The sequence below is a fragment of the Antechinus flavipes genome, chromosome 3, assembly GCF_016432865.1.
Source record: "Antechinus flavipes isolate AdamAnt ecotype Samford, QLD, Australia chromosome 3, AdamAnt_v2, whole genome shotgun sequence".
In the NCBI taxonomy this organism is placed as follows: domain Eukaryota; kingdom Metazoa; phylum Chordata; class Mammalia; order Dasyuromorphia; family Dasyuridae; genus Antechinus; species Antechinus flavipes.
Genome location: NC_067400.1, coordinates 542,965,841 through 543,230,677, shown reverse-complemented (window position 1 = coordinate 543,230,677; position 264,837 = coordinate 542,965,841). Strand labels below are relative to the sequence as shown.

Below are 264,837 nucleotides of genomic sequence, written 5' to 3'. Positions count from 1 at the left end.
TTTTCTTCAATCTGTTTGGGATACAGGTCTAGTAGTGATATTTGGGGGTCAAAGAGTATAACATAGTTTTATAGTCCTTTGGGCATAGTTACAAATTGTTCCCCATAATGATTAGACAGCCCAGTTCACTATTCCACCAAATAGTTCATTAGTGTACTTATTTTTTCTTAGCCCCTCCAGTATTTGTTATTTTTGATAGGTTGTTTTAATTTATATTTTCTAATCAATATTGATTTAGAGCAGTTTTTCATATGACTTATAGAGGGCTTTCTTTTCTTCTTCTAAAATCTGCAGTTCATATTCTTTGATCCTTTGTCAGGTGGTAATGGCTTTTATTTTTTATAAAATTAATTCAGTTCTCAGTTCTCTTTATCAGAGAAATATGCTATGAATTTTTTTGATATTACTTCATTGTCTATGGTACCTTATAGCAAAATGCAGTTTCCTTGATTATCTCTTTTAGTTAAATCTGTTTTTACTTTTGCTTTGTCTGAAATCATGATTGCTGCCCCTGTCTGTTTTATTTTAGCTGAATCATATTAGATTCTGTTCCTATTCTTTATTTATTTATTTAACTCTGTGTATATCTTTTTGTTTCAAGTGTGTCTCTTGTAAACGTCATCATGTTTTGATTCAGGTTTCTAATCCATTTTGCTTTCCATTTCAGTTTGATGGGTAAGTTCATTCCATTCACATTCACAGTTATGATGACTTTGTATTTCCCTCCATCTTTTCCTCCTCTCCCTCTTCCTCCTCCTCCTCCTTCTCTTCCTTCTTTTTTCCTCCTCATTCTTCCCCTCCTCTTCCTCCTATTACCTTTCCTTCTCCCGTCTTTCCCTTCTTCCTCCTCTTTCTCCTTCTCCACCCTCCTCCTCTTTCTCCCCCTCCACACTCCTCCTCTTCCTTCTCCTTCTCCTTCTCCTCCTCCTCCTCCTTCTCTTTCTCTTTTGTCTCCTCCTCCTCCTCTTCCTCCTTCTTTTTTCTTTTCTTTCTCTGTGTCTGTCTGTCTGTCTCTCTTCTCTCTTCCCTTAAAAGTCTGTTTGGCTTCTAACCACTGCCTCCTTTAATCTGCCCTCTTTTTTCTTTTTAGCCACCTTCTCTTTCTCTTATTTCCTTTCCTTCCTGTTTCCCTATTTTATAAGAGATTTCTATATATATACATCCATCCTATACGTATGTATATATATATATGCATACATATAGATACATACATATATTCTTTCATCTTTGAACCACTTATGGTAAGAATGAGGTTCAGGCATTGCCCACCCACCCCCATTTTCTCTTCCATGGTAAAAGTTCTTCTCAGTGTGCTTCTTTTATGGAGAAAACTTTTCCTATTTACCTCTCCCTTCCCCTCTTCCAAAGTATCCCTATTTCTTACCCTTTCCTTTATACAAATATATATATAATTCTAACATAATCAACTTATGCTCTCCTTCTATATAAACTTTTAATCACCCTAATAATGATAAAGTTCTTAAGATTGACACAAATCATTTATCCCTATAAGAATGTAAACAATTTAACCTTATTGAATTCCTTTAGATTTCTTTTTCATGTTTATCTTTTTATGCTTCTCTTGAGTTTTGTGTTTGAATGTCAAATTTTCAGCTCAGCTTTGGTCAGGAATGCTTGAATGTTCCCTATTTTATTAAATATTCATTTTCCTCCCAAAGGAATATCATACTGTTTTGCTGCATAGATTATTCTTCCTTATAATATTAGCTTCTTTGTCTTCCAGAATATTATATTCTAAACCCTCCACTCCTTTAAGTGGAAATTATTAAATCTTTCTTCTGTGATCCTGACTGAGGTCTTAACAATATTTGAATTGTTTCATTCTGGTTCCTTGCAATATTTTCTCCTTGACTTGGGAGCTTTGGAATTTAGCTATAATATTACTAACAGTTTTTCTTTTGGGGATCTTTTTCAGGAGGTGATCAATGGATTTTTTCAACTTCTCTTTTACTCTCTGGATCTAAGATGTTTGGGCAGTTTTCTTTTAGAATTTCTTGAAATATGATGTTTGGGATCTTTTTTTTTTTGCTTATGGTTTTTTGCTTATGGTTTTAATTATATTAAGAATATAATTCTTAAATTAACTAATAATTCTTAAATGAACTCTCCTTGATCCATTTTTCCAGGTTGATTGTTTATCTTTTTAGAATATTTACATTTCTTTATATATTTTTTCAATCTTTTGACTTTGCTTATTGTTCCTTGATTTATCATGAAGTCATCAACTTCCATTTGCCTGATTCTGATTTTTAAGCAATTATTTTCTTCAACAAGTTTTTGTAATTCTTTTTTCCCTTTTGCCAATTCTACTTTTTAAGAATTCTTTTATTTGGTGAATTTTTCTCTATTTCCATTTAACCTATTTTGCTTTTTAAGGAATTTTTTTATTTAGTGAATTTTTGTCTCTTTTACTATTAGGGCAATTCTGTTTTTTAAGGTATTATTTTCTTTAGTATCTTTGTGCTTATTTTTACCAACCTGTTTATTCTCTTTTCATAATTTTCTTACAATACTCTCATTTTTTCCCATTTTTTTCTTTTTCACTCTTATCTCTTTCTTTAATTCTTCTATGAATTCTTGTTGTACTTGCATCCAGTCACATTTTTCTTTTTTTCTTTTTCTGAAATATTGATTTAGTCATTCAACAAATATTTAATATAGAATTTTTTATAGATTTTATTTACAAGACATGCATGGGTAATTTTTTTCAACATTGACCCTGGCAAAACCTTCTGTTCCAAAATTTCCCCCCCTTACCCACTCCCTCCCCTAGATGGCAGGTAGTTCAGTACATGTTAAATAAGTTAAATATATGTTAAATCCAATATATGTACACATATTTATACAGTTAGCTTCCAGCTATATTTTTCTCTAAAACTTTAGTTATAGCTGTTTTCTCATTGTTCACATTATTTTTTTCCTGAGATTGTCTTTATTTTTCCCATCACCACAGTAGCTTTCTATAACCAAATTCTTTCTTTTTTCCTTTTGGATAATTTTCCAATTCTACTTCTTGACTTTGAACTTTATGTCAAAGATGGTATCTGTTGACTGAGTATGGGGAGGCACTGCTATTTTCAGAACTAGTTCTGGGGTTCTGTAAGTTTTCAGTGCTTCCAAAGTGGTATGGTCCAGGGAGAGGTGGAGTCACTGCTCTCCTGATTTGTGCTCTGATCTTTATCTAGGAAGGACCTCTGCATCCCTGTAGCCACAAGTGCTAATGCTCCTTTTAGTCCATTAACTGTGTCAGTAGGTCTCCTGCTCTTTTGTTGACACAAGTGCTGGAGAAGAAAGGAGAAAATGCATAGTGAAGGACAGTGATCTGACAGAGAATTGAAGAATCAAGGAATTGGAGATTATCATGTAGACAAAGAGCAGAAACTAGTATTGGATGGAGATGGAGAGGTAGAAATTCAGATAAATGATGTCAGAATTCAAGACCATGAAGGTACTATTTTATAGCAAGACCAAGGGTATGAGCATGTTTGTGTGACTAAGGTAAGGAAGGAATAATAAGTCAAGGGAAATGAGTAGAGTGATGGGCTGGGAATTTAGGGTATTTATTGTTGTTATCTACTTGTTTTTAGTCTCATCTGATTCTTTTGGATTTTCTTGGTGAAGATCCTAGAGCAATTTGTCATTTGCATCTCCAGTTCATTTAAAGATGAAGAAACTGAGGCAAATAGTGTAAAGTGACTTGCCCAGGATCACACAGTTAGTCTCTGAGGCTATATGTGAACTCAGAAAGATAAGTTCTCCTGACTCTAGGCATATATTATATCCACTGCACCACCTGGTAAAGGGTATTTGAGAAAGTATCACTATGTATGTATAAGTCCTTTTCAGGACTTCAGGACAGAATTGGGGAGGAGAGAAAGATTATGAGCCAGGATCTGAATTCAGTGAAAGATGGGGAGTGTCCTAGAGGTATTAGAATTTTGTGTGGATTGTAGGTGTGGATTGTATGAATCTCAAAGGAAGAAAGATTTCTGAGTGATGGTAGAGAGAATAACTGGAAGACACAATTGAAGACAAGAAGTATTCCAATTTCTTTACCTAAATCAGTGAGTGGAGAGTAATGAATGGAGAGGAATGCCTCCAGTAATGTAAGGATATTGAGTAGGAAAGGAAAAGATTTATGATGAAAATAAAGCTGTTACCTGTGTAACAAGCATCCCAAAGGGCAGTTAAAGTCATGGTTAGCTTTTGGTTAAGACTTTGATAGGAGAGGAATTTGAGAGCAATGGGAATATATGCCCCCTGCCCAAGACAGCAAGCAAAGCTAAACATGTGCAGTTCTTCTAAAAACATTTCTCCTTTCATCATGCTGCACAAGAAAATCAGATCAAAAGAGAAAAAAACAAGAAAGAAAGAAAAAAAACAAGCAAACAAACAACAACAACAAAGGTGAAAATACTATGCTTTGATCCACATGCAGTTTCCATGTTCTTTTTCTCTGGATGTAAATGGCACTTTCCATCACAAATCTATTAGAATCATATAATACAAGAAATAATTAAAGAAAATTGTTCTAAAGAAAATAGGGGAAAGTAGAAATAGAAAAAAAAATCCAGTGATCACCACTTGAAAGAAATCCTACAAGGAAATCTTATAGGAACATTATAGCTAAATTATGAAACCTCCAAATCAAGGAGAAAATATTATGAACAATATGGAAAAAAACAATTCAAATATGGCAAAGCCATAGTTAGAATCACACAAGACTTTACAGTGACTTCATTAAAAGATCACAGAGTAAAAGAATTAGAATTGTGGCCAAAAATATCATGCGCAGCAAAAGTTAAACAATCTTGAATGAAAAAAAAAATAGGACATTCAATGAATTATTAGACTTCCAGGACTTTGTTGCAAAAAGACCTGAACTTAATAGAAAATTTGACATATAAGATCCAAGAGAAATATCAGGTGAACATCAAAGATTAATTTCAAAGGACTTGACAAGGACGGAATGTTTAGGCTTTTATGTGGAAATATGAACCATGTATCTGAGATTGTCATTAGTAATTCAGTAGTTCAAAAGAAAAATCGGGGTAGAGCTGAGTATGATGAGATTCTAAAAAGCAAAAAACATGTAGAAAAAGATAAAAAGAGTAATTAGGTTATTTGAATGAGGTGTGAGAGCAAGAATTGACAGAGGAATTAGATGGAGAGGAGGGCTAATAGTTCTAGAATTCTATTCACATTAGGAATGAGTTAAAAAAAGGAACAATGCATACATATACACATATATACATATTATATATACATATATATGTGTGTATATATATATGTATATATATATTTGGAAAGGTATGAGTCTTCTAAATTTATAAAACAAAAAGAAGGTGGAAAGAATAGAATAAGGGGTGTGATATAGAAGGGTGTGTAGATGAATGGAAATGAGATGAAGTATGTAGATTAGTAAGATTGGGGTAAAGAGAGAGGGAAAGAGTGGGAGAAAGTGGCAGGGAGAGGATGAGGGAAGGATCCTCCAAAGTAGGTGTGGGAGGGGTATAGGTTAAGTAAAGCAAAGCAAGGTAGTCAGTAGAAGTAAAATAGGTGAAGTCATCAGGGATAGGAAATAAAAGATACACAAAGATAATAATATTGATCAGGAATAGAATTTATTAGAAAAAAAAGCAGGGGTAGTAATCATCGATCTCAGACAAAGTTAAAGTTAAAATAGTTTCAATCAAAAAAAGAAAAATAGGAAAACTACATATAAGCCATATTAATATGTTTTAATAATGTTTTAGACTACTTACAATAACTAGATAGTATAAGGTTGAAATTCTGGTGAGTTGTAGGAAATGATGAGTTGATGGATTTAAAAAAATGTGGAAAACTTGGACTTTAAAATGATGGTGCTATCTACCTTCAGAGGACAAACAAGTATAGTTTATACAGATGTATATGAATGTATATATATGTGATTATTGATAATTTATATATATGTATATATATACATTATATACATATATATATATATACATATATATATATATATATATATATATCCACGTTTAAGTATAGCTTTCTTGGGGGAAGGTGGGGGAGGAGGAAAGGGGTAAAAAAGAATAAAGTAAAAAGTGCACAGCAGAGAATAAAGAAAACCTACAAGAAACTGAAGAAAAATGCTATGAATATAATATGTAGTATTTATTACATACATAAATTTTCTTGAAATGGAAATTTATTGTTTTGTATTTGAATGCTCTCATGTTCTGCTGTGCACATGACAATTTTTTTCTTTTTCTATTTAAGTTTTAAATAAATAAATATATTTAAAATATGATCCTTTTTCTTTTCCTTCCAGAGACTGGAGGTCAGGCAGAAGATGTGTGGCACATAGCAGGATGATATCTATTTCTCCTTTTTACACTGCTACCAGAAGCTGGAGACCTGGCAAGAGTCTTGTGGAAATCAGGCTGCAGTCCAGATGAGGCACGAACTAGGGTGATTGCTGTGTGAGTGCAGAGGAGGGAACATATGCAAGAGATGCTGTGGTGATAAAATGGTATGATTTGGCCACTATTTTGGATATCTGAGGATAATGTCAATGAAGGGTCAAGGATGGCACTGAAGTTTTGAATCTGATGAAATGATGATAGTACTTTGGACAATAATAATTCAGAAAAAAAAGTGCGTTTGAGGGAGGGAGAAACAATGAATTTTGTTTTGAACATGATGAATTTGATGTCCTACAGAACATCCATTTGGAAATATTCAATAGGCAGTTATAAAGTTCAGGAGAGAGACTAAAGTTAGATATGAAGATGTGGAAGACATTGACCCCATGGAAGTTAATGAAATCATGGAGAAAGAGTTTAAAAAGAAAAAAAAAGGGGGGGGGGTGTTAAACCTGGAACTAAGCTGTTAATGAGTATGACATGGATAATGAATCAGGAAAGGAAACTGAGCAGTAGTCAGAAGAATCAGGAGAGAGAGAGTAGTGACATGGAAACTCAAAGAGGAAAGAGAATCCAGAGGGTAATTCACAATGCCAAATGCTCAGAGAGGTCAAGGAATATGAGGATTAAGAAAAATCTATTAAATCTGGTGAGTAATATCTTACTGGTACTTTGGAAAATGAAGAGTGAGAGGAAAGGAAGTAGGAAGATCAAATTAGCAAGCACTCATGTTTAGTATCAATACAACGATTTTTTAAAGGTTTATCTTTATTATTGTGATGTTCCCCCCTGCTCTATAAAAATTATCCTCAGGATATTTTATCAGATATTATAGAGGCTTATAGCTTCCTAGAGCTGGAAAGAAGATGATTCCATGCAATTGAATATCCAAAATATCCAATATAAGATAGTTACCTATCCCAATGTTTTTTAAATCTTTCCATTCTTCTATACATTTTTTGCATGTGATATGCTTGAGAAAAACATAAAATGAGCCAAGGTCACTAATAGTGTTCTGTACTAAAGGTCTTATGCTTATTCAAATTTAGCCTTATTTTTCCTAAGAATCAGTTCAACCATTCCTGTTTTCTCTTTGGAATTCCTATTCTATTCCCAGTATGGTTTCCTATATCCTTGAAATTTTCAAGAAGCCTTAGTAGACACCTAGTTCAAAGTGCAGTGATGTCCTTTGAAAGCCATCCATTCTGTTTTTCTGAGGGCTTCAATATTATTTTTCTACCACCATTATATAATGACTTTTCCTCTTTTGAAATCCACATGATCCATTTATACCACTGTCTTCTCATTCTTCTTTGCTGTCATCTGACAATCTCTAGGTTACTCTTCCAACTTTCTCAATGACTTTAGCACCTGGTTTATAATATTTTCCATATTATTCTTGCCAGCTTCTCTAGGTATTTCAATATCCCTGTTTATGATCCCTTCAAGAACCTGACTACACACATTCCTTCTAAATATCAGCTTTTTCTTTTTATTGCCTCAGTTTGACCCTCTACTGGTGTGTTCAGTCTGGCCTTGCTGTGTCTCAGAATTGTACTAATTCCTTTTTTAAAAAAAATTACACTGGTAATAGCCTAATCATGAGAAAATATTTCTCTAATTATTTAGATTCTTTAAAGTATGTTTTGTTGCTATATTCATATAATTCTGTTTTATCTTTTCAAAATAGATTCCCAAATATTTTATATATTCTATAGCCATTTCTTTCTTTCTTTCTTTTTTTTCCTGGGGAAGAGGGTTAATTGACTTGCCAGAGTCACACAGTTAGGAAGTATCTGAGGTCAGATTTGAACTCAGGTCCTTCTGACTCCACAGCTGGTAGTCCTATCTACTCTGCCATCTAACTTCTCCTTTATAGTGATTTCAAATGAAATTTCTTTTGCATCTCTCCTATTGTTTTTTGTTGGTAATCTATAGAAATGATGGTGATTTAATGTGTTAATTTTGTAGCTTAAACTTTGCTGAATATATTAACTGTTTTAATTTACTTTTAGTTGCAGCTTTAGGATTTTCTGTGGAGGCTATCCCATCATATGCAAAAGGTGACAGTCTAGTTTCTTCTTTGCCTATGCTTAAACTCTCAATTTTTATTATATAGCTAACCTTTATTATTTTGCTAGCCTAAAGCTAGCATTCCTAGAACTCTATCAGATAATAGTACTGATCCTTGCTTTATCCTTTATCTTACTGGAAAGACCTTGAGCTTTTCTCTATTACAAATAATACTTACTTTTGGCTTTAGCTAAATATCACTCACTGTATAAAGGAAAGATCCATTTATAATTTGCTCTTTTTGGTTCTAGAATCAGGAAGTGGAAGTTTGGACCTAGAAATCTGAACACTGGGGATTTAGGTGCCCAAGATTCCAGGCCAGATGGTGCAGCCCAGCAGGGAAAATCTATGAAACTACAGAACCAGAAGGGTGATTTGAACTTGAATATAGTGGAACTAATACTATATAGGAACTCCGATAAAGTGTGAGTCTAATCTCCCTCCCTTCCTCAGAGACTGAGAAAATGTAGAAGTTGTATGGGGGTTTATCCTTCTGAGGTACTGGGGGAAATATTTGTGTTTTTCCTATACATAGGTATAGTAGGTTTTGTGGTTGAGGCTCCTAGAAAATTACCTTCTACCTCTAAGTATTTTTCCCCTGTTTGTATTCCTTCTTTTTGATCCAGTTCTCCATGGAGAACAATATCAACTGTTGTTAATAAGCATTTATGAATGTTTAATTTCTGTGCATATGTGCTGAAGAAAATAAATACTTGCTAGAAGCACTATGCTAATGACTAGGAACAACTGTCTATTTAGTCAGTTAAGAAACACATTTAAAGTGCTGATTTATAGTCAGAGGATTATGGTAGTCAGTCCTAATGTGAGAGAAAGGTCAGTTCAAGCCTTCATACTATATATTTTTTTTTCTGTCTATCCTCTCTTCCTCTACCCCCAGATGCATTGCTTTCCTTGCTGTTCTAATAACTCAAATGAGCCATTCAAGTTAGTCAGTCAAAAACATTTAAAATGTTGCTTTTGTAAAGAGGATCTTAGTTTAATTCTCAATTCTGCCACTTACTACCTGTATGACTTGGAACAAATTATTTCATTGGACCTCAGTTTCCCTATTTTTAAAATGAGGGGGTTGGACTAGATGAACTTCTCTATGATCTTTAAAAGCTAGAAACTTTACTTCCTCATAAATGTTTGTTGGCTGACTGACTTTACATCCAGGAATTGGGGACAAACAAAGAGGAACATTATTTAGCTGATGAAGTTTAGTGCTTTGGTTCTGGCCCTTCTCAGGGACTGAGTTTGGACAGATTTCTGCCTCCTTGCCCTCTAATATATCACATTAAGATTCCTATCTTAGCACAATATCTGTTCTTAGATTCTCATTATTTTTGTTGTTGAATCATTTCAGCCATGCCCAGCTTTTCATTTAGGATTTTCTTGGTATAGATACTGGAATAGTTTGCCATTTTCTTCTCCCACTTATTTTATAATGAGTAACTGAGGCAGACATAGTTAAGTGATTTGTCCATGGTCACATAACTAAAGCTATTCATATAAATATAAAATATATATATAAATAAATATAAAATATTGGCAGATGTCTCCTACTACTCATAGGATATCAGCTTTCACAAGGAATTCACGTGAACTGGGCTCAGTCCTGGCAAGAGACTAATCCCTAAATAGGTCCAGTCAGGCTTTTCTTGAAATCTTTGCTCCTTATGTCCCTACCCTGGAGTTCCTAGCAAAATTTCTAAAACAAAGCTTAAGCATGCCTCATATTTAAGATTTCCTTAGTCAAAGGGATAAACTTCTAGAAATAGATCACTTCTACAGAGAAAATAAATGTAGAAAGTAGTAAATATCAAGTATGGGACAGCTATTTATTTTTTTCCTTCATAACCAAAAAAATTGTATTGTAGAACACAAGTGACTTATAATTGTTCAATAACAAAAACTTAAAATGGAAACAGTAACCACTGCTTCCTTTCTTTCAGGAGGTAAAAACAGCTTTGTAGAACTGATCAACAGCAATTTCATTTTTAAAAAAGTTAATTTTCCTCTGATCTATATTGTTTAAACATCTCACAAGTCCATCTCTTCTTGCCAGAAACAATGGGATAACTAGGACTTTCTTGGTAATAGTCATATCTTCTGAGTTTTTGCAGAAATCACTTCCCACTGAACAACTATGTTCTGATATCTTGAACTCATGAGGTTACCCACACAATGGAAAACATCCACTTTTCAGATTTGCTGTTTGGAGACTTGAGTTCAAGGAAAGCCAGAAGCATTGAGGAACTTGAAGTCCAGTGTCTTTGCCAGGACAAATAAACACCCCTACTACTATGTTCATGCAGAGACTAGATTTAAACCCAGGTCCTCTGGCTCTAACTCCAGGGTACATTCTTTATATTACACTAACTGACAGAAAACATAGAAAGATTTGTATGAACTGGTGCACAGTGAAATGCCCCAAATGAGAAGAGTGATATACAAAATAATTACAACAATGCAATTAAAGTGTCATTGAAAGGAGGTTGAATCTTGAATAATTTTAAAGCCTATTATTGGCTTCTGGAAGAGAAGAGACAAGGAATCATTCTGCAGAATGTTGTATATATTTTCAGATGCAAATTCAGGGCTGGTGCTCTATCCACTGCACCACCTAGCTGCCCCATAATGCAATTTTTATAATTGATGATAAATATTCATTTGTTATTCAGCCAATGAGAAGTTGTAATAGTTTTCAAGAGTGAAAATAACTGTTCATATAGATATGTCTTACAAAACATTGCTAAGATTCTTGAAGCAAACATTCATATTTCAATAAAATGTCTTGGCAAGTAAGAATAAAAATCTGGAATACTAACTTCATTATACTTTTAACACTATGTTACGCTGAATTTCAACAAGTTCTATTTGATGTTACTTTTTGCTCTCTCAACAAAAAAAAAAAAATAGAGTGAGGAAAAGTTAAAAAATGTTTTCACACATTTAGGATCTTTCAAATCTGAATAGCAATTTCTGAATATTTGAGGCATACTTGCTGAAATTAGAAGAACTAAGTGACTCAATAATTTTTATATGTAGGAAAACGAATCAAATCACAATTCTTCGTTGCCTTTCTCAAAGACTAACTTATATATATTAAATGCTTCAATGCCTCATACTTAAACATTACAATCTGATTTTGACCCTAAAGTTTTAAGTTCAACTCATTTAAATACCCTGTAATATATACAATGAAAGCTAAATCATGAAATCAGCTCTTATTATTAAGTTGTTCTTGTGGCTCTTGTTTCTAAAAAATTTTGAATTTCGTGGTGAAATTTTTAAAATCACTTCAAAATTGCAAGAGAAAAACCATCAAACTTCTGTGTGATAAAGTATACCTTCTTGTACACTTTCAATTTTCAAAAATAACAAAGAAAATCATCATTGATCCAATCCTCAAGAATGTTTAAAATTAGTTATTTTCTTAACAAACTTCAGCACCTGTTCCATTTTCACTACTTTTAAGCACCACATTTCCTGGTATGTAATACATTAAATATGAAACTTATTATCAGGAGCAATTCCAATATGCTTAGCCAATAATTTGGCTACAAATTCATTTGGTTTCCCCCTCATTGGACTATCTATAGATACATACTCACATAGAAGATTATACTTTTCCAAAAATTCATGTACTTCCTTAAAAACATGTTTACCTATCTGTAATGTGATTAAGAGACAGAATATGAAGCAGTTCTTCATTCAGGGTATGCTTTTTGTTATATGCTCAAATAAATAGTTACTTGTGCCAATTAATTAATGTGATACCTTGGCATTAGTCTGCCTCAAGTTCGGTGGCATTTTGATGAGAAAAAAATGCTTCAGGACTTGATGCTTGCCAGACACTCAGAGCTTGCTTGCTGTCTTGATTGAGCAGTAGGAATATCAGGCTGGCTCCCATGGTTACTGCTATAGCCCTTGGCAGTGGGCAGATGCTGTGGTTGTGCCTGCTGGAAACCCGGAAGTTCCTGCAGAAAGATGTAGCTGCAGGATATTAATCCCCCTGTTCCCAAACTAATAGTACTGGAAGGGGCACCAAAGTGTGCTGAGCAGGAGGGAAATAGCAGGGGCAGGAGCAAGAGCAGCAAAGCAGCAGCTGGTGGGAAGGGAGAGGAGGAGCTGGCAATGGTGATGGAGAGCCAGGGCTCCTATCAGCCTGAGCCCCAGAAGGTCACAGGACCAAAGTTTCTGCCTCCAAATACAGGCACTCCTTACCCCAAATATTGGGGTAGGGGGAGACAATAAGATCGTAGTTCCTCTCAGAAAGTGAATTGGGTCAAGAAGGGAGGAACCTGACTGGGATGAGCTGGAAGCTCCACTTGCCCTTTTGGGGAATCAGATGGGGAGGGATGGTTAGGCTGCAGATTGGAAACCAACTAATAATGAGTACAAAAATACCACTGTATTTGTATTTTTATCAATTGCTATAGAAAAAGTTAATTTTTCAATTTGGATTTAAGTTCCCACTGATGTCTGCAGTAATTTCATCAATCGTTTTGGCAACAGTGTTTCTTGAGATGATGAAATATTCTGAGAAGATTTACCTTTTTCAAGACAAAAAATTTCAGTAGCTTTCACCAAAGACTTCTTTACAAATTTACTTTCACTAAAATACTTTGAATGTTTAATTCCAAGTTCTGAAATAGCATAAATGTCTTTGACTTCATGCTCAACTCTCTTCATGAATTTTTATAAATATCTTTTTGTTGGTTTTGAAATGCAGATTTTAAACTTCTTATTCGTCTCTTATTTTAGTTAATTATTGAGAATACTCAGAATGGTGGATGCTTTATAGTGGTATTTTAAATTATTTCCCTTGAAGATTCTAATACTGTGTCTTCAAATTATATGTTGCTGTTTTTTTAACTTTAAAAAGCTTGACTCCCATTTTGTCTGAAATATTTTCTATTTTTCTTATATGCATCATCTCTTACTACTCTTAGAATGTGACATTTATACCCTTCTTACAAAATAAAAATTAAATACATTTAAAAACAATTTATAATCTTATATTTGTATTATTTACCTTGCATAGTTTTCAGAGAAGACTCTCAACCTCTTTTTAAAACTATTTGTAATGTTGATATTTTTCATTTCTTAATCACCATAATATAAATGTATCCTTCTTCCTCTCTCCTCAAGAGCCGCTCTATATGGCATATAGAACTTTTTTTCATTTAAAACATTTTAAAATGAATTTTTATGGATAACTTATTTCAACCTGTTTTATGTATAATGATGACACCTGAAAGACAGTAAAGTGACACAGTAGATAAAGCACTAGACTTGGAATCAAGAAGCCTCATTTTCAGGTGTTCAAATCTAGCCTCAGACACTTACTCACTGTGGGACCCTGGGCAAGTCACTTAACTCTAGTTTTCTCAGTTACTCATCTATAAAATGAGCTGGAGAAAACAATGCAAACTTTGCCAACAAACCACATCCCCTCCCCAAGGGGATCACAGAGAGTCAGATATGGCCAAAATATTATTTCCTGCATCCCACTTAACAGAAAATGAACTTGAGAAGCACCTAGAGCCAAATTATGGATCTTCTACAATAAATCACCTCAGAAATTGTATTTAAAAAGAACATTGAGTATGGAATTTACTTGCATAGGAAGCGGCAAAACTTTAATTACATTAAATCCTACTGATAGGGAGTGCATTTCAAAACATGACATATTTTTTTCTGAGTGCGAGAGACAGAACATGTCATGAAAAGAACAGCAATTGAAGGAAGAGGAGATGCTGTCCATCTCCCCCACCATCCTTCTTGCTTTTGGTTTCTCTTACTTTCTCAGAAAAACAGTCTCTCGTCTGTTTAGTATCCGTAATAATGTATTGTCCACCAACAAGGTTCTTTACCAACATGAAGGAAGCTTCATTTTATCTGAGAAGGCTGCCAAACTCACAACATGCTTCAGTAGGGTCAGTCCCTATGTAATGAAATGTAAGACATGTAATTTACAGGGCCACAGTAATAGCTACCATGCAAAAAAAAGCGACATTCCTACTCCTTTTCAAATAGTGAAAATATTGTGAAGTTCTTTATATAATTAATATTTTTCTGCATTTAAAATAACAGATTATAATTTGAAAAGACAAGCTCTTGGCTATGAATAGAGTGATTTTTAGGGTGTTTTTTGCCATTTTGCTCATATGTTTATATAAGGTTCTGACCTTTGCCTTCCACATGCTGCAAATTTGTCTCTAATTTCTGCTATGTGTGCCAAAATCGGGCCTCCTCCTTACAATGCCTTTCCCCACCATCCCACTCTGAGCTTCCTGTGGCAGATCATCAAATTGTTGTGCAAACCACCTCCTCACCACTATTCCCATCTATGACCATACTACCTCCTCCAATAACTAGATATTTAAGAATGGAAAATTATTATTTTAGAGGTGTTGCTGTACTAATTAGTACTAACAAATTAGCATTAATAAATATTGTAATAAACCATTCATTTTTATAATAATAACATTAAAATTTTATGATATTTTTAATGTTTTTTAATGTTATTTATGTTTTATTGCATTTTAAAATTTATTTTGTTTAATCTCTCCTAATTATGTTTTAATCTGGCTTGGGTCACACTTGGGGAATGTTGTGGTCTGTGACAGAATATGTGACACCTCTGATGTAGAGTATTATTCAAACACAGTGAACAAGTATTTTACAGCTGAGAAAACTGAAGTTAAAACCTCTGAGGACAGGGAAAGGTTTATAACAAATTCTATAAGAACCTCAGAAATGACAGCGATGTAACACCAGGAGTCTATACTTAACCTGATGGAGCATGAGTTCCCATTCTTACTCTCTGGGCTGATTCACTTGCCAAAACTGCACCTTTGTTGAAGGGTATGGAATTCCTAGAATAAAGTACGTCATACTGGCCATGATTCAAAATCTCTCAGGGTCTCAGGAGTAACATTAGAGTGAGTGAATGCACTTCTATTATTCTTAAACCCCTGCTATTGCATTTCCTATTTAACCTAAGACTACTAACTCTTAAATATAAAATATTTCATCAATTACAAAGTAAAAGCAATAATAATCATAACATTTATACAATAGAAAACAAAAGCAAGAATAATCCTAATCTTTATTCGATATGTGGTTCAAGGTATAAAGCACCAGCTCTGGGGTGAGGAGTTCAAATCCAGGTTTAGGCACTTCCTAGCTGGACAAGTTACTTAATCCTGCTTCCCTCAGTGCCTCTTCTGTAAAATGAGCTGGAGAAGGAAATGGCACACCACTCCAGTATTTTTGCCAAATGATGTCACAAAGAATTGGACATGACTGAAATGACTCAACAGCAGTAATTATCCAATAGAAGACTGGAGCAAGAATAATCATCATATAACAATCCATTCATAAATCTGGGTCATATTCTTCCATCAATGCACAAAATGTCCCTGGAGGAAAATAGTCAAACTCAGAAACCAAGCCGGGAGGACCTGAATGGCAAAACCCACGTGACTGGTGAAAGTTGCAACGCTGTATTACAAGCTTTGATGTGCAAGAGTCTAAACGAAGGGATTTCCCTTGGTCTCTTCCAGGACAACCTACAATAAATTAAGCCACATCTTGCTAGCTGCTCCCCTTCTGATGTTCACTCTTATGCTCAGCAAGCTTGCTCCCCTACTAATATCCAAATAAATCAGTGACAAGCTCTTTTTACTTGCAGCCATCCTCAATAGGATGGTAAGAAAGGGGTCACAACTCTTTTGGTGGCTAGACGGTTCTTTAAGCCAGAATACTTTCAAGCTCCTCTAATCTTCAAAGAATGGGATTGTATTTTGTCCAGTCAGCTCCAAGCTGCTTCTTACAACACATCTGACTGCAAAACAGATGGAAAGCCTGTCTTTTCTCTTTTAAAACAGAAAAAGGACTTTGAAGGCAATGTAGGCACTTTTGAGAGGTTTCTTTCTCTCTCTCTTCTTTCTTTTTCTTTCTTTTTTCTCTTTCTTTCTCTCTTTCTCACTTTTCTTCCTCTTTCCCTCACTCTCCTTTTCTCTCCCTTTCTCTCTTCTCCCTCTTTTTTTCGGTATCTCCTCCCTCTCCCCTCTCTCACTTTATTTTTATTATTTTTAGTAAATTTATTTATTTTTAATACACATTACTTTGTGAATCAGGTTGGGAGAGAAAAATCAGAGTAAAGGGGAAAAAACCATGGGAGAGATTTTAAAAAAGAAAAAAGAAGTGAACATAGTGTGTGTTGATTTACATTCACTCTCCTTAGTTCTTTTTCTGGATATGGATGGCCTTTTCTGCCCAAAGTCTATTCAGATTGCTTTGGATCACTGTACCACTGAAAAAAGCCAAACCTTTCTTTTTAAAAAATTTTATTATTATAGCTTTTTATTGACAAAATATATGCACGGGTAATTTTTCAACACTGACTCTTGCAAAATATTCTATTCCAATTTTTCCCCACCTTCCCTCATTCCCTCTCTTGGATGACAGGTAGTCCAATACATGTTAAATATGTTAAAGTATATATTAAATCCAATATACGTACACATATTTATACAGTTATCTTGCTGCACAAGAAAAATCAGATCTAGAAAAAAAGAAAAAACCTAAGAAGGAAAACAAAAATGCAATTAAACAAGAGCCAAACCTCTCACAGTTGATTATCACCTCTCTCTCATTTTAGATGGTGTCAGAGAGCTATAAGCACAATAGCTACAATATCCTGGAGCCTACAGCATTAGGATTCAGATGTTAGTCAAGGAACTTCCAAGGATTGCTCCAGCCTTTCCCCAGCCAATCAGCAAAGTGATTTCTCTCTTCTAATCAGCAAGCTCCCATAAAGTAGATGAAGAGTCCATTGCATCAAATGGAAGCTTGCTCTGTCTTCTGTCTTTCTATGAGTCCTACTCTCAGTTCACTTTTCTGTCTCTTCCTATAGTTTCTTCTCAGGCTTCTTAACAAACTCTAATTCTCAAAATCAAAGTCTCCTGGTTGCCAGTGAATCATCTTTACCTTAGGAGATAAAATTAAATAATTCATTTTTATTTTTAAAAAAATTGATTTGCATTGACCTTTTGTTTTTAGCTTACCTATAATTCTTTCTGCATCCTTTCTCCTCCTGTTCCCAGAGAATTATTCTTTATTTAAAAATTATTTTTAAAGAAAAAATTTAGAAAAATGGAAAAGGGAATAAAGTTTTAAAATCAGCAAAACCATTAAACACATCAAAAAAATTTGATGTGGCAAATACTCAAAGAAATGGGAGTACCAGATCATCCTCATAGGTATAGAAAGGCATATGGTCCATAGAGTCATAAAGAATCAAGCATGACAGAACTCAAAAACAGCAACATGTAATGTTCCATACCTGTGACCCATCTCTCCTCTGCTCTGAACCTTATTTCTTATAGAAGAATAACATGTTATATTCAAATACTACAATTTCTCAGTCAATTAGAATCTACTTTGTTTCCAGTTCCTTACAGTGCTGGTATAAATATTTTAGTGTATATTGATCCTTTATTTTTGTCAATTACATCCTTTAATTATATTTTTAGTAGTGGAATATCTGGGTTGAAGGTTATGGGCATTTTAGCCACTTTAATATATCTATCTTTCTGTCAGGCACGAACCCAACAATCCTTTTACATAATTTCCCAGTGGTCTGTAGACAGTTGATATATAAATTTGTAAGTTATTGAATTCAGAATTCTAAAAACATTCACATGCAAATGAGCTGATGTCCTGAACCTGTCATCAACTTAATAATTACTCTGCCTTCAAAGAGGTACTTTGAGTACATTTATCTGAGTGATAGTTCCCTATATAGTCTTCAGAACAGTCTGTCTTTTCTTAGTGTTTTATGTGAGCAACTGTGTTTCTTCACAAGTCAGTATTAAAAACTTTCTATACACAAATGTTATTTTTCTGCTGCTTTCAGCAACCAAACTGTTCACATATGAAAGTACCTCACATGAAGAATGGTTCAGAAGAAAAGTAAAAAACATTAAAATAAAAGAAACAAGAAATAAAGCCAGGAATTAGAATTCTCAAATGAAAAATTAATAATAAGAGAATCAAGAATTTAGAATAAAATTCTGACATTATTTTCAAAATAGTAGTTATTTGAAAAAGAGAACAGAATTGGTATATAAACTACATAGACAAATGAAAAAAATTGACTGAAATCAAAAGACAAAGATTGAAAGAATATACAAAAGTCACATATAGCAAGGATACTGAATTTGAAGATAGGATGTGAAAAGATACTCTTGAAGAAAAGATTTCCAGAAAAATGTAATGAATAAAATCCAAAATGCTATACTTCTGGACATAATACAGAATAATTACTTAGAAGCATTTGAAACAAGTAGCAATGAGACAATACTAAGTGCACCAACAGAGAGAATAATAAAATTTAACTCACCAAGAAGTATCATGATCAGATTTCACAATGACTTTATCAAACAATAAGTATTACAAGTAACCTAGAAAAAAACGTTCACATTCTCATGAAAATACCATCATATGACAGGATTAATTCTAAAATTGCTAAGAAATCAAAGTAAAAAATAAAATATCTCATTCCAAAAAATAAAATAAGCCAGTTTTCACCCCCACCCATCTCCAAATATATTCTGAAAATATAGTAAACAGTGAAAAAAATTGGACTCCAGCAATGGGAAATTGAGTCACTTTTCCAAAAAAAAAAAAAAAAAAAAAAACTATATTTGAGCAGTATATTCAAACTCAATAAACTAAAGAAAGGTAAATATGTTTACCTAGCAGGAAAAGATTAAGAATGAAATTAAGGCTTTCACAGGTCTGGGCTTATTTAAGGTAATGGTTCTAAAAGACTTTTGTGTTTATTTTATTTTCTCTTAAAAAAAACTTTTGAGAGGGGCAGTCAAGATGGTGGAAAGTAGGCAGGTCTTTATTTGAGCTCTTCCTGGTATCCCTCAGATCAACATTAGATCAACACTAAAGATTATTTTATTTTCTCTTAAAAAATACTTTTGAGAGAGGCAGAGCCAAGATGGTGGAGAGTAGACAGATCTTTATCTGAGCTCTTCCTGGTATTTCTCAGATCAACATCTCTGAACTGGTTTTGTAGAGAAAAAAGAACTCACAAATATTTAGAGCATAACAAATTTTCAGGAGAAAATATTTTGGAAGAACTTCAAAAAAGATCTGTTTCAGTCAAGTAGCTGGTGGGGAGTGGGGAGGAGAATGTTGGGGGTAGAGGGGAAGTAGGTGACTAAGCACAGCACAGTGCAGGGAGCCAGGGCGATGTGGCATCTGCTGTGGTGGGGAATGCACCAGGAGACTTTTAGCCAAAATACAGCAGCATTGGCTACTCTGTCCTGATTAAAAGTCAGTGGATCAGCAGATTAGCTGTGAGATATCCAACACAAATTCAAAAGGCAAACAGTGAGCCTCTAAACCCCGGAATAACTTGGGACTTGGCTATGCTTATCCAGCACTGGATGGAAGAAAGTAGAGGGAGCCTGGAACAATCTCCTCTTTGCCCTAAGAACAACCTCAAACTTTAAAAAAAATGAGCAAAAAAGCAAAAAGAACTCTAACCATAGATAGCTTTTATGGAGCCAGAGAACTGACCTCAAACCCTAAACTAAAGGCAAATCATCTCCAGATGAAGTCCCAAAGAGTTATATGAGTTAGTTCCCATCTTAAAAGGCTTTCTTAGAGACTTCAAAAAGAATCTTTAAAAAAAGTGTTAAAAGAAAAATGGGAAAAGGAAATGAGAACTTTGCAAGAGAGTTTGAAAAGGGAAACAGAAATTATCTGAAGAAAACATCTTAAAAAAAGACTTAGTGAAATGAATAAATCATATAACTCCTTACAAAATAGATTTGATGAAATGGAAGAAGCAAATAATTCCTTACAAAATAGATTTGAAAAAGAAACCAATTCACTGAAAAACAGAATTTGTGAAATGGAAAAAAATCCAATGAACAAAATATCTTATTTAAAAGTTCATTTGGCCAAATTCAAAAGAGGATAAAAAAGCTAACTGAAGAAAATATTTCTCTAAAAATTAGAATTGAACAAATGGAAGTGAATGACTCAATGAGACTTCAAGAATCAGTTAAACAAAACCAATAAAATGAAAAAATAGAAAAAAAATACTTTTGTATTATGTGAGAGAAATCTAAAAAACAACAGTAATTGAGCAAAATCTCAGGGATAAGCAAAAATCTCAGGGAATAAAATGGTGATGGGGAGAAAAATAAAGAAGACCTGAACTGATATTTCTAAAACAAAAATATAGATCTAAATGTTTATTAAGTAATAATATCCTAAATAATCTGCCAAAGAATGTCATAGGAAAAAATGAACATACTAAAGAGAATAACATTAGCACAACTTGCTAGAACATTTAAGTAATGTACTTAAAAGCATCTTTAGAGTAAATTGTTTATCTCTAAGTAGCATGACTCTCTATTGACAAAAGCATGAGTTATTCTTCCATACATATATCCTACTAACATATGTTTTTATATGTGTTCTCCCCTGCCTTTTTATTCTAGGGCGTATCTACTTTTACCACTGATAGAGTGCATGTTTGTGGCTTGGGGGAAAATTGGTCTTTCATGATTTTTTTTTTTTTGGTGTTTTTCACCCTTAATTTTCAAAGAGGACCAACAATATCCCAGGTGATGTCCTGAGTTTTGCATGTGAACTGTATTTAATTGAGGCAGAGTTACACAAAGTGATTAAGTTCACTCTTTCTTCCAGAGTCATCAAAGTCTAGTGACAAGACAAAAATCAAGAAGACTGGTAATATCCTGGGATTGTGTGGTTGACCTTGGTGTCTGCAATATCTCAACAAGCTCTGCTGTTCCCATTCTCCCATTTCTACCTAGAGAAGTTTTACAATTAGAGAAGAAATTGATACATCTGGGGGAAAAGACTGTTCAATTTAAGTTTGAAACAATTTTTTTGAAAAGACTAACAAAGCAAATAACTATTAGCTACTTAGATAAAGGAAAGGAGAAGAGGGGATCAAATGGCCAAAATGAACAAGGTAACTTCATAGCAAACAGGAGGAAAAAAAAAAACAGAGAGAATTATCCGAAACTCCTATACACAATTATACAGAAACAAAACTGAAACTTTAAAGACAGTAATATATGAACTATACAAATCACCAGTACATGATGATATAGCAATTGTAAACAGTTAAATCTTAGAAAAGAAATTGAGCAAACAATTGATAAACTACCATGGAAGAAAGCCCCTAGCCTAGAAAGATTTATAGATTCTGTTAAATATCAATTAAACAATAAATATCTATGTTATAAAAATGATTCATAAAAAATAAAGGCATTCTAAAATGGATAATATTGATTATGTTAAGTTTAAAAGTTTTGCACAAACAAAACCAATGCAGACAAGATTAGAAGGGAAGCAATAAACTGGGAAAAATGTTTACATTCAAGGGTTCTGATAATGGCCTCATTTCTAAAATATATAGAAAAATTGACTCAAATTTATAAGAATTCAAGCATTCTCCAATTGATAAATGATCAAAGGATATGAATATGATTTCAAATGAAGAAATTAAAACCATTTCTAGTCATATGAAAAAGTGCTCTAAATTGCTATTGATCAGAGAAATGCAAATTAAGGCAACTCTGAGGTACCACTACATACCTCTCAGATTGTCTAAGATGACAGGAAAAGATGATGAATATTGGAAGAGATGTGGGAAAACTGGGATGTTAATACATTGTTGGTAGGTTGTGAGGTGATTCAACCATTCTGAAGAGCAATTTCGAACATAGCCAAAGGGCTATCAAACTGTGCATACCCTTTGACCCAGCAGTGCCATTGCTGGGTCTATATCTCATAGAGATCATAAAAAAGGGAAAAGGACCCACATTTGCAAAAATGTTTGTAGCAGTCCTTTTGGTAGTGTCAGGAAACTAGAACCTGAGTGAATACCCATCAGTTGGAGAATGGCTGAATAAGTTATGGAATGTGAATGTTATGAATGAATATGAATATAAGAAACAATCAGCAGGATGATTTCAGAAAGGCCTGGAGAGACTTACATGAACTGATGCTAAGTGAAGTGAGCAGAAACAGAAGATCATTGTAGATGGCAACAGCATTATACAATGATTAATTCTGATAGATGTGGCTCTTTTCAACAAGATGATGATTCAGGCCAATTACAATAGATTTGTGATGGAGAAAATCATCTGCACCCAGAGAAAGGACTGTGGGAACTGAGTGTGGATCACAATATAGCATTTTCACTTTTTTATTATCTGCTTGCATTTTGTTTTCTTTCTCATTTTTTTTCCCTTTTTGATCTGATTATTCTTGTGCAGCATGATAATTGTGGAAATATGTATAGAAAAATTGCACATGTTTAACATATTGGATTACTTGCTGTCTAGGAAAGGAGCTGGGGGGAAGGGAGAGAAAAAATTTGGAACACAAGGTTTTACAAGAGTAAATATTAAAAATGATTATGCATGTGTTTTGAAAATAAAAAGCTTTAATAATAAAAAATTAAAGAAATAAAGGCCCTCTTCCAAACTTCTTTAATGAAACAAATATGGTACTGATATCAAAATTAAAAAGAACCAAGTTTAAAAAAAAGAACTTTAAATCAATTTATTTAAATATATATTTATGCAAAGCTTTTAATCAAAATCTTGAAAAAGATATATCTTTATATTATTATACATCATATATTATATATTATACATATAATATGATAATAAATCCAAAAAATAATTTGCTAAGATCAAGCAAGGAGGAAAGGATGGTTCGATATTAGGAAAACAATCTTAATTATATATATATATATTTAAAGCACAGCAAATCCAGTGTAACAGTGGATATGCAAAAAGCTGTTGAGAAATAGCACTCTTATATGGCAAAGAACTCTACAAGCACAACAAGGGCTTTTTCTTAAAAAACAAAGCAAAACAAAACAAAACAAAAAACCTTTTATTATATAATATTTCTCCCTGATTACATGATAAAACATTTTTTAAACATTTGTTTTGGATTTTAAAAAAAATTTTGAATTCCAAATTCTATCCTTTCCTCCCTATCTTTCTATCCTTATCCCTGTTATTGTCTCCTTTTCTCCTTTCCTGAGATGATAAGCAATCAGATATAGGTTATACACGTGCAACAAATAAAACCCTGGAGAGACAGTGTTTCTAGGTAATTAATAATCCATTTATTAATCAAGCTAATAATCAATAAATTGTTGGTCAATAGTTTCTTTTGATTACCAAAGATGCCAAAGGAGACTCTGAAATGTCTCAAATCAGATGTGTACCTTCTGAAAGGAAATCCCCTGACAAGTGAAACTGGCCCTAATTGATGGACTCTTAATGAAGAGGTGGGCCAAAAGTCTTCAGCACTTTCCTCTTCGAATTGGCTTGATCATGAGACTAAACAGGCTTAAGACATCTGTGCAAGAGAAGCCATTTCTGTCCATACTTCTCTGGCTAGTTTTCTCCTTGATAAAAATGGGTTGTCCTGAAGTCTAATGGAGGAGATCAAGGGCAGGGGTTTCTTCTCCAAGGCAAAGGTTCCTCCAGACTGGATTCGATTTAGATTCTAAACAGAAATTAGATTTCTCAGTTGAGTGGAATTATACCCAATTTAGGTAGTTTAGTATGTGCCTTGGGGGCTAAGAGTAATATCATCATTCAGTCATATGCTTTAGAGACTGACTTTTTCAGAAATTGAGTCTTTTTTTAAAATAACTTTTTATTGATAGAACTCATGCCAGGGTAATTTTTTTACAGCATTATTCCTTGCATTCACTTCTGTTCCAATTTTTCTCCTCCCTCCCTCCCTCCACCCCCTCCCCCAGATGGCAAGCAATCCTTTACATGTTGAATAGGTTACAGTATATCCTGGATACAATATACATGTGCAGAACCGAACAGTAGAAATTGAGTCTTAACAGAAGTAGGAGGAAAGTGGTGGATAACAAATTAATAATTAGATACTGATATGCTATTATAATATTAATTTCTTCCAAGTACATATTTAAAGCCAAAAGATAGCATTGATTTGCAACATAGAAACACAAGGAGATACCCCAATGAAACAAGGATAACTTTTTCCCTATTCATTTTTTTATATAGTTTAAGACAGTGGTGTAGAATTCAAATTGAAAAAAGTTTCACTCATCCAAACATATGATCCCTGTAGGTCGCATATTGACATAGTTTTAAAATGCAATATAATCTATGCTTATTGTATATTTTTAAAATTAATTAAATATTTTTCAGGTTTTTTTGAATACTTCTTGATTTTCACTCAACAGTGCTGTGGGCAACATGTGGGCCATGTATTTGACATCTCTGGTTTAAGATAGAAATTAAAAATAGGTTCACTGGAAAAGAAGAGATAATTTCATTTATTAATTAACTTATTTAAAGCAAATACAAAATAGAAAAAAATTGTCATGTGCATAGTAAAGCATAAAAGAGGATTCAAAATATAAAGCAATAAATTTCCATTTTGAGGAAGGCATATAATAAATACTATGTGTTGCATTCAAGGTTGTCCATCTTTGCTTCCTTGTAGGTTTTCTTTTGTTCTCTGCTGTGTACTTTTTACCTTATTCTCTTTTTTCCTCTCCTGAAAGTCTGGCAATTCATTTTCTCTTCTTGATCTGTTTTCCAAATCAATTGCTTTTCTTAAGAGATATCTCACATTTGCTTCTATTTTTTCATGCTTTATATTTTGTTTTATTATTTGTTGGTTTCTTTCCCTTGCCCAGGAGTCATTTTCTTCCTTAAGATTCTGGATTTCCATTTCTAGTTAATTATTTTTTTATAATTTTGTTTTTCTTTGGATTGTTCTTAGTTTTTTTTTTAATTTCTTCAATCTCTCTCCTTTGATTTTTTAAAAAGTCTTTTTTGAGTACTTCTGTGACTTCTTTTTGGACAGGTGACCATTTGCTATTATTCTTTTGTGTAGAAGGGCTTTTTGAACTTCAAAATTATCTTCTGAAGAACCCTGGTCTTTTCTATTCCCATAGTAACTTTCTATGTATTCTTTCTACTTTCTACTACACAAAAGATGCTTGTTTGTTAATCACCTTTAATCCTGAAGTGTGGAGGAGGTCTCTGGCCTTAGCTCTTCCTTAAATTCTCCCTTCTGTCCTGGAACTGAAACCAAAAACTCCATCCTCCTATAAGTGCCCACTGCTAGCAGCATCCCTGCCCCAGTGCCTTTGTATTCATTAGAAAGTGTGTGTGTGTGTGTGTGTGTGTCCCTTTTCATCCAGTGCCATCTGGACAACATAGTCAGGCCCCATGTTCCTTATCAGCAGAGGTTCCCTCAATCTTCCAGACTCAGCTACTGGACTCCCCACGTAGTCTGGGAAATGAAAGTTCCTGTGACTGGGATTGAGGCTATTTCCCAACCCACCTGATCCCAAGTTTCACTGTTTGCTATTTCAAGCCAGAAGGTATTTGCACTTCTCTGATTGTCCCCATTTTCTGCCCCAATTCTTGTTTGTTTTACTGTTGTACTTTTTCCCCTAAAATGCTATTTTGTCTTGTTTGTGAAGGAGATCTGGAGAGCTGAAAATTTTCTGACCCCCTCCACCATCTTCCCAGAATTTTCTCATACAAATAATAGAACAAGAACTTGAACTCAGACTTTGGCTCCATGTCCAGTACCTTTCCTCTGTTCCACAATCCATAACCTATTTATCAAAAACTGGATATGAACCCCAGGGCTTCTTGACTTGAAGCCCAGCCTCTATCCACTGTACCCTATTGCTTCTCAAAGTAAAAGAACTTTATAAAGCAATATATGATGTGGTTGATGTTGCAAATGATGTGGTTTTAGGGACCAGTTGATGTGATTTAGGGGAGCACCAAATATTGGGGTTCTGTCATGTGAAAAATTCATAATGTTCATTCTCTTTGGCAAAAAGTAGGCTTATTTAGGACAAGAGGTTATAGACAAAATGAAGAGATACACTAAATAGCAGGAATGGTAAATATGAAATAGAATTAGGAGAACATATAGTTAGAAAGAAAAGGTATTTTAAAAATTAATAATGGAAATGACAAGTTCCTTACTGTATGTCACAATTAGCTAGGAGAAAGGAAATACTCCCTGAGGTCGGCTCATGCGCTTAACTAGCAGCACCCTAAAAGAGTTAGCTATAGAAGAAGAAAGATACCATAAGTAATAGTGGGGTTTGAGAGGAGAGCCACCATGAAGTGTGATGAGGTTGAGGAGAGACACCATGGGGGGGGGGGGTGAGATGAAAGGAAAAATGCCAAGACTTAGGGTACTTGGATGGACTGACCCAAAGGGGCTCAGCAAAGGTGGCGTGGACATGGACAGATTTAGAGGGGAAATTTAATTTCAGGGACATGACTGGGATTTTTGAAAGGACATAGCAAGATGAGGCTGTCCACAACCCTCACAGGGGTGAGGGGTGAGTGGGGGGAGGGGGGAATTGATATAACTCAGATTTCTTGGCTGGACATAACAAGGTGGGGCTATAAAGTTAAACTGATCCCCATCAGTACTCTTCCCTGTTTGCCTCAGGGCAATACTTCAGTCTTTCTCTGTCAACTGCAGCCAGCCATCCAGGACCTCGTCAATATATATTTGTGAGCTATTTTTTATTCTTTCAATAATAATAAGTTTTATTATAAGGAAAAAAAGACTAGAGTCTAAGATCCTTTACATTTGAAGTATTTTTTAAAAATCCAAGTCAAAAAAAAAAGGCATCTAGGTGGGCTAGTGTATGGAAAAAATGGAACTCGGAGTTGAGATACAAGTTCAAATCCTATTCCAGACATTTACTAATGTGTCATCCTGGATAAGTCACTTAAACTTCAATCCACTTGTGAACAGGTAGTTTTCAGACAAAGAAATTAAATCTGTCTACAGTTATATAAAAAAATGCTCTGAGTCCTTACTGATTAGAGATATACAACTCTGAGGTACTACTGAACACCTATCAGGTTGGTTTATATGACAGAAAAGAAAAATGGTAAATGCTGGAAAGAATGTAAGAAAATTGAAACACTAATACATTGATGATAAAACTGTGAAGTGATCTAACCATTCTACAGAGCAATTTAGAACTATGCCAAAAGAGCTATAAAATTGTGCTTATTCTTTGACCCAGCAATACCACTGTTAGGTTTGTTTCCCAGAAAGCTTTAAGAAAAAAAAAAAAAAAAAAGGAAAATGTACAAAAATGCTTATAGTGGCTCTTTTTTGTGATGGCTAAGAATTGAAAACTGAGAAGATGACTATTAGTTAGGGAATGACTAAACAAGCTATGGTATATGATTGTAATGGAATATTATTTTGCTACAAGAAATGACATGATGATTTCAGAAAAAATTGGAACATGAACCAAGGCAGAATGAAGTGAGCAGAACCAGGAGAACATCGTATCCAGCAATAGCAATATTGTATCATGAACAACTGTGAATGACTTAGCTATTCTTGAAATATAATGATCCAAAACAATCCCAAAAAACTCATGATGAAAAAGCTATTCACCTCTAGAAAAAGAACCAAATGCAGACAAAAACATATTATTTTTTACTTTCTTTTCTTTTTTTTTTTTTTTTTTTTGGTTTGAATTTTCTTCCACAAAATGATTGCTATGGCAATGTTTTACATGATTGCACATATATAACCTATATCATATTGCCTGTCAAATCAGGAAGGGGGAAGGAGAGGAAAGGAGAGAGAATTTAGAATTCAAAATAAAAAAAAATTTACATGTAATTAGAGAAAAAAATTTTTTTTAAAAATAAAGTACAAATTATTCCAGTAAGCACTTATTAAGTACTTTGTGCTAGATGCTAGAGACATAGGCAAAAAACAGTCTCTACCTTCAAGGAGCTTACTTCCTATTGAAGGATTGTTTTCATTTTGCTTTTTGATAAAGCAAAAGTGTGGCTGTTATCATAAGGCAGAAAATGAAGATTCTATTTCTTTTTTTCTTTTTTAAGCATTAGGGATATTTGAAATGCTATCAGGAGACAATAAGTAAGAACAAAGCTCTTACAGCATTCTCTCCTGCACACACCAGTGACTTTAACTTCAGGCAATGTTTTCAGTTGTGGCAATTTAGTTCCCAACAGTTTTTATGTTCAAGTCTCCCAGAATAGATGGCAAGTTTAATCTCAATTTATTTTTTGTAATAAGAGAAAGTCAAATGACAACTTAGTTTAAAGACTAGGAAGCGCTCAGGCACTAAAGTTTTCTTCAATTCAGTTGTATATATTTAAATCAAAGGAAGGAAATGATACTTTTCTCTATCATCCTTAGTTTAAAGATTTTGATTTGTTCATGTTTTAAGACATCAGTAAACTGAGAATGTCTGGGGCATAAGCTGGAGATTAATCAGAATTTGATCTATTTTTTTTTTTTTTTGGTTTTTCTAGGCACAAGATAAGAAAAAAATTGTAAGGGAATTTCAGCTAATCTAAATTCCTGGCCTCTCCCATTTCTACACATAATACTTACTTTTGTATGGGGGACCAGCATTAGGCTCCAGGAAGACCATTATCTCTGTGGCCATTATCTAGCAAAATTGGATGTTATTATACTGCTTTCCAAAGTGATCTAGAGAGTGGGGCATTTATTTGTAGAGAGTGGGGCATTTATTTGCAAGAGAAATTTCTTTAAAGTATAGGTTGCATGAGTGTGAGTTTTAACTGAAGATGGATGAGATCTCTGCAGGTGGAGGACAGTCAGATTAGGATAGCTTCCTTGTACAGAGATGAAACTTGCTGACCATGTTACTGGAGAGGATTCACTGAGGGAACAGAAGGGAACAGTGAATTACTAGGATTAGAAGGTTCCTAAGAGAGGGATATATTAAAATGTCCTGGGTTTTTTTTTTTTTTCTTCTTCTTCTTGAAAGGAAATGAGGTATGATGAGAAAACTGCTGAAGTCAGGAACCTGAGTTCAAGTCTCACTTTTGATATTCACTGGCTGTGTGACCCTGGATAGGCCACTTACTCTTTGCAATTGCTTCAAGCAAGTCTTTTTTTTAAAATACATTTTGATTTGTTAAAAATTTCCCATTTACATATAAAAATATTTTAACATTCATTTAAAAATTTGAATTCCAAATTCTTTCCCCTCTCTTCCATGCCCTTTAAAGAGGTTTCAATTACATATATACATATATCTATATATAATTATATATATATATATATATATATATATATATAAATTATACATGCGACATCATGCAAAATTTATTTCCATATTGGCCATGTTGCAAAAGAAACCACACATATTCACTCATACACCAAAATCCTCCCAAGAAAAATAAAGTTTAAAAAGTATACCTCAATCTGCACTCAAAGTTTTATTAGTTCTCTCTCTGGAGTTGGAAAGTATTTCTCATTATTCATTCAGGCACTTCTTAAAGACTGAGAGTTATAGAATACATATTGATCTACACTGGTAGAGAGATTTTTAGTGTTTTCTTGCTTGGAGTTTCTTTCGCGACTGAAATCTTAGGTATAGTCCAAACAAAACAAAAAAAAGTGTATGTATATACCCAATACATACTATATATCTACAAATAAGAATAGGAGAAGGAAATGGCAAAACACTCCAATATCTTTGCCAAGAAAACTCCATAGACAGCATTAAATTGATAAAGGAGATGACCTCAGAAGATGAGTCCCTGATATTGGAAGTTATCTAATACTTTACTGGGGAAAAGCCCAGGACAACTCCAAGTAGCTCCATGTAAAATGAAGCATTTGAGCTAAAGCTGAAAGGAAGCTCAGGTGTGGATGTATCTGGGGATGAAATGAAAGATCAGTATTGTATAGGAACCTGGAATGTAAAACCTATGAACCAAGTAAACAGAATAAAAGAAGAGATAGAAAGTATTCTGTTATCCCTTTTTTTCCCCACAACCCAATGGCAACTTTACACATGAACATCACCAGATGGTCAAGAAAGACAAATCATAATAAAGATTTTTGTATAACGATTTAGCTAGTCAAATTAGGCAAAAAAGAACCATGCCCATCTCTCTAAAAGTAAGTTAGCTAGTATGAAACAGTATAAAAGAACAGTATAAAAGAAATGAGATTGATTATATACTTTGTCACCAAAGTTAGATAAGCTCTCTATACAGTCAGTTAAAAACAAGACCTGGAGCTGACTGTGGCTTAGATCATGAGCTACTTATTACAAAATTTAGACAAATTAAAACAGAGAAAACTACCAGACTATGTAGGTATGACCTAAATAATAACCTTAATGAATATGAAATGATGGATAGATTTAAGAAATAGATCTTGTAGAAAGAGTGCCTGAAAAACCATGGACAGAGATTTACAATATTATGCAGGAGGCAACAACAACAACAAAAAAATTCAGAATTAAAAGGACAAGAAAGCAAAATGGTTGCCTGATGTGGCTTTACAAACAGCTAGGGAAAGAAGGAAAGCAAAAAAAGTAAAGTAGAAAGGAAAAATATATTTAATTGAATGCAGAAATCCAGAGACTAGCAAGAATAGATACGGTTTTCTTAAATGAGCAATGCAAAGAAATAGAAGAAAACAATAGAATGAAAAAGGCTAGAGATCTCTTCAGGAAAATCAAAGGAATCTTTCATGCAAAAATGGGCATAAGAGACAAAAAAATGATAGGGACTTAACAGAAGCAGAAAAGATAAAGAAGAGGCAGCAATAATATACATTAGAATTGTAAGTAAGAAATTGTAAGAAGAAAGATCTTAACATCACTGATAACCGAATGATATGGTTACTGATCTGGAGCTATATATTGTAATGGGTTGAGGCTCAAGTTGATGCACTGAGGTCCCAAGCACGTGAGGCTAAATAGTAATTGGACCATACTCTATTAATATATGTTTGGAGAAAGAATGGCCCGCGCCCATTCTTTGTGCAAGTCCTGATGTGTTGTATAGAAAATGACGATTTTGGTGGGTGGAGGCAGGGGAGTGGAAAGGGAAGCAGAAAGAGAGACTGCTGGCTGGTTTCTTGACACAGCTGCTCGCATTGCTATCGCGACTACCCTTCACCTCTGATCCCCCTTCACCTGCAATCCCCCTTTACCTCTGCTGGCTGGCTTCCTGTCACAGCTGCCCATATTGCTATCGCAATCCCCCTTCACCTCAAAAAGAATAAAGACTGAAGATTTTCCCCTTAACCTGAATTCCTGACTCCGGCTGATTTTAAATACGTGGTCATCACAATATATCTTGGAAAATGAAATCAAATGGGCTTTTGGAAGCATTGCTAACAATAGGACTAGTGAAGGTAAAAGAATTCCAACTAAGTTATTTAAAATTCCAAAATATAATGTTAAAAGACCACTCAATATGCCAGTAAAATTGGAAAACTCAATATTAGACATTGAATTGAAAAAGATAAGTTTATGTCCCAATCTTAAAGTTGGGCAATGTCAAAGAATGTTCAAATTACCAAACAACTGTGTTCATTTCACCTGCTGGCAAGGCTAGATTTAAGATTCTGCAAGCAAGGTTTCAGCAATCTGTGAACCAAGAATTAGAAAAAGTAGACTGGTTTTCAGAGAGGCAAGGGAACTAAAAATCAAATTGCCAACCTTCACTGGATTATGGAAAAAGCAAAGGAGTTCCAGAAAAATATTGACTTTTACTTCATTGATTACACTAAAGCCAATGAATATGCTCATGGAGACTAAATTCATTGCTCTTGCATAGCTGCTACCAGGTGCAGCAACCCTGGAAAAAGGGTGTGGAACTTCTTTCTAATTTAACTTCTACCTTTAACTGCGAAGTGAGGTGCAATTTCTTCATTCCTTAGACTTTCTCTCAAGGCCTGCTTGAGCCTCAGATCCCTGTTTTAGCTCTGGATCACGTAATCCCAGTGTCTGCTTCATTCCTGTGCTGTCTCCAGTGTTTTGAAGGTCACTTCCAGATTAGACCCATTTCAAACTTTCATTTCCTGTCTTTTTTCTGGTCTCTTTTAAACCATTTCTTCTGCTCCTGACTCCTGGATGGTGCGTCTTTTGGATCTCACTGGACACAATATCACTATCTATGATAAGGCTTGATCTTAAGGAAGGGGCTTAAATTCTAATCGCTTGTCTTCCTCAATGGACCTCTCTCCAGCTATTGATAATTGGCCTGGGCGCATTCATTTCTCATACCCTCTTCAACCCCATCATATTGTACCCCTGGCTACCACATAAATCCCATTTTTCATCCCTTGCTACCTGCTCCTTTATTTTATCCCCCTCAACTTTATCTCTCAAGGTCCCATTCCAGATATATTACCCTCTTCCTTCTGTCCTGCTCTCTGGAATATCTACCCTATAATTAATAAACCTCAGAGCAATTAGATAGAATTAACTATAGGTTAATTCTAGGTAGCAGAAAATAAAATATTGGCTCTGGAGTCATAACGACCTGAGTTCAAATCCATCATCAGATACTAGTTGTGTGACATTGGACAAATCACTTAATTCTAATTACCTCTTAAAAATAAAAATAGTTTCCCTTGTTTTGTCTCTTAGAAATAAAAAGATTTTAAAAACAAATCTGTTTTCTCCCTCCCTCCATTTTTTGACTCCAACTAAGAGGTACCTTCCTCTTGATAATATTGCAATCCCAGCTGCACTTTTCACTACTGGTTTAACTTTCACTCAAACCCCTAACTCACTAGTCATGGTGGGGGAAACGAAATACTTCCTTTTTCCCCATAACCATTTCTGGACTCTCCCTCTATGCCATCAGTCAGTAATTTCTTCTTTGAGGTTCACTCAGTCCAAATTTATGACTGAATCAAAATTCTCATAGCTATTATCTATTGATCTAGCATATTCTCCTTCCTACCTAATAAGTTTAATACCTGTCTCGTGGTCTCTCCACCCTACTCCTGCTGTTGTTCTAGGGGACTTCAACATATATATATATATTCCCCTTTAACACTCTTGAGTTTCCAGTTTCTCAGTCTTGCTCCCTTGTCTTATCAGTGATTGCATTTTAATAATGCTCAATTTTGAATTATTCTCATCATCTGCTGCCTTCACACCTTTTCATATATTGCTGAATGACTTGGAGAAAATTTGAGTGAGTTCATTAAAAATAATTTCAACTGAGCATTTGCCTTTTTATACCTCTTTAACCAATTCATTATCTTACTCGTCATAGTGGCTATTCTAAACCTATTGACTAAATCCATTCCTTTTCTCAGCTTTTCCTATCATTCACTTTTGCCATCCTCTCATCTGAGAGTGTTGTTTTATACTTCATCAAAACATTTGAGACTATTTGATGAGAGGTCTCTCTTCCCCTCCTCATCTCACATGACTCAGATAATTTCAAACTATCTCCTCCTCCACCACCACTATCTCATACCAAAAGGTAATCTTTTCCCTGGCCAAAGCAATCCCTTTATCTGTATCTGTGATCCCATTCCTTTCCACTTTATCCAAAAGACTATCTCTCTATTATCCCCTCTGTCACTAATATTCACTCTTTCCCTATTGGCTACTTTACTACCACCTTTAAAATTGACCTGTCTCCCCATCTTTAAAAAAAATTTCACTTGTTACATCCATCCTCACTTTCCATCATCCTATATCTTTCTTCCTTTTTGTGGACAAACTTTTTGAGAAGGTGTCTATCTACTCATTATTTCCTCTCTTCTACAGTCCTTATGGTCTGCCTTAAACTCTTTGGAATTTAACTAAAATTGTTCTTTTTAAAGTTACTAATGATCTTTTAACTGTCAGATTTAATGGCCTTTTCTCTTCATCTTATTTACCCTTTTTGAAGTCTTTGACATTGTCAATCACCCTCTTCTCCTGGATACTCTTTCTTTTTGGGTTTTCATGACATGGTTCTCTCCTAGTTCTCCTCTACCTATTTGTCTGACTTGATACTCCTGATCCTTTTTTTGGATGTCCATCTATTTCACATCCATCAACTCTGTTGGCTTTCTTCTGAGTTTGCTATTATTCTTTCTCTGTGAACTTCTTCTCCCTCATCTTAGAATGTGAGGCAGAGTACATGTTTTTACTTTTCTTTGTTTCTCCAGAATTTAGCACAGTGACTAATAATAAATAAATGCTCATTGACTGATTAACTGACTTCCTTCTCATTTATTGTTATTTTAGATTTAAAGCATGGAGATCTTTTGCTAAAATTTGTTTGTCCCTGTACCTGGAATGCTCTCTCTCCTCATCTGCACCTCTTAGCTTTCTTGTCTTACTTACTAAGTCCTGACTTGTAATGGGCTGAAGCTCTTGAGTCGTTGCACTGAGGTCCCAAGCGCTTGAGGCTAAATAGCAATTGGACAATACTCTATTAATATATGCTTGGAGAATGAATGGCCCCGCCCACTCTCTGTGCAAGTTTGATGTGTTGTATAGGAGATTGAGTAGAGGATTTGGTGGTTGGATTGTGAGAGCCAGAGGCCCTGCTGGCCAGATTCATGTCATGATTGCACTCACTTCATATCACCATTCCCCTTCACCTCTGCAAAGAATAAAGATCAAGGATTTTCCCTAATCTTGACTCCAGCTGATTTTAATATACTCTGGGTGCTACACGTGGTCATCACTATATCAACAAGAATAACAATAATAGTAACAACTCTTCAAAAATATTAAGATAAATGTAATTCTATATAATTTATTTATGCACCAATGTATATGTACAAGAAAAGATTTGGGAAAATTTTTATGTGGGCCTATCCTAAGTAATTAAGAAAATTACTGACTAAATTTCCATCTTCTAAAGGAAACTTTTTCCAGTCTTTCTCAACTCTTTTAGACAACATATCTAGTCATTTAGGCTGAGGAGAAAACAATACCTTTGGTAGCTTAGCTCACAGAGGAGATGAAAGACTATTTTTTTCAAAACTTAGATGGAATGGGATTTTCTTTCTCCTTAAATGAAATGGGGTTTCTGGGTATTTCTTTTCCCAGATCACAAGATCTTTGGAATACAGAGGCAAAGATGTATATCCCAGCTATCTAGAGATTTCAGGATTAAGTCTATTTTTGTGACTTCCATTTTCTTGTTATCAAGAACAAGGTATCTATCTTAGTCTTAGTGTCAGAAATTTCTTCTGGCTGGCTGAATATTTTCTATCTGGTCAGCATCGATATCTTTCAGGAAAATCACAGTGGTACTTGAGGTTCACAGAATTCCATTTTCTCAACCCCTAGACTCCTTTTGTCTTCCATACAAATGAGAGTGAGTGGGAAAAATCCCAGGAACAAAACTAAGTCTGTGGGCTAAGATGTTTTGTCTTCTTGCCAAGCCAAATTCCTGGCATCATTTTTTGCTTTAATCTTAACATGTGTCTATTAAAAAGCTGTCTAATTTTTTCTTCTTTTTTATGACTTTTTTTTCTTAATTACTTAGGATAGGCCCACATAAAAATTTTCCCAAATCTTTTCTTGTACATATACATTGGTGCATAAATAAATTATATAAAATTACATTTATCTTAACATTTTTGAAGAGTTGTTACTATTATTGTTATTCTTGTTGATATAGTGGAAAATTTTAACTTGTCAGATTTTTTAGAAGTATTCTAATCCAGGAGAATTGGATTATTAATTTATCCATCAATTAAGATTTACTTAGGACCTGTTATGTACAAAGGCAAAAAAAACCTTTTCCTCAAGGAACTCACAATCTAATTGGGAAGAAAATAAACAAATATATAAAAACAAGCTATATCAGGATAAATAAGTAATGATTAAAAGAGGAAAAGTTCTAAAATTGAGAAAGACTGGAAAAAGTTTCCTTTAGAAGAGGAATGTTAGTCAGGATTTAAAGTAAGACAAGAAAGCCAGGAGGTGCAGATGAGGAGGGAGAGCATTCCAGGTACAGGGACAACCAGAACTAGATTATGAAAGGCTTTGAACACTAAGCAGAAGATTGTTTGTTGGATCTTGGAGGCAATAGGGAGCCATTGGAGTTTATTGAGTAGACAGGAACATGATTAGACATGTGTTTCAGGAAAATCATGTTGATATCTAATTGGAAGATGGAGTGGGGAGAGTCTTGAGGCAGGCTGACCCCTATCAGACTGGTCTAGACATGAGGGATGAGAGCCTGCATCAGGATGATAGCAGATGATAGAAGGAACTTATTTAAAAGATATTGCTCGTGGGAAGATTTTAGATAGCGATTGAGCAGAGAAATTCAGTTATAAGCCAGAGACATTGGGAGGATAGTGTTACCCTCTACAATAAGATGGAAGGTTGGGCAACCTAATGTCAAACAAATAAAGTAATGGGATACTTAATTTCCAGGATCTTCTATCTTTTTTGATGGTGATGTAGTGAGCAGTAAATTTTATTTTGAAAAGAAAGGAGTTGTCATTTAGAATCATTCAAAACAAATAATGTTGGGTTAACCTAATTTTCTTTTGGGATGTGTTTATAAAAATAGTAGCTCAGGACAGAACTGTAAGGTGCTCAAAAAAGACTGGCAACTCTAGTGGGAGGTGCTGAACCCTTTTCAAATCTGTTCATTCTTCTTTGGTATCCACCTGATTCACCCAACTCTCACTTGTGGCTCCAAGAAGCTGTAGCAAACACAGAAGCCCCATCCTGGTAAACAATTTTGGCAAATAGTCTAAAAAAAAGATTAAGGATAATCTGGGAGAACTCACTTTGGTGAGTTAGGAGAGGAGATTTTTTGAACCATGTGAAGACTTCCCCTGACAGAATGGGTGGATGAGAACAATTTGTTCCAGTAGCCATGAAGGAGAGTTGAAGAAAGTTATGGAGCACTTAGAACTTGTTCAGACATCAAAGAGGACAAGTTCATCCAGTGCATCCCAAACAATTGCCAGTTGTTTTGACTTTTGTCCTACCACTACCTTCTAATAATTCTGAAAGAAAGGCCAACAACTTTGAGCACCTGTACCTCACTTAAATCTAATTTATACATGAGCCAAAATGATCACTCATGCCATTTTACCATTTTTATCCATCTCAGAGTCCTGTGACAACAGGAAAATTATGAAGCAGCAGGTGAAAATGTTCTGGAAGTTGTAGTCACAATCTGCACATGGATGACTCAGGCCATAAGTTTGTCTTCTCTTATTGGATTGGAGGAACAGTGAGATTCAGCAGTCCCCTTGGTGTCTGAGCAGCTCCCCCCCCCTTTAAAAAATTTTTATTTAAAGTTTAGAATTTCAAATTCTATTCTTCCATCTTTTTCTTCTCTGAGACAATAAGAAATCAGATATAGCTTATACATGTAAAATTATGTAAAAAGAACAAGTTTCAGTTTGTGTTCAAATGAAGAAAAACTTGTGAAGCTGATTCCACTCACCCTGAAAGTAATGTGTTAGCAAAATTAGAGAGATACAGGATTCTTGAGTCAGTAAGAAGGAAATTCAGTTTCAAGCTGATAGTAATATTTCAAAAAACTTTTATGATACCATGAATGGTCAAAGATCTATGGTATATCTTAACTACTCAGTGCTTATGGAACTGTATTGATTAGTGATAAAAACATGATCCTGGAGAGATGAGCTGGACACACTATGGTATTTCAACTATGGATGGTCTCAACAAACCATTATCAATTAATGCAGAAACCATTAACCTTATGCCTCAAGTTGTAGTCAATCCCTTTTCAGCCAAACTTCCAATTAAAAAAGTTTCTAAATGCTATTAGGCTCCTCTCATGTGGCAAAGCCCCCAGTGCTAATTCTATTCCAGCTGAAATTTACAAGGCAGAGTCCATTGCTTACACAAAAGTTTGTGGCAAATGGAGAAAGTTTAAAAAAAAAGCTATAGCTAATATTTTTATTTCCCCAATTACATGTAAAACAATTTTTACATTTATTTTTTAAAACTTTGAGTTCTGATTCTTTCCCTTCCTTCCCACCCCATTTATCTTTAAGAAGGCACATGTGAAGTTAAGCAAAACATTTCCATAAAAATCATGTTGTGAAAGAAAACATTGATCTCCCCCCAAAAAAAACCCTCAAGAAAAATAAAATTTTTACATAAGAGAGTATGCTTCAATCTGTATTCAGCTAATCAGTTCTTCCTTTGTGTATGGAAAGCATTTTTCATCAAAAGCCCTTCAAAATATTTGTAGATCATTGTATTGCTGAGAATAACAAAGTCATTCCAAGCTAATCATCCTACAACATTGCTATTAAGATGTATACAGTACTTTGTATATAGTATTTTTCACTTTGCTTGAGTTCAGGGAGGACTTTCCAGGTTTTTCTGAGAGCATCAGAATAGAGAAATTTTTTATGCTATGGATAAGTTAACTTACTTAGGCAGTATATTTTCCAAAGATGCAATATAGATGATGGGATTGATGCACATATTGCCAGAACTAGTTCATTGTTTTGGAGGTTCCAAAAGAAAGTGTGTAAGAGATGGGTCTACCAAGCCGAACCGTAAAACCTAGACAGGACATTGAATTGCTTCCTTTGGGTTGTATTGTAAGTTTCTAAAGATCACCTTCGATAAGGTATCAGACCACTGAAGTCCTTTCTTGACCTGAACTGCCAACAGAATATTCTATTATAACTGTTCTACAGAGGGCAAAACTCTGGTGGACTGGTCATGTTCAAATGTCAAAAGCACGTTTACATAAAAAACAGTTTTATGGAGAACTCAGACAAAGCAAGTGCTCACATGAAGGTCAGAAGTGATGCAAAGTCACTTGAAGGACTTTGGAGTCAATATGAAAAAGGGAGATACGGGCACAGAACTGTTCCATATGGCATTTCAAAATCAAAGTGCTATATTCTGTAGCAAAGCAGAATTGCAGTAGCTCGAATGAAATATGAAATGTGCAAATTTGAAGAAGACATCACCATTCCAAATTTTATATGAACTATTTGTGCCTGACCCATGGTAGCCATCCAAGCTTATTTAATATATCATCCAGCCAGACACACTATATCTTGACTCCAACATATGTCACTCTGGTCCTCTTTGAGAATGAAGGACAATAACCAAGATCAAAGGAATTCCATGAACACATTACATCTGGTTTTCAATGTGACATTTCATAAAATCTCTTTCATTTTTTTGGACAAGACTAGGTGATAGTACAAAAAGTAGTAGCTAATGAATCAACATCAGCTTAGAAGGAAGTTTCATGTGTTATGTTGCAGGTCTCTATGATTTAGATCCATATATAGATGAAATACTGATTGTACTTGAAGGGGCTATGAAGCTGGGAAGGATAGATAACGCTCCTCTTATCACTTTATACTCTCTCCTTTATTGATATCATCAACTCCCATTGTTCAATAATTAGTTACTTCTTCAAATGATTTCCAAACCTATATATTCAGGATTTATTCCTTTTCTTAGTTCCAGAGCAGCATTACCAGCTGTTTGCTAGACAGCACCAAGATGCAGCGTAGGTATCACAAATTTAACATAACAAATTTAACATCTCCATTTTGAAGATCATCAAATTGTTGTGAGAACAAAAAACAAACACAAAAAACAATTCCTCTTCCAAACTTCCTTATTTCTGTTGAGAGAAAGATCGCCTTTCCAATCACACAGGTTTGCAATCTTGGAATCATCTTTAACTATTCCCTCTCTATCATCCTTTTTTTTTCTCCACTGACACAACCTCCACCCTAGTTCAGACTTTCATTTTGGTTGTCATTAGCTTTTTAATGGGTCGCCTCACTTTTAGTCACTTCTCTCTCTAATCCATCCTTCACATGGTTGTCAAAAGTTTTACAAAACAGATCTGACCATGTCAAATGTCTCCTCCCACTAAAAAATCACAAGTCATTTCTTACAGCCTATAGAATAAAATATAAACTCAGCCTATCTTTTTAAAGTCATGGCTCCAGTATAATTTTCCAATTTCCTTCACATACACTCTGCTTCAGAGAAATTGGTTTTCTGACTATTCTTCTTATATGACATGCTATCTTCCATCTTTGTGTCTGTGAAAGGGGTCTCCCATTACTGAAATGCACTCTTTCTCCTTATTCCCAACTCATTGAGCCCTTAGCTTCTTTCAAAACATAGCTTAGATACTACTTCCCTCTCAAAGCCATCTCTGTTCCTCTCTCTGTCTCTGTCTGTCTGTCTGTCTGTCTCTCTTTGTCTCTCTGTGTCTCTGTCTCCTTGTTTCTCTCTCTCTCTCTCTCTCTCTCTGTGTGTCTCTCTCTCTCTGTTTTTCTCTCTGTCTCCTTTTCTGTTTCTCTCTTTCTCTATGTTTCTCTCTTTCCTTCTGTCTGTCTCTCTGTCTCTCTATGTCTCTGTCTCTGTGTCTCTCTGTCTCTGTCTCTCTCTATCTCTGTTTCTCTCTATCTCTCTCTCTGTCTTTCGCCTTTCTATATACACTCTCCCCGATCAGCGTTCACTGCTTGAAATGTACTTTGCAATGACTCCCAGAAAAATCTCCTCACCAAGAAACTCATCATCTTGTGAGACTGAATCAGCTTTTATATCTATACCTGCTCAGTACCCTCTGCTTCTCTGATCAGAGCATTAGAGAAAAAAGCATAAACTCCTCCTAAGCCATCCATTTAAAGAAGCCTCAGAGGATAGGCATTTCTTCATTTCCCAGGAGTTTGAATTCCTCGGACTGGACTCCACATGGCTTTCCACCCTCATCCCTACCCCCCACCTCTCCAGCCCCCCAACACCTTATCTCCTAGGTCCCCCACATTTCAGATTTCTTTTGTTTGTTATCTTTTCTAATTAGATTGTAAGCTTTTTAAGGGCAGGGACTGTCTTTCTTTTTCATATTTGCATCCCCATATAGCAGCCTAGTACATTGTAATAGGTATATGAATCCCCTGAGTTGAATGTAAGTTTCCTTATGTAAGGGAATGGGTTCATTTTATCCATATATATTCTCCAACACATAACAGAGTATTTTGAAGTAAATATTTGTGGAATCAAACTTAGGCTCAGAAAACCAACTGTGTAAGCATAAAATAATAAGGATGTGACTAGGAAGCAGTTTGACTTGAGGAAGACAAATGTTTAAATAATCTTCAAGCTCAGTATAGTCACCGATATAGGTAATTTACCCTTAGTTTAAATTAATATGAAATCTTGGTTTCAGAATAACTCAGTAAGGTATCACTGTCCTCTGTTCTAGTCAGAACACATTGTATTTTAGGAGGAGCATTGATAAACAAGTCTTCTCATGCCCAAGAGAGGAAAGCTATAATGCTGAGAGAACTTAGCCAATATCACATGCTAAATCTTTTTTAAGAATTGGGTATGTTGAACTTAGAAAATAAAGAGAAAAGGTATAAAGTACATAATTGGGGTCTTAAAGTGTTTTTAAAACTGTCATATTCAAGAAGAGAAGCTTATTTTGTACCCCAGAAGCAATGTGTTGAGTTCAAAAGAGGTAAATTTTGGCTCAGTAGGAGGAAAAACTAAGAATTTTAACTGTCCAGAAATAGAGTGGGCTACCATCATAATAACACTGCAAGTTACAAATCACTTGATATGTTCAAACAGGGGATGTATGACTAGAAATCAACAATGATTTAGATTGAATTTATGATTTGATAAGGGTTTGGATTAGATGGACTTTCAACGGGAATTTAGTTGACAGTGATAAGGAAATAAAAATAGTGGGTATAAGAAGATCATATGACTAGGGCTAAGCCTTCACAAAAATAAAGCTAAAGGATAACATCTTTGTTTAAGATTTTTATTACTTCTCTTTTGGGGGCCAAAAGTATCACTGGACTTTCCCATTTACTAATCGGTAACCAAATGAATCAGTAGAAATAGCACAGGTTAGAGTCCTCCTTAATTTTGACTACCAAGATCTCTTTTATATTGCAAAACTTTCAAATCATTGCAAGCACATTTGCCCTCAGGAAAACATATTCTATGTATGTGATAAAGAGACTTCCAGAAGTCTGTACTGGAGACACCTTGTCCTGGAATAAACAACTATCTCAGAAAGCCTCCACCTCATTATTGATTTCTACCAGGCATTGTTAGCAAAACAGTCAAAGCAAGAACAGAGATCCACCAAGACAGAGCTGTCAACGAAAACGACAGAGGCTACAGTTAACTAGTTAATGTTAAAAGAATCCCCATTCCTGACTACTTTTCCAATCAAAGAATCTTCCATTCAACAAATGGTTAGGAGATTACAACCAATTGTAGAATGTTGATACATGCTCTGAAGTCTCACCAATGCATTTCCATTAAACATCCATTAAGTTTTTTAAGAAGTAGACTTCCTAGATTTTTCCGCATGAGAAATTTTCTTCAGTGAGTATACTGATACATTTTTTAAAAGAACAAAACCATTATTTTTTTCTTTAGAAAACTGCTTCATTTAAAAAATATATTCTTCCATCTTACAATGTTAATTAAATCTTGGTTATTATTAATTAAAGCCATATAGGCAATGCTTTATTTTTTATTAAATCTTTTTATTTTTCAAAACATAGGCATGGACAATTCTTCAACATTAGCCCTTGCAAAACCTTGGGTCCAATTCTCCCTCCGCCCCCCAACCCTTTCCCCTATACCTTACCCTAGATAGCAAGTAGTCCAATATATGTTAAGCAAAAAACATTGTTTTTCTACTAAACTATCCAGCGGATGTTGTAATAGATTGAATATTGTGAATAGCAAATAATACAAATATACTTTATTTTGAAAAAAAAGTTTATATAAGTAACAGACACTTTGGAAACACTCTTGCTTAACCAAGTTACTGAACAAAAACAATGCCATTTTAAACACAAACATCCTCCTCTTTAATGTGTGTTTGGAGATAGGAAGACAGCACTTCGTTTAAAAAATGACCTCATGTTAAAAGTCTGATCACCTAAATGTAAATGATGTAGAATGAATTCACCATACATAATTCTGATAACTAGCTATAGCAAATCCATGGAATCTGTGATTTGAGAACTAGGAAACACCTTAGTTTAGTTGGATTTGTTTAATTTAATTTACACACACCTAAAAATTATTCATCTCAACATTATCACATCTAAAAACCCATAAGTGAGTGTGAGTTATTGTTGTTTGCTTGCATTTTGTTTTCTTTCTCATATTTTTTCCTTTTTGATCTGATTTTTCTTGTGCAGCAAGATTATTGTGGAAATATGTATAGAAGAATTGCACATGTTTAACATATTGGATTACTTACCATCTGGGAGAGGGGATGAGGAAAAGAGAAGGAAAAAAATTGGAACACAAGGTTTTACAAAGGTGAATGATGAAAATGATCTATTCATATGTTTTGAAAATAAACAGCTTTATTTTGTTTAATTTTTAATTTTAAAAAATCCTACAAGTAAATACAGTCAGAAAACCTGTTAATCGTGAAAGTGCTAGCAAAATATCACACTTGTTTAGAAACTACCTACTTATAAGACCACCTTTGAATCTTTTGTTCCTTTCTTTTCTTTTTCTTCTTTTTTTTGTGCTGATACTCTGAGTATACACAAGTCCTCTATTATATATGTATACATTAGTTGTATATATGCCTATGTGTGTATATTTTGCTGCCAAGTTTATCAATGCCCCAAGGATGGAGGAGCAACCTTCAGGACCAAATCTAGCAATACCTGAGATAAACTGTGTTAAGTCTGAGCCCACTCTTTGCTGAGACTGGCATGGTATAGAGGAGAGTATGTACTTAAAGTGGTGTGGGATATGTTTTTATTTTTATTGTTGCAATATTTTTTAAGTAAATATTCCTTTATAGAAGTTGAAGTCGTTAAATGGAACTAGGACACTAGTGTATAACAACACATACATTCATATGTGTATATATATATGTGTGTGTTTGTGTGTAAGCACTAAATCTTCCTAATTTTGAGATTTTAGTGGGGTAGGGCAGAGATAGAAAGGCATATATACCTACCACGTGTATCATTCTTATCTTTGCCCCAATACAAGTCCAAACCCCAAGTTGACAGTACTATAACAACCTGAATGCTAGAACTCAAAAAAAAGATAGATAGATGCTCAGACTTATGTTGAGTTTAATTCACTGCTAAATATTTTTGTCTTATTATTATAAATCCAAAGATCATTTTCCTTCAAAAAAAAGAAAATGGGTACAAAAATCCACCTCACTTTTTATCATCCATTCATTACCATCATCTCACCCATAAAGAATAATATTTCTATTCCTTTAAAAACTAATCTTTTGGGGCAGCCAAATGGCATAGTGAATAGAGCACTGCCCCTGCAGTCAGTAGGACTGCCTTCAAATCCTGCCTCAGATACTCAATACTAATTAGCTGTTTGACTATAGGCAAGTCACTTAACCTCAATTGCTTCACCCTCCAAAAAAAATGATTTAAAAAAAAGAAAATAATTTAAAATAAAATTTTAAAAAAATCTCTCTTACTCCTTGAACTCTCACTTTTAAAAAGTTTCCCTCCTGTGTGTGCCAAAATGTTTGTGGCAGCCCTGTTTGTAGTGGCTAGAAGCTGGAAAAGGAATGGATGCCCATCAATTGGAGAATGGTTGAGTAAATTGTGGTATATGAACGTTATGGAATATTATTGTTCTGTAAGGAATGACCAGCAGGATGAATACAGAGAGGACTGGCAAGACTTACATGAACTGATGCTAAGTGAAATGAGAAGAACCAGGAGATCATTATATGCCTCAACAATGATACTGTTTGAGGATGTATTCTGATGGAAATGGATCTCTTCGATAAAGAGAACTAATTCAGTTTCAATTGACCAAGGATGGACAGAAGCAGCTACACCCAAAGAAAGAACACTGGGAAATGAATATAAACTGCTTGCATTTTTGTTTTTCTTCCCAGGTTATTATACCTTCTGAATCCAATTCTCCCTGTGCAATAAAAAAACTGTTCGGTTCCACACACATATATTGTATCTAAGATATACTGTAACCTATTCAACATGTAAAGGACTGCTTGCCATCTGGGGGAGGGGGTGGAGGGAGGGAAGGGAAAAATCGGAACAGAAGTGAGTGCAAGGAATAATGCTGTAAAAAATTACCCTGGCATGGGTTCTATCAATAAAAAGTTATTTAAAAAAATAAAATAAAATAAAAGTTTCCCTTTCACCTCTATTTTTTAAAAAATGAATTATTATTGCTGTATTTATCTTTTCTAATTTTAGTAAAGTAAAATGTTCAGCAGATGTTTGGATAGAGTGTCCCCTCACAGTATCATGTTCTAGTGCTAGATTTGTGATCTATTTCCTTTTTTCCCCCCTCTCTATTCTAATTTTTTTTAATAATAGCCTTTTATTTTTCAAAATATATGCAAAGATAGTTTTTAACATTCACTCTTGCAAAACCTTTTGTTCCATATTTTTCTTTCTTCCTCCCCACTCTTCCCCTGGATAGCAAGTAATCCAATATAGGTTAAATATGTACATCTAAACATATTTCCACATTTATCATGTTCCACAAAAAACAAATCAGATCAAAAAGAGGAAAAAAGTGGGAGGAAAAAAACAAACAAGCAAAGCAACAACCACAACAGTTGGAGTCTAGCTCCAGTGAAAACCAAGTGTATGAGTCTGAAATGAATATACGAGACCAGGGAGAAGATGTACTTTGCAATCTTTATTTATTAATCTGAGAGCCGGGGTTTATATACTCTTTAAGCTAGTGTTACATTAACACTAGTCACCTCCAGGTGTTTACATGATCCCCTAACCATATTAATGATTGTTCATTAACTTTGGTCCTTGTTTTAACTAATTATCTTTATTAGCTTGTTCTTTAAGAGCTTGTGATACACTTTTTACTAATTGATCTGCAAATTGAGCAGTCTGAATAGATTCTGTTAGAGCTAAAGCTAAAACAGCAAGTGAATAATGGCTATAGCTGCTAGAACTCCAGCAATGAGTAATCTAACAAATCTTCTTTTCCTACTTTTGTCTTCTGTTTTTCTTTTGATGATATCTCAATCTTGTTCACCTGCTAATCTATACCAATTGTAATTAACCTCATTAGGCCATCACAAAGGATGAGTATTCAATAATAAGACCTATAGGTAGTGAATTAGAAGTAAGCCATCAGGATAAAACTCAATTGTGATATTTCACTCCTAGCACATTCATGATTTGAATTCTAGTGCCATTCCTTAAAACAGTATCTATAGTTAGAAACATCTGTGACTATTTTAAACATGCATGTACAGTATATTTCTGAGGGGCCTGAAACATTGTGGAATCCCATATCTGAGAAGTGAACATTTGTACCAATTACATCATAACAAGGGACCCATTCAGACACTAGATAATTTGAAGTCCATTTCCCAGTCAGTTTCAGTTCCTCCCCAAACCAATGGGGCCCCTGGGAGCAGGGGGATAATCTCATCTTCTGAAACTGCTTCCCGATTTTTATGAAGGGGGCTAAGCTTGAACTGATTGCAGTACTCAGTGGTTAATTCAACTCCTTGAATTGGTCAATGCAGCTGTAATTGACCAAAATCTAGAATACAAAACGATTCTAACAAACACAGATTAGGATGCTGAGACAGAAACACAAGCCCATAAGGACTACTATAAGATGTAGACAGGCTGATTTTAGATTGGCCAGCAGTTTTTTATGTAATACACAGTACAGACAAATGTTAAAGATGTTTCAGCTTCAGTTTCAATAAAATATAGTTAAGTCTTATAGACATTCATATTAATTATTCTTACATTATTTTGGTAACCTTTAAGGACTTTATTTCATACAGACACAAACATCTCTCTCTCTCTGTATATATATATATAACAGAAAGAAGATAATGATTACATATTTTCAGATTGAAAACAAGATATTATATAGTTGAATTGTGTTTATGACTTATGCTGACTATTTGCTCTGATTATAGAAATTTGTTGTAGAAGGAAAATACAGGGGTATGATTATAATACTATCAGAACTGGTTCTTCAGGCTTCAGCATGAGAGAATTCACATGACAAAACAAAACATCCTTAGTTCAGCTTATATCCAATTATAATAGTTATACCTTATAGCCAGATTCAGGAATGGGGTAACTTGTGCCACGATCTCCCTTTGATGGTAGATTTCAGGTGCTAGGGCCTAGAGAATACTGACCATGGGATCTGATCCCCACTATATTTCCATTCCCCTAAGCTGGGTTAGAGAGGTGTTTAGGCAAAGTTGTATGGGATCTCCATGGCTGTTGCTGCATTCGCCAAGTATTTTAACATTCTCTTTTCTTAATCTGATCTGAGATGAGAGAAGTTAGCAGACAGAGAGATTTGGGTTATATCGCTCTTGTTAGGGATCCTTACACCTGATTTGCATTTAGGAGCAGAGCAGCTGAGTTATCAGGGTTGTAGAGAGAGTCCATCCTTAATCCCATCCAGGGTTCTTTTCCAATGGAATAGAAGGAGACTCCAGAAAAGATAGAAGTCAAAGGGATGTTAGCAAAAAGTTGCTATTTTCCTAGTTGTTGTTTTGATTAGTTGCCAAAATTTCTTAATCATTTCTTTCAAAACCTTGAGAATCTGCTGTTATTTTTGCAGTTCTATAATTTTAATTAGCTAACTTATTTTCTGCAGACTCTAGTTTGGCCAGAACTGGGGTCCACAGGAAAAAAGTTAGGCTATTTCCTTTTTTAAAATGGGAATTAAGGATGTTAATAAATCTTTCCAACTAACAAAAATCTATCTCACAGAACACATATGACATATTCTGCACAGAAATATAGATACAGATACAGACAAATGTGATATGGAAGAAGATTGTGCTAGCTTTGCCAAAAACTACAAAGATGAAAAATAAAAATAACTGTTCAGTTATTAACATCATGCAAACATAAACCATCCTTTTAAATAATAGAAATAACTAATATTAAAGGAATCTCATTTAACCAGTAGGGTGTCCAGGGCTTGGGCTATTTTTATATTATAGTATGTGTTGACCACAGAAACAGCATATTTGCTATCTGAAAAAAAAAATTGAGGTTCTTGAACAGTGTACAATGCAATAATAATTGCATATAACTCAATCTGCTGTGTATATTTACACAGGGTGTTAAAAACAAATTTAGTAGTAAGTGGAATATATATAATGATATTAATTGTTTATTAGTAGCATCTGTAAATACTATCTACTGCAGCTGATCTTCAGACTTCTTTTTGAATTAGGGTTTGAATAATTTTGTGTTCCCAATTTATGTGTTCCCAAATTCAAATACAGTTTTATTCAATTAATATCCCTCAAAAATTTTTGATAATTATTTAAAGTGATTAAATTATCCCTTCTAATTTTTATTTTTAAATTGGCCTAGAATCAGCAATAGATTGTACCCAGAACACCTGTTTTCCTGTACCTCCAAAATCTTCATCACCCTTAAATTTTTAAAAAATTTTTATTCTTTTCCTATTTTTTGTAAGGTATTATTAATAATTATGCTATCTCTCCACCCTTTTTCTTTTTTAAAAAAATATCATGGTGAAGAGTAGCATAGCAAAGAAGACCTATTCCTCCCCCCACCAAAAATCAGAATCTCCTACTCCAGGCATAACCATAAACCCTACCAATGCCTGTGAACTGCATCCTAAAATGAGACCTAGCCTACCAGAAGGAAGAGGACTGGAGACTATAGTGGGGTGAGAACATACTCCATATCATCAGTAATTCAGTGTGACACTGAGGGGGACAAATCAAGGGCAGCACTTCTCAGTGTAGTACACATTAAATCTTGTTCTGTCAATAAATCGGATTTAAGGCATTGCTTGCAGGCACTACTTGAGGGAGGAATAAGGGAGTGCAGCCCCCATTGTTTGACTGGGCCAGCACTGGTCCTGGGAATAGTTTTCCAATATCAAATTACCTTCCCTATCATTTCAAGAATGATTTTCAGAAGCCCAACGTCTGCCTTCCAGCATTTTGGATTTAAAGACTAAGATTCATCTGAAGAATTGCGATGAAGTACAACTTTTTGAGTGCATTTTTTTCTTATATAAGCCAATTGTCCACAATTATATCATCTATGAGAATTTGAAAATGTTTAAGATAGTAAATTTTCCTAATTTAGTGTATCAGCTATTACTTCCGCTTGAAAAGAAGTCCCAATATTCTGACAACTTTTGTATCATTTCTACTGAAGGTATTTTTGCTTTTCCCCCAGATAATGCTTTCTTACAATCGGCATTAAGATTTTCAAAGGCACGTTGTTTCAATAGAATCTGAGCTTCCTCCTCATGCTGATTGAAGGCTGGATTGCCATCATTAAGCGATTGACAAAGCAGCAAAAGTCTCATTAGGTCCTTATCTGATTTTTGTATGGAATGTCCATCTGTCCTACCACCTAATTGATTTTGCCCTACTCATTCAATATGTGTACAATATTGATATCAGCTGGACAAGGATCAATCTTATAAATTTTATCTTCTATTTTATATATCTGATATCTTCTATTTTATACTTCATATTTTTATCTGATATCTAATATTCATAGCATATCTTATATTTTATATAATATCTTATATCTTATTCCTCATGTCATCCTGGTGATAAATTACTTCTGGTGATCACCTCTTGCTTACTTTATTTTACTCCTTGAGTAAATTGCTTTTCCCTCTTATCTTAATTGTTGAGCTCACCAAGAGAGAACTCTCCTGCCAGGTCATTCAAGTCTCTGTTTAAGATGCCATCTGTTGGACTCCAGTTCCAGTGAAAACCGAGTGTGAATCTGAAATGAATATGCTTTGCCATCTCCATTTATTAATCTGAGAGCTAGGGTTTATATGCTCTTTAAGCTAGTGTTACATTAACACTAGCTACCTCCTGGTGATACCGCAAACCTTCCAGGGTGAATGCATAGACCATATTTTGACCTTTTAGTTTCACCCTAACTAGGAATAACAAGATATCTATTGTAACAAGGTGGTAAATAAAGTAATAACTATTAATAACAATGTATTTGTTAAAAGAGAGTTGTAAACAGCATGGTTGTACTGTCTTGCTCCTGTCATATACATTCTCCATCAAGATAATCCTAAATTTATCTAGAGTATGTCTTTCATTCATTGTTAAGGAAATGGTGAGCCAGAGGCTGGAGCCCAGCCCTCACAGAGAATAAGTCCCAAGCAAACCTGGACCAGATACCTCCCACTCAGTACTGGCCCTCTACAAACAATAAAACCGGAAATGCTACGTTGTGATCCATATTCGTCCTCACATCCTCCCTCTGGATGCAGATGGCTCTCTCCATCACAAGTCTATTGGAATTGGCCTGAGTCACCTCATTGTTGAAAAGAATCTATACTGCTCATTTAATAATTCCTGTAAAAGAGGTATGTGATTCCTAGATTTCCTCATATGAATAAATTTCTTGATCGAACCTTGAGAAACTTTTGCTGGGCTTGTAAGAGTTAAGATGACACTTCCTATTCTGTATCCAGGCATTTGTCATAAGTTCTGTTTTGAAGAACTTGACCTCTATTGAGACTGATATTTAAATGTCATCAGAATATAAAGCAATTTGTAGGACTGCTTAGGCATTTTATATGTCACCTTGGTTTGGCACTATCCAAACAACTTTTGGTATGTGTCTGTTTGCAAAATGTTTGCAAAAATGTTTTTTTTTTTATTTACAAGATATATGCATGGGTAATTTTTTCAGCATTGACAACTTGAAGCCAATTGTCTTGTTGGTGACTGCTGTTTTCTCTGATACAGAATCTTTCTGTTCTACAGAACAACTTCTGATAAAGTTGTTCATTAATTTGGCTAGTTTACAGGACAAAAAAAAAAGGATCAACTAAAAAACTATAGCTAGCATCATGTTGAACAATAAGGGTGATGAACATTCTTGCTTTAACTCTGATCTTATTGGAATTCTAGCTTATACTAGTTACAGATAATTCATGTTCAAACAAATACTACTTATAATTTTCCTATGTTTCTTAGTTTTTTGAATAAATAGGTGTTTAATTTTCTCAAAAAAATCAAAAACTTTTTTCTGCATCTATTAAAATAAGTACATCTTGCTTATTCTTGCTGTTTCTATTACTAATATGTTAAGGCATGTTTATGGTTTTTCCTCAAATTTTCTCATATGAACCACATTCATGGTTGCTAATGTTTTATTTTAAAATTTATTAATTTAATGGTTTTTTTTATTCTTTCAATTATATTAGCCTCTTCTTTGATATTCAGGGTTTCTTTTCTATTTTTCTATTTATTTTTTGATCATTTAAAGATAAATTTTGATATTTGAAAGTTTTTAATTTGTCAGTGTTCTGATAATAAGAGCTTCTTCTCCAGCTCTTTATGTTAACTCTGTGTATTTTTCTCTTTCAAGTATGTTTTTTGTAAACAGTATATTCTTGGATTTTGGTTTCTAATCAATTCTATTATTTTCCTTTGCATTATGGGTGAGTCCATTCCATTCATATATAGTTATGATTACTAATTATATTTTCTTCCATCCTATTTTCTACTTTTCCTTCTCTTTTTTTCTCCACTCCATCTTTTAGCGTTTTTGTTTTTGACTAATCCTCTCAATATGTCTTCCCTCTTGATTCTCTTACCTCTTATTTGTAACCTCATGGCTAATTGTGTACTTATATTTCTTAATGTAATCACTTTGATGAAAGTTCCTTTGATAAAATCACAAGAATATAGGATAATTCTGGAGTCATACAGGAGAGAATGCCCTTTTTTAGCTCAGAGTAGAGATCTCAACTATTCAGTTTATTGTTAAGGGGACTTTGCTCTCTAACTGGGGACATAATTACAGATAATTTCATAACTATACTTTCAAGGGAAGAATGACTATGAATTTAAGCCATTTTTAAAAATCTTATATTTTTAAATGTGCCTCAAAAATACAAGCCAAATTGTGACCAAGAGTTGTATATCTATTTTGCTCATACTTTTTTGAGACAGAGGGTCAAGGTAGGAAATGTCAAGGCAGAAAGCAAACTCATGGGTAACCTGAACTACCACAGAATGAAAACAGAGGTGTCATTTAGCAATTCCATTCCTCCCTACCCAGGATATGGGTTATAGATCCAGAAAGAGCAATCATGAGTATGGGCCTTACCTGTGTATCAAGAAAGGAACAAATATTAGAAGCAAATCATAACTGATTACATTAAGAAATATAAGTACACAATTAGCCATGAGGATTTATGAAAAATAAAATTAGATTCATCAAATGAGTTTTTTGCCAAATTTTTTAAAGATAAATTAGAAATGGGTGTCGTTTGTACTCAGCTCACATTAAAGAAAGGGACAGGAGTCTGTTTTTTTCTGAGGTCTTTAGTTACTGGAATGAACAACCATATTTATAAAATAAGAAAGAAATAAATCACATTTATATGCCTCTCTGTTTGTCCCTGTAGAGGTCTCCTCTCATAGTCTTCTGAGGAAGTTTTGATTTGATTTCCTTTGAGGAAGGGGACTGAAGATATCCCCAACACAGGTCAACTCGGTTGCAATACTGTTCTATGTGCCATGTTCCACTACCTCTTTTTTTTATACTTTCTTTTACTTGAGAGATCCTCTAATTTCCTGCTATACTGGGGACAAACTGCCTTCCAATTATAATTTCTCTTTAGCTTTCTCTCTTCTTAAACTGGGAAGAAATGCAATTCCTTGTTACACATTCAAAGTCATCCCAGGGGAAGTCTAGACATCACCCCAGACAAAAGTGTGTTATTTCTATAATACAACAATTCTATATCACAACTAAGGATAGACAACTCTGAAATAAAATGCTATGTGGGGTCTGGGGTGGTGTTATTACTTGGGCTGAGTTTTAGGATTCAAGAGGGGAAAAGGGAAAGAGAGATAGTGGAAATATTATAATTGTAGGAGTTTATTGGACAGCTTACAGATTTAAATAGTAACATATCTGTTATTGTTACTTCGAATAAGACCATAAAATTGATTACCCGATTGATTTAGGTAAAGTGTTTTTGTTTTGTTTTACCCAAAATGCTTACTGGTAATGGAGATGCAAATGAGATGATCATCAAAAGATGCCAACTTCCTAACAGAAAAATGTGCAATAAATTTGCTGTGTTATCACTATATTATTGATGATATAGTTTTGTGCATTTAAGATAACAAAATCACAATTGCAATGGTTCTAGAAGAAAGAGGAAACAGTGAAATGGGGAGATAAAAGGAGAATTTTTTTTTTAATTTTTTCTTTAAATATTTTTTTTATTATTATAGCTTTTTATTTACAAGATATATGCATGGGTAATTTTTCAGCATTGACAATTGGAAAACCTTTTGTTCCAATTTTTCCCCTCCTTCCCCCTATCCCCTCCCCCAAATGGCAGGTAGATCAATACATGTTAAATATGTTAAAGTATAAGTTAAACACAATATATGTATACATGTCCATATAGTTATTTTGCTGCATGAGAAGAATCAGACTTTGAAATAGTGTACAATTAATCTGTGAAGGAAACAAAAAATGAAGGCGGAGAAAAATAGAGGGATTGGAAATTCTATGTAGTGCTCATTTTCCTATGTTCTTTCGCTGGGTGTAGCTGGTTCAGTTTATTACTGCTCTATTGGAACTGATTTGGTTCACCTCATTGTTGAAGAGGGCCACATCCATCAGAATTGATCATCATATAGTATTGTTGTTGAAGTATATAATGATCTCTTGGTCTTGCTCATTTCACTCAGCATCAGTTGATGTAAGTCTCTCCAGGCCTTTCTGAAATCCTCCTGCTGATCATTTCTTACAGAATAATAATATTCTATAATATTCATATACCACAATTTATTCACCCATTCTCCAATTCATGGGCATTCACTCAGTTTCCAGTTTCTGGCCACTACAAAGAGGGATGCCACAAACATTCTTGCACATACAGGTCCCTTTCCCTTCTTTAAAATCTCTTTGGGATATAAGCCCAGTAGTAACACTACTGGATCAAAGGGTCTGCATAGTTTAATAACTTTTTAAGCATAGTTCCAAATCGCCCTCCAGAATGGCTGGATGTATTCACAATTTCACCAACAATGTAATAGTTCCCATATCCCCTCCAACATTCAGCATTATCTTTCCCTGACACCTTGCCAATATGAGAGGTGTGTAGTGGTATCTCAGAGTTGTCTTAATTTGCATTTCTCTGATTAATAATGACTTGGAGCATCTAAAAGGAGAATTGTAAAGAGCTATCTCCTAAGAGCCCTAAAGAGCCCTCCTAAGCTTGGACCAAAAGGTCCAGATAGCTAGTAATGTAGTTATATCTTCAGATAAAGTCAAGGCTGTGATTCTCATGTGAAAAGGTGTTGGTTAAGGTGTGAGGACCAAGTTAGCACCCTGGATACTTTAGAATCAGCCGGAGTCCTTGTCCAAATAAGCAAAAATCCTTGGTCTTTATTCTTGGGTGAAGTGAGAGGAATGGACACAGGAATCTCCACACCTCTCCTCTTAGTCTCCCAGCCAGAAGTCACTCTGGCTTGTCTTATCCACCCTCTAATCCTTTCTCCAATTCTCTGTATACACCAAAAGATCAAGCCCACACAGAATAGTGGGGCGGGCCATTTTCCAAGCATATGCTAATAGAGTATTGTCCAATCGATAGTTAGCCTGAAGTGCTCTATTGTCCGACTTCAGTGCATGAACTCAAGAGTTTCAGATCTTTATATCTCCCACTTTCTTTTGTTTTAGAACACAGTGGTCATACCATCCCTGACTTCTCAGGGAGGTGAGACCCCTCCAAAAGGAGGCGATCATGCCCTCCCTGACTTCTCAGGAAAAGAGGTGAAAATACCAAAAAAGGAGATGATCATGTCCCCCCTGACTTCTCAGGAAAGGAGATAAAAGCATTAAAAAAGAGATGATCATGCCCTCCCTGACATCTCAGGAAGGGAGATGAAAAGCACCAAAGGGAAGTGTTGGATTGCTAGTGGGTTTCTAGGCTGAAGGGTCTTATTAGAAACAGGCATGCACAAACCCATCAGCATGGGAGGCATTAGCACATAGCACATAGCAATAACGCACAGGCTATTAGTGATGACTTTCCCCACAACCAGTGCATGCTCAGTGTAGTGTAAGAAACATGAATTGTACATGCAAGTAGTGATATAACAATATGAATCAACATGGTGTTGTAAAAGATTTCCAGAAGTCCTAGAAGGAAGGTATGTAAACAACAGTCACACATATGCTTTTTTTTAGTAGCCAAGAGATAGTCCAAAACCAATCTATTGTCCATTGCTTCATGTGTCAGGGAATCCAATGATCCCCACAAGTTTTTGAAGTCCTGCAACAGTCTTTTTATGTATTAGGGAATCCAATGATTCCAGCAGATTTTGAAGTCCTGCAACAGTCTTATCATTTCTCAGAAAATCCAATGATTCCTGAGGGTTTTCAAATCCTACAACGGTCTTATCATGTCTCAGAGAATCCAATGATTCCTGAGGGTTTTCAAGTCCTACAACAATCTTATCATGTCTCAGAGAATCCAATGATTCCTGAGGGTTTTGAAGTCCAACAATTTTTGATGTCCATGAGTCAAACGCCATAACTGCCATGCTCTTTCAGTGGTGGGCACAGTCAGCAATGAAACCACCCGATGTTTCTTGGGTCTTTTCCTTTGTTTCAAGAATCTGCTCTCTCTCTCTGATGGACAAGGTGAATATGGCTTGCTGGCACCCATCTGATTCCTTCTCCATCTGTAGAGATACAAGCAAACCCTCTCCCCGAAGCAGTTAACCTATCTGGTCCCTTCCATTCACCACTTTCTGGGTCTCTCCACACCACCTGGCAATTATCTGAAGATAGTAGAGCTGCTCACATTGGACACTGCCCTTCCGGTGGGTTATAAAACCTGTCTGCTGGAGCCAGTGCACCTTTGTCAAAAATCAAGAAGTTAATAGTACAAAGAGCTAGATTTAGAAGTTCTCTAGGGTTACCTGTGGCTCCCCGTTTCTTTTGTTTTTGGAGAAGTGTCTTAATGTCTCTGCTTCTCCTCTCTACTATTGCCTGTCCTTGGGATTAAAGGGTATGCCAGTGGTGTGTAAAATCTTATACTGTGCACAAAAGTATGCAAAATGTTTAGAAGTATATGCAGGTCCATTATCTGTTTTTGTGGCTTGTGGAACACCCATAATTGCAAATGCTTGGATAAGGAATTCAGTGACCACTTGGGCTGTCTCTTTTGCTGCTGGTATTGCAAAAGTGAATCCTGAAAAGATCTACCACAATGTGGATAAAAGACAGGTGCCCAAAAGAGTTATAATGGGCCACATCCATTTCCCAAATTTCATTGGGTCTCAAACCACGAGGGTTCTTCCCTGGAGGTAGTTTAGGAGTGTGGAAAGGAAGGCAAGCTGTACAGGTTTTAACTATGCTCCTAGCTTCCTCTCTTGTTATTCCAAATTGTAAACGTAAAGTTCGAGCAGCCTGATGATATTTTAAATGAGATTATTGGGCTTCTTGAAATAAAGGAGTATTGGCCAACACAGTTACAATGCTATCTGCCTTTGAATTACCATCAAAAATAGGACCTGGAAGTCCACTATGAGAGTGGACATGCAAGATATAAATCTTACCTGGATGCTTTCTCACTTGCTCTTGAAGTTCCTTAAAGAGCTGATATATATTAGAGGCTACAAATTTTATTTGGGCTGTGGCAATTCTTTGTACCACATCTACTGAATAGGCCAAAGCAGATATTATATTTATATCTCCTGGATAATAAGTAAGAGCTACAATGATTGCATATAATTCATTCTGCTGAGTGGACTGAAAAGGAGTTCTGACTACTCTCTTTATAGTTAAGTTACAAGAGTATACAGTGCAAATATTATGTTTGGATACATCTGTAAAGATATTTGGTCCTTTAAGAGGAACTTTAGAAACCTTTTCTTCAAGAATCCATCTCCAATTATGTAATAGTCTGGTTATCTTTAATGGAGACCCGCATGTAAAATTTGGAGCCGTGGCTAATAAAATTTGCCACTCTGGGATGGTTTCACAGCATACTTTAATTTGTGCATTGTGTATAAAAGATATATATCTTGTCAGGTCTTATCCCAGATAATTGTACTGCTCACTTAATGGCCTTTAATAAAATTCTAGCCACAAGCACTGGGTAAGGAGTGTGGCTTTGTTCTGGTTGTGCTGGGAGGTTCACCCACTCTATCACACTCTCTCCTTAATGAAGGACTGCTGTGGGTACCTTTTGTGTAGCAAAAAACTGATATTTCCAAGGGTTTTTGAGTGACTCTTTCAACCACATTGGAAAAAGCCAGTTCAACTTCTCTCAAAGCCTCTTGAGTTTCTTTTATAAGCTGGTATGGTGAGTTTAAAGCACTGTCTCCCCTTAAAATGTCATATAATGGTTGTAACTGATAGGTAGTTAAGCCTAATACTGGATGCATCCATTGGATATCTCCTATCAATTTCTGAAAGTCATTTAAGGTGTTTAGCTTCTCTATTCTTAATGAAAGTTTTTGTATTATAAGCACTTTAAGGTATACTTCATATCTTAAATATTGAAAAGGAGCATGTTTTTGAATTTTTTCTGGAGCTATGTGCAATTTGTAGTTCCTTAGTGTTTCCATGGTCTTTTGTAGATATGCTTCTAACATTTGTTCCTCAGGTGCACATCACAATATGTCATCCACGTAATGTAATGACATAACTTTTGGAAATGCTTTTCTTACTGGAGTAAGTGTAGCAGCAACATACATCTGACACGTAGTAGGGCTGTTTTTCATTCCCTTTGACAAAACTGTCCATTCATATCTTTTATAGGGCTCAGCTAAGTTAACGCTGGGCACTGAAAAGGCAAATCTTTTCATCTCCTCCTTATCTAGAGGGGTAGAATAGAAACAATCTTTAATGTCTATAACCCAAAGAGGCCATTCTCTAGGCAATTGAGTAGAAGATGGAAGCCCAGGCTGAATAATTCCCATAGTTTTCATCTCTTCATTTACCTTTCTTAAATCAGTCAATATCCTCCATTTTCCAGATTTCTTCCTTACAACAAATATTGGAGAATTCCAAGGACTTAGAGAAGGTTGTAGGTGTCCTTGGTCAAATTGCTCCTGTACTATCTCTAATAAGACCTGAATTTTATCGCTACCTAAGGGCCACTGTTCTATCCACACTGATATATCAGTTTTCCATTGGATAAGAACAGGTGAAAGTATTGACAGACCTTCAACAGCAGCACTGCCTAAAAAACCGAAGTACCCATTTTTAATCCTAATTGCTATAAAATATGTCTTCCCCACAGATTTATGGGGATTTTTTCAACTATAAAAGGAATAAAAACTCCTGTTTTACTTTCAAATATCCATCTCAAAGGGGCAGCACTAACTTCAGCTGCTATTGATCCTCTTACACCAAACATGTAGGTGTCTGCCTTAGACTTTGGCCAGTGAGTGGGCTAGTTGGCACCTCTAATGATTGTATGATCTGCACCAGATCCTTCTAATGGTATGCCATTTATATAGCTAGTGAGCATATATATAGTGAGGTCAGTCAGCAGTCACAGCTGCTGTCTAGTATATTCCTGGATTTTGTTGCTTGGAGTCAGAATCTGGGCAACTATCACCAGTTTGCTTATTAGGAGTCTGTATCAATAAATCTGATGCTACTACTTCTCCTGGGTGATAAGCATAAACTGTCTACCTCTATTAGTGACTGAGATATTATCTATACATTCCCTAGTTTCCCACATCAGTGTATGGATGGACACTGTTTTGTAAGTACTCTCAAGAGGTGAAATGGCCAAGCCTACTGTGCCCGGAGGCAAATGATAGGCTGGAGAGGAACAGATTTCACTTCTCCAGGGAGTATCTCAGTTGTCCCAGCTGCATACAACCCTATTTTCCCCAATTCTCCTTTCTCCTATCAGGTTGCTTTTTGGCTGATTGATTGTATAATCCTTTTCTCCCATCAGATGGCTTCCTGGCTGATTGTTTGTGTCTGGGTACTGGACTTCTAGGCAATCATCAGCTGCCATCATGCCCCAAGTGTTTTTTGTATGGGGCCCTGTAGCTGGGCTCCTCATTCTGCTTCCCTGAATCAGTCTACATTCTGATGCCTAATGGAAATCTTTACTGCATTTTGGACATGGGGTATTGGGTCTTGTTCTCCCACCCTGTTTTCTCACTGTCTCTAGACCAACATTGAGCTTTCAGGTGCCCTACTTTACCACATTGAAGGCATTGACGAGTCTCTCTGGAAGTCCCTTGCCAGAAGGCACCCTGTTTTTCCATGCTGGGATCTTGGGAAGTCTGCATCAAAGCCTGGCTATAAAAGGCATTTGTGTCCACTGTGGCACAGCGTCTTATGATCTCTTCTAAAGGAGCATCCTTGTGTAGTCCTAGTATAATTCTTCTACAAATCTCATTAGCATTTTCTTTAGCAAGTTGCCTCATCAAAATGTCTGTTACTGCATTTTCATCATTAGTTGGTATGATAGTTGTCTGCAAATGTCCCACAAAATCAGCAAAGGGTTCATTTGGTCCTTGTGCAATTTTTGAGAAGGCCTCACCCTTGTCGTTTTTATTGGGGAGAAAAGCACATGCTTTGATAGCAGCAGCAGCAATTTGATCATATGCTGCTATGGAGTAATTAATCTGTACTGAAATTTCTGCATAAGGACCTACACCTGTTAGTTGTTTATAGGTGATTGGAGTATTAACTTTGACTATTTTGTTGGGCTTATATCCTACAGAGCTCACTATATTGAGAAAGCCACAAGTTTTGTCCAGGTTCTAAGCATATCCTTGCTATAGATTTCCAGTCACTAGGGGTTAAGACTTCATAAGCCAAATTCTGTAATAACATCTTAACATAAGTTGATGTAGCCCCATAAAGAGTGCCTTTTTCAGGTCTTAAAGATTTCTATATCAAAAGGCGTGTATCTTCTACTTTCTTGACCTGAAGAGTTAAACTGTTGAATTACAGGATACATTCCTAGTTTCAAATCAGCTATATCCTTCCCTTTCTCTATGGCTTTAAGTACTGCCTTTTGCAATCTATGCATAGGAGAGGATGTTTTCGGTGGGGGGGGGAGGAGAGGAGAGGTGCTGGTGGTATCATTGCCCATTACACTATTCTTCCTCCCCCCTCCATCCCAGAAGGTGGAGTTGATGGGGGAATGTCAATTATCTGCTTCATATGCAGGGTTGAAGCTGCCTTGTGAGAGGGAGAATCACCACATGCTTGAACCTCATTTAAGTCCCCATGTCCTCTGGCAATATTTAAACTGTTCTTTGTCTTCCTCTTTTTCTTCACACTTCCTCATCTGGCTATTCTGAAAACTTTTCTTTTTTCTATAACTTGAAGGATTCTTTAAGGCCAATTGTATTATGTTGTATATATAGAATGTTTCTTTGGAAATTGAATTAGAATCATTATCATTATAATATTCACATAGTTGATCTCCTACTAGTTTCCAATTATCTACCCTTCTATCTTCTTCATTGAAGAACCAAGGGGATGTACGGTCTAATATACCCAGGAATCCATCAATCTGCTCCCAAGTCATAATTAAGCCATGTCTCTTTAACAGTCTGAGTATGTTTCCTGTAGATCTCTTTTGGGGTAAGGTTGGGGGTGGGGGTGGGGGAGAATCTTTTCCTAATATCTGCCCCATTTCTGCTAGAAAAGGTTACTAGTGTAGCCCTTAACAAAGTAAGTACCCTGTTTGTCTATTAAAATACCCAATTTCCTGGTCACCAGGGACTTCAGTGAAAGTAGGGTCCTTGGTCCACATGTTGGGCACAATTGTGAGGACCAAATTAGCACCCTGGATACTTTAGAATCAGCTGGAGTCAGGATAAGCAAAAGTCCTTGGTCTTTATTCTTGGGCAAAGTGAGAGGAATAGACACAGAATCTCCACACCTCTCTTCTTCATCTCCCAGCCAGAAGTCATTCTGGCTTGTTTTACTCCACCCTCTAATCCCGCCTCCAATTCTCTGTATACACCAACAGATTGAGCCAGTACAGAATAGTGGGGCAGGCCATTTTCCAAGCATATGCTAATAGAGTATTATCCAATTGATAGTTAACCTTAAGTGCTCTGTTGTCCAACCTCAGTGCATGAACTCAAGAGTTTCAGCCCTTTACATTAAGGAGATAACTATCTGGAGTTTTTTCAAAAATTGGCTGCTGTCAGTAGTTTGAATCTATTACTGCTGGGAGCTACTGTTCATCTGCTGATTGAGCTGTAGCTCTGGGTTTTCCACTAATGTGTGGTTTGGGTTTTTTTGTTTGCTTGTTTTTTATTTTACAATTCATAATAGTTTATTGGATCTCAGTTTTATTATACAAAAATTTCAAAATATTAATGAGCTTCAGGTTTTACCTTTTTATCTCTTCCCCTTCTATTCCTGAAATTTCACTCTCTTTTTTCCTTGCATTTTTAAATTTTTTTCTCTTTCACTGCTATCACTCTCAATCCACCTCCAGTCTCCGCAAATTTTAAGCAAAAACAAAAAAAAATTTTTTCAACTAAATTCTTAAGTTATTATTCCATCTTTCTTCTCCCCTGAAACTGCTTTCCTAAATGTCCTTAATGTGCTTCAATAAGCAGGCTTTTATTGATTCCATTACTCTTCATTAGTTCTGAAGTATGTAACACTGTTGACCACCTCTTTCTTTTTGCTGCTTTCATCTTCTTCGGCTTCTATGATGCCACCGTATTTCTCTTATTTCTCTTACCTTTACCTTTTAGTTTCTTTAAATGTATTGTTTTTCTCCTATTTACTTTTGTTTTTATGAACATATTAGTAATACAATTTTGTTGGCAATATTGTTTCTTTGGGATAGGTATTGTTCATCTATTGCTATTAAGTTATTATCCTTATAGAGATATTCTCAGATGAAATTATCAAGCTATACAAATTTGCATTTCAAACTACCTACTAAGCATCTCTACCTACATATCCCACTACTAATTCAATATGTAGAATTTATCACATTTGTTTTGAATATGCTCCTTTTGATCACCCCTAATAAATATCAGTAGAAGGGAAAGACATTAAATTTATATTGATCCTATTGCAGTTTAGGAAGGAGAGAGGATATGGCACAAGTATTGATTTTGTGGGGGGAGGGGGTTCTGTTTTTAAATTTCTTTTTGCACTTAATAGCATTTTATTTTTTCTAATGACATATAAAGATTGTTTTCAACATTCATTTTTGTAACATTTTGAGTCCCAATTTTTCTTCTTTCCTCACTCTCCCCAAGAGAGCAAACAATCTGATATAACCTATAAATGTACAATTACATTAAACATTTCCATATTAGTCATGTTGTAAAAGAAGAATCAGAACAAAAGAGAAAAAAACATGAAAAGAAAAAATGAAAAAAAGTGAAATTAGTATGTTTTGATTTACATTCAGACTCCATAGTTCTCTCTTTGGAGGTGGATGGCATTTTGAAATTGTCTTGGATCACTGTACTGCTGAGAAGAGCTAAGTCTATCATAGTCTGTGGTGTTTTTCTTCTTTAAAATAATAATGGTTCTCTCTGGGAGCAGGTTTCTTGGGGAGGTTTTCTGGAGGCAGCCTTAGCTTCAGTTAAAAGTAATAATCATCCAAATGCAGCCAGGTGCTAAAAGTTCAGATCTTTTATTGCTTCGTCCAAAATAGCCCAGTTAGTTTTTCTTAGAGGCCTATCTTTCTGCTTGGTTCCAAGAGCTCTTGCAGTTGTCCTTTACCTCTGCTTTCCTCAGCCTCCAGCCAGCACAAAGGTGGAAGATGGAAGGAATCTCTCTTGCCTCCGAGAGAGGGCTTCTGGCTGAACTCACTTGATGTTCCCCTCTCAATCTTTTCAGCTGAACTAACTTGACTGGCTCATTAAAGCTCTATGTATGCTCCTTCTCCGAGAGTGGGATTATGGGTTTCCTCCCAGAGTGCTCTCTGGCCCTAAGAGCTTCTTGTTTATATGAGCTCTCTAAAGGTGTGAACACGATTTTTTCGGACTTCCGGTTAAGATGGCGGAGAGCAGGCACATAGCTGTGTAGCTCTGCGCTTTCTCTCACTATCCATTTCATTACAAGCCTCTGAATTAATGCTTGACTGAAAAAAAACCCCACAAATAGTTACCAAGAGAAGCCATCCTTGAGATTCACCAAGAAAGGTCTGTTTTTACTGGAGGGCTGGGACGGTTTTAGAACGGGCGCAGGCGGTGAGCAGCGGCAGTGAGAGCACAGGAGCAGACTGGAGAAGGGGTGGGGAGTGATCGCAGGCATCTCTGCGGGGAGAGCTTCGCTACAGGACTGGATACTTTGCCCTGGCAGCAAGTCAGCAGCCCAGCAGAGAAGCTAAAAACACCGGGGGTGAAGAATACAACCCCAAACAGCTGGAGTCTCTCGGGACCTGGCCGCCCCCCCTCCTTCCCCCACAGTGACTCAGCACGCTCTCGGATCTCAGAGTGCAGGCGCAACACAGTAGGGCTAGTGCCTCACTGCTGCCCCCTGCAGTCTGTAGAGGAAGCTCGGTAACACCACCCAGCCCCTCCCCCAAAGAAAGACTCCAGTTTTTTCTTTTTTTTCTTTGCTAGTTTGTCTTTGATTATTAGACAGAATGAGCAAGAAACTGAAGAGGACTTTAACCCTTGACAGCTTCTATACAGATAGAGAGCAGACTCTAAATCCTGAGGAGACTAAAAACAGACAGTCTCCAGGTGAATCCCCAAAGGAGGAGATCATCTGTTCCTCAGCACAGATGAATCTCATGGAGGAAATTAAAAAGGCTCTCACAAGAGAGCTAGAAGAAAAATGGGAAAAACAGAGTGAGGCTTGGCAAAAGGAGAGGGAGGCTTGGCAAAAGAGCCTGGAGAAGTCAGTTAAAGAGAGAGTGGATAAAGAAATAAAATCCTTGAAAAATAGGATTGGTGAACTGGAAACAGAAAATAGCTCTCTAAAAAACAAAATTGGCGGAATGGAAAAAAATTCCACAGAACAAAAGAACTCAATGGGACAATTAGAAAAAGATTTTTAAAAAGTGAGTGAAGAAAATACTTCACTGAAAATCAGAATTAAACAATTGGAATTGAATGACTCGAGGAGACAAGAAGAATCAGTCAAGCAAATCCAAAAAAATCAAACAATGGAAAAGAATGTGAAATACCTTCTGGGGAAGACAACAGACCTGGAAAACAGATCCAGGAGAGACAATCTGAGAATCATCGGACTTCCAGAAAAGCATGATGAAAAAAAGAGCCTGGACACTATTTTCCAGGAAATTATCAAAGAGAACTGCCCAGAAGTCATAGGAACAGAGGAAAAAATAAACATTGAAAGGATTCATCGATCACCCACTGAAAGGGATCCTAAAATCAAAACACCAAGGAATATAGTGGCCAAATGCCAGAACCCTCAGATGAAGGAAAAAATATTGCAAGCGGCTAGAAAAACCCAATTCAAGTATCAAGGAGCCACAATAAGGATCACCCAGGATCTGGCAGCATCCACATTAAAAGATCGAAGGGCCTGGAATATGATATTCTGAAAGGCTAAGGAACTTGGTATGCAACCAAAAATAACTTACCCAGCTAGAATGAGCATCTTTTTCCAGGGAAGAAGATGGACATTCAACGAAGTAAGCGAATTTCACCTATTTTTGATGAAAAAGCCAGAACTTAACAAAAAGTTTGATCTACAAATATAGAACTCAAGAGAAATCTAAAAAGGTAAAGATTAATCTTGGGAACTATATTTCGGCTATATAGATGTATAAAGAATACATGTATACCTTGTTCTAGAAACTGATGTGGAAAGGACATTGTACCAGAAAAAGGGTAAAGTGGGGGTAGTACATCTCATGAAGAGGCATAGGAAACCTATTATATCTGAGAGAAAGAATGGAGAGGGATGAATATAGTGGGTATCTTACTGCCTTCAGAATTGGCTTTAAGTGAAAAATCTTAAGACATATTCAATCTATGGTGAAACTTCTCCCACCTCATTGAAAAGTGAGAAGGGAAAAGTGAAAAGGGAGGGAATAAGCTAAGCGGAAGGGAATAAGGAAATTGGGAGGGAAAGGGGTAAGATAGGGGGAGGAACTCTAAGGTGGGAGGAGGGATACTAAAAAGGGAAGGCTGTGAGAAGCAAGTGGTGCTCACAAGCTTAATACTGGGAAGGGGGATAAAGGGAAAAGAAGGGAGAAAAGCATAAACCGGGGTTAACAAGATGGCAAGTAATACAGAATTGGTCATTCTAACCATAAATGTGAACGGGGTAAACTCCCCCATAAAGAGGAAGCGGTTAGCAGAATGGATTAAAAGCCAGAATCCTACAATATGTTGTTTACAGGAAACACACCTGAAGCGGGGAGATACATGCAGGTTAAAGGTAAAAGGTTGGAGCAAAATCTACTATGCTTCAGGTGAAGTCAAAAAAGCAGGGGTAGCCATCCTGATCTCAGATCAAGCTAAAGCAAAAATTGATCTAATTAAAAGAGATAAGGAAGGGCACTATATCTTGCTAAAGGGTAGCATGGATGATGAAGCACTATCTATATTAAACATATATGCACCAAGTGGGGTAGCATCTAAATTCTTAAAAGAGAAATTAAGAGAGCTGCAAGAAGAAATAGACAGTAAAACTATAATAGTGGGAGATCTTAACCTTGCACTCTCAGAATTAGATAAGTCAAACCACAAAATAAATAAGAAAGAAGTCAAAGAGGTAAATAGAATACTAGAAAAGTTAGATATGATAGACCTCTGGAGAAAATTTAATGGAGACAGAAAAGAATACACTTTCTTTTCAGCAGTTCATGGAACCTATACAAAAATTGACCATATATTAGGACATAAGAACCTCAAACTCAAATGCAGTAAGGCAGAAATAGTAAATGCATCCTTTTCAGACCACGATGCAATGAAAATTACATTCAACAAAAAGCCAGGGGGAAGTAGACCAAAAAATAATTGGAAACTAAATAATCTCATACTAAAGAATGATTGGGTGAAACAGCAAATCATAGACATAATTAATAACTTCACCCAAGAAAACGATAATAATGAGACATCATACCAAAATGTATGGGATGCAGCCAAAGTGGTAATAAGGGGAAATTTCATATCTCTAGAGGCCTATTTGTATAAAATAGAGAAAGAGAAGGTCAATGAATTGGGCTTGCAACTAAAAATGCTAGAAAAGGAACAAATTAAAAGCCCCCAGTCAAACACTAAACTTGAAATTCTAAAAATAAAAGGAGAGATCAATAAAATTGAAAGTAAAAAAAACTATTGAATTAATTAATAAAACTAAGAGTGGGTTCTATGAAAAAAACAACAAAATAGACAAACCCTTAGTAAATCTGATTAAAAAAAGGAAAGAGGAAAATCAAATTGTTAGTCTTAAAAATGAAAAGGGAGAACTCGCCACTAACGAAGAGGAAATTAGAGCAATAATTAGGAGTTACTTTGCCCAGCTTTATGCCAATAAATTCAACAACTTAAATGAAATAGAAAAATACCTCCAAAAATATAGCTTGCCCAAACTAACAGAGGAAGAAGTAAATATCCTAAACAGTCCCATCTCAGAAAAAGAAATAGAACAAACTATCAATCAACTCCCTAAGAAAAAATCCCCAGGACCAGATGGATTTACATGTGAATTCTACCAAACATTTAAAGAACAATTAACTCCAATGCTGTATAAATTATTTGAAAAAAATAGGGATTGAAGGAGTCCTACCAAACTCCTTTTATCACACAGACATGGTATTGATACCTAAACCAGGTAGGCTGAAAACAGAAAAAGAAAATTATAGACCAATCTCCCTAATGAATATCGATGCTAAAATCTTAAATAAAATATTAGCAAAAAGATTACAGAAAATCATCCCCAGGATAATACACTATGACCAAGTAGGATTTATACCAGGAATGCAGGGCTGGTTCAATATTAGGAAAACTATTAGCATAATTGACTATATCAATAACCAAACAAACAAAAACCATATGATCATCTCAATAGATGCAGAAAAATCATTTGATAAAATCCAACATCCATTCCTAATAAAAATACTTGAGAGCATAGGAATAAATGGACTTTTCCTTAAAATAGTCAGGAGCATATATTTAAAACCATCAGTAAGCATCATATGCAATGGGGAAAAACTGGAACCTTTCCCAGTAAGATCTGGAGTGAAGCAAGGTTGCCCACTATCACCATTATTATTTAATATCGTATTAGAAACACTAGCCTCGGCAATAAGAGTCGAGAAAGATATTAAAGGAATTAGAGTAGGCAATGAGGAAACCAAACTATCACTCTTTGCAGATGATATGATGGTATATCTAGAGAACCCCAGAGATTCTACTAAAAAGCTAATAATTCATAATTTTAGCAAAGTAGCTGGCTACAAAATAAATCCCCATAAATCCTCAGCATTTTTATACATCACCAACAAAACCCAACAGCAAGAGATACAAAGAGAAATTCCATTCAGAATAACTGTTGATACCATAAAATATTTGGGAATCTATCTACCAAAGGAAAGTCAGGAATTATATGAGCAAAATTATAAAAAAGTCTCCACACAAATAAAGTCAGACTTAAATAATTGGAAAAATATTAAGTGCTCTTGAATCGGCCGAGCGAACATAATAAAGATGACATTACTCCCTAAACTAATCTATTTATTTAGTGCTATACCAATCAGACTTCCAAGAAAATATTTTAATGATCTAGAAAAAATAACAACAAAATTCATATGGAACAATAAAAAGTCGAGAATCTCAAGGGAATTAATGAAAAAAAAATCAAATGAAGGTGGCCTAGCTGTACCTGATCTAAAATTATATTATAAAGCAGCAGTCACCAAAACCATTTGGTATTGGCTAAGAAATAGATTAGTGGATCAGTGGAAAAGGTTAGGTTCACAAGACAGAATAGTCAACTATAGCAATCTAGTGTTTGACAAACCCGAAGCCCCTAACTTCTGGGAAAAGAATTCATTATTTGATAAAAACTGCTGGGATAATTGGAAATTAGTATGGCAGAAATTAGGCATGGACCCACACTTAACACCATATACCAAGATAAGATCAAAATGGGTCCATGACCTAGGCATAAAGAACGAGATTATAAATAAATTAGAGGAACATAGGATAGTTTATCTTTCAGACTTGTGGAGGAGAAAGAAATTTGTGACCAAAGATGAACTAGAGACCATTACTGATCACAAAATAGAAAATTTTGATTACATCAAATTAAAAAGCCTTTGTACAAACAAAACTAATGCAAACAAGATTAGAAGGGAAGCAACAAACTGGGAAAACATCTTCACAGTTAAAGGTTCTGATAAAGGCCTCATTTCCAAAATATATGGAGAACTGACTCAAATTTATAAGAAATCAAGCCATTCTCCAATTGATAAATGGTCAAAGGATATGAACAGACAATTTTGAGAGTATGAAATTGAAACTATTACCACTCATATGAAAGAGTGTTCCAAATCATTATTAATCAGAGAAATGCAAATTAAGACAACTCTGAGATACCACTACACACCTGTCAGATTGGCTAAGATGACAGGAAAAAATAATGATGAATGTTGGAGGGGATGCGGGAAAACTGGGACACTAATGCATTGTTGGTGGAGTTGTGAACGAATCCAACCATTCTGGAGAGCAATCTGGAATTATGCCCAAAAAGTTATCAAATTGTGCATACCCTTTGATCCAGCAGTGTTTCTATTGGGCTTATATCCCAAAGAAATCTTAAAGAAGGGAAAGGGACCTGTATGTGCCAAAATGTTTGTAGCAGCCCTATTTGTAGTGGCTAGAAACTGGAAAATGAATGGATGCCCATCAATTGGAGAATGGCTGGGTAAATTGTGGTATATGAATGTTATGGAATATTATTGTTCTGTAAGAAATGACCAGCAGGATGAATACAGAGAGGACTGGCGAGACTTACATGAACTGATGCTAAGTGAAATGAGCAGAACCAGGAGATCATTATGTACTTCGACAACGATATTGTATGAGGACATATTTTGATGGAACTGGATTTCTTTGATAAATGACGGACAGAAGCAGCTACACCCAAAGAAAGAACACTGGGAAACAAATGTGAACTATCTGCATTTTTGTTTTTCTTCCCGGGTTATTTATACCTTCTGAATCCAATTCTCCCTGTGCAACAAGAGAACTGTTCGGTTCTGCAAACATATATTGTATCTAGGATATACTGCAACATATCCAACATATATAGGACTGCTTGCCATCTAGGGGAGTGGGTGGAGGGAGGGAGGGGAAAAATCGGAACAGAAACGAGTGCAAGGGATAATGTAAAAAAAAATTACCCTGGCATGGATTCTGTCAATATAAAGTAATTATTAAATAAAAATTTAAAAATAAACAAACAAATAAATAAAGGTGTGAACACAAGCATTGTTTCTATCAGTATTAGTGACTTATCACCTTGTAAGGATTTTCTCTAAGGTGTGAACCAATAAGCATTGTATCAATTCCATTGAGTTAACACTGGGATTCTAACATCTCCCTTGAGTTATCACCTTGTTTCAAATTGAGTTAATACTAGGACTCTAACAATAATCAATCATCACACAATGTTGCTCTTGGTATACAATTGTTCTCCCCATTTTGTCCACTTCACTCAGTATCACTTTACATAAGTCTTTCCAGATTTTTCTGAAATCTTCCTGCCCATCATTTCCTATGAACAGTAGTATTCCATTATATTCATATACCACAACTTGTTCAGTCATTCCTTAACTGATGGACATCACCCCATTTTCCAATTCTCTACCACCAAAAAAAGAGTTGTTATATATATATTTTTACACATAGGTCCTTTTCCCTTTTTAATGGTCTCTTTGCAATACAGATACTAGTAGTGTGATATTGCTAGATCAAAGTATTTAATTTATTTTTAAGATTTTTTTTTCTTTTTAAATTTTGAGTTCTGAATTCTCTCCCTTCCTCACAGTTAACCACCATTACAACATTGCTGTTACTATGTACAATGATCTCCCAGTTTTCACTTCACATTGTATCAGTTCATATAGATACCACCATGTTGTTTTTTCTTGAAATCACTCCTCTTGTCATTTATCATAGCATAACATGTGCCAGAACTCATCCAGCCATTCCCCAATTGATGAGTATCTTCTTGATTTCCAATTGCTTGACATCATAAAAGAGTTGCTATAAACATTTTTGTAAATATAGGTCCTTTTTCTTTTTTAAAACATCTCTTTGGAACATAGACCTAACAGTGGGTATTGCTTTGTCAAAAAATATGTAGTTTTATAGCGTGTTGGGAACAGTTCCAAATGGTTCTCCAGAATGGTTGGATTTGTTCAGAATTCCACATACTGTATCTATTTTCCCTCATCCTCTTCAGCATTCATCATTGCTGATAAGTATAAGGGATACCTCAGAATTGTTTTAATTGAATTTCTTTAAACAATAGTGATTTAGAGAACTTTTTCAAATGACAATAGATAGCTTTGATTTCTTCTTCCAAAAATTGCCTGTTCATATCTCTTGATCATATATAAATTGGGGAATGATTCTTATTTGTATAAATTTGACATACTCTCTTCATATTTGAGAAATTAGATCTTCATGAGAGAAAATTGCTGTAAATTTTTGATGTTATTTTACTATGTTAACATTTAGTAAAATTTAGTTCCCTTAATTATCTCTTTTACTTGGGTTTTTGTTTTTGCTCTTTTTGACAGTATGATTATTACCTTTGCCTTTTTACCTCCTGTGAAGCAAAATAAATTCTGATCTATCTCCCTTTATTTTTACTCGGTGTGTGTCTTCTTTTCAAGTGTGTCTCTCATAAACAATATATCGTTGAATTCCAATTCCTATCAGATTCCATTTTGGGAGTGAATTCATCCCATTCACTTACACAATTATGATTTCTGGGTATTTCCTTCCATCCTACTTCTGTTTATTCTTCTCTCTGTGAGTTTTTATCCTGTCTTTCCTCAAAAGCTGGCTTTGCTTATGACCACTGCTCCTCTTAATCACCTTTTTAGTATTCCTGTCATATCTCTAATCAGCTTCCCTTCTTATTTCACTATTGGGTAAATGTAGATTTCTATACTCAATTGAATGTGTATGTATATATATGTGTGAGTTGTGTGAAGATATACATATATGTGTGTGTGTGTGTGTTTATGTAACATATATATAAAAATATATAAGCATACACATGTGTCTATACATATATATTCTTTCTTCTTTGAATCTGATGAGAGAGGTTCATGTACTTCTCACCCCTCCATTTCTCTCTCCATTGTAAAAGTTTTTTGTGCAGCAATTTTATTTAAGAAAATTTTTTCTCATTCTCTCTCCTTATCCCCTTTTCCCCTACTCCCTTATATCCTTTTACTCCCTCTCTCCTTCTTCCTCCCCCCTGCTTCATTTTGTTTTTTTGGAAATCATTCCAACATAACTGACTTACACTCGTGCCTCCATATATGTAAACTCCTTCTAACTGTCCTAATAATGATAAAATTATTGGGCACTACATCTATCATCTTCCCAGGTAGAAATGTAAACATTTAACTTTATTGATTCCCTTATGAGTACTCTTTTATGTTTATCTTTTTATGCTTCTCTCAAATCTCATATTTGAATGTCAAATTTTCTATTCAGTTCTAGAGTCTTCACCAGGAGTATATGAAAGTCTTCTATTTAATTAAATATTCATTTTTCCCCCTGATAAATTATACTAAATTTTGTTGGGTAGATTTTTTTGCTTGTGATTCTACCTCCTTTTCCCTCCAGAATATCACATTCCAAACCCTCTAATCCTTTAATGTGGAAAGTACAAAGTGATTTTGTAATCTTAACTCTGGCTCCACAATATTTGAATTCTTTCTGACTTCTTGCAATATTTTCTCTCTTGCAATATTAGTAATTAACACTGTTGATTTTTTATTTCTTTCTCTTTCACTGCTATTACTTTCAATCCACTTCCAATATCTGCAAATTTTAAGCAAAAATAAAAAATATATATTTCAACTAAATTCTTAAGTTATTATTCCATCTTTCTTCTCCCCTGAAACTGCTTTCCTAAATGTCCTTGGAGTGTGGTTATAATATTTGAGGAAGTTTTTATTATCGAATCTCCAAGGAGGCAATTGGTAGAGTCAATTTCTATTTTGCCCTTTGGTTTTAGGATAATAGAACAGCTTTCCTTCATAATTTCTTGAAAAATGATGTGTAAACTTTTTAAAATCATAGCTCTCTGATAGTTCAATAGTGCTTAAATTGTCTTTCCTTGATCGATTTTGTAGGTCACTTGTTTTTCTGGTGAAATATTTCATATTTTCTCCTATTTTTCCATTCTTTTGACTTTTTGATTATTTATGTATCATAAAGTTATTAGCTTCCAATTACCTAACTGTAATTTTTGAGGAATTAGTTTCTTCAGTGAGCTTTTGTATCTTTCCATTTGGTCACTTCTATTTTTTAAGGAGTTCTCTTTTTCAGTAAATTTTTGTATCTGTTCCATTTGGCCTGTTCTGGTTTTTAAGTTCTTTTTGTTAATGAATTTTTGTGCTTCTTTTACCAAGCTCTTAATTCTCTTTTCATAATTTTCTTGCATCGTTTTCATTTCTTTTTCATTTTTTTCCTCTCCCACTCTTAGCTCTTTCTTTAACTCTTCCTGAGATTCTTATTTATCTTGAGTCCAATTAGCATTTTTCCTTGAGGCTTTGGTTGTAGCTGTTTTCACTTTGTTGCCTTCTGAATTATGTTTTGATCTTTAAGGCCACTATACCAATTTTTTTATGCTCAGTTTCTTTTGTTGCTATTATTTACATATTTTTTTTCCAGATAATTTCTTCACTTTGAACTATATGGAGGCAATGGGGAGGCACTCTCCTAAGCTTTAGGCTTTTTTTTGGTACTGCTGTTTTCAGACCTGGTTCTGACAAGTTTTCTATGTTTCTGAAGTGTCCTCCAGGCTGTCCCCATCTTGGTGTCATAAATCCCTTGTCAATTGTCTTAGGCTGGAAAAATCTTGTCCCTTAAATTTTTTTGTTGGCTCTGACACTTCAAAGCTTGATTTGAGTTGTTATTATTTTTTTTTTAGTGAGACTAATTTTTTAAAAATTGTTTAAGAAATATGCTTGTTATTTTATTTTGCTTTTAAAAATTATAATAGCTTATTTTTCAAAATACAAGCAAAAACAGTTTTCAACATCCATTCTTGCAAAACTTTAGTGTTCCAAATTTTGCTCCCTACTTCCCCACTTTCTATCTCTGCTAGACAGCAAGTAATCCAGTATAGGTTACACATGTGCAATTCTTCTCAACATATTTCCATATATATATCATGTTGTACAAGAAAGGTGGGGAGGAAGATGAGGAAAAAACAAGCAAATAACAACAACAACAAAGGTGAAATACTATGTTGTGATCCACATTCAATCTCCATAATCCTCTCTCTGGATGCAGATGGCTCTTTCCATCACAAGTCTATTGGAATTTCCTTGAATCACTTGAAATGTAATTCTAAAATTATTTGGATGGGAATGTTAGGAGAGTTTAACTGGATTGCAGCCTCTAATATACCACCTTGGCTCAGCCACAAGTTCTGATTCTGAAAAAAGACACCTAGGAATTTTACTCAGTTCAATATAATACTAGAGGATGAAGGACTGTTGGTATGAAATTGTTCAATACCACTTTGCAGCAGCAGAATGAGGTATACTGTAACTCAAAAGAGATTTAGGAAGGTTCTTTGCCATAATGAACCATAATAGTCACAATGGTTTCAAGGTGATTTGGTTTCTTGTCAAATAATTTCATAGTTATAGCAGAATTCAGAAATTTAATTGATATATGGAAAAGAACCTCTTCTATGACATATGAAATAAGGGATCATTCATCCCTTACTTGAAGACCTCTAGTAAAGGAGGAATTCACTAATTCTCAAGATAGTTCATATTGCATTCTTTGGAAAAGCCTATTTATCAGGAAGTTTATCCCTACATCAGCCTCAAATCTGTCCCACTATAGCTTCCATTCATGGTTTCCAGCTCTGCCTTATGGATCAAACAATATCGAGAAGCTCTCTTCTACATGACAGACTTTTAAATACTTTAAGGTACCTAAGTTACCCTAACTAACCCTCTTCTTTATAAATATCCCTTACTTCTTTAATCAGTTCTCATCTGGCATGAATTTGAGGTGTCAACATCCTGGTTGTCCATTATATGCTCTTTGTTTCATCAATATCCTTCCTAAAACATGATCCCCAGGAATGTAGAGAGCTGTCTGAATATGGTCTGACCAGGCTATATCAGGACCATTTCTTCTTAATTCTTGGTGTTGTATCTATGTATTGTTGTTGTTGTTATTCTCTAAAGGCTACACTTAATTTGAGCAGATGTTCTAAAGAATTACACCAAAAATAGCAATAAGGAAATAACACCACCAGCTGAGTTTTCAAGTTTGCCTTCTATATTGGGTAATCTTAACTTTTTGAAATCTTAAACTCCTCAAGGCTTGAAGTTAGTATCACTGAGTTACTGCCATTTCATCCTGACTTCTCTGGTATAGCTAGAATTTCTTAGTCTCACAAACCTTTGCATAAGTACATATGTTCATATGTTCACTCTCAATTAATACATATAGATAGAATTAAGCCAAAGACAACTTTCACTAAACAGAAAATTTAGCATTAGTAAACAAATAAAACAAAATTGTGTGTAACTCATCTTGTAATAATATTCCAAAGAATAGCAGTATTTCCCTCAGCCCAATTTCTTTCATGTTTATTTCTTCATTTCTCTTTTAGCTTAGAGTTTTAAATATGTCATTGTACCTTCCTCACACTTTCTAAAGGTTATCACTTATGGCTGTCCTTTGGGAAAAGATCAAAGGAACAACTATTTATGAAGCAACTATATTTAGCCAGACACTGTATTTAGCATTTTAGAAATATATTATTTTAGCCTCACAACTCTATGAGAGAGATACTGTTATTATCCCCATTTTGCAATTAAAGAAACTGAGATAGGAATATATTAAATGGCTTGCTCAAGGTCATATAGGTAATAAGTGCCTGAGGCTGTATCTTTATTTATGTAAGCAGTATTTTTTTTCAATTACAAATAAGGATAATTTTCAACATTAATTTTTATAAGATTTTAAGTTCCAAATTTTTCTCCCTCTCTTCTCTCTAAGATGTCAAGCCAGCTGATATAGATTACACATATGTGACCACGTCAAATATATTTCCCAATTGGTCATGTTGTGAAAGAAGAAACAGAACAAAAGAGGGAAACTATGAAAAAAAAAACAAATGGAAAAAGTGAAAATAGTATGCTTTGATCTGTATTCAGACTCCATAGTTATTTCTTTGGATGTGTACAGCATTTTTCATCAGGAGTCTTTTGGAATTGTCTTGGATCATTATATTTCTGAGAAGAGTTAAGTCTATCATAACTGATCATTACATAATATTTGTTACTGTGTACAATGTTCCCCTGTTTCTGCTCATTTCACTCAACGTTGGTTCATATAAGACTTTACATGTTTTTCTAAAATCTATTGAGAATGTATTTGAACAGAGGTCTTCGTGACATAAGATCTAGTGCTTTATCTATTGTGTTATCTTTTCCCATATCTCAAGCCAGAAGCACAAGATGTCATTGTTTTCAAGTATCCTAATCTACTACTGTTATATTACTATGAGTCGTGGAACATTAGTTTTCAATTAATTAAAATAAAGTAGCAGCTAGAAGGTGTTGGAGGGGTATTTGTAGGGGAGAGCAAAACATGGTGAAACATATAACAAATACATTAATATACACATGTTATATAACAAAAAAGTACTTTGAAAAGAAGTAAGAGTAAAGAATATCAGGAGGGAAAGACATGAACAAAAAAGAATGTTGGCTATTAATGTGGTAAGAGTAAGGAATAATTTTGTGTATAATCAATATACTCCATTAGTTTTCTTGATATGTGAAGAAAACAATGAAGACCTTTTAACATTTGGATATATTTTATTTTGTGGACTTTTGGAAGGATGTGGACAAGACCTTGAAGTCAATTCTTACATAGATTGGACAGGCACCGCTGAGTTTCAATATGCGTTATTGGAAGAAAAAGCCACAGTAGTGAGAATATAAATTCTTTTGAGCATATTTGAGAGTATACTGAAGAAGAAGAAGATCAATTCTATCTTGAAGTAACCTTGATAATTAGAGTCTAATATAATAAAGGCATTCATATGAAGTCCCAAAGACACTTATGAGACAAAATATGTTGGAATATAAAACACAGATATTACGGCTTGAGAATATAAACATAGAAAATACAAAATATTATAATATTCCTGATATTTTCCCACTTTGCCCATTATTGCTTAATCCATTTTCCCCAAAGCCCATAAAAATATAGAGCTGTGTTGGTGCAGTGGATAGAGCACCAGCCCTAAAGTCAGGAGGATCTGAGTTCAAATGTGACCTCAGACACTTAATACTTCCTAGCTGTGTGACCCTGGGCAAATCACTTAATCCCATTCAGTGAGTATTTATTGAGCATCTACTGTATGCTAGTCACAATTTTAATTTGTCTAAAGCATAGAGTATGTGAGAAAAGGAAAGTGAAATTAGTTTAGAAAAACATGTTGGAGTTACATTGTGAAAGATTTTAAATACCAAAATAAGGAGTTTAAGCACAGAGGCAGGTTAAAATTTTGTGTTACTTAGATGTCTAAAAAAAGAACATTTCCATAAAAGCAGAACACAAAAAGAGGGTTCTATATTAAACCACAACTCTCCATTTCATACCAGTTACATATGTACAAATATATATGTATGTATATATACACATATATTCATATATGTGCATAAATTTTAAATATTACTTTCAAAATTATCTTATCTATTGTGCTTCCTACCCAACTTCCTCCTTTTCTTTTCAGTGCATCCAATGAATCTTCTTGAGGAGTGACAAAGACACAACTCGATTTTAGCAATCTACTGACTGTGTGGAGGATGAATAATTAAGAGGTATAACAACCTTATAATTGAGAGGTGAAAAAGGCCTGAACAAGGATGGTGACAACTGTGAGTGGAAAGGAGAAAGAAACAAAAAATGTTATGAAGGTAGAAATAATAAGATTTAACAACTGATAAGATATGGACAGGCAAGAGAAAGGGAAGAGGTTGATTCCAAGGTTGTGACTCTAGGCAACTAAAAGGATGGTAGCTCCCTTGACAGATATAAGAAAGTTAAGAAGAGTAATAGGCTTACAACGAAAAATAATAACTTTTGTTTCGGATATGTTGAGTGTGAAATGCCTATGAGACTTCAAAAGTGAAGATATTCAACAGATAATTGGTAATGAGAAGTCTGGAGTTCAAGACAGAGAGAGTTGAATAGTTGAATTCATGAGTTATATTATAATTGGGAGGAAGGTCAGTGAGATAAAAGAACAGGATCATAGGGATTAGCTCAGCTATCATGCCTCTCCTTGATAACAAGCATTCTTTTACTTCTAGATCACAGCTACTAATTAGCATTTACGTAGCAATTTAAGATTTGCAAAGTGTTTGCAAATATTTTCTCACTTTATCCTCACAACAACCACAGGAAGTAGATTCAATTACTACTCCCATTTTATAGATGAGGAATCTGAGAAAGGTGGAGATTAAGTGATTTGCTCAGCATCATACAATTATTAAGTGTCTGAAACTAGATAGCAACTCAGGTCTTCCTGACATCAGGTCCAGTACTCAATCCACTTAGTTTCTTTTACTTACTATTGCCTTATTTTAGATATAAACTCCTCATTACCCATTTTTGTTTTGCTCATCTCAGTCCATGGATTACTTCACTTGAAAGAGAAAATAAAAATTAAAAAGAGCTCATTAGTTTTGCTTTTTCTTGATCAATAGTTATAATCACCCTAGCCACACTCATTTATATATTAACACCAAGCAACTATAAGCAATTATTGTATATCTCCAATTATTTGTCTTGTTTGTCTATTTCTGTAAATTGTTTTCCTTTTCAATTTGATATATTTCTACACCAAACTCTTCAGTGGTATATATATTCAACACACTGATGTTCTTTGCTTTCCTGAGCAGTCTCAGCTCATTCTTAATGTTAGTATTCCTGATACTATTCTTTTATAATGTGTGGTATTTTTATATTTAATCTCTGGCATCTGTCCCATTTTCATTTTTTATACAGGTCTTTTTAATAGGTAAATTGATTAATGAATTCCTTATACCTGCACATCAGTTTTTAAACAATGTCCCCTTTCTCCTCTCATCAGTGTTTGTAATTTTGAATTTTATTATTGAGAATTTTTCTGTCCCCTTTTGAGCTCTCCCTTTGGAATTCTGGGCAATAGAATCCTTCCTATCTTTCTCTGAAGCTTTTGAAATATACTTTCCCTAAATCTAGAATACATGTTAGGCTACAGTTGCCTTTCCTCTGCTCTAACATGAATTGTAAGACAGAGTAGCCACTTACCCTCAAGGTACCAACCATTTCTATTTTAGCGATCAGCTCCTCCTTGCTGATGAGAATCAAGTCCAGATGAACAATTCTCATTTTTTCCTCTTTCACGTTTGGTTTTGTTTTTTTAAAGTTTTGTTATTTTGAACTTCATAAACACCAACAAACTTGGACACTTCATTATACAAAGAACAATAGGCAGATTGTACATGAAATTGACATTCTCTATTAGATAAGACTTTAAAAAAGAAAATAATAAATTCAGTAAGTAATAAGTAAATAATTTCAGTAAGTAATATTCTTCTTTGTATCTATATCTTTCTGAACTTCCTTCACTTTTCTTCTGAGCATAGTTAAATGCAACATTTTTTCCCTTTCTTCCTTTTTTTGATATATCATTAGTACTCCTCTCTTCCCTCCAAAAAACACTTTCCTTATAATATATAAATACATTCAAGCAAAATAAATTCATATATTGGTTATATCCAAAAACATGACTCATTCTGCAACTCTACTCTATTAATTTTTCTCTCAATACTTTATCATCAATTTTTTGGTTGAATCTGAATTTTTAAATTTTTCAAAGTTGTTTCTTCAGAATGTTGTCATTATTGCACAAATTGTTCTTGTTTCTGTTCACTTCACTCTGGATCAGCTCATAAAAGTCTTCCCAAGTTTCTCAGAATCTTTTACTTTTGTTATTTCATGGGGAGAAAATAATATTCCATTACATTAATATAGTATATTAAGCCATTTCTCAACTGATGGGCATCCCCTCAATTTACAGTTTTTATCAGTCATATATATGTAAATATACATATACACACATACATACATAATACATATACATATATGTAGATACAGGAGGATCTAAGTAGTATGTTGGATATAGCGTCAGGCCTGGAGTCAGGAAGAATTGAGTTCAAATCTAGCCTAAGTAATTTATGAGTTTTGTATGATCCTGGGCAAGTATACACACATGTTGTGAGCTTTTTCTTCTCAAAGCGCAGCCAGGTGATAAAAGTTCAGATCTTTTATTATCTCCAATATAGCCCGGTTAGCTTAGAGGCCTATCTCTCTGCTTAGTTCCAAGAGCTCTCTCCGAATGTCACCAAATCCAAAGGTCTGGTCCTTCAGCCTCTGCCTCTGCTTTCTTCAGCCTCCAGCCAGCTCCACTCTTCATTCCGGTGAAATCTCGACTTGTAGCGTCTTCACTCTGAAGAACTTCTTTGACTGGCCCATTGAAGCTCTATTTATGCTAGTGCTCTCTGGCCCAAAGAGCTTCAAGAGAGGTGTGAACTCATTGAACTCCAATGAGTAAAGGTGTGAACACAAGCCTTGTATTAATTAGTTCTACTTAGTACCTTGTTTCAGGTTCTGGCCAAAACATCTTCTTGTAAGATTAGATCAACTCTAATTAGTTAGCAGTTAGTAAGGATTCCAACACACACATGTATATAAAACATGTGGATCATTTATGTCTTTTTTTATTTCTTTTTGAGGTATATGCCTAATAGTGGTTTTATTGGCTCAAAGGATCTATAAGCTTGAGTTACTTTTGGGGTGCAGTTCCAAATAATTTTCCAGAATATCTATACCAATTCATATATCAACAATATATTCATATTACTGTTCTTCCACATCCCACACAATAGTTGTCATTTTATGGTAGGATTTTTTGGTCATTTTTTTTTTTTTTTACCAATCTATTAGATATGAATTAGAACTTCAAAGTTGTTTTAATTTTTATCTTTTTAAAATCATTATGATTAGTATGGTGTTTAGCATAAAGTATTTAGTAAATGATTTATTTATTTATCATCTATTGTTAGTGATTTGGAATGCTTTTTCTTCATATGACTGCTTTTTGCTTTTCTTCTTTTGAGAAAGGCCTATTTATGACCTTTGGCTTATTTATGCCCTTCCTTATTGTGGAATGCTCTTGTTTTTACATATTTGAATTATTTCTCTATATAACAAATAACAGATCTTTATTCCTGCAAAAAAATTTTTTCAAATTAATAATTTCATTTCTATTTTTTTAAAACACTGATTTTGACCATATAAAAGCCTTTCAATTTTAAGTAATCAAATCATCCATTTTATCTTCTGTGATCCTTTTCAGATCTTGTTTGGTCAAGAACTCTTTGCCTATCTATGATTATAAAAAGTATGTCCTTCCTTGCTCTTATAAATTATTTTAAATGAGATTTCTTATATTCATGTTATGTATCCATTTGGAACATTGTGAAATGTGAGATATTGGTCTAAATCTAATTTATAAATGCTCTGATTTTCCCATAATTTTTTGTTAAATAATGATAGGTAGCATTTATAAACATTTAAAGTTTGCAATATGCTTTATGTTATTTTATTTGATAGTGAATTTTTATCCCACAAGGTAGTGTCTTATGGTATGTCAAAAATATTATGTGACTATATTTGTTTGCTTCTGGAACTTGAATACTTAATCTGTTCCACTTATCAACTTTTATTTTTTTACCAGTAACAAAAAATTTTGATGATTATACTTTGTTTGAAATATGATACTGTTAGGTTACCTTCCTTCCTAATTTTCCCCCCACAATTTCTCTAGAGTTTCTTTGACTTTTTGTTTTTCAAAGTGAATTTGTTATGTTTGTTTTTTAGCTCTACAAATTAGCCTTGTGGTAATTTAACTATCATAGCATTGAATAAATAAATCAATGTATGTACTATTGTCATTTTATCATATTGGTATCATCAAATAATGATCAATTAATGTATCTCCAATTATTTTGTCTTTCTTTTCTATAAACTGTTTTGTAGGTGCATTCATATAATTTCCTCATTTTTTCCTTGTTTTATTATTATATCTAACATTTTAATATGATGTCAAATAATGATGGTAGTAAGGCACATCCTGATTTACCTCTGTTTTTACTAGAAAGGAATCTAGCTTCTTTCAGATCTTTTGAAGGAAGAAAACAATCATTAAGACACACCAAGAAATGACTTAGTTATTTTGGATTTTGCAGAGAAATACTTCAGATAATATTAGTATCACATTACTACAATAGTATGCCTCAATTGTAGGCTTGTGATTTGTTTCCTGAATTTCTCTTCTTTTTCTGTTCTGGTGATTTGCAAAATACTTAAATGATACTTCCTTTGATTCTTTATCCATTAACTGTCATTCAATTAATTTTTCTTTCATTCATTCATTCATTTCATTCATTCTTTCTTTACCTTAAGATCCTTGATTTTCTCACATGAATACTTTTGTTTATAATTTTATTCCCTTTTTAAAAATATCTTGTTCCTTTTGTTTAAAATATATATATTTCTAAAATTTGAACACCAAAAGAGCATTGTTATATACAAAGAACACAAAAGATGACTGTATGTGAAAGCATGAATCTCCATTTCAAATAAAATGTATAATGCATTCCATGCATTATTTTCATATTATCTTGCTTTTATGTAGTTCATGCTGAAGCTTATTGGGTTCTTTTTTATGCATTTAAAATGTTTTGAAGGATTATGTATATGTGTGTGTATGTATGTGTGTATATATATATGTGTGTATGTATATGTGTGTATATATACGTGTGTATGTATGTATGTCTGTATGTAAATATGCATTAGTATTGCTAAATTCCCCTTTTCCCCTAGGTAAAAAAATTGACACGAGAAAGAAAAAAACAGCAAATAAATATTTTCAAGCAAAATGAATCTATATCTGGCCATATCCAAAAATATATGCATCTTCATCTTGAATGAATCACTTCTCTGGAAGAAAGAGCATAAAAAAATATTCATCATAGGTCCCATGGACACATAATTGGTCTTTGCAATTACCAGAGTTTTTAAGTCTTTCAAAGTGTTTTCAATACTTTGAAACCTTTTCAAAGTTTTTGTTTGTTTTTTGTTTTTGTTTTTGCTGAGGCAATTGTGGTTAAGTAACTTGCCCAGGGTGCACAGCCAGGAAGTGTTAAATGTCTGAGGTCAGATTTGAACTTAAGTCCTCCTGACTTCAGGGTTGGTGCTGTATCCACTGCACCAACTAGATGGCCCCTAAAGTTTTCTTCTTTACAATGATTTTGTCCTTATATAAATTATCATTCTGATTTTGCTCAATTAATTCTACATCAGTTCATACTCCCTAGAATTTTTTGTAACCAGATTATGTCATTTCTTACAACACAATAATATCCCTCAATTGCTTTAGCAATTACTCAATTTATAGGTACCCTTTAGATTCTAGTTCTTAACTTTTAAAAGAAAAATCCCTAATTCAAGGTGAGGAAGTTTGTTTTGCTTAGGTTGACTCTCTCCACTAATTGCCTTTCCTTCATACCATAATTGGTTTTTTGAGTTTTATATATTTCTATATCATTCTCTTTGGAAGTACATGTATTCACCCCTCCTTTATTTATTTAAAATAAGCATGATCTTTTGATCATTTAATGTTTATTCCCCAATCCTTTCTTCCATGTTTGTATACTCTCTTTTTTAATTGCACTCCAACTATAAGAAACAAAAAGATCCATTCTTTTTTTTTGTTTTTTATTATTTTCTCCCCTTTCTTAGATTCTCAGAAAATAACCAATCCACCCTCAAACCCTTTGTTTTTCTTATTTAATTTCCTGAATACTCTTTATAAACATTAAGGTGTTTTTTTCCCATTAGAATACTGGCACTATAACATCATATGGTCCCTCACAATCAAGTAAATAAATTTACTTTTCTCTTCTGTTTGAATTTCAAAGTTCTGAGAGCTGACCTTCTTGTTGGAAATATTCTTTTTCATTAAAGATCTATTTCCACCCTTCTATTACCTCAAATTAGCTCTGAATTGTAAATTATTCTTGATCATAAGACTACTTTTTTTTTGCCTTTTAAAATATTGCAATTCAAAATCACTCATTTTTGGAAAAAAAAAAAACTACCAGTTGTTTTATATTTCCAATTTTTGGTTCCTATAATGACCCAATTCAGATTTGTTCTTTTTGGATTCTTATAATTTTTTTAAATTGATGTGTAAGGTCTGCATTTTTGCTATGGCATTCTTGGGACTTTTCCTTTTAGTGTTTCTTTCAGGATCAGTAGATTCTTTCTATCTTAACTTTTCCCTCTCATTGTAATAGATTTGGGCAGATTTAATTTTAAAGAATTAACTTCTAGTGGTATCTAGTTGTGGTATAGTAGTGAGATTATATATATATATATATGGCTTGGGTTATATAATAATCTAATTTTTCAACCTCAGTAGAAATATTTCTAATTGAGTTTATCATTGCCATTATCTCAAAAGTTGGTACAAGATAGCTACAGAATTTGGTTTAGATCTCTTTTTACATATATGCCACCAAATTCCTAGTAGATTGTTTGTTCTATAAGACTTATAGATTATGATCCAATATTGGTGGAGCCAAGTAAGCTATGTCACATGTTCCTGTGGAAAGAGATCAGTAAGCTGACACAATGCAGATATAAAATTGCTCTGGGTTTCCCAATTCTTATGGAAATTCTGGATAAAGTGGTGAAGAATTACTAACAGCCTTATTTTCAGGATGACTCTCACTAAGCCTAGAGAGATGAGTCTTAACACAAGAAAATGCTATTACAGAGAATGGAAAGGTGAGGTTGCATTTTATATTATCCCCTATATATATAGTAATTAGATTCATCCTTTTTAACATATAGTTCAAAGATGGGCAGAGGTTGAGTTAGGGGGAGTAAAAAAATTCAGTACTTGAAAGTCACTTTAGTGGAGGTGTTAAATTTCACTGAAATTTGTTTATTCTTGATAGGTCTAAATGTTACTGATACTATTTTTTTTAATTATAATTTTTTATGGACAGTACATATGCATGAAGAAGTTTTTACAATATTATCCCTTACACTCACTTGTGTTCTGATTTTCCCCTTCCCTCACTCTTTCCCCAGATGGCAAGCAGACTTATACATGTTAAATATGTTATAGTAATCCTAGATACAATATATATGTGCAGAACTGAACAGTTCTCTTGTTGCACAGGAAGAATTGGATTCAGAAGGTAAAAATAACCTGGGAAGAAAAAAAATATGCAAACAGTTTACACTCATTTTCCAGCATTCCTTCTCTGGGTGTAGCTACTTCTGTCCATCATTGATCAATTGGAACTGAATTAGATCTTCTCTTTGTCGAAGATATCCATTTCCATCAGGATACATCCTCATACAATATTGTTTTGGAAGTGTATAATGATCTCCTGGTTCTGCTCATTTCACTCAGCATCAGTTCATGTAAGTCTCTCCAACCCTCTCTATATTCATCCTGCTGGTCATTTCTTACAGAACAATAATATTCCATAACATTCATATACCACAATTTACCCAGCCATTCTCCAATTGATGGGCATCCATTCATTTTCCAGTTTCTAGCCACTACAAATAGGGCTGCCACAAACATTCTGGTACATACAGGTCCCTTTCCCTTCTTTAAGATTTCTTTGGGATATAAGCTCAGTAGTAGCACTGCTGGATCAAAGGGTATGCACAGTTTGATAACTTTGGGGGCATAATTCCAGATTGCTCCCCAGAATAGTTGGATTTGTTCACAACTCCACCAACATTGTATCAGTGTCCCAGTTTTCCCACATCCCCTCCAACATTCATCATTATTTTTTCCTGTCATGTTAACCAATCTGACAGGTGTGTAGTGGTATCTCAGAGTTGTCTTAATTTGCATTTCTCTGATCAATAGTAATTTGGAACACTCTTTCATATGAGTGGAAATAGTTTCAATTTCATCATCTGAAAATTGTCTGTTCATATCCTTTGACCATTTATCAATTGGAAAATGGCTTGATTTCTTATAAATTAGAGTCAATTATCTATATATTTTGGATATGAGGCCTTTATCAAAACCTTTGACTGTAAAAATGTTTTCCCCAATGTTGCTTCACTTCTAATTTTGTTTGCATTAGTTTTGTTTATACAAAGGCTTTTTAATTTGATGTAATCAAAATTTTCTATTTTTTCATCCATAACGATCTCTAGTTCTTTGGTCACAAATTCCTTCCTCCTCCACAAGTCTGAGGGGTAAACTATCCTATGTTCCTCTAATTTATTTATGATCTTGTTCTTTATGCCTAAATCATGGACCCATTTTAATCTTATCTTGGTATGTGGTGTTAAGTGTGGGTCCATGCCTAATTTCTGCCATACTAATTTCCAGTTTTCCCAGCAGTTTTTGTCACATAATGAATTCTTATCCCCAAAGTTGGCATCTTTGGGTTTGTCAAACACTAGATTGCTATAGTTATTGACTGTTTTGTCTTGTGAACCTAACCTATTCCACTGATCAACTAATCTATTTCTTAGCCAATACCAAATGGTTTAGATGACTGCTGCTTTATAATATAATTTTAGATCAGGTACAGCTAGGCCACCTTCATTTGATTTTTTTTTTCATTAATTCCCTTGAAATTCTCTACCTTTTGTTCTTCCATATGAATTTTATTGTTATTTTTCTAGATCATTAAAATAGTTTCTTGGGAGTCTGATTGGTATAGCACTAAATAAATAGATTAGTTTAGGGAGTATTGTCATCTTTATTATATTTGCTCAGCTATCCAAGAGTACTTAATATTTATCCAATTATTCAAATCTGACTTTATTTGTGTGAAATGTGTTTTGTAATTTTGCTTATATAATTCCTGACCTTCCTTTGGTAGATAGATTCCCAAATATTTTATGCTATCGACAATTATTTTGAATGGAATTTCTGTTTCCATCTCTTGCAGTTGGATTTTGTTGGTGATGTATAATGCTGAGGATTTATGTGGATTTATTTTGTATCCTGCAACTTTGCTAAAGTTTATTTCTAATATTATTATTTCTAATTCTAAGAAATTATTATTTCTAATAGCTTTTTAGTAGAATCTCTGGGGTTCTCTAAGTTTACCATCATATCATCTGCAAAGAGTGATAATTTGGTTTCCTCATTACCTACTCTAATTCCTGTAATCTCTTTTTTGACTCTTATTGCCGAGGCTAGCATTTCTAATACAATATTGAATAATAATGGTGATAGTGGGCAACCTTGTTTAACTCCTGATCTTACTGGGAAAGGTTCCAGTTTTTCCCCCTTACATATGATGCTTACTGATGTATAAATATATGCTCTTGACTATTTTAAGGAAAAGTCCTCTCCTCTCAAGTGTTTTTATTAGGAATGGATGTTGGATTTTATCAAATGCTTTTTCTGCATCTATTGAGATGATCATATGGTTTTTGTTAATTTGGTTATTAATATAGTCAATTATGCTAATAGTTTTCCTAATATTGAACCAGCCCTGCATTCCTGGTATAAATTCTACTTGGTCATAGTGTATTATCCTGGAGATGATTTTCTGTAATCTTTTTGCTAATATTTTATTTAAGATTTTAGGATCAATATTCATTAAGGAGATTGGTCTATAATTTTCTTTCTCTATTTTCAATTTACCTGGTTTAGGTATCAGTACCATGTCTGTGTCATAAAAGGAATTTGGTAGGACTCCTTCAATCCCTGTTTTTTTCAAATAATTTATACAGCATTGGAGTTAATTGTTCTTTAAATGTTTGGTAGAATTCACATGTAAATCCATCTGGTCCTGGGGATTTTTCTTAGGGAGTTGGTTAATAGATTGTTCTATTTCTTTTCCTAAAATGGGATTGTTTAGCCAATTTACTTCTTCCTCTGTTAATCTGGGCAAGCTATATTTTTGAAGGTATTCCTCTATTTCATTTAAGTATCAAATTTATTGGCATAAAATTAGAAAAAGTAACTCCAAATTATTGCTCTAATTTCTTCTTCATTAGTGGTGAGATCTCCCTTTTCATTTTTAGACTAACAATTTGATTCTCCGCTTTCCTTTTCTAAATTAGATTTACTAAGGGTTTGTCTATTTTGTTGTTTTTTTCATAGAACCAACTCTTAGTTTTATTAATTAATTCAATAGTTTTTTACTTTCAATTTTGTTGATTCTTTTATTTTTAGAATTTCAAGTTTAGTGTTTGACTGGGGATTTTTAATTTGTTCCTTTTCTAGCATTTTTAGTTGCAAGCCCAATTCACTGACCTTCTCTTTCTCTATTTTATGCAAGTAGGCTTCTAGACATATGAAATTTCCCCTTATTACCGCATTGGCTGTATTCTACACATTTTGGTATGATATCTCATTATTGCCATTTTCTTGGATGAAGTTATTAATTATGTCTATGATTTGCTGTTTCACCTAATCATTCTTTAGTGTGAGATTATTTAGTTTCTAATTTTTTTTTGGTCTACTTTCCTCTAGCTTTTTATTGAATGTAATGTTCATTGCCTCGTGGTCTGAAAAGGATACATTTACTATTTTTGCCTTACTGCATTTGAGTTTGAGGTTTTTATGTTCTAATATATGATCAATTTTTGTATAGGTTCCATGAATTGCTAAGAAGAAAGTATACTCCTTTCTGTCTCCATTTAGTTTTCTCCAAAGATCTATCATATCTAACTTTTCTAATATTCTATTTATCTCTTTGACTTCTTTCTTATTTATTTTTTGTGGTTTGATTTATCTAATTCTGAGAGTGCAAAGTTGGGACCTCCCACTATTATAGTTTTGCTGTCTATTTCTTCTTGCAGCTCTCTTAATTTCTCTTTTAAGAATTTAGATGCTATACCACTTGGTGCATATATATTTAATATTGATATTGCTTCATTATCTATGCTACTCTTTAGCAAGATATGGTGCCCTTCCTTATCTCTTTTAATTAGATCAATTTTTGCTTTTGCTCGATCTGAGATGAGGGTGGCTACCCCTGCTTTTTTGGCTTCACCTGAAGCATAATAGATTCTGCTCCAAACTTTTACCTTTACTCTGTATGTATCTCTCTCCTTCAAATGTGTTTCCTGTAAATAACATATTGTAGGATTCTGATTTTTAATCCAGTCTGCAAACCACTTACTCTTTATGGGGGAGTTTACTCCATTCACATTTATGGTTAAAATGACTAATTCTGTATTACTTGCCATCTTGTTAACCCATTTATATTTTTCTCCTTCTTTCCCCTTATCCCCCTCCCCAGTATTAAACTTGTGAGCACTACTTGCTTCTCACAGCCCTCACTTTTTAGTATCCTCCCCATCTTAGAGTTCCTCCCTCATCTTACTCCTTTTCCTCACAATTTCTATATTCCCTTCCACTTAGCTTATTGCTTCCCTTTTCACTTTTCCCCTTCCACTTTTCAATGAGGTGGGAGCAGTTTCACCATAAATCGAATATGTCTAATATTTTTCTCTTTAAGCCAATTCTGATGGCAATAAGATACACACTATGTTCATCCCCCTCCATTCTTTCTCTCAGATACAATAAGTTTCCTTTGCCTCTACATGAGATGTAGTACCCCCACTTTATTCTTTTCCAGGTACAATTTCCTTTCTACCTCTAGTTTCTAGAACAAAGTATACATGTATTCTTTATATATCTTTATAGCAGAAATATAGTTCCCAAGATTTCTTTTTACCTTTTTAGGTTTCTCTTGAGTTCTATATTTGTAGATCAAACTTTTTGTTCAGTTCCAGTTTTTTTCATCAAAAATAGATGAAATTCACTTATTTCATTGAATGTCCATCTTCTTCCCTGGAAAAAGATGCTCATTTTGGCTGGGTAAGTTATTTTTGGCTGCATACCAAGTTCCTTAGCCTTTTGGAATATCATATTCCTGGCCCTTCGATCCTTTAATGTGGATGCTGCTAGATCCTGAGTAATCTACTATTTGTGACCAATTAGATGGATTTTAGGTGCTACAGATAATTTAATAGAAAACAAAAACAAAAGGTTGCTTATTAGATAACCTCATTAAGTAACATGTAACCCTTTTCTTCATTTGAGTTGTGGTATGTTTTTATTTGCCTGGGCAAGAATAGGCACCCAGGTGACAATAGTGTTCTGATGGAGCTGATAAAAGATCCAAAAGTCCATAAGGGATTCAGTGATTTTGATTTGGTATAAAATCCTATTTGACTATGAAGTCTAATGACAATATTATTCTTTGCCCAATCATCTTAAGAAGAGAAAGCTGAAAAGAAGAGTAAAGACAATGATTCTAAAATTAAGATGGTACCTAAAACTGCAGTATACGCTCATTAAAAGTTATGATAAATAAACTTTGCCACTAATAAAGTCTTATGTTAGTAGTGGTTCAAACAAGGAAGAAAGTACAAGTTCTTTTGACTCCTACTTTGCTAAAGTAAATGTTGGATAACCAGAGTAAGAAGACAGAAACATTATGTATTAGAATATGGTATCAATTTTATGTCAAAGCAGTGAATCTTAGAGTCCTTTTTTCTGATCTTGATGGCAGTTGGAGGGGTCAGCAGAACCTGGAGTGGCCCTTCCCAGGTAGACTGAGTCCTGCTGGTTTGCTCCAAGTTCTTGATATAGATTTTGTCACTAGTTTGGAAGTTATGTAATGAAAAAATCCAAAAGACCAGTCTGTACTACTTGTTGATTTCTCCAGCCTGTATTTTAGCTTTAAGATGTAAGAGGAAGAATTAGCAATGACCTTGCTAATAGAGGTCAGAAACCTTCTTTTTAACCATAGTAATCTGATAGCATAGCAGACTCTAAAAGCATAGATAGCAGGAATCTGAACAAACAATTATACTTTGTCCAATCATTAAGACAGCATACTTGAATAAGCATACTAATTTAACAACCTGGATGCTGTGGTTAGATGGCAAAGATTTGCACTTCAGGCTTTCATTAAGAGATTAAATTAAAAAGAAAAAGCAAACTCTGCAAGATAGTTTGTACCATTTCAACCTTAGCCATATTGAGATTACAGAGACAAAGTGAGATAATCAAAGAAAGAAAAACTTTTTCCTGGCTTGTAAGAATTTGTGGCATTATAAATGAACCAGATTCTAAATTATATCTGCTAAAACCATTTTAGCATATTTTGGAGGTTTGGAAATTAAGAAAATTGAAGATTAATCATTAAAGAGTGTGGAGATAATTTTTTTTTTAAGATTGCAGGGAAGAATTCCTGGGATTTTGGATAATTCCAAGAGCTCACTCCCTTCTCTTTGTCCTATTCAATAAGGCACTTATCAGAAGCTTTACATATGCTGAAATATCTTTGTAAATGTTAGAATGCCACTCTATATAGTTTGTTTTAAGGAAAGATATGAATTAAATTATGAGAAAGTTTTAGAAGTAAATAGCACCTAGATCAAGTTGAAGATTGATAGACCTATTGTTTTAGGTAATGAAAGGTAAATAATTTGAAAGTCATCCCAAAGTAAAGAAAGGCTTGCATTTTAAAATTTATCAGAAACTTAATAACCACTTCTTATTAACTCTTTGACCATGAAAAGGGAAAAGCTTGTTTAAATCAGAGAGCTACTTAAAAATGAATAAAATGTAATTAAAGAATGGAAAGGGCAATCTAAAATGAAGAGGGTCCATGAAGAGGGACTGCCTAGCCCATGGATAAATACTCACAATAGCAGGAGGGGAGAGAGGTGATCAGGAATATGCCTTTTGGGAAGGGAAAATAGAACTTTTAAAGCTTTATACAAGATTGTTTAGTTAAATCAGAAGAAATGGAATCAAAGCATGTAGAAACAATGTATTTGTAAGCTCTTAGGAACACAAAAAAGGCAACAGTATTGCAATTAATTATTGTATAAATTTTCATGCTACATTACAAAGAGAAATTCTATGGAATAAAGATAATATTTATATAGTTTGGGACATGATTAGGAAACATAACCAAAGACTATTTTGGGGGCACATTCTCCAATCTGGGATTTTATGAGCTCCAAAACAAGGGTATGTCTGATACTGTCACTTCGAGCCTTTCCTCCTCTTTCTTATAGGGCTGAATTTGAAAAGCTTTGGAAAAGAGTGGGTAGGTTTAAGTTATGAACATGAAAGGAATGAATTTAACTCTTTGGGTGATATTTGAAAGAAAATAAATAAAATGTTTATGAAAAGGTAAAAGTGCTATCACAAACTTTTGAAAATGAGCTAAAGGTTACCTATAGACTAAATTTTAAGGCATAAGTATCTTATAACCTTGAAAAATGGAAATTTTGATTTTGTAGTTGTAAATACAGATTTGATTTGGCTGAGATTTACCATGTAACTAAATTATGATGTGGTGAAATGTGTTCTATTAATTGTAGCATCAAATGTTATACACATACACATACACACACATACACATACACACACATACACACACACACACACACACACACACAACCTGCAAAAATTCAGAGAAAACTGACTTAAACTCAGGTCTCCCAAATTTATTAGCTGTGTGATCTTAAGTAAGTTATCCTACCTCTGTTCACCTCAGCTTCCTGATCTGTAAAGGGAAAATAATAATGGCACCTGTTTCTTAGGGTTGTTGTGAGGATCAAATGATATAATATGATTACAAAATGGTTAACCCAGTGTTTGGCATATGGTAAGCACTATATAAATGTTGACTATTGTTATTATTTTTACTATTTCTTTAATTGAATGTAATAGCTCCACACAACTTTATAGGAGGTTTTACATGTGATTACTCTAAAATGACAAAGGTGATAAAATGAATGCTTTTTAGATAAGATAATTTGGAAATGTATTAGATTGAATTGACATCATATGACTGGCAATAAATCTTATTTTGTGTTTTAAACACATAATATTAGGTATTATTATTATGTTTCTAAAACATTTTCTTATGTTGTAAAATCTGAGGAACCATTGTATCAGAAATGTTAAACAAATAACTTCCCTTTTAAACTGGATGCTTTTAGGTTATAAATTGAGCTATTGAAAGAATATGATAAAAATAGATATTTGAAATTGTTCATCATTTAATGGGATATATTTTATTTTAAAACTGATGATGATGATGATGATGATAATGATGATAATAATTTGCCATTTGGGGGGAAAGTTGCATAAACCCTCTAAGATATCTGTGAGCTCTCTTGAAATTTTGTATTCATGAAGTCATAAGATCTTATCAGCTCTACTGCCTACATATTGCAAAATCTAAAGTCCTAAAGTTTGAGAATATAGCACTAAGAAACATCATTTCCATATACTAATATGACTAATCAGGTACTTGCTGTGTTCTGAATCCCCAGAATATGGTTAGTTTTAATTTATAAGCAAAGGATAAATGACGTATAATTGTTAAGGAATCATGAGAAACTAATAATATTCAAGCTTTAAGTTATGATTAGTGATATTTTGCTAGTTGAGGTAAAAACTCTTGGAAATATAATTTACCATTGTTCTGAGTTTTGATTACAGGGATGGTTGTCTGAGTTGTCATTAAGCCAATAATAGAAAATGGCATGTGTTGTAGTCTTTAAGAACTGCTACAATCAAAAAAAAAAAAAATTAAGAGAAAGACTTGGTGTATCCTGATAGGAGTCTCTTCACTTAATTTCTCCATTGTGCTATTTCCTTTTTGAAAAGGAAATTTCCTCACCTGATACCTTGTAAATAATGTGGAGTTTTACTATCTAATTGGTTGTCAAATATGATTCATGCCTAGAATCAAAGAGTTAATGGAATTTTTTCCATTATGGTATGTCAGTGTGTCCTTGAAGGGATGAATCTCGACATTGTTACAACATAAAATTAAAAATTCCTTTTTGTGACAACTGCACTAGCATCCAGAGTATATTAAAATGAGCCGGAATCAGAATAAGGGAAAATCCTTGAACTTTATTCTTTGTGGAGGTGAAGGGGAAATGGCGATAGGAAGTGAGAGCAGTCGCAACATGACTCCCGCCAGCAGTGCCTCTGCCTCTCTCACTCCATCCATCAAATCATCTCTACATTATTTCCTATACAACACATCAAAACTTGCACAGAGAGTGGGCGTGGCCATTCTTTCTCCAAGCATATATTAATAGAGTATTGTCCTATTACTATTTAGCCTCACGTGCTTGGGACCTCAGTGCATCAACTCGAGCTTCAGCCCATTACACCTTTTCCTTTCACAACAAATTTCTATAATTAGGGCAGGTGAATAGTAGAAGTTTTGTAAATACAAAATTAAATCAAATAATTAATAGATTGATACAGGTACAACTCTGAGTTACTATAATAGTATATAAAGTATGAAAAATCTTATAATTTTAATCTATATTCAGAGTCCAATTATAATATAAGATGATATCCTCCTAAAGGGGGAATTAAACAAAGTAATAAGAAAAACATATAATATAAAAGTTTTCTAATTAAATTAAATAATAAAATATTAGAAAACAATGAGATTAGATTGTTTTCTCTAAAAATTATATACATACATAAATGATTGGCTTTCAAATATTTTGTCTCCTTTTTTTTTTTTATGACAATTGGGGTTAAGTGACTTGCCCAGCATCACAGAACAAATATTTGTGTAAATATCTGAGGTTGTATTTGAGTTCAAGTAAGTCCTCTTGACTTCAGGGTCAGTACCTTCTAAATGTTTCTAATGAGAAATTTAGGCTTCATGTTTTAATAATAAGTTCTTAAAATTAGATTAAAGATTTTACATGTAAAGAGAATGAAATCATTTTCCCATTTTAAAGTATTTGTTTGATAATTTTAAAAGACAAAAAGATATTTTAAAAGCACATCCTTATGATTTTTTTTTTTTTTTTAGATTCTCATATTGGATATAGAGCTGAGGTCAAGCTATATAAAAACTGAAAAGTTCTTTCAGATGATGAAATTGAAACTATTACCACTCATATGAAAGAATGTTCCAAATCACTATTGATCAGAGAAATGCTAATTAAAACAACTCTGAGATACCACTACACACCTGTCAGATTGGGTAAGATGACAGGAAAAAATAATGATGAATGTTGGAGGGGATGCGGGAAAACTGGGACACTGATGGTGTCCACTTAGTGCAGTTGTGAACGAAACCAACCATTATGGAGAGCAATCTGGAATTATGCCCCCAAAGTTATCAAACTGTGCATAACTTTTGATCAACAGTGCTACTACTGGGCTTATACCCTGCGGTGATCTTGTTCTTTTAAAATAAGTAGAATAGTTCTCTCTGGGGGAGGTTTTCTTGGAGGCAGCCTTAGTATCAGTTCAGATCAATAATTACCCCAAATGCAGCCAAGTGATAAAAGTTCAGATCTTTTATTATCTCCAATATAGCCCAGTTAGCTTAGAGGTCTATCTCTCTGCTTGGTTCCAAGAGCTCTTGCTGCTTTGTCCTTTGCTTCTGCCTCTGCTTTCTTCAGCCTCCAGAGCCAGCACCAAGTTGAATCTGTCTTGCCTCGGAGAGAGGGCTTCTGGCGTAATTCTGCTGAAATCTCCCAAAGTGCTCTGTGTCTGCACCAGAGTGCTCCTCTCCAATCCAGCTCTCTTCTGCGACCAGCCAGCCAAGTGGAAAATATTCTCCAATAGATCTCTCTTCACTGGCCTTATATCTGACTCTTCTGAGAGAATGGGATTATGGGTTTTCCCCCATAGTGCTCTCTGGCTCTAAGAGCTTTAAGGGAGGTGTGAATTCACAAAGTTACAAAGTTTACTTTGTGAACCTGGCAAACTTGTGAACTCCAATGAGTAAAGGTGTAAACACAAGCATTGCACTAATTAGTTCTACTTAGTACCTTGTTTCAGGTTCTGCCCAAAACTTCTTCTTGTAAGATCAGATCAACTCTAATTAGTTAGCGGTTTGTAAAGATTCCAACATCTCCCCTTTTCTTTTGTTTTAGAACATAGGGTGGTCATGACCTCCCTGACTTCTCAAGGAGGTGTGAACCCTCCAAAAAAGGTGATCACGCCTTCCCTGACACCTCAGGAAGGGAGATGAAAACACCAAAGGAAATAGGAAGTCAAATCAGATTAGTGGGTTTCTGAAGGGGCTCACTTGAAACAGGTACACATAAATCCATGAATATGGACCAGAACTTTGAAACAGATATACATGGTATATGTAAATCCATCAATATGGGAGGCATTATACATAATTTACATAAGCACATAGCAATATAACATAGGCTAGTATTAATGTAACAAATAACATGAATCAACCTAAAAATTTATACATGTCCATAAGTCCTAGAAATAGTCCAAAAGTTCATGTGCCAGGAATCTAATAATTCCTGTAAGCTCTGAAGTACTGCAAAAGTCTCATCAACAATTTTTTCATCTCAAGGAATCCAATGATTCTTGCTGGTTTTTCAAGAACTAAAACAGTCTCATCTTGTGCTAGGAAATCCAATGATTCCTGAAGATTTTAAAAGTCCTTTTAATAGTCTCATTGTCAGCCATCTGACTCTCCATCTATGGAAATATAAGCAGATCCTCTTCCCCAAGCAGTTAACCTATCTAATTCCCTTCTATTTACCACTTTTGAGATTTCTCCTCATCATCTGGTAATTACATTGGAGCTGTTTGCACTGGATACTGCCTTGTTGTCTTAAAAGGCCTGTATTCTTCCCAACTGTAATCCTGATTGCTTTTCTGTTGGTTGATGACATCAGAGTCCTGAATTTCTAAAGTCTCTCTGGGTGTAATCTCAGCTGCTATCATGCCCCACTTGTCCTTTGATTGATACTTTGGAGTTGGGTCCTGCCTCTCATTCCTATGGGTCAATATACATTTAGAGGCCCAGTGAAAGCCTGGGTTACATTTTGGACATGGGGTTTTGGGTTTTCTCTTACCCTGTCTTCTCACTCTATCTCCATTTCTACATTGGGCTCTTAGATGTCCAACTTTTCCACACTGAAAACATCGACGAGTTTCTCTAGAATTCCTCTGCCAAGAAGGACTTTGTCTTTCCATGTTTATCATAGTTTGGGCATAATAAGCATTTATGCCCACTGTGGCACAGCGTCTTATGATCTCCTCTAAAGGAGCATCTTTGTCTAGCCCCCATATAATTCTTTTGCAAACCTCATTGGCATTTTCCTTAGCCAAATGTCTAGTCATTATTTCTGTTGCTGCATTGTCTCCAATGGTTATTACAGCTGTTTGTAAACGTCCCACAAAATCTGCAAAAGGTTCATTGGGACCTTGCTCTATTTTTGTGAAAGCATTATTTCCATCTTTCTGTCCAGGGAGAGAATTCCAAGCTTTTATTGCAACCTTAGAAATTTGCTCATACACTGTTATGGGATAATAAATCTGTTCTGAACTCTCTGCATACTGACCTTCACCAGCTAGTTGGTCAAAAGCAACTTGTACAATAGCTCCTGTTTGCCTATTGTGTTGGGCTTGAATCCTACATAATTCATGAAACCCCGAAAGCCACAATAAATTTTGTTCCGGTTCTAGACATGTTTTAGCTATGGATTTCCAGTCATTCGGGGTTAAGATTTCATAAGACAAATTATCTAGTAATATCTTCACATAAGAGGATGTAGCCTCATAAAGAGTGTAACCCTTTTTCAAATCTTTAACTTTTTCCAAATTAAAAGGAGTATATCTTCTCTCTTTTTGACCTGAGAAGTTGAGCTCTTCAATCACAGGATATGCATTTATAAAATCAGATATATCTTCTCCTTCATTTTTTGCTTTAATTGATGCTGTTTCTAATCTTGTCAAATTCTGCTTTACAGGAGAAGCTGACTATGTTTCTGCCTCTCTTTCTCCCCCTTCTTCCTCTACCCATGAAGGGTTAATTGAGGGGGGAGGGTCATGAGATGTGGAATCACCTAATTCCTCCTGCTGTGAAGTAATTGAGGGGGAAGGGTCATGAGATGTGGAATCACCCAATTCCTCCTGCTGTGAAGTATCACACTCATAATTGTAATTAACTCCATTCTCATCTGATTCCTCCTCCTTTTCACCTAGTAAAGTTGGCACTTCTTCCTCCTGCACTTTCCTTTTCTTCATTCTATCACTTAAATAACTTCTTATAGCCAATTGTATTAAATTATATGCATTAAGTATGTCTTTGAAAATTGCATTTTTATTACAGAATTGACAAAGATCCTCTCCTTCTAATTTCCACTCCGCTGAATTTAGATTGGACCTATAATATTCACCTAGTTTTTCTCCTATTAATTTCCACTTGTCTAAATCTAATTCCTTTTCTGTAGAAAACCAAGGACATATGTACTTAGTTTCTAAAAGTTCAGTGATCTGCTCCAAAATTATAATTAAACCTTGGCTTTCCATAATTTTGACAATGCTCTCTAAACATTTTCCTTGAACAGAAACAGAAGGCTGTTTTCTAAACATCTGTCTCATCTTAGCTGAAATTCTACGTTAACTCTTTTAACAAAATTTCTTTGTCGCACTCACCCTAATTTCTGGGTTGAAGAGTTTTTTCCACTGCTTCAGAGGCTTTTCCACTTGAACCAGGATCGTAGCTTTTCCACTGAAATCCACTAAGGGGTCTGTTAGTCCCACGTTCAGGGCGCCAAAATGCGGTGATCTTGTTCTTTTAAAATAAGTAGAATAGTTCTCTCTGGGGGAGGTTTTCTTGGAGGCAGCCTTAGTATCAGTTCAGATCAATAATTACCCCAAATGCAGCCAAGTGATAAAAGTTCAGATCTTTTATTATCTCCAATATAGCCCAGTTAGCTTAGAGGTCTATCTCTCTGCTTGGTTCCAAGAGCTCTTGCTGCTTTGTCCTTTGCTTCTGCCTCTGCTTTCTTCAGCCTCCAGAGCCAGCACCAAGTTGAATCTGTCTTGCCTCGGAGAGAGGGCTTCTGGCGTAATTCTGCTGAAATCTCCCAAAGTGCTCTGTGTCTGCACCAGAGTGCTCCTCTCCAATCCAGCTCTCTTCTGCGACCAGCCAGCCAAGTGGAAAATATTCTCCAATAGATCTCTCTTCACTGGCCTTATATCTGACTCTTCTGAGAGAATGGAATTATGGGTTTTCCCCCATAGTGCTCTCTGACCCTAAGAGCTTTAAGGGAGGTGTGAATTCACAAAGTTACAAAGTTTACTTTGTGAATCTGGCAAACTTGTGAACTCCAATGAGTAAAGGTGTAAACACAAGCATTGCACTAATTAGTTCTATTTAGTACCTTGTTTCAGGTTCTGCCCAAAACTTCTTCTTGTAAGATCAGATCAACTCTAATTAGTTAGCGGTTTGTAAAGATTCCAACATCTCCCCTTTTCTTTTGTTTTAGAACATAGGGTAGTCATGACCTCCCTGACTTCTCAAGGAGGTATGAACCCTCCAAAAAAGGTGATCACGCCTTCCCTGACACCTCAGGAAGGGAGATGAAAACACCAAAGGAAATAGGAAGTCAAATCAGATTAGTGGGTTTCTGAAGGGGTTCACTTGAAACAGGTACACATAAATCCATGAATATGGACCAGAACTTTGAAACAGATATACATGGTATACGTAAATCCATCAATATGGGAGACATTATACATAATTTACATAAGCACATAGCAATATAACACAGGCTAGTATTAATGTAACAAATAACATGAATCAACCTAAAAATTTATACATGTCCATAAGTCCTAGAAATAGTCCAAAAGTTCATGTGCCAGGAATCTAATAATTCCTGTAAGCTCTGAAGTACTGCAAAAGTCTCATCAACAATTTTTCCATCTCAAGGAATCCAATGATTCTTGCTGGTTTTTCAAGAACTAAAACAGTCTCATCTTGTGCTAGGAAATCCAATGATTCCTGAAGATTTTAAAAGTCCTTTTAATAGTCTCATTGTCAGCCATCTGACTCTCCATCTGTGGAAATATAAGCAGATCCTCTTCCCCAAGCAGTTAACCTATCTAATTCCCTTCTATTTACCACTTTTGAGATTTCTCCTCATCATCTGGTAATTACATTGGAGCTGTTTGCACTGGATACTGCCTTGTTATCTTAAAAGGCCTGTATTCTTCCCAACTGTAATCCTGATTGCTTTTCTGTTGGTTGATGACATCAGAGTCCTGAATTTCTAAAGTCTCTCTGGGTGTAATCTCAGCTGCTATCATGCCCCACTTGTCCTTTGATTGATACTTTGGAGTTGGGTCCTGCCTCTCATTCCTATGGGTCAATATACATTTAGAGGCCCAGTGAAAGCCTCGGTTACATTTTGGACATGGGGTTTTGGGTTTTCTCTTATCCTGTCTTCTCACTCTATCTCCATTTCTACATTGGGCTCTTAGATGTCCAACTTTTCCACACTGAAAACATCGACGAGTTTCTCTAGAATTCCTCTGCCAAGAAGGACTTTGTCTTTCCATGTTCATCATAGTTTGGGCATAATAAGCATTTATGCCCACTGTGGCACAGCGTCTTATGATCTCCTCTAAAGGAGCATCTTTGTCTAGCCCCCATATAATTCTTTTGCAGACCTCATTGGCATTTTCCTTAGCCAAATGTCTAGTCATTATTTCTGTTGCTGCATTGTCTCCAATGGTTATTACAGCTGTTTGTAAACGTCCCACAAAATCTGCAAAAGGTTCATTGGGACCTTGCTCTATTTTTGTGAAAGCATTATTTCCATCTTTCTGTCCAGGGAGAGAATTCCAAGCTTTTATTGCAACCTTAGAAATTTGCTCATACACTGTTATGGGATAATAAATCTGTTCTGAACTCTCTGCATACTGACCTTCACCAGCTAGTTGGTCAAAAGCAACTTGTACAATAGCTCCTGTTTGCCTATTGTGTTGGGCTTGAATCCTACATAATTCATGAAACCCCGAAAGCCACAATAAATTTTGTTCCGGTTCTAGACATGTTTTAGCTATGGATTTCCAGTCATTCGGGGTTAAGATTTCATAAGACAAATTATCTAGTAATATCTTCACATAAGAGGATGTAGCCTCATAAAGAGTGTAACCCTTTTTCAAATCTTTAACTTTTTCCAAATTAAAAGGAGTATATCTTCTCTCTTTTTGACCTGAGAAGTTGAGCTCTTCAATCACAGGATATGCATTTATAAAATCAGATATATCTTCTCCTTCATTTTTTGCTTTAATTGATGCTGTTTCTAATCTTGTCAAATTCTGCTTTACAGGAGAAGCTGACTATGTTTCTGCCTCTCTTTCTCCCCCTTCTTCCTCTACCCATGAAGGGTTAATTGAGGGGGGAGGGTCATGAGATGTGGAATCACCTAATTCCTCCTGCTGTGAAGTAATTGAGGGGGAAGGGTCATGAGATGTGGAATCACCCAATTCCTCCTGCTGTGAAGTATCACACTCATAATTGTAATTAACTCCATTCTCATCTGATTCCTCCTCCTTTTCACCTAGTAAAGTTGGCACTTCTTCCTCCTGCACTTTCCTTTTCTTCATTCTATCACTTAAATAACTTCTTATAGCCAATTGTATTAAATTATATGCATTAAGTATGTCTTTGAAAATTGCATTTTTATTACAGAATTGACAAAGATCCTCTCCTTCTAATTTCCACTCCGCTGAATTTAGATTGGACCTATAATATTCACCTAGTTTTTCTCCTATTAATTTCCACTTGTCTAAATCTAATTCCTTTTCTGTAGAAAACCAAGGACATATGTACTTAGTTTCTAAAAGTTCAGTGATCTGCTCCAAAATTATAATTAAACCTTGGCTTTCCATAATTTTGACAATGCTCTCTAAACATTTTCCTTGAACAGAAACAGAAGGCTGTTTTCTAAACATCTGTCTCATCTTAGCTGAAATTCTACGTTAACTCTTTTAACAAAATTTCTTTGTCGCACTCACCCTAATTTCTGGGTTGAAGAGTTTTTTCCACTGCTTCAGAGGCTTTTCCACTTGAACCAGGATCGTAGCTTTTCCACTGAAATCCACTAAGGGGTCTGTTAGTCCCACGTTCAGGGCGCCAAAATGCGGTGATCTTGTTCTTTTAAAATAAGTAGAATAGTTCTCTCTGGGGGAGGTTTTCTTGGAGGCAGCCTTAGTATCAGTTCAGATCAATAATTACCCCAAATGCAGCCAAGTGATAAAAGTTCAGATCTTTTATTATCTCCAATATAGCCCAGTTAGCTTAGAGGTCTATCTCTCTGCTTGGTTCCAAGAGCTCTTGCTGCTTTGTCCTTTGCTTCTGCCTCTGCTTTCTTCAGCCTCCAGAGCCAGCACCAAGTTGAATCTGTCTTGCCTCGGAGAGAGGGCTTCTGGCGTAATTCTGCTGAAATCTCCCAAAGTGCTCTGTGTCTGCACCAGAGTGCTCCTCTCCAATCCAGCTCTCTTCTGCGACCAGCCAGCCAAGTGGAAAATATTCTCCAATAGATCTCTCTTCACTGGCCTTATATCTGACTCTTCTGAGAGAATGGGATTATGGGTTTTCCCCCATAGTGCTCTCTGACCCTAAGAGCTTTAAGGGAGGTGTGAATTCACAAAGTTACAAAGTTTACTTTGTGAATCTGGCAAACTTGTGAACTCCAATGAGTAAAGATGTAAACACAAGCATTGCACTAATTAGTTCTACTTAGTACCTTGTTTCAGGTTCTGCCCAAAACTTCTTCTTGTAAGATCAGATCAACTCTAATTAGTTAGCAGTTTGTAAAGATTCCAACAATACCCCAAAGAGATACTAAAGAAGGGAAAGGGACCTGTATATGCCAAAATGTTTGTGGCAGCCCTGTTTGTAGTGGCTAGAAACTGAAATTGAATGGATGCCCATCAATTGGAGAATGGCTGGGTAAATTGTGGTATATGAATGTTATGGAATATTATTGTTCTGTAAAAAATGACCAGCAGGATGAATACAGAGAGGACTGGTGAGACTTACATGAACTGATGCCAAGTGAAATGAGCAGAACCAGGAGATCATTATATACTTCGACAACGATATTGTATGAGGATGTATTCTGATGGAAGTGGATTTCTTTGACAAAGAGACCTGAGTTTCAATTGATAAATGATGGACAGAAGCAGCTATACCCAAAGAAAGAACACTGGGAAATAAATGTGAACTATTTGCATTTTTGTTTTTCTTCCCGGGTTATTTTTACCTTCTGAATCCAATTCTCCCTGTGCAAGAAGAGAACTGTTCAGTTCTGCAAACATATATTGTATCTAGGATATACTGCAACATATCTAACATATATAGGACTGCTTGCCATCTAGGGGAAGGGGTAGAGGGAGGGAGGGGAAAAATCGGAACAGAAGCGAGTGCAAGGGATAATGTTGTAAAAAAAATTACCGTGGCATGGATTTTGTCAATATAAAATTATTATTAAATAAAATTTTTAAAAAACTGAAAATTTCTAGCATCTCAGGTGAATTATGGGTTCCAAATTTGATGTTCTTCTTATAGCTCTGTTGTTCATATGTTGGAATCCTTACTAACTGCTAAGTAATTAGAGTTGATCTAATCTTACAAGAAGTATAACCCACCAGAAGAGCAGTGTCCAGTGCGAGCAGCTCCACTATCTTTAGATAATCGCCAGGTGATGTGGAGAGACCCAGAAAGTGGTGAATGGAAGGGACCAGATAGACTAACTGCTTGGGGGAGAGGATTTGCTTGCATCTCTACAGGTGGAGAAGGAATCAGATGGGTGCCTACGAGCCGCATTCTCCTTGTCCTTCGCAGAAAGATGGAGCAGACCCTTGAAACAAAGGAGAAGACCCAAGAAATATCGGGTGGTTCTGTTGCTGATTGTGCTCATAAGAATTATTAGATTCCTGGCACATGAACTAATGGACAATGGAATCCTATTGGACTGTTTCTAGGACTTATGGACATGTGTAAATTTTCAGATTTGTTAAGACACTCTTCCAAAAACAAAAGAAAGGCGGAGCCACGGGTAACCCTAGAGAACTTCTAAATTTAGTTCTCTATACCATTAATTTTTTAATCTTTGATAAAGATGCATCAGCTCCAGGTTTTTTTGAGAGCATTCTACTCATCATTTGCAATAGAACAATAATGTGTCATCAAAATCATATACTACAATCTATTCTGTAAAATCCAATTGAGTGGTGTTAAGAGTTCAAATGTTGGAGTTTGTTCTCAGAGGACAGCCGGTTTAGAGGCTTAGAGCCCTTCGGATGTCTCCAAATCCAAAGGTTCTGTCCTTCAGCCTCTGCCTCTGCCTTCTTCTGTCTCCAACAGAGATGGAAGATCTCTCTTATCTCCTTCTGGGGGGCCCAGCCACCAATTTGCCGCGGAGAGAGGGCTTCTGGCGTAGCTCCACTGAAGTCCGTCAAAAGTGTTCTCTGCAGCAGAGTCGTTTCTCTCGAGTCTAGCGCGATCAGCCAGCCAAGAGGAAAAAATGTATTCTGGAATGGCTGTCTCGCCTTATATGTGAACCTTCTGAGAGAATGGGATTATGGGTTTTCTCCCATAGTGCTCTCTGGCCCAAAGAGCTTTAAGGTGTGGACTTTGAGTAAAGGTGGGAACACAAGCCTTGTCTTGATTAGTTCTACTTAGTACCTTGTTTCAGGTTCTGGCCAAAACAACTTCCTGTAAGATTAGATCAACTCTAATTACTTAGCAGTTAGTAAGGATTCCAACATTCATAGAACCAGAACCATAAGGTTTGAGCTGGTTTTCATTATATAAACTAGTTAGTGGAAAACCAAATTTAAGAGATTTTACTAAACTGTGGTAAGGCTTGTTACTAGAAGATTTTAGCAGAATTATCTAGGAATTTCTGCAATGAACTAGAGAAGCAAACCCTTTTTAGAATTGCCCTGAGAATAAGGCCTATTTTTAGAATGTGCAAGAGAAAATATTTCCAAGGACCAAACAATTACAAGGGACATCTAGGATTGAAGACAAGATGAAATGATTAAATGGACATTAGGATACAAAGAGACTTGATGTTAGCTACATCAATATTCTTGCATTATTTCAACTTTTTGTATCATGGTGTTTATGCTGAATTTTCTTGGTTATCTTGGTGACATGTAAATCTCCACTCTTAAAATTAATCCTCTATGAGCCATCTAAGTAGTTTGATCTGGAGCCTAACTTATATAATTCTGATTATGAATATATGAAAAACCTTACAGATTTGGTTTATAGATAAATGATCCACAGGAAATGTAAAATAGCCCACTCTTCATGAATCAAAAGAGGAAATTATGGAAACTAAATCTGACAAATTATGATTCAGTCCTGGATCTAATTTAGTTCCCTTTCTATTCAAGTATGGGTCCAATACAATTTCTGTCTTGTGAGAAAATTTTACTCAAGTATAGAAACTATAAGAAAACATTATTGTATTGTTTGAACCTATCCCTAAATGGCTAGGAAGTTAGACCTTTCAATCTGTTGCTTAGAGACATTTAACTAAGGACCCCACCAGATTCAAAGATCCATGTAAGGAGTATTCTAATAATTATTTATCTCAGGAAGCCCTTATGTCTTATCTAAAAATTGGTCAAACTGGCCCTTGTCTTATCTGAAAACTGGTCAATTAGTTACTGTTTCTTGTTTCTTTGATTGAATATAGATGCTTGCAAGAAGGAAAATGGGACACATCTTTTTTCTTATACCTAATCATGTATCCTAGGTTATTGCTTTTTTTATTTTTTTAAGCATAAAAATCTCTCTCCCCCTATATTTGGAGTCAATGACAAGTTGAGGAAGCCTACTCCCAATTTATTATGCAATTGGCATGGATTGTTTAATAAGTTAATGTGCTCAGAAGCTCAAATATTTGTTTCCTTAGTTATTTTAGATTTTATCTATTCCATAATGGTGAGAGACCATAGGAGTGCCTACTGCAATTCCTCATGAAAGAGGAGTCATCCAATTTTAAATCAAGATCAGGATTTTGTAGACCGGTACACAAAAGGTCATTACAGGGTTTTTCAGTCATATCCATAAGAGGGGAGCAGTCATGGAGAAGATCTCTTGAACTTAGAATGTCATGGAGTAAAGTGACCAGAGTAAGAACAGAGAACTTCTCTAAAGTCATTTTTTTCGTTCCTCAATAAAGTCATTTCATCTCTAGTAAATTTATAATTTGAAAATGCTTGAAATTGAGATTTCAACCTCATTGGCTATTACAAATGGAGGTTCTAATCATATGCCTTTTCCACTAAAAAGGAGCAAGCTGTTGCTAGAGTGTGTCTGCTGTGTAGAATGATATGCCAAGGGGCAAGGAGAGGGGCCAAGGGATTAAGGACCCCAGGGGCCATCCCTTTTTACTCATCAACAAAAAGAGAAAAAGGCTTATTGTAATTTTAAAGTCCCAAGGCTAAAGCCAATAGTAATGCTTTCTTGAGGTCTACAAGGGCAGCAAGGTGTTCTGGTTCAATCCACAAAGATTCTGAAACAATTTTTGGTTAAAAGTAAAAGTTTAGCAATCTCACCAAAGAATAAAATCTATTGATAAAGTAATCTTGCAATGCATGGAGTGCTTCTTAGTCTTTGTGGCAAAGAGCTGTTGAAGAATTTTTACTCCATTGGGAAGCCTGTAGACAAAAGGAAACTAAGATACCTGACCAATGGGAAGCTCCATTGTACCTTTGATCTGGAGTCTTTGTGGTCTCAGGCATGTTGCTGGAGTAGGAGATGGTGGCTGTTATCTTGGCAGCTCTCAACACTGGGTGCAGCTAGCAAAAGATCATTTACTATTGAACCATAATGGACCTATCAGAAAAGACAATTGTGTTGATTTTTTAAAGAGTTACTATGAATGTCTTGTGAGTTTTCTCTGTGGGCTTCTGAGAATATTTTTTTCTCTTCTGTATTTTCTGTGGGGGTTGGCTTCTATCCTGATAAGATATTTCTAGATCGTTTAGGGGAATTGGGGACCCTGTTACCTGCACTTGTGGAAACCTAGACATTATATAAAAGTTATATTCGGAGATTTCTCAGAGGAAGCAAGGCAGTGGCAATAACGAGCTGAAAGGGAAATTGATTTCTTTTGAAGGAGGTCTCAGTCTGTTTATGAGTCCCCTGAATCCCTGGCTACCGGAGGACATATTTTCCTTCAAAAGCCCATAGACTTCACTTAACCTCTCGCACGATTTAAAAATAGTTTTCAGACACGCCTTTCCCCATCCTTCACTTTCCTAGTAAAATAGTCAGTCATTTCATTTTATGATATGTTTCCATCCTAGAAATACCAGGTTGGTCTGTATCACTTGTCCAGGTAGTTCTTCTAATGCCGTGATTCTCAATCACTTCTTTTACTCTCTCCAACTCTGCCACCCACTCCCTTTGTATTAACTTCCTTACCTGTAAAATGAAGGGGAAGGATTAAAAGGTTTTTTTTTTTTTTGTTTTGTTTTGTTTTGTTTTTTCCCCCAGTCCAGAGACTACGAACTAGTGCAATCCTATTTCCTCTCTGTTCTAAGGAAACCCACCCGGTCCGTTTCCTAGACTTAATTTTTAGCGGTTGCTTCGGTCAACACACCCTTCCCTTCCCTCTTCCCAAAGGAGTGAACTCAGTGCGTCCGCTTCTGGAAGGATCTCCATAAGAGTTCATTTCAATAAACATTTATTACGCACCAGCCACGAGCTAGGCGCTGTGCTAGGAGCTGGGGATACAAAAAAGAGACAGAAGACAATTCCTATAGCAAATGTTACTGAATAAAATGCTCCTGATTTTTCCAATACAGCTTATTGGGGATCAGGCTTAGGAAATGAAGAAAAAAAAATTGTTACAAAGTAGGGAAGAGCCAGGGTCACCTGTGCGAATGGTTCACTCCCTCCATTCTCATCCCTCTGGGGGAGTGTGTTGGGGGGAAAGGGAGGGAACGGAAATTTATGTGTTAGTGGCGAGGTAGCAGAGGGCTGTAAATGCAGCGAAATACAGTACACAAAGCAGGGCCCTATATGCAATCCAGTTATGACTGAGGAGGCAGAGAAATCCCGTCCATTTTATGATTAATAGGCAGATGTTAGGACCGCAAGGTATTCTCCCCAGGAAGCCCCTCCCTGAGGCGGCCTCTGGGGTGGAGCCCTGAGGACGGATGGCGCACGCACCCGCTTGGCAGCCGCGCGCCGAAGGATCCCGGCATACACCACTTTCTCTTCATAGCGGTGGAATATAACTCTCGCTCAGAGCCTGGCATGTCGGGGATTGTAGTCCTCCGCCTTCCCTCCGGCGTGCTAGGAGGAAAAGCCGTTGGGCCCAGCTCCATTTTATGCAAATAAGCTGCAGCCCCGAGGCGACAAGGGGGAGTGGGAGGTTGCTCTGGTGTGTCACCTTAGGAACCCGCCACATCGCAGCCCAAGCCACCGGCAGTAGCATTTCCATCCGGGTGTCACATGGGTAGGAGCCCTTTCCCAGCTCGTGCCCCTCCTAGATTCCATCCTCCCCCTCTCTCCCGCCCCCGCCCCACCCCCACCTCGCTACCGGCCCCACGCCTCCCCTAGCGTTCAGAGGCGTCACGGAACGTGCCCCCCCCTCCTCCTTTTCCCCTTCCCTGGCTCTCCCTCCCTCTCTCACCCTTCCCCCCAACCCCAGCCCTCCCCCTCCCGCGCCGGAGACTCGCCGCCGCAGCAGCAGGAGTAGTAGCCGCCGCTGGAGCAGCGCAGAGCCATGGCCGAAAACGCCGGCTTGGAGAACCATCGCATTAAGAGCTTCAAGAATAAGGGCCGCGATGTGGAAGTGAGTGTCGTGCTGCCGCCGGCGGCCGAGGGGTTGGGGCCTGGCCGCTCGCGGCGGGCGGTGAAGCTGGTTTTCGCCGGTTTGCGGTGTGGAGTTGGCCGCCGAAGCCGCCGCCGTCTCCCTCTCCTCACCAGGAGGCGACGGTGGCGAGGCAGGGAGGAACGTGGGGCGGCTGCGAGGAAGCGGAGCGAGGGTGGGTGGAGTGGTCAAAGCCGTCCCGGCCCCGCTTCCCCTCTCCGCCTCGCCGAAGCACCGGCCGGCGAGGGAGACGGGGGAAGAGGCTTGGGGGTTTTTCTCCTCCGTCATGCGGGCGCGGCCTGCTGGAGGCGATCGAGGAATGTTCGGCTGCGAGGCGTCGCCGGAGGCCGGCCGGCGAGAGCGAGCTGGGGATTCCGTCGCCTCCTCTTCGTCTATCCCGGCGGGCTCCCCGATCCTGCCAAGCCGCCTCGGCCCCGCACCCCGCCGGGCACATGAGAGGCCGGCTTCTTGCTGCGCTCTGAAAGCAGCTCCACATGGGGCTCGGGCTCCTCGCGGCCCCTTCAGCCCGGAGGGAGCAGCGAGGGACCGGGTGGGGGATAGCGGCCCGAGCCGGGGCTCGGCTAGGGCCAAGGCCCGGTAACTGACTCGCGCCTGGCGGAGGATGGGGGCGTCAGGGATACGCTAGGACCATTTTCCTCGCCCCCCTGCCAACCATGTGAGATTCTTTCTGCTCTCAATCCCCTCTCACTTGGCATTTGGACAATAGTTTGTGATCTATTGTGTTCTTCTCGGGGAGGAAAAAAGGGAGGGTGTCCTTTCCATGACTTCCTCCGGGTTTCCTTTACATTCTTGGATATATGAGGTGTGCATGACACGATCGATCATTTCTGGAAAGTATTTTTATTGAAATGTCGTCAAGGCATTTGTATCCTTTCACCTCTGGCTCCTACCATAAGGTAGTAGAGTGATTTTGTGTGTGTGTGTGGGGGCAAGATTGTAAACATTCAGTGTGGTCCCTAGGTATGCTGCCATTGTTTCATTAAGGTGACATGAGCAGGTACTACTATCAAACTCGGCTCATGCCAAGCAGCGCTAGGGGTCTCTATGCAGCTGATGAAAGCATGGTAGTAGAATGTATAAACTTAATCCGTACACGTTGTCGAGGTATATGTACGTGTACATATAAAAATGTGTATATTATACATAAGCATACATATTTGTGGGTATATAGTGTTTTGAACCCACAGCCTGCCTGTTTCATCCCCATCCTCTTTTGGAGGACATGATTTGTAGGTTTGAAATAATATGCTAAGCATTCTGTGTTTTGCAAATGAAAATTGATTCAGGTAATTTTTCTATAAAGGAAAACTCATGATTATTTAAACAGACACATAATAGTTATCAAAAGCCCAAAGTTAAACTGACAAAATCTGGAAGCATTTCAGAACATATATTTTTGAAAATAACTGATTGCTGTGGAGCTTTCATTTCATGAAGGAGAAAACTGAGTTTTCTCTGTATGTCCTAGCCTTTACTGTATTTCCGATCACAAGACATCTGTCCTGAATCTTAAGACCCATTAAAAAATGAAATTCTGAAAGCAGGAAAATTGATTTTTCCTGGCCTACTCAGTGATTGAGCTTTTGGGTTCAGTGAAGGATTATTTGCAACATAGGCCTTCTACCTGCTGCAGCCTTCCTATATTAGAAAATGTAAAAAAGCAAAATTGTCCATGTTCCCCTGGGAGGTAGGGTAAACTTATCTTGCTCCCTAGAATGCTTGGGCAGAGTTTTATCTTTTATGATTTTTTTTCCTTCCTTTTCTTTGTTTTAGTATCCCTGTAACTATTATTCCATATGCATAATAAATGTATTTTATTAAATATTTGTTGCTCCTGACATCAATTTCTGCCTTTTAAATATAGGCAGTTATATGCTTTCATGGGCATCTTAAAATGAATAGTAGTAATATTTCTGACCTAAAACAATATTCCAGGAAGAATAATAGTTAACCTTCATTTTGTTACAAATTGGCAAATTTAGGCATAGAAAAGCCATTCACTGCCAAACACCTTGCCTTTTGCCATACTATCCTATCCTCTTCTCCTACCCCACCAGCTGGAACAGTACCTTCCAGGATAGCTCTCCAGAGACCATTCCCTTCTCAGTCAGTACTACTATTACTTATGGATTGTGAGACTTGACTGCCCGGTGGCTCCAATCATAGTTGCTGTGATTCTACACACCAAAACTCCTTTTCCTAGTTATATTTAGCATATGTGTATTATCTTTCTGCATTATTTTTATTTGCATACCCAAGATCTTCTCATAGGGCTTCACACTAGAGGTGCTTGGTAATTATTTTCACTCAGTTATTTTTTTCAATCGTTGTAAGACATCCCCTTCTCCATTCCCCAAAACCCAGATCAAATTAGTCAGTGACAAAATTAGGGCTAGAAATGGGGACTTGTGATTACTTATGTGGTAGTCTATCCTTCAAATCACACCAAAGTATACCAGTTATCATAGTCATGTAATATTAAAATTTTATGTACAGATGCTGGGTGCTGTGCAAACTAATATTAACTGCCATTCCTTCTTTTTAGAAGTTTATAATGCAGAACAAAGAATAAATCAAACATAATAAAAATTATGTAAGTCAGAAGATAGAAGGGACCGTCATATAAAATACAATTTCCATAAGCATACAGTTGTGCTAGGGGATTGAGTATGAGGTAAGCGTTAGAAGAAAAATATCTCATATCTATCCAGTCAGGAATGGCTTCAAAGAAGGATTCTAATTCTAATAGATCTTTGGAAGGAAGAGAAGAAGCTTGGTGCATTTTTCAGGGAGGACATTACAAGCTTAGGGGGAATAATATAAAAAAGGCATTGATTTAGAGTAAAGATTCAAACAAATTAGAATGGAAGGACAAAAAAGCAATGGAGATGGGAATCTTGACTGTAACTTGAGGATGGGCATTATACTGATATTGAAGCTTTGTTTTAGTAGGGAATTCTAAAAGAAAGTATTATAGATACATACTCTTTTTGGCATTTAAAGCCCTTCATGGCTTTTGCCTGGGCTAAATAATGTAATTATGTAATTAATACAAACTCTCATTCTTATCTGCTTCAGCCTAAATGGGTTGCATAATCAATTTCACTTCTTCCTACTTTTACACATGGCTTCCATGCCTGAAATGTTCTTCCTCTTTTTTTTTTTTTTTTTTAAAGCTGAGGCAATTGGGGTTAAGTGACTTGTCCAGGGTCACACAGGAAGTGTTGAATGTCTGAAGTCAAATTTGAACTCAGGTCTTCCTGACTTCAAGGCTGGTGCTCTATCCACTGCGCCGCCTAGCTGCCCCTTCTCTACTCTTGAAGGCTATCTTGAGTAGCTTTCCTGACTTCTTCAATTGTTAGGTTCCCCTCTTTATTTCTTTTTAATTATGTCCTTTATTTGTTCAAGCATTTCAGTCTTAGACTCTTTGTAACCGCATTTGGAGTTTTGTTGGCAGAGATCCTTCTCCAGTTCATTTTGCAGTTGAGGAAACAGAGGCAAACAAGTTTAAATGACTTCTTTATAAGCATGTAGTCCCCAATAAAATGTAATGTCCTTAGGTTTAGAATCCTTTTGGGTTTTTTTGTCTTTTTATCCCTAGCATCTAGCACAGTATGCATTGCACATAGTAGTTATTTAATAAATGCTTAATGATTCATTAATTTCAGAATTCTAAGGAAAGGGTGACATGAACATAACATTTGGCAAGACAGAACTTAATAATTTTTAGAATTGGTTACATCAGTATTGCTGTGAAGGAGATCATCAAGGAAAAATTTTGAGATCTGGCAGTGCATAGGAGCTGAACAAGGAGTAAACTTTACTATAAGTGTACATGTATACATACATATATATATATATATATATGCTTTTGTATATATAGATTTGTTTCATTTGAGGCAACATAGGAGTGTTTTCTACAGGCAGAGTATTGTACTAGGTGAGGGAGGAGATGCAGTATTTTCCCAAGGCATCCTTACCTCTTATAGAAATTATAGTCTGATGAATGAATTCCCACACACATTAATAACTATAGAAACCACAAAACATTGTATAAATTTGAATTATCATGTGACATCTCCTAAGGAGTACCAGAAAAAGGGCTCTGTGAGGATTGAGGAAGAGATAACATTACTCAAAGGGAGTTCAAAGAAGTCTCCATGACAGAGCTAGCCTTTGCGCTAACTTTAAAGAATGGGTAGGATTTTTAGTAAGCATGTTTGGAGGGTGTTATAGTCAATAGAGACTTTGCTTTATAATCAAAGTCAGAGAACCAAGAAAATAAAGTTGTGTATGAAGGATAGTAATTATTCCAGTAAGATAAAAGTATAGAAGCAAGAGACTTTAATCTGTAAGTCAGCAAGTGGTTCACCAAAATCCGAAGTGAGGCTGAACCATCAGATTAAAATGTCATTGGGAAAATACTTAACAAAATGAATAAACATGCCGTATATTGTAGATAATGTTAATTTGTAGTTTTCTAAGTCAGTATGCGACTTTTTGAGTTTGATACCTCTGGCATATAGAGTTACTTGGAAGTCATGCATGATTTCATTTGAGCCAAACAACCACCCAATGAGATAGCTACTTCAAATGGAGTGGAAAGAGCAATGAATTTGAAATCACAGAACCTGAGTTTGATCCCTAGCTTTGCTAATTAATAGCTTTGTGACACTAAGGCCTGCTTTTTGGGTCTCAGTTAATCTTATCTGATGATGAGATGAAATTTTTAATTCTGGACTGCTGGGAAGTCCCTTTTAGTTGTTTATTAGTCACTAAACATGTTTTAAGTTCTTGTTATGCACTTTATGCAAAAGTAAGCACTAGAAGGGCAGTCCCTTCACCCAAGGAGTTTGTAGTCTAAAAGGAGAAGACAAAGCTGAAAAGAGGGAAGAGAAGGTACCTTATATAAAAGAAGCATGGGGGAAGAGTCAGAAAAGTTTCAAAGTAGTGGAACCTAGTGGGAAATGAGTGCAAAGTACCCTTTTTTAAGAAAGGTTTTGGAGTTCATTGGTTTGACTTTCCAGTCGGGGGCAGAGGGTTTTAGTGAGACTGGTTGGATCTTGCAGAGGAAGGTTTTCCCTAATGATAAGCTTATTTGCATGGTGAAATCCCCAAGTACCTCTGACAGGTGAGAAAAGACATAAGTCCCGATCCCCTATTTTCTTCATTTTACAAACATCAGAAATGTTAAGTGAATTCTTACTTACAGGAACTAGTAAGTGGTAACATTGAAGGATTTAAATGCAGTTTTTCTTGACTTAATTCTAGTACTCTGTCTTCTATACCCAAAGTGTCAAATTTGGGGCATATGGCTGCAAGTGGTGTAACATTCTGGTGTTCTGAACTAGATTAAAATGTAATTGAGAAATGTTTAATAAAATACAATACAATATAATGTTAATTTGTGGTTTTCTAAGTAAATATGTAGTTTGCAAGGATCTGTTTCTTTTTAATACCACTGCACCACACACTGAATGACTATTTAATAAACAATAGAGAACTATTGCAGAATTTTGAGCAGGGGAGTGTGACATAGCCAGATCTCTAAATAAAGAAGATTAATCAGGCAACTGTGAAGGAGGGATTAGAAGACAGGATAAAGACAGGAAGATTGGATATTAGGCTATTGGAAAAGACAGGGCATATGACAATGAAGGCCTATGCTTATTTTGGTAACTGTAGTATTTTTTTTTTTTAATTAAAGCTTTTTATTTTTCAAAACATGCATGGACAATTCTTCAACATTAGCTCTTGCAAAACCTTGTGTTCCAATTTTCCCTCCCTTCCCCCACGTCCTGCCCTGGAAGGCAAATAGTCTAATGTATGTTAGACATGGTAGAAATATGTTAAATCTATTGTATGCATACATATTTATACAATTATTGTGCTGCACAAGAAAAATCAAATCAAACCAGTAAAAAAAAAAAAAAAACAGCAGCAAAATAAAATGCAAGCAAGCAACAACAAAAAGTGAAAATGCTATGTTGTGACATTCTGGTAACTGTGGTATTAAAAAGGAAGAGATGGAGATGGGATGCTAGAGGTAGAATTTACATGATAATGCATTCATATTATGTATGAATAAGTGTGTACCACACTTATAAATGTGTATGTAATGAAAGGATAGAAGAGTTAAAGGTCAATTGGTGGTAAAGTGTGCAGTGGAAAGAGTGGATTTGGTGTCAGATCTGGGTTTGGTTCCTAACTTTGGTATTTACTATTTGTATGACCTTGGTCAAATCACATAATTTCTCTGACCCCAGTTAATTTATTTATAAAGTGAACACTGATTTCTTAATTCTCTTCCAGCTCTGTGATTCTATGATCTTGCTAAAGTTATGAATAGCAACTAGGAGATTGGATAGGAAAGATTTTATTGGACAAACCAGGAAGGAGATCCTGAGGCACTGAATATATTTTAGTGTGAGTTCTTTAAATCAAAATTTTAACTCTACATTAAATATGGTTGAAAATCACTTTTTTGAGAAAATGCAAGTATTTAGCCAATCAGTATCATATAACAGAATTTCCTTTTTGAATGCTTTACGATTCTATTTGGGTTGAAAAAGTAGGTATTTGATAGTGTTTGTTAGTTTCTAATAAATATTAACTTATTTGTTAATAATCCAGATGCCTTTTGTGCATGTGTTTAATTGTCTGCAAAGCTTCTCAAATGAGCAGAAGTTTTTTTTTTCTATTGGAGTTGCCTAAATTGTAACTTTTTGATAATCATCTAACCCCTCTATTTTAGTTTCCACACTTGTATATGTTCAGAAGGATCTTCTCATGTTATTTAGAGCTTTGTGGTGGCTCTGAGTCACTTTCTAAATAAAAATAAAACAATTTAGGATTTTAAGTTTTCCAATTAATCCTCCTTTTTTTTTCCCCCACTCTTATACTGGTTTAGACTCTCATCTATTTTTTCCTAGACCTATTATATCAGACTTCTAACTTATTTTTCTATGTCCAATCTCTTTCCACTGTACATTTTAACTTTTACATTATTACTGGAATCATATCGTTCTAGTGTTCAAAAAGCAGAATGTTAAGAGTTTAACCACTTTTTCATATTAAATATGAAGGAATATAAACTCCACAGAAATAAAGTGACTTTCATGAGATCTTTCAATAAAATAGCAAAATTGGAATTTGAATGCAAATCTTTATTCTGAGATCATTTCTTTACTCTTTCACTATGCCATGTTTCCTAGCTTCAATGATTTTCTGTTGCCTGATAAAGAAATATAAACTCTTGACCCTAGTATTCAAGGTCTTTCATACTCCTTATTTACCTTTCTGATCCTATTTCTTACTACTGCTTTACTTCATGTAGTTTATGTTTTAGGGAAACTGGATTTCAGTCTGTCCACCCTTCATCCCATTCCTCTTCTTTTGCTCATATTAATTTCTGAAATGGGCATCTCCTAAATTTCAATAAAGTAAACTCCTTCCCTTACTCTAAGGTCAACTCAGGTAACTTTCTGAAAACCTTTCCTGACCTTCCTCTTTGCACTTAGCTTACCTTGCCTTGTATCTTGGTTATTATCTTTATTTGGTTATTGTTATGTGTCTTTAACATAGTTTAAAATGTAAGCTCCTTTGAGAACAGGATATTTCCTATAAATCTGCATATCAGTAGCGGGTAACAAATAAGAAACTTAAAAACTGGAGTAAAGGACATAACTGGTAAAGAATATGATTCAAAAGACATCAGGTTATCTTCCCAACTACTGGACAAGTCCGGATTCTCCATTGGTATTTCTTGAAGCCCTGAGAAATGGAGGAAGGCACCTAGCACATTGAATTGACTTTCTGTGAGAATCTTTGGGAAAATATACACAAGACTCTTACAAGTATGAATAAGATTGTGATTGTGATCATTGGTTCAGTGTCCTCATTGACTAGCACAACATCTTATACAAAAGTCTCTGCTTAATGTTCTTTTGTTGAATGAATCTCAAATAATTTAATCTTTCCCTGAACTTCTACCAGGATCTTCTGTTTCAGTTAGATATACATCAATATACTTTTAGCTTAGATATCTATATCTTATCTTAGGCTATCCTGCATCCCTGAAATAACCTGCTTATGCTTTATGCATAACCATGACCTATTTTGTACCTCAGTCTTCTATATCCTACTTCCTCCACAAAGTCTTGGCTATCTTCCATACTATCTGCCAATTGTTCTTAGAATCTCATAGAGACATTCAGAAAGTCTGGTAGTTGAAGCATGGATCCCTTCTATAGTTTTCCCAATAAGTAAACATATAACTACTACTTTTACTTCTTCACTGATAGGGAATCACTGTCTTTTAAGTCATTCTATTCTATTTTGGGACAAGCTTTGATTAGTTCCTAAGTCCAAATTTGCTTCCTATAAACATTCTTCCTTTTCCTAGGTCCACAGCCATATTTTAAAGTAATATTTGTTTTTAAAAGGTCATGTTACATTATTGATTTTAGTATTTAATTTAATTTTGTGATCTTTTGAGATTAAAAAGTGGTATAATAAAGAGAAGTTAAAATCACGTTTTTAGAACTAGATTTAGTGATCTTAAAACTAGATTTACATCCTGCCATCTAGGGGAGGGAATGAAGGGAAGGAGGGGAAAAATTGGAACAAAAGGTTCGGCAATTGTCAATGCTGTAAAATTACCCATACATATAACTTGTAAATAAAAAGCTATTAAAAAATAAAATAAAATAAAAGACTAAGAGCTTAAACTAGCTTAGTGACCATCTTATCCATGGTTATTTTCAGATGAGAAAATTGAGGTATGAGTGCTCTTCTGTCTGCCTTCTTAACGAAGTTGCATATCTTGAAATAATTATTCCATTTTCTAATCATATACTTTACAAATCTCTCATTGGACAGTTTAATTCAGATAACTTTTGCAAATTCTCTAAGAAACTTACCTACATAAGTGTAAATTGGTCTGCTGAGATGAGTTGATGTGATATATATTCAGTACATTGATTTATTACAATATGTATACTGTCATTTAATTTTTTATAAGTTCTATCAGTGCAGAACCTATGCATTTTTTTTGTTATTAATCTTTTTACCTTTTTTGGTGACTAGTGCTAAATTTTATTCACAAATTTAATTTTTTTTCATGAGATTGAAAATATAGATGACCAAGATAATATAGATTAATAAACCACTAAATTTTAGGAAATAAAGGTATGAAGTCCAAGATAGTTATTTTTATCATCTTATGTAAGTAAGAGTAATAGCTTTAATGTGATGATATGAAATCCATCTATATGTTTTGAGAGATGTGCTGTCATATTCATGGGACCTTGGAAACAGTTCAGTAGTTTTCAGACTTAAGGGTCTATGTGGAATCAGTATACAACTGTGGGGCAAGTGCTGGATTTAGAGAAATCTAAGGGTTTACATTCTGACTTAGCTACATTCTGCTCTTTGACAAGTCATTTAACTTCTCAAGGCTTCAGTCTCTCCTGTGTAAAATTATCAGATTGGACTAGATGACCTTAAAAATTCCTTCTGTTTCTAAATGTGTGATCTGGTAATGTTAAACTTTATACCTTATTTGTTCCTACTTGACACTCAAAAAGCAGAATTTCTTTTGATGAGATTTAAATGAAGTAACTTCAATATATTATGTATAATAACTTTTATTTTGAAATCTACTAATATAGAAACATAAATTAGTCCATAGATCATCACACTATGCTTCCAGATAATTTAATGTTTTCTCTTGTCTCCAGGAAAGATGTTATATACAATGTTTCCAGAGAACTTGGGAGATACTATGGTAGGAAATAAAATTAGGACAGGTGTGAAAACATCCTAAATTACACTTTTGTGAAATTCTTTACTTATATTTGGACTACAGATTATGACAAGCTAGATGCCAATTTGAATCGAAAAGTGTGAGCCTTTGTTGTGTTATTCATTATAAGCTTATGGAAAAATTTGATAGTAACTTTAGGACCTTGAACTTTGCCTACCTTAGAACTTAGTAAAACCCCAAGACTATAATCCATGCTTATTTTTAGTGATTTTTTTGCTTTTACGTCATTTTAATTTCTGAATATATTCCTTCCTTCCTCCTCTGCTCTTCTGTTATCTCCCATCCAATAAACATTTGAAAGAGGAAAAGTAGTTAAGCAAAACCAAGTAACAAATATATTGTTTCCATGTATGTATTATTCGGGTCTCCCCACTCCCAACCCAATCTCTGCCAAGAAAGGAGGAGATGCTTTCAAAACTCTTGTGCAGGGCTTAGATTGTTTTTCATTATAAGTGTAGAATATTCAGAGTTTTTGTTTTCCACATACATTACTACAGTCACTGAGTAATGTGGTTTTCTTGGTTCGTTCTTCATCAGTTCACATTAGTCTTTCATGCTTCTTTGATTTCTTAATAGTCACTCTTATGGCATGGTAATATTTAGCCTTTTATATTCGTGTCCCAGAATTAATTTAGCTATTTCCATAACTAAGGGAAATTAACTTTGTTTTCAGTTTTTTGATACCACAAAGAAATATATATATTCTGAATATTTTTGTACATTTGGGAACTTTTTCTCAAATTGAACTCCTTGAGATATGTGTCCACTAACAGAATTTCTTGACCAAAGAATATGGACATTTACATTTTTTAGTGTTGCTTTCCAGGATGCAAATTTGGATCGATTCATAACTCCATTATTAGTTTCCATATATTCCCAAAATGCCTTTGACATTGACTTCCTATCTTTTGTTGTATTTATATCTTTGCTGTTTATGAGGTATCTTATTTATGGTAATTTGGAGTATAATTCACATGGTTTTTAGTTTACAATTTTCTTGAATTAATAATTAAAGCACTTAAATGCTAATAACTGTACAAAGCACTTTTAAGAATTGTTTGTTCATAACTGATCACTTATCGTTGGGAAATGACTTTTGATCTTAGAAATTTACTTTAGTTCCCTATGTATATTGAATTTGATAATGATGAGTTAGAAACCTGTTGTTTACATTGAGACATTGATAAGATTTAGATTTTGGGGTTGCCAGTGTTTTTAGAGAGTTTCAGGGCTCCCTTCATCAACATGTTGTTTATGCTTTATATTCAGTGATTTTCTAGAACTACATAAATCATCGGCTAGCAGGAAAGACAATACATTTGTAACATCATAGCTAACTGGTTAAATAGTGTAAGCAAAACCTGTAATTGTCTGGATCTACAAAAACTCTAAATTGACTAGATTTACCACATACACAAAAAAGAGTAATCCTTTAATAACAACCTTTCCAGGGTATTTACAATATGATTCAATTTTATATAGTTTTTTCAGGAACAGAAATATTGAAAATGAGCTTAGTTTTATATATATTATGATAGCTTTTGAGTTTTTCCCCCAGTAGAATTTTATTTTTCCAAATATATATAAAAACAGTTTTTGGTGTTCATTTTTGTAAGACTCTTGTGTTCCAGATTTTTCTCTTCTCCCTAATTCCCCCACCCCATCCCTGACAGCAAGTAATCTAATATAAGTTAAATGTGGGCACTTCTTTCAAAACATATTTCCATATTTGTTATGTTGTGCAAGAAAAATCAGACCAAAAGGAAAAACAAAATAACATTCAAAAATAAAAAAGATGGAAATACTATGCTTTAATCCACACTGTTTTCATACTTCTTTCTCTGGATGTGGATGGCATTTTCCATCTCAAGTCTATTAAAATTGCATTGAATCACCTCACTGTTGAAGAGAGCCAAGTTCATCACAGTGATTATCACATAATCTTCTTATTACTGTGTATAATGTTCTCTCGGTTTTGCCTACTTTCCTCAGCATCATTTCATGCAAGAATGCAACCTTTTCTGAAATCAGCTTGTTCATCATTTCTTAAAGAACAATAATATTCCGTTATATTTATATTCAGCCATTTCCCAACAACATTTGAGTTTTTCAGGATTCATGCAATATAACCAGTAGATACATGACTTGATTGATAACTGATTTTGTACACTCTGCCTTTATTTTTAAGCTCTCTGCTTCTGAAAGTTAGAGAAGTAAAGTCAATAAGCCTTTATTAAGCACTAGTCATCATAAAGAGCCATTGAAGTTTATTGAATAAGGGTGGCAATATTGTTGGATATTTAAGATATCACTATTGCAATTGAGGGAATGATGGATTGAAGTGGAGATTGACTTAAGATAAGGGAGTGAATTAGAAGACAATTATATTTGTTCAGGCAAAAGGTGATGAAAGACAACTTGGTGATTGTGGAAGAGGAGAATAAGATATGTATGAAAACAGTTCTCTACAAATTTTATGTGTGTGGGGAATGAATGAGGATTTTAGAACACAGGTTGTGAGCCTGCACGCCTGGAAATATGGTGGTGCCCTGGATAGTTATAGGGAAGTTCAGAAGAGAGGAGCTTTGAGGGGAGGAGATTGAAGAAAAACAAGAGAAGGGAGGACAATGAGTAGTTCTGTTTGGGACTCAAAGAGGAACTGTGGAATATAAAGATATCTTATTTCCCACACATTACCTTAGTGCTTTGTAAATGTTAAAATGTTAGAGATTTTTAAGATAGAGTACCTAGAAAGCTAACCTTGAAGCTTAAAAGTCCAGGGTTGAACTTCTATCTTTAATACGTAGTAGTTGAGTGACTGTGAATTCAACTTTTCTATACTTTGGCTATCTCTCAGAGGGAGTTTCTTCAACTAGGAATTTCTTATATTGATGAACTTATTGGTCCAGTTTGTATTTCTGTTCAAGTATCTATTATAACGGAGAAAAGCATAATTTTGAGAAGTTATATTTAAAGGTATCCTAGCTAAAAATTAAATAACTATAGCACCTTAAAAAAAAATTGTCCCATCTAGAACCTTAAATGAGTGCAGAATAAATGAGAATTTATTATTTAAATCCCAGAATATTGATGATTTCATCAAGAAGTTAAGTTATTGCTACTTCATTCTTTTGGTTAGCCTAGATGCAATTGACAATTGGTCAATACTTATCTGCAGGTTTCCACTTCTGAAGTCATCAATATGCTTAACATCAAACACTTGCATTACATGTGATTTGTTGCCTTTTTAAGTATGTGTTCAGCCACAAAATGCTGGCTTTCTTGTCCAGGGATATTTGGAATGTGCTGTTTGTCACTTTTTGCTTCAGCCTTTAAAAAGATGACTTTGCTTCTTTATGACATTTTGTTCAACTGCTCATATTGTTTGCTTGCAGTTTTGTTTTTGTTTGTTTTATTTGTGTTCTTGATAGGCAAAATTGCTGGGTAGCTGAAGTATTATGATATCTAGAAAGTAATCTTTTGAAGTCCTACTCAGATTTCTCACTGTGCCCTGGAAGTACCCCTCAGTTCTTAGAAATTCTAGTCTAATGCTGGCTCTGGTAGATCTTATTAACTCGAAGGGTTTTGAAGATAGATCTGGAGGGATTGTCTTGTTGGGACCACTCCTAGCTGAGAGGGTTAGTGGTAAATTGTTTTGGACAATTTATAAAACCATGCTAAGGTATGGAGTTCATCCTATCTTGATTATGGATATGAAGACTATCGAAAGAAAAGCTTAAAAAACCTTTAAAAAAAAGAGGAAGGGTCTTAGTCCTTACACTTGAGGAAATTATCTTAGACTATCTTCTTGGCATGTGAACACTAATAGATTCTGTAGAGAGAATGTATTTCAGAATGCAAAGAAAGTAGTATCCCAAAAGTGAACATTTTATTTACTGAGAATCAAAGAAAAAAGACATTTATTTGAAAAACTCAGGGGAAAAAAAAACCAGTTTGAGAAGAAACAGGGACAGTTCTGAGAGAACCTAAAAGAAAGTAGGCTCTCAAAAGGAAAAATATTATTTGGTGGTAATGATGCCTAGAGTTCATTGTTTTCCAGAATTTAATTTAATATGATAATTATAACTGCTTTGAGGACTTTGAAGTTCCTTACTAGAATACTCTGAATCAAAGAACTGTTTAGGGACTATGGACTTGTGTCATGTTTAATAGAAATGTAAATTTTGAGTTTCTCAATCCAGGATAGAGGTGAATACTATAATATAAAAATATTCTGATTTCAGATAGGAGAGGTCAGAATCAGACTCAGTAAACACATATTAAGAGCCAGGCACTTTTGTTAAATAAAATTTGGCAATACAAAGAAAGGTATGACCATGACTACTTGCAAGAAACTCGTAGTCTAATGGGGCAAAGAAGACACCACATGAAAAGAAGCTAAATGGGAAGGGGAGGGAACAAAAGAGGGCCAGTGGACAGTGTTTCTGAGGAAATATGAATTAGAGAGTTAATTTCATCTTACAAAATGCTGAGCTTTTAGAGATTAAGAAGTTCTGAAAAACAGCTTAGGTGGGGATGATAAGGGAAATGGTGACAGAAGTCAATAGAAGTAGATAAGCAGGATGAAGATCTTAGCCTAGCTAACACCAGCTGACCAGAAATAGGTTCTGCAGTTGATACAGGGAGCCAATTTGGCTGGTAGAAAGAGCTGATGCTATCAAATGAATGGAAAAAACAAAATTATTTTCATTTGGAAGAGTTAGCTAGGGACAAGACTGCCTTACCCTCTAGTGCTTTCTGTGGCTTGGGAGTGAAACCCCTCAGAAGTTTGCTTATATAGTTCTTTATTGCTTTCTATGCCAGGAGAGGAGAAAGTTTCTTGAAGTATCAAGAACAGGCCTGACAAGTTTGAATATATTAAGCTTCATTTTTTAAAAATTTCTTTTAAGTTTTGAGGTCCATAGACTCTCCTCACTCTTTGATACAGTAAGCAATCTAATATAGCTTATACATGTATAGTCATGTAAAACATCTCAATTTTAGTCATTTGGTACAAGAAGATTTGAAGAGAAAAAAAGGAAAGAAAGTGAAAAATATTATGCTTCCATCTCTATTAAGACATCAGTTCTTTCTCTGGAGACAGCATTTTTCATCCTTTGGCATTGCTGAGAATATCAATTCACAGTTCTTCATTATATGATATTGTTGTTACTGTGTACAGTATTCTCTTGATTTTGCTCACTTCACTTTGCATCAGTTCGAGTAAAATCTTTCCAGATTCTTCTGAAATCTGCCTGCTCATCATTTCTATAGCACAATAATATTTCATCACAATCATATACTACAGCTTGTTTAACCATTCTCCAATTGGTGGGCATCCCTTCAATTTCTAGTTTTTAGCCACCACAAAAACCACTGCTAGAAATATTTTTGTATAAGTCCTTTTTCTTTTCCTCTTCAAAAAAAAATCTTTTTAGAATATAGTCTTAGCAGTAGTATCTTTTTTGTTCATAGTTCCCCAGTTGATAAATTGTCAAAGAATATGGACAGTGTTCAGAAGAAATCAAAGCTCTCTATAGTCATGTGAAAAAAAGATGATTTAAGGCACTATTGATTAAAGAAATAAAAATTAAAACAACTCTGAGGTACTACCTCACACCAATCAGATTGTCTAATATGACCGAAGCCAAAAATGATAAATGTTAGAGGGAATATAGAAGAACTGGGACACTGATACATTGTAGGTGGATTATGAATCAACCCAGCCATACTAGAGAGCAATAGGGAACTGTGCTCAAAGACTAAATATATAGCTGTGCATACGCTTTGATCCAATAATACCACTACTAGATCTATAACCCAAAGATTTAAAAAAAAAGGGGGGGGGATAAGGAGGAAGAATCTATTTGTACAAAAATATTTATAGTTCCTCTTTGTGATGACTGAGGATTGGAAACTTGAGGGACTGCTCATCAGTTGAGGAACGGCTGAACATGTGATATATAATTGTAATGCAGTATTATTGTGCTATAAGAAATAATGAGCAGGCAGATTTTAGGAAAACTTGGAAAAACTTACATGAACTGAGTGGTGTTGCTTACTTCATTTTGTATCAATTCATGTAGCTAGTGCTCATTAATTTTTTTAATCAAAAAATTTCAATTAACATTTATTTTTTCTCCTTTATTCATCTGCTCTGTTGAGGAAGAAAAGAAGAAAAATGACATGCTTGTAACAAAAATGCAGTCAAGAAAAACAATTCCCACATTAATTATGTCTAAAATTCTGTTTCTCATTCTATATCTTGAGTCCTATCCATTTTTTAGAAGATGAGGAACATGCTTCATTACCAAACTTTTGGAATCTGCATTGGTTAGAGTTCAGTTCTTCAAAGTTTTTACAATATTTTAATATTTTAGTAATTTTAGTGGTTTACTAAAGTAAATTTAGTCTGTACAAGTCTTACCAGGTTTCTTTGACATTATATTATGTCCTTTTTCTCTTTCTACTCTCCTTCAAGAGTTCGTTCATGATTTTTTCAATTTCTTTTTCTGAAAATGGGAGATTTAAGATTTCTGTTTTTTTTTTTTAACTTGACTATTTTACATTTTTGTAAATGTGAATACATTTCACTTAAGTTTTTGAAAATATCAGAATTCAATTGTGACTTAAGATGCTTACTAGCTATTTTACCTGGGTAAGTCACAACTTCTATTTGCCTCAGTTTCCTTAGTTGTAAAATAGGGATCATAATATCTTCTCAGGATTGTTGTTATAAGGGTCAAATAAAATAATATTTATAAAGCACTCACTTAGCATTGTGCTTGGCACAACTCCACAAACATAGTAAATATTGATTTCTTTTCTTCTGGGTTAGCATATTGATTGAAATAATTTCTTTATTTGTTCTGAATTCTCATTCTTCATTTTGATAACTGGTAATTTGACTTACCACTTAAAAAATCAAATTAGGAAATGCCATATTCATTTCATTTTGTTTTTTAAAGTGTTCCTATTATTATTTTGCTCAGTTTTTGTTAATCACTTATTTGATTTTCAAGTTTTCTATTTTGATGGTTAATTTAGGTTTTTCAATTCGTTGGGTTTTCTTGTTTAAATAAAACTTTGCACAGCTACTTCAATGATCTGTTCTTTTTCTCTTTTGTTAATGAAATTGTTTAGATATATTTTCCCTGCAATTCCCCAGATATTAGCTTTATCATGTTCCCCAGATATTAGCATGCTGTCTTATTACTGTCCTTCTCTGAAATTGTTCTTTTGATGATTTGTTCTTTTGATCCCATTTTCATAGAACTGTGGTATTTAATAGTCTAAAATTTTTAATTTTCTTCAGTGACCCTTTATTGAATATGATTTTTATTGCATTGTTATCAGTAAAGTATGTGTTTGATATTTCTGCTTTTCTTCATTTATATGCAAGGTTTTTAATGCATTAACTCATAGCCAGTTTTTGTAAAGGTGTCCTTCATGCAGGAGAATTATGTATATTCCATTTTATTCCCATTCACTAATTGTCAAGAACCTCTTATCTTGTGATTTTTTTTTTTTTTTTTTTTTTTTTTTTTTTTTTGCTGAGGCAATTAGGGTTAAGTGACTTGGCCAGGGTCACACAGCTAAAAAGTATTAAATGTCTGAGATCAGATTTGAACTCAGGTCCTCCTGATTTCAGGGCTGGTGCTCTATCACCACCTAGCTACCCTTCCCTGGGAAATTCTTTTAGGTTTTCTTAAGTATTTAGAAGTTGTGACATGAAGTGTGTGTGTGTGTGTGTGTGTTGAATATTGATATTGATTGTGTTTCTAGTTCTTTTATCAGATTTGTTTTTACACGACTTGGTTGAGATCTTAATTGCTACCCTTGATTTTTAAAGTTCAGTTGAGGCATAATTGATCTTCCTCCGATCCTTAATTTTTATTCTGTATAAATCTTTTGACTCCAATGTTTTCTTCTGTGGAACATGTTGTTAGATTTTGCTTTCTAATTAATCTATTTTGCTATTTTCTTCCATTTTATAAGTGAATTTATTTTCTTTACATTCACAGGTTAATTAATTATGTATCAACCCTGTTCCCTTATGCAGCTTCCTCTTTTTGGTTAGTTATAGGTAATAAGTGACAGGAAATAGAGAAGGAATGTTTGAATAGAGGTTTCTTCTTATTTTATCACTCTTTTCTCCTCTATATCATATGGCCCACTAACTAGCCCATTACATACCATGGCAGTAGAATATAGAGTACTTTGGAAGGGAATGACCAATTAAGCTATGATTGTAATAGTCTAGCTATTTTTATCAAAAAAGACACACTGCAAAGAGGATAATACTCATTTTACTAAAGGCTTCACATTGTTATCCCTCTAAATAACAGATTCTTTTAGTCCATTTAAAGCAACTTTTTTTTTCAAAAATAAGTTCCATCTGATACTTTTTGAAGATTGTTACTTTCAGAATGGTTACTATAATATGAAACTAGATACTCTCCTGTGTATAGTATTAATTTAGATGTAATCTTTTGAATTAATCATTCATATTTTCATCTACATATCCTTTGCTAACATGCCTCCCTTTATAGATATCAACAAAACAAAACAAAAAGTTTGGAAGTCTCTTTTGTACATGTTGCTTTTCTAATTTGATATTTTACATTCTAAAGTATTTTTGTGTAGTACTTGGTGTTAGATTTTTAATTAATTGCTTCACACAATTTCACATTAGAATTCAGAGATAAAATATACCTCCCTTTGAGAAAAAAGTAAAGTTTGTAGTCATATTTTACTACTATGAAAATTTTTAAATTCAGACCATCATATAGACTCAGTAGAAAGGAGTTTTAAAGATCATTTACTCATTATGTGATTTCTCTCCATATCATCCCACCGGGAGCAGTACTTCAAAAACTTCTAGTTGGAAACCTATTCTTTTTTTGGACAGCTACAGTTTTCAGAATGTATTTCCTAACTTTGATCTAAAATTTGCTTTTCTAGGGAGAACTTTCCATTAATGCAGAGAAAATTTGAGCAATAATTAAGAGTTACTTTGCCCAGCTTTATGCCAGTAAATTCGATAATCTAAGTGAAATAGATGAATACCTACAAAAATATAGGTTGCCCAGATTAACAGAGAAGGAAGTAAATTGCTTAAATAGTTCCATTTTAGAAAAAGAAATAGAGCAAGCTATTAAACAACTCCCTAAGAAAAATTCCCCAACTGGTAAAACCAGTTGGATTTACATATGAATTCTACCAAACATTTAAAGAACAATTAACCCAATACTATATAAATTATTTGAAAAAATAGGGAATGAAGGACTCCTACCAAATTCCTTTTATGACACAGACATGATACTGATACCTAAATCAGATAGGACGAAAACAGAGAAAGAAAATTATACACCAAACTCCCTAATGAATATTGATACAAAAATCTTAAATAAAATATTAGCAAAGACATTACAGAAAGTCATCCCGAGGATAATACACCATGACCAAGTAAGATTTATACCAGGAGAGCTAATAGGAAAACTATTAGCATAATTTACTATATTAATAACCAAATTAACAAAAACCATATGATCATCTCAATAGATGCAGAAAAAGCATTTGATAAAATCCAATACCCAATTCCTATTAGAAACACTAGAGCGTATAGGAATAAATGGACTTTTCCTTAAAATAGTCAGTAGCATCTATTTAAAACCATTAGTAAGCACCATATGTAATGGGGATAAACTGGAACCATTCCCAGTAAGATGAGAAGTAAAGCAAGGTTGGCCACTATCACCATTACTATTCAGTAGTAATGTATTCAATAGTCATTGTATTAGAAATTCTAGCTTCAGCAAGAGATGAAAAAGAGATTAAAGGAATTAGAGTAGGTTAGGAGGAAACCAAATTATCACTCTTTGCAGATGATATAATGGTTTGATATGATGGTTTACTTAGAGAATCCCAGAGATTCTACTAAAAATCTATTAGAAATAATCCACAACTTTAGCAGAGTTGCAGGATACAAAATAAATCCACATAAATCATCAGCATTTTTATATATCACTAAGAAAATCCAACAGCAAGAGATACAAAGAGAAATTTCATTTAAAATAACTGCCAGTAGTATAAAATATTTGGGAATCTTATCTGCCAAGGGAAAATCAGGAACTATATAAGCAAAACTACAAAACACTTTCCACACAAATAAAGTCAGATCTAAACAATTGGAAAAATAATAAGTGCTCTTGGATAGGTTGAACAAATATACTAAAAATGACAATACTCCCTAAACTAATCTATTTTGTGCTATACCAATCAAACTCCCAAGAAACTATCTTAATAACCTAGAAAAAATAACAACAAAATTCACCTGGAAGAACAAAAGATCAAGAATTTCAAGGGAACTAATGAAAAAAAAAAATCAAATGAAGGTGACCTAGCTGTATCAGATCTTAAACTATATTATAAAGCAGATGTCACCTAAACCATTTGGTATTGGCTAAGAAATAGACTAATTGCTCAGTAGAGTAGTTTAGATTCACAGGACAAAATAACCAGTAATTATAGCAATCTAGTGTTTGACAAACCCAAAGACCCTAGTTTTTGAAATAAGAATTCACTATTTGACAAAAACTGTTGGGAAAATTGGAAACTAGTATGGCAGAATAGAACTAGTATGACTCACACCTAACACTGTATGCCAAGATAAGGTTGAAATGGGGTCATGATCTAAACATAAAGAATAATATTATAAACAAATTAGAAGAACATGGGATAGTTTACCTCTTCATAGTTTGGGGGGGGGGGCAATAACACAATCAGCACCACCCATGCAGGAACTTTGTCCACCCCCTTTGACAAGATTACAAAAGGCACTAGTTAAAGCTTAAAAAGGACAGGATAGATCTGATTTAATAAAAGCATACCTGAAGAATTTGATTCTTCAAATCAACAAAGAAGATACACTCCTTTTGATCTGGAAAAAAATCAAGGATCTGAAAAAGGATTGCACTCTTTATGGGGCTACATCGTCTTATGTTAAGATGGTATTAGAGAATTTGGCTTATGAAATTCTAACCCCTAGTGATTGGAAATCCATAGCAAAGACATGTTTAGAACCTGGACAAAACTTGTGGCTTTTGGAGTATAGTGAACTATGTAGAATACAAGCCCAACAAAATAGGCCACCTGGAGTTAATATACTGGTCACCTCTGACCAACTAGCAGGTGTAAGTCCTTATGCAGATACTTTAGAGCAGATTAATTACCCTACAGCAGCATATGAGCAAATTGCTGCTACTGCTATCAAAGAGGGGAAGCTTTCATGAAAATAGTCCAAGGTCCAAATGAATCTTTTGCTAATTTTATGGGATGTCTGCAGACAGCTGTCATACTAACGTTTGGAGAAAATGCAGCAACGGGCTAAAGAAAATGCTAATGAGGTTTGTAGAAGAATTATTCTAGGACTACCCAAAGATGCTCCTTTAGAGGAGATCATAAGATGCTGTGCTACAATGGGGACAAATGCCTTTTATACCTAGGCTATGATGCAGAACATGGGAAGACAGGGTTCCTCTTGGCAAGGGACTTCCAGAGAGACTCATCGATGCTTTCAGTGTGGTAAAGTAGGGCATCTGAAAGCTCAATGTAGGCATAGAAATAGAGTGAGAGGACAAGATGGGAGAACAAGACCCAAAACCCTGGTCCAAAATGCAACAAGGGCTTCCACTGGGCCTCAGAATGTAGACTGACCCAGAGAAATGAGAGGCGAGGCCCAGCTCCAAAACCTCAAACAAAAAGGTGGGGCATGATGGCAGCCGAGGTTACACCCAGAGAGTCTTTAGAAGTTCAGGACTCTGATATGATCAATCAGCCAAAAAGCAATCAGATGGCAGAAAGGGATTACAATTGGGGAGAACACAGGCTTTTTAACCCGACAAAAGAGCAGTCTTCAGTGCGAGCAGCTCCAATATAATTGCCAGGTGATGAGAGATCCAGAAAGTGGTGAATAGAAGGGACTAGATAAGTTAACTGCTTGGGGGAGAGGGTTTGCTTGTATCTCTACAGATGGAGAAGGAATCAGATGGGTGCCAACGAGCACCTGGAGAAAGAAGAAAAAGAGAAAAAACCTCAAATCAAAGAGAAGACCTAAGAAACATCTGACACTGAAAGAGCATGGCTAATAATAAGAATGTTACAGAACTTTAAAACCCGCAGGAATCTTTGGATTCGCTAAGATGAAAAATTATTGCTAAGACTGTTGCAGAACTTCAAAACTATCAGGAATCATTGGATTCCCTGAGACACGATAAGACTGATACAGGACTTCAAAATCTGCAGGAATCATTGGATTCCCTGACACATGATGAGACTCTTGCAGGAATTATTAGATTCCCTGACACACAAAGTAGTGGACAATAGATTGGTTTTGGACTATTTCTAGGACTTATGGACATGTATAATTCCTCATATTGATTCATTTTGTTTATTACATCATTACTAGCCTGTCATATTATTATGTGCTTGTGTAATACCTCCCATGTTGATGGATTTATGGATATCTGTTTCAACTGAGACCCTTCAGAAACCCGCTAATCTGGTTTGATTCCCCATTTCCCTTTGGGGTTTTCATCTCCCTGAGACATCAGAGAGGGCGTGATTATCTCCTTTTGGGGTTCTCACCCCAAAGTAGGAGATGTAATGGGCCAGAACTCTGGACTTGAAACAAGGATTCTTACAAGGTGTTAAATTAGTGGAATTGACAAGACAATGATTATTTAGTTTCGCATGGTGCTTAATAATTCTCTAGTTCAGTATAATGATTTAATCTTACAACAAATAATGGTTCCCTAGTGATATAATGATTGGCTTATACTCAGTATACTGAATATAAACTGGGACAAACTCAGCCAGAGACAATCTCAGAAGGGCTAGGGTCAGACTTGGAGGGGGTTCAGAGACAGATTGGGAGAATACAGAGGGCTGGAGGCTGGAGTGCAAGCTCATGGATTGAAACGGACTTCAAGACAGAGACTGTCGTGGTGGTCCTCCTGCCTCCCCACAGAAACCAAGACACTTTCTGGAGGACCTCAAGAAAGCTAGCCCAGGCCCCAGGCAAGGAGACAAGACTTTGAAAGAGATAATAAAGAATTTGGACTTTATCCCTGGCTGTTCTCATGGATATTACTCTGCTGAAACAAAGACTGGTCCAGAGAACCAACCAGAACATTACATTTACACAAATTGGAAAATTTTTATTATATTACATTAAAATGTTTTTGTGCAAACAAAACTAATGCAGACACGATCATAAGGGAAGCATTAAAGTGGGAAAACATTTTTATATTCAAAGGTTCTGATAAAGGCCTCATTTCTAAAATTTATTAGAATTGACTCAAATTTATAAGAAAACAAGCCATTTTTCCAGTTGATAAGTGGTCAACAGATATAAACAGACAATTTTCAGATGAAGAAATTGAAACTATTTCTAGTCATATAAAGTGGTGCTCCAAATCATTATTGATCAGAGAAAGCAAATTAAGACAACTCTGAGATACCACTACATACCTCTCAGATTGGCTAAAATGAAAGGAAAAGATAATGACAAATGTTGGAGGAGATGTGGGAAAACTGGGACAATGATACATTGTTGGTGGAATTGTGAATGAATCTAACCATTCTGGAGAGCAATTTGGAACCGGGCTCAAAATGTTATCAAACTCTGCATATCCTTTGACCCAGCAGTGTTATTATAGGACTTATATCCCAAAGAGCTCTTAAAAAGAGGGAAAGGGACCCATATGTGCAAAAATGTTTGTGGCAATCCTTTTTGTAGTGTCAAGAAACTGGAAACTGAGTAGATGCCCATCAATTGGAGAATGGCTGAATAAATGATGGTATATGAATGTTATAGAATATTATTATTCTGTAAGAAACGACCAATGGGACTATTTCAGAGAGGCCTGGAGAGACTTACATGAACTGATGCTAAGTGAAATGAGCAGAACCAGGATATCATTATACATGGCAACAAGAAGATTATACGATGATCAACTCTGGTGGATGTGGCTCTCTTCAACAATGAAATGAAATTCCAATTGTCCAGTAAAGAAGAGAATCCTCTACACCCAGAGAGAGAACTATGGGAAATGAGAGTGGACCACAATATAGCATTTCTACTCTTCCTGTTATTGTTTGCATTTTTGTTTTCCTTCTCAGGTTTTTTTCTTTCTTTCTAGATCAAATTTTTCTTGTGCAACAAGATAACTATAAATATGTGTACATATATTGGATTTAACATAAACATATTTAACATTTATTGGACTACCTGTCATCTAGGGGAGAGCGTAGGAAGGAAGGGAAAAGTTGGAACAGAAAGTTTTGCAAGGGTCAATGTTGAAAAATTACCCTTTCATATGTTTTGTAAATAAAAAGCTATAATAATAAAAGAGGGAAAAAAAGAAAGTTTGCTTTTCTGTAACATCCATTCATTATTTCATAACTGATTCTATTAGAACACACATGGAGTAAATCTAAAACTTTTTCCATTTGAAAACCTTTTAACTATTTGAAGAAGAGCCAAGGTAGAAGAATAATAAAAAGTACAGCTGACAATTTGACAGATCTAGAAAAAACAACAGACTGAATCATATTCAGGGTCTGAAAGTAGAAGTCAATACAAAGAAGGGATAAAAAGAGAAGAAGATATCTGAACCTTTCTCTAATCTGAATTGCTCAAAGAGGGAAGGAATAATATACACATTTTTGTGTAAACCCATAAAATGTGGTAACCATAAATTTTACTTAACAGTGAAAGAGGAGGGAAACGAGAAGGGAAAAAGTAGAAGAGGGAGATAAGTTAAGGGAGAAAGTAGCTCTAAGCAAAATTAACTCTGACTATGAAGCTTGAATGCTGAAGTGTGATTGAAAGTAAGAGAAAAGATAAGAACCTTGTCTGAGTGAGGAAAAGAGAAGAGGGCCCAGAGTGCAGATGCAGACTGCCCCAAACCTAGAGTATTGATGGTGAGGTTACTTGTCATTACTTTTCTCTCACCATCCTCTTTTAAAAAAAAAAAAAAAATTATTTTTGTAGCACTTTTCTTTCTTTCTTTCTTTCTTAAAGCTTTTTATTTACAGGATATATGCTTGGATAACTTTTAATTCAGCATTGACAGTTGCAAAACCTTTTGTTCCAATTTTTCCCTCCTTCCCTCCACCCCCTCCCCCACATGGCAGGTAGACCATTACATGTTAAATATGTTAAAGTATATGTTAAATAGAATACATGTATACATCACCATCCTCTTTTAAAAGAGGGATGTGAAACAAAGAAAGAGGTCATGTGGAGAGGATGGAGGGAAATACACACTTAAATGAATATGAATAGGATGGATTCATCCATAAAACAAAGGACCTTACCAGAAATTTAGAAAGGGTGACCTCTCTATGCACAAATGATCTCATTATGTCCTCTAACATATTACCTGCTCTCATCCCTATTGTCTCACTTGTCTTCAATCTCTCCTTGTCTGTTGGCTGCTTCCCTACTGTGTGCAAACATATCATATCACCCAGTCCTCAAAAACCCCTCATTTGATTCATCCATCCCCAGCTAGCAGTCTCATTTTGTCTCTCTTACCCCTTGAAAAGACTGTATGTACTAGGTGCTTGCACTTCCCTCCCCTTATTTTCCTAACTCTGCACTGACTTCCAGTATCATTGTTGAACCACAAGTGCTCTCCCTGAAGTTACCAGCACTCTCGTAGTTACCAAGGCCCATAGCTTATTCTCATTTTCTCTCCTTTCTGCCTCCTTTCTTTCTTATGGTGATTGCGTCATCTTCTATGGATTCAATGATCATTTCTATATTGGCAAATTCCTTTTTTAAATATAGAAAGCTTATAAGTGTTTCTATGTCATCCTTGTGCAAGATCCATGTTCATCTCTATTGTTTCAGTTTTAGTCTGAAAGCAAGCTATATGGAAGTTTCAGATCTTATCTAGCCCTAATCTCACTCCTGATCTCTACTCTCACATCTCCAGCTGCCTGCTAGATATCTCAAAGTGGACATCCACTAGGCATTTTAAACCTTCATGTAAAAAACCAAACTCATCTTTCTCTACACTGTCCTCGTTTCCAAGTTTCCCTGTCACTGTTGAGCGAACTGTCCTCCCAGTCACCCAGGCTCATGATTATCACTACTCCTGTCCCATTTGCCATCACCATGTATTATCAGGTTGACCTTGGCAGCATCTCTTGTATATGTATGTCCCCCTTTTCCCTCTGACAGTGCCAGGACCCTTATCCCCATGGCACTACCTTGTTTCTCTTCTGCATACTATTGCAGTAGCTTTCTGTAAGTCTTCCTGCCTCAAGTCTTTCCCTTCTCCATTCAGCTACTAAAGTGGTTTTTCCTAAAGTGTATGTCTTACTATTTCATATGTACATTTTCAGTAAACGCCAGGGTTCCCTATCATCTCCAGGGTCAAATATAAAATCCTCTGATGGATATTCAGAGCCCTTCAGATCCTAACTCTTGCCCCTCCCCCCCATCTATCTTTCCAGTACTTATATTTTACACTCCTCCCACCCCCATTCTTCTGATCCATTGGCACTGGCCTCCTTTCTTTTCATTGAAAAAGACATTATTGTCACTGGCTTTCCCTTATGCTTGGAATTCCTTTCCTTCCTCATTTTCCCTTCTTGATTTCTGTCTTTCTTTCAATCCCCACTAAAATTCATACAGAAAGTTTTCCCCAAGTCCTCTTTAATTCTTTCCTCTGATGTTTATTTCCTATTTAACCTGTATGTAGTTTGTTTGTACATAGTTGTTTGCACACTGTCTCCCCCATCAGATTGTAAAATCCTTGGTGGTAGGGGATGTCTTGCTTTGTTTGTTTATTTGTTTTTTGTATCTTCAACTCTTAGCATAGTACCTAGCACTTTGTATGCCCTTAATGTAAGAAGTTTCCATTTTGGTTGCATGTTAACCCTGTTCCAAGGAACAGCTATTCTTTAATTCTTATCTAATCATAACGGAAAACTTTTAAATGTCCTCAGCACCTCTTGTTAATCTCACTTGATTTATTCTAAATTTGATTAAGAATTTGGTAGTTTACTAAAGAGTTTCTTTACAACCACTCTGTGTTACCTGTAATGCAGAAAAATATCTTCATTTTACTGATAATAGAACTCTAGAGAAAGTGATTTATCCAAGTCCAAAATGCAATCCCAAATCTTTCACCTTGTATCTAATGCCCTTCCCTCCATGAGGAGGAAATGCCCTTTCATCCTAAATATCTATTTCCACATGTTAAATATGTTAAAGTATATGTTAAATCCAATATATATATTTATACAGTTATATTGCTACATGCCCTTTCATTCTAAATATCTATTTCCACATGTTAAATATGTTAAAGTATATGTTAAATCCAATATATATATTTATACAGTTATATTGCTACACACACACACACACACACACACAAATCTGATCTAAAAAGAAACCTGAGAAGGAAAACAAAAATGCATGCAAACAATAACAGAAAGAGTAGAAATGCTATGTTGTGGTCCACATTCAGTTCCCACAGGCCTCTCTCTGGGTATAGATATTGCTCTTCATCACTGAACAAGTAGCACTGGTTTTAATCATCCCATTGTTGAAGACAGCCAAGTCCACTGATAGTCATATAATCTTGTTGCCATGTCTAATGATCTCCTGGTTCTGTTCACTTTACTCAGCATCAGTTCATGGAAGTCTCTCCAGGCCTCTCTGAAATCATTGTGTTGATCTTTTCTTACAGAACAATAATATCCCATAACATTCACATGCCATAATTTATTCAGCCATTCTCCAATTAATGGGTATCCACTCAGTTTCCAGTTTTTTGCCATTACAAAAAAGGCTGCCACAAACATTTTTGCCCATAAGGGTCCTTTTCCCTCTTTTAAGATCTCTTTGGGATATCAGCCCAGTAGAAATACTTCTGGGTCAAAGGGTATCACAGTTTGGCAACTTTTTGAACATAGTTCCAAATTGTTCTCCAGAATAATTGGATTCGTTCACAATTCTACCAATAATGTATTAATGTCCTAGTTTTCCCACATCCTTTCCAACATTGGTCATTATCTTTTCCTGTCAGCCAATCTGAGAGGTATATAGTGATATCTCACAGTTGTCTTAATTTGCAATTCTCTGATCTATAATAATTTGGAGCACATATTTCTATGACTAGAAATAATTTCAGTTTCTTCATCTGAAAATTGTTCATATCCTTTGACCATTTATCAATTAGAGAATGGCTTGTTTTCTTATAAACTTGAATCAATTCTCAATAAATTTTGGAAATGAGGCCTTTATCAATAAATTTTGGAAATGAGGCCTTTATCAGAACCTTTGAATGTAAAAATGTTTTTCCATTTTATTGCTTCCCTTCGAATCTTGTCTACATTAGTTTTATTTGTCCAAAAACTTTTAATATAATCAAAATTTTCTATTTTGTGTTCATTAATGATCTCTGGTTTTTCTTTGTTCACAAATGCCTTCCTCCTTCACAGGTCTGAGAGGTAAACTGTTCTATGTTCTTCTAATTTATTTATAACATCATTTTTTATGTCTAGATCATGAACCCATTTCAACCTTATCTTGGTATATGGTGTTAAAGGTGTGGATCAATGCCTAGTTTCTGCCATAGTAATTTCCAATTTTTCCAGCAGTTTTTGTCAAATAGTGAATTCTTATTCCAAAAGCCTGGGTCTTTTGATTTGTCAAATACTAATTTACTATAATCATTGATTATTTTGTACTGTGAACTTAACACTCATCAACTAATCTGTTCTTTGGGTAGTACCAAATAATTTTGATGACCACTGTTTTGTAATATTGTCTTACATCTGGTACAGCTAGGCCACCTTCATTTAATTTTTTTTTTCATTAATTCCCTTGAAATTCTTGGACCTTTGTTCTTCCAGATGTTATTTTTTCTAGGTCAGTAAAATAGTTTCTTGATTTATAGCACTAAATAAATAGATTAGTTTAGGTAGTATTGTCATCTTTATTATATTTGCTCGACCTATCCAAGAGCACTTAATATTTTTCCAATTGTTTAGATCTAACTTTATTTGTGTAAAAAGTGTTTTGTAGTTTTGCTCATATAGTTCCTGACTTTCCTTGGCAGAGAGTTTCCCAAATATTTTATACTATTGACAGTTATTTTAAATGGAATTTCTCTTTGTATCTAGTATTTGATAAATCCCCAAATTCCAGTTTCTGGAATAAGAACTCACTATTTGACAAAAATTGCTGGGAAAACTGGAAAATAGTATGTCAGACCTACACATATAGTACAGTGAGGTTTAAAAAGGTGCATGATTTGGGCATGAAGGATGATACCATAAACAAATTAGAAAAGCAAGGGGTAATTTACTATCAGATTTTTGCAAAAGGGAGGAATTTATGACCAAAGAAGAACTAGAGAACAAGGTAAAATGGACAACTTTGATATCATGAAGTTTGTTTTTGCACAAAGAAAACCAACAGAACCAACATTAAAAGAGAAGTACAAAGCTGGGGGGAAAAATCTTTACACCCAGTGTTTCTGATTAAAGGTCTCATTTCAAGAATACAAGTCATTTCTCAATTGATAAATGACAAAGGATATGAAGAGACAGTTTTCAGATGGTAAAATTAAAGCCATCTATAGTCATATGAAAAAAATGTTCTACATCACTGTTGATTAGAGAAATGCAAATTAAAACAACTCTGAGGAACCAACTCACACCTTTCAGATTGACTAAGATGACAAGAAAAGATTATGATAAATATTGGAGGAGATGTGGAAAAACTGGGACACTAATTAAAGCAGTTAGTGGAGTTGTGAAATGATCCAACCATTCTGGAGAGCAATTTGGAACTATGCCCAAAGGCTATGAAACTGTACATAACTTTTGACCCAGCAATGCCATTATTGGGTCTGTATTGCAAGGAAATCATAAAGGAGGGAAAAGGAAAAATTTGTGCAAAAATGTTTGTAACAGCTCTTTTTGAGTAGATGCCCATCAATCAGTTGGGGAATGGCTATACACATTGTAGTATATGAAGGTAATGAAATATTCTATAAAAAATGATGAACAAGCTGACTTTAGAAAGGCTTGGAAAAAGTAATATGAACTGATGTTGAGTGAAACAAGCAGAACCAGGAAAACATTGTACACAATAACAAGAATGTGTGATAATCAACTATGATAGATTTGGTTCTTCTCAGTGTTTGTGATCAAGCAAAACCAACATAACTTGGGACCAAAAATGTCCTCTGCATCCTGAAAAAGATCTAAGGAGATTGAATGTAAATCAACATATGCTAAATTCACTTCTTTTTTGTTTTTTCTTTCCCTTTTGTTCTGACTTTTCATGATTCATAAAGCAATGCATATTAAAACAAATTTTAAAATTTTTTAAAATAAAGTATGCCAGAGGAGAAGACATCTGGAGAAATAGTGACTTTGCCCGTTCCTGTCTCTGCTGTCCCCAAGGATTCAACAGAACCACCTTTTAGAGAAACTCTTTAACTATCCTCTTTCATCTCTCTTCCACCTTGCTCTGTTCCCCACCAGCTGCTCTAAATTGAATTGTTGGTAGTCTCACTCTCATCTCTGCTTGTAATACTCTAGCCCTTATCTACTCTGGATCAACTACATTTTTCCCTCCCTCCCCCTAACAGTAATTGGTGAAGGTTTATATTTGCCCTGCATTGCTTTCCAAAGTCCCCTGGGACTTCACTGTCAGCCTTGTTGCTTTGCCTTCCAGATCATAAGAATAGCTAAGTTACGCAGTGATTAGAGTTCTGAACTCGGAGTCAGGAATGCTGAATTCAAATTTTACCTGTCTCCCCCCCCCCCCCCCCCCCAAGTATTTAGTAGTTGTATATAGGGCAAGTTGCATAATCTCTGTCTTCTTTAGTTTTTTCTATAAAATGAGAGGATTGTATTCACTGACCTGAGGTCTCTTCCCATTCTAAAATTACAATCCCTGTAACTAAGTAGTTTTTCCATCTTTTTTGAAAGCTGAGCTTTCTACTGCTTTTCTGTAATTCTCTCTTCTAAGCATGTGAGCTCCTCAAGAGCAAGAACTGCCTTGCCTTTTCTATTTGTATCCTCTGAGTTTCGTGAGGTACTTGACATTGTAAATGTTTTGTAAGTGCTATTCCATTACATTATTTTAGCGTGCTCCTCTACTTCTGTGCGATATATATATATATATATATATTTTTTGAGCATGATGATTCAAGCCATAAGGCACAGGATCCCAAGAGATCTCTTAGTCTGAGCTTTATCTAAAACAAAAAAAGGCCTGTACATTTATACTTGATAAGGAGTTGTTTAGTCTTAGAAGCCCTCCAATGAAGGAAAATACACTACAATGTGTTTACAAAGACTCCCAACACAGTCCTTGCACATTTTTCTTGTTTTTGTTTTGTGACTGGATCTGTCATTTTTACTTAAGTTAGAAGACAGCCACCATTTGCTAGGCCAAATCCTAATACTGACTAACATAGAAGATTTGACCTGCTGCTTCTTCTTTTTTTTTTTTTTTTTTTTTTTTAATTTAAACCTAACCTGGTTTTCCCCTAATAAGGTAGCCTGGTAGCCTTTGCTCCCAAGAGCTTATCTTATTTATACTGAACTTAGTGTGAATTTAAGCTTATTTGTAGTTCAGAACTCCTTTATTCAAGCAATTCCTTGAGGTTTAGGCTCACCCAGCAACTGAGATTATTATTAAGAAAAACAATAATAGCTAACATTTACATAAGACTCACTCTGTGCCTCACACTGTACCAAGTAAGCACTTTATAATTATTTCCTTTGATCCTTATAGCAACCCTGGGGAATAGGTACTCTTATTCCCATTTTATAGATAAGGACACTGAGGCAGACAGGTTAAGTGATTTGTCCAGGGTCATACATTTAGGAAGTGTAGAAGGTCAAATTTCAATTCAGTTTTTTCTGTCTTTATATTAAACCTTTTATCTACTAAACCACCTGCCTCATGATATGTACCACCATGACCTGCTCTAGTTCCATTTTTATGTAATTCTAATGCTAAGAAATTTTCCCTTGTTAAATCAAAATTTACCTCTTTGCAACTTGTACCCATTATTTTTAGTTCAGCATCTCAGGCTAAATAGAAAAAGTCTAATTTCTTTTATATGAAACAGCCCTTAAACTTAAAGATAGCTATTATGTTCCTTTAATTTTTCTTCTACAGACTAAGCATCTTCATTTCTTTCAACCATTCTTCAGATGCACAATCTCATGACCTTTTTATATCTTGTGTGTTTTACTCTCATAAAATGTGCCTCCAACTGAATATAAACTAAAAATCTAGGCTGAGCAGATGCAGATTATAACACCTTTTAAGTTGAGATAGAAAAACTGTTTACTATATTCATGAAAGCAATCTCTTTCCCACCTCCCCATCCCCTCCCCTTTAAGGTTTGTTGTGTCTGAAGGTAGTTCTGATTGAGTGAGTTACCAAATTCAAGCTGAGGTTCTCCTGACTCCAGGGCTCGTGCCATATCTAATGAGCCACCTAGTTGTCCCACCTGGCTGCCAGTAGTGTTTTTAACATAAACAGGTTATTTTGTTCCACTTTTTCTGCAACTATTACCATGTACTTCATATATTTATGTGTATTCTATTTCATTTATAATTTATCTAATATTGAACAAACTTTATATTCCTGGTATAAATCCAATTTGGTATTACAAATCTAATTTTAAAAGTATATAACTAGCCACCATGCTAACATTTTATTCAAATCTGTCCTATCAATATTGATTAGAGATTGATTTATGGTCTTGTTTCTCTGCTTAATTTCTCCCTTGTCTGGATATCAGGACCGTATTTATTGCAAGAAGTTGGTTGGATGTTTCCTTTCTCTCTTTTTGCAAATAATTTGTCTAGTATTAAAGCTGATTCATTGTTTTTTAATTCTTTGGTAGAATTCACTTGTAAGCCTATCAAGGCCTGCCCTTTATTCTAACTACTCTTAGACAGTTCTTGAGGCTGTCTTCTCCCCTTTCTTCTCAAGGTATTTTCTTCTGTTTACTTATAGCTTCCCCTGGAGTTCCTAGTTTGGGACTTGTGCCAAATTTAGGATTTGCCCTTCCCTGTACTCATTGGTAGCCTAGGTACCATCCTCATTTTAATCTGAATGCAACTTTTGCTGATTTGCCACAGTTCTGCATGGGTGCCTGAGCCCTGGGGTACGGTACTGGGACTAGAGATGGTACCCAGGATGCTATCCTCAGCCTTTTTGTGTCCTTGCACAGTCCTCTTTTGAGAGTTGGCTTCCAGCAGAGATACCCAAGATTAATGTTGCCTGAGAGCTTCTGTTCTCATCTTGATCTCCTAGGTTAGTCTACTTACCAGGCTTTATCCCTTGCTGTAGCATGGACAGACTAGAATCTGGAAGATTGATTCAGGCCTTATTTTCCAAAGATAAGACTGACTTCAGATTTCCTGATCTCTGGGACCAGAATACCCACAATTTCCTTCTACTTATCTGTCTTCTTGTGAAATTTTGTACTAGATGGCGATGTTTCATCTGTAATCCTCCATTTTCAGCAGTTGCTTGATGTTTCTTAGAGGAGCTGAATTTTGCTGGAAATTTTGACTTCAACCATTCCTCCAGTAACATGGTTTAGGGACCTTTCATCAGCTGCCTTCCTGGAAATATTCTTATTTGTCAATCTTAAAATGTGCCATTTAGAAATGAACTTTTAGGTATTGATCTGACCAGATAAACAGGTGGAGCAGCTCAAATACACAAAGTTTAATGTGGATTTTTTAAAGGAATGGTCACTTAGTATCTGCAAGCAGAGCTGCTTAAGAATCCCTCCTAACTTTAGCTAGATGTTACAGTTTATTACAGTTGCCTAAAGGCAGTAATTATCAGAGCCTTGGTTCTATCAAGTGTTCTTTATACAACTGTCTATATAAGATAGTTTTTTTTTTTTTTTAAGTTGGAAGCCTAACCATTTTTACCCCAACTTCCGCTCCAGTTGCTTGAATAATAGTTTTATACTAAAACAGTAATTGACAAAGTCAGAAAGTTTGGGTCCCATAATCAGCTTTTTGAATAAATTCATTGGGTAAACAGGATGGTTATTGTGGTCTTTGTATCTTTTTTTCTCCCAGCTTTAAAATGCAAACATTGCTAATTACTGTGTACATGATTTTTGTACCTCCCCCCTTGCCAGATTATTCTAAACAACTGTTAGTAGTGATATGAGGAAAATCTATATGATAAGGTGTTGTATGTATGTTTGTATATTTATCATGCTTGCCCCACAACACGAATTCTTGTTTCTTAGAATTTCTTTTTGGCCTATCCCTTGTCTTCATTCAGTTGTTTTTTTTTTTTTATTTCCAGGGTGAATTTTTTTAGACTATAAAGTTAAAAACTGAGCTAAAGTTCACAAACAGTTCCCTGCATGTATCTTTTAGTACTATTCTGTCAGTTTATTGTTTAAATTATTTCCTATCTTTTTTAAAAAATGAAAGAAATAGAAGAAAACAATAGTCACAAAGAAAAAATATTTAGCTTTTCTTGGGAATTGTTGTATACCTTTAAACTTAACCCTATTCTAAATTTATCTGTTTTGCTTGAGGGCATCACCATCTTTTAAAACATTCAGTTTTGTATCTCAGAGAAATCCTCAACTCTTATCTTTTTAATTTCCCCTTCTACCACATTTTAGCAGTTACCAAGTTTTGTTGAGTATACCACTGAAGTCATTTCTCATTTACTATCTTCTATTCACATAATTACTACTTTAGTCTAAGCCCTCATCAACTCTCCTCTGGACTTTTGCAATACCCTTTTAACTGACTCCAAGCTTCTAGTTCCTTTTCATTCCCTCACAGCTGCCAAAAAAGTAAACATCCTAAAGTGTAAGTATCATTCTGTTTCTCAAGAACTTTAAATAGCTCCCTATTGCCTCTCTGTTTCAATGCAGATACCTCAGATTGGCATTTGAGGCTTTTCAATTTGGCTGCCCCATACCTTAACAAGACTATGTCACATTTACAAACTGTGATCCATTTTGTGGGTTCCTCCCCCCCATGCCTGCCTGCCTTATGACTGTCTTAGAATTCCATGCCACCTTCTTTGGGAAGTTTTTCTTTATAACCTACCCCAGTTATTAATGCTCTCTTCCTATGTAATCACATATAATCTTATCTGTTAATATATTAACTTTCCTTAAGTAAAATGTAAAAGGGCCAGAGCTATTTTTCATTTTGCTTTATCTCTCTTGCATGTAGTAGGTACTTTGTTGAATATATATTAGACTGGATTGAATTTTAGTGACTTCCTTAAGTATAAATCAATTTAGTTATGTCAATTGGTTTGTTCCCAACCAGAGATCAGTGGCAGTGAGTTGATTTTAGTCTTAATTTCTCTTTGTTTACTGGTTTGGGTGCACATGTCTGTCTAGCTGTCTTACATATGTCTTACATATGGTCATAAGGGGAAGAGTGTAAGATAATTTAAATGAGAATAAATCCATTTCATCAGAATATACTAGAAACTTTTCCAGTAAATAGCAGGAATAAAGAAAGCATGTTTCTTTCCCCCAGTATTATTTGATGTGATTCTTGAAATACCAGCAATAGCTGTATTCAGTGTTTGTATTTAATCTGTGACAGTATAATGAAAAAATTGCTGAAAGTTAATTTGTTTTTTTATTTACATGGCAATCAAACTATGCAAGGGGTACTATACAGAACTTAATAAAATAACAATTTATTTAGAGGAGTAAAAGAACTAAAATATGAAGGGAAATAATGAAAATAGGGACAAAGGAAGGACAATTTTTCCTCCTACAGTCTATCACTTCATTCTTATCCTAGATAATGATGATTTAATTATATTTTACAGAAGTTTTTTAGTTTCATGTAATCAAAATTATTTTGTCTTTTTCACTTGTCTCTGTCCCTTGTCTGAGTAGGAATACATTTTCTTTCCAAAGCTATAAAAGATCAAATTCTCTCCTAATTTTTTATATAGCATGATCTTATATTTGTGTATATATAGCTAGCTAACAAATATTTTAAGACCAATTGATAAGTGGTCAAAATATATAAATTTGTAAAGAATTTTTTAAAAAGAGCTGAAGAATTCTCTAAATTAGTAGTACTAAGGGAAATGCAAATCAGAACCAACCCTGAGGTTTTAACCTCAGACCTTGCATATTGACAAAGATGGGAATAGTCAATGTTAGAGGGATTGTGGAAAGATAGGCTCATTAATACATTGTTGATGGAGCTGTGGATCCTTTTGGAAAGGAACTTAAGTAAGTAAATAAAGTGGCCAAAACACCTTGATCTTTAACCCAGAAATTCCATTGCTGATCATAAGTACCCAAAGAAATAAGTGACAAAAGGAAAAAAAAAAAAAAACTTATACAAAATAAAGGATTTAAAACAGCCTTTTGGGACTTTTTTGGGGATATGGTGAAGAGTGGAAACAAAATTGGTGCCCATTAATTGGGAAGTAGCTATACGTTATTGTAGTACATTAATAAAATGGACTCTTATCATTGTGCTAAAAGAAATTACAAATAATAAATGCAGAAAAGTCTAGAAAGACTGAAATGAATTGATATAAAAAGTAGAGTCAATAAAAATTATTTGTAATGACCACAATATAAATTGAAAGAACACACAAAACAAAAAGATTTAAAAAGAATTAATGGCCCCAAAAAAGGATATTAAAAGATCCGTCCCATAATCCTTCGCACAGTCTGGGGGGGGTCAACAGGTGTAAAGTATTTAATATATGTCAGATTTTTTTCAGTATATCAATTTTGTCAAATTTTTTCTTTCAAAAATTTATTGGGAGAGATTCTGGAAAGATAGTTAAATAAGTCAAAATCTCAAGCTCTCCAGCTTTCCTTCACAAGTAAAGCAAAATTGTGCCTGAAGGTGAATGTAGTGCAATAAAAACAAATAAAGGTTGGCTCAGAACAGTGGTCCTGCTAGGACATCCAAAAAGATCCAAAGAAAAAGACACCAAGATTAAGGTTTGATCGGGATGAATGGTAAACTGCTTCAGGCTAATTCCACTGAAATAGCAAGCTAACTAGTTCAGGAGGTAGCACTGGCCCCCAGCCACAGGGATTTTCACTTCCTTAACAGTTTGGGGCATCGGACATCTGAATTAGGGAAGATTGGGACCCTCTGCTGATAAGTAAGGGCCACCAGACCCAGTTGTGCTGCCAAGACTAAACTCTGGGTAAAAAGGAGCTTCTGTCCCATGGGTGCAGAAGCTGTGGGGGCAGGAACTCTGCTGCCTGGAAACTCTTAAACAGCAGAGTTCTTGGTTTCAGTTCTATGGCAGTGGGGAGAACTGTTAGAGGAAGGACCTGAGGCCAGAGACACCATCCCCCAGACTTCAGGACTAGAGATAATTATACTAACAACCTCCCACAAATAAAAATGATGTATTTTTTTTTAAATGAGCAGGAAAAGAAGAACTAAATCATAGAGTATGGGAATAGGGAAGACCAGAGTTCATCTTCAGAGGAGCATGCTGAAGTAAAAAAGTATCTCCTATCTCAGAGTAATGGTCACCTATCCAAAAAAGAATTCATAGCAGAACTCAGAAAAGACTTTAAAAATCAAATGAGAGAGATTGAGAAAAACTTAAAAAAAAATCCAAGAGAAACAAAATGTCTATGAAATGAAGTCAACCAGCTAGAAAAGGAGATATCTAGAATGTTACGGAAGAAAATGACTCCTTGAAAACTAGGATTTAGCAAGGGGATTAGTCAAGGGAAAGCCAGTGAAATTATATGAAACCAAGAAATAATAAAATAAATATAAAGAATAAAAAAAATAGAAAAGAATGTGAAAAATCTTATTTAAAACCAATTGATACGGAAAACAGAACAAGAAGAGAAAACAATTACCTGAAAGCTATGATGTTAAAAAAAATTAATAATTAGAGAAATAGAGAAAATTGTCCTGAAATGTTAGAACAAGAAGGAAAAGTAGAAATAGGAAAAAAAAAAAACCCAGTCACTACCTGAAAGAGATCTTACAAGGAAAACCTTATTGCTGTGAATCCCCAGATCAAGGAGAAAATATGAGCAACAACAATAAAACACAATTAGAGAGACAATCACATGAAAACTAGCAGCATCTATATTAAGAGACTACAGATCTTGGAATACTATATATTGAAGAGCAAAAGAATTGGGGTTTGCAAGTGGAAATCTTATACCTAGAAAAATTAATCATAAACCTGAATGGAAAAAAAATCAACATTTAATGAATTAATAGACTTTCAGAATTTTGTTGCAAAAAGATTTGAACTTAATAGAAAATTTGACATAAGATCCAAGAAAAGGTAAGCATCAAAGACTAATTTCAAGAGACTCAATAAGGACAAAAGTATGTTTTATATATGGAATTGTAAACCACATGTCTAATTTGTCATTAGTAATTGTGTGGTTCAGAAGAAAAATTAGGGTAGAGTTGAATATGATATGATTCTAAAAAAGCAAGACTGTAGGAGAAGGTAAAAAGAATAATTAGGTTTTATCAATGAAGTATGAGCAAGAATTGACATAGAGAAATTAGACTGAGGAGGAAGGTCTCACATTGGAAATGGGTTGAAGAGGGAACCCTATATATATATAAGTCTCCTAAATTTATAAAGAAATAAGAGAATGGAGGAATAGAATGGGGGTTGGTGGCATATAAAAGAGTATGTAGATGAATGAGAGTGGGATAAAGAGGAAGGCAAGGTTCCCTAGAGGGAGGAGTAGGTTAAGGAATAGCAAGGCAAGGTAGTATAGAAAAGTAAAGCGTCTGCTTTAGACAAGTCATCAGGAATAGAAAATAAGAGACAAACATAACAACAGAATCAGGAGTAGAATTTATTAGGAAAAAAATGTGCTTTACATACGATATATATGTGTTTGATTATAGATGTGTGTCTATGCTTAATTGTTGTTTTCTGGTTGGGGAGGGGGGAATAAAGTAAAAATGTACAGCAGAGAACAAAAGAAAACCTAAAAGGAAGCAAAGAAAAAAGATAGACAACTCTAAACAAAATATGCAATATTTTACATAGGCTTTCTTGAAATGGAAATATTTTATCTCATAATTCGAATCCTCATGTTCTGCTCTGCATAGGCAAGTGTTTTTTCCCCTTCTTTTTTTCCTTTTTTTTTTTTTTTTTTGCTAAGGCAATTGGGGCTAAGTGACTTGCCCAGGGTCACACAGCTAGGAAGTGTTAAGTGTCTGAGGCCAGATTTGAACTCAGGTCCTCCTGATTTCAGGAGCCCTAGCTGCCCCCTTTTTCTATTTTCTATTTAAGTTTAAAATAGGTTTTTAAAATTAGGGTTTTTTGTTTTTTTTAAAGCATTTGCTCTAGGAGAAGGATATGAGGGATAAAACAAGGTAATCAACAAAAATCTGGGGATGGAGGAGGATAATTCCAACTGTGACCTGTTCCTATCCCTGACGACTACACCAAGATCTTGCCATCTGAACCTTGATCTTAAGGTTTTGGGACTTTTCTGTGCTCATTGAAGCTAAACTTTCCTGTATGTGTTATATTCTTGAATTAGGGTATGAACTGCTTGAGAGTAGAAACTTTCCTTGTATCACCAGTGCTTAGCACAGTGCTTGCTACTTATTTACTATTTAAAAAGAATTCAAAATACATGCCTTAATGAATTTTTGCTATTGTTGTTCTGTCATATCCTACTCTTCATGACCCCATTTAGGATTTTCTTGGCAAAGGTACTAGAGTGCTTTGCCGTTTCCTTCTCCAGTTCATTTTACAGCTGAGGAAACTGAGGGAAATAGGATTAAAAGACTTGCCCAGGGTACACAGACATTAAGTATCTGAGACCAGATTTGAACTCAGGAAGATGAATCTTCTTGCCTAAGCCTAACCTTCTGTCTACTAAGGGCCCAAGGTTTCTGCTTTTCTGCCTCAATGAATATGACTAGGTAACAAATTTGTGTATGAAGAACAACCTTTTCTCCATAGTTTTTATTCTTAGTAATTGGACCCTGTTTATTCATAAGATAACATTTGTTGATATAACATTTGTTTTACTTTTTTGTGACAACTTTAATATACTACTTTTTTTTTTAAGAGTCCAAAGTCTTTATTGTCTCTTACACAGTCTACATCTGCCATAGTCTGACCCAGTATCCTCTAGCAGTCTGCCAGTCTGACTTCTGAGTCTGACTTTGTCCCCAGTTATAGAACTATTACATCACCATGCTAAGTACTAGGTATATGTAAACTAGATAACTATTGTCTCATCAGTTCCACTGAGTTAACACCTTGTTTCAAGTATACTTCTTTCAAGTATACTTCTCCAAAGTTCTGCCCTCTACATTCTTCTATTTCATTGAATGAACATTTTCTTCTTGAAGAATTATACCTAATTTCACAAGGTAGATGATTCTTGATTGTACTCTTTACCTTCTTTGCCTTATGAAATACCATGTTCTATGACCTCTAGTCCTTTAATATTGCAGCTGCTAAGTCCTCTGTAATCTTGATTGTGTCTGAACCCCCATATTTAAATTGTTTCTTTTGCCATTTGCAGTACTTTTCCTTGACCTGAGGATTTTGTTCCTTGGAGTTTTTATTTTGGAATCTCTTTCTTGAGGTTATGGGTGTATTCTTTCTTTCTTTCTTTTTTTTTTTTTTAATAACTTTTTATTGATAGAACCCATGCCAGGGTAATTTTTTAAAGCATTATTCCTTGCATTCACTTCTGTTCCGATTTTTCCCCTTCCTCCCTCCACCCCCTCCCCAAAGTGGCAAGCAGTCCTTTACATGTTGAATAGGTTACAGTATATCCTAGATACAATATATTCGGCAGAACCTAATAGTTCTCTTGTTGCACAGGAAGAATTGGATTCAAAAGGTAAAAATAATCCGGGAAGAAAAACAAAAATGCAAGCAGTTTATATTCATTTCCCAGTGTTCTTTCCTTGGGTGTAGCTGCTTCTGTCCATCTTTGATCAATTAAAGCTCTCTTTATCGAAGAGCTCCACTTCCATCAGAATACATCTTGAAACAGTATCGTTGTTGAGGTATATAATGATCTCCTGGTTCTACTCGTTTCACTTAGCATCAGTTTATGTAAGTCTCGCCAGTCCTCTCTGTATTCATCCTGCTGGTCATTCCTAACATTCATATACCACAATTTACTCAACCATTCTCCAATTGATGGGCATCCTTTCATTTTCCAGCTTCTAACCACTACAAATAGGGCTGCCACAAACATTTTGGCACATACAGTTCCCTTTCCCTTCTTTAGTATCTCTTTGGGGTATAAGCCCAGAAGCAACACTGCTGGATCAAAGGGTATGCACAATTTGATAACTTTTTGAGCATAGTTCCAAATCGCTCTCCAGAATGGCTGGATGTGTTCACAATTCCACCAACAATGTATCAGTGTCCCTGGTTTCCCACATCCCCTCCAACATTCCACATTATCTTTCCCTGTCACTCTAGCCAATCTGACAGGTGTGTAATGGTATCTCAGAGTTGTCTTAATTTGCATTTCTCTGATTAATAATGATTTGGAGCATATTTTCATATGTCTATAAATAGTTTCAATTTCTTCGTCTGAGAATTGTCTGTTCATATCCTTTGACCATTTATCAATTGGAGAGTGGTTTAATTTCTTACAGATTAGAGTCAGTTCTCTATATATTTTGGAAATGAGGCCTTTATCAGAACCTTTGATTATAAAAATGTTTTCCCAGTTTATTGTTTCCCTTCTAATCTTGTCTGCATTTGTTTTGTTTGTACAAAAACTTTTCAATTTGATATAATCAAAATTTTCTATTTTGTGGTCAATAGTGATCGCTAGTTCTTCCTCCCTCTTCCACAGGTCTGAGAGGTAAACTATCCTATGCTCTTCCAATTTATTTATAATCTCATTCTTTATGCCTAGGTCATGAACCCATTTTGACCTTATCTTGGTATACGGTGTTAAATGTGGGTCAATGCCTAGTTTCTGCCATACTGATTTCCAATTTTCCCAACAATTTTTGTCAACTTTAATATACTTCTTGATTGAAACTAAAATCATATTATTTACTGACAATATTGTCTTAAAGTTTGTTAATTGTATGGGTGTCGTAATTATATTTTTGAGAGTTAAATAAGATAACAGATCAATGTGCATGTTTAGGTACTATTATTGTTTTGCCTGGAACTTAAAATTAGCATAGATAAATTTTTGAAATATAATTTGCTATAATTTTAATTAAATGTCATAATTTTTTTAATGCTTCCTTGAGAGATCTAAAATTATTGAAATGTATAATTTGTAATTTGTATATCAAAATAAGCAAATTCTTTAAAATATTTATGTGTCTTAAAAATAGTTATGCATTTGTGACCTTATTGTGTTATTAAATGAGAGTATTTCTAAAGAAAAATATTTTACAGTCTAATAATCCCTTTTTGCCTCACTATTACTGTCATCTGGGCCTTTGAAGTGTTGTTTCAGAGACTAGAAATATACCAGTGATGAGTCATATTGACAATTATAGCTGTGTCATTTGGAAACTCTAGTCAATACCTAAAGTACTTAAGAATTGAGTGGCTGTGACTGCCTTCAGTCTCTTGCATGTATTAAACAGAACGGGATATAGAATGTTTTAAGTATTGCACTAGCATTTTCTGTGCAATAGTAAACAGGTCTGCAGGTAAATTTGAAAAACTGCTTATCTGAGCATTTATTAGAGTAAATTAATAAACTTAGGGGTATATGCTAAAGATGGTGGGGTTTTTTAATTTGTATTCACTTTTAGCTTTTTAAAAAAATTTGAGTTCTAAATTCTTTCCCTATAGCCCCTTCCCTACCATTTAGAAAGAAAAGCAATAAACCATGCAAAAATTTCCATATTAGCCATATTGCCACAAACAAAGCAAGAAAATTTAAGTGAAAAAAGTATGCTTCAACCTTTATGCAGAGATCATCAGTTTTATTTCCCTGGTGGATAACATTTTTAAACATGAGTCCTTCAGAATTATCTTGTTGATTATTGTTATAGTATTGCTATTACTGTGTACAATGATCTGGTTCTGTTCACTTCTGTGATCAGTTCATTAGTTTTTCTAGTTTTTTCTGAAACCATCCTGCTTATCATTTCTTATGAAACATTGTTTGATTATAATCCTATAGAACAACTTTTTAAGCAATTCCCCATATGATAGCCATCCCCTTAATTTCTAGTTCTTTGCTACCACAAAAAGAGCTACTATAAATATTTTTGAACATATAAATACTTCTCCCTGTTTGTAGTTATAGCCACTCTTTTTGTGGTGGCTAAGAATTGGAAATCAAAGGGATGGCTATCAGTTGGGCAATGGCTAAACAAGCTGTGATATGTGATTGTAATGGAACATTGTGCTATTAGAAGTGACAAGCAAGATGATTTCAGAAAAACCTGGAAAGACTTAAGTGAACTGATGCATGATTAAATGAACAGAACTAGGAGAAAGTTATCCTCACGAACAGCAATATAGTTTGATGAAGGATTGTGAGTAACTTAGCTATTCTTATAAATACAGTGATCCAAGATAATCCCAAAGAACTCATCCATTTCAAGAGAAACAACTGATATTAAGACTGCTATCCTTCCTGCTGGGTGTGTGTATGTGTGAATGGGTATATATATGTATATATTTATATATATAATAATTTGTTTATTGTTTTTCTTATGGTAGGGGAGGGTATGCTATAGGGAAAGAATTTATTATTTTTTTAAATAACTTTTTATTGATAGAACTCATGCCAGGATAATTTTTTACAACATTATCCCTTGCATTCACTTCTGTTCCGATTTTTCCCCTCCCTCCCTCCACCCCCTCCCCCAGAGGCAAGCAATCCTTTACATGTTGAATAGGTTACAGTATATCCTGGATACAATATACGTGTGCAGAACCGAACAGTTTTCTTGTTGAACAGGGAGAATTGAATTCAGAAGGTATAAATAATTCGGGAAGAAAAACAAGAATGCAAGCAGTTTATATTCATTTCCCAGTGTTCTTTCTTTGGGTGTAGCTGCTTCTGCCCATCTTTGATCAATTGAAACTGAATTAGCTCTCTTTATCAAAGAGATTAGGGAAAGAATTTAGAACTCAAATTTTTTTAAAAAGCTAAAAGTGAATACAATTTTAAAAAACCCACCATCTTTAGCATATACTCCTAAGTTTATCAATTTATTCTAATAAATGCTCAGATAAGCAGTTTTTCAAAATTCAAATATATACATATATTTATATATATTGTGTATATACACATAATATATATTCAATTTTACTAGTATTGTATTTTTTTCAAATTACATGTGAAGATACTTTCAACATTCACTTCTTTCAGCTTTTTATTTTTCAAAACATTTACATGGACAGTTCTTGCACATTATCCTTGTAAAACCTTGTGTTCCGATTTTCCTCCTTTTCCCCCACGCCCTCCCCTAGAGGGCAAGTATTCCAATATATAACATTCACTTTTGTAAGATTTTGAGTTACTATTTTTTTTTCTTCCTATCTACTTCTCCAAAGCAGAAAGTCTGATATAGGACTTTTTTTTGTATAATTGTTTTAAACATATTTCCAGAGTAGTCATGTTGTGAAAGAAAAATTTAAACAAAAGGGAAACACCATGAGAAAGAAACCCACTGTACTTTGATCTGCATTTCATTTCCATAGTTCTTCCTCTGGCTACAGATGTCATTTTCCATCCCAAGTCTTTTGGAATTATCTTGTATCACAGTAGTGTTCAGTTGGTCATAGTTGATTGTCAACAATCTTGCTGTTATTGTGTGTAATGTTCTCTTGGTTCTGCTCACATCACTCAACTTCAGTTCGTGTTAGTCTTTCCAAACTTTTTTGAAATGAACTTGCTCATCATTTTTTATAGAATAATAGTATTCCATCTATCTACCAAAAGAAAGTCAGGAACTATATGAGCAAAATTATAAAAAAGTCTCCACACAAATAAAGTCAGACTTAAACAATTGGAAAAATAGAATAATCGTATTCCATTACATTCATATATTGGTAATATGTCGAAATGATAATATATGTCAATTTATCTTATGCTCATCATCTTTAAATAGTCCTTAGTGGTTTTAGTCAAATGTTTGATGGTTGTCCAGAGTGCATGTTACAAGGCAATATAAAGAAGCATGAAATAAGTACCCAATTCTCAAGGAATATGTAATCTAGTTGTGAGGATAAGACATATATATGTGAAAAAATATCAAATAGTATAATGTAATAAATGGCAATACTAAATGAAGGATACGTAAATTCATTGTATCAGAGCTTAGAATAGGAAATGATCAAAGAAGGCTTTACAGAAGATTTAGAATGTGGCTGAATATTTAAGGATTCTCCTTGAGAGGAGTAGGATAAAGATGCTGGAGTCAAGAAGACCTGAGTTCAAATTCTGCCATAGATACTGACTAGATATGTTACCCTGGACAAATTATTTAATTTCAACCTCAATTTCTTCTTTTGTAAAATAAAAGTATTAATAATAGTACTTAACTCACAGGGTTGTTGTAGTTATTATCTGTGGCTGTTATCTCTTTTATGAGATAACATGTAAAGCACTTGGCAAACTTTGAAGCATTTTTGAAATGCTAGCTAGAACGTGTAGTTGATGGGCAGAGAGATGGAGGAGGAAAGGCATAAATAAAGGCTGGAAAGTAAAGAGTATGTTTTAGGTAGACTGCAAATAAACTAGTTGAATTTGATGAAAGGACTCCAAAGTGGACTCCAAAAAAGACTCCTTGCAATTTCCAATTCTTTACCACCACAGAGAGATATGATGTAAATATATTTTAGAACATATGGATTCTTTTCCATTTTCCCTAATCCTTTTTAATAGTGGTATGGCTAGGTAGAGGCAATTTCATAACTTTGGGAGCATAATTCCATATCTCTCTTCATAATGGTTGGATCAGCTTATAGATCCACCAGCAAAGAATTAGGGACCCAGTTTTTCTACACCCTCTCCTACATTTGTCACTTTCCCCTTCTATCATTTTAGCCAATCTGATAGGTGTAATATGATATCTCAAAGTTGTTTTAATTTGCTTTTTTTAGTCATTAATGATTTTGGACTTTTTTTTTCATATTACTCTAAGTTGTTTTGATTTCTTTATTGAAAGACTGATTTTATATACTTGGCCCATTTTTCTATTGGGGAATGACTCACATTCTTATAATTTGACATCTCTGTTTGTGTGATATAAATTTATTTGAGGAACTATATAAAATTCCCCCCATCCTCAATTTTCTGATTTCCTTTTGATCTTGGCTACATTTGTTTTATTTATGCAAAATTTTTAAATTTAACGTATTCAAAATTATCCATTTTACATCCCCCAGCACTCCCCCTCTCTTGCTTCTTCATACGTTGCCCTGCTATCCATAAGTCTTGAGAGCTAAATTCCATGTATTTTAAATTTTCTTGTAATGTCTTCCCTTATATGTAGACCAAATATCCATTTTGACCTTATCTTGGTAAATGGTGTAAGATATTGGTCACTGCCAGACTGCTTTCAGCTTTCCAAACCATTTTTTTAAACCAAATAATGAATTCTTATCCCAAAACGTCTTTACATTTATTAAACAGGATGACTGTATTCATTTGCTGCTATGTATTATATTATATTATATATTTCTACCTTTCTATTTCTTAGCCATTATGAGATAGTTTTGATCATTACTGTCATATGTTGTATGTTACAATCTGATACTGCTAATCTCCATCCTTTATTTACATTTTTATCCATTAGTTTCTTCGATGTGCTTGATCTTTTATTTTTCCACATGCGTTTTGTTATTATTTTTTTCTAGCTCTGTAAAGCGATAGTTGAGTAATTTAATTGGGATGGCATTGAATATGTAGATTAATTTTAGTGAAATTGTCTTTTTATCATATTGGCCCTTACTACATTAATATTTTACTAAATCTGATTTTATTTGTGTACAAAATTTTTTATGATTTCATTCATAGATATTCTAGGTTTGTTTTGCTGTGTTCCCAGGTATTTTATACTATTTGGAGTTATTTTAAATGGGTATATATCTAGCTATTTCTATTTCTTTCTCCAGAATCCTATTGGTAATATATAGGAATACTGGTGATTTGTGTATTTGCCTTATATCCTATTACTCTGCTGAAATTATTATTTCAATTAACTTTTTAGTTAAATCTTTAGGATTTTCCAAGTATGTCAAAATATCTGACAAAAAAAAAAATATTACCTTATTTCTTGTTCTTGATTCCTTCTATTTCTTTTTCTTCTATTATTGCTATTGCTAGGATTTCCAACATAATATTAAATAATATTGATGACAGTAGGCATCCTTGTTTCATATGTAAACGTTGTTTGTTCTTTTAGTTGTTTAGTTCTAATTAGGTTTTTCCCCTATGTTTCATTGGCACCTTATTAAAGATAAATTTTATTGCATTGTACTCTGTAACAGAAACATTTAATATTTCTATTTTTCTGCCTTTACCTATAAAAATTATTTTTATCTCAATATGTAGTCAGTCTTGTAAAAGTATCATGTACCACTGAGGAAAAGATGCATTCTTTTCTATTTCCATTCACTTCTCTCCAAATATGATACTTGATTTGTCCAAAATTATATTTATTTCTTTAACTTTCTTATTTATTTTTTGGTTAGAGTTGTCTAGTTCTAAGAGGGGAATTAAAGTCCCCCCACTATTATATAGTACTTATAGTACTATCTATTTCTATCTATAACTTGTTTAACTTTTCTTTGAAAAGATTGTATTTCAGCAAATATTCATCTTAAAAACATTTTTGTGGCTAATTATCAACAGAAACAGTCAACGTCCAGAACAAGAAGTCAGATCTTAATTAGACCCTCTAGTTTTTATGATGGCAAAACCAATGATATTTTTATATGATCCTTTATAGAACTTTTGAAATTCTGCCACTTTTGGCCTTGTTTTCCTTCCCTTGGTATTAATAGTTTGCAGAATGTATTTAGTTTTGCTGTAAAATTTATTCTTCATCCCTTTAGATATATCTTTTCATATTTCTATGTATGTTTCATATTTATTGTCTTTTATGGGACCTTACTAACATCAATAGATTGTAGTGTATTCAGCCTTTCTGATTATTGAACATATAGTTGCAAATCTTTTGCTATTATAATAGACTAGCTATGAATATTTCTATAAAGATAACTTTCTTTTTCCTTATAATGATGTTTCAGGAATAAAGTTCTAACATTGGAATGTTATGTATGTATGAAGAGATGTTCAGTTTTGTAATTTTATTGCATACTGCTAAATTGCTTTTTAAAGTAAATTTCACTAGTCTACAGCCCCCCCAAATTTATATTTCTGATAATTCTGTGACCATTGGATTTTTAATTATTCTTTGAATATTTTTTCTATCTTAACATTGTCTTAATTCATTTTTACTTGATTATTAGAGGACAAGACTTTTCTTTTTGACTGCAATAAACAGTGTTCACTTCTTCTAACTCTCTTCCCCACCTTTAAAGAAAAGCATCATCTATTTAACTATGGCCAAGATGAATCATTAACATTGAACCGCATTTGGCTTTTAGTGATCTTTTTATTCACATTATTATAATGACTTTTATTTTTTAATGTGTGTTTTGCTTCTTATTTCATTCTGCTTCAATTTATATAACTCTTCCCTATGGTTTTCTGACTTTCTATTTTTTCCTATTTCTATTTTAAAAATAGTTTTTGTTTTTTTTCCCAATCATGTGTAAAAATAATTTTGATCTTCCCTCCCCTCCCCAATTTTGACTTCCAAATTTGTCCCTCTCCCCTCCTTCCCCCATTGAGGAGGCAAGCAAATTGACATGCATTATACAAGTGTAGTCACACAAAACACATTTCCATGTAAGTCATGCTGTGAAGAAAAACACAAGAAACCCAAGAATAATAAAGCAGAAAAAGTATATTCATCCTGCCTTCAGACTCTCCCAGTGTTTTCTTTGGAGATAGTGTGTTTTATCATAAGTCCTTCAGAATTGTCTTGGATCATTGTATTGATGCGAATAACTGAGCTATTCACAGTAGATCATCATAAAATATTGCTCTTACTTTGCACAGTGTTCTTCTAGTTTTACTCATTTCACTCTGCATCATCAGTTCATATAAGTCTTTCCTGGTTTTTCTTAAGCCATCCTGCTTGTCAACTCTTAAAGCACAGTAGTATTCCATCACAGTCATATACAGCAATTTGTTCAATTATTCCCCAGTTGATGACCTTCCTCTCAATTTCCAATTCTTTGCCACCATTAAAAGAGCTGCTATAAATATTTTTGTATACATCAATTCTTTTCCTTTTTTGTTTTTTATCTCTTTGGGATATAGACTTAGTAGTGGTGTTGCTTAGTCAAAAGTTATACGTAGTTTTAAAGCCCTTTGGGCATAGTTCCAAACTGCCCTCCACAATGGTTGAATCAGTTCACAATAGTGCATTGATGTTTTAATTTTCCCATATCCCCTCCAACAGTTGTCATTTTCCTTTTCTGTCATGTTAGCCAATCTGATGTGAGCTCAGAGTTGTTTTAATTTGCAGTTCTCTGATTAGTAGTGATTTAGAACATTTTTTCATATGACTATATATATCTTTAATTACTTTTTCTGGAAATTCTTGTTCATATCCTCTGACTTTATTAATTGAGGAATGATTCTTATTTCTATAAATCTGATTTACTTTTCTATGTTTGAGAAATGAAGTCTTTATTAAAGAAATTTCCCGTAAAAAAATATTTCACAAAAATGATTACCAATTGTATATTTTCCCCATCTGATTTTCTCCCTGTTTATCCTACTCTCTTTCTCTCTTCTCTCTCTCTCCCTGTCCATTCTTAAAAGTGTTTTGCTTCTGATTTTTATCTCCCCGAATCTGCCCTCCGTTCTGTCAGGCCTCTCATCCCTCAAATCCTCTGACCCCCTACTTCTCTTATCCCTTTTGCTTCCTACCTTCCTGTATGAATAGATTTCTACAAATCACAGAGCAGTATTCCTGTTACTTTTATTACATAGTATTCTTTTACATTCATGCAGCTTTTTATCCATGCCCCATTCAATTTGCACCTACTTTATTGCCAGTTGTTTGCTAACAAAATAGTGCTTCTGTGAATATTTTGGTATACCAAAATTCATTTACAGAACATATCAATGCCATCAACAATCCCTTCAGTATTGACTATTTTAAAAGTCTTAGCCTCTTGACCAGTTTGTAAAGTCAGAATCAGAGTTAAATTGTTCATTTCTCAGATTAGTAAGCATTTGGAAGAGTGGAACAGTCCTTCATATGACTGTTAATAATTTTCAGTTTCTTTTAAGTTCATGAACTTTGACATTTATCTGTCAGGGATAAATCTTAGTAATATATTTGTGTACCAGCCTCTGTTTTCCCCAACTGCTTTCTAAGCATTTCTCCCATCATTCTTTTACATAATTGATTTTGTTAAAAATGTATTCTCATTTATTTTCATCTCTTTAGATTGAATCCATTATTTTAGTCTGTCACTATCTTTTGGGACTCTTGATTCTGTTATCCATCATATTATATTTCTCAGCTTCTTGCTATCTGCAAATTTTGGTAAGCGTGCCATTTATGAATTTCTAATCTCTCAAATTTGTGTAATGCTTTACTGTTTAAAAATTATTTTTCTGTCAACAAGCCTATGAGTTTGATAATTTGCCTTTGATAAAATGATAAATGTAGCTGGGATGAAGCCCAATCCTTGGATCAGCCCAGTGGAGATGCCCTTTTTCAGTGACATGACTTCATTACATTCATTGTTATTGGTCATTCAACCTTTTCTCAATATACTTAGGTACTTAGTTTAGATGTTCCATTTGGTCCACAGGAATCTGAAAGTCAGCATGGTATATAGTAATAAGGAGACTGGTTAGAAAGTAAAAGGATTTGAGTTTAAAATACCAATTATAATAGATATATTTGGGTACATCACTTCTCCTTTCTAACTGTATTAACTTGAAGACTAGGGCATGTGGACTTAACAGATGGTCTCTGATTTCTAGGATTCCTTCCAACTCCAAATACTATAAATCAGACTTTGTCAAACACCTTGTTGAAATTCAGGTATGCTATATCTACAGTATTCCTGTAGAAAACTACTGATCTAGTAACTTAGTGAAAAAGTAAGTGAGGTTATTCTGGAATAACTTGTTCTTAATAAACCTATAATGCCTCGATTTCCTTACTGAATGTTCTCAAGTCATCTTTTAATCATTTGTGGAATTTTTCTAGAAGTGGACATGAAACACATCAGTTTAGACCATCTTATTTATATTGGATTTCAGTTCCTTCTTAATTTTTTTTTTAACTGTCCTGTCTAGTTTTTGAAGATCAGTTTCTTTGATAGAGATGACAGAAGCAAAATAGAAATTGAGAGATTTTGCTTTTCATTTGGCCTGTCATATTGGAAACTGAATGGATGCCCATCAATTAGAAATTGGCTGAATAAATTATGGTATATGATAGTTATGGAATATTATTGATCTGTAAGAAAGGATCAGCAGGATGATTTCAGAGAGGCCTGGAGAGACTTACATGAATTCATGGATGCTAAGTGAAATGAGCAGAACCAGGAGATCATTATACATGACAACAATAAAATTATACAATGGTCAATTCTAAGGGACATGGCTCTCCTCAACAATGAGATGATTCAAACAAGTTCCAATTGTTCAGTGATGAAGAGAGCCATCTACACCCAGAGAGAGGACTGACTGGATCACAACATAGCATTCTCACTCTCTCTGTTATTTGCTTGCATTTTGTTTTCTTTCTCAGTTTTTTTTCTTCTTAAGCCGATTTTTCATATACAACAAGATAACTGTATAAATATGTATACATATATTGGATTTAACATATATTTTAACATATTTAACATTATTGGACTACCTGCCATCTAGGAGAGAGAGTAGGGGGAAGGTGAAGAAAAATGTGGAACATAAGGTTTTGTAAGGGTCAATGTTGAAAAATTACCCATATATATGTTTTGTAAATAAAAAACTTTAATACAAAACAATCAATCAATCCTGACACAGATGTTTACTATTTTGGTGATAATGGGAAAATCACTTGACCTCTCTAGGCTCCAGTTGTCTCATTTATAAAATGAAAGACTTTGATTCCAAAAGTCCCTTTCAATTTTAGAATTTGAATCCTACAATTTTGCCCCCAGGTTAAGGTTGTTTAAGGCCTTATTTTGTTGTTCTTAATATTTTAGGGCGGTTTTGTTTTGTGTTTTTGTTTTTTGGTGTTTTTTTCTTTCTTTTTTAAAAATTTTTAATAGCTTTTTATTTATAAGTTATATGTGTGAGTAATTTTACAGCATTGACAGTTGCCAACCTTTAGTTCCAATTTTTCCCCTCCTTCCTAGATGTCAGGATGACCAATACATGTTAAATATATTAAAGTATAAATTAAATACAAAATAAGTATACATATCCAAACTATTCTTTTGCTGTACAAAAAGAATCTGACTCTGAAATATTGTGCAATTAGCCTGTGAAGGAAATCAAAAAATGCAAGCAGGCAAAAATATAGGGATTGGGAATTCAATGTAATGATTCTTAGTCATCTCCCAGAGTTCTTTCGCTGGGTGTAGCTGGTTCAGTTCATTACTGCTCCATTGGAACTGATTTGGTTCATCTCATTGCTGAAGAGGGCCAGGTCCATCAGAATTGATCCTCATACAGTATTGTTGTTGAAGTATATAATAATCTCCTGGTCCTGCTCGTTTCACTCAGCATCAGTTCATGTAAGTCTCTCCAGGCCTTTTCTGAAATCGTCCTGTTGGTCATTTCTTACCGAACAATAATATTCCATAATATTCATATACCACAATTTATTCAGCCATTCTCCAATTCATGGGTATCTATTCAGTTTCCAGTTTCTGGCCACTACAAAGAGGGCTGCCACAAACATTCTTGCACATACAGGTTCCTTTCCCTTCTTTAATATCTCTTTGGGATATAAGCCCAGTAGTAACACTGCTGGATCAAAGGGTATGCACAGTTTGATAACTTTTTGAGCATAGTTCCAAATTGCTCTCCAGAATGGTTGGATGTATTCACAATTCCACCAACAATGTATTAGTGTCCCTGTTTTCCCACATCCCCTCCAACATTCTGCATTATCTTTCCCTGTCATTCTAGCCAGTCTGACAGGTGTGTAGTGGTATCTCAGAGTTGCCTTAATTTGCATTTCTCTGATGAATAATGACTTGGAGCATTTTTTCATATGGCTAGAAATAATTTCAATTTCTTCGTCTGAGAGTTGTGATACTTAATATTAGAATATACCCAGCAATGCTTTTCCTTATCTATTAGAAATTTAAGAGTAAGTAGCTGATAGGCAAGAAAATACATAGATTGGTAAAGAATTTTTTAAGGGAACAGGATACCAAATGCAGATTCTAGAATTGTATGGAGAAGTTTTGACATGACATTAAGGGTGAAAACTCAGATTCAAAACAAAAAGCACTGTCTGGTATTTTTAAGTTCCTAGGAGAGCTGTAGGAGAGATTATTTTGAATAAAGAAGAAAAATGATAAAAGTTTCAACAAATATGCTGGTAACCTCAATTCCTATACATTGTTTGTTTTCTAGTAATCTCTGACATAGCAGTAAAAAAATTAACACCTTTGACAATTGATCAAATGTGTTGTGCTGCACTAAGTATGGGATTCAAGGAGTACTACATATGGACACTAGAGAAACCACTGATTTCTTAGTTGGAAGTGATGAGTTTGATCATTTCAATTAACTGTGAAACTAGTTTAAAAACTTTTAAAGTTACTTAGTGCAGTCAGTCTACATTTCATCACAAAACTTTCTTTTTCTTTTTCCACTTAATTTAATGGGATCTGCAATACTACTGAAGTTAGAAGCAAATGTTTGAGGGAGTTAAACCCATGAAGTCCCATAGTACACACCACTAGAAAAAAATCAGTTCAAATCACATCTCTAATACTTAATAACTTGGTAACCTGGAGAAAGAATAGTCTTCAAACTACAATATTGAGCTTGATTTCAATAATGCACAAAAGAAATTACCTGGATTTTTAAGGGATAAGTATTTCAAACTAACCTCTTCCTTTTTTGACATTATTAAACTGATATAGGAGAATTTACCTGGATTTTAAGAGGCATTTGAAAAATCTTTCTCAAAAATATATTTGGATATGGCCTGGAATTATGGTATACTTGGTTTTGTTTGAAATTGGTTTGAATGAGTAGATCCAAAGAATTTTGATTAAAGATTTCGATTAGAACTCTTCTTATCTCTGTTGTGACCACATTTTTATGAATGACTTGGTTAAAGCTTCTACTTCATTCCTTCATCATGATAGGGAGTTGACCCTGGATCCTTTGAAGTCTATGCCAATGAAGTACAGATTTTGGCAGGTTGCCCTTACTGGAAAGGCTTCTAATGAGGGTCAAGTGAGAGGCTTTGTGACCTTGTTGGCTGTCTGAGTTCATTACTGGCAGGTTAGCTGTTAGTGTGTATGCATGATTGATCTACATAGGTAAATACATACATACATATAAATATGTGTGCATGTATGTGTATATGTAATTATATAAATATATGATATGTGAGAAGTGTGTGTTAGAAATTTGCAATAGTCCTAATTGAGCTTGATTAAAATGACAAATGGTCCTTAAGCTTTTATAGCCTTCCTTTACTTCTGCAGTGATAGTAATAGACTAGTAGAAAAAGGATCTGAGAGTATGAAACATTCCTAGTTCTTATATTGTATCCATTCCATCCATTCAGTTGTTAGAGTAATTTTCCTTAAAAGCTAGTTTGATAAAATTGCCCTTTCCTGCCACCTCCCCCACTCCAGGAACTCTAGGATCAAATATAAAATACCTTGTTTGATGTTGAGTCCTTCATCTCCTGCCCCTTTTCTATATTTTTCAATTTTGTTTTTTTTTACACTTTACTTCCCTTCACATACTCTGCAATCCAGTAAAACTGTCCTCACTGTTCCTTGGACAAGACAAGGTTTTCTTCAGGCTACATACATACATATATGAAGTCTTTGATAATCCTCTTTAATCTTAGTGCCCTCCTTCTTGGGTTACTCCAGTTATCATTCTCTCTCTGTCTCTGTCGGTCTTTAATGCTCTGAGTTGTGTTGTCTAACAAGAACTTCTGTGTACTATGTTTGATTTGAGTTATTTAGTGTTCTCCACAGTAAGAAATATTGAACTTTATGGGATTATCATCTTTTTAAATTGTGTGTGTATGTTTTTTTAAAAAAGTTGAAAGACCAGGTATTACTTTTATTTTGTTCTAGAATTTACAGATTGTTAACCCAGAGAAGGATAGAAAGGAAATATGCATCAGTAATAGTGGCAAAAGAAGTGATTAGAATGGAAAGCCAGACCCTAGAAGTTTAGAGTCAAATTTATAGTGTTTATGTGCATTGTGCATATACATATGCAAGAAAAGTAAGCGATTATTTCACACAAACTACATTTTTCAACCCCTATTTTAAATATTTTTTTATGTTTCATATTCTCAAATTTTTCTTTTTCTTTATTCCAGTAAACATGGACTTTCCTTTTCAGTAATTCCTATAATGTTGCATCTCTAGATAATTGGATGTAAAAAGTGACATGCCATGATAATTTTAAAAATATTTGACCTTTCTTTAATTTTTATAAGTATCTATGTCTGAAAAAAATTTTCACACAGCATTATAAACTTTGTTGATCTTTTTAGATTTAGCTATTTATTTCTTTTTTTTTTATCTTTTTAGACTATGAGAAGACACAGAAATGAAGTAACAATTGAACTTCGTAAGGTAAGAGATTTATGATTTTGTTACTCATGTTAATTTTCTTTTTTAATGTTAAAATTATGCTTAATCTGAATGATAAGCTATGGTGAATCTTTATTCTTCATCATGCAGAGCTCCTGAAACTGTAATGTTAATAAAAGTAGTAATGGATGCTTCTCTGAACCTTCAGTATCTCTGTTACAATATTATTATTCAACAAGGATTTGTATGTTTGGTTTGTTCACATCATATTATTCCAGTTTTGTCCATTACTGTCTTTAGAATTTTTGTTTATTATCTTTTACTTCTGACTTTCTAATAGAGAGGATTTCTGAAATTTATTTTCATCATAATGAAAGAAATTCTATCAATTACTAGATGAGAAAACAAAATTTTTTAATCAGTTCTATTTGAGAGTTATGTTTTTATTGCAAATTAGAATATATACTCTTTACATCTCTCCCTGTCTCTGGACTCCTTATTTAGGACTATTCCATTCTCAACAATCAATTTACATTTATCTTTTAAATTTTTCTCCATTTAGAAGAAGTAAAGATTTGATTCTGTCAGGACTTTGGAAATTTGGAAATGGGAATTTAGAAAGATAATGTTGACAATGTGGTGTAAAAGAAAGGATGCTGGGCTTAATTAGAGTCATGGATTTGGGCTTTGTTTCTGACATTTACTAGCATCATGACCATGGCACTCTTAATTTTTCTGAGCCTCAGTTTCCTCCTCTGTAAAATAGGAATAATAGATCCCTTGTCTTGTGTAAAAGGTACATATAAATATGAATTATTGTATATTGTATTGTATATATGATATAATATTATATACTGCTTCTAATATATGTATTAACTCTGGAAGATTTGATTACATAATTGGACTCTTTGAGATTGACTAAATGTTTATTCTCTTTAGCTAGAATGGTTTTCTATAATCTGCTGATAAATGAATAGAGAAACCTCAAGAAACTGTTAAAAATTAAACTATAGTACTTTGTCTTTTTGTTAAAAACTTTTGTGAAGAGGTTATCTGAACATAAAAACATAGTCTAGATGTTGTCCCCTTGTCCCCATTTTTTAAAAATAAAATATGCTTTAAAATGTTTATTTTAAAACATTTTGTTTCTGGGGGCAGCTAGTTTGTGTAATGGACAAAGCATTCAGGAAGACCTGAGTTCAAATGTGGCCTCAGATACTTAACACTTCCTGGCTGTGTGACCTTGGGCAAGTCACTTAACCCCAATTGCCTAAGCTAAAATAAAGAAAGAAACTGTTTCTTTTTTCAAGTTTAAAGAAACAAAGACTAGATATTTGTTAAGGTATTCTGGGGATATTGACCTTTCGATTTTTAATTTCTTTTTCTCATAGTTTTTCAAGTAACAAAGGTTATGTAGTTAGAGGATATATGAGAAATATGAGCAATATTTTTGTTGTGATTGGGAAAATCATTTCCAGTGATGTTTATCAAGTACTGTATTGCTTCTATTTTATATGGCAGTCAATCCAATGGCTCTCAGTCCAGTGAACTATAAGGATTAGGTCTTCCTTATTGTCCTTCAGAAAAGAAGAGAACTATGAAAAGAATCAGTTTAATTGACATTCATTTGACCATTGAAATATTATATTGTTATTAAGACAATGGTTTTAATTTACCTACAGAATTCTCTTTCACTTAAAAATTACATAACTTTTTGCTTTTCTGATCTTTATATGAAATTTGGTACTAATATTAATATATAAGGTTCACTGTATACTGATCATTTTCTACCCTCTTCTTTTTTGGTAGTCACTAGAGATAGTGAACATCAAGGAGATCAGTATCACTGCAGAAGGGGAGTAAATTGTAGGAAAGGTAGGAAGGGACTAGGTGATGAAGGTCTTTGAAAGCCAAAGAGAGGATTTTGTATTGGGGTCTTAGAAGTCATAGGGAGCCACTGAGGTTTATTGAATAGGATCGGACCTGCACTTTAGGAAAATTATTTTCATGGCTGAATGCAGGATGGTCTGAAAGGAGGAGAGACTTATAGACACAGGCTATTACAGTTGCACAGGAATGAGTTGATAAAGACCTGCACCAGATGAGAGGAGGTGTATGTGAGTGATGTTACAAAGATTAAATGAACAGGCCTTGGCAACAGATGATATGTTGTCAGCGAGAGACTGCAAAGAGTCAAGAATTATACAGGTTTCAATCCTGAGTGCTTGGGAGGACAGTGGCATTTTCAACAATAATAGGGCAGTTAGGAAGAAGGTAAAATTTAAGGGGAAAGATCAGTAATTTATTTTTGTCAATGATGAGTTCAAGATAACTACAAAACTTGTAGTTTAAGATGTCCAGTAGGCCATTGGAGTGGAGACTGGAAGTCAGGAGAAAAATTAGATTTGGCTTAGGAGATTTAAGAATCTTTGACATAGGGATGATGATTGATTCTTTGTATGGATGTTAATAAGATCATCAAATGAAACAAGAAAAATAGAATAATGCTTAGGAAAGAAACCTGTGTGGCACACATGGTTAGTGGACATGACCTGCATGAAGATCTAAGAAAGGAGAGAAGTCCACCAGATGAGAGCCAAGTGACAGTAGTGTGGTGATAGCCTAAAGAGAAGAGACTGAAGAGAGTGAATGATTGACAGTTTTAAAAGCTACAAAGAGGTTCAAGAAAGATCAGACTCAAGAAAAAGTTCTTGACTTGGATAATTAAAATTAGGATTGGGAAGCTAGGTGGTCCAGTGGATAGATCACTGGGCCTGGAGTTAGGAAGACTCACCTTCCTGAATTCAAATTGGCCTCTGACACCTATTAGCTCTGTGACTGTGGGGAAGTCCCTTAACCTTCTTTGCCTTAGTTCCTTATCTTTAAAATGAGCTGGAGAAGGAAATGAAAAAATCACTCCTACATCTTTACCAAGAAAACCCCAAATGGGGTCATGGAGAGTTGAAATCAACTGAAAAATGACACAATTAAGAGATCATGTGGTAACTTTTGAAAATAGTAGTTTCAGTTGAATAGTAAGGTTGGAAGCCAGATAGTAGAGAGTTAATAAAAGAGAAAGTGAAGAGTACCAGTCATAAGTATCTTTTTCAAGAAGTTTAGCCATAAAAACAATAGAGATATAGGACAGTAGAAGGGATAAATTGATCAAGTGAGTTTTTGAGGGCAAGGGAGGAATGGACATTTTTTAAATATCGGGAAGCAGCTTTTCCCAGTTTACTGGGAAAGATAGAGATAGAATGGGGATGATAAAGAGGGAACAAGCTTTTGGAAAAGTTAGGTTGGACCAATTGTGCATGTGTAAGATTTTTGTTTTGTCTTTATGAGAATGGTATAAAGGAGGAAATAGTAGAGACATTTGAATGATGTAAGATGAAGAGCAGGGAAGAAGGAGCTCTCAGCTAATAATCTCAACTTTTTCAGTGAAATTTGAGCCCAGATTCTTAGCTGAAAAGGGAGCCATAGGAGGTTTGGAGAATGGTAACAATAAGAAGTTCAAAATCTTATTGTACCTTGAAATAGTGTGGAATCTGAAATTTTGCTCTTTAGAAGTACCATAGGGAGATGACAACTTACCAGTTTAATGGTCCTGGCTAAAAAGTATTAGCTTCAATTGGGGAATCTAAAAATGAGATGAGGCTAAGTAGAAATAATGAAAGATGCCAGGTAGAAATAATGAGAGACATCAATTGTCTAAATATAGATCAACAAAACATTTAATTGTGGTGAAAAAAGGAAATGATATTTTGGTATAGGAATTTCTATTTCTATTTCTATTTTCTAGAGTTGATCATTTTAAAGTCCAGAAGGAAAAGAATATAAAAGATATTTTAAATAAACATATTTACTCCTGAGTATTTAACAGGAATTAATTATCTGAGTGAATCACTGGTCACATTAACATTAAACATTCTAACAGGAGAGAGGTGATTAACTATAAATAAAGCTAAACATGAATAAATAAAAAATTTTAATTCCTGAAGAAGTATAATATTTTCCACTTTTTTGTTTTACTCATTCCCTCTGCATAATTAAGGCCCTTATCTTGCTTATTTGACTCAGGTGAAGATATGATCTTATTTATTTTATGCCTTTCTTAGTTCTCTGTTAGGAGATGTTTTGAAACACCTTTATAAAAATCTGTTAATGACTTAGTGATTGCTTTTTTGGCTTCCTCTGAAGTATGAGGTACATAGATATCTTGTTGACAAAGTATCGTGTACCAGAAGACTTCTTGATAGTTATTTGTAGCTTTTTGCTTTTAAGCTACATTAGAGAAGACACTATTATCTAATGAAATAAGTCCTACTTCATTTTATTTTGTAGGGAAAAGTTTTGGTGCAAGAGAGCAAGTGAATAGCAAATCTGCACTGTGTTTTAGAGATTTGGGGGAATTTTTGGAGATATCATAGAGCAGATCACCCTAAATGAATGTAGTGTTTGCCAAGCTTATTTTGGAAAGTTAGCCAGACTAAGAAAAGTACAAGTGGCTGAGCTACCTATTACAGTGGAAATGAGTAATTTAATGGCTTTTTAAAATGTTTTCTGGTAACATTTGTTTTGGTCTGAAGTTGAGTAGCTGCAATTCAAACTTTGGTTGAACTGAGGTGATAAATGACATTGAAGAAGGGAGGACAAGTGTTAGATTAATCCTAACTTTTAAAAATGTTTCTTACTGGAAGAAATAATGGTATCATCATCAACAACAACATTTATACCAACTCTCTTTATCAGAACTCTAAAGAGAGCCAGTAGAATACTTTTGAATTGTCTCTAAGAAAGAAAACGTCATACTTCCCTGAGCTTTTTTTTTTTTTTTTTTTTTTAATAAACCTTAGCTATCCGAATCAGAGGTGTCAGAGGTGTCAAACCTAACAACACAGTTAGAATTAGATTAAAGTTTAATTGAAAAATATTTTAACAAAATAAATAAAAATACAACATATATAATTTTAACTTGGGTTTTTTCTTTAAGTTAAGGTGTAGCTCCCAGGAATATCTTTCTATTTGAGTTTGACATCACTGATCCAAATTGTTTCCCAAAAGCTTTTCTAAATTATTATTGACCATTAATGTTTCTTCTAGCAATATTAGTTTTAGGTTGAAATAATGATATAGTTGAGTGATTTTTATTATATACTTTTGTATATTTGGCCCCCATATATGTCAATGCAAATAGTAATACATAATGATTCTAGGACTCGTAGCATAATTTTACTTTAAATGATTATAGATATATGTCATGTGTTTTGTTTTAATGACATTTCTAATAGACATAATATAGCTATGATTTATTTAATAACAAGTCTTTGATTATAAATGAAACTCCAAATATGCCATTGTTGTTATGGGAAATTAGGATATGTTTTATGAAAATATGCTTTATGACAATTTCCAGGAACCTTTTGATGCACCACTGAAAAAGGATGCACTTTTTAATGCCTTAGTAGAAGGTCCAGGATAGTGTGTGGACAAAGGACAAAGAAGATCAGGTGTTCAAAACAAAGGGAGGATAATTGACAAATTAAGGCTTTCATGTCAGAGCTTCTTTCAAAAAATTACCTGGTCAAGGAAAATAAGAGGAAATCTCCTAAATGTTGTAAACTAGATCGGCAAACAGCCTAAAACATAATGCAGGGATTATCTTAACATATGTTTTTAAGACGTCAAAGAGAGAAAGCTTTTTTTTATAGTGACCTCAATGCAAAATGCGTAGGTAGGATCACAGGCTTTTAGAATTAGAAGAAATTTCATATATATTATTTAGTTTAATTATCTAAACAGTAATTGTCTTAATAATATTATTGAGGGGTGGTCATGCAGCATTCATTTGAAGAGCTGTACTAAAAGGGCTCCATTCCTTCTTTTGACAATCTATTATACTTTATGTTAGGAAGTTTTTTAACTGTTAAAACAATAAAAAATTTTCCTTTCTGCAACTTACAATTGTGCCTCACAATTGTTCCTACTTAGGTCCAAATAAAAGTCTCCTCCTTTTGCAAATACATGAGAATAGTCATCATGTTTCCTCCCAAGTATTTAATGAAGTTCCCCAATTCTTTAAATATATTCTTTTTATTTCATGGTTTCCAGACCTCTCACCTTCCCAGTAAGCCAAATGCCCTTTTAAATGGAGGTGCCCAAATGTGAAAGTGGGTACTACATGTGATATGGTCTGAACAGAGTGCAATAGTGATATCTTTTCCCTCTTTCTGGGCACTATACATCTTTTAATATAGTCTAAGATAGCATTTTGCTTATATACACAAATTGTGGTTTAGTCATACTTTCACACCATATTTTCTAAGTCCAAGTGTATTATTTTACATTTATCCCAGTTAAGTTTTTTTCTTACTTGATTTGCCCTATCACTATAATCTTGTTTCGTGCCATATTTATTTATAATAAGCCTGGCACTTGTGTCTTTAATATTGATCAAAAGAGGGTCAAGATCATATCTTTAGAATATTCCACTAAAGAATTCCACTAGTTGTATAAAACTATTCAACTAGTTTTTGATTCAGCTGACTATATAGCCCAAATCTCTCCATCTTGTCTATAACGATAGTATGAGAAACTTTAATAATAATAGCTAGCATTTATAAATCACTTTTATTTTGATCTTCACAAAAATCCTGCTATGATCATCCCCAGGATGTTATTGTTCTCAAGAAAGGCACAGAGTGGTTATGTGACTTGCTCAAGATAACACAGCTAGCAAGTAGATGAGGGTGCATTTGAACTCAGGACTTCCTGACTCCAGGTCCTAAACTTTTCCTTTGCACCACTCAGCTACTTAACTTATTCCTTTGTTGAAATCTTGGCCAAAATCTAATGTGGAGTTGTTCTTTTTTTTTTTTTTTTTTTTTCCATAATCTAACTGCTCTCCCCCAAATGAAGTTGTCCTTTTCTTGATAAGAATACTATTTTCCCAGGTGTTCACAAACCATAAGCTTACCATTAAATAATAACCAAGTAAAGATATAAAATAAGAGGTAAAAATATACATGAAATAGTCAGATCTGAGTTTGAAGCAGAACCGTTTTGATAGTTGAGTGTGGGAAGATAGATTGTAGTAGGGAGAAACTTTTGAGTTAAGGAATCTGAGCAGGAGACTTTGGTAATAATGTAAGCACAAGATGAACAGGGTCTGCACCAAGGTGATGCTGGTGTTAGGGGAGGAAGGAGCACATATATGAGAACTGTTACAAAGAGAGAAACAATAGGACTTGCCACTGGTCAGCTCTCTATAAAAAAGTATCCAGTGCCCATGTAGTTCATCATAACTTTGTGTCTTGAGCCCATCAAGGACACATTCTCTACTTATCTTGGGTGCCTACTCCATAAGAGTAATTTTTTCTAGCCTTTCTAGTCTAAACATTGTTCTCCTTGACAGAGAAAATGGAAACAAATTAGAAGTCAAGAAACTTTCTACCTTTTCTCCATTGTTAGTTATTATTATTATTATTTTTTTTAATCCTTCAGTTTTCCTCAATATATCCCCAGACATCTTCATTATTTTTCTTAGCTTTCCTCTCCGGAGCCTTAGCTTCCAAGAGATTTTAGCATTCTTGATAGTCATTATTTGTAAACTGAGTTTCCCCAGATATCTATGCTAACACTAGTCTTAGGATCATTGTATTTAGATATAGAAATAGAGGGAAACTTTACAACATCATCTAACCCAACCTCCATTTAGATGAGGTAAATGGCTTGTTGAGATCATGAAGAATAGTAAGTAAACAGATCAGGAATCAAATCTAGATTTTCCCCCACTAAGTCCAAAATGCAACATGCTGCTTTTATTTAACATTTTCACTTAAAATTTGTAATAGGAAGTATCCTTTCAAGTCTCCTGGTTCATAATCAATACCATTGCAATACCATGTTGAAGACTTCTATTGAGCAGGTAGAAAAGTAGTTAATGGACTTTCGTTTAGGCAACTGCAAGGCAATACATTTAGGAGAAATTGATTGAAACTTTATTATACCAAATGCCCTTAATAGTATGTTGCTCTTGAATTATTTTTTATGATGTTTAAAGTAGGAGTTGGAGAGAAACAAACAAACAAAAAAAAAAACCCTACCTGTTTACATTTACTTAGGTAGATATTGTCAAGAATTCCTATGATGTAGGAAATTTAGCACCTGAGAAAAGGAGGATTTCAAAGGACATAAAAATCTAAGAAATAAACTACTATCAATAAAACCCATAGACTCAAATGTCTCTATAAAGAAATATATCTTAACAAGCAAGGGTAAACCCAACAATGCTAACGTAGGGAGACAAATTTGACTAGATATATTTCATGTAGACTGGGTGGGATGAGACTCATGACAGGAATATGACTTTAGAAGCAAATGTCTTATTCTAACAGAAAAGAATAAATTAAATGAATAGATAATAGATAAAATAATAGTGGTTGAAGAATGAAAAAATGTTTATATATATGTGGGAAATAGACTAATTTATTAAGCAAATCTGAGATATTGGCAGGTACCTTTTTAATTTCTTGAGATTAGCATTAAAAAGACATCACCAGACAGAATATTTAGTTGAATGGACCATAGACCTAATTAGACCAGTACTGCAATTTTTACTTAGCTTTCTTTTTTAATGGAATATATGCTAAGCAGCTTAAGTTTCTCATAGGTTGAAATTTGATTGTAGCCAGTATTACGATCATTGCACTATTGTACCTAAAGGTATATTTGGACTTAATAATTATAAAGAGTTTGCAAGATGCTTTATCATTAAAGTAATTATTTCAAAATAACTCATCTGATGAAAACAGTGTACAATGATATAAAGTGGAAACTGTTAAATGTTGCAATGACCAGGGTATATTATAAGTATCTGCATTTAAAGAGGTTTGCTTACACTTAGGATTTAAATAGAGGTAATCTGGATACCCAAGGAGGGGTTAGCCTTTTCTCCAAGCCAGTTTTAATTTTCAATTTTTGACTTGATTAAAATAGCAACACAAACAATTTCTAAGTAAATGTTCCTATCATAACTAACATAATAAATGCATTATATTGAATTTATATTGAAATTATATTGAAGTTTGTCACTTTCCTTGGTTTATTGCATATTTATTGACTGAAAACAAAGTATAACTTTATTTTTACATTCACATTCTGCACAATTGAATCAAATTAATCTCAGAAACAATAATATATGATTTCCAGCTGCTCCACTGTTAAAGCTAAGGTACAAAATCTTAGAATTTTTCATTTTTAAAAAAAGACCCATGATTGACATGTCAATTATCAATAGTGTCTTTCACTACTTGTTGACCAATTACTTATCATTTGTCTTTCAGAATAAAAGAGATGAACATTTATTGAAAAAGAGAAATGTTCCTCAAGAAGAAAGCTTAGAAGATTCTGATGTGGATGCTGATTTTAAAGCAGTAAGTTAAACATTTTAAGATCAGTTTTACAAAGAAAATTGGGTATATTTAGCTCAAACTATTAGCAGTATGCAGATTATATATATAACTATAATTTTGCAAAATTTTTTGCTGAATTATTTCTCTTTCTTTTTAAGCAAAATGTAACACTAGAAGCTATATTGCAGGTATGTTATTGATTTAACATTTTCATTTTAAAAGTTTGTATTTGATGCTTTCTGAATTTCTAAACTTTTACATTTGGTATTACAGAATGCCACAAGTGATAACCCAGTGGTTCAGTTGAGTGCTGTCCAAGCTGCAAGGTAAAACTAATTTTTTCTAAGCGAGAGTTGTTTTATTATGTGTTAAGTGCATAGGTATGAAGTTAAGAAATTCATTCTTTTGATTAAGAGTTTGATCTTTATAACAATTCTTAACTTTCATTTCTTTTCTAGAAAACTATTATCCAGTGACAGAAATCCACCGATTGATGACTTAATAAAATCTGGGATTTTACCAATTCTAGTCAAATGTCTAGAAAGGGATGATAAGTAAGTATAAATCTCTTTTGCTAGCCTTTTGCTTTCCCCCAATTAAAGAAAAAAATTGTAAGAGTTTATATCTTTTTTCTCTCCAATTACATATAAAGATTCAATATTGAATTTTACAATGAATCAACATACATTTTTGTAAGATTGAGTTTCAAAATTTCCTCTCTTCCCTCTCCCGAGATAGCAAGTACTCTGATACAAGTTTTACATGACTGTCAGGTTAAACGCATTTCCCTGTGAGTCGAGTTGTAAAAGAAGAATCAGAACAAAAAGGGAGGGGAAAAAAACATGCGAAAGGGAAAAGTGTGTGTGTGTGTGTGTGTGTGTGTGTGTGTGTGTGTGTGTATGCTTTGGTTTGCATTCAGGTTCTATAGTTCTTTTTCTGGGTGTGGTCATTTTCCCTCAGAAATCTTTTGGAGTTAAGACTTAGACTTTTTAGATAATCATATTGGTTCATTGTTTTCCTCTTAAAGTTCAATTATCTCATATTTATGGTACAAGTTTTTTATTATCACACTTTTTTGATAGTTTTTTTGATGTCCTTGTCTTTGGAAATCTAAGATGCTTCTTGTTTAAGAGCCTTTGAAACCTGTTTTCTAGAGTTGTCTTAATTTTTTATTCCTGAATGAATTCAGTAGCCTGATCTGTAGTGCTCTGGTATTCATTGATTTCTCTCTCTTAAAATAGCCTTGAAAATTTTGTTCTAAGGAGAGCTTAGGGCTTTCTAATCTAACTATATATAGACTAACCACATGTCGAAGACAATTTGAACTGTTCCAGAATCGAGTGACTCCCACTTAGATCAGGAATGTACTCAGCTTATGCATATGCTTCTGCAGCATTTGAGCCTGTATGCACTTTTGTAATAATGCTATGTTCTTTATTTATGGCCCATCAGAAATAGGAAATAAATTTTACTCACCTGGAAGAGTTTGAAATAGTTAGAGGGATGGGGAGGTGGAAATGGAGGAGCGGCATTTGAATTTAAGAGCATAGAACCCATTTACCAATGAGAATTAAGAATATTAATTTATCATATCTTAAAAGCTCAGCAATTTGAATTAATTGAGGAAGACAAGTCTGAGTTACAAATAATATTAACAGACATAGATTTTTATTGTTTTCAAATGCAGGTAGTAGTTAAAATGAAATAATTATATTTTACCTGTATATTGCCAAATAAATATCCTGAGGGAACTTGTTTGAATTAAAATGAATTTGACATAACAATAGTTCTGAATAATTATTCAGAAGGTGGGTCCTTTTAAAGTTTTTCTTAGTGCTTTGAAAGTGTGTATAAAATCCTTTCTATTCATTATCCATGAAATAATTTGCTTCCACTGTCCCCCATTAATCATTTATCTATGAAATTTTGGTAAAGTCACTATCAAGTTAATGGTTTTACTATACCTTTATAGTTTTATGTACACTAAGTCTTATGTACTAGTGATTTCAAATCCTTGTAGGTCATTATCCAGATCCCATTCTCCATCTTCTACTGCTTAATTACATTTTTCCATGCCCTTCAAACCTCCCACCCCAAAGTTCCATCTAAACATTATACTCTTCTTCCACTGTGCCATCTATAATGCCTGTTCCATAGGAATACACTTCCTTTCTTTCTAAATCTTTTCTTTTCCCACTCTCATCTTCTGGTTATTAACAAAACCTTGCTTCTTTCTGATAACAGAGCCGCCTTCTCCACCTTTTATAATACTGGCTGTACTTTATTCCCCTTAGTCTCTCGAGTCAAAGGAGAGATGGAATACTACTTTTGTTCCCTAATTTCCTATTATCACTCAGATTTTCTCCTTACCTCCATTACTCCTTCTTGGAGGTTTATGCTATTTATCTCTCAATGATTCTCTCTCAAGATTCACTCTCAATCCTAGTATCTATTTTCTAAACACCTACAGATTATATTCCCCTTCCAAGCTAATGATTTTGGTACCTGACTTATAGTTTTTCTCTCTTCTCCAAATTCTGCCCTCATACCTGAGGATTTCAGTATATGTATTGATTCTCCCTTAAATACCCAACTGAGTTCTTCCTCAGTCTGTTCATTTCTCATGATCTATTTCTCTGCCCACTTCAGCTATACACAAAAGTGGGCACACTCTTAATCTTACCCATAAATGTACTGAATCTCCATATGTGACCATTTCACTTCTCCCTCTACTGGCCTTCACCAAACTCTGCTCTTTGTCTACACTGTCAGCTCCAGTGCCTGGAGCCCTCATTTCTCTCCTAGACAATCATGCACTAGCTATTTTCTTCTTTCTCCCATGTTGACCCCTTCCAGGAAAAAAAAATTCAAATCTATTCTGTCTTTTTCTCTTGGTTTCCCTTTTAAATTTTTCCTGATTTTGCCCTGCTGAGTCTCAGTGTTAGATCACTCCCGTCATTTGTTGCCTTAGATGGAGAAAATCGCACAACTGTTTTGTACTACAGATTTGTGTAACACAATCTTAGCTGGCTTTTCACTGCTGCTATGTACTTCTGTTAACACCTCTCTTACCCACAATGACTCTTTCAGAATGTTTTTTTCCCCTCCTCAGACCACTCAGCTGAGCACCTTGCCTTATAGAACTTGAGGCTATTTACAATCAGCTCCATTATTTCCTCTTTTCTTTATTTCATATTACTCATATACCTTCTTCCACTGTTTCATCTTTGACTCCTTTCTCATATGGTAAAGTGACCTCTCGACACAAATAGTCCCAGTCTTCTCAAACAAATTGCCTTCTCTCATTTCCACTCTTGTCACTTGTTTTTAATTTTCCCCTATCTATTGGCTCATTCTCTCCTGCCTAAAAACATACTTGTTTCTCCCCCATACTAAAAAAAAAAACAAAAACAACTCTCCTTTGATCCTTTCTTATCTACTGTCGTCTAATATCTCTTCTGTCTTGTGTCTAAGATCCTTGAAATGGCCATCTACAATTATGGCCTCTCCTTTTTTCCTCCTCTCACTCAGTTCTTAACCCTTTCTAGTCAAGCTTTTGACATCATAATTCTACTGAAGCTTCTCTCTCTAAATTTAACAGCTCTCTCTTATTGCCAAATCCAGTGGCCTTTCCTCAGTGTTCAGTCTCCCTGCAGCCTGTGACGTTGTTCATCTCATTTCTTTTGCTTCCTTTCCTCCTTGACACTAATATCTCTAGGTTTTCAAAATGTCACCGTCTCCTGGTTCTCCTACTTATCAGACCACTTCTTAGCCTTATTTATTGGTTCCTTAACCACATCACTCCCTCTAGTCTTAGGTGTCCTACAAGAAGGTTTCCTGGGCTCTTTTCTCTGCTCCCCCAACACCCCGTGGGCTTAATTACTGTATTATGACAATTCTCAGATCTCTCTATCCTGCCATAACTTCTTTTCTGACCCCCAGCTGCCTTTTAGACATCTCAGATTGGACACATCTTTCTCCCCAAAGTCAGTATCCTTCTTCTCCCCACCTCCCTCATCCCCTGCTTCCCATTACAATGTACTATAGAAGACATTAGGTTTGCACCCTATGTGTTATCTTCAACTGCCATTGGGGGGGGGGGAAATGTATTATATTAGGTTGACATTAATCTGTAGTAAAATTCCAGAAAACCATGGATTCTTATGTTTAGAAAAGGAATATTTGAATACTAGAAATCATCTTGAGATCACTAAGAACAAATCAGGCTAAATTATGTCATTTTCTTTTTTGATAGTTCTTGAACTCTATGGAAATATTATAGTTGTTTTAATTTCAGCATGCTATTTGTTAAAAGTCTCTCATATCCTTGTGAATGAATTAGAAAAATCTGACCTAGATTATGCTCCAGATAGATAGTTTCTTAAGATCAAATCAAATTGAATGTGTAGCTTCTCCTTAATTAGATGGAGGTCTATAATGATATTGCACAGGGTTCTGCCCTTCCAAAACCTTTTATCATTGTTTTGGCCACTGTAATAGAAAAACATACTTAAAAGATTCACGAATTAAAAGGAACAGTTTACACTCTGGGTGACAACCAGGATCTATGAAATTTCAGCAAGTAGGAGCATTGAGCCATATCTAGAAAGATAAAATTTAATTTCGAAATTAAAATTTAATTTAATGAATGGCAAAAGCCTGCACTTAAGGTTAGGAAGTAGACATCCTAAGGACAGTGGATCACACAAATATTTAATGTTTTAATATTGTACAAATCTAACATAAATAAATGGCAACAACAACAAAACCTAAAGCAATAAAGTTAAGCAGTGTAGTTTCAAGAAGGAAATTTCATTAAGCTTGAAATTAATATTCTTAAATTGGAAACCTATCTTTAAGACTTCATAGCTGCACGACTACAAATGAATCAGTTAATGTAAAGCTTTGTAAAATGGGCATAACAATATTTAAACATCACACCTCATAGAACTGTTGAGATAAAGGTACTGTGATGTAAACTTCAAATTGCTATGTACTTGCACAAGTTATTGGGTGCATTAGTTTATGTATAATGTTTATAGTAAGAGATGTAATATTACTGTTGTACGCAGCCAATTCCTATCTTATTTAGAATGTTGAAAGTAGCAGCCAGAATGGTAATGGTACTTAAAAAGCCACACTATTTGTTGTTGATGTTTAACCTGGAAAAGAACTAATTATTCAAGAAACATTTATTAAGCATCTGCTGTATGTTCAATGATAGGGGCATAAAGACAAATGAAACAGCTATCTCAAACTTACATTTTTTTGGAAGATGATAGCATAAAAAGTTAGTCCATGGACATTTTCTAGATAGCATTAGGATTAGCATCTGAGAAAATCAAGAAGGGCTTCATGGAAGTGGGTTTTAAACTGATTTTAGAAGGAAACAAGATTCTCATAGGGATAGAGACTCAGGACAAAGGCTCAGAAAAGGGAAATAGGATGTTTTATATAAGGTATATCCAGGCTGGCCAGACTGTTAAATGTGAGAATAGGGTCTGTTGGGACCAAATTTTAAAAAACTTTAAAAGCTAATTTCTGTTTGAGCCTCAAGGAAATAAGGAATCAGTGAAGTTTTTCAGATAGTGGAGTGACTTAATGCAACCTGCACTTTAGGAAAATGACTTAATGGATGAGTGGAATGAGATTGAGTCAGAGTCAAATTAAATGAGAATCTGAACAGTAGTAATAGTGGTAGCCATAGGAAAAGAGGGAAGGAGTTCAATACAGGAGAGGTAGTTTGAGAAATTTGGCAATTTATTAAATATGTATGAGTGAGAATGAAGTCTTGAGAATTAGGCAAAGGCTGCAAAAATAATTAGCTGTGAAAGAATGATGACTTCCTTGCATTAGAGAAGTTTGGAGAAAGAATGAGTTTTCTGGGAAGATGAGCTGTTTTTCACATGTTGATTGGATGCCTTTGAAATGTCTAATAGGCAATTGGAGATGTTCAGCTTGAGCAGAAAATAATTTTATTAAAAAAAATTAAAGGGGCATTTAATAGTTGTCCTGTACAAGGGATATTAATTGTATATCACTCTACAGGGTACAAGTAGGACCAATAAGTTTTTTTTTTTTTTTTTTAATGAATGAAGTCTTAGCTTTGATATATGGTTTTTAAGTTCATTCATGGTAACAATATTTTTCTAACATGCTTTTTTAGTCCTTCGTTACAATTTGAAGCTGCATGGGCACTGACTAATATAGCATCAGGAACTTCTGCACAAACTCAAGCAGTGGTACAATCTAGTAAGTAAATTAAACTTTTTTTTTTTTCATTTTTAGAATGAGTGTAAATGCTTTAAAAAATGTGATTATAGTGTTTCCCTTGATGATTATGATCTTCCCCTTAAAGACTTTTATTTCTCATTAGCCTATCAAGTAATTTTTGTTCCTCTTACTATTCAAAGAATGCATTTTTTATATGAAATGAGATTTGTGTTTTCATATAAATTATTTTTTAACAGCATGCCTTAATGTTATTTCCAGTACTGAAATATTGAGTTGTTTATACTACTTAGACTACAAAACCTTTTGTAATTTTTCTCCTAAGTTAATAATATAATATTTCTCAAAGTCAACTGACATTTTATCATTTGAAGGACAACAAGAGTGAGGAAACCCAGAAGAGAAATAGGGGCCAGCCTATTTAGGTAGAAAAGGAAAAAGAATAGAAAAGTTTGGGAAGAAGGAGTCTGTGGCCCTCTGGCTCAATAATCTTCCACAATAACTTTAGGAACATTGTAAGGATTATTGTATGTGTATATAAGTACACACTTACATACATATGTAAGTAAATAAAATGTGTAAAATATAAGGATTCTATTAAAGTTATAATTTCTTAATCTCATTTTATGATTACTAAATAATTATTTTAACTGTTGCAAAGTGATTTAATGTTGACTAATCTTCAGTAGTGATTGGTGATTATAGGAACCTGTTAAATACAGAAACACTCAGAGACTGTATATAATCAAACTTAAGGATCATTAGATCCTGTCAATATAACTTTTGATTTCTGGATAGGAAAGATTAGAGATTTCTTTCCAGCTTCATTTACTCTAACTTAATTTGTAATTAATTTATATATATATAATGCTTATTTATAGGACTAGCATTCTGGTGCCTTTTTGGAACGTTATAACTTTATTTTAAAAGAGTTTTACAATGCATTTATTAGAATTGAAGTTTGCAGTATGGCATAATAAGCATATCTATATGTATATACATATATACATATATATATGTGTGTGTGTGTGTATCTATGATAATTTCTTAAAGTTAAAACTTAACTAGTTCTTTTTCCAGTCACTAAATATGTTTTTTAAAATTATATAATTATAATTTTAGATGCAGTACCTCTTTTTTTGAGACTCCTCCATTCACCACATCAGAATGTTTGTGAGCAAGCAGTATGGGCCTTAGGAAATATTATAGGTAAGTCATATTGGATTTGAAAAGCGGTTAAGACAAGGATCATTTATGAATACAATGTGGTTTCTTTAACATTGTCATTACCATTGCATGTTATGTTTGCTCTATATTTAACATGTATTGACTTTATCTTTTCATCTCACAGAGAATGTCTTTAATATAACTTTTTTTCAAAAAATGTTGTGACTTATTGTCTGGTTCTAGTGGGTTAAAATGTATGTTCTCCAAATCAGAAGGGGAAGGAAGAGAAATATTTTGTGCCTTTCATAGATTAATGGTGAGGAAACAGAATATCAGTGTCTCAACATAAGCCATTGCATATATTTTAAAGTTTGCCATCTTGAATGTAATTTTTTTAAACCAATTTTCATTTCTATAGGTGATGGTCCTCAATGTAGAGATTATGTCATATCACTGGGAGTTGTCAAACCTCTTCTGTCCTTCATCAATCCCTCCATTCCCATTACCTTCCTACGGAATGTCACATGGGTCATAGTCAATCTCTGCAGGAATAAGGATCCCCCACCACCTATGGAGACAGTACAGGAGGTAAACAAAAGAATTATAATGATCAGATGAAATACTTTCCTTTCTTTATGCTTTAGATTTTAATTGATAGGATGAATTTACAGCATGTATCAGTTTTTAATTGCAAATACAGGATACTTTGGGTTTATCTGCTTTTTTTTTAATTAACATTTTTTATAAACTTTATTTTTAATTTTTTTCTAAACATGAACATTATATAAATAAAACATACATTTTAAAAAATACTTTATAATATTTTTATAGCTTAAAAAGATAATTACTCTTTAGCATAACTTTTAAAGGGGGAAAGAAGAAAGCTTGTTAGTGTTGAATTGCATTTTTAAATTACACATGTAATAAAATTATTTTGTCTATTATTGTGGGTAGTACATTAATTCTTTATCTAGGCATATACAAGTTTAGAAGAAAAATATTTATTGGACTTTAATCTTGAATTCAAAGTTAATCTTCATAGTGGCAATGAGAAAATCAGGAGAATTTATTCACATCCCTGCCCAGCCATTAACTAGTCATATGTTATTTGGTAAACCACTTAATCTGCAAAGTAGAGACAATAATAACCACAAAATTGTCAGAGGGTCTGCTAGATGGCACAATGGATTAAACACCAGCTCTGGATTCAGAAGGACTTAAATTCAAATGTGGCTTCAAACACTTTACATTTAGTAGCTGTGTGACCCCAGGCAAGTTACTTAATCCCAATTGCCTTGGGGGGGGTGGGGGGAGAAGGGAGGGAGAAGCACTACAAAACAAAAACAAATTGTTATAAAGATCACATTAGTTGACTGTTAACAGTGCTTGTAAGCTATAAAATATATATATTTAAACCTATTTAAGTGGATACAGATTTTTTAACATATTTTTAAATAACAATATATTTGTAGATTTGGTTTTTTTTTATTCAGTATATAATTTCTATTTATCAGTTAACTGGTATATGCTATTTTGAGTGACCATCTTTTATTGAAAATCAGCAGAATTTGATAAGCTTTTTATTGCTAGTGAAAAGATTTTAATGTACTCTTGCTTGAAAGATGTTGATAGTGTTGGAAGATCAAAGCTTTATAAAATTATGCATGTGTGTCTTTTGCACAAATTTCATGATAAACCTCATTCTTCATGGACAAGTGGTTAACAAAGTGAAATATTGTTCCACTTAGCAAGCCTAAATATTGATTCTTAAAATCAATATGCCAATATTTTCATCTTCAATGCCATTATTTTACTTGTCATGGATACCAGGAAGGAACTATTTCAAAAAAGGTTTTTCTCCTTTCTCCTTCAGGTAGTTTATATTATTATCACAGAATAATTGAATATTTAAATAAAACTTAAAATATGTTCTTTTGGTTTTTCAGCTGATCATTTTCTATTGGAGAGAGTCATTTCTGTCTATCCATTAGCTTACCACTCTAATAAACTGAATTTGCAGGTGCTTTAAAAAATCAGATAAGTGATTTCTGATTAAATCTTTTACCTTTATTTCCTCAGATTCTGCCAGCATTATGTGTCCTCATATACCATACAGATATAAATGTAAGTAAAACTGATGCTAAACTAAACCATGGGTAATTGAATTGGGAATATGTCCTCAAGGATCATATTAATTTGTAACATGTCAACACAGTTTTTATTATGTTTAGTAAGCTTTAGCAGTATAGCTAATATTCAAAAATAGGACTGATTTTAATGGGATTATGTTTTAGATTTAGATTACAGCATAAATATCAGTCTTGGATGGCAACAGCTTATTATATTAATTTTAATACTAAAATATTTAAGGGCAAGAGTTGAGGACTAGAGAATAAAATTTAAAATAAGAAGTTTGTTACTCAGGCAGACCATTTATTTTGCTGACCAAAATTTAAGTATGTTTAATTCCTCTGGGAAATGGTATATGATCTTAGAATATTCCCAAAGCCAATAAGTAAAAATGTTAAATTATGTAAAAGAAGGAAGATACTTAATAAATTTCATTTTCAGTTCTGACATTACTGTCTGCTATAGGCAAGGTATAAGATCATTCTCTGAGAAGATTTGATTGTGTCCTGATAATAGAAGTAGTTGTAATTTTATAATATTGTCCTGAGTTTTTTTTTTTTTTTCTCTTGAAATAGTTGGGGTTAAGTGATTTGCCCAGGGTCATAAAGCTAGGAAGTGTTAAGTGTCTAAGACTAGATTTGAACTCAGGTTCTCCTAACTTCAGGACAGATACTCTATCCATTGCACACCTAGCTGCCTCCTTGAATTTTTTTAAAATAGTTTTCTTTAGCTTTTAGTGAAAGAGCAACTTGCAGATCATTTTCTGGATGAAATAAATGAAATCAATGATATATTTCACTTAACAGCTTTTAATCCTTTTAAAAATTAATCTTTTTTTCTTATTCTAGCATAACAGATTGAAGTTATTTTATATCCAATTACATATAAGATACTAGTTTGTCAGCTTGAAATCTTTATTTATAAATCAAGTCAAATATCTGACACTGGGTTCTCATCATGACTTTTTTCCATTATAGCATAGATTTGATGGTAGATCGATCCATTTCTCTATAAGGCAGTATGATACAGTACTATGGCTGGATTTTAGAAACCTGGTTTCATGGCCTGTTGTGGTTTACCAGCTAGATGACCATAGTCAAGTTACTTAGCATTAGTATTGCAGCAGATACCTTAAGACTGTTAAGTAGCAGCTAGGCACAGTGGTACAAGTCTGAAGGGTCTACTACCAGGAAAGTTTAACCTTGTAAATGGCTTGACCTTCAATTAAGGCCAGAGGTATCCAGCATGAATATGATGGAGCTCTAGCAATAGAGGGAAGGCTTGCCAAGCCAGATCAGAAAAGCAAAGCAGATTAAAGCCTATTGGTACTAGCAATAGGTCCATAAATGACTACTGTACTTCTGACATGGACAAGATAAAGAGATGCATTATTTATATATATAGCAAGTTATAAAGAAGTTATTGGTCTGCATTGGTGGAGGGAATTTCTGCAAAAGGAGTTCATTATACAAGGTTGCTGAGAAGAAATTGTTTTGTGCAACCTTAAAAGAATTATTGAAATATGTATCAGTACTAGATTTCCCATGAACAAATATTTGGTGTTTTATTGGGGGGAACATGAGAATTTTAGGCAATCCTGACTAATCAAATAAAGACATTTGAAACCTTTAGAAAGAAGTAGCCTTGGGCAAATTTTTTCATAGCCACTAAGTATAAAAAGACTTGAGGCCACTTAGTCCAACCTATTCCTTTACCAAGAATTTCCCTCTGCAAATTATTTCCCAATAATGGGAAACCTATTATCAGCACAGATGTCTATTCAATCTTTCTAATTGTTAAGAATTTTTTCCATGAATCAAACCTGAATTTACCTCAGCAGCTTCCACTCACTATCCTGTTATTTCTTTTGGAACTAAGCAAATTAAGTCCAGTCCATCTTCAAATATTTGAAGACAGCATTCATGTCCTTTTTATTATCTCTTCTCCAAACCAAACATGCATAGTCTCCTGACCATCCTGATTACCTTTCTATGAATGTATTGTACTTGATACATTGAATCTTAGATAAAATCTCCCATCAGATTTTGCTTATCTATAAAATGAACCAATTGAATTTGATGTTCTTTTTCCAGTATAAAAATGCTGTGATTTTATGACCAACTGTATTTCCTGAAAGCAAAAATAGAGCTTCAAACAAATGTTAATTTTAAATTGTAAAATTAGAATTCAGCTTAGAATTTCGTTAATGACTGTCTGTTTTGACTTATTTGTCTTGGCACTGTCAAGCTTTGGGTGTTATTAATTTTTAGTTCTTTGCTCCCAGTGAATGGAATCAGCATTGTTAGTAATCAGAAAACCTGATTAATTTGTGTTTAACAGAAAGGAACTTTGCCAGAGGAAGGGGCTGAGTTTCAATTTTCTCTTTTATCTGAATATGGGCTCAGAAACACACAAGCTATTTGTGATACTTACAAGAATAATTAGAAGTCAACATAGTCTTTCTTTTATAATAGACACATCATTGTACTATTTGGGGTAAAAAGCACTAGTTTTTCAGTTCTCCAAAACCTGAAATAAATAAATATGTCCTGTCAGGAAACCTTGGGAACAAATGTAAATGTCAGACTTTATTTTTTTGTGTGTGCTTATACTTAATCTTAACTTTTGGTAGTTCCAGATATTAAAATACATTTGTTTTTCATTGTTATTCACAATGAGTGATTATTTGTTAAGACACTTCAGTGTCTTACAACTTAACTGTTTTATGTTATCTTTTTTTTTTTTTTTTTTTTTTTTGGGTCAAAGAAGACCCTACTAATGATATTATATGACAGTAAAAGTCAGTAGCTAAGCCCTTCTCTTTTATGGAAAGTATGTGTATGGTCTTTTTATCAGCTACATTCCAAGAAAGATTCATTATCTTTCACTTGAGCTTTTGTCCTTTTGAAGATGCCTTGCTGGTGCTAGATAAAAAATAGCCATCCATTTCTGATGATTTCATGTCATATTGACATGAATGCTGGCAGTTAATAATTTGCTTTATGTTTGAACTAATCTCTCTTATTTTTATAACATTTATATTTCTAGTCATACTCAACTTTAGTTACTATACATAGACTGTTTCAGTATCCTCTCATTTTTCTCATCTCTAGTTCAATAGAACTGTGTCAGGTTGCAGCTAACTTAGCTACAATTCTGATGGAAGCTAGTCTTGCTCTTTCACTGTTTTTCAGTGGATATGGTATGTAGATGATACTATAATTTTTGCAAACTCCAAATCCTCTACCGTTTTAACATATATTATCTACTTTCCCAAATGATATATAGCCATTCTTCATTATGGTATTCTTCCATTTTGTTCAACATTGTAATCTTCATTATATATTGTAGAGATAACAGACATCTACATGTGTTTGGTGACTTATATGTCATGTAAAGATCTTTAGTTGCATATAGAATTTCCTTACCTTAGACTTACATGGTATCAGTTTTCTCATCGAATTTGTTAATTTTTAACAATGACTGCATATTACCCGTAGCTTCTTTCATATCTTTTGTTGTATGTTTTGGGGGTTAGAGTCATCAATGTATAGTTTATTAAAGGATTTGTAAAGTACACAACCCTTTGTTTATTCAGAAGTCAGCCTTTCAGCAATTTAAAGCATTTGAAATAGCTCCATACCTAAAAATAATAAATTTAGAGAATTTTTGGCAGTAAAGAAGCAGCCATCAAGCAGCAAACATTGATTTAAATAGCCAAGAAAAGCTGAGGACCTAAAGATCCTGCAGAAAACATTCTATATATGGTCAGTTGGATGATCAGAAAGAAAGCTGTGTTCTCATCGACTTTCTGGATATAAAAGCTATTTGTCATGTTTGTTAAGAAATATGAGATAAAAGGAGACAAAAGGAAAAGAGAGGAGAAGATAGAAGCTATTTAAGGACTAGAGATAATGATATAGAGGCTAGAAGGATCAGCTCAAAGAAGAGATCTGTAGTCTATGGGGCTGAATTTGATAAAAGAGTATAGAGTAAGCCATATTTTACTATCCTCATTAGGGCATTGCTATAGTCATAGAGTGCATGACTAACTGATAACAGTGAGATAGTGATAATTTCCATAGGAAATGGTTAAAATTTTTTTAAAAGATTTAACTTCTGGTTCGAACTTTTTTTTTTTCCTATTAAAAACCCTATGGAACATTTAAGAGACTAAAGGGGAACAGAGAAAACATTTGAGTGCATTTGTTTTTTAAAAGAGAAAAAAATCAAAATGTGCCAACCTTGGGGTGTGTGTGTGTGTGTGTGTGTGTGTGTGTGTGTGTGTGTGTGTGTGTGTAAAATATCTTTGATTTTAAGTCTTAAAAGTAGATGGGATAGCTGCTATAGATTTCCATTAATTTAGAAGAACCCATGACATAAGTTTCAGCTTTTCAAATAATAATGAGGTGAATGGGGGAGAGAGAGAAAAAGAAAAGATATTTTCCTTTCTGATAAACTGGCACTTACTTCTCTTATCTAAAAATGAAGAAATTGAGTTGGGATGATAGTAAACATTACAGGTAAACAGGCATTAGTAATACTAAAGCAAATCTTGACATTTATCAACTTGTTCTAACCACCATGTTTTGTGTACATGAAATGTTGGAATTAGTTGCAAAGTGGTTACTTTTTTAAAAAATTATTATTATTTCCTGTAGATTCTTGTGGACACTGTTTGGGCTTTGTCTTACCTAACTGATGGAGGTAATGAACAGATTCAAATGGTGATTGATTCAGGAGTTGTACCATTTCTTGTGCCTCTTCTGAGCCATCAGGAAGTTAAAGTTCAAGTAAGTATTGTTTCATTTTCTTATAAAAACCAAATCCTGTTGATTTAAAACAGTTAAATTTCAGTTATTTCTGCCAAAGAACATCATTAAAATTTCGTTGCAGAAACATATGAGTAAAAGTTTGAAACTTCTATTACGTTCCTATATCAATACATTATTTATTGTATGAAGGAAACCCTAAATTCTTCAAGACTATGTACAGATCAGAGTGACAGCTTTCAGCATTCTAGAAAGGCTTCAGGTGTTGGTGTGGGCTTGTCATTTCTGAATTTTGCACAGCTAAGCAACAGCTTCACACTTGATCATGAGAAGGCTCGTCATTTCATGATCTGAGATCTATATAAATAACTGTAGACGATATAAAATACTTGGGAGTCTACCTGCTAAGGCAAAACTAGGAACAGTAGGAACACAATTACAAAACACTTCACACAAATAAAGTCACATCTAGCTAATTGGGAAATATCAGTTGCTCATGGGTAGGCCAAGCCAATATAATAAAAATTACATTTCTGCCTAAATTATTTTACTTATTTAAAATCATACCATTCAACTATCAAAAAAAAAGTTTTCTAGAATTAGAAAAAATAATAGCAAAATTCATCTGGAAGCAAAAAAAAGAATATCAAGGGAACATTAATGAAAAAAAATGCAAAGAAAGGTGGCCTATTCATACTAGATCTCAGATTATATCATAAAGCAGTAGTCTTCAAAACTATGTGATGCTGGCTAAGAAACAAACTTTTTTTATTTGCTTGCATTTTGTTTTCTTTCTCATTTTTTCCCTTTTTGATCTGATTTTTTTTGTGTAGCATGATAATTGTGGAAATATATATAGAATTGCATATGTTTAACATATACTGGATTACTTGCTGTCTAGAGGAGGGAATGGAGGAAAAGGAGGGAGAAAAAAATTTTAGAACACAAGGTTTTGCAGGGGTATTAATGGCATGTGTTTTGAAAATAAAAAGCTTTATAAAAAATAAAATAAATTTTAAAAGATAACATTTTCAACATTAAAAAAAAACCAAACAGTGGTAGATCAGTGAAATAGAGACAAGATACAATAGTAAATGACCATGGTAATCTAGTATTGACCCCAACTTCTGCTATCAGAATTCACTATTTGACAAAAACTACAAGGAAAATTATAAAACATTATGGCAGAAAAGAGGTATAGATCAACGTTTTGTACTATAAATCAAAATCAAAATGGGTACATAATTTAGACATCAAGGATATAAAATATATAGACATAAATAGCTTACCTGTCAAATCTATGAAGAAGGGAAGAACTCATGACCAAACAAAAGATAGAGAACATTATAAAATATAAAATGAATAATTTTGATTGTATTAAATTTAAAAGGTTTGTACAAAAAAAATTCAGTGCAACTAAAATTAGAAGGAAAGCACAAAGCTCAAAAGCAGCTTTTACAGCCAGCATCTCTGATAAAGGACTTATTTCTCAGATATTTAGAGAATTGATTATAGTTTTTTTAGAATACAGGTCATTCTCTGGTTGATGATCAGAGCATCTAAACAGGCATTTTTCAGATGAAGAATTGGAACTACCTATGGTTAAAGTCTCTAAATAGCTAGTAATTAGAAAAATGCACATTAAAATAATTCTGAATACCACCTCACACCTATCAGATTGGCTAATATGACAGAAAAGGAACTGATAAATATTGGAGGGGGAAATTGGGACACTAATGCACTGTTGGTGAAATTGTAAACTGATTCAGTCATTCTGAAAAGCAATTTTAAACTATGCCCAAAGGGCTATAAAACTGCATGCCTTTTGATCCAGCTAGGTCTGTATCTCAAAAAGATTAAAAAAAGAGAAAAGGATATATATATGGACAAAAATATTTTTAGCAGCTCTTTTTATGATGGCAAAGAATTAGAAATTAAGGGGATGTCCATCAGTTGGGGAATGGTTGAACAAGTTGTGGTATAGGAATGTAATACTGTTTTGCTATAAGAAATAACAAGCAAGCATATTTTAGAAAAAAACTAGAAAGATTTAAATGAAACTGTTGCAAAGTGAAGTGAGCAGAATCAGGAGACCATTGTACACAGTATCAGCAATATTATGCAGTGATCAACTATGAATGACTTGGCTCTTCTCGACAATACGGTGATCCAAAATAGTTCCAAAGGACTCATGAAAGAAAATGATATTCACATGCAGAGAAAGAACTGACAGAATCTGAATGCAAATTAATGCATTTTTTCACATGTTCACTTTTTTTGCAGTTTTTTTTCTTTTGATATGTTTCTTCTTTCCTAACATGACTAATGTAGAAATATGTTTTACATCATTACACACATGTAAAGCCTATATCAAATTATTTACTGTTGGGGAGGGTGGAATATGGAACTCAAAATTTTTTTAAAAAATGAATGTTGTCTTTATTTGTATTTGGAAAAAATTCTATTAAATATATAAAAATAAGGAAGAAAAGAAATCATCAGTAGACACTTATTAAAAATAAGTCTCACAGCCTATGCTGAGCCCTCCACATATAAAAATTAAAACAATCCTTCTCAAAGAGCATATATCCTACTTATACAGGCCATGGTTACTCTCATAAGTATGTATAGAATAAGCATAATGAAAATATAAACAATTAGAAGGAAATGAAGAAAATATAAGCATTCATGACATACCTCTCTCTTTGCCAAACACTAAATTAAGCATTGGTCAAATTTTCTCTTTGGTCCTTACAATTCCATCAGGAAAGACTACCTGCAGAAGTGTTGCTTGGGCTGTGCATCTTGATGAAAGATCATTTTAAGGGGCAGAGGGGAGAAAGGAGTGCATTCTAGGCACAGCACTCGCCCATATAAAAATAGTAGATGGTCACATCAGCACTAAAGGATAATAGTTTTGTGGTCTATGAGATAAATTTCAGTGGAAAGAATTGAAAAGTAGAAAGACCAATGAGAAAGTCACTGCAGTGATCAAAGTATAAGCTAGTAAACATTTTAACTGAAGGAAGAAATGAATAAGAAGAGATCATTCATAAAATGTGCACCTAAGAAATGGTAAGATGTGGCAGCAGATTGGCTATATGGAGGGTGAGGTAAAAGGGGAGGAATCAAGGATGATGCCAAAGAGATGAAGGAAGAATGGAAGAATGGAAAAACCTTTGACTAAAATAGGAAAATTTGAAAGAGGAATTTTGGGGAAAACATAATAGTTTCCTTCATAAGAGAAGGTTAATTCCTCAAAAGTTACTTCTCTTTGCTCCTTTTTTAAATCTCTTTAATCAAAATTCTTAGTATCATAGGGCAGTTAACTTGTTTGGATGATTGGATCTTTGTGTGGACAATTCTTCAACATTAGCCCTTGAAAACTTTGTGTTTCAATTTTCTTCCCCTTCCCCCATATCCTCCCCTAGATGGCAAGTAGTCCAATATATGTGAAACATGTTAGAAATATATGTTAAATCCAATATATGCATACATCTTTATACAATTATGGTGTTGCACAAGAAAAAAAGAGAAGCAAATTAAAATGCAAGCAAACACCACCAAAAAGAGTGAAAAAGAGTTCACTGTGTTGTGAACCACACTCAGTTCCCTCAGTCCTCTCTTTGGGTGTACATGGCTCTCTTAATCACTGAACAATTGGAACTGGCCTCAATCATCTCATTATTGAAGAGAGCCACGTCCATTAGAATCGATCATCATATAATCTTGTTACTATGTACAATGATCTCTTGGTTCTGCTCACATCACTCAGCATCAGTTCATGTAAGTCTTTCCAGGCCTCTCTGAAATCATCCTGCTGATCATTTCTTATGGAACAATAATGTTCACGAACATTCATATACCATAACTTATTCAGGCATTCTCCAATTAATGGACAACTTGATTGGATCTTTAAAGAAAAACAATCTGATTCAACTGTTAGATGCTAAGGTGTGTGAATGACTGATGTTGGTATTTAAAATACAGAGCTTGCTGACCCAGATGAACTTCTAATTGTTGGAATTTCTGACAGTGGTCAGTGGGATATGGGCAGAATGGCTTTAATTATTAAGTCTACTAATAGTGATCAAGATTATGAAATTCTGGCTTTTATTTTAGTATGGACCCAAAACATTGGAGTCCTAAAATGTTGTAGCTTTACTTACTATAAGTAGATCCTTTAATTACGAGAAAGAATAGTTTCTATCTTACATCTTTTGGTATGTTGGTCATTAGTTTTCATTGCCAGAAAATTGTTTTTCATATAGCATTAGGTTATATATTCCTTGAGGTCTTTTGCATTTGTATTATCAGCTCAGACAATGTGCCTGGCACATGGTGCTTAATGGGTGCTGTTGACTGACTACCACATACGTCATTTAAAATTCAGAAATATTTATGCCTAACTTTTGGTTGGGGTAAAGTATTAGATGTTCCACTCTTAAGTTCTCAATATCCTTAAATCTAGCCAGATGATTTAAAGAAGAAATGAATTTTCTGTAAGGAACAAAAATTTATTTCCTCTCCTGCCATTATAGACAGCAGCTCTGAGAGCAGTGGGCAACATAGTGACAGGCACTGATGAGCAGACACAAGTTGTTCTCAACTGTGATGTTCTTTCACACTTCCCAAATCTCTTGTCTCATCCAAAAGAGAAGATAAACAAGGTATGTAGTAGAGAGTTCTCTAATATTTTTCTTCTTTATCATTTTCAATTAATAAAAGAATATTTAAAATTACCTCTGAATTCATTTTGTTTTTAACCTTTTCAGTGTTCTCTGTATTTGACTAATGTATGAGAGTAGTGCTTTGATCAGAACAATTTTAATTATTCCCATGGATATAAGTAGTTTGATGAAAAGAAAGTACCATTATTCATTCATTTATTTTCAGTGAATCTGTCCTCTCTCCTTCTTGCCCTTTCTGATATAAATATTAGTGGTTTAGTTCAAATAGAGTCAAAATTCAAAACAAATTTCTATATTGACCAAGTCTAAAAGAAAAAATACCATACAGACATTTAAATCTGTGCATCTAAGATATAGCTATATCATTCCGTTTTCTGAGTCTTCTTCATCAGGGTTGAGTTTCATGTTAAGTCTTTAAAAGTTTGCAGTATTTTTGTCATTGTCTAAATTATTCATCCCATTTTGCTGGCTTAGTTTTGCTGCATTAGTTCTTACAAATCTTCCCAGGTTTTTATGAAACCATCCCCCTGTTATTTTTTTACAGCACAATAGTATTCCATCATATTTTTGTACTAATTCAATCAACCCAGTTGATGAGTACCCCTTAAGATACCCATTTTTTTTGCCATGTCGAAGGATATAAATATTGTTTCACATCCTTAGAATTTATTTTACTTAGGATTAATCTTTCCCTTAACCTACTTCCCTCTAATTTTCTTTTCTCCCCTTTTCCTTCAGTTTTTATGTCCAGTGTTGTCTGTAATCTTCCCTTCTTTGACCAGTTCAGATAAGCATACAGATGTCAACTCTTACTACCTGCCCTTCCTAATTTTTTTGCATAGATTCTATTCTATTTATGCCCCTTGATTATGTGAGATTTCTTCTCATCTTTTCTCTTTCACCCCAGTGTATTCTTCTTAGTTATCTTTCCATTCTTCTTTTAAGATGATAAAAATATAACAGAACTACTCCCATGCCTCTTGACTAATTAGACTCCCTCTATGATGATGATAGGAATTCAGAGAGGAAGACATGTATCTTCTCTTTGTTTCTTTTATCATTTTTCATTTGTTTTTACCTTCTTATGTTTCTCTTGACCTCTTGTTTTTGAACTTTAAAGTTTATACGTAATTCTCATCTTTTCATCAGGAATGTTGAAAATCTGCTTTCATTAAAAGTACTTTTTTTTTTTCCTCTATAGGATTTAACTCATTTTCATTGGGCAAGTTATTTTTGGCTATAAGCCTTTGCCTACTGGCAGTGGAATCAAGAAGACCTAGGTTCAAATCCAGTTTCAGACATTTAATAGCTCAGTAATCTTTGGAAAGTTATTCAGAGTACTTTAGGTTTCTCCCCCAAGGATGATAAAATGGTATTCACAATAGCATCTACTTTCCAGATTCAATGTGAGAATCATGAAATATACTTGGCACATTGTAGAATTGTAATAAATTCTTATTTCCTTGCTTTCAGGTTTTCTATTCTCATGTATAATCCCAATTGTGACTCTTTGTTATTTATTTGCAGTACTTACAAAGTATTTTTTTTTCCTTTTGACATGAAAGCTCTGAATTGGGATTAGAATGTTTCTTGGAGTCTTCTTTTAGGACGTAACCAATGGACTCTTTCTTAGCTCTCTGATTTTAAGAGAGCTGAACAGTGTTCTTTAAGTTTTCTTGAAATATTATGTCCAGGTACTTTTTCTGTTCATGATTTTTAAGTAATCCAGTGGTTTTGGAAAAAAAAAAATTAACCCAGTCTTTTGACTTTGTTTTAATATTTCCTATTGACTTCTCGTATCTTCTGTTTGGTCCATTTTAATTTTCAAGGAGTTTCAGGAACAAAGTTTTATACCTGTTGTCTCAAGTTCATTATTTTCTTTCCAATCCTTTGTTTTATAATTTGCAGTTATTTTCCAATTTTTTCTTTAGCTCTATCATTTCATTTATAAAAAACATTTTAAACTGTTTTTCCCTTATATTCTTGTCTCATGTCTTCCAGAACCTGTAGTCAAATCTGTTTCTAGGCTGTTTTTCTTTGAGACTTTGCTTGTAGATATTGGGAGTTGTTCTCTTCTGGTTTGAGGTCTTGAGTGTTCTGTCATTATAATAAGCATTTTATAGTGGGATTCTTTTTCTATTTGTTCATTCTCCTAGCCTACTTTTTTCAGACTTGTTTTGTCTGGATATCAGCATTCCCAAGTCTCTAGAGCCTTTCTCAGCCCCACATTTGTTTTTATTATAACATTACAATCACTGTCAAATCTGTTTACTGAAAAAGTATTATTTTTTATTATATATTTTTCTGTCCAGATGAAAATGGTAAAATAATCAGATTTTGCCCATCTCTGAGGAAAATGTTACAGTACCTTAGTATATCTATGTTCTGGTTCTCCCGTAATAGCCATTTGGCATGAGCAGTCTGTTTACTACTGACTGAAACTTTCTTCTTATCTCTGTCAAGACTCTGTTATAAATTCTTGATATTGTCTGAGGATTTTAGACTTTTCCTGGCTCTGTTGGTCAGCTTGATCTTTCACATATATTGCAGATATTACAAGAAAGTGTAATTGTTACTCAGGATCCCAAGAAATTTTCTTTTTTATATTGAATACTGAATATTTTTAGATCCCAGAAATTAGTCACATAAACATTTATAGAGGTAAAAGTTACCTGACCATTATTTTAGAAGTTATTTTGAGCTAAATATAATGTGTCTAGAACAAGTTTAAATGTAATATTGCTATGAATGTTACATTTAGATTTAGTTTCAGTAGGTTTCGTTTCAAATTTTTTTGTTTGTCTTGCTGATTTTAAAAATGTGATAATGCTTGTTTGTTCATAGGATCCTAATGGAAAGATTTTATATAAGTTATATACTTTCTTTAGACAATACCTCTAATGTGAGTTTGTTAATTTATTTTAATGTGTTTTATTTAAATTCATATGTAAAAAAATTTTTTTAATAAAACAAACTTATTGTATATTGTTCAATTATAGGAAGCAGTTTGGTTCCTTTCCAATATAACAGCAGGAAATCAGCAACAAGTACAAGCTGTAATAGATGCTGGATTAATCCCTATGATCATACACCAGCTGGCTAAGGTCAGTCGAATTATGACTTAGACCAATTTAAAGTATCTGACACAGACTTTCTGGGAGGGAAATGTAGATAATGTAAAAATGAAAGATATTGATAAATTTTAAATAAAATTTCTGATACACATTACTGAAGTTTCTTAGTAAACAAATAATGCATTTTAAGTTTATTTACATTTCATTCTCAGGGGGATTTTGGAACCCAAAAAGAAGCTGCTTGGGCAATCAGCAATTTGACGATAAGTGGACGAAAAGATCAGGTACCAACTGACTACATGAAGTAGTTATTAAATTATTCTAAGTTGTTCATTAAGATATACAAATATACCTTTTTCTGTTCAGTTTAAGAAATTATGATTTTTTTTATTCATTAGATAATTCCTTGAATGTATTGGGGGGAAAAGTTTCTTTGTATATTTAAAAATAACAAATTTTTCTTTTCTTTTTAGGTTGAATACCTTGTACAGCAGAGTGTAATACCACCATTCTGTAACTTATTGTCAGTAAAAGACTCTCAGGTGGTTCAGGTGGTTCTAGATGGTCTGAAAAACATTCTGATAATGGCCGGTGATGAAGCTAGCACAATAGCTGAAATAATAGAAGAATGTGGCGGTAAGACTTGATTTCTTTAAAGTCAGCTAATTTTTGGTGCTATTTTCTAAACTGATGGTGAAAGCTTAATGATATTCACTTGCCTAAACCTTGTATTTTTCTCTGCAGTAAGTTTTGTGCTATTTCCTCTTTGCCATAACTCAAGTCTAAAGGAATAGTTGGGCTTTATTCATATTAAAGAGTGATATTTTTAAAGAGAAAACAAAAACCTCTTAGAGCTAAAAAGGACCCGAAATTCAATTTGTCAGTTCCAACATTGAGTACCCACTATTACTAAAAGGAAGACTTTCTTAGACCATTATCTTTGCTCTGCCTTCACTTTATTCTCTTCTCCAACTTCAACCTAGTATTTATTTTAGCTTTATTCTGTCCTCTGCTCTTGAATCTCTTGCCGAGTCTCAGATTACTCCTATTTATAAGCAGCCGAACCCCACTGGAGGAAGGTTTAACCATATTAATTGGGTACGTTACAAATTCTTATTGTCCAATTTCAGTTGGGTCTTCATTGCAGCAGGGCAGCCTTTTGTTCACCACTAATTGGTTCCCCATCTGTCTTCCTGCAAAAGCTATTCCAAACCTCTCATTTCCAGCCTCTCATATCTCTCTGTCCTTCTTAATTGAAATCCTTGTCTTTTAATTTATCAAGAACAACCTTAACTAGACCCTACCATTGTAGGACATGCTCTTGTCCCATATCAGTCCTCTCGTTTTCAGCCAATCTCTTTGAAAAGAAGGCCTCCCCCACCTCCTTCACACGTTCCACCTGCTCCTCGGGCCTGGGTAAGCCGGCCTCTGACCTGGCTTCAGATATGATCTTTCAGTTACCTGTGGTAGGCCTGACCTTAGATCTTATCTCCAGCACCTGACTGCTGACCACTCTTCCCTCCCTTTCTGATGACTCTCTGTTTCTTTTTCTGGCTCATTCATAACCTAACGGAAAGTTATGTCCAAAACCATCTTCTCCCTCTAGTCTCTCTTGTAATCTAATTAGTTCTCCTCTGCAAATTATCTTCCATCACTTTTAGTCTCCAGTTGCCTGTTGGACACTTCAAACCTGATTTTTGGAGGACATGAGCATGTCTAAAATTGAAAATTTCCTTCCCCTGAAACCCTGTCCTCTTCTAAACATTCTCATTTCTGACAAAAGCACCACCATCTATGTAGAACATTGGCCCTCTCTTATCCCATAATACCAACCAGCTACAAATTTAGTATTTTCAGATTCCCCATCTGACCTTTTTACTAGTATAGCTACCACAGGAGTTCAGACTCTAATCATATCTTGACAAGGTAAATGCACCTGCTCCCTACTTCTTTTCTATAGTCCAGTGGGAACTTACCAGGAGCTATCACATAATGATCTAAATCATCTTCCTTAGATTCAGAGCTAATAGTGACTCTCTTAGTCTCCAGTAACTGCCTTTTTACCTTTAGGATAAAATATAAACTATTTTTAAGCTTTTAAACCCCTGAATAATATGACCCCCAACCTGTCTTATCAAGCCTCATTAGACATTATTCTCCCTCCTGCATTCTGCAGTCCAGCTAAAGTGAACTTAGCTATCTTGCTTCCTCACACATAATATTTCACCTCCCTTTTTTTGCATTGGCTGAATCCACATGCCTGGAATGCACTTTCTACTTCTGCCTCAATAGAATCCCTCTGTTAAGATGCAGATCAGATAAGATCTTTTATAGGAAGCTTTTTCTGGTACCCTCTACTTGCAGTGCCTTTCCTCCCAAACTACCTTATATTTTATAACTTTGAACTTTCTTTTTCCCTCTCTTTTTTCTTTCTTCCCCTCCCCCTTCTTTTTCTATTTCTCTCTGTCTCTCTTTCTCTCTCTTTCCCTCTTCTCCTCATCTGTCAGTTTCTTCTTCCCTATTATTCTTTCTCCTTGTTGTCATGTTCTTTATAAAGTACATTCCTTAATTATCCAACCTCAATTAGATCTCCATTGCAATAGGACTTGTTTTATTCTTTGTACTAGTACCCAGTATAGAGCCTTGGCATATAGTAAATATTTAATAAATAATTTTGGATTGTTTGCTTGATTTTTTTTTTTTTTAATGAAAATAAATACTTGAGCTTACATTCTCCTTTTCATAGGAGAGTAAGACATTGAATTTAACTCTTGTGCTTCTAGAGTGCATTTTGCTTGTAAGGGAGCTTACAGACTAGTGGAGCAGTAAGGTATTCACATGTAATTGTAGTATGTAACATATGTTATAAATGAGGCCTTAAGAGGGAAAATGGTTCATGATTACATCATGGTAAAGAGTAAACAAGCATTTAGGCAGTTACATTTCAAATGTAGGTCTGTAGCAAACAAATGAGGTTTCCAAATATAGTGTTGCTTCTGGAAGATCAGTGAAAGCTTTTTGGAGGAAATGACAATTGAATTAAACTTTGTTAAAGTTACATAGGAATTTGTGGAGTGGAATGGGAGAGCAGAGCAGGATACAAGCCAAAGCACAGAGGAAAGAAAAGGAATGGTGTGTTGTGAGGTGAAAGATTTTCTTATTTGGCTAGAATGCAAAGCCAATGGCAAGAAGTATGAAACAAAGGTGGACAGGGAGAGTATCAGATTTGAATTGCCTTGAATATAAGTAAAAGTCTGAACTTTAATGGTGGACAGTAAAGAACCATGTAAGTTTTTGAGCAAAAGAGTGATATGTAAGCATGATATACAAATGATAATTATACTAGTTAGGAAATGATCTAATGCTTACAAGAGTGGCTTCCTGTAGATTCTAGGATTAAAAACAAAATCCTTTTTGGCATTTAAAGGCTTTTGTGACCTACCCCTCTTCTACCCTTCCAGTTATCTTATACCTTTACTCCTCACTACATACTTTTCAATTCAGTGTGAGTAGCCTCCTAGCTGTTCATAGAATAAGACAGTCGATCTTTTTACTCCAGGCATTTGTTCTGGCTATCTCCCATGTTTGGAACTCTCTGCTTCGGTCATGTTCATCTGCTGGCTTCCTTTAAGTCCTAACTAAATCCCATCTTCCCTTTCTTTCTTACTTCTTGTTTATCTTATATATAGTTTGCTTTGTAAATATCTTATTTGCTTGTTTTCTTCCCTTTTTGTTCCTTTTTTGGATATCCACAGTTCCTGGCATATAGTATCTACTTGATAAATTTTTGTTAACTGACTCACTGGTAGAAGTTAAGGAGTAGCCTGGAAAATAATAATAAAGATAATAAAAACCTAAAAATTAGAGGAGTTGTCATGTATAATCAAGACTGGAAAGATGAGAAAGTTAGTATAGTAGCACAAAAAGATGAGCAAGGATTATATCCCAGAGAGAGATATAAAATGTCATCTGCCATACTGGGGCAAGAAGGAATAAAAGAATATTTAGCCATTTGATATGTAAAAAGGAACTAGCAGAAACAAGGCTTGGAAGATAGGTGCTTAAATACTAGGCCAAGAGAGTTTGTACTTTACCTTAGTGATAACTATTTGGCCACTAAAGCCGATGAGGGGACCCTCATATATATTGGGAAGATTGTTCTATAGAGAAGTGTAAAATAAATTGAAAAAGAAAGAGTAGTTTAGAAAGTCTTTTAGATGTTTAAACAGGAAACATCGTAGGCTTGAGCTAGGCTGATAATAGTGGAAAGGAGGGAGGATTTTTTCAGAGATGTGATCATTTTGATATGACAATCAATTGGATATCAGAGCTGATTTCCCAAGCACAGTATCTGGTACTTCATAAATGTTTATAGATTGAGTTTGAGAGAAGGGAAAGGGTTAAGAATAACTCTGGACTTTTAAACATAGGATAGATGAAAGAAGGATAATGCCAAAATTTTGGAAGAACATGGATTGGTTTGGAGGTTCACATTTAGTCTTGTTTTGAAGTAGGACAACATTTAATCTGTTCTCATAAAACTCACAAAACCTTTCAGCTTCTGTATCCAGTGAAATTTCAATTTTATCTCTCCCATTTTCATCAATTCATCCCTTTTCTCTGTTATGAATTTCTACGATTTATTTCACTTATTAACATTCAGTGCAGCAAATACATTGTTTCTTCCTATAAACAGACATTTCCAGGATAATCTAATTGGTAGGACAAGTGAAGGAAAGACTGAGTTGATTGAATTTGATACCTGTTCAATGATATGCCTCATACTATTTGTTTTTTAAGTGCTCTGGAGATGTTATAGTCAGTATAATACAGAAGGAAAATTCTGTATTTTGAGTTAGAGCGTCTCCCAATTCTAGTACTACCCCTTACTATGCATGTGACCTTTGGCAAACCTTTAAACACTATAGGCCCTTCATTTCTTCATTTGCAAAATAATAAATGGGATAGATGGTATCTGAAATCCTTTCCACATCTAAGTCTCTAATCCTGTGAAATTCATAGGACTATTAGAGCAACTGGGCTTTCTCATGATGGAAACTAGAAATCCTTTTTATATATTAAATTTTATATACTTTAACTTTTCTTATTCCATTTTTTAAAAGTTTGCTTGTTGCTTTTTGTTTCTCCCTAATCATCACAGTCTATCTCATAGCAAATTGAACAAGGCAACTGACTGAGCATTTGAATCTCACAGTAAACACTGATCTCTATATCTGTAGTCTCTGCCTCTTTATTGAGAAGGGGGAGAGAAGAAGGTACTTCCCTCTTAGTATTTTAAGACAAAGGTTGTTCATTACAATTCATTATGCTTCAACTACTTTATTATAGTCTTTATGTATTCTCTTTTGATTCTTAACTACATCACTTTCCGTGTTTCTCTGAATTTGTCATATTGATCTTGTTTTTTGTTTTTTTTGATAGAAAAATATTTCATTTTGTTCACACACCACAATTTGTTTAGCCATTCCTCAGTCAGACAGGACTTTTAAAAATCATTACCACCAGTTTGGTAGATATAAGGTCAAACCTCAGAGATGTTTTAATTGATATTTCTCATAATCTTTTGTGTGGTTGTTAATCTTACTGATTTTACTTTAATAGGTTTGGAGAAAATTGAAGCATTACAACAACATGAAAATGAGGATATTTATAAATTAGCATTTGAGATCATAGATCAGTATTTCTCTGGTGACGATGTAAGTATAATAGTGATATATATATAAATGCAGATTGGAGCTTACTTTGTGAATTTACTAGAACTTCCAATGTATACACTTATGGTTTCTTTCTTATAATAACAAAACAAAGATGTTTTTCTATTTAAGACAGCCTGAATCAAAATGTTTTTCTGTTTAAGTATTATTTTTCCTTCTCATCTAAATCATTTCATACTTCATTATAAAAAGTTTTTGTAATAATACTTCTTGTTGCTTTGGAATCAATTAGTTAGAAATGACAGGTGCACATTTATCAATTATGATAGAGAAATGAAACCCATTACTAAAGCTTTAAAAAGAAGTCAGTTTTTAAATGCTTTAATTTTCCTAACAAATACTTAATTTGAGCATTTCAGCTAACAGTGTAATTGTTATGCCAAACTGCTATTAATAAGGATACAGTATCATTTTCCAGAAAATTGTTTTTAGATTTTCTATATTTTCCTAATGAAATGATTGCTAAGTCACTTAAACCACTTGTGCAATAAAATAAAAAAAAAAAAAAAGCTTTTAAAAGGCAGCCTCTCACACTGCATAAAAGTATATCTGTAAAAGCAAGAATATCGTGTTAATCACATTTGAATATTAAGTGGATTTGTTTGCTTTCTTTATAGATTGATGAAGATCCTAGCCTCATTCCTGAAGCAACACAAGGAGGTACTTACAATTTTGACCCAACAGCCAACCTTCAAACAAAAGAATTTAATTTTTAAGGTCCCTAGAGGGCAGCTTCTCTCCCCAATCAACCTGAAGTACCACCAGATGGCTACCAAATGACAAAATCAAACAACATCAAAAGGCTCCCAAACACACACGCCTCCTCTTCGTTTTGATGCTTTTAAAGCAAGCCGTGTATCGGTCACTTTGCAGTTGCCAAAAGTCACTCTCACATGGACTATAAATGCATATGCATGATTTCCTAAACTGTTTAGAGTTTTCAACAACCCCAACTCTTCTATTTTCTCCTTCTTTTTCCTGGTGCCACGTGCTGACAGCGCAGCCTGCAGATTTGTTAGAGAGCAGTGGCACATCGGCTTTCCACAGAGCATTTTTGGAAAATAGTGCACTGTGGATCAAGACGCTTGGGTATGATGCGTGCATACATGCTGGAAGACTTTACAGGGGCACAGTCCAACCTGGGCCTCCATCACTGTCCTCCACAAACATATTTTCATATACTTTATGTGGAAGAATAGATTTTAAAATGCGAGCCAAATGATTTTCATTGGTGAAACTGAAAAAAAAAATTAACTTTAAAAAATGAAACAAAAAAGAAAACTTGGTTATTGATTAAACAATTAAGTTAAAAAACAAACTGTACTTCATCTATCAGTAATTGATGTGTTCATTACCTGCCTCAGAAGCCAGGGTTGGAGAAAGAGCTCTAGATTTGGACCGGTGACGCTTTTGCCATTATCCCTAACTGAGAACAGCGAGCCCTGTTTGGCCACTCACTTCAGCCTGTGTGTTCCTGCTGTTTTGAAGTAATCAAATGCTGTGCATGGTATTTTACCTGAGCTGCAACCTGTCCTGGACTTGGACTTCTGTTTAAGCTGAAAGCAAGATACCCAACTGTGGGGAAATAGAAGTCTGAAATGAAAGACTCCTTGGTCATAAGAGTCTTGCTTTCACCTTGCAGTCGTCAGTATGTTTTGTTTTAAATTAATAATTGAATCTGGTTGATTTATATTGGGTTTAAACTGTGGAGCTTTCATGTTTACTGTAATTTAGTCTTAAACTATTTTTTACTTAGTGACCAGTGCTTTTGATAATGTGGTTGGCAACAAACCAGCAACTGTTTAGAAGAAGTGTCATAAAAAGCTTCATTTTTTGAGTGTCAGAAAAGCTTATTTCTGAACCTACTCTTAAAACCATATTCCCATGTTTAAAAAAGATACCGACAAGTATGTGTAAGGCTGTATAGAAGAAGTTGCCATTTTTTTCAGCATAAATCTGATTTGCAGTGATCTTTAAATAGTTCTGCATAATCTGGTGGTATTATGTGAAGTCATTGCTTTTGGTAAAATTGTCTGACCCAGTTATTTACAAAAGAATATGGTATTTCTGGAGTGGGAATGAACAATTTGAAACTCTGTAAGCTATCACAAAAATGGATTTGTTGCCATTGTTTACCGGGTGTGATTTCCCAATGCATTGATGTGAAGGGATAGAAAAATCTAAACTAATTTAGTGATCCGATGTGGGGTGTATTTACTGTGATGAAGACAAGGACAGATGCCATCAGAGCTTTGTGGATCAGCTGGTTTTTTTTCACTGATGAACAACGCATAGCAGGTGTACATTCATTAAAAGTATATATCTGCCAAGGTGGAGCCACTTTAAAGAGTGAGTTTTGTCTTGTATCTTAAATGGATACAAGCGTATGTTTAAACTGCAAGATTTTTACTTGCTAGAGAATCTGTTTTAATATAGTGGTTTGGCCTCTGATTATTTATAGGTTTTATAAATTTTAGAATCAATTTCTCTTTAAGGTGGCTCAGATTTTTCAACTCTTGTGCACATAAAATTGAGTTGAAGTTCATTGTGCCTTTTTTTTCTTTCCCCAAAAGTTGAGTTTTTAAAAGCTTCATATGGTAACTGCATCCTATTCACACGAAGTCTAAAATCTCAAAACTGTGTGGTGTTCACTAAAAGTAGGTATAACAAAGTCAAAGCAATTTAAGGTCACAAACTGGTGAAATTGAAAAGTCTAAATCCACCAGATACTGTGATGAATTAAAATCCTTCCCCCCTTCCAACTTGATTCTGATGACCCTGCCACATATACTGACAGTTACCCTGTTGATTTTGCACACATTGATATTACAGTGAGATTAAAATGAACATTTTTCCCACAACTGTGAAGATTCCATTTTTTTCTTGCACTGAAAGTGCAAACAACATCCAAGTGAATATTATAGAGTCAGGTAAAGCAGATAGATCTATGCAGTTACTTGATTCTCTTTGTTGTGACCTTATCAGTTTTGGATTGAAATTGCACCATTTCATAGTTAAAGGAAACAGAATATATTGCTGCACTTTTAAGTTTTCAGAACAGTGTTTAAAAATTGCATTGTTTTTATTATTTTTTTTAAACTATCAGTTAAAATAGACTAAAACGTTCTTTCAAAAGAGGCATCTAAATGTGTTCCTAATTTTTGTATATGGGCTTAGGTTTTGTAACCAATAAAAAGCTGCTATCAAATACTACAAAACATGCAAACTTATTTTGAAATTGCTTAGGTTTCTCAAAATTTTCTTTTTTGTCTGACCAAACTGTCTAAAAGAATTATTTTTAAATGTCCAAAAGGTCAAAGCATTGGTTCCCAAGTATTTTGGACCTCAAATAACCTTTCATTGTTTAATTTTATGATATACTTTCCATCCTCTTTCCCTGAAGAAAGGGTTTCAAAAATGAGAGAATTTTAGAACATTATAATATAAGGCAGCAAGTAGTCTCAGATACTATTTGAGGATGGAGTTTTATAACGAATTATTTTTCATTAGAGGAGATAGTGCAGTAATGACTTTTTTAATAATAATTTTACTGATCATATACCCTTCCCCATAGGTTCTTCCCCCAAAATCTCTGATACAATTTATCCTTGCTGTAAGAACACCTCAGATGGAGCAAAAACAAAAACAAAACAAAACATAAAAACATTCTAACCTGATTATACTGGTACTACATATCAATCACAGCTTTGGTCTTCAAATTAACACAACCAGATAAGAACTGACTACTACCAAAACCCAAACTCTTCATTCTCAAGTTCTGAAGCAATGGTCAACTGTGATTAATGCCTAGCAAAGGGGTAACATCAAGAAATAATATTAAGAAGTACTTTGAAACATCTGTAACAATTAGGACAAATAAGTGGCTCAGAGGATGGAGTGCCAGGGCTGAAGTCAGGAAGACTCATCTTCCTGAGTTCAAATATGGTTTCATACCCTTACCTCTGTGACCCTGGGCAGTCATTTAATTTAATCCTATTTGAATTCCTCATCTGTAAAATGAGGTAGAGAAAAAAATGGCAAACCTCTCCAGGATCTCTGCCAAGAAAACTCCAAATGGGGTCACATAATGTTGACATGACTAAAACAAGCAAACAACAACGAAAATTAGGGATTTAGATTTCATCGTTCACATCTTCCAGTATGATTTGGTTATCAGTAAAGGTTGGATGAACATAATGTACTTATTAGAGACTTAGATTGTGCGCTATATGCTTCTGCCTTGTTTCTTGCAAACAAACCCCAGTGAGACACTCAGTCTGAAAGCCTACTTGTGACTTCTCTCTTAGCTCTGAACATCAGGCTCCTAAAAATTTCTCTATTTGATACATGTGCTCTTGGTACTTTTCATTGAAAAATTAATAATCAGCAAGGATTTTTAAATATGAGCCAGGTGCTGTTCTCAGTGCCTGGGATTCAAAGATTTTAAAAACAAGGCCTGGCTAGCTTCAAAGATTTTAACATTCTCATGGAGAAGACTACATGTAAATAAATAAGGTCATGATTCATATAGAGGAGATTACCCTAGAGGGGAAAGCCACCTATAAAAGGTAGCAGTTGGTTTTATTTTTGAAGGAAACTGGATTACATATAATGTAGAGAGGGAACAAAGTATGAGAATACCAGAAGGTAGGAATGGGTCAAGTCATGACCTAATGTATGTTGCTGAAGTGAATAGAGAGCCACAAAATTGATTCAGTTGGGAGAAGCTATGTGGTCAAAATGACTTTGGATCTGTGGGCTGAGACTTGGAGAAGACAAATTGGGAATCTATGGCAGTAATTTACGTGAGAGGCAATGGGAGCTTGAAAGTGATGTCTATGGGAATGAAGAAGAAAAGACTATGAGGTGTTCTGTAAAGATGTCTAAGACAAGATTTGACCCCTTATGCTGAGCAGTCAGTATGAAGTTGAGGATGAGAAGAGAGGGAAGGCTGGAGATAGAACTTGTTAAGGATGTTTGGACTCTGAGATGCTAATGGAACATCCTATTGAGGCTGTTTAGGAGGCAGCTAGTGGTGAGACCTGGATAAATAGATCTGGGCGTCATCGGCACTGAGATAATTAAAATGGGAGTTCAAATCAGTTAAGAGAAAACAAAGAGGAGTCAGGGCAGTCTTGGATAATATCATTAAGACCAGCAAAGGAGACAGGAGTACCAAGAGAGTATTGTCACAAAAGCTGAGATAGGAGAGAGGTGATCAATAATGTCACATGTTAGAGAAGCCAGAAAGCATGAGGATCATAAGAGGTCCTTAGTAAGTTTGGAGAGAATCTCAGTTGAATGATGAGCTCAAAGCCAAGTTGCACAGCCTTGAACGTAGGTTGCTCAATGAATTAAGCACCAAAAATCAGGAAGATTCATTTTCCTAAATTCGGATACAACAATTATTAGCTGTGTGATCTGGGTAAGTCATTTAACCTTGTTAATCCCATTTGCCTCAGTTCTTCATCTATAAAATGAGCTGGAAAAGGAAATGGGAAACAACTTCATCTAAATGGGTCATGAGAGAGTTGGACATGACTGAACCACAAAATTTAGTGTAGATGACTTTAAGGGATTTAACTAAGATGGGGAGGAGATAAAACAGCAACTTTTGGCAACGATAATAGAATCGAGGGTTTTTTTGGGGGAGAGGGTATTGTTTTTAACATTCCTGTGATAACTCCTTCCATTTACCAGCATTCTAACACATTGATGAAAAGTGGATTTTGATCCTTAATAGGTTGTTTTCCCTTGTCCACTCTTAGTTCCCTTATCTCAGCTATATTGTATAACAGCTATTTAGGTACTTTTTTTTTTTTAAGGTGACTATTAACTTTTAAAACAGTTAAGTGATTTAAACTAAAATTTAAATGTACCTGTAAAACAAAGATAGTTGGCATATATTATGGATTAGGCATGTATTTTGTGGGTGTGTTTTTGTTTTTTTTTTAAGTTTCACAGTGATAGTTCATTTTTTTGCTAGTTTCCCTTTATATTAATTATGCTGTTTGAAACAGGAACAAAAGGGAAGTAGCACTGTCTTTTTTATCAGTCTAATTAGTGGTTTTCCAAAAATTTCTCCCATGCCTCAGTTCTCTCTTTTTTTTTTTTCACTCTCGTTCAAGTCTGTTTCCTTCTTGCTATCTTTTGGTTTTCATGTTTTTTTTCAAGCTTTTTTAAAACTTCTATTCTTTTTCTACTTGTTTTGGTCTTCTTTGCCTATTTTTGTTTTATCTTTTCATGGACTGCTATTGTGAGGGAATATGGCATAGCAAGTGAGAAACATGGAAGGTTCATTTTTCAACAAATATTTCCTAACTACTATGTGCCAGGCATTGTGCTAGGTCCTCGGTATACAAAAATAAGACATCTTTAAACCCTCAAAGACTTTACATTCCTTTGAAGGAAAGGAGTGGAATAAGGTATACAGTGAGTACAAAGTAATCCATAGAGAAGAGTTGAGGGGAGCACGAATAGCTGAAGGAATCATGAAAAGCTTTGCTATAGGAGGCAGTAACTTTTTATTCTTCCGTTTTTGCTACATAAGCTCATGTAGCCTAGTAAAAGTTTCTTGTAAATGCTAATTAGATGATGCCCACATTAGATTTTCTGTGGTACAGTGAGGTACACCAGGATATCAGTGAAAATAAGAGATGTGATTTAATTTGAATCTGTGACATACTGAAATGTTTACTGGAAGCTTTACAAATAATATAAAAATGCCAATCCTTTCCTTTCTGCATTTATAATTCTTAAAACATCAGTCCTTTGTTGGTACTTGCCTGAAACAGGTCCCAGTCACTCCTATTGACTTTAAAGAAATCATGGATGCATTTCTTTAACCTCACCAAGAAGAAATTCAACAGCATTTTATGTTCCCACAAGAAGGTAGCCCATCTTGGCCACCAACTTTTATTAAAGATGGATGATTTAGCAATAAGAGCACTCTTGTCTGCCCACCCTTTGCCCTTTTTTGTCTTGAGAAACAGCCATTTATGGTAGCGTCAGCCAGCCAACTGGAATCCACTTATGGAGCACAGGCAAAAAAATGGGGGAGGGGGCAGGAAGCCTCAAGTAGCTATAAGTTGTGGTGTTGACTAATACAGGGAAAACCAGAAACTTAGAATTAGAACCTCTCATCTAGTGCTGCAATCCCTTCAGGATTTACTGAAGATAGGCTACCAACCTCTGCTTGAACTTTTTCAGGGAATAGTAAGCTCCTCCAGGAGTCGCATTCCATTGTTGGGCAAGTCAGTTATTAAGACAATAATAATGATAGCACTTATATAGCATTGTAAGATTACTTCAAGGTCTGCAAAAAATTTTACAAATACCTCAATTTATCTTTGACACAAAACTATGAGGTTGGCACTGTTACTGTCCTCACTATGTAAATAAGAAAATGAGACAGGGAAAATGACTTGTCCAGGGTCACATTCAAGCATCTGAACCTAAACTTACCTCTGGTCCTTCTGATAAGTTCTAATGCTCTATCCATTGCACCCTCTCTATGCCTCATCTGTAGAAACTTATTCCTCATATTGTGTTAAAATCTTCCTCCTAATAGGCTTTTGAGCAGCCAAAAAATACCCTTCCCCCCTTCTACCTGCTAATCTTTAAGATACTCTTCCTCATAAATTTCTCCCCCCCCCCTCACCTGTAATACTTTATGTATGGGAGGTATTTAAATGTTTATTGATTGGATAAGTGAAGGCACAGTAGAACACATTTGAAAACAGCTGTTAGGATTTCCTTCAGTGATCTTCAAACTAGGTATTCCCAATTCTTCAAAATGTTCTTCCTTCAACATTTCATCCAGACTTTTATGGTTGTCCTTTCCAAGACACTATCCAGTTTCTCAAGGTTCCTTCAAATGTTGTCTGATCACTGTAAAGTGACACTTCCATCCAGTGGTTTGGAAGCTAAACTAGTAGCCTAAGAGTGGCATTTTAAGAATACACATTACATTATTGGATCATATAAAGTTTGGGGCTAAATAAAGCATCCAAGTTTGGATTTTTGTTGGGTTTTTCCCCTCAATTTTTACATGATTCTCCTCCCCCAAACAGTACTTTTGCAATTTTTAAGATCTAAATTTATACTCACAGGGCTTATAGCTGGAATGCACCTTTATCCCTTCAGCTAATCCTGTTGTGTCAAACTCAAATAGGGGGCCACTAAAACTGTACTGCATTTAGAAGTGCTCTAGGCAGCATTCAGATCACATTTTTGACACCTCTGCTCAAGTCCATTTTATAAATGAAGCAGAGGTTAAATAACTTGTCCAGTATACTATAGGTATTAAGTAGCAGAACTGATCAAAGCTAGGTCCATGATTCCCAAGTTGGAGCCCTTTCTACATTATACAACAATGTTTATCTCTCTTAAGACCAAAATCAACAAGGCAAAATTTACCATCTCAAGCTAATTTGGAATCTTAATTCTATGACCTTGTGGCATTAATTTTCCCTCAGTTTTGTGTATCTTCACTAATGATCATGTCAGGGCCAAAGGCAGAGTCATTAATACTCTTTAGGTATGGTTATTTATTCAGTTCCAGATTCAGTCAACAATATTGCCATTTAGATTTTGTACTTTGTGAAGATAAGGCAGTATTTGTGGAAGCTTTGGAGACTTTAAGGTACAATATGCCAGCTATTTATGCACAAGACATATGATTTCCCTCAACCTCACCCCACTTTGACACCTTAATCTGTGATTTTATCTGTGTGGGCATTCATAAATGGTGCAGGTCACAACTGATATATGTGATTATTGGTTGCGTTTCCTATCAATTCCTCACAGAGTTCTATGCAAATAGCAATGACTTCCTCAGAATCTCAACATCATGTAGATACTACCAATGCATGCTGTCCATCCACTTGCCTTGTTCTATTACATGATTGGCCTCCAACTTTGAGATGATAACTTTAGTTACCTTTTGCCCTCTCTGTATTGTTTATTCCTCTTTCCTTCCTCCTATCCTCTACACAGGTTTCCAAATGGAATGTCTAACAGGAAAGTGGAGATGAAGGACTGGAACTAGAAAGAAATACAGGCTGGGGTCATCACAAAACTGATGGAATCACCAGAATATAAGGGGTGGGGATTTAAGACACAGGGAATATCTACTTAACAGGAGCCTGTTACAGTTTTAATTATTGAAAAAGAGGAGTAATAAGACAGAGAATGAGGAGAGAGCAGTGTCATGAATTAAAATTAATTTTACAATTTAAAAAAGGAAAAGGTAATCAACAAATAGCAGGTGCTATGGAGAGTCCCAAAAGTTTAGGTTTGAGAGAACCATTGGGTTTATCAACCAATTTGGAATCATCTTGAAAGGAAAAGATTTAGTCAAATGGGGTCAGAAACCAGACTGTAAAAACTGAAGAACAGGGAAGTGGAGGCAATTAGCTTGCCAGTAAAGAAGAGATGTAGGCTGGTAGATTAAATAGGTTCAAATGATGGTTTTTAAGGAATAGGTAGAATTGTTTGTGCAGTAGGAAAAGAGCCGGTGGAGAAAAGAAAAATTTGAAAAAATAACAAGAGGGAAGCTTATGGAGAAGATGGGAGGGAATGAGATGGAGGACATAAACAGAGGAGTTAGCTAGCCCATGAAAGATTAAGACCTTTCTCTGAGACTAGCAGAAGAAAAAATAAGAATGATTAGAGAAAAGCTTTGAGGTGTTAAATCTGAAGCTTAAACAGATGTCCTCAATTTTTTCAATGAATAGGAGGGGAGGTGCTAGGATGAGAGGGAAGGGCAAAAGGGTGGTATTGATTGCTAGAGGAAAGGACAAACACAAAGGAGAATGCAGAAAAACAATCCAGGAAAAAAAAAAGCCAAGGGAATGGCCTGTAGCAAGACATCGGTTAGGGTGGTTGTATGACTGCCTTCCATCGCAGGGGTAATGCAAGGCTGGAAAGGGAAGGAGGCAGAAGGTTAAGGCAGGGCAGTGAGGGATGGAAAGGCAAGTGAACGGCACGAAAAGTGACTGATAAGGTATCAGGCTTCCCAGGGAAGGCAAATGAGGATCCAAATGATAAACAAAAGCATTGTGGGATAGGGATGGGAAACTAAGGAGGAAGCAGCAAAAAGAGACTTCAGATTTAGGCCATGAAGTCTAGGGGACTCATAATAAAATCAAGCCTGAGACTATCCCTGCTAGCTGCTGAGGTGAAATGAAGGTATAGCCAGTGGAAATTGAAGACGAAGATAAACAGAAAGTAAGGGTTTTGGGGGTAGATCAAAGTTATATATTGAATCTTGGAGTATAATGGCAGATGTAAAAAAGAAAACCTAACGGTTACAAACGACAAGAAAGGAGGACAAAGGAGCTTGGGACCAGTGGATAACTTCTGCCAAGATCTGGGTAGGCTAATATACATACAGAGTATTTCAAAAGTCTTCATTTAGTTTTAAACTTTGGCAGCTTCAAAATATGAAAATGTTAAAATATTGTCTTTTAAAAATTTTTATTAAAAAAATAAGAAAAACAGAAAAGGAATAAAAAATAAAACAAAAGAGAACTGTCGTGTGCCCAGCAAAACATAAGAGAAGATTCAAAATATATAACAAATTATCAGTTCAAGAAAAAGTGTGTGTGTGCGTGTGTGTATATAATTAGTAGACTTTTTTTGTTTACTTCCTTGTAAATTATTCTTTTCTCTGCTGAGCACCTTTTTATTTTATTTTATTTTTTTCTCCTTTCATCTCCCCACCACCCCAAGCAGGCTAGAGTTAAGAAAGGATATATTTATGTGTACAGATGTAGATATATACATACACATACAAACACACACACACCAACCCCCTACCCCAACATACACACACATCTTTGCTATCCCTTCCAACTCTACTTTAATTCTACTCCATAACTTGCCTTGCTATTACTTAATCACCTCCCTGCCCCCATGGATCCCTCCCTTGTTTTCTTCCCTCACCTTTGCTTCCCCCTCCCAACTATCCCTCTCTTCTTTTTTTTTTTTTTTTTTGCTGAGGCAATTGGGGTTAAGTGACTTGCTCAGGGTCACACAGCTGGGAAGTGTTAAATATCTGAGACTAGATTTGAACTCAGGTCCTCTTGGCTTCAGGTCCAGTGTTCTATCCACTGCACCACCTAGCTGCTCCTCCTCTCTTACTTTTATATAGATTTTGAAATATATATATATATATATATATATATATATATATATTATATATATATATATATATAATATATATATATATATATATATATATATATATATATATATATATATATATATAATGTTGCCTATTTTTCAGAGTTATGAGCCCTTCTTCCCCATCTAATGCTTATGTCTATTCTTCCTCTGCACCTCATTTGTATAACATGACTAATTTTACCTTAACTCTGCCCCAATCTTTCTTTTGAGCTGCCCTATTGTTGATGTCAGACTTAAACATATGCTATACATTTCCCATGTTTAAAAAAACAAAGCAAAACATATATAGTTTGTCTTTGATACTGGTTCTTATATGTTAAATTTCCTACTAACTTCAGGTTTGGTTGCTAGAAAGTGCCGAAAATCTGCAAGTTCTTAAATATCCCTTTTTTTTTCTCATTCAATATTATCGACAATTTTACTGGATGTGATATTTTTGGCCTCAGGCCTAGTTATTTTGATTGCTGCTAGATATGATTCCAGGACCTGCAGTCTTCTATTGTAGCTGCTGCTAAGTCCTGTACAATTCTAATTATAGCTCCAACATTTATGAATTTTTTTTTCTCGTTTTTTGCAAAATTTTCTTTTTGATCTGGGGGTTTTAAAATTTGGCAGTAATATTCCTATGTATTTTCCACAAAGGATCTCGTTGAGGTGGTCATTGGTGGATTTTTTCTACATTTAGTTTCCCCTCATGTTCTATCACTCCAGGACAATTTTCTAGGATTATTTCCTGCATTATTATAAAAGCTTTTTTTTTCTTTTCTTTTCTTTTTTTTTCTGGTCACAACTTTCAGGCAATCCAGTTCTTATATTTTTTCTTCTTGATCTGTTCTCCATATCTGTCATTTTTCTTATGTTTCACATTCTGTTCTGTTTTCTCATTCCTTCTAATCTGTTTTGTTATTTCTTGGTCTCTTATAGCTTCACTGGCTTCTCCTTGCCCAGTTCTATTTTTCAAAGAGTTATTTCCATCCTTGAAACTCTGTCTCCTTTTCTAGTTGAACTTTTTTTTTAAATAATCTTGTTTTTCTTGGATGGTTTTTATTTTTTATTTTTGTATTTTTTTCTTCAATGTCTCTCATTTGATTTTTAAATTCTTTTTTGAGTTCTATAAATTCTAAACAGGGAGCCATTTCATGTTACTCTTTGGGGTAGAAGCTTATTTTTACTTGTATCCTACTCTGAAGATGAACCCCAGTAATTTCTATGGTTGGTTTTTTCCTTCTTTACCTGCTCCTTTTTTTTTTTTTTTTTTTTTTAATAAGAGGTATTAGTGTAGGTACCTCTACTCATGGCGTGATAGGGGGAAATGGCACCTCTGCCTTCCCTTCAACTTTCCTATCTGACCAGGAACCTCAAACCAAGAGCTTCCTATTCCTCTAAGTGCTCACAGCAGCAGCATCCCTGCCCCACTGCCTCTGCACTCAGCAGGTGCTGGTTCCTTCTTGCCCAGGGCTGCATCTCAGCAGTATAGCTGGTCCTGGCATTCCCAGTCAGCCAAGGTTCACTCCTCTAGACTCACTCCACAAACAGTTCAGGAGGTGAACGTTTCTGGGGTTCCTGCTGAGCTCCAGCCACCTCCATCTCACCCTAGGGCTCCCCAGTTGGTGTTTGTGTGGAGCTAGCTCAGGGGTGTTTGCACTTCCCACACCCACACATCTTGGCCAAAGGTCTTTCTTCAGATCTTGGTTGTACCTGGAGGAACTCTGTTCTGCCCCCAGTTTTCTTGATTTTTCCCCAGTCTGTGTTCACCCTGAGGCACAAATTTGTCCTATTTGTGGGAGAAATCAGAAGGGTTTCAAATTTACCAACCTACTCCGCCATCTTCCCAGAATCTTCCTCAATATTGTCTTTCTTACTAACATTCAACTTTACCACTATTTTATGTTTTATAAGGGCTTCTTTAACTTTTTCTACTGGTCCCTTTTCACCTGAAAAATTTTTACATGACCCCAGGGATATAAAAGAGGTCTACATATCAAACATTTACTGATATGAAATCAGTTTCCTGACTCCTATCAGGACTCTGATAGTATCAGCAATTCTGAATTTTATAAAACTTTCATCAGCTGCTGCTCAGTGACTAAAAGGAAGACATTTGTAACCCTAGTCTTAAAATCATCTAAAATATGAGTGTTTGATGCATACCCAACAATTTTGACATGACCCTATGAGAAAAATGGAGAGAGGTTTGATGATTGAGGATCTTCTGTGTCTAGAAAATCCAAGAACTAAGAAAGTGTCATCCAGAAATTGTATATGCACTGCATAATGACAGGTTGCTCAATCTTATTAAAATTAAAATTTTGTTACTCAAAATTTTAAAAACCGAAGAAGTAGGAAAATGAAAATAAACTTTCAAATAATTATATTTCATAAGTTTATAATATTGTCCAAATCGGCACTAAGACTTTTTGGAATACCCTAGATGTCGATGGAGTGAATGAATATCAAAGAAGCCGAGATGGTTGAATGACAGTAATAGAAGGATATTGTGGAAGAGGCAATGAAAAGAAAAGAGCATGTCTACTCCTACATTTTCCAGTGTGTTGGGTCTATGAGCCAGGCTAAAAAGTCTTAGAGAGCTATTGTTAACAATCTAGATCTGGAATCAGCAAATAAGGAAGAAGGGCCAAATCCCACCACAATAAAACTTTATTTTTAAATGTAAAAGCCATTCTTAGTTTTCCAGCTTTGATCCAAGGATCTGATATAAGTGGGTGGTAATGAATGGCTGTGCTAGGACAGTAGCAATAAGGATAGAAAAGCTGGGGTGGATTCAAAAGATGTTGCATAGTTATAATTAAGTTTTTGTTCAATTGTTTTAGTCATGTCCAATTCTTTGTGACTTCATATGGGTTTTTTTGGTAGGCCATTTCCTTCTCTAGCTCATTTTGCAAGTGAGGAAATAGGAAGGAGGAAAATCTGAGGCAAACAAATTTTAATGACTTGCCCAAGATCACATAGCTAATAAATACTTGTCTGAGGCCAGAATTGAACTCAGAAAGATGAGTTTCCTGATTCCAAGCCTAGCACTCTAACCACTCTGTTTCTAAGAAGCTCTGTTTCTGGTTCCCTTTTGTACTTCTCTTTTTTATTCCATAACATCTATTTGTGGAACTCAGATGAGATTATGGCTGTGAATATTTTGTGGAATCTTAAAGAACAAAAAAAATGTGACTTGTTTTCTCCTAATCCTAACCAACACTTTAAAGATAAATCTCAATACTAGTGGCAGTTGGAAGGATTGGTAATCTCAACACATGTCCAAGGCCCCCTTGGTTTTACCAGTGTCACCAATTGTTATCAATGGTTAAAACTATTTTTCTAAACTTTATAGTAGCTCTTTTTTTCCCTAAGGCAATTGGGGTTAAGTGACTTGTCCAGGGTCACACAGCCAGAAGGTATTAAGTGTCTGAGGTCAGATTTGAACTCAGGTCCTCCTGACTTCAGGGCTGGTACTCTATCCATTGTGCCACTTAGCTGCCTCCTTTTCTAAACTTTAAACGGAGTTGGGGGCAGAAACAAAGTTCAGATGAAAGGATTTTTCTGATCAAGCAAACTGAACCTTTTGCCTCCTTTTCCATGCTTCCTCCCACCTCCCAGTTGTTACTTGAAATGCAACAATCAGAAATTGATTCCTCTAATTAAATGCTGACGGATAAGGTTAAAATTTTAAATTGTTCTCATTCCCCCAGTTTTTTCCAACCGAGCGTCAGTAAGATCCTAGAGCATTTTTTTTTTTTTTTGATAGAAAGGAAAAATGGAGGAGACAAACCATGAGAATGCTAAGATTATTGTTTATTCTTCATTCTCAAAAAAGACCATGATATCAGGAAGATCTCATGCATGTGACTTGGATTTAAGTGAATTGGATTTAAATGAGAGAGGGCTATGCAAAATCACCAGCTTCACTCTCTCCTGAGCCATCTGAATCCGGTGGCAAGATATAGTACTGGAGATGGCCCCATGCAGTGAAAGACCTTGAACTTTATAAACTAAGATGTTCCTGGGTCTCAGTTTGGCTGAGGCAACACCTATTCATTGGTTAAGGTTAGGTAAGAAATGAAGCAAAGAACTTTTACCTAGTTAAATATAGAGAGACATATTGATGTGGAAAGGGAAGACTCCTCAGGGTTTCTGACTAAAACAAATAATTGCTATTTACACTCACTCAGAGTCACCAGACCCCCAATAATGACCAAAAGAGGCTTGGACTGGGACCCATTGCTGGTCCTAAGTAATCCACGGTTTAACCTACACTCTGGAGAGTCTATTGTTTGAACAAGATACTTAGTCACTGCAACAGATTTGGTTCATTATTCGTAAATATTTATTAAGCTTTTATTATGGTTCTAAGCACTATGCAAAAGCAGGATGCCAAAAAAACCAAAACAAAACAAAACAAAAAAATCAAAAGGCAATCCCTGCCCTCAAGGAGTTTACAATATAACTGATCTAATGAGAAGAGAGGAAGTTGGAGGGCAGGGAGCAGAGAAAGTGGACCACAGGAAATACTGAAGTTCAGCAAGTTGGAAGTATGGTCAAGCACGGAATGAAGATGTCCAGAATGGAGATTCCGGAAGGTATTTACCAGTCAGAGAAGAGAGCTGGAAGAGCAGAGGAATGACCCAGGCTGAGAAGGCTGCAGGGGACAATGAATATTCCAGAACAAGGTGATCATAGAAATCCTACAAGTCAGAAAGACAGGAGTGTAATAAAAATATCCATTACAGAGGCTTAGCAGAGGGATGATCCAGAATGAAAAGGCTGCAGGGAATAATGAACACTTCAGGGTGAGAGTGCAGATAAGGTGAAAAGTCAGAAGTATCAGAAAGAAGGGAAGAGGGTAATAATGGCCAACATGACAGGCAAACTAGCCTGACTAGAAACAACAAGGTGTGCTGAGGGGAAGATAAAAAGGCAGCATGGGCCAGAGTTGTTAATCCACCACGCAAGTCCTCTCAGAGACAAGTGGAGCTAGTTTTAGGATCCAGAGCCCTGAGAATAGCAGAATCCCTCAGACCACTAAGTCTGTTTGTGACCACTACCCAGAGGCGCAACCCTTGCAGAGATGAGACCTAGCAGCTGCCTCCCCAGGTTCTGTAGTTTCCCTTCTCAGGAACCATTGCTACAAAAGACCCAGCAAAGAAAGGACTTGCCCCCTGTAAGAAATAAAATATCTTACTCTACTCCACTTAGTCCATCTCCACTGACTCACTGATGAATGCAGAAAAGATTTATTTTACCTTCTTGCAAGAATGGGTGCCTAGATGAATAGACACTTTGGGGACTCCAAAGGTAGCATTCTATTTCCTATCCTGAAGCACCATTAATTGGATGTTACAGAAGTTATGTGTCATGAATCTCCACCCCTCATTACATGGCCAATGTAAACTCCCAGGGAGCTTACATTCTAAAAGGGGGAAGGTAACTGAGGAAGGCTAGGGGCAAAGTACAAAAGTTTTTTTTCCCAATCCCGGGCTGCCACCACTCCCTGATTACTAAAGTCAGTCCCTACCTCCAGGAGTTTATATTCTTTGCGGTGAAGATAAACTCCACCCTTGATTATTCCTTGATATCCACATGGGTTTCAGTTTTCTAATTTAAGTTTCATTTCTCCAAATTAGTTTTCATAACCGTGGAAAACAAATGCTCATCCATTTCTTACACCCCAAAGTCAATAGTACAGTCAAAGTCAATATCAAAAACAGAATTTTATTAATGGAAATGACATTAAAGAATTTGTATGGCTATCTGATTGGCCACTACAACTTTTTATCTGTCCTCTGTATTTGCTGCCCTGCCTGGTTTCTTGTACAAAGAACAAAATGCACCTCCCAGGATAAATTCATCACTTCTAAAATGACAACTGTGTGGTAAGAGTCATTACACCCCCCCCCCCTTCAATTATTCAATCAGAGACTTGTCTTAGGAGAGGCAAAAAAAAGAATTTATTGCTTTCTCCTGAGAAAGGACACATCCAGTGTCCACCAAGGTAGTCAGTTTGCAAGGGAGTGCAAAGATGAGCAGTTCTTTGCAAGTTTATGTAGATGCTAAAGTGGGGTCCCCACCCATCCCCTGGCTCTTGTTCAGATTGGCTGGGCTTCCGAGTTTTGCGGGAACTTTGTCCAACAGCTAAAAAAGTTGGAAACAAAGATGTTTGTTCAACTGGGAGGAGGGAGTCCTGAGAGAGAGCAAAGACCTGCAAGGACTTGCAGACATGCCTGATCGAGTCACAAGAGGAGGTGTGATACAAGAATGTGAATGTATTCAGAGGGCTTCAACTGTGGAAAGCCAGAGGCAAAGAACAAAAGATTTCTTTTAAATCAGAATGCACCACCCCCAATCACAAAACCAAGTCCCTGTCTTTAAGGAGCTTACATCCTTATTTTCTTGGGGGGCAGATAACCTCACCCCTTACTGCCCTCCTTTTGAGATGTGAGAAATGAGGAGTGAGAGATCCCCAGGCAGATTCTTGGGAAAGAATTCTGCAGTGCCTAATGCAGGTGAAGTTTGTGGCAAAAAATGGGTTTATTACACTGAAAAATAACTTCCCAGAGGGTTAGTTCCTATTTTTTCCAATAGTTTATAAAGCATTGGGGCTAATTGTTCTTTGAATGTTTGGTAGAATTCACATGTAAATCCATCTGGTTCCCGGGGATTTTTTTTTTAGGGAGTTGATTAATAGCTTGTTCTATTTCTTTTTCTGAAATGGGACTATTTAAGCAATTTACCTCCTCTGATAATCTGGGAATCCTATATTTTTGGACGTAGTCATCCATTTAGCTTAGGTTATCAAATTTATTGGCATAAAGTTGGGCAAAGTAATCCCTTATTATTTCTTTAATTTCCTCTTCATTGGTGGAAAGTTCTCCCCTTTCATTTTTAAGACTACAATTTGATTTTCCTCTCTCCTTTTTCTAATCAGATTTACCAGAGATTTATCAATTTTATTGGTTTTTTCATGAAACCAACTCAGTTTTATTTATTAATCAATAGTTTTTTTTTAACTTCCTATATTATTAATTTCTCCTTTTAATTTTAGAATTTCAAGTTTAGTAATTGATTGGGGGTTTTTAATTTGGTCGTTTTCTAGCTTTTTAAGTTGCAGGCCCAATTCATTGATCTTCTCTTTCTCTATTTTATTCAAGTAAGCCTCTAAGAATATAAAATTTCCCCTTATTACTGCTTTGGCTGCATCCCATACATTTTGGTATGATGTCTCACTGTTGTCATTATCTTGAGTGAAATTATTAATTGTGTCTATAATTTGCTGTTTCACCCAATCATTCTTTAAGATGAGATTATTTAGTTTCCAATTACTTTTTAGTCTATTTACACTTAACTTTTTGTTGAATGTAGTTTTTATTGCATTGTGATCTGAAAAGAAAGCATTTACTATTTCTGCCTTCCTGCATTTAATTTTGAGGTCTTTATATTCTAATATATGTCTAATAATTTTTGTGTAGGTTCCATGGACTGCTGAGAAGAAAGTATACTCCTTTCTGTCACCATTCAGTTTTCTTCAGAGATCTATCAAACCTAATTTTTCTAATGTTCTATTTACCTCTTTAATTTCTTTCTTATTTGCTTTGTGATTTGATTTATCTAAGTCTGAGAGTGCAAGATTGAGATCTCCTACTATTATAGTTTTGCTGTCTATTTCTTCTCACAACTCTCTTAACTTCTCTTTTAGGAAGTTAGATGCTATACCACTTGGTGCATATATGTTTAATACTGATATTGCTTCATTGTCTATAGTACCCTTTAGCAAGATATAGTTTCCTTCTTATCTCTTTTAATTACATCAATTTTTGCTTTTGCTTGATCTGAGATAAGAATGGCTACTCCTGCTTTTTTGACTTCACCTGAAGCATAATAGATTCTGCTCCAGCTTTTTACCTTTACTCTGTATGTATCTCCCTGTTTTAAATGTGTTTCCTGTAAACAACATATTGTAGGGTTCTGACTTTTGATCCAGTCTGCCATCCACCTTCTTTTTATGGGAGAGTTCATCCCATTCACATTTACAGTTAAAATGACAAATTCTGTATTTCTTGCCATCCTAATATCCCCAGATTATGCTTTCCTTTTTCTTGCCTTCCTTCCCTAGTATTAAACTTATTGGTCCCAGAGGGTTAGTTCCAAAGGAATTAGCAACGGTAGGTTTTTAGCAAAGATGGGGTTACACTGAGAAATAACTTCCTCAGTGAACCAAATCCAGAAAGGAATTAGCAAAAGTTTGGGGTTCAGCCTTTGATTATATTGGGTTTTTATGGCCCAAGGTAAGGGAGCCAACCTTCAGATGAATTTGAGGGACTAATTTTCAATGCAATAAAAAGTGGTGATTGTTCTCCAGACCAAAGTGATTATCAGATCTATTGGGAGTCAAAGATTCCTATGGGAATCAGATAGATTGCTTTCCCAAAGGAGATTCAGATGGGTGGGATTGTTCTCAAAGGACAGGAGGGGTTGAGATTCAGGGCTTTTCCAACCTAGGTCCACCCCTCCCTCCAAACATCGGGGGGACAGTTTACATCACTCCACTGTCCCTCCAAGTTTCTCCATTTCTCCAACTTTCATAATTGTGGAAATCAAACAAATGTCCATCCATTTCCCACACAACCATGTTGCTAATTCAAGCCCTGACTGACATCCTCTCAGTTCTTCTCCCCTCTTATTAAAGGGCTGGAGACCAAAGGTCTCCTAATCCCTGGCAGAAACTGAACTCAACTTGAAGGAGTATAGCTTCTAGGGAGAGAGTAGTAGGGAGATCCCCCTGACTTTGGGGGTGCTTCTGTTCTAACACTCTAAAGTCTTCTGGCTTTAGAATCAGTCTGCCGACCTTAAGAGTGCTATTGTTCTAACAATCTGTTCATCAATGATTGTAAAAGTCTTCTGGTGTAGAAATATAATCTTTTTTCCCTTAGACTTTAGGTAAGATATATTAGAGATCCTGAGTCTCTCTGACTTTAGAGAGCTATTGATCTGACAATCTGTCAATGATTCTAAAGTCTTCTGGCTTTAGGCCAATCCTAGATCTGCAGGTCAGTGATAACCAAATTCTGAGATCACTCCTCAGTCTACCTCTAGGCCACAAAATTAGTATATCACTGACATGAAGAACTGGATAAATGTTTCTCCTTGCTTCTGGCTTTTTGCTAAATTCATATAAAATTTAGACCACTTAAGTTGGTCTTACAATTACAATAAATTTTGCCCCTTGACTTGGAGATGGGTTCAAGCCTGCAAATTTTTTTGACACTTCACCACACTGGTCTGTGACCCCCAACCTTTTGGGTCCCTTCCCAACCTCAACAGGCTCATTCCACTTTGCATCTCCTGGCCTGATTCTTGCTTTATGGAACAATATATCTCCTTGTCAAGTACCCTCTGGAGTCCCTCCTACCAGTCTCTTGCCTCTGTTTTTCCGCTTCTGATTGTGTTGTCTTCCCTTTTACTTTGTAAGCTTCTTGAGATCAAGAACAATCTTTTTATTAACTGTATCCCCAGAACTTAGTACACTGACACTTAATAGGTGCTTAATACATACTTATTGAATTATTAGATTATCTGAATAACACCTTTTGTTAGCTAACAACTCACTTAGTGAAGTTAGTGAGCTCCTAGAAAGAACTCTCCATTGTTATGTGTATCTCCTGCTTTGCATATAGTAAGTGCGTTTTCATTTATGCATTCATTGTTAGTAGAAATGCACATTGGTCTTAATTCCTTTATGAAAATGAGATTCCGAGAGACACTTATGATTTGATAAGGACACCTTGACACAAATAAATGTGATTTAAAATATTTGACAAATTGAGGTAGACTTGAGATGGATCTGATAATATTACATGCCAGCTAGTGATTGGCAGCACTATCTCTAAATATCTCTAAAGCATAAGTCAAAGCTTGTAGTGTTGTACCACAGTTTCCTTTTATTGTCCTACCTCAGTTCCCTAATTGTCCTGCCTCAGTTTCCCTTAATTGTTCTGCCTCAATCCCCCTGGTTGCGATCCTCCTGCCCTGATCATTAGGACTGATATAATTTAGGGCTGGCTACTCTTAGGTTATAAATTGTAAATGTGTAAATTCAGAATAAGTTCAGTCTTTCTGGCTCCTAAATCCTCCTGGTTTATCTGAATTTATGGTCTTCATCCCCCAACCCTGTCATATTGATAGTTCTTTCTGGTTCTCAGTGCTCTGACTCCGCCCCTGCCTCTGTCTACCCTGGTAGCTCAGAGCCACATGTATATATATTTCATGGGAACCTCACATTGGCTGCTGGATTCTTTGAGGCAAAAGTCTGATTCAGCAAAATCCTTTTGGTCCCAGAAAATCTCTCCCTCTCAGAAATCCAAATAAAATATTAAAAACTCTCTAATCTTTATCTTGCTTCAGTTTCTCCAGCATTACAGTAGATGACACCCAGAATGGTTTCAGGTACAATTTCTCCATTAAATGAAAACCTGGGTAAATAGGTAAAAGCTTTCTCCCTAGCCATTTTAAAGAAATATGTACTAATTATTTCTTCATAAATATAGGGAATTAATTCATTAGTGGAAGGTCTGAACACATCAAAGCTTATATATATATAGATAGTACCTGGAATGGCTTCAGGTGCAGTTCCTTCATTAAATAAAACCCTGGGTAAATAGGTAAACAGTTTGTCCCTAGCTATTTTAAAGAAATATGTACTAATTATTTCTTCATAGAGAAGGGGGCAGCTAGTTGGTGCACCAGTCCTGAAGTCAAGAGGACCTGAGTTCAAATCTGATCTCAGACACTTAATATGTCCTGGCTGTGTGACCCTGGGCAAGTCACTTAACCCCAACTGCCTAAGCAATAAACAAATAAGTATAGGGAATTAGTTCATCAGTAGAAGAGTTGTTGAGGCAGAAGACATCCCAACAATATTAGAGTCCCTAGGTTGGTGGAGTGGGTATGGTTAAAGAATTTGCAAACTCAATTTGTCTCCAAAGACTTATTATGATGCTTCACAGCTGGCTAAGTTCCAAGGGAATTTTGCAAATAATCAGGAGCAAGAAAATAATTTTATAGGAAAGCAAGAAAGATTAGGTTCTTCAAGTCACTGATATGCTCATTTTATGCTTAGAGGTAAAAGTGAGGTGTGGTAGGGATTGGGTTGCAGCCATTACTGAATTCTGTGGTATAGAGGGGGGTTGCACCCCATTGTGGATTTCTAGGCCCTACTGAATCTTCAGAAACTTAAGTTATTACTAATCAAGAGATTGTTATCTGATAGCCAATATTCTCCTTGGCACTTCTAAGGCCAGGTAGCCTTAGGGTTATTGTTAAATCCTCTCTAGAAACAATACCACAACAAGGTCATGGTTCAAGGGTACCCATTACCCTACTTTTAACCAGTGTGAAATGAAGCAAGGACCTTGGGGAGAGAGGAAGGAAAAGAGATTAGGAGGTTCAAGACCACAAAGCACAGAACTGGAGAGTTCTATAGCATATATACCACAAATGGCCATTTCGCCTCTACTTGAAGGCATTCACCTCCCAAACACTATTTCCTTAGACAGCCTTGTAATTTGGATTACCTCTAATGTGTTTTTTAATTAAGGCTTTTTATTTTCAAAACATATGCATGGACAATTTTTAACATTCATCCTTGCATAACCATGTGTTCCAAAATTTTTCCTTTCCTTTCTTCCACCTCCCTCCCCTAAATGTCAAGTAATCCAATATACGTCAAACATGTGCAATTTTTCTAAACATTTCCATAATTATCTTGCTGCACAAGAAAAATCAGATCAAAAAGGAAAAAAAATGAGAAAGAAAACAAAATGCAAGTACACAACAACAAAAAGAGTAAAAATATTATGTTGTGATCCACACTCAGTTCCCACAGTCCTCTCTCTGGGTGTAGATGGCTCTCTCTATCACAAAACCATCGGTACTGGCCTGAATCATCTCATCGTTGAGAAAAGCCTCGTCCATCAGAATTGATCATCGTATTGATTACCTCTAATTGCCAGGCTTCTTATCAAGCCTGCATTTATTTCTTGATGTTTGCTCTCTACTTGATTTTGCCCTGTTTTTACCAACAAGCACAAGAGGAATCTCTTTTCTATGCGCGCTTCTTCCATTACCAGCTCTCATCTAACCCATAATTTTGCCTGGGGTCTCTGCAGGCCCGCACTCCATTGGTGGCCTTCGAAAAAGAGCCTGAGAAGGCGATCGATTCTCGAGATTTGAAGGATCAGTATAGAGAAGGATAAAACAAGATAGATAAAAAACAAACTTTAAAGTACATACAATGTGGGAAGGAAGTGAAAGGTTAAAGCAGGCTAGATAGATGAAGCCTGATTTTTCACTTCTTCCTTCATGTGGGGAGGGAGAAGAAAGGACAAAGGCAAACAATAGCCAGTGAATCTTCCCAGAGCCGAGTAGCGCCTCCCTACCGACTTTCCTCTGCTTCCCCACGCCCCTCCTCTTGGGGGTGGGTTTCTAGGGCCACGCGCTTCCTCCTCCTCTCCACCTTGTCCCTTTCTGGCCCTCGCCGCCCTTCCTCGCCCTCTCTGGAAGTCTGCGGACTGGCCGGGATGAGCCTGTGGCCGGCAGAGCTGAGCAGCCCGGCGGCGGCCGGCTCGCTGCTGCTGTGCGTCGCGCAGCTGGCGGCGGGCTACGCGCTGGGCAGCCGTCTGGGCCGCGGGGCGAGCTCCGCCGACCGCTGGGCGCTGATCTGGCTCTGCTATGACTCCCTGGTGCATTTCACGCTGGTAAGTGTGTAGAGTCCTGCAGCCTTCGGTCTCGGTTCCTTCTTCCTTCCCGGATCGGGATTCCTTGGCGATGTTCCTGCGCTGAGACCTGAATCGTGCCTTCTGGTGGATGGAGGCCAGAGCCCCTTACCGTGAGCCCGCGGCTTTGACCGAGTTTGGGGCTTCCTACAACAGTGAGGTTCTTTCCCCCTGAGACTTGGACTCTGCCAGCCCAGCAGTCCACTGCACCCACATTTGGGCATCAGAGTGTGTGTAGTAGAGAAAGCTTCTGAGCGCCCAAGTTCTGGCTTGTAATCCCTCTTCTGATACTTCTGATCAGTGCTCTAGGCAATTTTCTAATACTGTTGCAGAACAGACGCTAATTTGCGTCTGTTGCAGAACAGTAATTTGCATTACTATTGGGAGTTACTAAGATTCAAGATCAGGAAAATCTTAATCAAGAAAAAAAAAAAGTAGGGGGAAGGACCTGAGCTTTAGGAAAATCACTTTGGTAGTTATTTGGAGGACTAATGGGAAAGAAGAAACACCATAGAAAGAACAATGAGGAGGCTATTGCCATAGTCCAGATGCAAGGTGATGAGGTGTGAACTGGAGAGTGGTGAGAAAAATGACTTGTGAGATAGACCTGATAAAATTTAGCAACTGATTGGATATGTGAGTCGAGGAGTTAAAGATGATATTAAATTAGGAGACTCTGGGTCACTATATAGATGCTAATGTAAGAAATAAAATATCTTACCAAGAACTCCACCCATTCACTGATGAATATAGGGAAATTTATATTACATTTTTGCAAGAATGGGTGCCTAAGTGAGTAGGTACACCTTCGAAACTCCAAAAACAGTATTTTATTTCTTATTCTGAAGCATAAGTCCCTCCCCTGATTCCTCATTAATTGGATGATACCGAAATTACCACAACGTGAATCGCCCCCTTTCATTACATAGCCAGTCCCTGCTCCCAAGGAGCTTACATTCTTTTGGGGGAAGATAAATTCCACCCTTGATCATCCCTTGATGTCCATGTGAGTTTCAATTTTCTAAATTAATTTTCATTTCCCCAATTTAATTTTCATAACTGGAAACCCAAAATGCCTATCCATTTCTCACAGTGGTAACCTCCTTAGTAGTAAGAACATCTGGAAAAGGTGTAGTCTTGGGGAGAAAATATAAGGTAATTATATCTGCCAGAAAGGTCCCAATTATTTTCTCCTGACATTTGCCTCGAATCACAAAATACCAACAACAACAAAAAAAAATGAAAGATGAGAGGAAGACATGAAAATGTGAAAGGGGATCTTGGATTTTATATAGGAATAAGATCATAGAAGTTAGAAGACTTTAAAGGGCACTTGATCTAATATTTGGATTTTCCAGATGAAAAAACTGAAGCCTAGAGAAGGTCACTGATTCTAGAGGAATAAGTATTGGAGAGGAACTGGCTTTTAATCTTTCTCTTCGTATCTGTATGACCTTGGGCAGGACTCCAGAACAGGTTAGAATCAATGATTATTATAACCCTTTCCACCTTTATATTGATTTCTTAATAAATTACTAATTAGGGATGAAAACTCAGTTCTAATAAATCCAATGTTCTTTGAGAGGATATTTATATATACACACATACACCCATATATGTTAAGAAGTAAAAGTGATGAAACAAATATGTATATGTATGCAAATATACATATTTGTTTACCTCACTTTTACTTTATAATACATCCCTTCCTAATCCAGAAAGCCATCCTTTAAAGCAAAGATTAGAAAAGAAAGAGGGGAAATTGAATAAGCTTCCAAAGGGGGGGGGGGGGAAAAAAAAAACTAGGACAAGATGATTTTCCAAACAAATTCTAGTAAACATTTTTTTAAAAACCCATTTACTTCAATATTACTAAAGCTTTTTGAAAAAAAAATAGGAAGAGGTCTTATAAAATTCTTTAAACATAATACTTATAATAATACTTAATAATAATAATAAATAATAATATATGACATAACAAAACAATGTAATATATGTAACATCTAAACCAGAGTCAAAATTGAGAAAAAACCCCTAAATACCAATATCCTTAATGGATATTAAAGCAAAAAAATTTAAATAAAATATAAACAAAGGGACTAAGAGAACATATCACAAATATTATACACTATGATGAAGTTTGATTTATATTAGAAATTCAGAGTTGGCTCAATAATAGGAAAATTCAATAAAATGTACCCTGTTAATGACAAGAACAAGAAAAATCACATATCAATATATTCAGGAAGAGGTTTTGATAAAATATAACACTCATTCCTGTTTAAAAAACCAACTAGAAAACTGGGGCAAGGAGGGGGGAGGGAATGGATCTTTTCTGAACATGATAAAACAAAGTCTTTCTAAAACTAAGAACAGACATTTATGTAAACTATAAGTTTTTTGTAAACAAAGTCTTTTCAATAATGTCAGAGATAAAGCAAGGATGATCACTATTCTGTAACAGTGCTATAAGTACTAGTTCTAGCCATAATTCAAGAAAAAGAAGGAATGTGGATAGGCAAAAAAGAAACACCTATTTGCAAATAATATCATGGTTTACTACAAAACCTGAGAAAGCCAATTAAAAATTAATCAAAAGGATAACTTCAGCAAAGTTGCAAGATATAAAATAAGTCCATAAAAATCACCAGCATTTCTGTATATTACCAACAGAACACAGCAAGAAGAGACAGAGGAGTTCCAATTTGATTACTACAAATACCAAGTAATCTATCTACTAGGATATACACAGGAACTATATGATACAACTACAAAACAATGTTTACAGTAGTAGAGATAACATTTCAATATTTGGAAAAATGTTACATGCCCACAGGTTGGCTGAACTAATATAATAAAATGACAATACTAAGTTAACTTACTTATTCAGTATCATACCAATTAATTTACTTTATAGAGCTATAAAACTAATGTTAAGAATAAGAACGAAAAAGGTAGAAAGATAGGGGCTGTAACAGTACCAGACCTTAACATTTTACTACAAAGCAGTAATCATCAAACCAGTTCATTGCTAAAAGTTGGTCAGGGGACCAGAAGAACTACACAATATGAAAAAGCAAATGAATGTAGTATTTGATAAATCTTAAGAGCCCAATTACAAAAACTCACTATTTGGCAAAAATTTAAAAGGGTGTATACAAAGGAATAAATACAATTAGTATTAAAATGGAAACAGTAAAATAGGAAAACTTTATGGAGGCAAGAGGACCTGAGTTCAAGTTCAGTCTTAGACACTTGACACTAGCTGTGTGACCCTGGACAAGTCACTTAATCCCAATTGCCTCAACAACAAAAGAAAGAAAGAAACCTTTATAGCAAGTTTCTCCATTATTCATTTGCAAGATGTATAACAATCCGATTCAAATTTATAAAAAGCAATTCCCCAATTGATAAATGGCCAAAGGATATTAACAGGTAGTTCTCAAGAAAGAAACCTAAGTTATTTATAGCTTTATGAAAAAATTATTCCAAATCACTAATAAAAGAAATACGCAATAAAACCATCCCAAAATTCCTCATTTCACCCGTAGATTGGCAAAGTTGACAAAAATGGAAAATGAAAAAGGTTGGAGGGGCTGTGGGAAAATCGTCTTGAGAATTCTCAGCAATGGTTAGACTCAGTTTTATTTCCTAGAGTTTGGATTGGCTTTCTGGGGTGCCTCATTTCCCATTGGAAACTCACTCTAATTTCTCTGAGAGCCCTTCTCTCACACTTCTGCTGACTTCTAACTACTTTTGGATTGAATAAAGCAACTTATTTTTTTCTCCCTTTTCCATTTTCTTTATCATTATCCTCTAACAGTGCTCTTTTCAGGGAGTGCATGTGGGAGAGCTGGGCTTCTTTATAATCTTTCTTATTACCCCCTTAACCAAAAGTACCCTCAATTTCACATAATTGACATATAATCTGATATTTTTCTTTTCTGATCACCTCTATCTCTGGTTTAGTTAAGAACTCTTCTCCCTAGTCATAATCATGTCAGGCATCCAATCTTGTTCTCTATTAAAGAAAGATATTGGAGTCACTTATCCATTTTGAACGAATTGTGGAATAAGGTATTAGATATGAATATAAATCTCATTTCTGCCAAATCACTATCCATTTTTCTCAGCAGTTCTTGCCAAATAGGGACTTCATTTGTTTCTGATTCTTTATCTAATCTGTTCCACTGATTTGCTTTTCTATTTTTTAACCTATACTAAATTATCTTAGATGGCCTCTGCTTTTTAGTTTAATTTTAAGCCTGCCTTCATTTCTATTTTTTCCCTCCATTATTTTACTTTTCTTGATCTTCCAAGCAAATTTTGATGTTATGATTTGTCAGCTTTCTTAAATATCCCTTTGGTGGTTTGATTAATATAATTGTATTTATGTATATTTTGAATTATTCATTGGTACATTCATGACTTCCAAGTTTTTTTTTTTTTTTTTTATGCATTTTGCAGTTCTTTTGAATGGGAGTTCCTTTTCTAGTAAGTCCTTCTTGTCTTATTATGTTACTTAGAATTTCTAAACTAGAAGTGTTCACCAAGTACTAAGTGGTGATTTTTCCCTCGAAAAAAGTTTCTAAAATCCCTGAACAATACAGCTCTTGAGAAAAGACTGAGTTAAGCATTTCGCTAAGATTTGTCCCTGTCTCTCCCTTTACAACCCCATTGGGCAGCCCAATAAACTTTCATTACATAAATAAATTCACACTTTGTAAATATCAAATCTAGTCATAAAGTGTATTCTTTGTGATATGTTGCTATAATCATTTTGCTAATGTTTTATTTTAAAATTTTGCACCAAAAGTCATTAGGGATATTTGTATAGTTTTCTTCATCTACTTTGATTTCAGTTTAGTGAGAAAAGTAATTCATTTTGGACCCCTACTCTGTTCCAGTCAGTATTAATCAATTTGGTAGACTCTTATCAAAGTCCTGTCTATAAGACCCCAGAGCTATGAACTGCAGATTCTAAGTTCACTTGCTTAACTACAGGAAGCTTACTAAAGATCCTCCATTCTTGTTTTGTCTTGTGATGATGATCAAAATCAACTTAGTAGAGGTGACAATGATATGAAAAGTCCCTCAAAATATTTTTGTACTTCTGGACTAGTCTCTTGTCCAATAGGAGCAGATGACCATCTTATAATCACTGAGCTCATTGACTGTGATAGCTTGTACCATTTCCTCCTGTCCAAATTAAGAAGAGGCTTGTTTATCTTGTGTGGAGGTATTCCTTGCTTCTCTCAGCGTGTGACCCTAATGACATATTATTTTGTTTATTCAATGGAATTATGCTATATTTGGTATAATTGTTCTAGAAAGAACAGTTTTGTTTCCTAGAGTTTGGGTTGGCTTTCAGGGATGACTCCTTTCCCATTGCCTTGAAGTCTTTGGGTTCATTAACTGAAGCTCATTCTAGCTTCCCTGAGAGGGCCCTTCTCTCATGCTATAAAAATAGGGCCCTGGAAGGAGGAGGCATCTCAGAGTGTGAGGAAGATCTGAGGTCCACTTCATTAGAGGGGACCATGAACCCTTTAATAAAATGCCATTGGCTCAGAGCTCTGCCTCAGTCTCTCTTTTTGTAGATGGGATAATTTTAGTCTACACATTAAGTATTATTTTCTTAAATTATATTTTTGTTATTCACTTATTTTCCAGTTGCCCATTTAGGGTTTTCTTGGCAAAGACACTGGAATGGTTTGTCATTTTTTTCTTCAGCTAATTTTAAAGATGAGGACATTGAGATAAAACAGCATTAAGTGACTTGTCTAGTAGTATATAGCCAGTAGCTAAGTGCCTAAGGCTGAATTTGAATTCAGGAAGAGACCCAGAACTCTATCCACTGTTCCACTCTGTTACCCCAAAATTACATTATATTTTTATTGTATTATATTATATCCCAGTATTATAACAGATTTGGAATCAGAACCTGTGTTCTGACCCTGGCTCTCTTATTTGTCATTCTGGTCACTTTAGCAAATCATTTCTCCTCCCCCCTCCCCTCCAGCTTGTTCTCCTTCTCTAGCTCACTGATCATCTGCCTCCTCTCTGTCAGTATGTAATATATGGAAACTTCCCTTCCATCGTCCCTGCTCATCTAACGAGACTAGATTACCTGTGGAAGGTCTTGTCCAAAAGAGGCCTCAGATCCAGAGGGCTGTCCAAGAACTGAGACATGGTTTCTTCTATCAGAAATGAAAGGTCACATCCCTGAACTTTGCCCTGGGAGTCTGTTAATAAAAGCGAGATCAAGTGCTGTGACTTTTAGAGATTCTGAAAACAGCAGGCACCTGGAAATGAATCTTTTTAAGTCATTTGGTTATGTTCAACAATCCAATAAAACTATGGTTTTGGGGTGTGTGTGTGTGTGTGTGTGTGTGTGTGTGTAAGAGACAGACAGAAACAGAGAGAGAGGGAGAGAAATAGAGAGTATGCATGTGCATATGTTCATGCCTTATATTTATTTTTATCCTGGTGAGAGGAAAAACTCAGGATAGTGATGCAAGACCATCAAAATGTAGCTAACTCATTTTACAAGTCAGGAAACTGAGGCACAGCTGCTACATGACTTTCTTGGTCATACATCTGGAAGTTGGTGAACGTGGGATTTCAATTCCCATTTGGGATCTTGATTCCAAGACCAGTGACTGAGCAACCTACATCTCCAATCAGGAAAATAGGTTCAACTGAATCTCTGATACATTAGTTTACAACTATGGACATGTGATTTATCCCCTTCTTTTCTCTATAGCTTTAAAAGATTGTGCAGAGCAGAGTTTTTTAATTTTGTTGGTGTCTTGGACTCCATTTGTAATCTGGTAAAGGTTATGGACTCCTCACAAAAATGTTTTTTAAACGCAAAAAATAAAATACATAGGGTTACAAAGGAAACCAAAATTATATTGAAATACAGTTAATAAAATATTTTTTAAAACAAGTTCATAATGCTGACTGAAGTGAGCAGAACCAGAAAAACATGTATATAGTAACATCAACACAATGTGATGATCAGTTATGAGAGACCTAGCTCTTCTCAGCAGTTCAAGACAACTCCAATGGAAAATGCCATCCATATTCAGAGAAGGAACTGTAGTCTGAATGTAGATTGAAGCATACTATTTTCATTTTTTTGTTTTTTGCTTTTTTCTTTCTCATAGTTTTTTCTCTTTTGTTGAGTCTTTCACAACATGATTAATATGGAAATTTTTTTTATGATGGCACATGTATTGCTTATATCAAATTGCTTGCTATATTAGGGAGAAGGGAAGAAAAGGAGGAAGGAAAAAAAATGGAGTTCAAAATGTTACAAAGATGAATGTTGAAAACTTTTTACATGTAATTAGAAAAAATAAAATACTATTAAGTAAAAGAAAAAAACTTCCTAGATTAACCCTGGGTTAAGAAATTCTGTTCTATAACATATTATAATCTGAGTTGGTGGAAAGAGCATCCCCACTGGTGAAATCACAGGTCCTCGAATTCTAAATTCAGTGTAACTCAAAAGGTATATAGGCTACCCAGTGAAACTCCCTGTGAGTTTTAGTGAGGAAAGTATGATATCCAAAATTAGCATGGTTAGCTGTTTTTTAATGAATTTTTCCTATAAAATAATCCTTTATCTCAAGGTATTCTTTTGCTTCTCCACACTAATAATTTCTTGCTCATTGCCTTTTATTTTTCTGTCTATTTCCTTAGGATGGGTAATTGAAACTTAGCACCTTTCTCCCTTTGCACACAGTATTTGCTCTCTCTGGGCATCATTTACCCTTTCCCTCTATCCAGAATCTATCTTCTATCTCAGTTCTGAGAAATTCCTTCTGACCCATCCAAAAGTGACTTGAAGGTAAAACCAAGGATGAGAAGTGGTAATCTTCCTATCCCTCCCCACCAAAAAAAAGTGAAACTATATTAATATTTATAGAATACAATTGAACTTAAAATGACAATTATGGAAAGATACAGAATGGTAGAGTGAAGAAAGACTTAGAACAGTAATGTACTTAGAGACGGAACAGAGGCAAGCAATTACGTCATAACAATATGGAAAAGGTCTGGACTTTTGGGCATAATTTCTGACTTAGTCACTTTTTTGTTTACTTGATCATTCTTGATTTTTAAAAAAGTTTTTTTTTTTCAAATTTAAAAAGATTAAACATTTACTAATAACTGGCTAGGCTTCCACATATGAAAAACAATTGGAATGGGGAATTCAGACAGAAAAGCATGTTTCTAACATAGAACAGTGGAAAGGAAACAAGCTTTGAAGTTATAATATCCGAATTTGAAATTTAGCATTGTCTTTTACTTATCTAAGTACCCTTAGGCAAAATACTTAACCTCCTAGGTCCTGGGTGGCAATTAAATAGCACCATACTGCCTAGAGTACTAAGCCAGATGTCAGGAAGACCTGAGTTCAAATCCAGCATCAGACATTTATTAGTTTTGTGATTCTGGGCAAGTCACTTAACCTTCTTTGCCTCAATCAACTGGAGAGGGAAACCACTTTAGCATCTTTGACGAGAAAACTCCATGGACAGTATTGAAATACTGTGATCCATGGGGTCATGAAAAGTTGAGCATATTTGAACAACCATCTTCTCCTTACCTCCTTCTTCTGTAAGGTAAGAGGCTTGAACTCAATTACCTCCCATGTTCCTTCTAGTCCTAAATCTGTGATTCTATGCCTATGGTTAGGATATTGGTTCCTTTCAGACAATATATTTCATTATATGACTGTGAAGCAAGATCCCACTCTTCACTCTTGGTGTTAACAAATATTTTTATCCCTTAAAACTAAAGATGCTTTATAAATATCAGCTTCAAATTCTACAGAAATTGTATGCCTAAAAATGTAGTGCTTTCAGCTAATCAAAAGACAATTGATTAGGATTTGCTCCAGTAGGTAGCCATTTAGTATAGGCTCATTTATCTTATTTCAGCTCCCCTGGCCTGCTTGATTCACTTTAAAACTCATTCATCTGGTATCTTGTTGACTATTTATTTCTAAAGAAAAGGGAGATAGATAGGGAGCAAGGTTGTGGCTGTCAGGTGTGAACTTCTGGGAGCAGGGGCCACAGTATGCCAAAGTACAGTGGCTAAGGTGTTAACACGGGAAAGACTTGGAATTGAAAGGGCTCTGAGAGCTACTAAAGCATCTTCCTATCTAGTATAGGAAGGAATATTCTTTCAGCCTCCTTAATAAATGGTCATCAAGCCTCTGTTAAAATTTTTGAAATAACAAAAAAGTTTATTTTTCATATTAACAGTCTATACCATTTGGAGACAGTTTCATCATTAGGAAATTTACTCTGGAGACTAGAAAAATCATTGGGACTTGTAGAGGAGTTCTAACAGTCTGGACCATTCACACAACCTGATTCAGTTCAATTCAATAAGCCTACTGAGTTTCCAGGCACTGTCCTAAGTGCTGAAGATACAAATGAGAAAGACAAAGATGATCCCTGCTCTAAGGTCATTCTAATGAAGGAAGACAATAAACAAAACAAGGCTGAGGGGAAAGGGAAGTTATATTAGGGAATGGGGTACCTGGCAGGGATTGTAGGGTTCAAACCAAGCAGAGCTACAGATAGAAAGTGGAGAGTTGGCTGGAAATTTCAGATCCATATTCTATAAAGAAAGCTATAGAAGGAATTTAGGGCTACCCTATCCAATCAGAGGGAAGAGGAAACTCAGGGAGTTAGAAGCTGAGTTAACAGCATGATCATTAGATTCTTCATGGTCACTTTATCCTGGGTGGGATGTCATATTCACATACCTTAATTCCTAACCAAGCACCACATGACATCAGTTTTTGTTAAATATTATCATGTATGAAAAGTTCAAGGCACATTAATTTTGGATAGTTAATCACCAATGTTATTAATTATGACTAGCAGATAATTAAATGATGCTCATTTGACTTTCTCTCATAAACCAAAGACTCTTCCTGGAAATACTAAATGTTTTAAAAAGTCTTTGGAAAAAGTTATATTCCTTAGTATGGGAATCGACTTGATTGGTTAATGATCAATAAGGGGTGGTCATAGCAATAAGGAGGTGGACAAAAAGACTTCTGCTCCTTCTGCAGAAAATGTGACCTAATCATGAGATTCAACGGTCTCCAGCAATCTAAGCAAAAGAATCCATCTCTATCCAGACCTCCTTGGTTGATTTTCCTATTCATGAGCTAAGTCATCCTAAATTCTAATGGAAAATTCCAAGGAGAGACAGGGATTTATTTCCTAAGGGCAATATTTCTTTTTTTTTTTAATTTTTATTTAATAATTACTTTATATTGACAGAATCCATGCCAGGGTAATTTTTTTTTTTTTACAACATTATCCTTTGCACTCGTTTCTGTTCCAATTTTTTTCCCCTCCCTCCCTCCACCCCCTCCCCTAGATGGCAAGCAGTCCTTTATATGTTGGATATGTTGCAGTATATCCTAGATACAATATATGTTTGCAGAACTGAACAGTTCTCTTGTTGCATAGGGAGAATTGGATTCAGAAGGTATAAATAACCCGGGAAGAAAAACAAAAATGCAGATAGTTCACATTCGTTTCCCAGTGATCTTTCTTTGGGTGTAGCTGCTTTTGTCCGTCATTTATCAATTGAAACTCAGTTAGGTCTCTTTGTCAAAGAAATCCAGTTCCATCAAAATATGTCCTCATACAATATCGTTGTCGAAGTGTATAATGATCTCCTGGTTCTGCTCATTTCACTTAGCATCAGTTCATGTAAGTCTCGCCAGTCCTCTCTGTATTCATCCTGCTGGTCATTTCTTACAGAACAATAATATTCCATAACATTCATATACCACAATTTACCCAGCCATTCTCCAATTGATGGGCATCCATTCATTTTCCAGTTTCTAGCCACTACAAATAGGGCTGCTACAAACATTTTGGCACATACAGGTCTAAGGGCAATATTTTAATTGGATAGCATTCTGCTTGTAAGTTCTCCTAGTTGGGTGGATGCCCATCCAAGATCCAAAGGCATGAACCCCGAGGATTTGAGCAGTCTTAACTATCAGCAACCTACAGAGATTGACTGAATAACCTATAGGGATTTCTTTCTGAATGAGGAAACAAAAAGGGAAAACCTTAATCTGAATTAATAACTGATTATTAATAGACAGAAAAATCATTTCTCACAACACACACACATACGTGTATGTATGTATGTATGTATGTATATATATAAAGTTCTTGATCAAATTGGGCCAAATCTATGACCCTAGAACTTAAATCCCTTTCTTTTGTTAGGAGCAGGCTCAACTGCTGCTGGAAACCTGTTAGTTCAGTTTCTGCAAACTGATCACAGGTCATTCAAGAGTAAACAAAAGGAAGTTTACTTAGCTATAGCATAGGAAGGACACTCATTTAAACCTGGGGAAGCAAGACCCCATTATCTCTATTTAGAAATGCCTCTGGTCTACAGGGTGGAGTGTGATGACTGTGTTTCCTTTTTATTATTCTCTGAAGTGTACATAAAACTTGTCAATATGACCAGAGGCTACTAGGATATTGCATCAGGGGAGGTAAAGCTTGAGACTTTTGCCCTATGAGCTAATCAAGTCCCAAAGAACAATATAGTCTCCTTTTTGGGGAAATGAGGAAACTCGCCTAAGTCATTTTGGGGGAGAGAGGGGAACCTAGTGGAACCCTAGTAGATGGACTTATTATAGTTTTCCATTGCTTCTAATTGAGACTCCACAGTTATATAGAATAAATCCACTCTTTCTTCCATTTGTCAGTCTTTTAAGTACTTATAATCAGCTCTCATTGAACCTTTGTCTTCTTCTCTCTAAGCTAAATACTTCATGTTCTTTGTATCATTCCATATTGTGGCATGGCTTACAGACATTGTCCTGTCTTACTTTCTTTCTCCTGGATACATTTGAGTTTGTCAGTATCCCTCAAAACTAAATACGACCCTCCAGATGTCTGGCTAGAACAGAATATATCAGAATGTTTACTTCCCTTGTTCTAGCTATATTTTTGATTTGGGCAACGAGTATATTTTTGGTTTGTTTTTTCATACTTTAGTCACAATAGTAAATAATTAAAATAATCTATCTCTTTGCATAACACTATAGTTTGCAAAGAGCTTTATATGTATGGTATCTAATTGATCATCATAATCATTCTTTGAGGTAGGTGATATTATTAGGCTCATTTTACAGATGAGAAAGAATTGGATGGGGCTAAAGTGATGTTAAAAGATTAAGTGGTCTTAATCACTCTGCTATTAAACATCTGAGACTAGATTCAGCTTTTTGACTCCAAGTCCAGTGTCCTATCTATGTTGTAAATTAAAGTGGGGAAAGTGTTTCAAGTCATATTTTCAGAATATAAGTCTTTGTGAAACAGGAAAAGGGTTTATTTTTTTGGTTGTTGTTGTTGTTGTTTTTTAACCTTTTTCCAAGAGGAGAGAAATGTGTTGGAAGCACTGGTGACAAGTATCCAGCTAGCATGTGGCAGGAATGATAGACCTGGTGTGCCTATTTGATTCCTTAATTTATCTTCATTTTGATAGAGCCTGTGTCCTATTTCATTTTCATCAGGCAGCATGTCCACTCTGGTCAATTCTTATCAAATAGAAGATGTCGTCTCATTAGGAGGACTGCTGGGCAGCACACATCTGTGAGGGTACTAAAGCTTAGTTGCTGAGGGCAACCCTAGAAGGTTGGGGCAGCTGATCCTTTAGTCAATGGGGATATATCTTGTTGCCATGATAGGATAACATCAACCCTCATTTGACTATTTTTTTGTGTGTGTGTGATTTGCATTTGGAACTAACTAATGAGTTTAGGACAGAGTTAATATATATCCTTGCTCTTTCAATAGTTCCTTCTATTGTACCTATCATAACTAAATGTTATACAGTATTCCCTGAGGTTCTTTTGGAATGCATGTTCATACAAGTACAGTTCTAATTAAATTGAATCTTTTATTGAAATTTCCATAACATTTCTTTGAGGTTTTTATTTTTTAATTAAAGCTAGAAACTAAAAAATTCAATACATCTTCCTTAAGAAACAGCCTGATTATACTCCAGGAGCTCCTTCACTTAAGCATTTATTTTTATTAATATCTTGGTTAAGAGCTCTATTTTAAGGATATCAAAGCATTTTGTAAAAATTCAGTCTGTTCTTTTTAGATGATGAGTGAGGCTAGAAATTGGTTACTTGATCTTGCTTTTCAGATGAGAGATTTCAGTCTGGGACTGATTTTCTTCATAGACATTGAATAGAAGGGTATTTCAAAAGTGCTATTTTTGTTTTAAATAGCCAATCCTTTTTGAGGGAGATCAATTCAGCAAGCATTTAAGTACCATTCCAGGCATAGGGGATTTAAAGATAAAAAAGGAAAACCCTTCTCTGCAGAGTTTGCATTGTACTAGGAGCAAATTCCTGATGAATTCTCAGGAGTCACATGGAATTTCACATCTTTTTCTCTTTCTTTAATTTATATAAAACACATGAAACTTAAAATGAAATGAACCAAACAAAAACCTTGACAGTCATCTACTCCCCTTTTGTATGAATACTGCAAAGGTTAATAGAATGGAGAACAGTTTGCATCTTAAATAAGTTTACTGGAGGAAATAGCAACAGAGAGAAAAGCCTCCAGAAACAGCAGTATTCTGGCCCAGGGGAAATACTACAAATGCTGTGATAATCAGCAGGCATGGTCTTGCTGTGATAGATGAGGGAAAAGTGGCTTTCTAAGGGGAAGGAGGAATTCTTTCCAGTAATCTCCTCAACAAAAGTTGGGAAGAGTTGTCTACTATGTCACATAGGGCCTGAGAAAAGTGAGTATCAGAGCTCTAGATGGGAGGTCTACCCAATGAGAACATGTCCACCGAATAGGAAAGATAAAATTTCCCTCCCTTTTTCTCCTTCTGAGCCACTCCTTTTTGTCTTTTATTTTTGTCCTATTTGTGCCAGCATCTACTTTTCAATGTGTCACCAAAAATGGAAACCTGACTTGGTTCTGGTGAGTTGCTGAGAGGATAACTACGGTACCCTGGGAGCCATAAGGGCCCCCCATCAGGTTCATAACCACCCAAACCATGTCGTTGAAAACCTTTCCTCATGCATCAGGACATTTCTGAATGGCTGCTTGGTGGTAGCCATGGTACTGAAAGAGATGATATTCATGGGACTGGCAGAAAGGAAGAGTGCCAATTGTAAGCCCATTTGCACTGCATATTTGTTACAGCTTTTAATAATCAAGTGGATCAAATGAATATTTACTGTTTAAACAGTGATTTGTTTAATATTTAAGTTTGTCTGGTGGCAAAGGGGGCTGGTAAATGACTTGGTGTTTCTGAGCAGCCTAAGAGAACATTCTGTATGAATAAATCAATGAATGAGTGAGTGGAAAAGCACTTATTAAGTACTGACTATGTGCCAAGCACCATGCTAAGAACTGTGTGTAGCCAACTCATTCTGCTTTTCTTTTCACTTTTTTCTTTTTGGACGGATCCCGAGAATGAAGAGACATCTGTTCTTTCCTTCATTATACTCTGCTCTCTTGTTGGAAGCAGAAGGTGGTTTTCATACATGTTCACAGGAGTTGAGCATGGGTCATCTTGCAAGGTTAGACCCTGAATTATTTATAACCATTATAGATAGATGCCCCTCTCTAGAAGCCTTATCTATTTTATTAGCTTCTGTGGACACAAATCATCTGAAACTGCAATGTCCTAAGCCCTGTGGTGGAATGAGAAAAGGGGGCATGTCTTTTCTAAGGATGCTGTACCTTCCTAGAGATAGGTAGTCAGTAATGAGGTTAGATGACAGTTTTCACTGGTGGCTTGCACATCAGCCTCTGGCAACATAATCTTGTACTGTCTGCCAAAGAGGGCATAGCATTGGGCTAACAGCTTATTTCAGGAAGCAGAGAAGGTTAGGACTGTTAGTGGAAATGAACTTAGAGATAGGTCACTTACTCATTGAATTATTGTACAAGGTTAGGGATAACCTTTCTAGCTGTGTGATCCTGGATAAGTCATTTAACCCCAGTTGTTTCAGCAAAAAGGAAAAAAAAAAAGATTAGGGATACTTGCCCAAGAAGTCACAAGTATTAAGTAGCAGAGGCAGTATTTGAACTCAGGTCCTATGACTTTTAAGTTAAGGACTTTTTCTATTGAACCATAGGTTGTAATAATAATCACAGTACTAATCTAGTTGGGTTTTTTAAATTTATTGTATCAATTTAATGCTTACAAAGAACTTTACACATTTTATCTAACTTGGAGGTTCACAACAGCCCTGGGTCCTAAAAGTCACAAAAATCATGGAGGAAATACAAATATTATCTTCCTGATTTTACAGATGAGGAAACCAGGATTCAGGGAAGTTAAAGACTTTTTCATCATTACCCAGCTAACAAATGTTAGAAGCAAAATTTTAATCTAGTTCTTCCTAAGTCCAACACTATTATTTTCACCATGATACTCTCCCAATAAGTTGTTGAAAATTAATTATAGAGCCTGGGTTGGTTCCTGTTTCTTCCTAATCTGTGAACATTTCCATTGTGGAGAGAGGAGAATGGTTAGAAACTATTATTGACTAACATTATATGTGTTGTCTCTTATTTTTACATAGAAAATAAGGGTCAAGGCAAATATTGGGGGATGCTTATATCAATATTTGGCATTAAAATTTATGTCAAAATGAATAAGTTCATGTGAATTATATTTACTGATTTTTTGATAAAGATTTTGAATAATAGATAAAGAAGAGGTACTTAGCATTTGTTGGTTGTCCAACTGATGTACATAAAAAGTCCTCATAGTGTACATGCACTATCTCTGTGTTCAGGTGCAAAAATCATCTCTTCATGTTATTTGTTTCAAAATGACTGGCTAATTTCACATCTCCCACAGCAATAAAAAAGTAGTGTAGTTACTATTCAAAACCCTTTTCACAAGATATATTGCACTGAATTGCATTGTTTAATCCTGTCTAACTCATTGTGACATTTGCAGCTTTCTTGGCAAATATACTAGATATTTCCTTCTCCAGCTCATTTTACAGATGAGGAAACTGAGGCAAACAGTGTTAATTTGCCCTGGGTCACACAGCTAATAAGTGCCTCAGCCACTTTGACTTCAGGAAGATAATTCTTCCTGACTTCAAGTTTGGCATTCTATACATTGAGCCATCTAACTGTATAGAGCAGAAATAATTGTCTGAATTTGGATTATAATTATAGATCATATGACTGTCATCCTTACAGTTCTATACAATATGCATGACCAGTGGAAGGCAAAGAATAAGTCCTCCTCACTCCTCATCATTTGGAATACCAAGAGTCAGATATTCCAGGAAAGTAGTTTACAACATTTTGATATTTACTTTAGGTTAAAAAAAAATTGTCCTATTACTGTCAATGTTGTCCACCATACAAACCCAAGCTTTTGACTGTGACTAAGTTAGCAGCACGTAAAATTCTTGCCCATACATTGTCGCTGTGCACATTTATGTGCATTTATGTTATTATTGAATTTATCATCTGTAACACTATATTCAACTAGATACATTGTATTTTCAAAGTAAGTCATGATGGTTAACAATGAAAAGGTAGCATAGATGAATGTTAAAAACTATCTTTATATGTAATTGAAAAAAAATATTAACACAGAAGGGGAAAAAACAGCAAAGGCAAAAGTTCAGCCTTGAACTGTGTTGGATGGACATGGAATATTTTCTGGGACTCTTGGCCACCTTTTAGCACCTCTTTGTGGATTGAAATGGGTGTTCCATTGTGTGGGAGCCCTCTGAGACTCAGGCCTGGAGTAGGAACCTTGTATGCCCTACTCAATCTTAGGTCCATTCTGATAATTTCACCTAAGTCTTGCTGATTCATTTACATATATATGTATGTATGTATGTAATAATATATATGTGTGTATGTATATAGTAATATATACATACTCTATAGTATATATGTGTATACAGTAACATAATACATATATAGAGTAATATAATATATAAACATTCCATTGAATTCAGATTATTTCAGCATTCCTCAATTCCCTAACTGACCAATTATTTTTACTTCACTGTGACAAAAAGTGTAGCTATAATCAAAATAGTGTATATAGATGAAAATTTCTTTTTAATCATTTACTTCCTAGTATTATAGGATCAATAATCATTTTGCAATAAATAATGGAAGAGATGATTTTTGGACCTGAACACAAAGAGATAGTGCATGTACACTATGAGGTCTCTTTATGTGCATCAGTTGGACAATCAACAAATCCCAAGTACCTCTTCTTTATCCATACAATATGTTGTCCTTCATGCTCTAAGAGGACCAAAGTGACATCATTGTTTTGGGGTCTAGGTAAAGTGTTTCCAACTATGACTGATCAGACCAATAGAATTCTTAATGCTCTACCACAGGACAGGCACAAAGAGTATATATGAATATTTTGGAATAGTTATAAATCTGGAAAGAACCTTAGAGCCATCATTCCCCAAACTTTCATTTTATAAATGAGAAAACTCAGTCACAGAGAGAAGCACTTCCCTAAGGTCCCACAGCTAGTGTCTGAGACAGAATTTGAACTTAGGTCTTTCTGATTCCAGTGCTTAGCACAGTGCCTAATTCATTAAACAGTAAGCATTCAATAAATGTAGACTGATTATCGGACTAATTGACATGAAGCATTCTATCCATTGCTCTTTCCACTTTCTCTTCAGGTAATAGAATAAATTTCTGGATCAAAAGATATGAATATTTCAGTCTTTTTCTTACCATAATCACAAATTGCTTTCTAGTACATTTGGACCACTTCACAGCTTCACCAGGTAGTGTTCAGTGTGCCTGTCTTTTCACAAGCCCTTCAGCATTGACCATTCCCATCTTTTGTTAGTTTAGCTAATTTGCTGGGTGTGTAGTGAAACCTTAGTCATTTTGATTTATATTTCTTCTATTATTAGTGATTTGGAATAGTCTTTCACATGGTGGTTGAACACTGATTTCCAATGACTAGAAGCACCTTTCACAATATAAATGATGATACTGATTTGATTTTTATTCTCCTAGAAATTCATGATGGATTGGAGGAAGAGTATATGAAAGGATAAAGCACAAGTGTTTACTCTTGGTCAGGATAGAGATTAGTGAAGTCTTGGGACCTGGCTGGATATCAGAAGTCATGGTGTGTTTGAAATAATTGTCCTTCAATCCTTAATCAGATCACTGAAGAGAATCCAAATTCTCATAGTTTTTCTCTTATTTGGAGTAGTTAAATTAAAAAGTAGCAATAGAAAAATAGTGGAAAGCTGCAAAGTCCTAATCTCCTAGCTTCTCCTGCAATGGTCCTCTGTTGAAAGATCCTCTTTGATTCACATAAACAGAAAACAGCTCTAATTCAGTCCTTTCATTTTAAACACAAGAAAAATCATTACCTAAACCTTTTTAGGCACTACTTTTGCCATCATAAAATCATGTTTCATGCATTAACAAGCTGGTTGGCTTACTTTCACAGTTTTCCCATTTCTAAAATGAAGGATGAAGATTTGGATTAGATTTTCTTCAAAGGCGATTTCAATGCCAGCATCTTACAATTCCATGTTTCCTGTGTAAACTGGATCCGACAACTGGACTCAGGGTTATATTCTTCCAAATAACAAGGGGACACAATGAATAGAATAGAATGGAGTCAACAAAAGCTGAGTTTAAATCAGTTGCAGAGACTAACTGTGTGAACCTGGATTGCAACTTAACCTCCATTTGTCTTGATTTCTTCCTCTGTAACATGGGGACAAAAAATAGTACCAACCTCCCAGGATTATTGTGTAGATCAACTATCATGTTGTGAAATGTTTAGCACAGTATCTGGCACATAGTAGGTACTTAATAAATGTTATTCAAAATAGCAGCACTAAATATGTTGTGAATAAAGCTTTTTCTTCCACATGGAACTAAGCTAGCTTTAATAATCCCATAAATGGGATTCACTGAAGCCTTGTATTTCTGAATTCTAGGTGTGCTTCCACAGTGTAAGAAAAACTATGTTCTAGTGAATGAAGTTTTCATTTCCCAGAAGTATTCTTTTAATTTAAATGATCAGAACGGTGCACAGGGACAATGTCTTAGTCTTGATTCTATGTAACTTCTGGGATATACCTAGCTCACAGGGAAGATTAAATAATAGTTCTGGTAGCTTTGATAGGCATCCCTATGTGGTTTTAACAAAATCAGTTTTGTATGCCCGACCCACATCCCTCGAAATCTCTCTAGTACTGTAATGCCCACTATCATCCTTATATATACCTATGTGATCCTGGGCAAGACATTGGACTTGAAATCAGGAAGACCAGTTACGAGTTGTGTAGTGCAGAACAAGTCACTTTACCTCTTTCTGCCTCAGTTTTCTCATCTGGAAAATGGGAATAATAATAACACCTACCTCAGAGTCATGAGGACCCAATAACATATATATGAAGTGCTTTGCAAACCTTTTAAAAATTCTATATAATTACAATAGCACCCACTTCACAGATTGTTGTGAGGATCAAATGAGGTAATATTTATAAAGCACTGTGCAAATATTAAAGTGCTCATTAAATGAAAGTGATCAGTTTTATAAAAGATTTATTCTGTTTCATGTTAAGTTTCTTTACTGGATAAGGGACAGAAGGAAATACTGTACCTAGAATGAATGGGATTTGAGTCATTGTTTCCAATGGGAAAGCCTCTGATCCCTTGGGAGATCTGATTCATGCACACTCCTCATGTGGCGTCAGCCTATTGCACACATATGAGCTCTGCATCACTGTGTTCCTCAAGAAGCCTTTTGCATGGAATACATTGTGACATGATGTGAGCTACGAAGAGTTCAGCTCTTGAATCATCTCCCCAAATTGAGAGAAGTGCCATGTGTTTGTCTCTTTAAAGTGGACAGAATTAGACTTGTAGCCATTTATATAGCTGACAAAGAATATTTGTGGACCCTTTTCTATTTTCCATAGAAAAGAGAGCAGTGTTGTCTATTAAAAGAATCAGTCTTTTATCCAGGAAAAATATCTCTCCTTCTAGTTCAGAGGGGGATATCCATCTTATCAGAGCCATCTTTATGAAGGTTGCCTCATTAATATTTATAGAGGGAGACACCTATCTTATCAGGACATATTTATGGAGGTTGCTTCATTAAAATTTATAGAGGGGGACACCCATTTTGTCAGAGCCACCTTTATGGAAGTTGCCTCATTAAAATTTATAGAACATCTTGGAATCTTAAATAAACATCTGTTACCAATATCCTTGCTTCAGTAAGAAATACTAAAGTATGAAGATGGCAAATGACTTTCTGTATCACACAGGAATTGCATGAAAGGTTTCTTGTAGGCACATTGGACTTTTAAGTTAGAAGATCTACATTTGAGTCCTGGTTCTGATATCTGAAGAAATATACATTTTTTAAAGTACCAACTATGTGCTGAGCACTGTGCTCAAGTCTGAAGATTCAAATTTAAAAGTAAGCACTCCTCCTCTAGATGGCAAGCAATCCAATATATGTTATACATGTTCAAATATATGTTAAATCCAATGTGTAAACATATTTATACAATTCTCTTGCTGCACAAGAAAAATCAAATAAAAAGGAAAGAAAATGAGTAAGAAAACAAAATGCAAGTGAACAACAACAAAAAGAGTGAGAATGCTATGTTGTCATCCACATTCAGTTCCGACAATCCTCTCTCTAGTTGTAGTTCCAAGATCATTGGAACTGGCATCAATCATCTCATTGTTGGAAAGAGTCACGCCCATTAGAATTGATTGTTGTATAATATTGATTTTGCCACGTACAATGGTTCTGCTCACTTCAGTCAGCATCAGTTCATGTAAGTCTCTCTCGACTTCTCTGAAATCATCCTGCTGGTCATTTCTTACAGAACAATAATATTCCATAACATTCATGTACTATAACTTATTCAGCCATTCTCCAACTGATAGGTAGCCGCTCAAGTTTCCAGTTTCTCACCATTACAAAGAGAGCTGCTACAAACATTCTTGCACATGTGGATCCCTTTCCCTCCTTTAAGATCTCTTTAGGAGATAAGCCCAGTAGTAACACTGCTGGGTCAAAGAGTATGCACAGTTTGATAACCCTTTGGGCATAGTTCCAAATTGCTCTTCAGAATGGTTGGATTCATTCACAAATCCACCAACAATGTATTAGTGCAGGACCTCCATTTTCTTTTTTTATTATTATTATAGCTTTTTATTGACAAATCATATGCATGGATAGTTTTTCAACACTGACTCTTGCAAAACCTTCTGTTCCAACTTTTTCCCTTCTTCCACCCATCCCCTCCCCTAAATGGCAGGTAGTCCAATACATGTTAAATATGTTAAAGTATATGTTAAATATAATATATGTATACATATTTATACAATTTTCTTGCTGCTCAAGAAAGATCGGATCTAGAAAGAAGGTAAAAAAACTTGAGAAGGAAAACAAAAATGCAAGCGGACAAAAACAGAGGGAGTGGAAATGCTATGTTGTGATCCACACTCATTTCCCATAGTTATCTCTCTGGGTGTAGCTGGTTCTCTTCATTACTGAACAATTGGAACTGGTTTGGATCATCTCATTGTTGAGGAGAGCCACAGGACCTCCATTTTCAAGAGAAGGCCAAGCCTTACCCTATCTTCCTTCTCCAGGTTGCATTTCTGATTCTCTTGGGTTCTCTCTGTAAAATAAACCTCTTTAGGGAGGGACTATCTTTCTCTTGCATTTCTATTTCTAGCACTTTGCATAGTAGCTGGCACATAATAAGCAATTAACAAATGCTTGTTGACTTGACATATGAGAAAGTAGTAGCCAGGGAAGAAGTTTTAGGCCTAACAGTCAAAGGGATAGTAAAGAGTGCCATAAGGCAGTTAGTAGTCACTCCTGTTTAAGTAGCAGTGGTACCACTTATTTGATTATTATTCCCAGAACAAGAGGGGAAGGGATGAACATATGTAATTGCATGATACATAGCAAGATGCTTTTCATAGGGAGGTCCTGGTGTGCTGGAAGGTAGGAGAAGCATAGTCTAGAGCAACAAGACATTACTTACACATGACTTATTAGTCCTGTATTCCTGTATAAGTTTTTTAATATCAGATTTTTTTCTCTTTAAAGAATATATCATAATATTGTATGATCCCAAAGAAAAAAGTGATAAGTAAGTATACAGTCATTTTACATATATATATTTTTGTGTGTGTGTATTTGTATGTGTGCATAATGGTAGCCATTTCTAGAATGGGAAGTAGGGGAGGATGGGGGAAAAAATTTACACAATAACTTTGTCATATATTTTAAAGGAATAGTAAATTATACATAATAGATTTATATTTTCATGTGCAATCATCTCTTTTATTATAAAAAATAAGAATTATACTTTACTTACCTTAGAGTTGTCTTAAACAATTCACATGGACATAGATAAGTAAGTGTAAAATATAAATAAAATAAATCTACATAAAGGAATATGAGGTGGAGAGTTAATAACTCAGGGCATCAGGAAGAGCTTCATGTGGGAGGTGATACTTGAGATGAACCTTAAAAGGAGTTACATATTCTGAAAGGTAGAAATGCGAAAAGAGAAGGTCTGAGATCTGGGGAGAAGTCTGTACAGAGGTTCAGAAAAAGATGGAAAAATGTCATGTGCAAAGAATAACAAATTCTAGCCACTTTGACTGGAATGTAGAATATATAAAAGGAATTGACTAACATATGACAGGCTTGGAAGAATAACATGCGATCAGGTAAACTTACAGTTGTGCTATAATTCAAAGGCTTAGCTGTGAAGTTTTTTATTTCTTAAAAACATAAGAACTTTTTGTTGTTATTTAAAGATAAGAATAGTTTTACTAGGTTGTGACAGAGGGAATTTTTTTGTGGATATCACAACTCCCAGCAGGCATAAGACCTCAGGAGTTCCCCTTTTCATGTGGCACAGTAGGGCATGCCTTCTCAAAGTTCATGGGATTTTATAGTTGGAAATCACTTTAGAAATCATCTGATCCTTTTGTGGAACTTTATTTTTTGTTCTTTTTTCTTTGCTATAAAGGATAACTTTCTAGGTAAAACAGGTAAGAAGTGAATTAATATCAAAACAAAAGATAATGATTAAAAAAAGTTGATAAAGGAATTTTCTGTTCTAGCCCCATAATTTTATAAATGAGGAAAATAGCCCGAGAAAGACAAAGTAACCAGGGAGTATAGTCCTGGTGCTAGGAATGTTTGCAGAGACCATCTGGGTCATCTCCTCATTATCAGAGGCTAGAGCATTGAAGCTAGGTTCCAAGGTTACATAAATAACAAGTGGCAAAATTGGAATTTCAGACCAACTCTATATGCATTGTCATTTCTATTTCATCATCTTCATTGTCATTACCACTGTAACTAGCACTTAAGGTTGGCAGATATATATATATATATATATATATATATACTCATTTGATCCTCTTAATCCTATGTAGTAGGTACTATTATGATTCCCATTATATAGATGAGGAAATTGAGGCACAGAAAATTTAAGTTATTTGTCCAGGGTAACACAGCTTGCCAGTGTCTGAGGCAGGATTTGAACTGATTCCAAGATTTACACTTTATCCAAATGACTTCATAAACTCTGTGTCCCCTGATCCTAGAGCCCCTTCCCTTTCTGATTAGAAAAGATAGAAAGTGGACAGTGAATGGAGAAATCCTTCATTCAAGGTAGACAGCCAGATCAGCCATTCTTTCATTTTCCATCCAGCTACACTCCTCTGGATTCATCATGCCCTCACAATGAGTATCCTCCTAACCTCCCACTTTTTAGCTCCTTTTTATGTGTTGTTCCTCCATCAGATTGGAAACTTCATGAGATCAGGAACTGTTTTTTCTCTTTCTTTGTATCTTTAGAGCTTAGCACAGTGACTGGCATGTCATTGTTGTTTGTTGTTGTATCATGTCCAACTGTTCATCATCCCATAGACCATATAGTCCATAGAATTTTCTTGGCAAAGATACTGGAGTGTCTTGCCATTTCTTTCTCCAGTGGATTAAGGCAAACAGAGATTAAGTGACTGGTCCAGAATCACATAGATAGTGAGTATCTGAGGGTGCATTTGAACTCAGATCTTCCTGACTCCATGCCCAGCACTCTATTCATTTAGCCACCTAGCTGCCCTCTTGACTGGCATATGGTACGTACTTAATACACATTGAATGATTGACTGACCATGTTGCCAATAGGCAGCTACTACATGGTGACAACATTGCTGCTTCTTTGCTAGGAATGGTTGCTTCTTTCATTGCTGATTGTGTTGTGTTTTATTTCCCATAAGAACGTTTTTTATTTTTATGGCATAAACCAATGAAAAAAAACATTCAGTTATATACCTGACTTTGCATGTGACTCTTCAGGAAAGTCTCTATCTTATAATTCAAGTGTATCTCTGAAAATTCTGAAATGACCACTTTGTGTACTCAAGGATAATGTTCCCTGCAATGGCATAGTTTCAATTACATTATGCAGGAAGACTCATGAGGTATAGATATAATTCTGTGTGATGGTTTAGTGAAATAATAGTAAATGTTCTATTGTTTTCTTTTTCTTTAGGAGGGTCCTTTTGTCTACTTGTCTTTAGTAGGAAGTGTGGCAGACTCAGATGGCATAATTGCTTCATTATGTAAGTATTTTTTAATTTGAATTTTGCAATATTTTGAGGAGCTTAATAATCTTAGTGTACAATTAAGAATTTGGGAAGTACAATCAGAATACATGTGATAATAGTTATAACAGATTTTTTTGGTGTTTTATGAATGACTTTTTTTATATCACCATTTTCCAGTGACATACTGCACACACCTCTCATCCCATCCTCAGAACCCTGTCTTGTAACCAAGCAGTAGTTAAGCAAAACAAATTAACACACTGTCTTTGCCAGCCCATATGTCTGATTCTACACCTACATTATATGCTTCATTATCAGTTCTCTGAAGTCATGGTTGGTCACTGCATTAATTAATAGTGCTGAAATCTTTCAGTGTTATTTTCTTTTAAATTATTATATAAATTATTTTTCTGGCTCTAGATAATAGATAGATAGATAAAGATGCTTTTACAGACGTGTAGAATGGCAACACTCATGTTCCCACCTGATGTATTACAGGGAAATGCTCTGTCTTCTCATCTCTGCTCTCATGCTATACATTTGTGTTTTTTTGTCATCCATTGATTGCTTTGCTTTTTTTTTTTTTTTCCATTTTTGTGCTTTTTTTTTGGGGGGGGGGGGCAGATTTTGCTGTTTAAAATTGTCTCCAAGTGTAGAATTGAAGTGTTGCTTAGAGTTCCAAAGCCCAGGAAGGCTATGATGTACCACATAAAGAAAAAAGGTGTGTTAGACAAGTATCAGTTGGAAATGAGTTATAGTGTTGTTGGCCATGAATTCAATATTAATGGATCGGCAATACAGTACATTAAAAAGGATGTAGAAATTTTCCAATCTGTATGTGAGGCTACTATAAAATGTGCTCAAGTAAATGTTGTGACCACAAGCTTACTCACAGGAACTTAACCTTGTATTTCCCCTAGGAATAGTATTTGCTACTTCACAAATGACTACCATGAATGACAAGATTTGACTGTGTAATCCTTGTGTATCTTGGTTAGTGTTCCTTTTTGTCATACTTTTAGCAGCTTCTCCTCTTACTCTAGCAGCACTGATTTTGTTCATGCAAAAGCTTTTGAATTGAATTGAATTGAAATTGTTTCATATTTTAAGATTACCTCTGAAGCTTATTTGGTTAAGAATTATCCCCTAATTTTAATTATACAAGATATATCTCCTTCCATTGCTTATCCTTTTTGAGCTTATTGAGAAGTATGGCTTAAGATATTGGTCTAAACCAAATTTCTACCAAACTGCTTTTCACCTTTCCCAGAAGTTCTCAAAAAAAAATCTTTACCAAGCAGTCTGAATGGATTCTTCATTTTTTCAGGATGAAGTTTGCTAAATCCTAAGAGACTTTTTACTAGAAAGTTGTCCATAGCAGTCTCCTAAATAGAAAAGTTAAGATCTTTATCAATGGAGGGAGCATATATTCTAGCAAAATGACGGTGACTTGAAATGTTTTTTAAAATGTTTATAAGGCAGATATGTGTACTAGTTTAATAACAATATTTTAGTAAGGCATTTTTATAGTGTTTTAAGGTCTACAAAGCACTTTGCACATGTTAATACAAATGTGTTACCACAAATTATCCTTATAACAAGCCTAACTAGTAAATATTATTTTTGTCCTCATTTTATAGATCAAAAAACTGAGCCCCAGAGAAATTAAGTGACTTACCAAAGTTCAGACAAGTAATAAATGCTGAAGCAGAATTTGGATCCTTTTCTTCATGATTTCAAGCTTTCTACAGCTCTATACTTCCTCTTTTTTCCCCCATTCTTTTTCTTTCTTAGATTCTCAAAATTTTAGTTCATCAGAATTACAGCTAATAAAGTTGATCTGTGCCCCGTACTGTGCTGGCTTTATAAAAGAACAGTAGCAACTTGTGAAAATACAATTTCATGCCACTAACCACCAGTATTAAAATTTCTTTTCACCTAGTGTGACCTCTTTTAGATTTTGCATTCTCTTATATGATTTAATAGGATTCTTCCTTAACAGCCTAGACTCTACCACCTGTGTGAGAACATTCCCCCCCAAATAAGAAATACTGCAGTCATTATTCCAACCAATATTCGTCCTCTCCTTTGTAACTCCATAGACACAGAGGCCATGTCTTAATCAAACTTTTGAGTAGCATACAGTGCTCTGCACATTGTAAGTACTCAATAAACTTTTGTTGAATTCACTTAAATTTCATTCTTCCCTTCAACTAGATCTCTGGCTAGGAATCATATATTCAAGAAGAATAGATTCTCTGAGGCTTAAAAATCAATTTACATCAGTAACAAAGGATGAATTGTAGTTGACTAGCTCAGCTTTTTTTTTTTTTTCTTTCTTGCCAGCACAAGTTGAGTTTAAAGGTCACATCAGCCATAGTGGGGGGAACCCTAGTGACTAAAGGAAAGCCACAATCCCAGCGTTCCTACTGAGAGTCATGACCCTTTCTGGCTTTCATTCTTCCTTATCTCTCTCTCTGTTTTTAGACCCTAGAACTCTGGCCTTCTTGCCTCTGTTGACCTGCCTTGTAGGAGGCATTCTTTTCCCTTTGTCCAGGCTGCATTAGGGAACAAACCCTGGCTCCATCCCATTAAAAAAGAGCTCACAAACATTTAATAATATCCTGATGAATTATTGTCACATTTCTGGAGGTTCACCTCTGTCTTTAATAATGTGTTTTAGACTTTTTCCAAGAATCAAAACAAAGTTCATTTATCTAGTCCTAGTGATGTAACAAGTTTTGGGGGAGCACTTTTCATGCCCTGGGAAGGCAACTGACTTTCAGTTACTAATTTGAAAAAAGCACATTACTTCTTAGAATGGAGTCCCCAACCATCTTACTCATTTCTTCTTCTAATGTAGGGGTTCATAACATTTTTTGGTGTTATAAACCCCTTTGGCAAATGGTGAAACCTTTGGACCCCTTCTCAGAATAACAACATTTAAAAATGAATAAAATAAAATACATAGGGTTACAATGGAATACAATTGTGTGAAATACATCTATCAAAATATTTTTTAAAACAAGTTTGCAGATTCCCAGATTAAAAATCTCTAAAATTTAGAAATATTCAAAGTGATTAAAATGTCCATGCCTTTTGACCAGAGGAATCATTTCTATGCATATACTTTAAGAATGGCATTCATGATAAGAAAATCCCCCTGCAAGTTGTATTTATTAATTATTGTAGCAATTTTTGTTTCAGCAAAGAACAGGAAACAAAGTAGATCTCCACCGACTAGAGAATGGCTAAATGTATGTAGTACATAATATAATGGAAAATTACTATTTTATAAGAAACAACAAAATGATGAATGCAGAAAAGCATAGAAAGACTTAGATGCAGAATGATGTAAGCAGAGTCAAGGAAACAATATACACAAAGACAACTACTATATAAATGGAAAAAGAACAATAATCCCAAAACAACTGGAATAATAATAATAACTATCACTTATCTATACTTTAGCATTTGCATAGCACTTTCCATGTTATCAGATTTGATCCTCACAGAAATCTTGAGAGGGAGGTGATGACAAAATAAATGATAATCCATTTTTCTTTGGGCCACTATTCTATGCAGAATTATATCTTCATTCCTTGGTTCACAGGTAATTGCTTCTTCTCCAAAGGTCCCAGATCTACCCTCAATGCAAAAAGCTTCCTACTTCTTACTTAGGTTCAAGTATTCTGAGGTCATCCTTGTTCCCTCCCTCCTCTGTCACATTCCTTCGCATTCCAGCCTACTGACAGTTTAGGATTTCCCTTGCTTCATAATACCCTTTTTCACTTTGCTTCTACCTTGAAGATCTTTTTCACACTTTTCCCCACTGAGATTATTCCCAATTTATTGTATCTGTATCTCGTTATGTATCTGCATGCTTGTTAGTAGTTGTTTACATGCTGTCTCTCCTTAATACCATAAACTTCTCTAGAGATAGACTGGGTTTTGCCTTTCCTTTTATCAGCACCACTTAATAAATTTTCCTTGACTTGACTTGACTGAAAGGTAGAGAAGTGTTTCTCTAATTCTCTAATGAGTTAATTCTCTAATTTCTCCCTCCCAAGAAGGGAGAGAAACCTTTTGGAAGCAAGATCCTCAGGTTTCTGTCATTTCTCTTAGTAGCTCTATGGCAGACTCCCTCCTTAAAACTCTCATAATAGACAGACAGCTTTGGACAGATGGATGCTTTAGACCCACCTGTTGACTCACATGGCTTTTCTCTTCAGCTTCCCGTAGCAGTGAGTAGCATGAATGTTTTATATCTCTTCAGTTTATTAGCCTACTTTTATCCAAGACCAAATCTCCCATTAAACCTGGTAACCAATAGCAAAAAAAATATTTTGATGGGGTTGTCTAATCAGACTTTTTGTAGCTCCTCTCTCTATTTTTTAGGTATTAGTAGTGAAGTGCCCAGAAAATGGACAACAAAATTGAAAAAGAAATCATAGACTTGGATAATTCCCAAATTAAACAAATGTAGTCTCTGTACACTCAATAATTTACTCCATTTGAGTCTGAATGCAGATCAAAGCATATGATTTTTCTTTTGTTTTTGTAGTTTGTTTTTTTTTTTTTTTTTTGGTCTATGTTTTCTTTTATAACATGACATGACATTTTACAACATGGAAATATATTTTGCATAATTGCTCATGTATAATCTATATCAAATTGCTTACCTTAAGAAGGGGGAGGGAAAGGAGAGAATTCAGATTTTTAAAAATTAATGCTTAAATTGTTTTTATATACAATTGGAAAAAATAAAATATTCAAAAACAAAAGTTCAGTTACGTTAAAAATAATTTGCTCCATTATGAATGATGGATCGTTCCAATTTTCAAGATGTAAAATCTGCTTTTGTCTCTACATAAGCATTTTTTTTGCATTTGATTTTGGTGTCATTTTTCTAAATACTGAACCCTAAAGCTAGTGAATGAAGAACCTATATTTTTTTGTTCTTCAACTGTAGTATAATTTCATTGATGAGGTCACTTCATTGTTATATGTCATATATTATTCATTCATGTTGCCCCATCTTTTGAAAATTTTCACTGAGTTTCCATGAATATTCCATAGAGCACTCTCTCATCACCCTGAAGGCTTTCCTTTTAAATGCTTTCTGGATGTCAGGGCCACATCATCTCTATTGATTCCTTGTTCTTAATACTTAACGAGTCTTACTTCCCTTTTCAGTTGTAAAGGCCCCCATGCCTTTTATAGCACTTAATAGGCACAAATCATTAATTAAAACAATACCAACAGGGCAGCCTACTTAAAGAATGTCTTCCATTGCCCTTTAGGAGATGCTTATCTAAATACGCACACCATGTTCTTACATACATACATACACATACATATTGTGGCCAGCTGGGTAGGGCAATGGCTAATATCAGGCATGTAGTTAGGAAGACTGAGTTCAAATCTAGCCTCAGACACTTTGCTGGTTGTGTGATGCTGGGCAAGTTGCTTAATTTCTCTTTGCCTTGTTTTCCTTGTCTGTAAAATAGAAATAATAATAGCACCCACCTTCCAGGATTGCTATGAGGACCAAATGAAATAATTATAAAGTGCTTAGCACAGTGCCTGGCACATATATAAATATTATTACTATTTACAGCCAGATTTGAATTCATATTTTCCTGACTCCAGGTCCAGCACTCTATCCATTAAATCACCTACTTATCTGAATACATATATATATATATATACACACACATGTGTATATATAAAATATATCTATAACCTCTATCTATATATACACATTTATATATTTATATTTATTTGTATCTTTATTTATTCTGGACCTCTGTATGCATCATCTGTTAATTCAGCAAAACAAAATATAGTTTTGATCCTTTTTACCTACATCTATATCTATCTATCTGTGTATCAGATAGATGGATGGATATCGAGATATAGGAAAACCAGCACAAATGGCTAGCTACTGCCAGCCTGAATGACCCTCAGCCTATCTTGCTCTTTATTTCTGGACTTTTATAAGTCTCTTCTCAACATGTCTTTATGTTTTGTTTTATTTCATTAAATAGTTACTCCTACTTCTCTCTGAGGGCAGCCTTTTCATTAGAAACTTTCTTTGCCCTTGACCCCTAGAGAATAGTTCCTTTGTCCATTATGAGAACTCAAGTCTTGCTATACAGATGAGATATGTAGCTAATTTGGGGCTACACAGGTCTTTTCTAAATAGAAATAGAACAGCTTTACAGGAGAGAAGGATGATATTACCAGCACGTTGCCATCAGAGCATCTCTAAGAAGATTTTATGATCTTATTATATGGTCGAGGAGGAATCATTCTGAGAATTGGTCTTAATGGGTACAGACCCTTATCCCTGCAGCATCAATATAAGTGATACTCCAGGCCACAGCTATTGTTAATGAATTCTCCATATTGGTGACAGGGCTGAAATATCCTCTTTGTCTCTTGTTGTTACATTGTGTCGAGGCATATTGATGGTCCTTAACTCTTCCTCTACCCCCTACCACTTTCTCTGAATAGAATATCCCCTCCACTGAACAGGAATTGTTATCAAATAAAGATATTTGCTTATGATTTCTCATCTCTAAATTCTGCAGGCAAATTTCTCACTGAAACAAATATTGAGGTAAAGAATTCAAATATGTTAAAGATAGGTATTAAAGGCTATACTGATTTTTGCCACTTTTCCTTAGATTGTCCTTTTTTAAAAGACATACTGTCCCATGAATTAATTTAGAATTCCATTGTAATTGTAATTTGGAAAAGATTAAGAACTATACAAATGTAAAATGTGAAAATGAGTGAGTTTCCTAATTCCAAGAAGCTTTTTTTCTGATTTTAGCTCAAGAGTTTTGTCACTTTCCACCAGACATTCTGAAGAGAAAGAAGGGAGAGTTGTTGAAATATTCCCTGAGAAACAAAGGTCATTCAAGCTGATGTAGCAGAATTAATAACATGCTAAGTAAGAAATCATTTCATCATTTTAGGGAAAGAATATGGCAAAGCAGATGCAAGATGGCTTCATTCAGATCCTACCATTGTATCCCTGGAGATGCTGACTGTTGTTCTAGATGGATTGCTAGCCTTGCTTCTCATTTATGCCATAATAAAAGAGAAGTACTATCGGTAAGTGTTGGTAGTTAGTTCTTTTCAAAATCAAGTGTCTGATAATGTAACCTGGGTGAGCTGGGTAAAATAAGTAGCTAGAAGGAAAATAGCACACGAAAGAAAACTCTGCAATCTTGGTTACGTGACGTTGTGGCCATCAGGATAATTTCAAGCTGTTCAAAGTCAAGACTGAGAAAAATGTGATCCCAGGTGGCAATCTAATTGTAGGGTTTGGGGATTATACACAAGAGAGCAGGAGCCTGCATCAGTTTCCAACCAATATTTTAAAGCAAATAGCAGGCATTTATCTGAATACATATATATATATATATATACACATGTGTATATATAAAATATATCTATAACCTCTATCTATATATACACATTTATATATTTATATTTATTTGTATCTTTATTTATTCTGGACCTCTGTATGCATCATCTGTTAATTCAGCAAAACAAAATATAGTTTTGATCCTTTTTACCTACATCTATATCTATCTATCTGTGTATCAGATAGATGGATGGATATCGAGATATAGGAAAACCAGCACAAATGGCTAGCTACTGCCAGCCTGAATGACCCTCAGCCTATCTTGCTCTTTATTTCTGGACTTTTATAAGTCTCTTCTCAACATGTCTTTATGTTTTGTTTTATTTCATTAAATAGTTACTCCTACTTCTCTCTGAGGGCAGCCTTTTCATTAGAAACTTTCTTTGCCCTTGACCCCTAGAGAATAGTTCCTTTGTCCATTATGAGAACTCAAGTCTTGCTATACAGATGAGATATGTAGCTAATTTGGGGCTACACAGGTCTTTTCTAAATAGAAATAGAACAGCTTTACAGGAGAGAAGGATGATATTACCAGCACGTTGCCATCAGAGCATCTCTAAGAAGATTTTATGATCTTATTATATGGTCGAGGAGGAATCATTCTGAGAATTGGTCTTAATGGGTACAGACCCTTATCCCTGCAGCATCAATATAAGTGATACTCCAGGCCACAGCTATTGTTAATGAATTCTCCATATTGGTGACAGGGCTGAAATATCCTCTTTGTCTCTTGTTGTTACATTGTGTCGAGGCATATTGATGGTCCTTAACTCTTCCTCTACCCCCTACCACTTTCTCTGAATAGAATATCCCCTCCACTGAACAGGAATTGTTATCAAATAAAGATATTTGCTTATGATTTCTCATCTCTAAATTCTGCAGGCAAATTTCTCACTGAAACAAATATTGAGGTAAAGAATTCAAATATGTTAAAGATAGGTATTAAAGGCTATACTGATTTTTGCCACTTTTCCTTAGATTGTCCTTTTTTAAAAGACATACTGTCCCATGAATTAATTTAGAATTCCATTGTAATTGTAATTTGGAAAAGATTAAGAACTATACAAATGTAAAATGTGAAAATGAGTGAGTTTCCTAATTCCAAGAAGCTTTTTTTCTGATTTTAGCTCAAGAGTTTTGTCACTTTCCACCAGACATTCTGAAGAGAAAGAAGGGAGAGTTGTTGAAATATTCCCTGAGAAACAAAGGTCATTCAAGCTGATGTAGCAGAATTAATAACATGCTAAGTAAGAAATCATTTCATCATTTTAGGGAAAGAATATGGCAAAGCAGATGCAAGATGGCTTCATTCAGATCCTACCATTGTATCCCTGGAGATGCTGACTGTTGTTCTAGATGGATTGCTAGCCTTGCTTCTCATTTATGCCATAATAAAAGAGAAGTACTATCGGTAAGTGTTGGTAGTTAGTTCTTTTCAAAATCAAGTGTCTGATAATGTAACCTGGGTGAGCTGGGTAAAATAAGTAGCTAGAAGGAAAATAGCACACGAAAGAAAACTCTGCAATCTTGGTTACGTGACGTTGTGGCCATCAGGATAATTTCAAGCTGTTCAAAGTCAAGACTGAGAAAAATGTGATCCCAGGTGGCAATCTAATTGTAGGGTTTGGGGATTATACACAAGAGAGCAGGAGCCTGCATCAGTTTCCAACCAATATTTTAAAGCAAATAGCAGGCATTTCTGCTGAATCTTCTCCAGTACCTATAGCACAGTCCTATTCCAGCTGGCATAAAAGTAAATTATGTTCATGTCATTCGTTCTAAATTTGATGTGCAGTGTAAAGTGAGCAGTGTTTCCTAAAAGCATTGGATGATTTTTTTTTTTTTTTGGTTTGGAGTTTTTTGTTTGTATTGTTTTGTTTTTCTTTTTTAAACTAACCTAGAATGTTGTCTTTAAGGAGTCAAATAAACCTTGTTAATAACAGTCACAAACAAAAATCTGAGTATATATTTTTCTATGATAAAGAAGAGAGAGGCTTTTGTTGGCATTTTTAATTTCCTTTAAGTCTCCTTTTTCTTCTCCCCAGGATAAAAGGAATACATCATGTACTGCCCTGCAGATTACTCCTAATAGTGGTGCTAAATGAGCAGAGATTTGGTCATTTTTAAAAATATACTTTAATAAGCTTTAATGGCTTAAAACTTCATTAAGACTTTTAGAATGTCCCACATATTAGAATTTTGAACAGGTCCTTGCACATAGGTATTTAACAAATGCTTGTTTCACTTATCATATTTGTTAAATTTGGTTTGGATGATTTTTTTTTGGTTTGGAATTTTTTGTTTGTATTGCTTTGTTTGTCTTTTTTAAATTAGCCTAGAATGTTGTTTTTGAGGAGTCAAATAAACCTCGTTAATAACAGTCACAAACAAAAATCTGAGTATATATTGTTCTATGGTAAAGAAGAGAGAGGCTTTTGTTGGCATTTTTAGTTTCCTTTAAGTCTCCTTTTTCTTCTCCCCAGGATAAAAGGAATATATCATGTACTGCCCTACAGATTACTCCTAATAGTGGTGCTAAATGAGCAGAGATTTGGTCATTTTTAAAAATATATTTTAATAAGCTTTAATGGCTTAAAACTTCATTAAGACTTTTAGAATGTCCCACATATTAGAATTTTGAACAGGTCCTTGCACATAGGTATTTAACAAATGCTTGTTTCACTTATCATATTTGTTAAATTTGGTTTGGATGATTTTTTTTTGGTTTGGAATTTTTTGTTTGTATTGCTTTGTTTGTCTTTTTTAAATTAGCCTAGAATGTTGTTTTTGAGGAGTCAAATAAACCTCGTTAATAACAGTCACAAACAAAAATCTGAGTATATATTGTTCTATGGTAAAGACGAGAGAGGCTTTTGTTGGCATTTTTAGTTTCCTTTAAGTCTCCTTTTTCTTCTCCCCAGGATAAAAGGAATATATCATGTACTGCCCTACAGATTACTCCTAATAGTGGTGCTAAATGAGCAGAGATTTGGTCATTTTAAAAAATATACTTTAATAAGCTTTAATGGCATAAAACTTTATTAAGACTTTTAGAATGTCCCACATATTAGAATTTTGAACAGGTCCTTGCACATCGGTATTTAAAAATGCTTGTTTCACTTGTCCTATTTGTTAAATTTGGTTTGGTTCTTCATATTGAAGAATTAAAATACTAAATTTATTCATTCAGTAGATAGATTGATGGTATTTATCAAAGAGTTTACCTCAGGTTTTGTGTTCCTCAGCTCTATATCTTTTTTTCCTTCCTTCCTTCCTTCCTTCCTTCCTTCCTTCCTTCCTTCCTTCCTTCTTCCTTCCTTCCTTCCTTCCTTCCTTCCTTCCTTCCTTCCTTCCTTCTTCCTTCCTTCCTTCCTTCCTTCCTTCCATCTTTCCGTTCTTCTTTCCTTTCATTCATTCACTCATTTAGATGTTTATCCAATTAGAATTAATAGGTAAAAGATTCCTTCTAAATCACTTGTGTTCTTACCATCTACCTAAGGGCAGGTTAAGTTGCCTTTATCAAAATATTGTCTCTAGAAATCATAAAAGCCCTCAATAATGACATCTCCTTTGCTAATGCTTCCAGGATATGAAAGGACCAATCCCAGAGATAGGGTTGTTTTGTTTTGTTTGTAACAAGAAACTTTGATGCGATAATTATTAGTGAAGAAAAAAATGTCTCTTGATAAAGGTGGAAAGGTGTTTAAAGATATCTCATTTCTTTCTCCTGTCTCTTCAACAGGCATTTTATTCAGATTACCCTTTGTGTATGTGAACTGTATGGGGGATGGATGACCTTCTGTCCAGATTGGCTTATTGGAAGCCCCAACCTTAACACCAGCAATTGGCTTTATCTTTGGGTCTACCTGGTGTTTTTTAATGGTGTGTGGGTATTGATACCAGGATTACTACTGTGGCAATCATGGATAGAACTCAAGAAAATGCACCAAAAGGAGATGAAGCCAGGAAAAAAATTCAAATGAATTTTCAAATCACAACTGTATCCTTGATTTGTAAATTATTGTGATTTTTGGCCTACTGTTGTGTAGCAAAAATGTAATACCCAATCAAGTTGTTTTTCTTTCAGTGGCATTTTCCAAACTGAATTGTTTTCTTAACAGTTATATGGAGAAGACTTGGGGTTTGGGGATTTTTAAAACAAATATAGGGATAAACCAATGCTATTTAAATTGTGCCAATAATAAAGTTCATAAAATAACTGTTCAATTGTACTACATTAATAAAGATTGATTTGTTAGAGTCCCATTTACTATGTTGCTTTAATGCCTTAATTAAAAAGTAAAAAAAAAAAAAAAAAAAGCTAAACAAACCTCATTATTTCCCAGGATATTCTTTAGGAATATCTTTATTCTTTAAGTGGGCACCACTTTAAATATAAATTTATATATAAATGTAAATTTAAATATAAAAGGGGAAGCCAATTTTTTACTTTTTTAATTCCTTTGGCTTGTTAGGATATGAAAGTTGATGGTAACAGCCTCTAAGCACCAGGTCATACTGGCATGACTAAGTCGGGAAAGGTCGTGGCAGATCTGGTTCATGACCATGTTGACACATCAGTTTGGAGTACAAGGTTAAGCAGAGAATATATACAACTGTCCATTTTAAAAAGGAAGGAAATTAGCATTTATTAAATATCTACAGTGCTGTGTGCCAGACTGAGCTAAGCACTTTACAAATAGGACCTCAATCTATCATCCCAATAACCCTGTGAGATAGATGTTATTATATCTCCATTTACAGTTGAAGAAACTGAGGGAGACAGAGTGAGATCACATCTGCATTCAGGTCTTTCCTACTCTAGGCCCGTGGCTCTATCCACTGCACCTAGCTGCCTCTGAGAATCATATCACAAAAGGCCATGGTTTTGGTCAATTAAGTTGAACTATAATTAGTTCAACAGCATTCCCCTCTATCTTTCCTATTGATCTAGTATCAGATTGAATTCTCCTTGCTTCCCATCTGTCCCCTAGGATTTTGTTCTCTACTAGCCCGGCTTTTGAATTATGCAAATTTAATTTGGATTTGGATTCAGACCTTTCCCCTATAGTGAATTTCCTCCCCCTAGCCATAGTTTTCTTGATGGCTCCGAGGGTGATCTGACATCTCACATTTCACCCTCATGTGGGCACACGTGCACAGACATGAAATTGGAGGATAGTTGAAAGATAAATTGATCACCTGAAATCTCATCACCTCAGGTTTTGATACTTAATCCCTTCTCAATTTACCCTCAATTGTTTCTCTTTTCCTATTGAAGAACTAGAAGGACAAAGCATTTAACTCCTCCAAAAGCAGGTTAGAGAGTCTTCTATCTGCTTGGGAATACCGTACCCTCAGGGTATCCTCTAGCAGGGGTCCTCAAACTAAGGCCCTCGGGCCAGATGGGGCAGCTGAGGACAATTATCCCCCTCACCCAGGGCTCTGGAGTTTCTTTATTTAAAGGCCCACAAAAGTATATGAATGTTATGGAATATTATTGCTCTGTAAGGAATGACCAGCAGGATGAATACAGAGAGGCTTGGAGAGACCTACATGGACTGATGCTAAGTGAGATGAGCAGAACCAGGAGATCATTATACACTTCGACAACGATATTGTATGAGGATGTATTCTGATGGAAGTGGATTTCTCTGACAAAGAGACTTAACTGAGTTTCAATGGATAAATGATGAACAGAAACAGCTACACCCAAAGAAGGAATACTGGGAAATGAATGTGAACTATTTGCATTTTTGATTTTCTTCTCGAGTTATTTTTACCTTCTGAATCCAATTCTCCCTGTGCAACAAGAGAACTGTTCGGTTCTGCAAACATATATTGTATCTAGGATATACTGCAACATATTTAACATATATAGGACTGCTTGCCATCTTGGGGGGGGGTGGGAGGGAGGGAGGGGAAAAATCGAAACATAAGCGATTGCAAGGGATAATGTTGTATAAAAATTATCCTGGCATGGATTCTGTCAATACAAAGTTATTATTAAATAAAATAAAATTTAATAAATAAATAAATAAATAAATAAAGGCCCACAAAACAAAGTTTTTGTTTTTACCATAGTCCGGCCCTCCAACAGTCTGAGAGACAGTGAACTGGCCCTCTATTTACAAAGTTTGAGGACCCCTCTAGAGATACTCCTCCTCTCCTGCCTTTTGTCTGTTGTCTTTAGCTATAAGACTATAAGCTCCTTGAGGGCAGGGACTACATTTTTTAATTCTATTTATTGAATTGGAGAATTTGGTATAGTGTACATAAATTTGGATCTTACTTCTCTTAGTTGCTACTTGAATGCCTTTGAACAATAAACTGACAGCAATTAAACACCTATGTGCCAGGCACCATGCCCAGGCTGAAGATAACAGATATAAAAAATGAAACAATTCTTATTTTCAAGGAACTTACATTGTAACAAATTACTTCATTTCTCAGAGCCTCAGTTTTCTCAATTGTAAATTGAGGGTTTTGATCTATATGACTTGTAAGATTTCTTCAAGATCTAATTCTAAGATATGATTCTATTCATTAATTCAAAGTAATTGGAGGCAGAGGAAGAAGGATGGTTTGGCCACACTAAATTAATGAAAAGTCTGATTTATAAGTAATTATAGAAATGTAATTATATATAGAAAGTAGAACTATGATAATGAAGTATTATGTCATTAAGACCAACTTTGGTGAATTGATAAAATTGCTTCATACTGAATTATCTTTTTTTATAAATGGATGTTTGCAAAAGGTGTTTACCTAAGCTCAATTCTTGTTTATATTGTTTAATTTTGTTAGTCCTTTAAATCTTGATATACATGTTGAATATGTTTTTTTCCTGTTCTAATCCAAAGTTTGCAAACATTTTCAATTGATCAGATGGAAAACCAGATGGAAGTCCAAATGAAAATTATCTGACCAGATAAGAATACTTGGAGAATTTTCATTAAACTCTATTAGTCTTTTTGTTTAGTTGGAAAAAATTGTGTTTTTGTAAATTGTCCACTGCATTATCTCTTCAAATAATATGCCATCTTCTGCTGTTATAAAAATAATCTTTATCTGCACAATGGATTTGTTTTTCTTTTACAAATATCATCCTTTACTTTTGCGATGTAACATTTTAATTTATGGATTTAGATCTGTGGGTTGGGAAAGATGGAGAAGGTGTATTGAGTCTATTCCCCTAGAAATTAAATCAAGATTATAACTTCTATCCCCTTTTGAAAAAGATGTTTTTATAATTTGGTTCTTGCTTTATTTCAGTAAATATCCCTTTGTAAAAGCTAATTGATATTAATTGATTAGCTGATATTGGGATAATAAACATTAGCAATGATATTGAAAAAACATTGGAATAAT

At 34.9% G+C, this 264,837-nt stretch overlaps 2 protein-coding genes across 3 annotated transcripts; both read left to right on the top strand.

Annotated features, from left to right (window-relative positions):
* The first annotated feature begins 107,306 nt into the window (after window positions 1–107,306).
* KPNA3 (karyopherin subunit alpha 3) lies at window positions 107,307–204,573 on the top strand. Its single transcript, XM_051987361.1, has 17 exons — window positions 107,307–108,391; window positions 164,140–164,184; window positions 173,487–173,576; window positions 173,714–173,743; window positions 173,829–173,881; window positions 174,014–174,109; window positions 179,722–179,807; window positions 180,909–180,995; window positions 181,372–181,541; window positions 183,033–183,077; window positions 187,745–187,876; window positions 192,397–192,525; window positions 195,546–195,650; window positions 195,833–195,904; window positions 196,094–196,256; window positions 201,243–201,337; window positions 201,973–204,573. The coding sequence occupies exons 1-17, from the start codon at window positions 108,323–108,325 to the stop codon at window positions 202,069–202,071; spliced, it is 1,566 nt and encodes a 521-aa protein (XP_051843321.1). The 5' UTR covers window positions 107,307–108,322; the 3' UTR covers window positions 202,072–204,573.
* Window positions 204,574–224,925: 20,352 nt separating this feature from the next.
* Window positions 224,926–264,545, top strand: EBPL (EBP like). 2 transcript variants are annotated; one of them, XM_051987360.1, is made up of 4 exons: window positions 224,926–225,303; window positions 249,971–250,040; window positions 257,012–257,150; window positions 261,209–264,545. In XM_051987360.1, exons 1-4 carry the CDS (start codon window positions 225,127–225,129, stop codon window positions 261,447–261,449), a joined length of 627 nt encoding a protein of 208 aa, XP_051843320.1. In that variant the 5' UTR covers window positions 224,926–225,126; the 3' UTR covers window positions 261,450–264,545. The 2 variants fall into 2 exon arrangements, 1 of the variants encoding a protein (XP_051843320.1); XR_007952180.1 differs by lacking the exons at window positions 224,926–225,303; window positions 257,012–257,150 and adding exons at window positions 247,499–247,543; window positions 258,739–258,877 and having other exon boundaries at window positions 261,209–261,307.
* The last annotated feature ends 292 nt before the right edge of the window (window positions 264,546–264,837 follow it).

Coding starts and splice junctions, on each gene's coding strand:
- EBPL (XM_051987360.1), top strand. CDS start 225,127: ATGAGCCTGTGGCCGGCAGAGCTGAGCAGCCCGGCGGCGGCCGGCTCG. Junction 225,304..249,970: donor CCCTGGTGCATTTCACGCTG/GTAAGTGTGTAG, acceptor CTTTTTCTTTAG/GAGGGTCCTTTTGTCTACTT. Junction 250,041..257,011: donor TGGCATAATTGCTTCATTAT/GTAAGTATTTTT, acceptor TCATCATTTTAG/GGAAAGAATATGGCAAAGCA.
- KPNA3 (XM_051987361.1), top strand. CDS start 108,323: ATGGCCGAAAACGCCGGCTTGGAGAACCATCGCATTAAGAGCTTCAAG. Junction 183,078..187,744: donor TATACCATACAGATATAAAT/GTAAGTAAAACT, acceptor TATTTCCTGTAG/ATTCTTGTGGACACTGTTTG. Junction 201,338..201,972: donor AGTATTTCTCTGGTGACGAT/GTAAGTATAATA, acceptor CTTTCTTTATAG/ATTGATGAAGATCCTAGCCT.